General features: G+C 40.4%; 12 protein-coding genes across 15 annotated transcripts; 6 read left to right on the forward strand and 6 right to left on the reverse strand.

The window, feature by feature from the left end:
* Positions 1 to 10,889: 10,889 nt before the first annotated feature.
* adamtsl5 (ADAMTS like 5) lies at positions 10,890 to 74,130 on the forward strand. The gene is made up of 13 exons (XM_074665618.1): positions 10,890 to 11,512; positions 29,871 to 29,946; positions 35,832 to 36,001; positions 38,286 to 38,346; positions 38,859 to 38,964; positions 40,769 to 40,896; positions 43,494 to 43,617; positions 50,228 to 50,314; positions 52,908 to 53,071; positions 55,883 to 56,093; positions 70,312 to 70,440; positions 72,077 to 72,148; positions 72,238 to 74,130. The coding sequence occupies exons 2-13, from the start codon at positions 29,875 to 29,877 to the stop codon at positions 72,570 to 72,572; spliced, it is 1,659 nt and encodes a 552-aa protein (XP_074521719.1). The 5' UTR covers positions 10,890 to 11,512; positions 29,871 to 29,874; the 3' UTR covers positions 72,573 to 74,130.
* A 1,663-nt stretch (positions 74,131 to 75,793) lies between these two features.
* Positions 75,794 to 114,246, reverse strand: serinc4 (serine incorporator 4). Its single transcript, XM_074665958.1, has 12 exons — positions 114,221 to 114,246; positions 106,749 to 107,187; positions 95,302 to 95,469; positions 92,821 to 92,999; positions 91,084 to 91,163; positions 89,476 to 89,569; positions 87,992 to 88,203; positions 87,622 to 87,717; positions 79,916 to 80,042; positions 79,713 to 79,825; positions 79,449 to 79,602; positions 75,794 to 79,372 (listed from the first exon to the last, which is right to left on the reverse strand). Exons 2-12 carry the CDS (start codon positions 106,866 to 106,868, stop codon positions 79,165 to 79,167), a joined length of 1,551 nt encoding a protein of 516 aa, XP_074522059.1. The 5' UTR covers positions 106,869 to 107,187; positions 114,221 to 114,246; the 3' UTR covers positions 75,794 to 79,164.
* Positions 114,247 to 115,688: 1,442 nt separating this feature from the next.
* Positions 115,689 to 117,562, forward strand: hypk (huntingtin interacting protein K). Its single transcript, XM_074665965.1, has 4 exons — positions 115,689 to 115,895; positions 116,901 to 116,956; positions 117,135 to 117,186; positions 117,302 to 117,562. Exons 1-4 carry the CDS (start codon positions 115,734 to 115,736, stop codon positions 117,395 to 117,397), a joined length of 366 nt encoding a protein of 121 aa, XP_074522066.1. The 5' UTR covers positions 115,689 to 115,733; the 3' UTR covers positions 117,398 to 117,562.
* Positions 117,563 to 117,652: 90 nt separating this feature from the next.
* On the reverse strand, positions 117,653 to 121,342 carry mfap1 (microfibril associated protein 1). The gene is made up of 8 exons (XM_074665963.1): positions 121,142 to 121,342; positions 119,811 to 120,027; positions 119,542 to 119,680; positions 119,271 to 119,458; positions 118,890 to 119,159; positions 118,642 to 118,801; positions 118,430 to 118,519; positions 117,653 to 118,280 (listed from the first exon to the last, which is right to left on the reverse strand). The coding sequence occupies exons 1-8, from the start codon at positions 121,221 to 121,223 to the stop codon at positions 118,101 to 118,103; spliced, it is 1,326 nt and encodes a 441-aa protein (XP_074522064.1). The 5' UTR covers positions 121,224 to 121,342; the 3' UTR covers positions 117,653 to 118,100.
* Positions 121,343 to 122,677: 1,335 nt separating this feature from the next.
* Positions 122,678 to 124,695, reverse strand: hddc3 (HD domain containing 3). Its single transcript, XM_074665964.1, has 4 exons — positions 124,556 to 124,695; positions 123,397 to 123,452; positions 123,073 to 123,313; positions 122,678 to 122,898 (listed from the first exon to the last, which is right to left on the reverse strand). Exons 1-4 carry the CDS (start codon positions 124,665 to 124,667, stop codon positions 122,768 to 122,770), a joined length of 540 nt encoding a protein of 179 aa, XP_074522065.1. The 5' UTR covers positions 124,668 to 124,695; the 3' UTR covers positions 122,678 to 122,767.
* Positions 124,693 to 132,868, forward strand: vps33b (VPS33B late endosome and lysosome associated). 3 transcript variants are annotated; one of them, XM_074665959.1, is made up of 24 exons: positions 124,693 to 124,815; positions 125,118 to 125,253; positions 126,409 to 126,489; positions 126,573 to 126,634; positions 126,727 to 126,776; positions 126,932 to 126,999; positions 127,085 to 127,130; positions 127,222 to 127,316; positions 127,740 to 127,844; positions 127,959 to 128,049; positions 128,141 to 128,218; positions 128,309 to 128,382; positions 128,471 to 128,557; positions 128,640 to 128,730; positions 128,818 to 128,892; positions 128,978 to 129,042; positions 129,130 to 129,184; positions 131,015 to 131,061; positions 131,219 to 131,351; positions 131,449 to 131,522; positions 131,606 to 131,707; positions 131,818 to 131,893; positions 132,358 to 132,477; positions 132,653 to 132,867. In XM_074665959.1, the coding sequence occupies exons 2-24, from the start codon at positions 125,158 to 125,160 to the stop codon at positions 132,730 to 132,732; spliced, it is 1,851 nt and encodes a 616-aa protein (XP_074522060.1). In that variant the 5' UTR covers positions 124,693 to 124,815; positions 125,118 to 125,157; the 3' UTR covers positions 132,733 to 132,867. The 3 variants fall into 3 exon arrangements, with proteins under 3 accessions (XP_074522060.1, XP_074522061.1, XP_074522062.1); XM_074665960.1 differs by having other exon boundaries at positions 124,698 to 124,815; positions 125,121 to 125,253; positions 132,653 to 132,868; XM_074665961.1 differs by having other exon boundaries at positions 124,722 to 124,815; positions 125,157 to 125,253; positions 132,653 to 132,868.
* Positions 132,869 to 133,485: 617 nt separating this feature from the next.
* On the forward strand, positions 133,486 to 142,512 carry prc1b (protein regulator of cytokinesis 1b). 2 transcript variants are annotated; one of them, XM_074666412.1, is made up of 14 exons: positions 133,486 to 133,631; positions 133,850 to 133,982; positions 135,844 to 135,966; positions 136,094 to 136,327; positions 136,476 to 136,646; positions 136,761 to 136,910; positions 137,031 to 137,178; positions 137,263 to 137,399; positions 138,489 to 138,584; positions 138,681 to 138,827; positions 138,915 to 139,025; positions 139,115 to 139,228; positions 140,636 to 140,812; positions 142,297 to 142,512. In XM_074666412.1, exons 1-14 carry the CDS (start codon positions 133,621 to 133,623, stop codon positions 142,366 to 142,368), a joined length of 1,824 nt encoding a protein of 607 aa, XP_074522513.1. In that variant the 5' UTR covers positions 133,486 to 133,620; the 3' UTR covers positions 142,369 to 142,512. The 2 variants fall into 2 exon arrangements, with proteins under 2 accessions (XP_074522513.1, XP_074522514.1); XM_074666413.1 differs by having other exon boundaries at positions 140,636 to 140,735.
* Positions 142,513 to 144,490: 1,978 nt separating this feature from the next.
* On the forward strand, positions 144,491 to 148,758 carry ptpmt1 (protein tyrosine phosphatase mitochondrial 1). The gene is made up of 5 exons (XM_074667324.1): positions 144,491 to 144,557; positions 145,455 to 145,719; positions 147,000 to 147,080; positions 147,747 to 147,938; positions 148,033 to 148,758. Exons 2-5 carry the CDS (start codon positions 145,573 to 145,575, stop codon positions 148,159 to 148,161), a joined length of 549 nt encoding a protein of 182 aa, XP_074523425.1. The 5' UTR covers positions 144,491 to 144,557; positions 145,455 to 145,572; the 3' UTR covers positions 148,162 to 148,758.
* Positions 148,759 to 150,181: 1,423 nt separating this feature from the next.
* On the forward strand, positions 150,182 to 153,351 carry ndufs3 (NADH:ubiquinone oxidoreductase core subunit S3). Its single transcript, XM_074667323.1, has 7 exons — positions 150,182 to 150,296; positions 150,690 to 150,755; positions 151,319 to 151,416; positions 151,553 to 151,702; positions 152,009 to 152,134; positions 152,426 to 152,545; positions 153,064 to 153,351. The coding sequence occupies exons 1-7, from the start codon at positions 150,242 to 150,244 to the stop codon at positions 153,229 to 153,231; spliced, it is 783 nt and encodes a 260-aa protein (XP_074523424.1). The 5' UTR covers positions 150,182 to 150,241; the 3' UTR covers positions 153,232 to 153,351.
* A 1,064-nt stretch (positions 153,352 to 154,415) lies between these two features.
* Positions 154,416 to 208,217, reverse strand: c1qtnf4 (C1q and TNF related 4). Its single transcript, XM_074666273.1, has 3 exons — positions 208,087 to 208,217; positions 165,107 to 165,468; positions 154,416 to 162,980 (listed from the first exon to the last, which is right to left on the reverse strand). The coding sequence occupies exons 2-3, from the start codon at positions 165,461 to 165,463 to the stop codon at positions 162,150 to 162,152; spliced, it is 1,188 nt and encodes a 395-aa protein (XP_074522374.1). The 5' UTR covers positions 165,464 to 165,468; positions 208,087 to 208,217; the 3' UTR covers positions 154,416 to 162,149.
* A 55,293-nt stretch (positions 208,218 to 263,510) lies between these two features.
* Positions 263,511 to 267,084, reverse strand: LOC141787976 (hatching enzyme 1.2-like). The gene is made up of 8 exons (XM_074666746.1): positions 267,031 to 267,084; positions 266,818 to 266,845; positions 266,632 to 266,682; positions 266,393 to 266,524; positions 265,639 to 265,759; positions 265,265 to 265,443; positions 263,744 to 263,825; positions 263,511 to 263,643 (listed from the first exon to the last, which is right to left on the reverse strand). Exons 1-8 carry the CDS (start codon positions 267,082 to 267,084, stop codon positions 263,511 to 263,513), a joined length of 780 nt encoding a protein of 259 aa, XP_074522847.1.
* Positions 267,085 to 274,889: 7,805 nt separating this feature from the next.
* On the reverse strand, positions 274,890 to 279,225 carry LOC141787786 (high choriolytic enzyme 1-like). Its single transcript, XM_074666457.1, has 8 exons — positions 279,157 to 279,225; positions 278,979 to 279,009; positions 278,822 to 278,872; positions 278,530 to 278,664; positions 275,800 to 275,920; positions 275,505 to 275,683; positions 275,224 to 275,305; positions 274,890 to 275,022 (listed from the first exon to the last, which is right to left on the reverse strand). Exons 1-8 carry the CDS (start codon positions 279,223 to 279,225, stop codon positions 274,890 to 274,892), a joined length of 801 nt encoding a protein of 266 aa, XP_074522558.1.
* Positions 279,226 to 288,358: the final 9,133 nt, after the last annotated feature.

The following is a 288,358-nucleotide window of genomic DNA, read 5'->3' on the forward strand; positions in this document are numbered from 1 at the left end:
CGCCATCGTGAGAAAAGACGACAGAGATCATGGAGAGGATCAAAGAATGGAGCTCCCAAGATGAACGTGACAAAAAAAAGTATGTTTGTCTGTTTATTGGACCAAAAACGTAAAGAGAGACATGAAAGAGGAGAGTCCACCCTTCCCAGGTAGTTTTGGTGTTCACATGGTCAGAGAAAACAAGATTATCCAGATCTTAAAAGTTTGTTCAAGATGCTCTGAAATTGGCTGGGAGCCAATGAGTTAATCTCGTTAATTTTTATGACACATCAATTTGCGGTGTAATTAATTAATCTAATTAACACATTGAAGTAACAGCCTAACAACAGCCTGAAATAACGAGCAGAGCAAAACCAGGGGTGGGAATCAGGTCTCCAGCTGTCTAGCGGTGCCGCAATCTTCTGGACAGAAGACTGTGAATTGAGGGATGAGAGAGCATGCAGTCAACATGCAACAGAGCGGAGCTGCATCTGGTGTATTGCCAGTGTAAGGGGAGTTCAGGGAGGACAGAGACCTCCCATGAAACAGTTGGGCAGAAACTCGCTTGATCTTGATTTTCAGTACGACTATAGACCATGAAAGCAGGACCTCACAGACTTTGTGGGTTTTAAGCAGGTGTCAGAAAAGATACAGATGGACGGCTAACTTGTGGCAACACTTTTTGATCCTTTAAGTAACAATCCATCATTATCATTGTGATGCAGAATGATGATGCTCTTCATCTTAGGTGAATCTAGAAAACGTTTTGTTCATCTAAATGCAACAGCTTGTTTGGGGGCGTTGCTGACCTTAATTGATATCTGGGTCTTTAATATCTTCAGTTTAAAGACATAAAAGACAGAAATTTAAGCCTCATGTGTTTTTAACCTCTGTGATCAGTGAATATAGTTCAAACCAACCTGCTTTCAACATGTATATAACTGTCATAGTATTTAATCTGTCCTGACGTCTGACATCTGTTCCCCATGTAATGAGCTGACACACACATGTTGGTTTGTTGCATAATAACGTTCTGTACAGCACACACTGATGATGTTTGTGATTCTTCCGTCGCTCCAGAGACGCAGTGAATGTTTCTTGTTCTCTAAACTTTGTCCAAAAGAAGTTACAGCGTTACGCCAAGAGCTGAACGTCCAGCAGAGTCTGAATCCAGCTGGAAATACGAGACATGAGGACGTCAGGTGTCGAACTGTTTGACAGATTCAGTATAAATGAGATCATCCTCAATCCAAAGACAGATCAGAACCAGGCTTTTTAAAACCTCTGTTGTGTGTTGAGGCTCTTCCAAACTTTGCTCTGTATTCTTAACCTCGCTGATCTGAGCTTTTTTATTGTCTGCAGCAGAAGAAAGTGAAGACAAGGCTCCTCCAGCAAAACAAAGCTCAAGAGAGTCATGAACCGTTTTGTCCTCTGCTGTGGTTGGGTCTTTACTGCGCTCGGTTTCCATGAGAAGTGCATAAAGATGCCTGTCTGACTTTATGACACTGTGGTTTTCTGATTCAATTTAAGCTCAGACAACTTGTCTTACATGAGTTTGTGGTTTCTATAGGAATGTGCTCTCTGTGTATATGTCAGTTTTCGTTGTTTTTATCCATTAGTGGTATTGTGGCAACGGCTAAATGTGTTACTTTGAGTTCAGGAAAACTGTTTTATACTTTATTGCATCATATCTTTATCTGTCTGATCATGATGTACTGTATTGTATTGTGTGTCATGCACCATCATATCATATTGTTTTGTTTAAATATGTGCTGCTTTCCAAGTTCCAGAAAGCTAGTGAAAGTCATCATTTAGGAAAAAGCTTTATCTGTTTTGGGTTTTGTTTCACTTTTGGTTATGTTCTTATTCCACAATGCTACGTTCACTATGTTAGCCACTTCGGATAGCTTCCTCAACTCACTAATCAACATGCTCTGTGATTGGCTGATGTAACCACACTTACACTCTGTCCTAAAACATCCCAATACAACCAAAACATCAACATACAGGCAGAGGAGGGGGTTGAGGCAGACACAGACACTGACACACATGTATAGAGGCCTAAAAGTGACAATTGAGCAGGATTATTCCTGTAAAGGTTGACATTTTGTTTTTTGGGGAATATCCTACAGACTCCTACTTTTACCACTGTCTTATGCCTGGATTCTCAGAATGAAACCGTAATGGACCCAGGGGAAAGTCAGTCTAGCTCTGCTGATGATAAAGTACAAGAATGTGGAGGGCCCCAATGACTGGGTTTGCCTAAGGTCCCCCAACAACCATATACACCCCTGCATATCTTATTACTTTGTGCTGTACTGAACCTCATCATGAAATTTTGTATTCTATCGTTTATGGCAGTGTTTCCCAATCCTGATCCTGGGGACTCCCTGCCCTGCATGTTTCAGCCATGTCCACACATAGCCGGGTATTTAGGAAAACGCATAAATTTGTAAGCGTTTACGCCTGTCGTCCACACGAAACCGCAGTTTCAAGTCACAGAAAACGATGTTTTCCAAAAACTCCGGCCAAAGTGGAGATTTTGGAAAACTCCGGTTTTCGGATTCGTGTAGTCGCTAGTTAACAGAATTTTCGGTTCTTAAACATCACAGCTGAATGACGGAGGCTCATTCTGGTTGGCTGACACGGGTTTTACGTCTGGAAAACACTGCCCCTTATGGGTTTGGCATGCCTCGAGCCACACTCACCGGCGGATTTACCTGCTGCATGTGGATGGAAGTATTTTTAAAAACGAAAGGGGTGGGTGGGGGGGTGGGTACTCATTTTTGAAATTACCCGGCTACGTGTGGATGTGGTCTTAGATGTTACCCCACTCCAGCACACCTGATTCAAATGAATGGCTCGTTATCAGGCTCGAGCAGAGCTTGATGACGAGCTGATCATTTGAATCAGGTGTGCTGGAGTCAGAAACATAAAAAACATGCAGGGCAGGGGGTCCCCCAGGACCAGGATTGGGAAACACTGGTGTATAGTATTGTAGGGTATTGATGATACTGTAATGTGAAAATCAATATATCAAGATTTTTTGTTTGACAATGTCAAAATAAGGATTCTTTGTCATTTTTTATTTTCATTTTTCAAAAAATTATATTATTCATTTGAGTCTTTGGTTTTAAACTGGATTGGAAACAAATTACCACTTTCTTCCAGCAGGGGGTGAAATGTTTTTCTCTGTCTCACGTGATGTGCATTTTATGGGAAAACATGGCTCCTGATATAGTCTGTAGACATCATCACAATCATTTAACTTTTTCGCATGGTGTGGTGTTAAAAAAGCAAACTAAAAATCACAAAAATCTTAAATATCGAAGAATCTTAATTTAAATTGAATCGGCACCTCAAAAATCTTAAGACAATCGCGAGAATAGCAAATCATCCCAGCCCTAGTTTTCATCATCATTAGTTTTCTTTATCTTGTTGTTTTCTCATGGGGGCTCACAGTGACATTTGTATGTGTATATTTGTGTCTAAGGGGAATAACAAAGGTTGTGTATGTATATATTTATGATGTTTTATGGTTGTTTTGTGTACTTTAGCACCATCAGAACCTCCCTCTCTATCTTTGCTGATAAATATTACCTCTACCTTCACTTTGTTGTCACTTTTCCAACGTTAACATCTCTGTAACCACTCTGGATGACTCCATGTTTACACGTGTTTATACCAGTCTGATCCGTGGAAACACTGTAAATCCTGCAGGTACACACAAATATTTAAAGTCAGATTTAAATGGGAGCTTTTCACCAGACAGAAACAAAACACATCTTACAGGCTGCAGCACATAAAACCCGGTGGCTGCAGCTGCGTGAAGGCCACATGTAATATATAGGACTTTTCACACCACCACCGGCAGTCTTTCATCAGCGCTGCTGTGTGAAACTCTGTCCACCCGTCAAGTCTCTCCATTCACGCTGGCAGGCTGCCAAGCTCAGTAAAAACCTTAAAGGAGCCGGGGGGAGGTGGATAGCCCTCACCCACCTCCCCCCTGATGTCTTTGAGGAGTGTTAAAGTGCCTCCTCAGCTCTGAAGCCTCTCATTACGGAGCAGCACCCTGCAGACTGTTAAACGCACAGAGAAAGAGAGAGCGTACGTGCACGAATGTGATGATTACTGTAAACACTGAGGGCGATCTGTCTCTCAGCAAACACACCGAGCATTTAGGAGTGAAGAGAGTTCAGTAAAGATGAGGGAACTATAGGGAGGGCCGAGCGAAACTTCTCTACAAGCTGAGACAAGCGTGGAGACCTGAGAGCACTTAACTAATCGTTATATACACACACACACACACACACAGGTAGAGAGGAGCCACTTACTGCTGACAGAAACATTTCCACAGAGTTTATGAACTGTTAGTCCACTCACAGGGCTGTTTTCACATACATTTATATTAATTACAAACCATTCTCCACAGTCTGTACATTCTCGTTCAGCCAGGTGAAGATGAATGTCTGAAAGAAACAGAGCAAAAACAGAGAAGCCCTTAAAGCCAGAGTAAGGGTGAGCTGGTCTAACAGAAAATAGTGTACATTAAAGGAGAGTCCTCCAGAAACGTCGCCCAGAGCTGCAGAAACATGAGCTCCAGCAGAAGCACACGCATCGCATGTCTTTCAGGTAAATGTAATTCAACTGGAAACGTATTTGACAGCCTTTAAGGTGCGACTCGTACTTTATGAGGAGGGGTTGTATGAGGTTCTTGTTATTCCACTAAATGAACATGAGCCTCTGTCTCTTATTGATGTGGACTCAGGCCAAAGGATGGGGAGCTTTAGTGTTGATTTGATCAGATTATCCGTCAATCTTACAGAAGCTGCTGCCTGACAAACATCCAGGAACAATGGCTAACTTGTGAGGGGCTTCTTGTGCAAAGACTAAAGCCTCGATTCCACCAAGCAGTCCGGGTTAGATCAGTACAGTATGGCATGGGTTGGATTGGTAAAGCCTGATCCTGTTTGAGTTTCCACCGCCAACCACCTGTGAGTTGCCGATAGCTAAATCAGTTACATAACAGCGTGACACTAACAGTGCAGCACAGTGTTCCCCGCTAATAAATCCAATGAAGAAGACAAACGCAGCACAGTAAACAAAGAGCAACGATGAAAGACATCCAGTAATTCGCCTTCTTTGTGATTTCCGTGTGGCACCTTGCTACGAAGCACAATCACGCTTTGTTGCAGCAAGGACAAATACAGCCACTGTCGCACGGTAAGTGACAATACTTTCGACCAATGAGTGGTCTGCTGTGTTGAAGCTCCACCTTCTAGGATTGACACGGTTTAGTCTGGCAGCAAGCAGCAAGCTCCGATCTAAGAATATGAAACAACGCTAAGGTGCTAAAATCTGCTGTTTCTAGAGTGTCAGTTTAAGGCTGGCTCTTGCAGTACCGGAAGTCAAAAACACACTAAGTCAAAAAAGCCATTTTCAAAACAGAAAGTAACCTATTCACAGCCTGGTTCAAAAAACGTCCCCTGTTTGAGTCGCTGATTTCACTAATGGCACATAAGAGGCGCAATTTTTTTTTTTTTTATCAGAGTGTATTATTATCTCAAGCTCACCCAATCAGAGGCCCAGCTCAGGTCACATGATCCTATAGCTGTACTTGAAGTCTCTGCCACTGCAAGAGTGAACACCACATCATGGACAGGGAAAAGGCCGAGGTCATCGACTCAGAGAGCAACAGATACCAGCACTGATTCAGGGAGGGTGTGGAGATCAGGAAGTGGGCCCCAGTGGATGATTAACTGGGATAAGGGGGCCTATCCACTGTCACACACCTGGGAAGCTCTCCTAAGACTGTCGGACAACAGGGGGCCTCTGTTAATCAGCTGACAGGTCACATGATGCTTCTGAGGAGGACTGCTGGAAGTTCAGGAAGGTAAGACAGGAATCACACTGGTCTTACCATGACAGCTATTATTACTCATCCTGTACGGACAGTCATGGTTGCACTTAGTTATTTCCTTCCTTAGGATTTGCAGCTTAAGTTCTCGGCTAGCTAATATTGCTGATGAAAAAAAAAGGACAAGAGCTCATTAGAGACTTTTCAAATGTCTCTTTGCACAAAAACAGATCAAATGTATTTTTATTTGTCGGTATTTGTGAGGAAAATGTGCAAAAGGCCCCAAAACCAGTCAGAGTGAATTTCAGTAACTCAATTAGCTGAAGTGACACTTATTCAGCAGCAAACAGCATAAAACTGTCACTTCAGTCAGACCAGCCAATTTGCTTATACGTAGACTTTTCTAATTTGAAATTATGCATTACAGAAAAGTTAACCACTGTCTGGCTTTCTGTAATAGAGGAATAGACCAAAAATACACTTTTTGTGAATTTGCCAACAGGTTTATTTTCACTGTAAAGACGAGCATTTTAAATGGGTCTTTATGGGGATTATCAAGCTCTCTGGTCAGTCTCGAGAGGCCATGTGAAGACCTGCAGTTTTTGACACTTTCTTGGCTTTACTGTGGCATGCAGCTCTGCTTTTTTTTAATCAAGCATGCTTAAAGAAGTGTTGGAAGAAGCAGATGCTGAAAAGGGTTGTTTTCTACCGTGGCCGGTGGGTGTCAGACAAAGCAAAAGCTTCAACATGAATGCAAAAGCCACAACACAACAGAAGTTAAAAGAGATTACTTATCCAATCGGACACAGGAAAATTATAAAAATAAGTAGGGGTGTCACCTTGTGATATCCTCCTTAGTCCTTCATTTTACATTATGGACATGTCTTACAGCACTGGGGTTGTCAGTAGCACTAAATACAGACAGCTGCTAAACTACATACATACTGACAAAGTTTGATGGTTGTCATGTTTCAAACAACAGCGCTATGTAACTGTTAATAAATACCTTACCTCGTTGCGTTTTATCTGGTAAAAAGTTGTCCTAAATAAGGAAAGGTATAGATAAAAAGATCTGATCTCCGTTCATTTCCAAAACAAAAACACTGTGTTACGTCTTCACGACAGTGTGCAGGAGGCTCTGGGCCAAAAGGTGTCACTGCAGGCCAATGGAAACAAATCCTCCTTAAAGTTTCTTTACATTTTTCCTCTGATTTGGTTCCTTTTCAATTTCTGTTTTTGAACTCATGTTTCCCTTTTTCTTGATATTGTGATCTATGCTTGCGCAGGAACTTGGTCTGCTGTTGTTTGTATGCTGTTTTCATGCTTTGTCTTGACTTCACCAGCTGATCCTTTCTGCTCAGACTCTGGATTCAAAAAGCCAAAATATCAGCCACTCAGTCACTGAGGCTAATTTTGTTTCACACTTGTTCAACAGGAGGATAAGATGTGCTATCCAGCTGTCTGTTGGTCTGATTCTTAGGAAGGAGTGAGGAAGTGAGGAATGAAGAAGAAACTGTCAAGTGATGCCAAAAAGGAAGAAGACAGGCTGAAAGTTGAAGGCGCTTTGTTAGTGTCACGCAAGGTTCAGCTTTTGGTCAACAGAAGAGACGATTCTGGGGAACTTCAAAAAGTCAAAGATAAAGCTGCACTGAAGAAAAATTCAACATGTCAAACAAACAAAGCTAGTTTTAGTCTGAATTTTTTTTCAGATTAAATGAGGCAACAATTTTCTTTGTTTGAGTTCAAATCCCAGCATTTCAGCATCTGACTTTTTCTTTTTAAAGGGGCAGGGCCTGGTTATAATCCTCAATTTAAAGTGAGGTTATTGGCACCAAAATAGGTTAATTCCAAATGCTATTTCTTGCAAGGATCCACCTTGTGATATCCTTCATAGTACTTATATTTATTTATTTACATTAGCATTAGAGCTATATTCATTGTAGCTTAAGTTATGAAAGAAAACAATCATCAACTTTTCTGTGTCTGTTAAAGTAATTGTTTTCTTAACTTTCGTAGTGGCTGTACTTCTGTTGTATTATGGCTTTTGCATTCACATAGTTGCCTTTGCATTTACATTGTTGCTTTTGCAAATAGGCTGACACCTATCGGCCACCGTAGTTTTCTATCTTTTTCATAAAAAACTCCTCAATTCAATCATCTTATTATCCAGTCCAACAAAGGATCAATTAACTGAATAATCTGAGCTGCAAGCCTCTTCTCTGTAACCCCGCTCAGCTGTTTGCTGCTGCCTGTCTGACGCTCCTGGGGATTTATGGCTCTGCAGGCTCGTGTTGTCTGCAAGTCAACATTTGTAGGTTTGTAAATCATCCTCTTGGCATCTGTTACAAGCTTCAAATGACAGCATCATCACATCCTGTGTTAGCGCTGTGATTCAGAATAATATTTACAGTAGTGACATGACCCTGTGTGGTCAAACACAAGCGAACAAGTAGCAACACAAACTGTCAGGATCCCGGCTGAGGCTCTGACACTGATACTCTGACACCCTGCAGCTCCAGCGTTGTCGTGTTTCCTCTGTTTTGTCTGCGAGGCTCCAGATGATAGTTCAAGGCCGCGTGTTGAAACTGAAGCTCGTCACAGATGAATCGTGTCTGCCTTGGCTTTGCTTGAAGGGACTGTGGTGGAGCGAGGTGGAGACGGTGCTCTGAGTTCACACAGAGGACATGTGGTCGCTTCAGCAGAGCGGAGTCATCCCTGTGTGGAAAACAGTGGTTGACCTGAGTGTTTCTGCCTCATGCATCATGAAAAGTTCACAAAGTGTAAAACAAAGCCTGCTGGGGGGGGGAGGGGTTGGTACTTAAAATACAAAGCTCCATGAGTGATAAAAGAGATGCTCAGGTGATCTGGTTACATGTGGTAATAAAAAGAGGAAATGAGAGGTGAGAAGAGAGGAATCAGGTACGGCGTGACGAAGATATAAAATGTGTTCTGACATTGAAGTGACAGCTTTATTTCAGGTGAAACATCACAACAGGTGAGGTGAGAGTGGAAGGGTGTGGAGGAAACAGAAAGACACACGACTGAAGAACACAAACTGTATAAACGACGGACGACACGACAGCTCCTCAAGAGTGAAGCCAAAATACTTGACGATTCCACTTTTATTGGCTGCAGTATCAGTCATCAAGTCCACCTTCTCTTTGTTACCAGATGGAACGTGGGTCTAACTTTAAACTCTTTACACATGGTCATTCCTATCAAAATAATCCAGGCTGTTTTAGTTTGAACTCATTTTAGTTTTTTTTTCCTAATCTCAAACTATGCCCTTTTCTTAAGCCACGTTTCCACCAAGCAGTCCGGTTGGGTTCATCATGGTTTGGCATGGTGTAACCCAGATGTCGAAAGCTGCATCTGTTAAATAATAGCCCCGTAGCAGCGCGACACAGTTTACCCCACTAATAAATCCAACGAAGAAGAAAAACACGACACAGTAAACAAAGAGCATAGAAGGAAGACATCCAGCATTTCGTCCTCTCTGTGATTGGCATGTAGCTCTTTGATACAAAGTGTAATCAAGTTTTGTTCCAGAGAAGTCTGTGTGCCGCCAGGAGAAATACAGTTAAGTCACGATTCTTTCGACCAGTCAATGGTCTGCAGTGTTGTAGCTCCACCTTTCAAGGACGGATTGGTTCAGTCTGGCACCCATACTAAAGGAACAAAAGGGTCCCAAAAAAATAGGACGGCTTGTCTTGGTTATTTGGGGATCTGTCCAGGGATAAGTCAGTGGAAATGCCACAAAATATGCGCAGTACCGAGAAGAACCGAACCGAACCACTCTGCTTGGTGGAAACGCGGCTTTAGACAGCATAGTCTGGAATTAGCACTTTTTTCCCCCTCTACTCGCCTTTTGTATTCCCTTTTCTCACCTGAGTGCTGCCCCCCAGCTCTCCCACTCTTGTGTCTCTTGTCCATTCCCTTGTATGTTTCTGTATGTTCTTAGATGAGATGTAACTTAAATGTAATTTTGTTGCTCTTAAACATGTGCAATGATGAATAAAGTCATCATCATCACAACAGACTGTGCTTTTTAAGAACTTCTCAGACTCTTTAAAGTGATTTCAAAGTTGTTTTTTTAAACAATCTTGAAAAAAGTTTCTATTCTAGATTTATGCCTGATCATAAACCACACTTAAAAATGAGATTGTTAGCACCAATATGGGTTTTGCCTCAATGCCACTTTTTGGCTTTGTGATCGGGTTGGACAGGACTGGATTGGTTTATGGCATGGCAAAGTCTCCATGACAACACCACTGCCGGCTGATCAAGTTTAGTAGTAAGAAGAGAGATCTGTGTTTTTCTCTGCTGAAAACAATTTCTCAATTTCTGTGATTATTTTTGTAGCTATATATATATATATATATATATATATATATATATATATATATATATATATATATATATATATATATATATATATATATATATATATATATATATATATATGTATATATATATATATATATATATATATATATATAATTTATCTGTAGTGTTTTTGTATGTTTTTATACTGTCAGTATAATGATTTTGAGTTAATTTTGTGTTAACATTCCACAAAACTGAAAATAAAATATTTAAAAAAAAAAAAAATGAAAATGGAGATGATAGTGAACAGGAAGTGAATTCACACTTTGTCAGAGCCCAGAGTTCCCACAATCTGAGAATTCAGTTGAAATATTAAAGTAATGTTCCTCCTCAGACTGACTTTTCTGCTCCAAAAACAAAACATTCCTCATCACCTTGTGTTCCTCCTTCCTTTAACAGGCCCTGAATCTTCTTCACTCTTTGCTCTGTCTCAGATTTGGCCGTGCAACACCTGCTAACATCACAGCTGTGAGCGCAGAGACGCTGAGCTGGATCTTTAATTTGGGAGCTATAAAAGTTTCACTGAAGTTGAAGACGTTTTTCTTCACCTTCATGGTTTCTGCACTGAGTCACCTCTGACTTCAGAGGAGCTGCTGGGCTGTGATTGGAGGAGGGGGGCGTGTTCACTGGAGGAATGCAGTGCTCAGGTGGAGAGAAAGAGAAAGACAGAGAGGGAGACCAAAACACGGACACAACAGCCCGGCACACTCTCAGCGAAGCACGGCTGCCTGCTGGAGCTCCGCCGGCGCCTCTCCACTCGCTCTCCTGACGCACTGCGCGCACACTTGACCTGCTCGGACTGAAGGGAAAGTTCTAAGATCTTTGAGACTTACCTGCTGCTACGGGAGGATAAGATACGTGCGGGACCAGGCACAAGTTAAACACCTGCCTGGAGGCGACAGGAAGACGTCACCTTTACTTGGATTAACCTGCAGTGCCCACGTGAAAGAGTGGAAGTGGAAAACTGAAGGTGCCTCTTTTGTGCGTCAAAAGAGATAAATCTCGTGTGATTTTTCTTGGAAAAGTGAGAAAACCAGCTGTGTTATCTGGAGAGATCGTGTTTTAAATTTTAATTCGTGAAAGAAAAGGAGTTTTAAGGAGAAACGCGCATGTGAGCAGAGGATATGGATGTTGTTTGGGTTGAAACCCGCGAATCGGAGCCTGCAGCTGGGATGCACTGCGCATCTGCGCCGCGACGTTTCTCACCATGATACTGAAACAAACCTGCACCTGACAGCGAATACCTGAAGCCAAGCCCTCAGGATCCTCCCTGTCCTCTCCACTCTCGAGGTAAGGCTTTGAAATGTCAGTGCTGTGGCTGCCTGCAGAGAGGATCCTGCGAAAGCTGGATAAAAGTGATTTATAAGAAGTGTCCAGTCTTGATGGGAGGTGATAAATTCCAGAGGCAGGTTGAAATTTTCTTTTCTTTCTGAGTAGAAACTGTTTGTTCTCTGATTGCTCTTCAGGAGGGGGGAAAACGTGGATGCTTTAAATATTTACCTTGAGTTATTTTTCTTGCAAGGAGCTGCAAAGCCTTGAACATTTTTTGCAGTACAGTGAAGGATGGGAGGTGATAAATTCCAGGGACAGTTGAGTTTTTTTTCCCTCCAGTTTGAAGTTGTTTGTTTTTCACTTCATCACATGAACTGCAGGAAAAAAGTGAGTCTGATTATCCAGGAAGCAGATCCTTATATCCCAATCTGAACCTGGTCAGAGCAGTTTGGGTGCAGCTCATCAAAAGCCCTGACTCAAAGCTCTGGAGATGATCCTGTAGCAGCCTGTGAATGTTTTCTCTGAGGGCAGGAGTCATACCCGGTCTGTAACTTCCTGGCAGCAGGTGAGGTAATCCTCCTAACAGCCATACAGTATCTGTGATATCGCCACTCCTGCTTCTACATTCCTCCCATCCTGCTGCTGCACCACCTTTATCTCCTAAATGTCACCGGCTAAAAATACGCTGCTCATATTTGATCTAATCCCAACTCTGCCACAGAGGGCACAAACACCGGGGGGCTGCAGAGGCTCAGAGTCTCTGCTCCAACTCTGAGCAAAGTTTAGGAGTTCTCCTCTTTATGTCTTCTCTTAAAGCCAAGCAGGAACTCAAACCCTTACAGGTCTTGTGATTTAAAACCATTAAAGTTGACAAATAATACTGATATTTGATTTGGAGTGGGCTTGCTTTAGCTTTGATTACCATCATCAGTTTGCCGTGTGCCGACAGCTGCTGATGTTTATTAACTGCAAGGTTTGTTTACAGCCTCCTGAGGTTGTCTGTTTCGTTCAAGTATTCAGTGATGACACCAGCCCCCCACTGCTGGTTGCAGGAGTTGGTGGTAAGCTGTTGACGGTCTGTTTTTAGTGTCAGCAGGTGGAGTTTCTCTTTTCCTTAGATACGAACAGAAGAGTATTTTGTGACCAAATATTCAGAGGTGTACTGAAATGGAACGGATACTCAGAGATGAGTTGTGACAGCTCCTCCCAGAAGAGATAAAACTGACTATTGAAATTATGAGATGAGAAATGAATATGATACCTTTTGTAAACAGCAGAGGGTGCTGTTTTCCTTTGACTTCTGTTGTTAAAAACCGGAATGTTTTATAACCCAAGTGGCAAAAACATGAAGCCCATGCTAAAGTGCTAAAAACTGCAGTTCTTTGAGTGTCCACTTGAGGCGCAGCACGTGTTCTTTCATAACTTTTTTTTATTTTGGAAGTTGTTGAACTTACAAGTTTTGCCTAGGGGAGTTTGATACCACTTCGTTTCAGACCGATACCAGTATGAGTACTCTCCCTTGAGTACTCACCAATACAATAAGTACTTTTCATTCATGAAGTTTAAGTTATTAGTGACAGATAATTTTAAACAAAGGCAGCACAGTCACTCTTGAGTTCAAAATAAAATGCAAACTAATATCTCTAAGTTTAATTTGAAAATTAAAAAAAATCAACAGAAGTGCATAAAAACCCTAACAACTTACAGAGTTTGAGTTTTTTTTTTTTAAATACAATGAAGTGCGATATAATTCGTTTTTCTTTCAACTCCCTGGTTCATTCATGTTGTCTGAACAGGACTTGATGCAGCACATTTGCTGTGGTGTCAGACCGCTGCAATGTAGCACCAACTACTTGCGAGGAGGATTTGAGTATTGGCTGCTGGTATCAGCCTGATATAGATACCTGGTATTGGTTCTTGCCCATCCCTAGTTTTGCCCATATAAGGTCATGGCTGACCTGACTGACAGACTGTCACCCTGTAGCTCTCTGCAAAGACGCTGAAGTCCTGCCTCTTAACCGCATCCAAACTCAAACAAAGATAGGTTGAACCTAGGGATAGGCATTTCAAGCATAAGCACTGTTCGTAAGCACTGCACCTCATTTTCGTTTATATCCTCCAAGGAGGTCCCACACTTCCCAACCTGGTATTGCTCCTCACTTTATTCTTGTTCGGGCTGTAAAACCTTGAACCTGTAGCCTCCTGGTCTGACTCTGCTCATTATGTCGGTTTGTTGTTGTAGTCAAACTAAACATGATCTGATTTGGACACAGTTTGTTTAACTTTGAAAGTCACTGGGTGTTTTTAGGTGGTTTTCATTGACAACTTCCTGCCTCGCTTGATTTGCTTTTTTGTAAAATTGATGTGTAACAGCTCCGGCATCCGGCAAAAACTGGGACCTGCGCAGACAGGACAAAGCCTTCGTAGCATAAAGTGTCAAAATGTCTTTTTTTTCATAATGACTATTTGAATTTGGAGTGAGTTGGAAAGCCGGGCCAAGGAAAGCATTTATGTCTATGGCATACTGACTTGCTCAGTACAACAAAAACCCACATCATCAAGTTTCGAAGTTAAGTATTGCAAATATACTTTGAAATAATATTTTTTATACAATCTATTGGCAACATACAGGGTAGTAGCTCTCTGGCGTCATCTACCACAGCGGAAGTGCAGAAGTTATATTTTACTTCCAACTCAGCTATAATATGAATTTTTATTTTTACAGAAATATCAATATTAAGAGTTGAAATATCAATACTGTATCGGTATCAAAGTACCACGATATAATGCTGTATCGATATTTTGGTCACACCTTTATTTTGAATATTCAAAAATCATTTCCCATCCCTAGTTGAATTAAACATTTAGAATATGGTATCCTTGTGCAAGTGCTCGCGTTGCAAGCACAGTCTGCACAGGTAAGATCTGCATGAGAGTAAGGGGAGAGACATAACGGACAACATCATGACCGTCTTAAAACTTCTTCTTGAGGTGATAACACATCCAACATCTGCCGGTGTTTGTTTTTCCTTTAGCTGTTTTTGTTCACATAAGTAACCTTAATCCTGCAGAGAAAAAGCTTGTTGGGGTTTTCAAAATAAAAGCACATTTGTTTCAGAAACTGGAATGATGTAACTTTGCTGTAACAAAGTAAAACAGCAAAATAAAATCCTTTTGATATTCAGTTTTTAGAGGTAATCTCTTCTGTAAAGGACTGAAACTTGCTAGGTCACATCCTTAAAGATCTCCTTTAATGTTTTTTTTTTTTTTTTTTTGTACCTTATGAAAAGTACTGTTGTGGGATGTTAACAACCCAACTTCTCAGAGCAAGGGCCATGGTCTTATTGGTTATGTTGCACTACATCCCCACTTTCTCTGATCCAATTTTCTGCACATTTCAGCTGTGAAATGTAACCTTTAAGGCAGACATCGATCAAAATGTGATCTACCACACCCTCACAATCCTAAGTAATGGTCTGAACAGCAAACAGGGCTTTGTTCTCCACCTGGTTTTCTCAATTATGATGATAAATGAGGCTCGAAACTTCAACATAATAAATGCTTTTTCTTTTTTGGTATTTTTTTAGCCGTATCACCCAAGGCACACTAAGATCTCCAAACCCTGCATGTGTCAAAGTGTGAAAACCACTTTTATGATTTGCTGTAATGTGTCAGAAAAATGTGTCTTCTGTCTGTCAGGTGGAGCTGCGTCCAGAAACACAAAGATAAGAAAGAAAAAGAAAGAAGGGGAGCTGGCTCAGGGCACATTTTCTGTCTCTGTGATAACTCTGTGGAGGAATGTTTGTTTGGGAAGGAGCCACCAGCCCCATGAACTGATTTAATCTACTTACCATGGAACACTGAGCATATAGCTTCAAAACGAGGACTCTAATTTGCTGTTACACGCGGTGATGTCACTCTCTCCTGTGGGGAGGAATTTCAATCCTCTTCTTCCCTGTGGATGTGAAGGCTGAACACAACAGAAGGACACCGGGGCAGAAAAAATGACTGCAGAGGAAAACTTTTTTTGTTAGGCTCCTAATACTGGAAATGGAAGCTTAAAGATCTCAGAGAAAGTGTGTGAAAGTGTGTTTTTATGTTTCTACATTGGCTTAATTATTCAACACATAAAGATGACTCTTAGAAAACCCAAAGGTTTCATACCTCATTTTTGATTCTGGTTGAACTCAAACTGAATGAAGGACTAAAGTGCCTGCTGGTACCAGGTTGGATCCAATTTTACATTCAGAACTGCCTTAATCCTTGGTGGCATAGATTCAACAAGGTCCTGGAAGCATTCCTCAGAGAGTTTGCTCCATATTGACATGATAGCATCACACAGCTGTTGCAGATTTGTCGGCTGAACATCCATGATGAGAATCTCCCGTTCCACCACATCCCAAAGGTGCTCTATTGGATTGAGATCTGGGGACTGTGGAGGACATTTGAGTACAGGGAACTCATTGTCATGTTGAAGAAAGCAGTCTGAGATGATTCCAGCTTTATGACATGGAGCGTTATCCTGCTGGAAGTAGCCATCAGAAGATGGGTACACTGTGCTCATAAAGGGATGGACATGGTCAGCAACAATACTCAGGTAGGCTGTGGACTTTAAACCATGCTCAGTTGGTACTAAGGGGCCCAAAGTGAGCCAAGAAAATATCCCCCACACCATTACACCAGCAGCAGCAGCCTGAACCATTGATACAAGGCAGGATGGATCCATGCTTTCATGTTGTTGAGGCCAAATTCTGACCCTACCATCTGAATGTGGAGCAGAAATCCAGACTCATCAGACCAGGCAACGTTTTTCCAATCTTCTATTGTCCAGTTTTGGTGTTACTGTGTGAATTGTAGCCTCAGTTTCCTGTTCTTAGCTGACAGGAGGGTCACCCGGTGTGGTCTTCTGCTGCTGTAGCCCATCTGCCTCAAGGTTGGACGTGTTGTGTGTTCAGAGATGCTCTTCTGCAGACCTCGGTTGTAACCAGTGGTTATTGAGTTACTGTTGCCTTTCAATCAGCTCCAACCAGTCTGTCCATTCTCCTCTGACCTCTGGCATCAACAAGGCATTTTGTCCCACAGAACTGCTGCTCACTGGATATTTTCTCTTTTTGGGACCATTCTCACCAAAAATTCATGAAGTGTTTTCATGTTTTTTGGGAGAATCTGTGGCTCAGTGGTAGAGTTGGTCGTCAGTCTCTCAGTAGGGGGATTCAATCCAAGATCCCAACTTTTGCATTCTGAAGTCCGTTGGCAGGACTTTTTATGCTTCTGGTTTTGTGCCATCAGTGTGTGAATGGGATTATTTAAAAGAGGACTTTGCGTAGCAGCCTCTTGAAATCCAGCAGCAGAAATATCTCAGCTTTCACCCCAACACACAGCCATCACCTGGAGTGTGTACGGTAAGACTTACTGCTCATGCTCCACTTGTTCCTGTTGTCTTGATGAAGTTCCCAGGTTGATTTAAAGCAGACTCTGACTTTAATTTGATTTTGAGCCCTGATACCAGCTGTTTGGCAGTAAATCTGTGTTGTGTACGGAGCCAGGTGAGCTGTTTTCCCTCTCGTCCTCCTGATGGACTTCAGTCAGATAAGAGTTTACTGCTCCGTGTTTCTGTCTCTGCACGAACATGACATGAAGTCTGATTTACTGTTTCAAGCTTTGAAAGCAGGATTAGGGCTGTGGTTACATGCAGTAAGTGTGTTTCTGTGTCTGTCAGCAGGATGTTTTTAAAACCCTCTGAAAGAATTTTCCAAGGAACATGATGGACACGTCGGCTCAGGGCCAAAGAACCACTGATTTGGTTTTGGTGGGGATCCAGATCTGGGATTTCTGACTTTGGACTATTAGAGGTTTTTAGCTGTAATTATGAAACTGAGGGAGGCAGAAACCTGAGAAACTCCCAATCCTGAGGGTAGATACATGGCTTTGAGACAACTATTTCTTATTTTGATTCAGCTTCTGTCGTGTGTTGTGGAGGTAAACACGAGGAGACAGACTTTAGTTTTAGGGTTTTGACCTTATTTCATAACTTTTCTGGATATTATTTCCTTTTTAGAGTAATCACAGGCGTTTGGAGACGTTTCCTCTGACATTAAATGTCCTAACTCGTCTTAATAAGGATAATAAGAGACCTCATTCTCAAATCTCTGGATCCAAAAACTCCCGGTGGTTAGTGTTGACTTACAGCTTCAGCAAATACACAAAATTCTTTTTAATTTATAATCAGTAATTATGATAAAAGTGCATGTGGTCGACTGATGAATGTTGCTCTTTATTCCAGTTTATTATTTACATCATTAAAAAAGCTTGATCCTGATTGGTCGCTGCTGAACAGCGTCTATAACAGAGCATTGCCGTAGATGCAGCTCTGATCACAGACTCAGGAGGATTAACTGCTGTCATGTCAATGATCCTAAAGAATTCTGGGTGATTTAATGTTGGTGATGCGATGGGAAAACCAAGAACAGAGAGGGGAGCAGTGGAGAAAGATCATGAGAGGTTGAGAACATGAAAAAAAGCTACAAAAAGAAGATGGCACATAAAGGACAGATAAACAGGAAAAAGTACTACTTAGACTTTTATTTGTTTATTCATGTTCCTGGGTTATGCCCCACAACCGGGTACAGATTCATGTAAAATCAAAAGGTACCATGATTAGTTGCCTAAATGCATCCTTGTGACTGTGAGGGACTGGAAGAGTAGGCGATTTTCCATGCTGGACATTAACACAGCATTGCAAGGTTATATATTGAAGAATAGATATGTGAAATTGAAAAATATATATATATATATATATATATTTTGTTATTAAACGCATTGATATTTTTCACCACATCAACGCAAAAAAGTACTGGAAATTAGTACTGTTGAATACCCATACCAATTACCAGGTACAGTGCATCAGCACCGAATCGTACCAAATGTGAAAGGTACCCATCCCTACTGCTGCTGTGATGTTTTGAGTCCAGGACAGGTCCTCAGGAACTTGAAGACAGGGACTCTTTCCACCCAGACTCTGCTGATGTGCATTGGTGTGTGTTCAGGGCAAGATTGAATAGAATGTCAACTCTTATGGTGTGAGTTTAATCACAACACCTGGCAACCTGGCAATCCGTATCAGTAACAAGTATCAATTTGTTTGATTCTAAAATCTCAAAGTTTCTTGAATTATCATACTTATCACTCAAAATATAAACTTGCAATGCTGTGTACATGTCCAGTATGGAAAATCATCAACTCTTCTACTCACCCACTGACACAAGGATGTGTCTGGGTACCTAAACATGGTACAGTTTGATTTTTTGTGAATCGGTGGTTGGTAATACAGATGGAATTCAGTTGGTACCTATTAAAGTGCATAATTCAGTACCCATCCCTGATCTTACCTCATTCTAAGGCCATGTCCACACGTAGGTAGCCTGGTATCTGGGAAACCGCATATATTTTTAGGGATGCATGATATATTGGTATCAATATCTGTAATGGCATCAGAGCATCTTAAATAATCTTTCAACACCCAAATAATCTTGTTTTCTCTGACTAGGTAAACACCATAACTTCCTAAGAGGAGTAGACTGTCTTATTTTAATGTCTCTCTTCCTGGTTTTAATCCAAAAAACAGCGAAACATACTTTCTTTTGATCGAGTTCATCTCAGGCGATCCATCCTTTGGTCCTCTCCATGATCTCTGTCGTCTTTTCTCATGATCGCACCGCTCTTTCTCTCTGAACTACTGAGACACATCCTCAGTGTTGTGATTGTGTTTTTTTTTTTTTTAACCAATATTGATATCAATTAATACCGGTTATCTGCCATAACAGCAATATTAATACCGGATATTGGTATCGGCCAAAATTTCCACAGAGTTGCATCCCTATATATTTTTTATATGGTTGTACCTGTTGGCTGCAGTTTACCATCACTAAAAACAGTGTTTTCTGAAAACTCTGGCCAAAGTGAAGATTTTGGAAAACTCTGGTTGCATGGTTTTGTGTAGACACTAGCAAACAGAGTTTTTGGTTCTCAAACATCACAGCTTATTGACAGAGGTTCATTCTGATTGGGTGGCACAGGTTTTTCTGAAAAACACTGACACGTATAGGTTTGGCATGCTTTAAGCTGCACTTATCGTCAGGTTTTACTGGTCCGTGTGGATGAAAGTGTTTTAAAAAAGAATGAGGGGGAGATGTTTTTTTGGAAAATGCACAGCCACATGTGTACAAGGCCTTAATCTGCTAAAAGTTGCTTCACAACAACCACCAGCATGTGCAACCATTAATGACAAAATTAGCTAAGCTTACAGGCACATTGCTTCCTTTTTGATTGCCCAAAGTTGCTAAAAGTTGCACAGTCCATGGCAACATGATGCTTTGTGTTAACGTAGAAAAGTTCAGACAAGAAGTTGAACGTGTGTTCCCTTATTGTTTCATTTTAAAAATATTAAAGTGAAAACTGTTGCTGGGAAAAGATGTCCAAAGCTTTGGGAGTGTCCACTAAGAAACTATTGATGTTTTGAAGCACATTAGCTTTGGTGTATTGATAATATTTGTGCTGCACCTTCTGTTTATTAAAAGCAAACATGGAAGTTGAGAAGTCCCCTTGGCCCTGCTGGTCTCAGCATTAGGATAATATTTTAAGTGATATTTTACATGGTGTAAATTTTACATCCTGTTGTCCTCCAGGATGTGTTCATGCTTCTGAAAGATTCACAGCTTTGCAGCTTTCCTTTATTTCATGCGTTCATCACTTGTGTTTTTCTCCTCCCGCTATCTCCTGCTTGTTTCCCATGTTGCGAGACGAGGACTGTAGATGACCTGAGAGGCTCTGCTTCAGTCAGAGTGGCTGTGAAAAGATAATCTCATAATCCCTGAGGTATGACAGTGTTCTCAGTTTGTTCTCCCTGTCGTGGAAGAAGGGAGAGAAGGGCAGCCATGCGCAGTGGAGAGAAGGGACCGGAGTTGAGCAAGAAGCTGAGTCTAGACATTTTGGCAGCAACAAAACCAACAACAGGATACCAACGCCTGTCTTTGATTGAGTCATCTCCCACAATCCCCTCAGGGTGGTTTGTGAGGAAGAATAATAGTAATTCATTTCTCTTTCCAAAGTGTTTTATTATGTCTTCAAGTGGAGCAGCTGCTGGAGCACAAAGACCCTCCGCTTGTCTTCAAAGAGGCTGCGTTTTGTCCCTGCGTGGCGACCGAGGCCACCGAGCGTTCAATTGTTGTTTCCTCATTCATAGTCAGCACGGACTCAGAGGTCAGAGCTGGACCACAGAGCCTTCACACCACACATCTGTTCAGGGTTGAGTCAATTCATTCAGCAGCAGGCTCTATATAACCCTCAGACCCTCCACAGGCCTCGCCCAAACTCTGGGTGGGTCACTGCTAAATCTCAGCCAGGGTCAGAGGTCAAGACCGGCCCCTGGTTGGAAGACGTATTGCTTTTCCAAACTTGGTGGGTGAGCAGACAGTTGTTAGGAAAACGACGCCTGCAGGTCACCATGCAGAAGCACTCAGAGTGAGATCACACACACTTACACACACACACACACAAAGAGAGCGTCTCAGTCAGGTGTCTGCGTTGATGATTCGACTCAACCCTTCCTGAGGTCAAAGAACACATTCTCACCTGCAGCACTCTCCAATCAGAGCTTAATTACTGCTCCACTTTAACCGAATGATTCAATGATGGCAGCGTGGAGGTGTTGTTTATTTGTGCAGGGTGGAAACCTGAGAGCTACCTGTCCATCAAGGTGTGTTCAAGCAAAGTTCAGACACGGTGGAAAGGGTGGGGAGGGAGCAGCGTCTTTAACCTTTGATGGAGGTTATGTTGTTTCTCTGTCTGTGAGTCTTTGATGGATTACATCAACCTCATCTTGGACTTCCATCATGAGAGAGTTTCAGCAGCTCTGTTTGAAGCAGAAACTTCAATTTCTTATTTACATTAGCATCAAGCTAATGCTATTTTTTATATTGTTTTTAGCAAATAAGGAGATGTATACCATTTTGAATGTACTGAAAATGAATCTCCTGTGAGAGAGTGATGTTTATTTCTTTTTGAGTTCAGTTCTTCAGTAAAACTTCTTCAGTTTTCTTGGGAAACATTATCTAGCTGCTAAGCTAAGATAGCTGCGACAGACTAATCCATGTAAGGTCCTTCTGCTCTGGCACAGTGTAAAGAATTGATAAGGGTATTTTAATGCAATAAAAGCTAACAATATAAATGGATTGAATTAGGGATGGACCGTTTATCGGCCAGGACGATTATTGTGGCCGATATTTGGCATTTTGAGACATATCAGCATCAGCCTTTTTTTTATAATCTGAAGGCCGCTAACAAACAAAAAACTGGGTTGTTGCAGCTCTGATGCAGCTGCTCCGCTGTCTGGAGTCACTACCATAGACTGTATATAGAGTGGACAGCGTGGCTCCACCATTTATCATTCTAGGGTTTTGAAGCCAAAATATTGCCGTCTCAGGCGCCACCATTGTAGCAGTTTGGAGCCTGAGTCTACCCAGTAGAGACGATGAGGGATTCTGGGAGAATCTGAGTGGAGCTGGGTGACAAAATAATAATAATTTTTTTTTCTTTCGAGAGTCTAATCACTTCTTGACTCTACCTCCCGACATATTTTACGAAAAAAATACACGAGAACGGCAGCTGTCAATCATCGTTAAACGTTACGTAAAGCCTCATTTTTAACATCGTATAACTAATGACAACGAAACAATTTAGAAAAAAGAGGACTTGGATGCAAGACAGCCAAATGATATTTAAATCACCACAACAATCGGACGTGAGAAACATTTCTACGGGGTGTAATAATTTTTTAGAGTTTGACCACAGCCCATCTGGAATGGCTGGAAAGCCAGATTTTTAAACCTATACTGCAGCCAGTCACCAGGGGGAGCAGTTTTTGTGGAGACCTCACTTAGAGCCGAGCAAGCGGACTTCCATTTTTTTACAGTCTATGGTCACTACTCGGTCCCCAACCACAGTACAGTCTGATTGGTTACAAGCAGAGCCATGGCTTGGGAAACAGCCAATCAGCAGTGCTTTTAAGTTTTCATTCAACTTTATAAAACAAGCTGCTAAGCCTTGGAGCTGTTTGATAAACTTATGCTTAAAGATATTTATATGAAGTTAAGTGTTGGAGTTTGTATTGTTCAAAATTTTGACACCAGTATTTGCAATTTGACTGCTTTGAATATCAGTTATCAGTCTCCTTGACTACAAATTATCGGTATCGGCTCTGAAAAATCCAAATCGGCTCTAGATTGATTCATTTCTTATCAGTTCTCAACAGGAACTAGTTTTCGATTCCCATCCCTACCTATACGAAAGTGAATCTCACTTACCAACAGAGTGCGAGCCTAAAGCACAGAAATAAATTTTCTGTCTCTGTGAAGCACCATCAACTGTGAAAAGCTTATTAACTTGTCTCAGTCACAATGTTTTTTGATTAAGGCAAAATTACATCATAAGTCACTCTTAATAAAGGCTGTGGTACCACAGGGTTAGAAGAATTTCGTGATTTGTTTAACTAAGGATGAAGGTGATTTTACTGGTTGGTTGATTTTTGTGAAGGAAAAAAAAAAGACGGGTTATTATTTTAGGAAGGTGATGATGCCAGATTTCCTTCAGAGTAACTTGTGAAAACATCCATCCACATGGACAGACACAGACTAAAGCCGACTGATGCGTTCATCTCTCTTCTGGAACTTATTGGGACCATTAAAGCAGTTTGGTGTTGTTTGTGTCGGGCGGGGCCTCTGTTTTTCTTCTCAGTCAGTCAGGAGTGAGACTAATGTCAGTCAAAATAAACAACGAGTCTCGTATTGATTAAAGCCGTTTCCCTCCCTGCCCCGGAGCTATGCACTAATGTGCTGCTATAGGCTTAATGAGAGCAGGAGGAGGCGGCCTGACCCCTGCTCACCTCTGGAAGGGCCCCTGCAGGGAGGGGGCCAATCAGTCAGTGACCGGAGCTGCTGTCTTTTCATGTGCAAGAAGTGAAGCCAAAGATCAAGTGAAACTGAGAGAAACGACTTCATCCTTGTGAGAGACTCAGCACATTTCATACGGATCAGTGTGCCTGAGTGAAGTGTAAATCCTGCCCGGTAACAACGGCCTGAAACGCACAGGAAGGGGTGGGGCAGATTTTAAGGGTGAATCTGTTTAAAGACCATCTGTAGGATTCACTTATTTACCCTCACAAAACAGCATCAACATGGGTCTGTCTACAGCTACGTTTCCCACCGAACTTACTTATACTTTAAGTCTGTCGATAAAGATGGACGACATATCCCTCCTCCTGTTGAAGTAAAGTGAAGCCAAAAAAACCATCTCCTTTTTGTTGGTGGAATCATTTTAAAGCCAGAGTCTGGAAAGTTGAGGTCAGCTGGTGAAGACTACAATCTGTTTCGTCACCTTTTGCTGAGGTTCAAAAGTAACACTCCTGTCCTGGTGTGTGTTTTGCTTTTGTGGATCAAAAAGAGGCATTAGAATGAGTTTCAGGCTGTTTCACAAGGAGTTAAAATGCCCACAGGAGAGCTGTGAAGATTATCTGTGTGGCGTTGATCACAGTGACACCTTTGGCTGGAACTGGTAGTGTTTTTTTGGGGGGATAAAGACTTTATTGCCCATGAGCAATGTCATGCACTGTGGTAAACCATGACTCCCACCAAGGCACGTGTTTGTTCAGAGAGCAGATCTTCTTTTAAACTCTATTTTTCTTGGTTTAAGACAACTTCTCCCAGGATGCAAAGCGGCAAGGTTTAAATGTAGTTAAGTAGTGCTATCATTTGAAAGGTGACAACAGTCAAGCTTTGTAAACTCAGTTTGTGTTTTGGTGCTCATCTACCAACTCCAACCTCACCAAGTAGAGCTAACTTAACATCACTCTTCATTTTACTGATAGACTTAAGTTTGAACAGACCACTGCAGAATAACTGCTGCAAGTGGGTTGGAATGAACATTAGCACAAACAGATTAGCTCATTTTTTTAACCTTAAGCTCGTGCTTTATCATTGTCCTGTTCAGCTTTCTACTTCTCTTCTTTTTTCCTTTTTCCAGTGTCCAACACTACTACAAAATAAATCCCAAAAATCTTTTTCAGCAGAGAAAAAACAGATCTTGCTTTTCACTGCTAAACTTTGCCAGTCAGCAATGATCAGTGTCATTAAAGGGACTTCTGGTGTGTTAGTACCATAAATGGATTTGTGTTCTTCTCAACTCCAGATGCTTTAAAGCAACGAGCAATTTTGTTGCCGTTAATCTCATTTTGAGTCCTGGATTTTGAACAATTGGAATAAAAAGAAAATCCATGTATCAGGGTTTTTTGTTTGACAATACCAAAGTCAGGATTCTTTGTTGTTTTTTTTTTTTTTTTTTTCAAATTCATACTCTTCATTTCAGTCTTCATTTATAAACTCGACTGGAAAAAAGTTACTACTTTTACCCAGCTTTTCTCCCTGACTCACATAATGTGTGTTTTATAGGAAAGTATAGCTCCTGATATAGTCTGTAGACATTATCACCATCATTTCGCTTTTTCACATGCTCTGGTGTTAAAAAAGCAAAGACAAATTGCAGAAATTGTAAATATTGAAGAATCCCAATTTGAATTGAATCTGCACCCCAAAAATCGTAACAGAATCGAATCAAAAGAAAAGCACATTTTCCCAGCCCTATTATTTATAAGTTATAAATAAGGTTTAGTACAGCCTAAACAAAGTGCTGTACATGAGTTGATAAAACAACACAGACATAAATAAATGTATAAATAAACAAACAAATAAAAAAATGATGTGAGCCCTAAAAATAATTATTTTATTGTTCTTCAGATATAAAATGATTACTAAAAACTTTTACCAGTCTAAAGCTGGGTTAAAAGCCAAGGAATAAAACTTATGAAGTCCTTTCAGACTTTTAAAATCGATGGCATGACTGTCTGGATGTGTGGTGCTCTGGAGTGAAACAGCCTGGTAGTTTAAAGGCAGATAGTGCTCAGGTTGCTGTATCATCTGCTGGAGGAGTCTGTTGTTGAAGCCGCTCCTCAGCCACTCCTCCTTATTGCTTTCTTTTCTTTCTTTTTCTCATTTATGGAGGATTCCCTGCAGATTTAGGAGGGCTGTTTTGATGATTCACTAAATGTGTAACCTCCCTCCATGGTGCAGCTGTTTAAGTTTGTCAAGCGGCATGACAGTTGGTGGTAAAGTTTTATTTTACAAGTCAATGCTGTCCAGATAGCAGGTCTGCATTTTACTTTGGGATGGGAGTTTGGGATAGAGTTTTTTCTAATGCAGTCAGATAAACGCAGCAAGTGATGATATATAGATAATTGTTCATTGCTACTTTTGTTCACATCCTGCAGACTGACTTAGAGCTCCCTCTGCTTGATGGGGGGTAAGTCAGTTTGGTCGATGGTTGCAGGAAAAAAATGTAAAGCAGTGCAGCCTTTGGTAAGGTCATTTATTTGGAAGTGTTTGATTTACAGAGAAAGATGGAGTTATCAGCTAACCTTGAGTTTTCCCCCTGACATGTCAGACGTGAATTAGAGTCTGTGAGAAAATGAGAAGCCCTCTTCCTCAATCTCGATTTAAGGGCCTGATGTCTGTGCCGGTCAGACTGACCTTCCCTGTTCCGCTGATATGAATTCCCCCATGTAAGGCCGGGACGGGAGCTGAGGTCGCGGAAGGGAAGGGCTGCTCAGCCAAGTGTGAGGCAGAGATATGTATCGTCTAATTGGACAGGGCAACTACTGACCTGGGACGCAGCCAAAAACCAACTCCAAAAAGCATCAGAGCAGCTCGGTGTTTACGACTGCAGGATAGATAAAAGAGACCGAGCAGACAGAGAGAGATAAATGATCCCCGCGCTGAAGTGAGACGTGGGAGAGAAGGTCAGGGGAACATGAAATAGAGAAGATTAAGTTGCCGTTCCTCTCCAAAGAGAACACGTCGATGTATTTCCTCAACGAGAGCGACACGTCCCATCACGAACAGACTCTTAAAGCCATGACACAGCGCTGCTGTCTGCAGAGAGGTGCCAGGAAGCATCAAAGAGAGGGGCTTTCCAGGAATCACAGGCACTTCTCAGAAGAAGCACTTGAGCTTTGATGAATCAGAGTTAGAGACGTTGAATTTATGTTGAACGGTTTCCCTCGCCTCCAGGTAAAGAAGGAGATGAGGAAGCTTGTAAAGCAAACATAAGCTGGAAACACCTCAGAGAGCCCGACTGAGTGGGTACATCTGCTGTTTGATGGTTTTCACCAACTTTCATCATAAGTTTAATGAGTTTTATTTGTAATCCCTACGTTAATCAATTTATTCATGAATCTGAACATCAAATTTCTCAGTAGATCATGTCAGATGGAGACATTGAATATTAACTTGCAAATGAGAAATGTCCATACCAGGATCTGTTGGCCTCTGCAGGTTCCTGGTTCAAATCCCCAAGTTTGCATGTTTTCCCTGAGCATGCATGGGTTCTCCTTCCTCCCGGAGTCTAAAAACACGAGTGTGTGCATGAATGGTTGTCTCTCTTTAAGTGTGAGCCCTATGATAGGCTGGCGACCAATCCAGGGCGCCATGAACCCAATGTCTGCTGGAAAAGGCTCCAGCCCCCATTGACCATGAAAGGAAAAAGTAGTAAAAATTAAAGATGAAATATTGAACAAATCTGCAGCACTGGAGCAGAAAAATAGAGACAAATCTGTTTTATATTTACTGCTGAAAGCTTCCTGATATTGTCCAGGTGGGTTGCAAGTGTGAATGCTAAAGGTTAATTCTTTATCACATGGACTTTTGCTTGCTAGCTTGGTTATTAAGAGGCAAAGCGTGTGCAGATACGAGCCAAGCAAGTAAAAGTCTGACACCCTCAGTGTGAGCAAGTGGTGATGACTAAAGATGCACTGATCTGGGTGAACTTGCATTCTTAATATTTTCTGAACTGCTGAGTTAGATGAAATATTAACAATTCAGACGGGAGACATTTTTTTGTACCAGACTGTAAATATTTTGATTTCTACTTTGCAAACAGCTTTTTCTTGGTTTGATGTATATGTAATTTCCTGTACTTCCAGAGCCAGCCTCAAGCGGACACATTGTCTTATATTTTTAGACTACAAGTTGCTGCTTGTCTGGTCCTGGTATTGGGTCCAATACAAACTCAGAAAAGCCCCATTTCCACCAAGTAGTTCTGTTGGGTTCATCTCAATACATCACATATTTTGTGGCATTTCCTTTGACTAAAACAGGGATAGGTTCCCAAGTTACCGACCTGTACCGTTCCACTTTTTGGTGCCCTCCTGACATACCGATGAGACGCCAGAAGGTGGAACCAGAAACACTGCAGTCCGTACACTGTGTCGTGCTATCCTTTGTACATGTCCTTTCGGACATGTACAAAGGATAAGGCTTTATTGATCTGATGTGAGCCGTACCAAGCTGTACTGATCCATACCAGACCGCTTGGTGGAAATGGGACTGAAGTAAGATCCGGTATTGCAGTTTCAGCTGATCCATCGTATTGGTTGTGGAAAGTTGGTTTATTAAGTTAGAGAAGATTGAAGTTGCCAAAATGAGACTCACAGTCTCATCCACATATTAAGGAATAGAGAATATAGGTATCAGGACTTAAAAAGATTATTGCATCCTGCCTCATCTGACTTTGACACCCCCTGATGTTTGATGCTGAGACATCACCACAGAAACCAACAGTCTCACCAAATCAAACACTGTATTTCATTCAGCCAGAGTACTGCGTTTTTCTTCACGATAACTCACAGTTATTTTCATAGTTTGGCTGGTCCTGTGACCTACTGTCAAAGAAATGAGCTGCTGTGTTATTGGATACTTTTATGGAAAAAGATCAGTAAATTTATACATTAAGGATATTGATGAAGAAATATCCCCACAGCCCCAACAACAACACTGCAAAAAGCTGAAATCTTATCGAGTGCTTTTGTCTTTTTTTAAGTAAAAATTGTCTTATTATACTTGATATGAGCCACTTTCAACTTATCAATCCAGAAAAATTTCTTGTTTCAAGTTATCAGAGTACAAAAATGATGTTTGAATCGCTTGTAACCAGTAAAAAAATCTGCCAATGGAACAAGAAAAAATTGCTTGAAAATTTCCTTGAGACTAGAACAATGTCTTAATACAAGTAACTTTTCTCTTGTTCCATTGGCAGATTTTTTTAATGGTTACGAGTAATTTAGACCTCATTTTTTGTCCTGATAACTTTAAACAAGACATTTTTCTGGATTGGTCATGTGAATTTGGCTCATATTGAGTCTAAGAAGGAATTTTCTACAGAAAATAAGACAAAAACACTTGATAAGATTTCAGTTTTTGCAGTGAATGCCTGCCAACAGAGGCTCTGCATCTCCGGCTTGGACAACCAGACATCTTCTGGTGTTTAGCGCCTGATGACGTGATTTAGAGAAAAAAAAAGTTCACTCTTGTCTTTTTTGCTCTTGGTCGTAGACAGTTTCTCAGGAATTGGTTCAAAACTGCTGTAACTGTTTAAAAAGTGAGGACAGTTAATTGAAATTAGCTCACACTGCTTTTGACTAAAGGGGAGGAGTGACATGAGCAAAGTGAGTGAGAGGAGCACAGAGAAGAGAAACCGAAACTTAACTGTGGTCACAGATTTGAAGAGCTGAATGAAAATATCTAACCTCCTAATATACAAACAGTTATCTATTAAAGTTAAATATAAATAGTTCCCTCTGGAAATGTAACGCACCAAATCATTCCAAACAAATGTGACTCTTAGAAGCAATTTATAGTCCAGAAAATTCAGTATACCTGACGCTGAAAGTGTCTGCCTTTTTGGTGACTGAGTTTAAAGTATATTCTGGAAATGATCGGGGCCTACTTTTCTGAAAAATGATCCAGAAATTACACAGATTTAATGCGAGAGAAGCTCTTGAGTGAAACGAGAGATCTGGTGTAAGCACAGCAGGTGATTCTGCTTTTCCTGCTTCCTTTTATGTAACAGAGGTCGAAGGTCAGGCCGGGGTAAGTGACGGAGAGTTGGGGCTCAGTTCGCCCTTTCTGGCTGTGTGAGAGTTAATAAGACACCGTTAGGTCGAGCGCTGGGAGGGAATTAATGATACTCACTGGATGGGGGGGCATTCCTGACCTTGTCTCCTCACCACGGGGGTTCACAGCAGCCCGGCAGCTTATTTGTGGATATTATTAAGGACCTAAAGACCTCTGCTGTTTCCTCTCTTGTCTTGTCTTCCTCGTCTCCGACACCTCGGCTGTGGACTTAAATCCTCTGTCACATGATTCTGTCTGAGTGGATCGTGTAAAACAACACACTGACTGTTTGTTTCTGTGTGTTTCTGTGTGTGTGTCTGCAGGAAGATGAGTCTCTGCCCGGCCCTGACCTTTGTCCTGCTGCTGGTCGCTCCTGTCTGCCTGTCGTCCCCTCAGAGTGTAAGTCCAGGACCCTGGTAGACCCTGTTCTGTGTCAGCGCTGCTTTTTATAATGACGATGATGGATTGATTGTCAAACACAGCTCCTTCAAATGACGTCAGGAAAAATCCTTTACTGCTGCTGAAAGGGATGCTAATGCTAATGTGTTTTCAGATTCAGCTCTAACCTTTGATTCATCGTGCAGCCCTGATGTCAAGTCCTGCTCTGTGTTGTTCAAATATACAGAGATAATAGATGGATGTCAGAGTTTTACTGAGTGCACCCTGCTGAATTCACACACAGGAGCCTTTCAGGGCCCAAGGCCATTTCCCACAGCTCCCCACTTCCCTCTGCCTTTGAGTCTTATTTCTCTTTCGTTTGACAGCGTTGAACGCTGTGATTAGGCTAATTGGTTCAGAGAAAAAGCTCTGCACAGAGAGGAAAATCCAGCTCATTTAGTAGAAGGAAACAAATAAAGCAATCCCAGCTCTTTGACCAGGAGCAGGTCTGCAGATCTCAGAGGTCTGATTGGATTTTGCACCACCTCTTCTCCTGCGGCGGCAGCGTCCATCTTTCATCACAGTTTGTCTCGTTGTCAGGCAGACGTCCCTCGCGGTGCCCCTCGAGGCGCGGCTGGATCAGCAGACACAGACAGAGATAGGCCAACCCTTCACATCAAACACAGGAATGTAGCCGAGGGTCAACGCTCTCAGATCAGTTTTCCATTGTCTGATAGACAGAAGAGCAGCGGGTCAGGCGTTTAGACAGAGGACATGTCACTGATCACAAGCTGTTTGAGAGATTTCCTGCTCTGAGTCATCGACACAGCTGCACTGACAGAATCTGACGTCCACATCTGGTCAACAACAATAAAAACAAGACAAATGATCTAATTGGATCAATGAAATACAAGACAGAGTGCTGGTTGTTTAAAGAAACTTTCACATGTTTTGCAGTGTTAAAAAAGTCAACGAATCCTCTGGCTACCTTGTGGGGTGACTATCAACTTTTCTAAGTTTCTACTTTAGCCATAACTTTATTTTCTCTGTGCTTACATGTTCAAAATTATGTGTATGTATACATTTTTTATGAAGTGCTCAAACGAAACCAAAGTATATCTAGTAACCTCACACAAAAACACATCTGGACCATGCACAGGCTGCTTGTCTTAAGCTAAAGCTCTGAACATTCTGCAGAAACTCAACAACTCTTACAGCTGACATCTTTAAATGACTGGATTTATCAGGATGTGAAAATGTGACGGTTCAAAAAACACATCAGAGGACAAAAGACCAGATTAAAGTTATAAAATGGCAAAATAGAGTATGAAACAGTTCAGAAGATAAGATAAGGCAAGATAAGATTTATTTGGGTCCATACTGTTATTTGCAGGTCAAAATAGTCTGAATATGAAAACCAACCCTGATTAGGGATGGGTACCTTTCACAATTGAAACCCTATGCTACCATTGCGTGGTACCTGGCAATCGGTATTGCCATCGGCAGTCGGTACTCGACGGTACCAGTTTGGTATTTTTGTGTGTTTATGTGGTAAAAAAGTATCCATTTTTTTTAATAATAAAATCTTAAAGTTTTTCAATTCAACATATTTATTTTTCAATAGATAAACTTGTAATGCTGTGTTCATGTCTAGTATGGAAAATTGCCTACTCTGCCACTGCCTCACAGTCACAAGGATGCGTTTAGATTCCTAAACATGGCACAGTTTGATTTTACGTGAATCAGTACTGAAAACAGAATTTGGTCAGTACCCATAAAACTACCGAATCAGTGCTAGGGACGTTGGATACAAACCTGACATGCCAGACGGACAGTTTAAAATATCTGTCACGGAAATATTTCACTAGTCCATCTGGGTAGCAGCTCTTTGGATTTGTTTTCAAAGGCGGGACCTTCAAAAAAATCAGCAGCTGGTGATTGGACGGCCGTTCTGATTAACACACTCACCACAGACCAATCCACATCAAGCCACAGTATAACGTAGCTTATGTGCGCCCCTTCTGAGAAACAATAGACGAACAACTACAGGAACACAAGAAACAGCTGTGATAACGGCGTTAGACGACTGCTGCCATTTTTGTAAAGTTAACTTAACGAAAGTCTCCTGACATCACGTCTGCTCGTCACTTCCCACCTCTCTTCCCTGATTGGGTCATTAAGAATTTAGCCGAGTAAATTTGTTGATCAATGGAGCCTGGCAAGATGGATCTGCAGGATTTTAGAAACTGAATCAGGCAGGTCCATCTGCTCTGCAAGGTTAGTTGGATATCACCTTTTTACAGACTGATATCAGTATGAGTACTTCCTCCCAAGTACTCACTGATACAAAGTACAGATACCATTAGTACTTTTGATTCATAAAATTTAAATTCACAGTGACAGATCATTTTGATAAAAGACAACACAGTCACTCTGACATCAAGTCCAAAATAAAACACAAACAACTCTCTCTGAGTTTTGATTTGTTTTTAATGAATTAACAAAAGTGTAAAATGAAACTGAAAACTGTCAGAGTTTGAGTTTTGGGTTGACCTGACCCATATTTGCCGTGGTGTTAAACCGCAGCAGCTACTGGCGAGGAGGACTTCCTCAACGTAAGATTATTTTGCCTTGAGTATCGGCTGCTGGTATCGAGTACTGATACCTTAAATAAAGGCTGGTATCGGCCCGATACTGATACTGGTACTACTCGCCTATCCCTCTTGGGTACCCATCCCTAATCCTGATAAAATCCCAATCATGATCCTGCCATTAAAAAACCCTGTCTTATTTTGCTCATATCGCCCCCTAATGGAGAACATGTTCCTTGGTCAGGAGCAGAGTTTGCTGATGTATACGCAGCATGTGACACTGCAGAAAGCTGACCAGTGATCATCTTGGATCGAGAGACACCTGAGAGACAGGTGAGCTTTGATTCATCAGTCTGTGATGAAGGAACAAGGATGTTTGAGCACACTCAGTGACTGATTTTTTCTGGCCCCACAACTTTTCTTAGTTACATTCTGTAGACATGTTTACAGGTCATCATATGGTGTGGGGACTGTCTGACTCTGTGTGCACTTCACCTCTGAACATTTGTCTTGTAATGACATGAGATGATAACACGCTTCAGGAATGTGTTAAACACAGTGTTGGACAATAGCTGCCATTCCTCCCCGTCACCTTTTGTGTCAGACTAGAGTTTTAGAGACTTTTTTTCAGGTGGGGGGAGGAGGGTGCGCGGTAGAGGTCAGAAGTCACTTTCATTAATCTAGATTGTCGGCCCACCACATCTCCAACTGTTATCAACGCTAATTTGGAGCAGCGGTAACACTAATGAGGGCAACCTCAGGTGACCCCGCCAGGAAAAATGATGGAGAGTCAAAACACGGTCGCTCTCAGCTGAGTGAGTGTGTGCATGTGTGTGTTTCTGCGTTTGTGTGTGTTGCTGACCAGTCCTGCTCAATGAGTCATAAAACTTCAGTCAAAGAAAGGCTGAAATCTGCTTGATGTAGCTGCAGGAAGACGACCAGAATGTCAGGACTCATTCACGCTTAGAAGACTTGTGACCGCCTGAAAACGATCAATGATTTAGATTTTTACATTTGGATGACAGTTATATTTTCAAAAAAAGGAAATCGAACAGTATTTTACAGTACAAGACTGATGAGGGTTTTCCTTTTTTTCAAACATTTTACCATAATTTCCACTTTTTTGATTCTTGTTTAGAATAGAATAGAATAGAATAGAATAGAATAGAATAGAATAGAATAGAATAGAACTTTATTGTCATTGTAACAAGTACAACAAAATTGAAGTCACAGCAGCAATCAAATACCAAAAGTAAGAAAGTGTATAGAAAGTGTAAAAAGGTCCATAAGAAAATAGATGCTGACAGCTTGTCCATCATTGTCCAGTTCAGCCAGCCTCCACCTCCACAGGGTCCAGGACTGAGCTTCTTCAGCAGTCTGTTCAGTCTCTGTCTCCTGGATCCTGTCTGCTCACAGCAGGTGAAGCTCCTCCGATGCGGCGTTAGTGTCTGGTGTTAGCTCTGTTAGCCATGTCTGCGAATAGCATGATGCTACTCTGCTTTCTGGTTTTCCCTGTGTTGCTGGGTTAGCACGGCTAGCTCGTCCATATTATTGGAGATAGATCTTACGTACCCAATAACGATGGATGGAAGGACAGGTTGTCACTTCTTAGCTCACACCTGAGAACCAGCACGTCGTCCTCACCTCCTTCTCCCCACCTTGTGGGAAGACATCAGGCCTTACACCAGTTAGCATTGACATGCTACAGGCTGCTAACAGCTGAGTTCACATTTAATACCACATTTAATACCAAAACTTTGAATTCTTGGATTTCCCATGTAAGTTGGGGTCACCTTTTCCATTCTAAAATTCATAAATGGAGTGACTGAAAATTAAATATTGGTTTGTTTTGTAGTTTTTTCCTGTACCTGCAAACATTACAACAACAAAACACTGCTCTCCCAGCTAAGAGCCGTGTGACAGGAAAGACGGAGATTGTTATATCAATATCAAAACTTCTGTAAAAAAACGACTTTATTCGAATGAAACTTTGTTTTGATTAAACAATTCTCATTAAGTTTTCTGTAAAATACACATTTCTGTGACATAACATTCAAAGATTGTAGATCAGTGGTTTAGAAGATATTAGGATCATTTGATTGTCCAAGATGCAGCCCAGCTCATGTGACTGACAGGCGTCCTGTAGCTGTTAGAAAGTAAGCTCAAAGCCAACTTTATATCAAATGTGGCCATGCCCGGATTGGCTTCATTTCATGGTATCAGGAACAGACGAGTGACTTTATGGAGATTACGGCCATGTTTTATTGTATCCCTTCTGGACCATGAACGCCTCAAGATTCTGCAGGAGGAGCCAGAAAGCATTGCTTGGGATGCTGGGGTAAAGGATGTCTTGCTTAACTTGCTTGGGACTGCTGCCCTAGAGACCAGATCGACAGAAAAAGAGGGACGGACAGATGGATTTCTGATCCCACTGGCTTGAAAAACAACAAAAACATCAAACTGGAAAATCTGTTTGAGCCGTTTGATCTCTCACTTAAATCAAACTCAAAACATGACATGAAGCATCCAGCTAACAGCCTACTCTCCTATTTTACAGTGTGTCTAAGCTACAGATAAATCAGAAGTTGCATTAATTTACATCTAATGAGACAAGGTTAAAGCTTTTTTAACATGTGTGTAAAGAGTTAAAAGTGTGTAAGCCAGCTGCTGTGTGAGAAACCGTTTGGGAACGCTGCCAGTTTCAGTCCCCTCCAAGGGAAAAAAGAAAAAAACCTGAGGAATGTGTTTGAGGAGCACATCGAGATTTCTCTAATCACTTTTATTGTCTGTCTCTGATGATCCTGATCCAGCAGGCTCACAGGGTTTTTTTTTAAACCTCCACCCCGGACGGATTCACCCGCCTGTTGCGTTCCCGGCTATAAATAATGTGTGTGTTGTTAGGCGTCACAGTGAACTCCTCCTCAACACACTTTTTTTTCCTTTCACAAATGATATCCCGTCATTCTGCCAACACTGCACACACACACAGGTTTGCACACACACACGCATGCATGCAGGGGTTGTGAGCTGCTGACAGTTACCAGTTGCTACCTGACAGCTTTGAACACGCAGGCCGGCTCTGCAGAGTGATGCAGAGCAGAGAGCTGATCTGAGTGTTTGATGTCAGGATGGAAATTAAAACGAGAAAGAAGTTTTACAGCTTCGCAGGACAGAATCGAAAATAAATTACTTTGGTCTCCTGACAGAATAATGATGAAAACACTCAGAAGAAGTGTTAAGATTTATACATTTTTTTGGTGGTAAAAGTTTGTTTCCTTGTTGTAATTTTTCCTCTTTTTCCTTTTCATGTTATAGTCCTGGATTTCAGCGTGGGGATCCTCTTCTGAGTCCTCATCAGGTCGCTCGGCTCGAGCCCGACGGCAGCTTCACTTCAGGAACGAGTGGGCCTCATGGAGCGGCTGGTCTGTGTGCTCACGTAGCTGTGGGGGCGGAGCCTCTGTGAGGACACGCACCTGCATCACCAGGTAGATATACGCAACCATGTCTGCAGATAATCCTAAGACTGATAAATGCACTAAATGACAGGGTTCAAAAGTAAAAACAGCATCGCAAGTGTATCAGAACTGTTTCCAACAAATTTCTACTGGTTGTTTTGTAGTAAATGAAAAGTGAGGCTCAGGTTTGATGTTTTTTTCCCCTGAAGTAGTTCTTCTCCCACTGAGTTTATGGTATCAATCTCTACTTTCATGTCTTTGTAAGTATGTGATCAAGTTTATGATGCAGAATATAATCACATGTTGAGTAAAACAGTCAAAAATCACAGCTTGACAGAAACAGAAGCCTTGAGTTAAAGTTTTAAAACCTCATCTTTGAATCATGTAAGATAATATAAGATAAAACTTTATTGATCTCCAGGGGGGGAATTTATTTTGTTGCAGTGAAAGTAAGAGCAGTTCAGTGAAGTACAGTACACAAAAGTATGAAACACTTGAGCTAACTAACATTAACAATAACACAGTAAAACAGGGATTCCCAAAGTGTAGTGTGCAAGGTGCCTAAGTGTAATGGCAGCTGAGCACAGTTATTTATGGATTTTGTATCAATAAATAAATACATAAATAATAAAATTATATTTTATATAAATATAATTATAATAATAATATAATAATATTATATTGTTACTTACTGTTATTTTCCCCATTGTTTCTAATACGAGAGATCATTAAGCCCATAATTGTACATTTTGTTCTGTGTTAACAGTAGGGATAGGTACCGAATAAGGGACTTTTATAGGTACCGACCGAATTCTGTCAAAAGTACCGGGTACCGATTCACATAAAACCGAAAGGTACCATGTATAGGTACCTAAATGTATCCTTGTGACTGTGAGGGAGTGAAAGAGTAGGAAATTTTCCATGCTAGAAATGAACACAGTATTGCAAGTTTATTTATTGAAGAATAAATATGTCAAATTGATCATTTTTTATATTTCATTATTAAACAAATTGATATTTTTTACCACATAAACACAAAAAAGTGCAGAAACTTGGTACTGTTGAGTACCGGTACCGATTGCCAGGTACTGGGCATTGATGCCGTATCGTTTCATATGTGAAAGCTACCCATCCTTAGTTAACAGTAGCCTATTTTATTAAACTTGATACCGTAAATGTGGCTTTAAAGACTACGCCTTTTCTTTTTTTTTTTTGTTTAGGGCATTGGGGAGCTTCAGCTAAGTTGGGAGGTAAAAGTGGGTGGATGGCCTGAAAAGTTTGGGAACCGCTGCAGTAAAATAAAAGGAAGTGGGATAAATTGTAGCAGACTAAATAAGTTAACATATTAACAATAAGTAAGTGTAATGCCAACAATGTGACTGAATTAAAGTCAGAAAGCATATTCAGCCAACGTACAAACTAAAACTTCAGATTAAGAAATAGCAAATTTGTTTTCTATTCATTTCAATCCCAAAGACATTGTGTAACAGAGGGTTTTAGCAGCAAACTATGGATGTTCATTGATCAAAAAGTCCAGAAACGTTTGGCTCGTATGGCAAAAAAAAAAAGTAACTGCAGTACAGCATCAGCTCAGTAGAGGGCAGTAAGAAAACAACAAGGGCAACTGGCAGAGCTGTTGCCAGTTGAAGGTGTTAAAAAAAACCTGAAACAGCTTCGACCAGTAAAAAACCAGACTGCTCTGTTGGTTGAGACGTGACGACGGCAGAGATTATGTTTTATTTGACGGGGAGGCGGGGTCTGGTGGAGCTTGTCGATCGATTTTAGGCTTATAAATCACTGCAGGTGGCAGCGGAGCTCTCTTTGGATATAAGAAGAAGATGCAAGATGACAGAAACAAGGCAAGACACTGCAAGGTGGAAAACTTTAGACGGCTCGTACTCAAACAGAGAATATGTGGCAGAAGTTTGGAGACAAAGAGTGGCGCAACCCTCAGAAAAGATCACAGGGTGGAGCTTCCAAGACAAGCGTGATCTATAAAAGTGCTTTTTCTCTTTTATTTTGATTAAAAAACAAGAAGACAGAAATGAAGGGGAGGTTGTTCAGAATGCTCTGAGAATGGCCGGCAGCCAATGAGTTAAAGAACGAGCCCGTTGATTGACAGGGAAAGTTTCTGTGGTTGAAAAACACATTCGCTTCTTTTCCAAACAGATACTCACTAAGTCTCACTTTTCAGTCCTACTTGTGCAAACCAGAACACACCTGGTGCACAGTCATCACTGTTTCCTGTAACTGATCAAATCTCTCTGTGTCTTTGCTGCTGATTCATCTCCATAAATCTCTTTCTGTGACTCAGGAACCCGGTGGGAGGACCATGTGCAGGAGACCCCAGACAGTACAAGATCTGCAACACTAAGGTCATTTCATCAGCTTTACAAATACTGTGCAACAACGGCTCATGTTTGCTCTTGAACTTGGTCACAAAAGGTGTGTTCAGGGCAGGTGAAACAGGGCGTGATCCGGAATTTCACCGACACATTAACCCGTGTCCTCAGTGCACCGCTTTCCACTGAGCTGAGAGATTCATCAGACAGAAGTCAGACCTGCTGTGTTTGAGAAACGTGCTGTAAGGTCAGGAGGCGTGTGTCAGACATGCCGGGCAGCCGTGTGTGTGTTTGGACAGGCAGATGTGTTGCAGCATGTTGGAGCATGATTGATGGAAGGAGCATGACACAGTCTGTATGAAGTGATTAAAGCTTTAAATTAATTCACATGAACTGCTTACCCGGCTTAAGTAAACACGTTTTTCTTTGGGTGGAAAGCAGAAACTTCAGTTTAGGAAACCTCAAAGAAAATGAGTGTATATATAAAAAAGCCTTTCTTTAATTTGACCTCCAACACAGAATGTGTGTGTGTTGTGTGTTTGCAGGGGTGTCCTCCAAACTCAGAGGACTTCAGAGAGATGCAGTGTGCTGCCTTCAATGACCGTCCGTTGGTGGCTGGAACTTCCTTCAGATGGACAACTTTTCATGGAGGTCAGCCCTTTCAACAGAAACTTACACGGCTTTGTTTGTTACTGTATATTTGTTGTTCAAACAGTAGTTCTATATAACTACAAATAAGTACATTACCTTGTCTCTCTGCATTCTGGGAAATGTTGTCTTGAACAAAAAAGGAGCGTTAGAAAGTAAGGACGCACCAATCCAACTTTCCTGGTCACAATAACAATACTGACACCTGAGCTTTGGGTATTGACCGATATCAATCTGACACCAGTGTTAAATAATAACCTGCAGAGTCTGCTGTGGGTTAGGATCGGTAATGTTCAGGGTAAAAGGCTAGAATTGAGTATACGCGATTACTGAGGTTAACTTTTTTAGTTAAAAGGGCTGTGAGGAGTTTCCATGTGATCTTGAAAAAGTCTACCTTCTAGATATATGCTTGATTGTTATCCACACTTTCGAGCAGGACTGGATTGATTTACAGCACGTCTAGGTCTGTAAGACAACATCACGTGGGCTGGCAAAGTTTAGAAGTGAGAAGAGAGATCTGAGTTTTTCTCTCTGGAAACGAATTCTGTGATTGATTTTGTAGTGATGGTGGTCACTGGAGCCTAACTGTCAGACAGAAAAAGAACAGAAGAGCAGAAGAAAGATAAACAGGAGAGTGATAGAGCACAAGCTAAAGGCTAAACACAGGATAATGGCTAAAACACAAGCTAAAGGCTAAAACAAGGGTTAAGGGCTAAACCGAGAGCCAAAGGCAAAAACATGAACTAAGGACTAAAACATGAACTAAAAACTAAAACGCAAGCCAAAGGATTAAACAAGGGCCAAAGGCTAAAACATTAACATAAAACTAAAACACAATCTTAGGGCTAAAACTTATGCTACAGGCAAAACACAAGCTAAAGGCTTAAACAAGAGCTACAGGCTAAAATGCTAACTAAAGACTAAAACAAAAGCTAAAGACTAAAACATGGGTTAATCTGTTTGTGCTAATGTTGACTCTAACCCACAGTCAGCAGTTATTCTGCAGTGGTCTGTTCAAACTTGAGAGTCTAACAATAAAATGAAGAGTGAGGCTACGTTAGCTCTGATTGGTAGATGACTGGCAGGACATAACCAGGATTTACTAACGTTACACATTACAGACATTTATGATATCACCAGGTTGTCAGTAGCGCTTAACATAGACAGCTACTTAACTTCTTATAAACTGACAGTTGTTACTTGTTGTCACGTTAGCCTACAGATACGTCAGAGCACTGGGCTGCCGATAGCGCTAGGTATAGCTGGCTACTACGTTTGCTTGATGTCACGTTTCAAAACGTATCGCTACAAAACTGTAATGATAAATACCTTACCTTGGAACGTTAAATCCAGCAAAACGTTGTCTTGAACAAAGAAAATTTGTTTCCATTCAATTCCAAAACGCACGCTTCACTTAAAGTAATTTACAACAGTGTGCAGAGACTCCAGGCCAGAGGGTGGCAAGGCAGTCCAGTTAAAACAGATCTTACTCATAGCAGCTTTAAACTATAAAATATATAAATATTTACCAGTAGTTTGGTAAAAAAAATATATATATACCCTGTAGACTAAGAATAAAAAAACAAAACAAAAAAAAACAAAGAAAGTGCATCAGAGGTAAGACTCAAGTCATTATGACTGTGAGTGATAGTGCTCATGGGAAATAGAGTCTTTATCCAACCACAGGGTCTTTAATTTCTGCTCACCTTTATCCCATCTCTGTTTTCAGCCCCTTCTTTCCTCTCTATCTTTTTAATCCCTACAATAATAAACTAATGAGCCACTGACTGAAGCTCTTTCCTGCCAGGCTCTAACCCGTGTGAACTGAGCTGCCTGGCCCTGGGTCACAACTTCTACTACAACTTTGGCAGAGTGCTGGACGGCACAGCCTGCGACAAGGAGCCCGGAGCCGTGTGTGTCAACGGACGCTGCCTGGTGAGTGGGAAAGCTGCTCTACGTGCTGGGAACACAAGTCCTAAACACACACAGTCCTGATTCAGTGCCTCTACCCGGAAGTTTCTGGAGCTTGTTTCTTGTAAACTGTTAAATGTCTTGAACTTTCAGAAACGCATAGGTCTAAATTCTTCTTCTCTGATGGATTCAAAGAGTAGGTTGTAGTTCCTCTTTCTCTTCAGTAAGCGTTACAGCTCTGCTAAGCAAACAGTCCACAGTCCTGCTCTCTCCTCATCCTCACCCTCCTCGTCCTCACACACATGTGGAGGGTTGGAAATGAACTTGAGTCCCTCGGCTCCTGCAGAACATGTGGATTAATGACATGCATGTGCAGCTCTCTCAGACTCATCTGCTACATGAGTGTTTGCTTACAGACAGGGTTATTTTTACACCACTAACAAAGGGATTAATGTGTGTCTGTGTTTACATGTGTCTATATTTATGTGTATGTGTGTGTGTGTGTGTGTGTGTGTGCATGCTAACGTGTGGTGTAAATAAGTGGATTTATGGACTCAGACTGAGGTCAGAGGAGCACCGGGCCTGAAACAGGAAGCAGATGCAGCGTGCAGCTGGTGCGGAGAGCTGCAGGTCACAAACTCAGATCAGCCTGAAAGTGCATCAGTGTGCATGTGTGTGTGTTGCGTGTGTGTGGGTATGTTGGAGTGTTTTGTGGTGTTTTGCAGGAGCTGCTTTATCTCTGATGATTCTCATTATTTTTGAGTGTTTGTGGCGTTCTGCAGAGCCGTGGTCACTCTCTCAGTGGAGGCCCTCGTACACTCTGCGTCTCTGTCACCGAGGATTCATTTCCTGTTGCGCACACACACATGCTCGAAGTGTTTTTGTGTTTTTAAGGGGCTTAGGGGGATGATTACAGGGTCCCTAGATTGCTGCTCTCTTGCAGGGACCCTCCCACTTGATTGGTTTGCTCTGCAGAGCGAGAGACGAGGGCTGGAGAGGAGAAAGCAGCCGCACCATAAAGCATCCCGCTCCGTCTCTGTGCTCTTTGCTTTGGCATTTGAACGTTTACAAAGACAGCTTCTCAGACTCTTTGGGCTCTGAGCTGGTTTTATTTCCCTAAAGTAAATGTTTGTGAGGAAGAGAACATGACGTGGAGAAGCGGAGGGGACTGAGTTGAGTTACAGCAGAAGGTTTGAGGAGACAAAACAAGTGGAAGGTCAGAGGTTGCTGGGACACTGTCAGAAAATGTGTGAATGTTCGATCACTGCAGAGAGCACTCTGTCTCTCTTAGCATAAAGAAGAGTGCGCTACAGTGTAAGTCTGGCTGACATACCAGAAAAAAACATTAAAAGCTCTGGTCAGAGAAGAAATATATCATGCAGGTAGAGATGAAATTACTCTTAGCTCAGGCTTATTGGCTGTGCTGTCTTTATTTATAACCTTCACAAAACCAATAGGTTCAAAGGTTTTAGTGAAATGGCATCCTCAGTGTCAGCTGGTCTTTAGCCCTGTTTCCACCAAGCGGTTCAGTTCGGTTTGTCTCGGTACGGCACGCATGTTGCGGCATTTCCCTTAACTAATCCAAGGACAGATCCCCAAATAACTGAGAGGAAACATCCCATTTTTTAGGACCCCCCCGTTGGGGTGTCAACTAAACCAATCCGACCCCAGAAGGTTGAGCCACAACACTGCAGACCGTTGATTGGTCGAAATAATTGTCACTTCCAGTGAGACAGCGGCTGCTGTATTTCCTTCTCTGAAACAAAGCTTCATTGCACTTCCTAACAAAGAGCCACATGAAAATCACAAAGAAGACAAATTGCTGGATGTCTTCATCGTTGCTCTTTGTTTACTGTGTTGCATTTTTCATTTTGTTGGAGTCATTAGCAAAGCACACTATGTCGTGCTGCTATGGCGCTAATGTGCACAGCAAAAATCTGAAATCTTATCAAGTGTTTTTTCTTATTTGCAGTAAAAAAAATGTCTTATTGTACTCAATATGAGCCACATTCAACTTATCAGTCCAGAAAAATGTCTTGTTTCAAGTTGTTCAAAGACAAAAATGAGGTCTGAATTCCTTGTAACAAATTAAAAAAATCTGCCAATGGAACAAGAAAAAATTTCCAGAAGATTTGCTTGATACCAGAATAATTTCTTGATACAAGTAACTTTTCTCTTGTTCCATTGTCAGATTTGTGCAACGAGCAGTTTGGATGTGGGTATTCAGTTACAATGGTGATCTAGGAAAATAAAAAAAAAGCACACCTGCTTTAGGATTTCAAATCTGGTTGAAGGCTCAAAAAACTTTGCTAAAGCTTTGATTTTTTTTTTTTACTGTATTTCTTTCTTTTAGATCTCATCATCATCATAACTTTACTGACGTCAATTATTTTTAAAAAACCCTTTATTAAAAAAGGTTGCTCTGATTTCTCTTATGATTATCCATTTATCTTGCTTACACTACACTCAGCTCAGCTTCATTTGTAAAGCACTTTAAAAACATCCACAGCAGAAACAAAGTTCTGTACATAGATAGAATAGATGAAGAGGCATTAATAAATAAATCAATAAAATCAACATAACAATCGTGTAATGTGTATATTTGTTTGTTTGTCATACAGAGGCCCGGCTGTGACTCCATCCTGGGCTCCAAGCAGCAGGAGGACGCCTGCATGGTGTGTGGAGGACAAAACTCCACATGTATGCACCACAAGAGTGTGTACCAGAGCCAGGGGCTGGAGGCAGGTAGGATTACGCCCACACACACACACACACACACACACACACACACACACACACACAGACAGAGACACACTCATCATATTATCTCCTCGAGGAATCAATCGCTTCAGTTTCAACCGCGATCAGAATAAACCTGTGTGTGTGTTATTAGTCAGTCCAGCTCAGTGAAGAGCTCATTGTTCTCTGATTGTCGGCCATGGTTACAGTTTTACCAAACAATCCTCGCTGGCTGCCGTCCAGGAACAAATTCAGCTAACAACAGGTCCTCCGAAATTACAGTCGTTAGGATTTCAGGAGGAAGAACGCAGAGTTCTCCAGGCGCCAAATGACACTCTGGCTCCGTGCCACAAAAACATTTCCCGCTTCTATTAGTACCTGCAGGTCAGGGGCTAACGCACGCTCTGACTGCTCACAGCAAACATGACGGGAGGAGGTCCTGATCTGCATGCTGTTCTTTGATTTCTGCACGCTACGGAGGAAAGAAATGCTCCAGAGGAATTTGAAGGTGGTGTGGCTGTAAACACATTTAAAAAACATGGGTAGATGCACTGGAAAAACTTGAATCTTATCAAGTGTTTCTGTCTCAAATTCAACTCGGTTCGAGCCACATTCAACTGACCAGTCCTGAAAAAATGTTTTATTTCAAGTCAGACAAAAATGAGGTCTGATTTGCTTGGAACAAGTAAAACAAGCTGCCGATGAAACAAGAGAAAAGTTACTTGTGTTAAGACATAATTTCGGTTTTGAGCAAATTTTCAACAAATTTTCCTTGTTCCATTGAATTTTTTTCACTTGTTATAAAAAATTCAGACTAGGGATGGACTGATTATGGGCCAGGCCAATTATCAGGGCTGATATTAGGCATTTGAGGCATATCAGCATCTGCCATTTTTTAGTCCGACAGCCAATAAGAAACAAATTAAAAACTGTGATGTTGCGGCTCTGATGCAGCCGCTCCTCCGCTGTCTGCAGTCACTACTCAGTCCCCAGCACTGTCCCACCCACACCATCTGATTGGTTACAAGCAAAGCCATGACTTTGGAAAGAGCCAATCAGCAGTGTAGTTATCAAAGTTATCCCAGTTAGATTTAAATTTTGGAAAACTTTATTTACTGTAGAAAACTTTAGCTATTTATTTTTTTAAGTTTTCATTTAACTTTATAAATCATACTGCTAGGCCTGGGAGCTGTTTGATAAACTTATGCTTAAAGCTGTGGCGATTCCTCTAAGACTGCAAGGGAAGCTCAGCTTCCCCTAAAATGTCCCCAAAAAGAAAAAAGTAGTGCTGTGTGTACATTTTATTGACAAAATATGCGCTAGAATTCCTTCATCTTTTGTCCAGAATCAGCTACCTATCACAGGTAACTGGCTCCACCTCCTTCTCATTCATCCCCGCAGCATCTCAGCGCTTTAACACAGCCGGACGCTGAGCGTCTTCTGACTTCAGCGGGGAAGTGTAGAGTGGGTTGTTCCACTGTGGAAACTGGACGATCATTGGATAAACGCTGGGCTTTGTCCCGCCCACGGACGCTCAGCATCTCTGGGGATCTATGAGGCAGTAGGCTGGTCTGGACACTGTGCTTCTGCATGATGATTGGATGATCTGTCTGAGGCCGAATCCCTTTTTGATTGACAGTGAAATGAGCCAGTCAGCGAACTTGAAGTATAATCCTCCACCGGAGCATTTTCTGTAGAGAAGAGATTTTCCTGTTTAAAGCGACTCAAGTTTTACTCCCACAACTCAGTGGGCCAAGGTCGTTTAAGCAGTCTAGCTCTGCTGGCCATCGAGAGAACACTGGTAAAATCCCTGGAAAAAACACCTGGTTGGTACGACAGGGTCACAGATTGTTTTCTTGAAAAGGAACGGAGAGTAGAATTTACGTTTGAATAAATAAATTTATTATGTAGGCCGGAAAAAAATGAGCTTCTCCTCCTTGACTGACCAGCAGCCGCCACTGGCTTAAAGGTATTTGAATGAAGTTAAGTATTGGAGTTTGTATTATTCAAAATTAATATCGGCTTCAAATATTGGTTATCGGCCTTCTTAAATACAAATAATAGGTATCGTATCGGTATCGGCCTGGAAAAATCCATATTGGTCTATCTCTAATTCATACCTTATTTTTGTCTTTAGATAACTTGAAGCAAGACATTTTTCTCGACTGACCATATCGAGTATAAGACAATTCTTACTTAAAATGAGACAGAAACACTTGATAAGATTTCAGTTTTTTAGCAGTGTGAGTCTTAAAGTTGTGTTTGGATCTTTGGATCTCTCATGAAACAGGACGATTTAGCTCAAACAGTGAAAGTGTTCACATCATGGACCCACACACCAAAGTACCCACCTCCCCTGTGTGTGTGTGACTTGGCTCTGCTCTCCCTCCTCCGTTGCACCCTCGGCGCTCTGTGCTCTGGCAGCGCCAAGTGTCAGCCATTAAAGCTCAGACGGAGCGAGGAGCAAACAGGCTGATAATGTCTGCTTTGTTTGGGCGAGCCGGCAGCCTTGGGAGGTTTTCTTTCCTCCTGCAGCTGCGTTTCCCAGCGCGAGGAGAAGCCACGAACTCTCTCCTCATGAGGTCAGATGCTGCTGGCCTTGAACTGGCGGCTGCGACTTTGACATTTCCTCGGTCACAGCGCTTTGTCTCTGTGCGGCTAATGAAGCAGATGAAGTTTGTGCATAGTTTCTCTGTGAGGAGGGTAAACAGGGACAACGGGAGCAGCACGATCTTTGGTGGACGGTAATAAATGGATGTTAGACTGCAGAAACTTTTCACTCCTGAACAGCAGGAGGACCACGGAGCTGTCGCGGCCTCGTTTTCTTCTGTCTCGGGGTGAATTATCACTCTGTAATGAATGCTCGTTTCAGCTCATTCATAAATTATCTCTTTATCTGCTCGTAAACAGATCCTGCAAAGTGTTAATCATAGTTAATGATTACTGACGTTAAAGAGATGGTTTAATAACGACAGGAAATCGACCTGGTGACAAAATCTGCCTGTGTATCCAAAGAGCTATCATCTGATTAATGATCCAGATTATGGATTAAATAACAGCTACTGGTGGCTGCAGATGATTTATGGAGCTCTTTAAAGATTAACCCTCCACAGAAAGTGCAGAGGACACACTGAAGGCAAGCAGCCGTCTGTTTATGGTCGTTTGATTCACATCTGAGGGGCGGCTGGTTGCATCCTGCAGCCAAATAACTCCAGAAGACTCCACCGTCTCCGAGTGTGAATGAGAGTAAAGATTAGATCCTGATGAGCAGGTTGGCTCCTTGCACAGCAGCTTCTGCCATCAATGTGTGAGTGAGCGTTGGCACGAGGTAGAAAGTGCTCCGAGGGCTCCAAACTTCAGATAAACGCCGTCTGTTCATCATTTTCTACCTCTCTTTACATCTTTATGTAACAGCATGAATCATGGGTATTACAGAGTGTCTGAGCTCATCACTGGAGTCAGATCAAGATCCAAACAGATGCTGTGCAGTCAGAGGAATCTCTGCCTTCAGTCTATCATCAGTGCATATCAAACTGCAGCTTTCTGCTCTGTAACTCGACAGTATCTCTGCTTCATTTAAGCAGAGCAGAAGATTCAGAGATCATGCTCCAACACATAACAGCTTTGTTATCTTTGATCTTGCATTTTATATATGTTTTGAAATAAGATAATAAAATATCAAAAGATTAAAGCAGCTGACCTTTGAGGTTCATGTGGCCTCAATTTCACGGTCTTGTCGATATGCCCTCTATACCATCAGGAGGATCAGACCCTACCTGACAGAACAGGCCACGCAGCTTCTGGTACAGGCCCTTGTAATATCACGCACAACGCTGCAGAAGGTGGACAAACTGAATATTAAAGTTCAAAGATGAAAAGGGAAGGACTTCTTTCATACCCAGCCCATCAAAGTGTCTCAAGATGTCTTAAGATGTCTTATAAACTGAAATCAAGACATCTCAAGACATTTTTGTACAGTGAGACGTCTTGAGACACAAATTTGAAGACGCCACTTGTGTCTTAAGACATGACATGGGGTGGATACAGCAGTGGCAATTCCTCTAAGACTGCAAGGGAAGCTCAGCTTGCCCTAAAATGTCCCACAAAAAAGTGGTGATATGTTCTGCTGTGTGTACATTTCATTGACAAAATCTGTGCTAGAATTCCTTCATCTTTTGTTCTGAATCAGCTCCTATCACAGGTAACTGGCTCCACCTCCTTCTCATTCATCCTCGCAGCGTCTCAGCACTTTAACACAGTCGGTCGCTGAGCGTCTTCTGACTTCAGCGGGGAAGCGTAGAGTGGGTTGTTCCACTGTGGAAACTGGACGGTCATTGGATAAACGCTGGGCTTTGTCCCGCCCATCGGACGCTCAGTGTCTCTGGGGGTCTATGAAGCAGTGGGCTGGCCTGGATGCTGGGCTTCTGTATGATGATTGGATGATCTGTCTGAGGCCGCATCCCTTTTTGATTGACAGTGAAATGAGCCAGTCAGTGATCTTGAAGCATAGCCCTCCACCAGAGCATCTTCTCAGTTGTACACTCAGTTGTTCTGGACTGATCCGGAGGCTTTATCGATCCCAAGCGAGTTTACAGTTTTTTAAAAACGACAAGCGTTGTGTTTAAAGATTCTCTCTCTTTTCACCAATAAGCAGCTACAGCTACATCTGTGGAGCTTCTCCTCCTGTCACTCGCACTTACAGCCTGCAGGTGTAGAGAGGAGCTTCTCCTGTTTAAAGCGGCTTAAGTCCTACAAAAAGGAACAGAGGGTAGAATTTACGTTTAAATAAATAAACAAATTTATGATGTAGGCCGGAAAAAATGAGTTTCCCCTCCTTGACTGACCAGCAGCCGCCACTGGTACCCAGACAGATTTTTGTGTCCTGAGGACAGTGAGTGTCTTAAGACATCTTAGGACATATTCCCTTTGTCTTAAGACATTCACATCATAATATATCTTAAGACCTGACATGAGGTACATGAGGTTTAGAAGAAGTTTTTCTAAACAACCATCTGCACGTTTCATGTCAGTACTTTCAAACTTGTCAGGTGTTCTAATAATTTAAGCCACCATGGTATATTTTCTGGCTTCATCCTCTAGCCCAGTGTTTCCCAGACTTTTTTTCAGGTGAGCCACATTTTTAGGGGAGCAAGCCAAGACAACCCAATCCAAAATATGTCCAATCTGTAACCAATTGACAGGATAACTGTGTAAAGATAAAAAAAATGGTTATTTAATCATGTTTCTGCATCATCTTACATCTTGTGTACCACCTAACAGGTCTAACATATTCGACAAATGCATTTCAGCTGTGTAAGGCTTACACTCTGAAAATAATAGCATTTTTACTGTGACGGGTTAGCCTGCTTGCTTTTCTGAATTTTATCCCAGTCATGTGATATTAAGGACAAGATATTAAAATCGGATGTTCATCCAGAACAAAGGTAACAGCATCCGTCCATGCCTCTTTTTCAGCGTGACGTCTCTGCACAGCTGTAACAAGCTGTAACAGCCCGTTTCTGCAGCTGGTGCCCGTCCAAGATCCAACAGTGACTTTTGACTTTCATACTCAAAGGGGTTTTGAATCTGACTTCAGATCTTTCTTTTGGAAACTAGCAGTCAAAGTAATCAATGGGTCAGCTCTTCATACGTGTGATGGTGACACGGTGACGGCATTTTCCTCTGAGTGCTGTGAAACAGTAGGAAACATACGGTGGTTTGGCTTTGGTTGTTTGAGTAGCTCCAGCTCACGGCTTCAGACTTTTGAAAAACAGTTACATATTTCCAGTTACATTAAACATCATGGCGATGACCCTTCACAATGAAAACATACATTTTCCTTTTCAAACATTTTGGAAACTGATTTGGTGACCCATAAAAAAATCTCTGGTGACCCACCTTTGGGGCCAGGACACAGACTTTGAGAATGACTACTCTAGCCTGTCCATGACTGAAGAATTTCAAAGATCTTTAAGACTTCTACCAGGTCCAGTTGTCCTTTCAGTTCAAGCTTGAAACAAAAAAATGGATGCCATTTTTACTTGTTTGATTATATTTACGTTTCATCTACCATTTTTGAAAACATTTAAACATCATTCTGGATAAAATCTGCAACTCTAAATAATGAACCATCTCTCCATGCCACCTGGAAGTCCTGATCCTGAGTTCAGTGATCTCTGCTTTTGAGCTACAGAGGACATGAAACAGCTGTTTGTTACAGCCTGTGTGGTTCCTCCTGATGTGCAGAATTTGGCTCACAGTGGAGGAGAAACTCTTTAACATCAAGGTTGATAAGTTAAGCACTGTATACACAGCTTCTCCTCAGGTCACATTAAAGTCCTCCACTGTAAACAAACCCTGAGAGGAAGCATCCCTCTGCAGGTTGGACCTCACTTTTACGGCGACTCTGTTCTCATCTTGATTTAGATTCATATTAAAAAGAAAAACTGGACCAAGGTTTTTCTCTCCCCCGGCTGATTTCCTTTTCCTGTAAAACTTTATTCGATGCTCTGTGTGTGTTCCAGGTTGTGAAATTGATTCTTTTAATCCCGTGAAGCAGTAAAAAAGAGGAAACTAAGATTCAAAACAAGCCTCTAACTGAGTCTGTTTTTGCCAGCTGGACCGTTCGGCTACAACGAAGTGGCCATGATACCGGCTGGAGCCACCCACATCCGAGTCACGGATAACAGCCGGAGCTATCTGGGTAAGTTAAAGTCTGACACACACTCAAACATCTGGTCTGCTCTCTGTATCAGCTTCAGCTTTCTGCAGGAGACTCTTTTCACATCACTGGCTCCACAGCAGCCGAGCGAATCGCACATTTTGAGCTCATTTCCTAGATTTGCTATCACCTCCTCTCCCTGGAGACAGGAGAGGCCTCCGCGGTCCCATCTGGAGCCACTGCAGGGGGCTAAATAACCAAGGGCATCTATTCTCATCCTTGTTTCTGAGATGAAAATAAAACCGGACCCTGAAATGGGGCACGCTGTGGTTTTGAAAGCGAAGCTCATAAAGCCGCTGAGGCGAGGCAGGTGAAGGTACTCCCTGTTTCCATCTTATGTCATGGAAAATCCCGCTCTGAGGAGAGACGGCTGCCTTATATAGCCAGCTGGAATATTCCTGCCTTTACCTCAGCGTGACCCGCTGATAAGAAGGGAGGGTGTTTAAGTTTAAGATTTAGTCCAATGCTGATTCTGGTTTCAGAAAGACCTCAGATGGTGTGTAACATACAGCTCTGGTGCATGACCAAAAAAATCAGTTGATGTGCAAACTCTGCATAAGAAGGAAAAATCCCATCTCGTGCTATCCAGGATCAGGTATTTCGTCTCAGTTTTATGCTGGTTTTTCAAAGCAACATTGGATTGGATCACTCTGATCCAGATACACAGTTTTTAATATTACCAATTCCGGATTACCAGTGCTCTAAATGAGACAACATATCATGATGTGGGCTACTACCTCTGTAAAGAACAGCCAACATGGGGTCACTGAAGGTGTTTTTTTATTTTGAGAAAAAAAATAACATAAACATCCACTTCTATTTTTAACTTTTTTATGACCCATTATCTGAGCCACAACAAATATATAACAAAGTACATAAAAATACAAAGTGGATATTTTGAAACCATCTGAAATGATAAGGGGGCTGTGAGGAGTTTCTAGGTGATCTTGAAAAAGTTTCCCTTCTAGATAAATGCCCAGTCGTAATTCACACTTTGAAATAACCTTTAACTTGCAATATTGGCGCTGATAATCTCATTTTAAATTGCTACTTCCTAGCTTCCAGTTCTTGTCGCCCAGGACCGGATTGATTCACACACGTCTAGGTCTCTATGAAAAGACCTCGCCGGCTGACTATGTTTAGTAGTGTAAAGAGAAAAAACACAGAGATCTGTGTTTTTCTCTGCTAAAAAAAAAAAAATCTGTGATTAATTTTGTAGTGATGGTGGACACTGGTGCCTATCTGTCAGACAGAAAAAGGACAGAAGAGCAGAAGAAAGATAAACAGAGGATAGACAGAGCATGAGCTAAAATGTGTATCACTCTATAACACAGGAGCTAAACTGTTTTTGCTAATGTTGACTCCAACCCACAGTCAGCAGTTATTCTGCAGTGGTCTGTTCAAACTTGAGAGTCTATCAATAAAATGTAGAGTGAGGTTACGTTAGCTCTGCTCAGTAGATGACTGGCAGGACATAACCTGGATTTACTAACGTTACACATTACAGACATGTCTTAGAGCACCAGACTGCTAACTGCACTAATTATAAACGGCCACTAAATTGTACAAATTGACAGTGTTTACTTGTTGTCACATTGGCCTACAGATATGTCGGAGCACTGGGCTGCCGATAGCACTACATGTAGCCAGCTGCTACAACATTTGCTTGATGTCACGTTTCAAACCATAGCGCTACGAAACTGTACTGATAAATACTTTACCTCAGCGCGTCACATCCAGTACAAAGTTGTCTTGAACAAAGAAAATCTGTTTAGATCCAATCTCCATTTAATCCCAAAACAAACACACACCTCACCAAAAGTAATTTACAACAGTTTGTTAAGACTCCGGGCCACAAGGTGGCGAGGGAGTGCAATAAAAACACATCATCCTCACAGCATCTTTAAAAAAAAAGAGGCTAAATGTCCAATAGTTAGTAAAAACAATTGTTTTAAAAGTTCAGGGTTGATCTTCATCTGTGAAGGAGAGTTCAGCATTTTTAAGCTCTGCTTTTTGAAGGTGGATCTGAAGTTTTTCTCTGGTTCGCTGCAGTTTGTTCAGCTTGATTTGTTCCTCTGCCAAGAGTATCTGAGCTGATGCTCTTTCAGTTTCTCTTTGTTTTTACTTTACTATACTGAAAGGCTTCATTGGTAACTTTATCTACTTTATCACTGTAATGGTAAAACAAGCCAAATGCAAAATGCACATGAAAATGCCAACACTAAATTGTATAAATGTTGTTTTATTTGACCAATTTTAAAGTTTTACTACATTTCTTCCTGAAATCCACCTTGAAATCCTAACCCCCTGTTGGGATCAAGATAATCCTGTTTTTTGGATCAAAGTGATCCAGATCTGACTGAAAAGTTCTGAACATCACAAACTGAAGGTTTGATCTGGATTAAAACTGGGACTGGGTTACGTGATCTCAACCAATTTTGAAATCCTTTCCCTTTTCAACAACCCATTTTCAGAACTTAATCCAATCTGATAACCAAAATCTAATTGGATTACCTCTGAACAACTGGCCCCTTGTGATTCCTGCTTTCTTTTTGTTTCTTTTTCCCGTCTTCAGCCCTCCAGAACGGTCGCTCTCAGTTCGTCATCAACGGTAACTGGAAGATCAGCATCCCAGGCGAGTACAACGTGGCTGGGACTAAGCTGCTGTACCGACGCTCAGCAGACACCTGGGAAAGCTTCGAGGTCCCTGGACCGACCCAGGAGGACCTTCACCTCATGGTGAGACATTAAGAGATTTATCACATTAGAGAAACGGCTCTCTTTTATTGAGTCTGGTGGGTCTGTTTATTGCAACTATTGAGACATGCAGGCACCAAACGCTGCACAAATAAACACATTCTTGCCTCAAACATTGAGCAATACGCTATAAATTTAGACTTAAACATGAGGTTTGGATAAATAACTGATTGCTTTCATTCAGGCTGTGTGCAGGTATTTCACCAACAGACCTGGCTCTACTACCAAACAGCTGCTAATGATTGCTTCCTCCTCAGGATCCTTGAAACATTGTTGGTTGTGAACATTTTGTATCATCTGATGAGTCCAGCAGAGTGAGGATGAATGTAGCAGTAATGATTTCTTCCTGGAACGCTGTTTTCCTGTATTTATCACCATTAACTTGTGCCAGCACTCCTGTACGCTCATTCATTGAGCTAAGATTCAAAAACAATCTGTCAAATCCACACAAAAAATGAGGTTTTAACCTAACGCCAAGAATTAAGCATCTGTCCATGTCTCTGAGTTTTGCAGCTTCATGCACTGTGCTCCTGTTCTGCATCAGTTTGCAGATATAAGCCAGATATGAGGGGAGGAGACCGTTTATTGAGGGATTGTTTTCTGTTAGCTAAAGTCTGTTTATCCTACTTACACTGGAAAACAAGGTCACTCCAAAAGTAAGTAAAAAATTGACAGAAGTTTGTTTTTTGCTTGTATTAGCAAAAAAATCTTTTAAGTCATCTTGAAATAAGATACTAGATTTGAGCAGAGTGAGATAAGAGCAGGGAAAACTCATTCTACTTCTTTATTTTTCTAGTATTGGGAAGTTTTGTGCCTCAGAATAAACTTATAATGCTCAAAATGTGTATTTTTCACCTCAAAAGTTGCACATTTTTTAACCTAGCATGTTGTCCTCTTTGTTTCAAGTCAACTGTGCTTGAATTAAGTCCATAGCCAATGTGAGGTGGCATGCATAGACTTTTCAAAGGGCAGGTGCAATGAGAAGCGCCCCCCACCCCCAGCTCTGTGAACACAACTGTTTTCAAGACAGTTTCACAAACAAGATATTCAAGATGATCCATCTGGACATGAGTTCCAATATCTAACCGAGATGTTACCCTTTATTACAGATCTATTCAATTAAAAATTTGGTTGGGATGGATTTTTAGACTAAGGACATGAGCTGGGCCGCACATTTTTAGCAGCAGAGTGAAGCTGCTGTGGTCCTCTCCTGAGCTATGCAAGTCTGCTTTATTGTAGTACAGCTTCAGTTTTAAGACTCTAAATTTTAGCCGCCCCCTCATGAGATCCCTTGGGAAAGTTTGCCTGAAACGCAACATGTTTTTCAGTGTAGTGTCTTCAGACCAAGCAGCAACCTCCTGTCTAAGAATATGAGACAATGCTGAAGTGCTAAAATCTGCTGTTTCTCAAGTGTTTGCTGGGTTAGTGTGCGCTTGAGGCTGGCTCCGGAAGTCAGATACACACCAAGCCAAAAAAAAACATTTTCAAAGCAGAAATTAACCTATTTACTGCCTGGTTCAAGAAATGTCTCCTGTCTGAGTTGCTAATTTTACTACCAGCACCCACTGTACGGAGGGTGAATTTTTTTCTAACTCAGCTGTTCAGAGAATATTAAGATTGCGAGCTCCCCCAATAAGAGGCACAGCTGAGGGTCACGTGACCGACAGGCTCCCTATGGCTGTAGGCGAAACCCTTGCCACTACCAGTATGGCCGCTATAGCCGATGTGCTTTATTTTCCGTTTCAGAAACAGACGGGTGATGTCGGCAAGACTACGTCCATGTTTTATACAGTCTATGCTTCGGACATTATAATCTTTCAGCACTGCCACACTCGTTGCAGAGCAAACATGTTAGTTTGTTTTTTGGACTTGGTGGTAAAATGAATTAAGACTTTTCAGTCCACGTAGGATTAAACTGACAGTTTTCCTTGCTGATTTTCCCTTTTAGGGTAGAAAAAGAAGTGCTAGTTTCGCCTGTGTAGGACTGTTGATGGTAGCTTTGGAACGCACCTGCTCAATGACACTATATATTATAGGTTAGTTGCTAGGTTAGGATAGATATTGAAAAAAAAACTGTAATATTATTGGAATTTCAGTAAGAATTTGTCTGTGTTAGTATAAAATGTTTTTTTCTTGTTGGACCCAAGTCCCAAACATTGAACAGCTATTTTTAGGCCATATGTGGCCTGCAGGCGGCTAATTGAATAGAGCTGCTTTATTGAGTCTTATACTGGCTGTGATGAGATATTGTGACTGGAATTAGAAGAATATACTTAGTAAAATTTTGAGTTTTGGGGTGTAGGTGTGTATTATTTAAAACGACCACACTGTAAAAAAAAAATGCTGAATGTTCATGTCTTATTTTCAATCAGAATTGTTGTATTACACCTAAAATGAGCCAAATTTACCTGACAGTTCCAGAAAATTGTCTTGTTTCAAAAGCACTTATTTCAAAAATCAGCCAGCGGAGTAAGAAAGAGTTACTTGTTTCATTTTTGAACTTATTTTATCATCCAAATATCAAGACTTATTTTGACCTGAAAAGGGTCAAAGATCATCTCCAGAAAGCTTATCTTATTTTTTTCACTAATATTTGTTTTTTTTTGTTGTGCTCAAATAGTTAAAGAGTTGCTCAGATTTTGTTTTTTTTTGCAGTGCACAGCAGATGCAGATGGTCCCTCTGTCTCTTGGGTGCAGCTCACCACAGATGCAAACTGATCCACAGTTTGTTGTTGACCCATTTAAAACTTTTCTAGGCCATTCTGAAAGTGTCCATGCTGTCACTGTGTGCAGGTGTTGGCCACTGACAGAAACACGGGGATCGAGTACGAGTACTGGCTGCCTCCAGACCAGTACGCCCTCTACCACGGCAGGAGGAGTCCGCTGAAGCAGGCTCACCACACGGACAACTACCTCCCCTGGGATCAGCCTCCCACCACCACCACCACAGCCCCGCCCACAACCAGCACGAGACCTCCACCTGCCACCACCAGAGCCCCGTGGTGTAAGTCCAGTGGCTTGTTTTCACACTTCACATTTACAAATGAGAGTTTAAAAAGAAAAAAGTCTCCTGATCATAAAGATCCACTCAAAGGTCTCTGGAGGTCACACTTACCAGACTTATACCTTCACCTCACAAAACTCTCTTCAATGAATCCTGAAACACTGAGCCTCTGGCTTTTTAAAATCCCTCTTCAGATCTTCCTCCTGTTTAAAGCTTGTGTCATGTGTTCTTTTATTAGTCTTACTGTTTTCATTTCCTTGATCCTATCCGTTTTATGAGCTCTACCTCCTCCGTGCTCCTGGCTTTCATTTCTCATTTGATTTGCTCCGTCTGGTTTTATTTATGAAGTTAAGCCCTGCACTTTGTAACATTAAGAAAAGTGCTACACAAATAAGATTAGTATCATTTTTGAAATATAATGGAGTTTAGCTCACAATAGCTGAACTTTAGTTTCAGGGTGAATGACTATGTGAGAGTAAAATATTAAGCCAAGATTAGCAGTGAGTAAGTTAATGTGCCCAAACACGTTGACCTTGAATGAGCAAAGAGGATTTTTATGAGTTTAAGTAGAGTTTCAGATACTGGACTTGAGATAATGAAATATAGAGCCACTAACTTTCAGTTTTCAAGATCTGCTCGAAAATTTAATGAAATCTTTACAAAACAAGATCTTTTGAGATTTTTCAAGATTTTTTCAAGGTCTTTTCAAGTCCTCCTCCAACCTTTTTAAGATCTATTCAAGATGAAATCTTTACAAAAAAAAATCTTTTTGAGATTTTTCAAGATTTTTTCAAGGTCTTTTCAAGTCCTCCTCCAACCTTTTTAAGATCTATTCAAGATGAAATCTTTACAAAAAAAAATCTTTTTGAGATTTTTCAAGATTTTTTCAAGGTCTTTTCAAGTCCTCCTCCAACCTTTTTAAGATCTATTCAAGATGAAATCTTTACAAAAAAAAATCTTTTTGAGATATTTCAAGATCTTTTGAATGTTTTTTCAAGACCTCCTCAAGACCCTTTTCAAGATCTTTTCAATTCCTTTTAGAGATCTTTTCGAGATCCTCACAAAATCTTCATGATCTTTTTAACATCTTTATGAGATCTTTACCAGATTTTCACAAGATCTTTTACTTTTTCAAGATCTTTTTGGGAATCTTAAAAAAAGATGCAGGATCTTTTTGAAAAGATCCTCACAAGTTTACAAAATCTATTCAGTCTTTACAAAAATTGTTTAAGATCTTTTCTAGATATTTTCAGGATTTTTTATTTATTTATTTATTTGGGTTTTTTTTTCAAGATCTTGAAGAGATCTTGGCAAAATCTTCATTAAATCTTCCCAAAAACTTTCAAGATGTTTTTTCAAGATCTTCACAGAATCTTACCAAGACCTTTACACGATCTTCACAAGATCTTTACGAAAACCTTTGGAGATTTTCAAGAGATCATCACAAGAGCTTACCAAGATCCTTAAGAGATCTTAGTGACATTTTCATTAGATTTCTTCAAGGTCTTTTTTTTGAGCCTTATAAGACTTACTGAGATCATTGATCACGTAAGCATTTCTGGACCGCTTCATGGCACATTGAAGGGGAGGATTTCAAACACCAGGGTCTGCTCATAGTTCCCCCTCAAGCCTCCAGAAGGCTGGCCAATCAGAGGGTAGCTGTTTTTATTATGTAGTGACTGGTAGCTGCATAAAAACTGATTTAACTCATTTGATTAAAGAGTGTGACTACATGCTCACCTTAACACCAGCTCTGTGCCTCCTTCCACATTTATTACAAGTTAGCTTTCAGTTAGCATTTCTGACACACTGTTTGCCATTGTTGTTTAAAAAGTGTCTCTAGAAATCACTGGGTGGCATCACTGAGACTTTTACCGTGTTTTTTCTGTATCATGGTTCCAGTTTTGGAGGAGCATCCTCAGAGATATGAACAGTCTCCTTGAAATGACCTGTGCTACAGCTCCAGAACATGAGCATGTACTGACGTGTCTTTCCTAGAGTGAGGTTCACTCCTTGTCTCCTTGATCTGACTGCGTTATAAATTTGTGGGCCACTTCCCTAATACTGGCATGAAGAAGAGACGGTGTTCAATGAAGAAGAGGAGATCCAATGGCAGCTTCAGTCCAACATCTTTATTTGAAGTTCACACAACGATGGCACACAGACAAAAACCCTCCTCTCCTCTCTCCTAAACCTGATGTCCTAGCTCCCTTTATACTGCTGGAGCGTCTCTGAACGCATGCAACTAACCATTTATGGTAAACAGACTCTGTGTCTGTAGCTTGTTTTTCTGTAACATGTAGTTGCTGGGCAAGACACCTTGGTCAAAACAGCTGTGGGTGCTAAATCTTTCAATCCTGGTGAAATGAAGAGTCATCTCAAGTACACAGCTAGGCTATACTTGTCAAAGGGTCAAAGGTTGGCTCCTGCAGGCCCCTGGACCTCTGCAGGCTGCTCTACAGCTCACTCTAAATGAATCCACTCAGAATGAATCCTCAACATTTCCCCCGTTTCGTGATGTGACATCACGACAATCTAAAACTAAGACTAGGGGTACATTCTAAATCTATAACATTACTTTACTCGTGCATAAATATAGTATAAGAGGCTAACATAAAGACAGCATCATTACCATTAACGTTGTCAAAATCAGCTAGGCTTAAAACACTGCACATCTACATAGATAGTCAGGTGGGGCAGTCCCACTCTGTCACTGAAGTCAACTTCTGCTGGGGCACTCCCAGACAGAGGCACATTTCTTGGATAACAAACATTCACAAAACATTCAATCTTTATTAACAGCATATTTGTGTACTGCAACTGTATGAAAGGCATTATGAAGCATTAAACAGTAAATTTCAGTTCCTGTAGGATCACGTTGATTCTGGATCAGTCTCAGAGTTGTGTTGCAAGGCGGTCGCTCGTGGTTCCTGTAAACTGAAAGAGGTTATTCTTTATTCTACTGGTGCTGGAGACTCTCTTCTGTCAGATGTTTCAGACGTCACCCATGGGTATTACTGGTCCTGTGGAGACTTAATCATGTTAGCTGAGACAAACATTATTGCTATTATACCTAAGGATTTATTATTTGCAGGTCTACTGAAAAAATGATTAATGCGCTATGCAATAAAGATATTTAAAACTGCAACTTCAAATATTATTCCTTAACCAAATAGATACTGATGGGTCAGCCAAAAAGAACAAAAGAAGAGAAGCCACCTCTGTCCAACCCACAAAGGGCCGTCGGAACAGGGTTCTCCTCTCTGCCAAATATAAACTAAAAACCCTAAACAACAGAAATAAAGCCGCGAAAACTGGACTACCGGTCCCATCAGAAATAAAGAAGAGTGACATTAAAAGTACTACATGTGATTACAAACTCAAGTCTACTAACTTCTCAACTGTTGCTATATCTAGAATAAGTAGAGCTGCAACCCTTCACCTCTTACATCTATTTTGGGTGCTGAGTGGTCAAACCTGCTGAAAGATAAACACAAGATGAGTGAATATGGTCAAACTGAAAAGCAAAAAGGGCATTATATCATACATTTTTCAACCACTTTTATGATAAAGCTTAACTTTATTTACAAGCTTATGTCGTCTGAATCCGAGTCTGGTACAGCTGGCTCTATAAAGTTGTTCATGTCAGTGAAATACACAGAATTATCGATATGCACTGGTAATTGTCCTATGGTTTTTGTTGCACGGTTGATCATTAACTTAATAAGAGGCCTTTTCTTTAGTCAGTTGTCTACTACCCGTTATCATGAGAGGCTGTGTTTTCCCTTTTCCTTTTTTCCGCAAGTCTTCGTGATCGACGGTTAGGTTCAGGGATGGGATTGTCTTCCTTGCGTCTTTCTGTAGTTTTTGTCTGCGCTTGATTCTGTGGTGCAGTTGCTTCGTTCTTGTCCAATCCAGGCTGTGGTTCTTCCACATCCGTTGGGTCATTTGCACGGCAACAATGGTTGAGATGAAACCAGTTGGTCTTTCCTTTGACCTTAAGGGCTGTCGGTGTTGTCAGGATGACTTCAAACGGGCCTTCCCGTCTTGGCTGATCCCATTTCCTTTTGAATACTTTCACATACACCCAGTCACCGGGTGTCACTGTTTGCAGTTCTGGTTGGATCTCTGTCTTTCGGTCTTCGGCAGTTGCCTTGGTCTGTTGAAAGATAACTTTGTGTATTTCAGTTAGATGTTGCAGATAGATCATGAGATTTGTTTCACATTCTCTTGAAGAAAGTCTAGCACCTGGTCCTTCTAAATGAGGCATTGGCATTGGCCTCCCCATCACCATTTCATGCGGTGTTAGATGTGTTACTCGGTTAGTCTGAGATCTCATGTGCATCAGAGCAAGTGGCAAAGCATCCATCCAGTTTAGCTTATTGTTACTGTCTGCTTTAATCTTTGCCAGCTTAGATTTTAGTGTTCCATTCGCTCGTTCAACCATTCCTTGAGATTGAGGATGATAAATACAACCAAACTTTTGCTTAATCCCTAGCATTTCTAATGAACTTTTCAGCACTTTTGACACAAAAGCAGGACCATTATCTGAGCTAATAGTGTCTGGAAATCCAAACCTTGGAAAAACTTCCTTACACAGAAATTTGGCTGTGGATCTAGCATCTGGACCTCTTGTTGGAAAAGCTTCTATCCATCTGCTAAATCGGTCAATTACCACAAGAAGGTATCTGTAGCCTCTTATCCTTTCTGTCATGTCTATGTGATCCAGCACTAGATGTCTAAATGGGCCATCTGGGGTTGGGATGTGAGCTATCGGGGCTGAGAGAGTTTTTCGGACGTTAAATTGGGCACACACTTTACACTCTTTTAATGCTTTGTCCACCATACTGGCCATATAAGGGGACCACCAAACAGTCTTGAGTTTTCTTAGTATTTCTTGTCTTGCACAGTGGTCTTGACCATGCGCCTCTTTTATGGCACTATGCAAAAGTCCAGTTGGGATTACAAACTGTCCATGAGGCCCTCGCCACAAGTCTAAATGTGGTCCATCATCAGAACACTGTTTAGCTCCTTTATTCTGCCACACATTGTGCTCAAAAACGCCAGCTTGACGTTGTGCTTCTATCAAAGAAGAGATTGAAGTGAGAGGCTGAAAGTCATCATTAGAGAGTAACGGTCCCATACAAGATGCAGTTGCCGCTCGTCTAGCTGCTACATCAGCTTCATTGTTTCCTTTTGCTACAAGAGAATTGGGTCTTTGGTGGGCTGGGCATTTAATAATTGCTAAGGCTGATGGTAGGTGAATAGAATCTAACAAGGCTGCAATATCAGTTCCATGAGTTACTTTTGTGCCATCTGTTTTTGTAAAACCTCTTTGTTGCCAAATTTTGCCATTAATGTGACATACTCCATATGCATATGCTGAGTCAGTATACACATTAAGTCTTTTTCCTTCAGCTAATTGGCAGGCTGCAGTCAATGCCTTAATCTCTGCTAATTGAGCCGAACATGGTTGTGGGAGTTGTTCTGCTTGTATCTCAGTGAAAGAATTATCAGGGTTTAACTGTATTATCGCATAGCCAGCATGATAGCCTTTATCATCTCTGGAACAGGATCCATCAACAAAATAAGTCAGATCGGCCGTTATCGGTTGATTATGCATGTCTTCACGGGGCTTCATAAAGGTCTCTGTTTTCTGGACACAGTCATGAGGGGTTCCTTGTTCTGGCAATACCATCCGAGTAGCTGGGTTAACAGTATTACATCTCTGAATAGTCAGTTCTGGTGCCGAAAGAATTACTTCATATCCAGTCCTTCTTGCTTGGGTTAGAACAAACCGTGGACTCGTAAGCAACGCATGTAATTGATGAGAGGTATACAAAGTTACAGGGTATCCCATTGTTATCGATGAGGCCTTCTGAAATGCAAAAGCAGCTGCCGCTAGTCCTTGATAGCAGGGAGGTAGTCCTGCCTCAACATTGTCCAACTTAGTACTATAATAAGCCAAGGGTTGCTTACCATTTGGGGTCTGTTGCATTAACATTGCACACGCATATCCTGCTCGGTCTGCTACATATAAAAGAAAAGGTTTACTGTAGTCAGGATTACCCAGAGCTGGAGCAGTCATCAAATCATGTTTCAGTGCTTCAAAACTTTGGTCTGCTTGGTCATTCCATAGCAATTCAGCGTTCTTGTCTGTTTGTCCCGCTGCTCGAATTAGAGCTCTCAACGGGGCAGCTTTTATGGCATAATCACAAATCCACATTCTGCTGTATCCAGTCATTCCTAGAAAAGACAACATTTGCCCTACAGTTTGTGGCTTTGGTGCTTTTTGAATGGCTTCAATGTGAGAGGTAGCAATTTTCCTCTGATTTCCACTTAGTTTTCTCCCTAGGTATTCTACTTCGGTTCGACAAAACTGGAGTTTCTCTTTACTGACTTTGTGTCCTCCGTAGGCTAACGCACTTAGGACTGCAACAGAATCTTTTTCACACTGCTCTTTAGTGGGGCTAGCAATCAGAATGTCATCCATATACTGAATGATGGTGCTTGGGACATCTAAGTGGTGCAAATCTTTAGCTAAAACTCTGTTAAATATGGATGGACTGTCTACAAAACCTTGAGGCAAGCGAGTGTAAGTGTATTGCTGACCTTGAAAAGTAAATGCAAACAAATACTGAGATTCGGAATGTATAGGCACACTGAAAAAAGCAGAGCATAGATCTATCACTGTGTACCACTTGGCATCAGGTGGGATGTTTGACAAGAGTGTATGCGGATCAGGTACCACAGGAATTTCAGCATCCACTATGGAGTTGATAACTCGCAGGTCATGTACAAGACGATAATCAGAAGAATTTGGCTTTTGGATTGGATAAATTGGAGTATTACAGGGACTATTAGTTTTATACAAGATTCCCGCACTTATCAAGCCCTCAATTGTACGCTTGATTCCTTCGACAGCCTTTTGTGCTAGGGGATATTGATGCTTGTATGGTAAGGTGATGTTTGATTTCAGCTTTACTTGAATGGGCTCAACAGACTTCAATAAGCCTATATCTGTTTTGTGTTGTGACCATACTTGCGTTGGTACCTGTTGTAGTGCTATCTTATCCTCTTCAGAAAGTGGCAATACCTTGGGGGTTGTACTAGCTAACAGAACTTTCCTTGCCTGTCCCTCATCTTTTGTTGTCAGTGATAATCTAAGGAACTGTTTATCAGGTGATGCATGCAAGAATCTATTCCTAGTGGGTTGCCAATTGCGAACCTGCAAAGCGGCTTTCATCATAGGGCCTAAATCTTTAGACTGATAACCTTTTGCTACCAAGAGTGCTATGTGTGGTGCAGAATGTGACACTAGAAAACAAGATTGCAATTCAGGCGGGAGTGATACAAATGCAGCAACTCCTTGTGGACCAATGTAAATGTCTTTTATCTCCAAACTGTATGGCTTGTTCTTAATCACTTTTTGCCAGCATGCGTCATAATCCTCTTGATCTTGGCCGTTGTCATACATGAGAGTGCAGTGTAAGGGTGAAGCAGGCTCAGTGACTTCTTTATATTCGTTCTGTATCCTCTGTTTCCACTGGTTCCATTTTTTCTTTAGGTTGGACATGTCTTTCAATTGTAGCCAATACACAGCATCCTTTGTCATGGCAATTTGGTGTTCTGACGCTTGAGATAACATCATGGTGGGTGGAGGTTGATGAGATTCTGGGGGTAGATCCAGCCAGATTCCATCTGGGGTACACATCACTTTGGCCTTTAATGAACATAAAATGTCTCTTCCTAATAAATTCACTGGCGTTTGGTTAGAGTACAGTAAAGGTGCAACAACAGTTCGTCCTGCTATCAACATAGGCACTGGTTTAGTTAGGGGGATGATTTGGGTTTTCCCAGAGAATCCTACAGTCTTTATCGAAGATCCAGAAAGAGGCAGTACGGTACCACTACTCTTGATGCAAGAATACGTCGCTCCTGTATCGATCATAAAAGTATATTCCTTCTCTTGAATTTTAACTGTTATTGTTGGTTCATCACGAGGTTGTGACGATATAGCTGGTGCTATTCTTTCCCCCTCAGGATTCTCTAGGCACCTCTATTGCCAATTTCTCACAGGCCCCTGCCAAGGGTTCGTGGGACAATCTCTGCGTTGGTGGCCCGTCTGACCACATCCCCAACACATACTTCTGTCATCAGGATTTGAATTTGGGTTCATAGGAGGTCGAATTTGGTTTCTGGGTTGTATTGGGCGGTTCCCCAACTGAGGTCGTCGGATTGGACCTTTCCATGGCTCAACGTGTTCTCTTGGACATTCGTGGTGTGGCTCTGAACGTTCAACATGTACATGAACAATAGGTGGCAATGGCGCTGGTATCGGTGCTACTTGACTGTTACTTGTTATCGGTGGTTGGGTTGGCACTTGGATATGCTGTTGTGTTGTTGGCAAGGCAACAGGGAATTGAAGAGCGGTTTCCACACTGGTCTGGGCGTTGGGTTGTTCCATTGTCAATACTGGGGTTTGAGTTTTTCCTTTTTCCTTCTTATGTCTGGCACTCAGTTCATTTAGCTGCAGCTGTGTCAGCTTGTTGGCTAATGATCTATTAGCATCTTCTTCCTTTTGCTGTTCTCTTCGCACATTTTCAACATGGTGGATGATGTGTTCTGTAAATAGCGGCCAATCCATTTTCATGAGTCCAACCACGTTTTCCAGGCGCTTCTGTACTTCCAGAGGCATAGCTTTCTTTACCATAACTTTGAACAGGCTCTCAGTTGTGCTGTTGGCATTCCATGCTCCTCCGGTTTCTTCTCTCCATTTCCGTTGGAAGGCATGCAGGAACTTTGCAGGGCACTCGTCTGCTTTCAGCATCTCTCCTTCTAACTTGGACGGATCCATTTTCTCTGGATAATGCTTGCGTAGCTCAGCCCATATCTGATTGCGATGTCCATTAAAGCCAACATGGTCTGCCTTGTTTCCTTGGATCAGTATCTGTAATCCTGCCTTTTCAAGAAGCTCCTCAGCAACATGTTTTCCAATAATATGCATGAGCAATGCTTTAATGTCTCCCAAAGCCAATGTTGTTCCTGCCGTACTTTCTTCCAAAGCCGTAATCCATTTATTTGCTCCTTCAGTAAGATCCGGTAGTCGGCCAGCAAGGCCTATCATATCACAGAAAGACCATGGTATGTATTGTGGCTGCTTATTCGGCTTTACCAGCAGGGGACACATGCTGAAGTCCTCTTGTGGTGTGATTGCTCTTGATTCGCCAAGATTGAAGAACGGGTTGGTAGGGTGAAGCGTTTTCCCACTTCGAAGGGTCATTCCAAGTCTTTCATGGACACGTGGTTCCTCCGTTAATCCTTCAGATTGTTGGCTGGTCTCATGCTGTGGTATGGGGTCTTCCTCCTGGATTTGTAGTCGTTGTAGAGTATCATTCATATTGTCCATCTGCTCCCGTAGCTGGGTCATATAGTTGTCTTTGTTTGATGTCATGGTTCCAGACAGCTGTACGGTAACAAGCTTTGGACTGGTATTTTCGGGTGGATGCCGCGGTGTCAGCTGCTTCAGACTATTGATGATTTCATCTGCCATTTCCTCCACATGTGCTAATCGCTGATCCATTTGGCTCTGGTTTTTGTAGTCTTCTTCCAGGAGATTCTGTAATGATGGAGTTCGGGTTAATGGTTCTTCCCGCTGGCGTCGAGCTGAGGGAGTAGACTGTTGATGCTTGGCTGCAGTTCGCTGTTTTTCCTTACACATCTCCTCATATTCCAGCTGCTCCAGTCTGCGACGTAGCTCTTTTTGTTTTTCTTCATGTCTTTCAATCTCAGCATATTGTCTCCGGTTCGCTTCTGATTCTGATGTTCCTTGGCTAGTCATGCCACTGATTGGGGTACCATTAATGCTCTCAGCATTGGTGCGATCACGGCACACACTCTCTGCGATGGTACAACCGCTAAGATTGCTTCTTGTCTCCTCTTTTTCTTCCTCTTCAAGTTGCTGTTCCATGGCCAAGGTAAACTTTCCTTTTAACTCTCCTTTAATAGTTCCCTGGAGCTGGCTTTTCTCAGAGATAATCGGGTATATTCCTTGCACTGCTGTGTTAGGTGGATAGGGCGGTGGTTCATTTCTCCATTCAGGAGCTGTTGGGTGTCCTTCCTTTGCCTCTAACTGTGTTGACTGTTGTTTTGCTTTCTCAGCACCTTTGGTCAGCAGTCCTTGTTCTTTTCCCATAACTGACATTTGAGCTGCTTTTCCACGCCTTTGCGCTTCTATCTTAAACCAATTTAAAACTTCTCGTTCACGAGAGCGCATGCCTATCCGCTTATAAGATGTATCTCTAGCTTTATGGTGTTTAATATTGTGTTCAATTTCATCACAACAAGCCGTCATGAAGGTTCCTTCTTTTGGCCACTGGAATCGACCTGTAGTGCGCTTATGCCATTTCTTCATGCAAATTCTAATTTGCTTTTCATGATCAGGCTGCTGGCTGATTACCTGCTCCAAGGGCGTCGATGCTCCAATTCCTTTTGTGACTTTTGCTCCCATGATGCACTTCTTTTTTTTTTTTTTTTTTTTTTTTTAACCAATTTCTGGAATTAATTTAACAACTTTTTAATAAACCAACTAATCAAGCAATCAATAGATAAAGCAATCAATCAATCAAGTTATCAATCGATGACTCAATCAATCAATCAATCAAGCAATCAATGGATGAATAAATCAACCAAACAATCCATTCAACCAACTCATCAATTAATCAATCAATTCAACCATTCATTTAACTAATGAATCAGTCAATGAATTAACTTGTTTAATCTGTAATTGCTTTCTTTTAGTCTAATTATTCTAGTAGCACTTATTTATTAATTTTATTTTCCTTTATTAATTTGTGTTTATCATTGATGCCTATAGTTACAAATTAAGTGTGTTTAGCAATAGCTTAAAGGGGGATCACAACTTCAGCCTGCAGAGAAAACTCCTCACTTCTTCACTGCACCCAGAGCTTTAAATAGACTGGTCAACTTTTTCTCCGTGCTCCTCTAGGGACACCTGATACACAGAGTTGTGGAATTTCAGAAATCTCATTCAGCTCTCAGCTAGTAGTGCTGTCAAGAATTTGCCTATGACGTCATCAGCTTCCCTACAGTCTCCGTTTTATTTTTAACACAAGCAAGAGGAAGACAGGCTATGCAGCGACGCTCCACTAGCAACAAGGGTTTACTTTAGACAGTCGGACAAGTTCAATGGCTCACCGTTTCAGAGATTTCAGGCTTTTACTTCTTTTATTAATCCAAGATTGATTAATGTTGCCAACAGGAACTCACATCTCCCACCAACACGCTCACTCGTATTGCAATGTTTTCCTGAGTTGATCCTGATTTCTTAACACAGTGAATGCTAAGTTACAGTGTCTTGCTAAGGTAAAACTTACTAAGTCCTTACTCCTAAAGACAGGCTCATGTTACATTAACGTCCTCTTTATCCTGAGAGGCTCATGGCATTCAGACACTTCCAAATAGATAGAGAGAAAGAGAGAAAGAAAGAAAGAAAGAAAGAAAGGAAGGAAGAAAAATAGAAAGAGAGAAAGGATAAGAAGGCACTAATTTTACTCTCAATGCTGTTTACTTCTAAAAATGCCCACCTCCTGTTATGGAGTCAGAAAAGTGGTTCATTCACTTACCAAAGCTGTATGAGCCTTGTAAGTTTATTTCACTGCCCCCCTTATCTTAACTGGGAGAGGAACAGGGTGCTCATTCCAAACATATCTCTCACACACACACACACACACACGGGTCCTGTTTCAGACTAGGTGCTATAATTCACTTGACACACGCTCACACTTCAGCAGCAGGTCAATCTTCATGCAGCCCACAAGACAGACAGACAACGGATTTCTGCGCAGTTCTATATGTATCCTTAAACATATGCCAAGTTTAACCTTAAACTTTATCTATCTATCGCCCACCACAGGAGCGAACATGAGCTCATAAAATACACTTTCTGTCCGTACAGACCTCAAGATGCATGCGATTCTTGAGCGGTAGCCACAGAACTTTAATCAAGAGATAATCTACCTAGAAAATCTCCCGTTGTCCACACCCAGGAACAACTTTATTAAGCCCCTTTGCCCGTACAGTCCTTAATCGCAATTAAGCGGTAACCGCAAAGTGCTAATTCTCTCTTACTCATAAAACAAAACACATGTGTGAAGCCCTTCAACACACGGATAACTCAGAGAGACAAGATTGCCCTTCTCAGTTACAGATCCCCTGGCCTGACCTCTGCAGTAAGATCACCCAGGCTAAACCTCCTATATGCGTTAAACACACATTTACCCAATATATTATTAAACATTCAACAAATGGCCATACATGTAATCATACACACAAGGACATCAGGTTATGTAGACTAAATATTAATATATTACAAACATATACATGCAGTTGGACTCAAGCTGCTTGAATCCCTCCTCCGTCTAGTTTATCCAAATATGCCAGGTTTGGTGTAAAATTAATTACTAGATTCTTATGCAAATTAATTACTAGATTCTTATGCAAAGTAATTACTAGGTTCTTTTAGAGTTAAGCCAAATCAGAACAGCTCAAATTTCCTCTATTTTGGGCAAGACTTCTGTCACCTTTTCCCAGACTCTTTTTACAAATTAATAGCAGAAAGAAAAGGTCTGCTTACCTTGAAATTTGGTGCGCTTTATCTGGGGAACTGGTGCAGATCTTGTCCGTCAGCTGCCTCCTGGCTTGGAGACCTCCTAGAAGACTTGAACTTTGAACTTTCTAATATGCTAGAAACTCTCCTGGCTGGCTCGCCACTTAATGACGTGTCTTTCCTAGAGTGAGGTTCACTCCTTGTCTCCTTGATCTGACTGCGTTATAAATTTGTGGGCCACTTCCCTAATACTGGCATGAAGAAGAGACGGTGTTCAATGAAGAAGAGGAGATCCAATGGCAGCTTCAGTCCAACATCTTTATTTGAAGTTCACACAACGATGGCACACAGACAAAAACCCTCCTCTCCTCTCTCCTAAACCTGATGTCCTAGCTCCCTTTATACTGCTGGAGCGTCTCTGAACGCATGCAACTAACCATTTATGGTAAACAGACTCTGTGTCTGTAGCTTGTTTTTCTGTAACATGTAGTTGCTGGGCAAGACACCTTGGTCAAAACAGCTGTGGGTGCTAAATCTTTCAATCCTGGTGAAATGAAGAGTCATCTCAAGTACACAGCTAGGCTATACTTGTCAAAGGGTCAAAGGTTGGCTCCTGCAGGCCCCTGGACCTCTGCAGGCTGCTCTACAGCTCACTCTAAATGAATCCACTCAGAATGAATCCTCAACAGTACTTCATATTACAAAGCTCTTAGACAGGTTTTATTACACACTGATCTCATATCGTGAACATAACCGGCTCTGGTTTTGTGTGTTTAGCATTAGCAAAGAGACTCACAGTCATGTTACTAAAAACTCAGAGTTAACCCTGCAGCTGCCGTGATAACCTTCACTGTGCAGGCCTCTGGTTGCTGAAGCTGAGGAATGTGACTGCTTTATCTCTCATGATAAAACCTGCAGTACACATGTGCTGCATCTCTGAAACACTCACATTCACATGGGAATCTGCGCGCAGCCTGCAGACTTGTACCTCCTGTCAAAGCGGTCCAAAGCTGAAATAAATCTCTGTAGCCTCTGTGGAAACGTTTCCAGCTGATGGATTCGTGCCAAGCAGAGAGGTGTTGTTGCCAGAAACAGTGATGATAATAATAAAAATTGCAGGGTAACAAGGTGAAGTCTACTGACTCTGAGCTGGTCAGAGGTTTCTGTGTTCAACAGACGTTAATCAAAACCTTACAGGGTTTTTCATTTTCATCTATTTTTAGTACCAAAAGTTTGTTTCATGTGAAAGTGAACGGTTTGAGCACCACAGGCATTTTTAGAGAGCTCTGTTGTTTTTATTACCATCTGACCAAATATCCAAACAACAAATTCTTCTGTTTTTTCTTATCTATTGTGCAACATGTTGAAGTGTGTGTGTGTTTTCTGCAGTGTTTAATTTTTGAAGCAGGTGGTCTGAGTTATGACTTTAATCTCTGGTCAATGTTTGGACTTTAACTGAATCCAGGACTCTTCAAATTGCAAAAATCCTGATGCATCATATTTTTGCATTTCACTTATTCCTCACTTTTGAAGCAAAGTCCATTGGAGAGGTGTGACTCATTAAACTGTTTGCGCATTTGTATTAAACAGATGTTAGACCTGCGAAGCCTCCACGCAGATCTCCTCATCGTAGCCGCCAGCAGCCCCGTCAGCCCGTCCTGCCCCGTCTGGAAAGAGAAGAGAACCACAGGAACCTCCTGCCTCAGCCCTCACCTGGAAGTAAGTCCAACATATATCCATCCTGTGTTTGCAGACTGCTCAAAAAGTCCCTTCTAAAAATGGCACCAGATCTTATCAATATCTTGCAAAGTCTTTACTGGTTCTTTGAAGATTTTTACAAGAACTTTTTAATGATTTCAAAAGATTTTTACCAGATCTTCATTAAATCTGAAGAAAAACTTTCCAGGATCTTTTTCAGATCTTACAAGATTTTTTCCAAAACTTTATAAGATCTTCAATAGAGATTTACATTCAGGAAATAGAGATTTACATTCAGGAAATCTGTACAAAAACGTTTCAAGATCTTTTTGAGATCTACTCTAAAACTTTTCAAGATCCCTATTAAACCTTTCAAAAATCTTGTCAAGACATTTTCAAGATCTTTTCTAAATCTTAAAGGATCATGAAATCTTTTTTAAGATTTAAAGATCCTTTCAAAATCTTTTTCCAGATCTTTTCCGGATCCTCTTCAGATATTTTCTTAGAACTTCTTGGGATCATTACAAGATCTTTTCATGATCTAAACTGATTTGATGAAATATAACCTCGGGATCTTTTGAGATCTTGTCGCGATCTTTTCTAGATCGTTAAATCTTCACACAATCTTTCCGAGATCCGTACAAGACCTTTTTTTCTGATCTTTTTGGGGTCTTTACAAGATCTTCGCAGAATCTTTATGGTTAATGGGAACTTTTCTTGATCTTTTTCAAGATCTTTCAAGATAATGGAATCATTTGGAAAAATCTTTCCTCGACCCTTTTGAGATCTTTTTCAGATATTTTCAAGAACATTACAAGATCGTTTTTGAATCTTTACAGAGTTAATGAAAACTTTCCATGATCTTTTCAAGATCTTTCAAGTTCATGACAGAAAACTTACCAAAAAATTTCAAGATCCTGTCATGAAAGAAAACTTTTTGCAATCTTTTCAGGATACTTCCAAGATCATTAATTTTTTAATAATTAATTAATTAATTAATTAATTAATTAATTAATTAATTAATTAATTAATATTTTTTTCAGTCATAGACATTATATTAGAGTATATCAGTGAGAACTATCATTTCAAGATCTTTACCAGATCCTTATGAAATGTTTAAAAATAACTATTTGAGATCTTTACAAGGTCTTCACAGGGTCTTTACGAGATGTTAACAGGATCCTAATGAGATCTTCATTAGATTTCTACAAGATCTTTACAAGATCTTTAAAAACTTACTGAGGTCATTGTTGAGGTCATCACATAAGCATGTCCTAACTGCTTTATGGCACATTGAATAGGAGGACCTCAAACACCAGGGTCTGCTCATAGTTCCTCCTCTGACAGGCCTCCAGAGGGCTGGCCAATCAGAGGAAAGGGTTTGTAGAGCTAAGAGTCCTTTAGAGACAGCAGCATAAACAAAGCATTTAGACAGAGGCTGAAATAAAGGTTTCCTAAAACACCAGAGAGAAAAAAATACAAAATTGTTTGTACTGTAAATCATGATAAGCAACTATTGGGGCACCAGAAGGACAGATTAAAGACTTTAAAAAGGACAATAACCCCTCTTTAACATTACTGTTTTTCTAACAGTCACTGATTGTAAATATTGATTCGTGAGAGTTTTGATCTTGTTTCTGTTTTGTTGATTGTGCAGAGCATTGTGGGAAATGTCCTCGTGTCAAAGGTCGAAGAGAACGTCAGAGACAGTACTGCAAAAAGGACTTTGGTGAGTGACCTACACCCCGAAAACTGACTCTGAAGCAACAATGTTTTTATCATTTGTGAATAAACTCTTCTAATTCTGTTTCCTGATAGTTTTCCGTGGCAGAGTCCTTGGGAAGCTGTACACAGGCGAAGAGACGCGATATGACATCCAGATCATCCACACGTACCGCAACAGCTTCCGACTGGAGCATCGGGAGTTCCTGTGGGTCCCTAACGTGTGTGACTGTCCGCACATGGAGGTGGGGCGGCAGTACATCCTGATGGTGCGTCGCCACATTAATTACGAGCACACACTGAACCGCATCCTGCTGGAGGAGGACAGCTACGTGGTGCCGTACAGACCCAAAGAGGACGAGCAGCTGCGGCCGCTCGAGAGACTCTGCAACAACAGAGGACCCAGACCACAGGGAGACCTGAGGGGCTGAGAGACGGACTGAGTGTGTGAGATGGAGAGTGTGTGGAGCTTATTCACTTCCAGTGTTTCATTTCTGATGAGCTCCTGGGACATGAGACCTGGATCATGGAGAGACGGTTTCACAGAATGAGAAAGACTCCACGTTTATTTAAAAGCCCCGAGCAGCTGACTGTACCACAGAGAGCACTTTAGGTGGAGGCTTCTGCCCACCTTTAAACACAAACCAAAGAGAAGAACATTGACTGAAATGACCTTTTGTTGTTGCTGTTTCCTCACAGTTCTTTTGTAATGTTTTGTAATGGTCTTTTTTTGTGTACGAGTGTAAACTAAAAGTTAAAATCCATCTCTTACGCTGCCTAAATATTCAGTCACACCATCCTCTTGGAAATATTTGGCCTAACTAATGAGAAAACAGCAAATTTAGGTCTTTAAAAAAACTCAAAGATTAAGTATTCTTCAACTGTAGTATCAGCTACTCAGAGAAACTCAAATTAAGGGATGATGTGTGGATTTTAATAAAATTGGCTGGTTCAGATTCTATTTTTGCACAACCTTAGGCTGATTATACACAATCCCTCTTATTTCCCAGTTCCAAAAAGGTTGACACTAAAAATCGATTTGAATTGATTTTTAAATGATGATATCACTGTCATGGCTACATAATTCTTACCAGTTGACTTACTGGTGATATCAGAATTAACAAAACAGTTCTCTTTGGAGTTAAGTCCAAACTTCAGCACGTTTCTCTCTGTGTTCATTGAAAAACGAAGTAGCTCCTGTCTGAAGTTTTTTTCCCTTAACCAGTACTGTATCACTGATAGGGATGGGTACCTTTCACATTTGAAACAATACAGTACCGATGCCCAGTACCTGGCAATAGGTACGGGTACTCAATGGTACCAAGTTTCGGTACTTTTTTGTGTTTATGTGGTAAAAGATTTCAATTTGTTTAATAATGAAATATAGAAAAAAATCAATTTAACAAATTTATTCTTCAATATATAACCTTGCAATGCTGCGTTTATGTCCAGCATGGAAAATCTCCTACTCTTCCACTCCCTTACAGTCACAAAAATGCATTTAGGTACCTAAACATGGTACCTTTTGGTTTTACATGAATCGATACCTGGTACTTTTGACAGAATTTGGTCGGTACCTATAAAAGTACCTAATTCGGTACCCATCCCTAATCACTGACAAAGCTCACACCACTGTTTGTGTGTTTGAGCATCGCTTCTCTGCCTATGACTACTCAGCCAATAACAATTCACCTACAACCAAGGAGGGAAGCTTGTGTTGTCCAAATAAGTGATAATGAATAAGTGCCAGGTTTTAGGCGTCACGGCATCTATCCAAGATTTAGGATCAGGATCCTTTCTGGATCTTTTTGCAATCTGTACATGATCTTTGCAGGATCTACTTTTTAAGATCTTTTGAAGTCCATGACAGGAAAATCTTTTTATAGATCTCTTCAAGATCCTTTCATGAAAGAAAACTTTTTGAGATCTTTTCAGGATCCCTTCAAGATCATGAAATTTGTTTAAGATGTCTCTCAAAATCTATCAGAAAACTCTATCAGAGTTTATCAGAGGGAGTTTATCGAGGTTTTTATAAGATCTTTCAAGTTCATGAAAGAAAACCTTTCAGAGACTTTATCGAGATCTTTTCAAGATCTTTTTCAATATCACTTTAGGATCTTTTCCAGATCCTAAAAAGGGCAGAGGAGCAGAAGAATTTCACTTTCAATTTTGCTCACTTTCCTAAAAAGGAAAGTGATAGAGGATGAGCTAAAGGCTAAAACATAAGCTAAGCTGTTTGTGCTAATGTTCATTCCAACCCACAGTCAGCAGTTATTCTGCAGTGGTCTGTTCAAACTTGAGAGTCTATCAATAAAATGAAGAGTGAGGTTACGTTAGCTCTGATTGGTAGATGACTGGCAGGACATAACCAGGATTCAATTAAGTTACACATCATGGACACGTTCCAGAGTACCGGGCTGACTAAATATAGCTGGCTACTAAACTATGGTACAAACTGACAAAGTTTACTTGTCACGTTTCTACATAACTGTTGATAAATCCCTCACTTCGTGGCGTTGAATCTGGTAAAAAAAAAAATCTTGAACAAAGAAAAGTAGAGTTAAAAAGAAGATCAGATCTCCATTCATTTCTAAAACAAACACACGACAGTGTGTGCAACTCCGGGCCAAAAGGTGTCACTGCAGTCCACTTCAAACAGATAGTCCTCACAGTCCCTTTAAAAGACTGTAGCCACAAATAATTGCAACTAATAACTCAGCATCAACTATATCGTTCAAGGTCTCTTGACCAATCAGAATCAAGGAAAGCTCTTACCTCAGTGTCAACATGCAGAAGTGAAATGTGCTGTAACTCCTTATCAGGGATTGATTTACTGCCATTGCTATAAGGGTTAGGCTCAATAAGCCAGTTTAAAATCCAATCAGATATGTAGTGCGCTCAATTTTAACCATATTTTTGTTTCTTTAAATAACACAGATATTGTCATTACTTTTACAATTTTAAAAAATAGACTCAAAGTAACACACAGAACTTAATTTTCACAGACTAAGCACATCCAGTCCAGATCCTGAGGTGGATTTTCTTTTAGTTTAAACATAAAGTATAATAACGACATATTGCTTCACAATGTATTTATCTTTAAGAAAAATAAGCTTAATCCAGAACACACAATTTGTGTGTCACTCACTTATTTAACGTCTTTGTGTCTTTTATTTTTATACCCTGTGTCTGCTTTGTGATGCATTATTTGAAAGAGATTATGAGATCTACAGTATTTTAATGTGTGGCACTGATTAGCTACAAATGTAACGATGAGTATAATTCCACTTTAAGAGATCTTTGCTGTCTGTTCAGTAATAATTCAGTAGAACGTTACCTTCTGTGCCTTGTGTTTAAGATGTTTAAACATGACATTTTACTCTCCAAACCTCATCCATGTGTGCCAAAAGATGTTTGTACATTTGTGCATAAAGTGTATAAAAGGTTTAATCCACTCATCCTGATGTAATGTTATAGTTCATGCTCACTAAAATAAAACCAGGTGTAATTTTGAGTGGCAGTTGAACATTTTGTGATGAATCAGACAAGACAACAGCAGTGTTCATAAGAAAACAATGTATTTACAAAAAGAGCATCACGTCTAAAACAAAGGAAACACTACATGTACCTGCTGATGATAAAACTCTATAGATTTAATATGACAGAGCCAGTTTACTGCTCATTAACTGTACGGGGAAGTCATCACAGACCCTCGGCTCAGTGTCCCTCAACATCAACATAAACAGATCAAGAATAAAGGGCTATTTCACGCTTTTCTTCAACATCCTGCAGACACCACTACTTCATCTGAAGGCATGAGATAGAAAACTTCTTCTGCCCCTTTGGGACATGGATTTAAGTTTTTCTTTCAGCACTCTTGGTTTTGATTTTTTTTTAAATGGAGGAAAAAAAACAAGCACAACAAAATGTAAACAAGAAAGAATACTATTTAGACGAGAGAATGATGTTCTGTAAAGCAACAACATGAGACGCGCTTGCAAATAAATAAAGCAGCTATCATCATCAGGCTAAAAGTAACCCATCAAGATAAATCAGAATTATTGTCTATGTAGGAAGTAGAGGTGTAATGGTACACAAGAATCTTACAGCTCAGATTTAATCTTTTCGACCATTTTCAAAGTATTGTAACAAAACCGGAGAAGGACTTACAGCCAGATATTCTTATCAGTGACAGAAGTTCAGCGAATTATTTTCCACATCATGGGGAAATATACAGAGTCACATAATTAATTCATGATGATGCTGACGTTCATCATTTTGGCACCAAACCAAAACATGCTGTGCGAAAAGGTTCGTTACAGTTACGTGTACTCTATCACCGCTAGCAGGAAGGATCTGCAGCCCTTGAAGCCCTGCAAATGAAATTTCCGTTCATCTTTTGTAAAAAAGATAAAACTTCTGAGTACAGTTTATCTTCATACTCAAAAGTCATTATTCGAATATTGATTATGATGAAATTAACAACAGTGTTACATGTGTTTTGTCTGTGAAATACACGCCCTCTGCTGGTAAGAGTTGAGGGATGCGCCCCATGTTGTGTTGACACGTTATAAGCAACATTAAAAACGTTGAATGAGTTAGATTTTCATGGTCGCAATAACATTTGACCATATTCTATGTTTCAGAGAACTCCCAAATTTACTAATTGCACCTAAATATTTTTTTCTGTAGAGTAATTTTATCTCCTTCAACTTATTATTCTTCTCTTTGGTGCGACAATGATTTTATCACACTACATTTTAAGCTGCAAGAGTTCTAATAAGTGTTTGTTGTTATTTATAGATCAATTTATTTAAAGAGACAGTGCATACTAATGAGTTAGGCATAAGAATAATTTTGATTTGTAGTCCTTTACAGGTCATATATAATCTGAAAAATAGGCATGTTAAGGACAGAAAGGAAATGCTTATGTCGAGTTCATCCACTCATCCACTTCTTCCATTCATGGCAAGAGAGAGCGCAAATAACTGCTCACGAGTGACTTATCTCAGGTACATAAGACACTTATTTGCACCTTTGCAGGACTTTGAGGGCTCTGTAAATGTCAACAACATAAAATACAGCAACAAAGCTTAGTGATTGGTTTAGATATTGTGCCATTTTTTTAAATTACTTTATTAAAAATGTCTTATTATGAATTGTGATTTATTTATACTATAAACCACATTCATATTTCAGTTCAATAAAATGTCTTATTTCAAGTCAAAAATGACACCTTTGTTGTTTTTAATGAGAAGAAGAATCTTACAATGGGATAGGAAACTAAACTTGATTCAAACACTTAAAAATTTTTTTTTTTCCTTATTCCCTTAGGAGATTTTTTTCAGTCAAGCGTATCGTTAGTTCAGACAGGCCACAAAGTCAAGCTCTAACAACTTAGCTGTCATCATCTGTGCAGATCAGCTGATTGCTCGGCTGACTCCTGTGTCTGCCTCCTATTAGAAAACTGCATTCAGAGCGGGCTATTTAAACAGCTCTAGTCCAACCTCCTTCCTGCTTCCTCTGCTGGCATTTTGCAACCCACCTCCTCCCCACCTCCTTCTGTCAATATATTCATGCCAATTGCTCTGCTCTGTTGGGGTTTTTAGTTTTGCTGCTGCTGCGCTCCCTGCTTTTGCCATTCACGATGGCTCGTGATGGGCAGGAAGGTGCGTTCTTCCTGCCTCAGGCTTTCCACGCAAGCACGTGGAAGAGCAGGGAGTCCCAGAACAGAACCATACGGGCAAATGAAACTGTGCAACTTAATAAAGATTATTTTGACAAAGTGGTCCTGACTGAACTCATTTTAAGAATCTCAAGTCTTAATTTTAGCTCATAGTATTTTTGAATATGTCATATAGGGGTTATAGGTGACTATGGCTCATATCAAGTCTAATAAGAAGAAATAAAAAAACGTTGGCTGAGTTTTGAGTTTTTGCAGTGATCCAGCATCAGAGCAAGCTGTGCTCGATAATGGATGAAAATGCAAAGTAATGTGAAATATCTTTCATAGGGTTTTTTTAGGAAGTGAGCTCTTTTGCATAGTGAAATCGTCTCAAAATTGGCTTCTAATCAAAGTTATAATGGTCTACTGTTTATAAAACCAACTTAAAATTAAAAGTATCCGCCTCTTTTATCCATAACTGGAGCATTTTCCCTTTTAAAAACATTGTCAGTCTTAAATATCCAATCACAGTGGAGCTCCAGTTTCTCTTGTTAAGGGATATTTTGCTCCAGTTGAACACACGTCTTGTGTTGAGCTTTAAAGAACATCATATGTTTCACTGTAGCTGCCTTCAGTCGCTCTGTCAGACCCTCTGTCACTGAGCACGTCAGATTCACAAGCGTATAAAGATGCAGAGAGACTAATAAAAGATCATCTGTTATTCCCAGGATCCTGAACACTTCAGGTTACATTCAGGACACGAGATTATCACTGTTTATAAGAGAGAGCTTTTATAAATGTCTCACTTTGCTTCCAGAGGTCTAAAGTTTACTGTTTCCAAGCCGAGCCATCTCCTTCCATGACAGATCATGGGAATAACAGTATTTTCTTTTCATAAAGCAGATTATTCACCAGAAAACAAACACTCAGTAGGAATGTGCCGCAGTATAAAAGCAAAAATGTAGAATTCCTCCTCAGTTATGATATAAAAATCTAAACATTTAACTCAAATATGACTAAAAATACAGAATAAAACTTCAGTTCCCATTTTTTACACCTACTTACTGTAATTCCCGTATCGTACAGAGAGACGGCGCCCTCTTTCTGATCCCTTTGGCAATTCATACTGTAAGTGTGTTTCTAGAAAACATCCAGGTCCTTGTTTCTGGTTGGTTTCAGCCTGTGACATCAGAGCTGAATACACAAGCTCTGAGCCTTCTGATTGGTCCATCTCACAGCTCCGTGAGTCTTTGACCCTTGACTTTGATCCATCCTGAGAGTCCCCCTCTTGAATCGGGGGTAGCTCTGATCCCTCGCCAACATCACGCCCTGTCCTGATCAGCCGCTCACAGAGAGTATCAGACGCTGACGGAGACGTGGCGGGAGGAGGCTGAGCGGCGTTTGATGCGTGAGCGCCGCGGCCTGGATTCAGGCTGACAGCTGCACAGAGGCCCCAGCAGCAGCCACAGGTAGAGGATGACACAAGCCCAACACGACGACATCTTCACCCAGAAGGTCGACCAGCTGCCGTGAGTGAAAGTGGTCTCCAACACGGCAGACTCGTAGCTGCAGGAGGAACCGCACAGATTAGCTCCATCAGGTAAAAACACACACACACTATGTTTGAGTAACCTTTACTCACCTGAACCAGTTGGTGAGGGTCATCATGACGTACAGCGACGCCAAGAAGAAGACGAAATGGAAGAAGAAGTAGCTGTAAGCCACTCTCTGGGTCTCGTTGTGGATGACCTTCTGACAGCCTTTGTTCTCATCGTCAATCACAAACTCCTCGTCAGCTGAAAAAAGACGGTATAATAAACTCAGGATGTCTCACATCAGAGCAAAAACAGCACCTACAGGTGATGAAGGTTTAGGAAGTGATACAGTTCACACTCTCAGTACGCACCCTCGTCCTCCTCGGGGCAGCAGAAGCAGCAGGTGGCTTTCTGGAACTCATAACGGTAAACTTTGATCATCCAAAAGGGACCGAACACCTCGGCTAGGTAGGAGGCTTCATTACTGAGGATATGAGGTGAGAAACATGTGCTCAGACACTGATGGAGCTGTAAAAAGTTGAGTTGTTTGACAGTAACAGAGGAGTTCACTCACCACGCAAAGAGGACGCAGCAGTACATGATGAACGCTCCGATTATGGCCACAGCGTTGCCTTCGTTCTGGATGCCATCTTGGCCCACACTGGGGTAGCAGACGGTCATGTTCATGCCCTGATACACAACTGACAGAGAGAAGAAGACAGCACCATTAGTTAAATCATCATACAGAATCATACTGAGTGACATTTTAATGCAGCAACCATGTTATCCCATTACATTATGTTGTTTTGAATCGTGTGGTATCAACATATCAAATTAAATCGCTTGGCCATGGAGCAGGTTTACGGTAAAAGTAATGTGTTACATTTTATCTCTGTTCGAGATCTTTTCGAGATTCATATCAGAACTTTACAGGATCTTTCATGATCTTTTCAAGATCATTTCTAGAACCTTTCAAGATCTTTATTAAATCATAACAGAAACTTGGAGATCTCGTCAAGATCTTTTCGTGATCTTCGGAGATCTTTTCGAGAACCTTACAAGATCTTCGAGAGATCTGCACTGGATATTAACAGAAACTTTCCAAGATCTTTTCAAGATCTTAACAACCTTTTTCATGGCATCAACATAAAATGCTTTCACATCTTTTCAAGATCTTTTAAAAAAATATCATCATGAGAGCTTCCTTAAACCTTAACAGAAGCTTTTTAAGATCTTTTGAGACCTGACATCTGCATTAAATCTTTAAAGAAACTTTTCAAGATCTTTTGGGATCTGACATCTTATTAAATCTTTAGGGAACCTTTTAAGATCTCTTCAAGGTCTTAACAACCTTTTTTATGGCATCAACATTAAATCATTTGAAATCTTTGCAAGATATTTCCCAGAACCTTAAAAGATAATCATGAGATCTTCCCTAAATCTTAACAAAAAACTTTTTAATATCTTTTGAGATCTGACATCTGCATCAAATCTGTGAAGAAACGCTTCAAGATCTTTTCAAGATCTTTTCAAGATCTTTTCAAGATCTTTTTGTAATCTTTTTGGGAACCTCACAAGATCTTTTGGGGATTTTCATTTAATTGTAGAAACTTTTCAATCTCTTTATGACATTGTTATAAAATCTTAGTCACTTTTCCAGATCTTTAGGAGATCTTTCCCAGAACCGTAAAAGATCTTCATGAGGTCATTAAATCTTTAGAGAAACTTTTCAAGATCTTTTGAGATCTGACATCTTCATTAAATCTTTAGGGAACCTTTCAAGATCTCTTTAAGATATTTTTGTAATATCTTTGAGATCTTTTCAAAAACCTTACAAGATCTTCATTGAATCTTAACAGACACTTTTCAAGATCTTCTAGAGATCTTTACAACACCTATATGACATCTTTATTAAATCTTTGAGGGAAAGTTTTCAAGATCACTACAGGATCTTTTCAAAATCTTATTGAGATCTTTGTGAAATCCTTACTTAAACTTTTCAAGATCTGTTCTTAAGAATCATATATTATCCCACCATATTATGTTTATTTGTATTGTGTAGTATCATCATATCAAATGGCCATGGGTTTGATATTACAGTAAGTGTATTGTGTTATAGTTTATTCTTACTTATCATTTAATGTCTTTGAGGGATTTAAACAACCATTTAAAAAATACTTGGATATAAAACATGAGAAGAAATGTGAGGAGGGACAGCTGTGGCTTTGTGGTGAGGTCTGTTGTCTCTCAGTCAGAAGGCAGTTTATGGGATGGGACACCAAAGTAGCCCTTTAAACAAACCCTCACTTTGACCCTCAGAGACGCATTAAACAGAGGTTTTACAGGCACGACGAGAAAGAGGAGAGAGATACAGAATCAGGAGTCTCAGAAAAATTTGAACGAAGGATTTTGGGGAATGTATCTTGTGAATATCTTAATGACTTTCTCTTTTTTCGGAAATCAGGCTTTTTCCTTTTTCCACAGCGGCCCCACAGAGAAAGGGTGTCACATGAAGGTCATGTGGAGGTCAAGTGTTGAGTCACTTTCTGCATTTTTTTCTCCTTCGTTTCATTTCCTGGGAAATTCCTCTCTTTCCTGTTAAAGGGGGTCTCAGCTGCACTGTCCCTGCTGGCTTTCTCAACCATGAACTCAGCCTCTGGACAATCTCTGCGGCCAATACATGGACATCACGAGGACACTCACAAACACACACACACACACACACGTACAGAAACACCAATAGGCGTTTCAGACGACCATGGATTCCTGAGAGGTTTAATGTTTGTGTGTCGTGGAGGAAAGCAACCTGAGCACAATGAAAACACCAGCTAATTACAGGACTAGGATTATCATATTCTCTCCCTCTCACACACACTCACACACTCACACTCTCACACACTCACACACACACACACACACACACACACACACACACACACACGACACACACTTGGGTCAAGAGCCGTCAAGGAAGAGGGGGGCATGTCCTGCTCTAGGTGGCTTTTGGATTGCACTTTGAACTAATTCTTCCTTTTTGGTGTGTGTGTGTGTGTGTTTGTGTGTGTGTGTGTGTGTGTGTGTGTGTGTGTGTGTGTGTGTGTGTGTGTGTGTGTGTGTGTGTGTGTGTGTGTGTGTGTGTGTGTGTGTGTGTGTGTGTATTATGGTGAGGTAATCAAGCAGTTTAAGCCTTCCAGGGACAGACGAGGCAAACAAGAGAGAAGACGGTAAAGAGGATGGAGATCTCTGCGTCTGGAACACACACACACACACACACACATACACACACACACACACACACACACACACACACACACACACACACACACACACACACACACACACACACATTCCCGCTGGCAATGTAACCATGACAGGTGATGCACCCGTGAATTAAAGCAGCTGAAAAAGGAAACTCAGCAACAGTAGGTGGAAATTAAATATTGCAGAGCAGTGGAGTGTGTCAGGCTGTGTGCGTGTGGTAATGTATAAGTGTGTGTGTATGTGTGTGTGGTTCACAGTCTGAAGTGAAAAGGTGTTTTTATAACAGACTAAGAGTGCATATTTTCTCAACGTGTTGCTACAATGTCCTGCACTGCCCCAGGACTCACATACACACACATACACACACCTCCTGTTACTGTACACACACATACTGAAGACGCATACTCACACACCTATGGGCCTCTGTGGACATCTGCAGATACACTGCAAAAACACTCTAGTATTTTTATCCCATTATGAGTCAAAACATCTCATTATAACAAAATTAGAGATATTACACGATGGAAAATTTAGGGCTGTAAAAGAAGTCGCCATAAATTTTAAGATTTAAGTTGTAATATTACAAGACAAAAAAAACCTAAAACATAAAAAAAAGAATTTGCCTAATTAAATCTGGAGTGAATAAAGTTATAATCTTTGGACACTGAAGTTGCAGTTACATGAAACAGGAGTCGTCATTTCAGGCTCGGGTTAATCAATTTATAAGCTACTCTTGTGATCTGCCCCTTAAAAATAAAATGCAATAAGTGAAGCAAAGACTAAACTTTTGACTTTATTCTCACAAATGTAAAACTTTAAATCTTCATATTCTTTTTTTAACCCCAAAAGGTGGCCCTAAAATGTCATTCTGAAAAGTTACAAACAAAAAATTAAAAGAACTAACCCTGCGTGAAAATAGATGCTGATACAACACTAATGTATGCAAGCTTTACTGTTTCAAAAAGACATCTTTCTTGCTGTATTCTAAGCTTTTTTTGCATTGATAATAATTTAGTTCTTCTTTTTTGCTTGCAGTACTTGCAGTACTGAGTTTGATGAGAAACTTTGACCAGCACACAGAGAATCTGAATTCAATGGAAGTCAACAAAGGTCAGCTATCCTAACAGACACACAAAAGTTGAAAAAATAAGTTAAGTATTTTTTCCTTTTTTAACTTCAGCTATGAGAAATAAAGCTATAATGCCAATGATACGACTGATTTGTGATGCAAAATTTATGATGACACAGTACCAGTAAATATAGAAATAAAAAGAACCACGAAGGATATCACAAGGTGGACACCTACAAAGCTATATCAACGAGATCTTCATGAAATCTTTACAAGATCTTAACAAGGTTTTCACTTAATCTTTACTAAAACAAAAACTTTTAACAATCTTTTCTAGATTTTTCAAGATATTTAGAAGATATTTATGAGATCTTTATGACATCTTCATTAAGTCTTAGAAACTTTTTTAGAGGTTTTCGAGATCTTCACATCTGATCCCTCCTCAACATCGCACCCTGTTCTAGTCAGCCACTTACAGCCACTTTTTAAGATCTCTTCAGTATATCTTTGAGATCTTTGCAAGATCTTCTGGGGATCTTTAAAAGATCTTTATGAAATCTTTACAAAAACTTTTTGAGATCAGAGTAACAGACACTTTTCAAATTCTCTTCAGGATATTTTCAAAAATATTTACAAGCTCTTCTCGAGATCTTGAAAAGAGCTTTATATCTTTACAAAAACGTTTCAAGACCTGCTCAAGATCTTTTCAAGATCCATGTGAGATCTTTTCAAGATCTTAACCAGATCTTTTTTCAAGATTTTTTCGAGAGCCTTTCAAGATTTTCACGAGTTCTTCATTGAAACTCATCAGAAACCTTTTAAGATCTTTACAATACTTTTACGACATATTCATTAAATCTTTTGAGAAACTTTTCAAGATGTCTTCAAGATTTCTTCTAGTACATTTCATGATCTTTTTGAGATCTTTCAAGAACCATACATGATCTTCACGAGAATTTCATCAAATCTTATTAGAAACTTTTTCCAGATCTTTCAAGATCTTTGCAACTTTTTATGGCATCTTCATTTAATCATTAGAGAAACTTTAAAGATCTATTTGACAACCTTACAAGATCTCTTCAAGATCTTTTCGAGAACCCTACAATATCATAATTGAAGTTAAAAACAACACTTTACTAATGTCACAGCTTTTCTGTGTCCGTTGGGGAGAACCGATCTCTTTTGACCTCTGTTGTGGTTGTACTTTCATTGTGTCGGGGCTTTTACTAATTGTCTGACACCTGCATGCCATCATAGAATTGACCAAGAATAGTTTATGAGGGATATGACTGGAAATGATACAAGAACAGAAAGACACACAACTAAATGAAACACTAAAGATTACGAGAAACTCAAAGATGCAGAATGACCAGAAAGGGAAAAAAAACACCAACATAAAAAAAAACAAAAAAAAAACAAACCTCATCAAGATATGCAAACAAAAATGGGTAGTTTAAAACACTAAAGTCACTGCAAAAGACTAAAAGCAACAGCAAAATGCTTCTTTTTTCTACAATTATATATTGATATACTACACAGACACACAACACAATGACTAAGGGGGAAGGAATGATGAAAAACGCACCTATAATGAGGTAAAATCACATAAAACAAGAAGAATCACACAGTAGCTGTAGCCAGTAACCATGTTTGCAAATTAACCGTAAAGAGACGCAAAATGACCGCAAGAGACACAAAATAACTATAATTGTCTTGCTCTTTTAAAAAGTGGCATCAAAGCATCACACCAGTCAGTTTGATACCTTAAAAAAACAACCCGAACAAAAACTTTTGTCTGTTTTATGCAGAAATATCCATTTTTTCTGCATTGTGATTGTTGAGATGCTGCAAACGAAAGACGTCAGAGGAGGAGCTGTATCTCTACACCTCAAACTCAATCCTCATCTCTATTTTGCATCACAGAAACATTTCCTGCCATTGCAGCCAATTTCAGCGTCTACCCAGTCAACACACCACATGCACCAACAAATATCCTCCACAGCAGACTGTAAACAGCTTATTTCTGCACCCTGTTTCGTTTGTTTGTGCTCAAACTTCTGGTCTCATCTGACCCCGAACACATCCTGATAAATAAGTCTTTCCCGGCAGATCTGAACACTATGTTGCACTTTATCTGTTCATCCGCTGTGAGAACATATGTAATGACGCTGCCAAGTTTGTGCTCCTCTATTATTATGTTGTCAATGGATCCATGAGGAATGTGAAACAAATATCCTTCAGTCTGCCCTCACCACAGGCCACCAGCCCAGCAGGCAGCATGTCAGAGCACATCTCATCCCAGATTATCTGTGAGTGTGTGTGTGAGTGTGTGTGTGTGTACGTCCATGTTTGCATGCATGCCATTAAGATGTAAACCCTGGATAAGACAGGGGGCCTCTGACAAGCTGCTGCACTAATATCTCAGTCATGTGGAGCCTCTTTGTCTTACCTGGAGCCAACAGGTGAGTCATTATGAGGCAGTTAAAGGTAAATTATGGAGGATTTTATCATGAGTGTGTGTCTGTTGGTGTGTGTGTGAGTGTGTGTGTGGGCTCTTAAGTCAGAGCAGGATGGGATGATGAAGTGCTGAAGAAGATATTTTGATTAATTTTATAAGAAGAGGCTTTTGTCAGGTAATAAAAATGAAAAGATAAATTCAGATTGATGCATGTTGATGAGTTTAGGTCCAATAAAGAGCTGTCACTCTGTTTGCTCCTCATTTCATAAAGACTTTGAGGAGTAAAAGACAGAAAAAGGCAAAGTAATAAGTGTTATTCGAAGAGAAAAACAAGGAATCATCTTTTAAAAACAAATAAAAATGGAAAAGTGCTTACGGCAATTTTTCAATACCTGGCGTATTTCTTGTCAAGGCAAGACTAAGTTTTTCACTCAAAAAAAGTGGTAAGAAAGTGTATTTTTTAATATCTAAGTAAAAATACAGTGGATTTTTATCCTGTTGCAGCAAAGATTGTGATTTCAGACACAGACCCAGTGCATTTTGTATAAATCTCAAAGGATTGCTGAGCATGTGCATCTGTTAGATGGGTCTTTACCCCAGGTTTAAACCCTCTTTTGAGAGTGATTTCTGTGCGTTCAACAATGAGGAGTTTCCGTGCAGATGTGTAGCTCTATCTCCTCCATGTGGAGTTAAAAATCCAGTTAGCTACAAGCATTAGCTCTGCTCTGGTGATTGTGACTTAAAGATGCTATGAGGAGGATCTGTTTTGATTGCACTCGCGCCACCTTGGGTCTCTGCACACTGTCGTAAATTACTTTTAGTGAGTCATGTGTTTGTTTTGGATTTAAATGGAGATCGGATCAAAACAAAGGTAAGGTATTTATCAGTACAGCTATGTAGTGCCACTGTTTGAAACGTGACATCAAGCAAACATTGTAGCAGCCGGCTATATGTAGTGCTATCGGCAGCCCCAACGTATCTCTAGGTTAACGAGACAACAAGGAAACACTGTCAGTTTGTATGTAGTTTAGTAGCAGTGCTCCAAGACATGTCTGTAATGTGTAACGTTAGTAAATCCTGGTTATGTCCTGTCAGACATCTACCAATCAGAGCTAACGTAACCTCACTCTTCATTTTATTGATAGACTCTCAAGTTTGAACAGACCACTGCAGAATAACTGCTGACTGTGGGTTGGAATGGACTTTAGCACAAACAGTTTAGCCCCACTGTTATACAGTGATACACCCCGAGCTAAAGGCTAATTAGCCTTTAGCTCGGGGTTCCACCATCTTCTGGGTAAAATACTTCTTGGAGGGTCTCATTCACCTAATTTCATGTTACATAAGAGCTCTGAAGTTGTCTCTGAGTGTGTCTGTGTTAGCGGTCGGTGTGTCAGTGTTGACCCTGAACAGAGACCAGAGCTGAGCGTCTCAGAGGAGCTGCAGAGGCCTGTGTCCGTGTTTCTGCTCTGTGTCAGCTTGGTGAGCTTACTTTTCTCTGGCGGGCGGCTGGACAGCGCGGAGAAAGTCAGGTACATGACGTAACAGCTGATGATGGAGGCCTGGAGGAGTCCGGAGCGTGGCTGCTCTGCACAGACAGAGAAACAGATAGTCCAACATGAAAACCTGAATTAATGTCCTCAGTCGTCTTCTGCAGCAGCTGCATGTCCCAATAATAAAACCCAAACATGTGCAGACCTGCACTCAGGGAGTAAGAGATGATATTAGCTTTGCTCTAATTATTATTATCTGCAGCAGCGCTGGTTTTAACAGGAGGAAGTTTGCACGACTGGAGATGCTCTAAGTGTTATTTCACAGGCGAGAGTCAGTGACAGACGAGCAAACGTGTTTCATCGACTCACTCTGCTTCACGCACGGCGTGACAGCTATGAAGGACATGAGGCCGCAGAGTCCCAGGTTGATCCACAGCAGAGCCTTGTTGAAGTGACAGGCGATGGGGTGTGTGTAGTACTTGTACATGAAGGTGAAGGCCATGGTGGCGATTGTGTAGAAGAAGAGGGTGGCACACGTCACCGCCAGGTACCAGCGCTTGTTTTCTGCCGCACCAGTCAGCCTGAGAGAGGAGGAGACAGAGAACAGAGAATGACACCCTGCAAGGACACGCTTTATTCTTCAAGTTTCCTGGACATTTTCCTGCACCTTTCTAAGAAATTGCATCATGACTTAAATATACAAAAAATCTGGCTCATGGATGCCCAAACTGTAAAAGCCCAAACAAAAACAATAACTGTTGGATCCAGCTTTAGACTCAAGTGTCACAGCGATTTGACAAAAGAGAAAGCTCCTGCCCTGATCTGATCGTCTCACCCTTTTCTGTGAAAGATTAAGACCCTCTTTAAGCGTCTCTTACAGAGAGTGAGTCAATATTAAAAAATATGATTCAAATAAAAGCTGACAGAAACGATTTCTGTAAATGAAAATCATCCCAAAGAACCAGAGGATTTAACCACAAACATGCAAATTGAAATTAAAGCCATGAACTCTTAAAATGTGGATCACAGCTCCAGATGTTGGGACGGATGAGGCGGGCGGTGCTGAATTCAATCTGTGTGATTCACAAAGTGATGGAGGGCAGGAGACGAATCCGTCATCACAATGAAGAGACAGAGTGTCGTCTCCAGATGAGGACCAGGCCGCAGTCTGGATGTTTATATGATAGGGGCCTTAAATAACATGTTGTTATCCTGTCTGAAACACGACTCGACAAAAAGATGATTTTTCAGAAAGAGTAAAAACTGATGATTCCTGTGTCAGAGCATTTTCATAGAAATCTTGCATTTTTACACATATCTTGCATTATTATTTTTGGAACAGACCTTTTTGAGGAGTTTACCGACCGACCCAGGGATGTGATCCAAATGTGATCATAAAATCTGTTGTTTCATTACGTTGAGCATGAATCTTCTGCTGCGACATTTGTTTCTGTTTTCCTTCGGTTAATCCTCCACATGTTGAATCTGGCTGCAGAGCTTTGATCCCATTCAGACACAAGAGAGCCAGTGAGATTAGTCACTGATGATCAGTGATAAAGTTTTGCTGAAGGCAGGTACAGGTTTAAATGAAGACGGCTTTGTGTGTGGGGGATATTATCTCTCTATGTCTATGAAAGTTCTTCAGCCGTTTACACAGATCTACTCTCTAAACTTTTAGATGCTGCAAACAGGTAACATCAGAATCTTCTCTAAAACAGAAAGTGTCTTTATTTCCTTTGATCTATCTTAGTTTCTTGTCCAAATTTTAGATACTTTCCATGTCAGGATTTAAAGCCCTATAAATCCAAACTGACCCAGTTATGATAGTTTCTTATTCTGACTCTCTGACTCACCAGTTCTTGTTCCAGGTGTGTGCAAAAGCCGTGATGAGGATGAGTTGGATGAGGATGAAGGCAAATCCTCCCACCACACCAACATAATGCCACGCTGAGGAAGAGATAGGGAGGAAAAGATGAGTTTGATTTATTTCAGTGAAGCGACAGAGGGATGAGAAAGAACAGAAAAAGAACGAGAGGGAGAGCTGTAAATCATCCAACGCTCTGATCTCAGACTTGTATCATCTACAGATTTATTGTTCCAAAACAAAGAGGAACCACGCTGCAGAGATTTACGATCCAATAACTCACAGAGGAGTCGGAATGGAGGTTGAATTCAGGAGCAGATCTCTGCCGCCCTCTAGCAGGACACAGAGGGAAGTGCAACAACTGCTGCACCATCACATTTATTATCTGTGTGGATTTAATAACATCCTTAATCAAGTGTTTTCAGCTCAAACTGATACAAATCCATCTATCCAAAAAAAAAAAAAAAAGATTATAAGATAAAAAGATTTTTTGTTAAAATAATGATCAAATATTTCCAAATTTGGTTTCATAAAGGAGAGAAAATTATAAGTTTCTTCCCTAAAGTGATGATATTCTTGAAATAATGACCGTGCTTTCCAGACTAACAGATTCCATCTACAAAAAAAAAGAATAAATATCACATAATTTAAGCTATTTTAACCAAAAAAGGTCATTTAGTGTCTCCAAATACTGTTTTAATCATTTTAAAATCATGTCTCCATATTATAAACCGTTATAGCTCTTATAATCATAATTGAGGTGTATCTTAAATAATTAGTAGTAGCTCAATAATTTCCATCTGCTGTCTAAGAAAGTGTAATAAACTTCAAGACAAAGTTTGTCGTGAAATTCTGAGCTTTTAAGACACTCAAGCTGAGGAATAACAAAATTCATCTTTGTGAAAAATACTTTTTAAAGTGTGACTCCCAAAACAACAAGCAAGTGTCTTGGTACATCTCCAAGATTTTAGGCTGATGGATTTTGTAACAACAGACCTTCCAGCACACCCAGTTATCCTGTATTATCGTTTTCCAAAAATGTCCTCTGGTAATGAGTCACCAACAGTGTTGGGGAAGTTACTTTTGAAAAGTAGTGTTTGCTCATTACACTTTACTTCTGGAAAAAGTAGTCCCTTAGTTTACTTAGTTACCCTCTATAGAAAGAAACTTGTCAAGTTACTCGTTACTTTAATGTTACTTTTATGGAGCTTGCTTTGGGCAGAGCCCCATCTCATTTCCTAAATGTGTATAGGCCTGCATTAAGTTCTGCTATGGAGGACATAACAGGTAATTATTTTGCGCTCTTTATTTTGAAAAATGCCACTGAGCACTTGACAAGAAAAGCAATAATGCCATGATGACTGACTGCTCTCTGCGTGCTATTGTGAGTACCAGTCCCTGGGGAAAGTAACGCAGTGCCCAACTGAAAAAAAAACTATGTTTTGTTACCATATTTTCAGTAGTAACACGTTACACTACTCCTTACCCCAAAAAGTAGTTGCGTTACTGTAACTTGTTACACCCAAACCTGGTCACCAAGTCTCTTTTTCTCAGTCAGATAGATTTCTGAAACAGCCTGACAGAAACAGCTGCTCACCGTGCAGGAAGGACTCTGTAGGGATGAAGAAGGCAGCAGTGCACGTCCCCAACAGCGTGATGAACTTTAGGAACCAGAATCTGACAAACAGTAAGAGGAAAGAGTGAGACGACACAGAAACAAATATTAACTTTTATACTTGTTTTAACCCAAAGACTAAAATTTTAACTTTTCTCTCTTTTCCGCCTCATTTTTAAGATTTTGTTTTATTTCTTTCTAATTTCTGTCATTTGTGGCTTTAATGGTTTTAGCTTCCAGTTGTTTGTTTACATCTTTTTAGAATTGTTATTCATTTTTATTCTTTGGTTTTTAACCTCGGCAAAACTTAGTTTCTTTGCCCGGTCTTATTCCCTTTTATTTTCTTTTATTCTCTTTAATTTGTTGTTATTTGTTTTAAGTTGTTTTTACTATGTTTTCTTTTATGTGACTGTTTTCCCTTATCTATTTTCATCCTTTTAATTTCATCTACCTGTGCAGCACTTTGTTTACAGCTGTGGTTGTTTTTAAATATGCTTTATAAATAAAGTTGGTATGGAATGGCATTTTTATTCTTCACATTTAGTTTTTCTTACTGCTAAATTTGTTATCATTTCTCTAATGTAACCCTTTTGTGACCCTGGTAAAGTCAACGTGATATATGGATTTGTAAACCTGTAGAAAAGTGAGAAATATAAGTTAAAAGCATTTACTGCCTCTACAAATGAGTGTTTTATCTTATTTTCTATCCATTTCCTCTCTGTTAAGTTGTTCAGTAGAAATATTTAGAATCCTTGACAGACATCCAGAAGGGAAAAAATCATGAATTCTAGTATTTTAAGATTTTACAAAATAAAAAAACACTACCTATGAGCTTTGTCTGTAAAAAAAAAATTACTAGCATTTTAATTTTTCCTTCTTTAAATGACTTGGATAACATTAAATATTCAGTGTAAACCCTTTCACCAAAAATGTAGACACAGAAAAAGTTGCCAGCATCACTTAACTTGGGAAACAAAAAATTAAAGCTCCTGTGAGAATTTTACATTTGTGCAAAAAAAAAAAAAAAAAAAAAGATAGGGAAAAAAATCCTGATGTCTTAATAAAACAGCCTATGTACAAGGCAAGATCAGCCATAGGGGGCGCCAAAACCAACACAAACTGAGAGTTCCTCACAGGAGCTTTAAAGATGCGTCTGTTTTCTGATGATTTAAAGAAACACTTCAGCACAGGGATGCTGTCTAACATATCTGGCCTGACCTGCAGTCTCTTTAGCCAAAGAACCACAGATTGAGTCTTTAATAAAATCCCAGCATGCCCCTGTGATGGTCTGCTGCTAAAGAGGACATGCGGCCTCTCAGTGGGGCACTGGGTCACTCGCTGACCCCCCCACAGAGCAGCCAGAGCCGTCACCTCTGCCAAAGACCCTGAAACCTTTCAGTGACGCTCTGATAAGAGTCTTGTGAGTAGATTTAAAGCAGAGAAGACAAGTCGTACAAATCCTAATCCGGGCGACGTCACGCCTCTAATCATCGCAGTGGAAAGTGTGAGAATAAAGAGCTTTAAATAGAGCAGGAGGCCGGCTCAGGTGAGGAGAGTGAAAACACTTTCTCTGTCCAGGAAGTATTTAAAGAGAGCTGTAGGATGTTTCTGGAAGGCAGTCTTTCAGGAACATTACGTAAAAATCTTCAAAGGTTAACTTTGGTTGTTTTAATGCCTTTATTTAGAGGTGAAGTTCGGGGATACTGTCTCATAACTCACCCGTTGTGTATCAGCGCTCTGAAGTCCTGACTGGACTTGACGTCTATGAGGAAGATCGCCATCATCAGGTAGAAACAAGACGTGCCGAAGCAGACTCTGTAGACGGCTGAGTACCCCACCAGCATCTCACAGTGGCCCCCACCGTGCGCCTGGTCGCACACCACGTTAAGGAAAGGCACCTGGAAGAAACCAAAACACACAAATCGTTTCATACATAGCTTCTGAAGTCCCCTTAAAGTGAAGGAAAAGTTGGCACACTGTTCATTTCTTCCTCTTAATAAAACTGAATATGATTCAAATATGTGTGTTATGTAGGAATTTGGCCTTTAAGGAAAAGGTTTGGTTTTCCTGAAGTGGGGGCTGAATGGTTCAACAAGGTGCAGAGCTGGAGCTGATCAGTGCGCTACAGGAAGGGGAACAGAAACATGTTTGTTTTTTAAATTAAAGGTTTGTTGGCAAAGTGATGCACTGGAAGTTCTCTCAATAAGACGGACTGTTACATATTTTTGTAATAATTGACCTAACTTAGCATTTTATCCAGTCTTATGATGTGTTCTTGTTAAGTCCCAGGGTTGATGTGTGATTTTCTGGCAGATAGACGGATAGCTTCTGTCTCTAGCTTGTGTCTGAGGTCTCTTTGCTTTGACCTTGTGTAAACTTTCACCCAGTCTCCTAGCTCCATGCTCTGATTCAACAGTCACACACTTTGGTAGCACATCTCACTGAAACCTGACACCAGCTGTGGGCAGGAGTAGCAACGATTGTTACAAAATTGTATTGCTCCCGGATATTGGGGCTCATTATTTTGGGACCAGCGCTGTAAACCTGTGACCAGAATAAATGCTAAACTGAGAAATGGATCCTCTTTTTGTGATCTTTGGGGAACTGAGTAGATTTTATTACAGTATGCTTTCTTCAACGTCAATGTTTGGGTCAGAGTCTATTAAAAGAAGTAAATTGTGATAAGGTTTCACCACTAAAAACTGAGCTCCCGCTCTGCTCTTGTTTGGTTTCTCGATAAAACTGACTCTTTGTTTTTACTTTTACTTTCTTACTGCTTCATGAAACCCCATTTTTCACATGTATGTATAGACTTTGTTTATTTGTATCTGAAACTTTGCACTCATGTCCCCTGACTTATCCTGAGTTTCTGATCTGATCCCCTGTGGGTGCACTGCAAAAAAATGAAATCTTATCAAGTGTTTATGTCTTATTTTCAGTAGAAAATGTCTTTTTAGACTTAATATGAGCCACATTCACCTGACTTTTTCAGAAACATGTCTGGTTTCAAGTTATTTGAAGACAAAAATGAGGTCTGAATTGCCTGTAGCAAGTAAAAAAATCTGCTAATGGAACAAGAAAAAAGTTACTTCTAAAAGGACATTATTCTAGTTTCAAGCAATTTTTTTCCTGTTCTACTGGCAGACTTTTTTATGGCAGACATTTTTCTGGACTTATGAAGTGAATGTGGCTCATACTGAGTGTAATAAGATAATTTTTACCTAAAACAAGACAAAAACACTGGGTAAGATTTCTTTTTTTCTTTTCTTTTTTTTTTTTTTTTTTTTTTTGCAGTGTAACACCCAGTCTCCTGTCAGAACTTCATTTTTTTTAACTTTTTTTATTTAACCTTTATTCAACCAGGTTGGTCCCATTGAGATTTGAAACCTCTTTTTCAAGTGAGACCTGGCTAAGACAGGCAGCAGAAAACACATAAAGTTACAGACAAGAACCACAAAAAGAGACAAAGTACAGTCAATAAAACACAAGATAATAGATTAAAATCAGGTTCCAGGAAACAACTGTTCAAACAACAAAACTAAAACGCTGGTATCTTATAGAATCAGCCACGATGTTTTTCATTTTAGATTTAAAAGCACTTAAAGACACCAGCTACTTGAGCCTTAAGTTTGTAAACACCAAGAGTTTGGATTGCAAGAAGGGCTCAGAGGAGAAAAACAAAATCTTAAGACTGCAAACCCAAAAGATCCTGAGAGTGAAGAAAATGTAAGTTTAAATTTAGATTTATTATGTAATTAATCATGAAATATTTCATCCTGAATTTTGCTGGGTCAATCTTCACAACTCCTCCTGTAGAAATACGGACTAACCCTTTAAGGATTTGAGGAATCATTGACCAGGAGACATCCTTCAGTTGGCTAAGCTTTGTACATGTTTGGATGAGACCTTTCTTTCATTATGTAACATTCATGATCACATTTTGCATCAGGAGTTAATATGGGGGACATTTAAATTAAACAAAGCACAGATCACCTCTGGTTTTCAGCTTTGCATCATTGTCTGAAGCTGTTTTTTTTTGGCCTGTGTCTGTGCTGGGGTTTCTTTACACCATGACCTCTTTGCAAAATGACTCCTCAAAGGTTTTCAATCAGATATCACCTGATAGTTTTAGTTATGCTCTATATCAGGTGGTTGTTTACTTCTTTGGTGTCATGCACTTTGAGACTGAGCTCCACTCACGTTTTCCCTGACGAGCTCAGAGACGGTCTGGGACAGCATGAGGCAGGAGACGGCGCAGCTCATGATGTGGAACAACGTGTACATGACCCGCGTGCTGGTGGAGGATTTGACCGGAGGACAGAAGGCACAGCAGAGCGAGCAGGGAGCCGGTCCACAGCAACAGCAGATCTGAGGAGGAGGAGGAAGAAGAGGGACGAAGAGACGAAAAGGAGGATCAGTGTAAAACCAACCAAACTCTAAAACACCAAAACTCATCAGAGGAAACATGAGCAGATAAACACACACATTGAAACAGAAAAAAGAAGGATTATTATTACCAGGGGGGGATATAAACACTGAGGTCAGGATGATTCAACCCAACAAAAAGCAAACTTTATGGGAACACAAGAGAGATTAAAGATTATATAACCAGTCTAATCTCAAGAAACAGAGAGTTTTAATCTTAAACTCCATGAAACAGCTTCACTGCTCAGAATTACATCATCATGATAAGTTATTTTACATGCATTGATTTACTTTCTCATCATTTAAACAATCTTTAGGTGATGTTTTTCTTTGTGTTTCCCTGGGCTTCCTCTTTTATATCTCTTCCTTGCAGATTGTATCCATTATTTGAGGACTTGGGGCGTAATCCATGAATAAAAATCCAACACAGCAGGTAGGCAAGCTGGCATTTTCAAAGGGTTAAACAAATAAATAAATATTCTTTTTTAGGACCTCCTAATACTTGTATGCCAGGCTCATATGAATCTGATTGTATGCAAATGTAGAATTTATCTGCCTTTATTTGACTCTGCATTTGCTGTTTACCTCCAAAATTTATATTAGACTGAAACAAAGCTCTGTTAAGGGGTATAAATAAAGCGATGGTCTTTGTTCTGTGTTGCAGATCATGTTAGGCCTGAGTAGATTTAAAGTTTGATATGCCCCTAAATAAAATATCTTCTGAATTTACAACCTATTATAGCATAAAATCCAGTTTTTTTTTTTTCTCATAGGAGTGTTGTTGTGCACAGCTACAGTGAATTCTAAAGATTCCTAAAAACGACCTCACGTTGGTAGCACCTAGACTTTAGAGGGTAACTTTAGAAAAAAAAATGAAAAAAAGGTTTGACTGATACCTTTTAGTGACCAGTTTCAATTGGTTTAACAGTCAGAGGAGCCAGTTTTATCAGATTAAATTTTTATTTCTTAGGGACAATCCTTAAATAATCAGATGAGACATCTTTGTGATATGTTACAAATGTAATATTTGTGAGATTTGTCATGAAATGAAGCAGAAGCAGAGGATTCTGGTTGGGGATGGGTACCGAATTAGGTACTTTTATAGGTACTGACCAAATTCTGTCAAAAGTACCACGTACCAATTTACATAAAACCAAAAGGTACCATGTTTAGGTACCTAAATGCATCCTTGTCACTGTGAGGGAGTGGAAGAGTAGGTGATTTTCCCTGGTGGACATGAATATAGCATTGTAAGGTTATTCACTGAAGAATAAATATGTTAGGTTGAATTTTTTTATATTTTATCGTTAAACAAATTGATATTTCTTTTATCACATAAACACAAAAAAGTAAAAAGTAAAAATTGGTATGGCTGAGTACCAGTACCGATTGCCAGGCACCGGGCATCGATACCAAATCTTTTCAAAAGTGAAAAGTACTCATCTATAATTCTGGTACAACTTCACCTACTTTAAAGGTGAACAGAGAGAAAAAAGACATCAACTCCAGCAACACACTGCAAAAAACTGAAATATATCAAGTTTTTTTTGTCTTATCTTCAGTAGAAAATGTCTTTTAAGACTCAATATGAGCCACTTTCACCTGACCAGTCCAGAAAAATGTCTTGTTTCAAGTAATTTAAAGACAAAAATTAGATCTGAATTGCTTGTAACAAGAAAAAAAATGTTGCCAATGGAACAAGAAAAAAGTAACTTGTATCAGTTTCAAGCAACTTTTCTTGAAACAAGACATTTTTCTGGACTGATAAATTGAATGTGGCTCACACTAAGTATAATAAGACAATTTTTACTTAAAAAAGGCCAAAAACAGTTGATAAGATTTCATTTTATTGCAGTGCATCTGTTGTAAAGAGAACTCACATGACCCTCAATCAGGGTCATAGTTGACATGTTGCAGATAATATTTAAGTATGGTGAGTTTAGAAAAAGAAAAGAGAGTTTTAAAAAGTCAGAAACATCCACTCATATGCATCTGTTTTCATGTTAGCCAATGGGGCTACTGCACAAGTGGGTTGGGCTTATGGACATATGGCTTCAGACCAGTTATTGAGGTGTTTTTATAAAATGAGGCAAAAATACTTTAAAATGCCTTAAAACAAGTTGCTGGTTCAACCTAGAGGTCAGCTCACGCGCAACTCTAACCTGCAGCCCCTCTCCTGCAAGTCACAGCTTCCTGCTCTTTCCTGCCTTCACTGAATGGAGACACAAAAAGCCACCAAAAAGAAAGAAAGAAAGAAAGAAAGAAAGAAAGAAAGAAAGAAAGAAAGAAAGAAAGAAAGAAAGAAAGAAAGAAAGAAAGAGAGAAACTGTGGCTGGTCTGCTAAAGAATGTAGATCAAAGAACGGCTGCATTATGTTTCGGCTCTCAGACTCCACAGACCAGCACAACTGGAGCAGTTTGTGTCGCTGACTGTGAGCCAAGAGCCCAAACTCCAGCTGTCTGAAGACGTTTGGAGGTCAGAGCTCCAGACGACTTGACACAGACAGGCAGAGCTTGGCAGAGTTTGGCAGAGTTTGGCAGAGCATCAGCGAGCAGCAGATTAATCTAACGGTCCATCAGCATCTGGCTGGTTCTGATTCTGCCTGTGGAGGTCTGGATGTGAGCCCATCGCTGCTGATCCTGAACTCAATCTTAGGAGGAAAAACCTGCACGCACAGCAGCGTGAATGGGACTCTGCAGATCCCAGTCTGGATGGAGGTTTGTCTGCAGGATCAGGGACAGAACATGAGCTCTGTTTTTGTCACACCATTTTCAAAACGACGACGAAGAGATGACATGTGCAGCAGCTGAGAAATCTCCCGCTCTGCACCGTTTTTGTGAATGCTTTTGCAGTAAATCCAGAAACATTAATAATCCTCACGTGCATGTTATAATCTGATGGATAACGCAGGGTAGATTATCTGACAACTTCTTATTGAATGGACTGGAAAAACAGAGCTTCAGTCATCAGAGATAAAATGATTGGAGCCTGTGAGGGATGAGGGGAAATGAGTGCTGCAGGGACTCCTCATCACAACACTGTGTGATGATTAATCCTCCATCTATGGTGTGAATTCACTTTAACAATACAACCAAACTTCAGGGTTGACCTTAAATTTACTCAATTTGGATGTTTTTATGATTACTTCTTGCCCCTTTGAGCCTTTTGGTTGAGTTACTTCCTTATTGTCATCATCTACAAGTTAAAACCTCTCTGGTGATCTCTGTTTTACCTGTTGCTTTCAGTGACTTAAAAATTATGAATTTCCTATCATAGAAAAAGAAGTGTGCTGCAAAATCTGAAATCTGAGAAAGTGCTGATTTAAAAATATCTTATCAGACTTATTATAAGGTACATTTACCTGAAAAGTCAGGGTAAATGTCTTATTTCAAGATTTTTAAAGAATGAGATGATACCCAATTTGCTCAAAAAAATCCGTCAATGGAGTCAAAAAAAATGCATGTCAAGTTTTCTCACAGCAAAAAACTAAAGTATTATCAAGTGTTTGTGTCTTATTTTAAGTAAAAATTGTCTTGTTATACTTGAAAGAGCTACATTCAACTCATCAGTCCAGGAAAATGTCTTGTTTCAAGTTCTTCAAAGAGAAAAATTAGCTCTGAATTGCCTGTAACAAAATCTGTCGATGGAACAAGAAAAAAATGTTGGAAAATTTGCTTCAACTAGAAAAATGTCTTAAAACAAGTTACCTTTCTCTTGTTTCATTGGAAGATTTTTTATTATTATTATTTGTTACAAGCAATTCAGACCTCATTTTTGTCTTTAAATACCTTAAAACAAGACATTTTTTCTGGACTAACCAGGTAAATGTGGCTCATAAAAAGTCTAAACAGACATTTTCTACCGAAAATAAGCCAAAAACACTTGGTAAGATTACAGTTTTTGCTGTGCTGAAATAATTCTTGATACAAGACACTAAACAAAAACATGGACACCAAAGACTTATAGGCACATATTTAGTCACTTGTACGACTTTTATTAAAAATAACGCCCACTATTTATGATTTATTTGTTACAGTTATTTGTGGTGTGAAGACTTGCAAATGTTCCGCTTTTAGCTTAAACACTATTTCCTGTCTTTATATTCTTTTGAAATCATATTTGTAATTGAAATTGAAATTTATTTTTGGGTGTGTTCAACCTGCTTTTTCTTTATTTCATTTCTGAAAACATATCCATTAAAGCAGGGGCTCCCTACCTTATCCAACTCCGGCCTCACTTAAGTGTCAAAATTTTTGCAGCTCACCTCCGACCCTATAAATACAGAGGCCATGTTACGTCCTCAGGGCACTTTTTCATTAAAAATTGAACATAAAGGACTGAACTGAATGCTCCACTGCAGTCCTGCTGTGGTCCAGAGTTCCTTCCTCTCAGTTGCTTGTCACATATCTAATGTTCGAAGGAAAATCAAAAGTCTTTTTAAAAGTTACTAGGTTTTTACATTTAAAAGGTTATTCTGAATATTTTCATTTTCATATAATTGCACTCCCCCACACACAAAACCAAACTATTTAGATGGCGATAGTGGAAAAATCTCAGAAGCCTCTGTCCAACATTTACACTGACGGGATGAGAAGAAAAGCTCAGAGACTCCTGGCAAACAGCTCCCATCCTCTGTCCTGTCAGTTTGAGCCCTTGAAGTCTGGGTGGTGCTACAGAGTTCCTCTGTCCAAAGGTTTTTTTTTTTAATCTTATATACCAAACGCCACCGCCATCCTAAATACGAATAAGTGACCAAACCACAAAAATTACCTAAACTTTTTTAGTACTATGTTTTACTTATTTAAATAGATCTTGTTTTATCTCTGCTCTTATATAGTGTCTAATATATGTTTATTATGTATGACATTGGGCTGCTGGGCCAATATCAATTTTCCACTTTGGTGGACGGTAAAGAATTATCCTATTCTATTCTTTTTTATGGTCCACTTGCAATACCTTCACGGCCGACTAGGGAGGCGCTGCCCACAGGTTGGAAATCACTGCACTAAAATTTCTATACAATTATTTATCTGCTGTTCTCTGTAGGAAGAAGTATTTATCAGTGTTTTCCCAGAATAAAACTCTGTCTCTGCAGTGGAGGCTGCAACAAACCTCAGGTAGCAGGCATGATAGAGACTGAATACAGATATTAATAAATGAATTATAACTAGTAATAAAAACAAAGAAAGAAAAGAAACATCCTTTTGAGTAGACAAGCATCTACAAACTCTGTGACTCATCTAGAGAAATAAGAAGTCAGTATCCTGAAATATCTGTTTTAAATTGGTAAAACTTTTATCTGACTGCTTCATGTGCAGGCAGACAGGTATTTTCTGAGTGTCGCCTCAAAAGCCAGGTCTGTCCTCTGGCCTACTTCAGGGTTAATATGACAGGATTAATAAGAGGAGGGCTCAGATCTAATGCAGTGGGTCATATACAGCAGCATGCAGAGGCCAAACAGTGCCGTGTTTCGTCTGATGGGAGGGTGACTGGCCTAGATTCAACCAGTACAAACAAGATCTTAATGCAGGTTTGTGTAAGTGTTTAAAATAAACCTAACTCTTTTTATAAATCAAGGTTTATGACATCATGGTTAAAGTTTTTTCCAGAAACTTTTCCAGAACACAATTCAGCCAAGTTGTTTGTTTGAGGATGATTAGAGGATCTGAATCTTTCCACGTCTACAACGACATAATCTGAGAGTTAATCCTGACTCAACTCAGACACATGAACCAGTGAAAGTTTACATGTAGTCTTCATACAGTTGAGATTAATGGGATGGGGACTTTTCTTATTTGAAATGATAATGTATTGGTGTTCACCAGTACAATTTGCTGTACTTTTATGAGTGTTTAGGTGGTAATAAATATTAAGTAGTTTAATAATAGAATCTCATATGTTTTCCAATTTGGCGCATTTATTCTTCAATATATAGCCTTGCAATACTGTGTTCATGTCCAGCATGGAAAATCACCTACTCCTCCACTCCCTCACAGTCACGATTTTTTGTGAACTACTCGGTACTACAGATGGACTTTGGTTGGTACCTGAAAAAAGTACCCAACTCTGTACCCATTCCCAATTAAGACATATCTTCTTAATAAAATGAAAAAACCTTCCACTGCAGTGAGTTGAGACACTGTCTGCACCATACACTGTATAAAACATGGTTGTAGTCTCCCTTACGTCATCTGTTTCTTAAACGGAAATTGAAGCATATCGGCTATCACGGCTATACTGGCAGTAGCAAGGGCTTTGTGTTCAGTTATAGGATGCCCGTTGGTCACGTGACCTGAGCTGTGCCTCTGATTGGGTGAGTTTGCGATCTTAATATCCTCTGAACGGAGTTAGAAAAAAATTCCCACTCTGTATAGTGTGTGCCGAAAGTAAAATTAGCGACTCAGACAGGAGATGTTTTTTGAACCAGGCTGTAAATATTTTAATTTCTGCTTTGAAAACTGTTTTTTTTTTTGGCTTGGTGTGTATGTGACTTCCAGTACTTCTGGAGCCAGCCTCAAGTGGGCGCTCGAGAAACAGCAGATTTTAGCACTCAAGCATTGTCATCTACATTTGGACTGCTTCTTTTACAAAGCTAAAGCTCGGTTCATTTACAGAAACTCTATAACTCTTACAGCTGACATCTTTAAATGAAGGTATTTAGACCATAGGCTGTAAAAAAAACAGACGTCCCTTTGCTCGGCTCAAAGTGAGGTCTCCACAAAAACTTCTCCCCCTGGTGGCTGGCTGCAGTATAGGTCAAAAAATCCTTCTCTCCAGTCACTCCAGATGGGCTGTGGTCAAACTTTAAAAAATTAATACACCTGTTAGATATGTTTCTTGCGTCCGATTGTTGTGGTTAATTTAAGATATTATTTGGCTGCCTTGTATGCAAGTCCTCTTTTTTTCTGAAAAGTTTTGTTTTCATTAGTTTTATAAGGTTAAAAACAAGGCTTTATGTAACGTTTAACGATGATTGACAGCTGCCGTTCTTGTGTATTTTTTTCAGGGATTATAAAATATGTCGGGAGGTAGAGTCAGAAAGTGATTAGACTCTCGAAAGAAAAAAATATATATATTATTTTTGTTACTCAGCTCCACTCAGATTCTCCCAGAATTCCTCATCGTCTCTACTGTGCAGACCCTGGCTCCAAACTGCTACAATGGTGGCGCCTGAGACGCCGGTATTTTGGCTTCAAAACCGTACAATGGTAAATGGCGGAGCCACGCTGTTCACTCTATATACAGTCTATGAATATGATTTAAAAAAAATCCAGATCCTGATCCTGACACAAAAAAATCCTGACATGTTTTTTTCATTACACCTCCCAATGGAGAACCATTTCCTTGGTCAGAAGCAGAGTTTGCTGATGTTTACGCAGTACGTAACACTGCAGAAAACTGACCACTGATCATCTGGCATCAGAGACACCTGAGGGACAGGTGAGGATTGATTTCATCAGTCTGAGATGATGGAATAAGGACATTTGAGCATACTGAGACTGATTTTTACATAAATCACTCAAAGATAATAAGTTAATAAGTTACAGCACAGCATCTCTTCCTCTTATAAGGATCAGTTTTGATGACACTCTAACACTGAGTTCTTTTATTAGGACCGAGGCTCAGAGACGGTGAGCTTTTGTTTACTTCCTCTGCCCACGTCATGTTGCTGCTTTCATGAGGCCAAGTCTGGGGAAGTCACAGGATGAGGACGCCATCCTCCCTGTCACTCCAGCCCGTACTGCAGAAACCGATCAGAGCCTAGTGTATCTTCCTCCTCTGTGTCTTAGAGCTCAATGTTTGTCCAAAATCTATTTAAACACACCAGAGCGCCGCTCACTTGAACTGTCTGAACTGTTACTCAATTACCTCCGACACCCTCGCTGAAGCTTACTTTGACTCACCATCCTGCTGCCCCAAATACTCAGTAGAGCACCAAATGTGGATTAATCCACCGCTGAAAATAGTCCCCGACAAACTTTCTCCTGTTGAGTAACGTTTCTTTAAAACGAAGGATCTTATCTTTTCTGTGAATGGAAAAACTCGTAACACTTGTGTAAAGTTTGAGTCTTCAGGAGGATCTGGAGGTTTTCTTAGCTGAGTCAGGTCAGTAAAGTTAGAAAGTGCTCAGAGGTGATGTAACACATGGTTGTGAGGTATTTTTGTCAGTAGTCCACTCTATTTTCTGATTAACTTCTCTGACAGCTTTAACAAATGTAGACCAGACCTTTTTTTACTGATGTTGAGTCTGAGGGTTTGAGCAGAAAGACAATGTAGTTGGTTGTTTCACATTTTGACGTCTCACATTTATCCCCCTCAGTCTTTTGGTGACTTTTACTCAAGAGTAGATGCAAGTAAATAACTCAGTCAGTGCATATTTGGAATAACTCTCCCTTAATAAAAAGGAAAGACAGGACAAGAGAGTAAATTTGCTGAAGGTGATCAAGTCAGCAGCGTACAACATGTCAATGTGCTCGATGCAATTCAAGAACAACACCACAAGCATGACTCAGCACGTTGCAGACTAGGCCTCAGCTTCAGCGTCAGTATATAAAACAAGTGTCTAATGTTATCCAGATGATCCTGATGTTTGAGCGACTCCTCAAATTGTTCATTTGAAGTTTTTCTGTTGATATCTTGAAATCTAAATCATGGTCGTTGGAGCTGGAGTAAATTAATAATCACTTATTAACCGTTTAAAAATGTGTCAGTTCTGACTGTTTTCTATAACTGAATGTCAAAGAAGATGTCATCAACCATCAACTAAAGCCAAACTACCTGCAGGTACCAATAAAGTAACCTGACCTAATGCACACTACTGAGGTATTTTACACTTACAGCATCTGTCTTTTTACACTTCTTATTCACTTTTCTAAAACATTTTTGTGCCTTTCATCCCACTCCATCTATTTAAAACCTCATTTTACTCTGCAAATTGAGATTCAAACACACAAATTGTCCCTTTTTCCATTATCTGAGAATTTGGCCACCAAACAAATGTTAACTAATGAGCTGAATCTGAGTAATAAATATTTCTCAACAGAGAACTGACCTACTAAGGAAGTTAAACTCTTTTAATGTCTGTAACAAAGTGCTTTTTATCTTTTAGCAGTACTTTATTTAAAGTAATATAACTTTCTCTTTTATTTCCTGGTTCAACGGCTTGTGGGTAAAACATAGGAATAGTCTTTAAAGTATCCTTAAGGTCTGCACAAAATAATCGGTGTTCTGCAAAGAGACTTGAGTTTGTTGTGGTAGAGATACACTGCAAAAAACTGAAATCTTTAGAAGTGTTTTTGTCTTGTTTAAGTATAAATTGTCTTATTATGCCCAATATGAGGCACATTTAACCGATCAGTCTAGAAAACTGTCTTCTTCCAAGTTATTTAAAGACAAAATGAGGTCTGAATTGCTTGGAACAAGTGGAAAAAATTTGCCAGTGGAACAAGAAAAATTTGCTCTAAAATTTGCTTGACACTACAAAAATGTCTTGATACAAGTAACTTTTCTCTTGTTCCACTGGCAGATATTTTTTTTAACTTGCTACAAGCAATTTAGACCTCATTTTGTCTTTAAATATCTTGGAATAAGACATTTCTCCTGGACTGGTCAGGTGGATGTGGCTCATATTAAGACCAAAAAGACATTTTGTACTGAAAATAAGACAAGAACACTTGATAAGATTCCTTTTTTTTTTGCAGTGCAGGTTAAGGAGTAATTTCTCAATAAGACCACATTCTGTCCTCTGAGGTCACTTAGCTGTCCCCAGGTCGCTGCTTTATAGAGCCCCTCAGAAAAACAGCCTGTTACTGTAAAGCTTTCATTCCCTCTGCCATCAGGCTGAAAAACCTCTACGGTGGTCACTTAGCATCAATGTACTGACTCTTTATCAAGGTATTTACTGTTTATTGAATGTGTTTTTTTTTGTCTCTGGCATACTCTTGCCTGTTGCTAGTAAATGTGTGTCTGGTCTGGGTAGGCTGCTAAACTGGATGGTCCACTTGTGAATAAAGTTGTCTGGATCTAAATATTGCACTCATTTTAGAATAGTAGCACAACGTAAAACTGCTTTGTGTGCACTTAAAATGTCATTGGTATAATTTTATAACATGTAGTGAATTGACAGTGACAAGGGTCCGCATTTCCAAAACATTAACTTTTGAAGATAAATGAAAATAAATGATAAACTGTGTATGTTGTCATGTCTGCTCTGCCCTAAATGGTCAAAACACCAAAGTATTGATAAATTATGAAGGGCCAATGGGTTTGACATTTTCAGGGCTGACACTGGCGAGGGTAAGTGGTAGATCATGTGACCAAGGATGAACATTTGGAGCTGATATGCATTAAAAGTACACTTATAAACTAGAATTTTGACCAGTCATTCATAAAACTAAATGACTAAATCACTTTTTATCACAGATAAATATGTGCAACAGCAAATAAAGTGATATCTTATCTCTGCAAACTGCAAGGCTTTATCTATTCAACAGTCTCAGGAATCTGCAAAGTCAAGCTGCAGGATTCTAAGTTAAGTGAGAGTAACAGTTGTTGATCGCTGGAGTTCAGGTGAGTGAAAACAGATCCAGAGGCAGAGAAACTTTTATTGAACCAGATAATAATCCACTGAGATTAAGATCTCTTTAACGAGGGTGACCTCGCCATGGGGTCAGCAACACATCATGATGATAGTTGTTTAACTAAATTCATTTTCAGCAATTAGTCAAATAAAAGTCAAATTCAGACTTTTAGCTAAGTGTTGAATATATGCGGTTCTGATGTCAAAGTCTGATAAATAATTATAAATACTCTCTATGTGTGAGTCTTTTGAAGGCAGAAGGGATCCTACAATCAGAGTTTTTACAGAGTTTACATTTTGATTTTTTAAAGAAAAGATGTTTGATTTATGTTTTTTTAAACTTTTGAGTCTTTTATTTCTGAGAAGGATATTTTTTTTATTTTCAAGAGAGGAGATGTAGTATTTTTTCATACCTAGAAACCTGAATAATTTCTTCCAGTACAAGATCTCTCAAAAGAAAAGAAATGTCACACTACTTCAGCAGCATTTTAAATTATCTTTTCCCTCTTGAACTTGTTTAAAATGCACTAAAGTATTGAGGAATAATGAGAAAAATGCCTCTTTCTCTCACAGCCACGTCACCCTGACAGCCACTTTAACCTCCAGCTGCAGTGTCAGCCTCCAGCCGCTCCTCAGCTCTCACCTGATAGGCCACCATGTTAAGGAAGTAGTTGTAGACGCCGCTGCGGTTCATCCCCTGCGTGGCCGACATGGTGCCGTTACACTGCTTCTCCTCGGCCACCCTCACTCTGCATTTGGCCATGAACGTCCAGCTCGAACAGGTTCCCTCAGCGAGCCCTCAAAGATGGCATCCTCACATCCTCAGAGAGGCCAGAACACAAACTTCTCAACAGCTCAGTGAGGAAATGAAAACAGAAAGTAAAGCTCCACGGTCCTGCAGCTTGTCCCTGCACACTCCTTATGCTGGATTAGCAGTAAATCTAGTCCTGCTGGGATCCCCGCTGCAGCCCAGAGCCTCAGCATGAGCGCCACTTCTGCTGCTCCCCGTCCAGCCTCTCAGGGGGAGAAGTTGTTTTTCTGCCCATATCCTGCGTGCTTTGGCTCAGAGGCGGAGGTGGGTGCTGCCAGAAAAGAGGGAGAGGTGGTGAATGCCCGGTGCCCTCCCCCACTCTCTCCCCCCACTGGAGCTACCCGCTCAGATTAGGAAGAGAGACTGCGAGGGGAGGAGGAGGAGGATGACAGGGACCATGTGTCAGTCCCATCTGTCCCTCCCTTCCCCTCCCCCAGCAGCCGCACAACAGTTGAATGGGATTGGGCAACACTGGGGCTTAATCCAGACTTACAAAATTAAACAATTACCTCAAGTGACTTTCAGATGCTTGACATCTCACTGCCCCCACCCACAGACCCCCACCGCCTCCGTCAAGACCCCGTCCAGGCCTGAGTGTGTGAGAGTCACAGAAAGAGGCCACGTCTGTAATCCTGACGAGTTATCAGGTCTGCATTACGACCCAGAAACAGTGAAGTGGGACGGCCTGTGAGGGTGCATTAGTAAAAGTGCTCACAGATTAAGAATAACACGGGCGGCTGGGTTTTTGTGGCTTTAATGGGAGCACAAAGAGGGGAAACAAAATGATATTTTCACTTTAAAATGCACTTTTAGCTCAGCGTAATCATACAAGGTCGTCTAATGGAGCTCATGTTATCCTCTGGATTTAAACCCCCTGTGTCTGGAATAAAAACTGAAAGATTAAAGACTGGTTATCAAATTTAGATAGTCATACACACACCCTTATTTAGCTTTAATGCCTACACATTAACCTTTTTAAGTTTCCAACAACATCCATTTGTGTCAAAGTTACAGTTTGACACTTAAAGACACTATACAGAGTTTTTATCTGTGTTAAATTAGTGGCAACATCTTTTTTGGACAAACTAAACCAGAGCTGACCCAGGAAATGTGTTTCTAATGTATTTGTAACTTTGAATGCTTTTCTGTCGACTGTAGCGAGGAAACTGTGAGGGTTACAGTTTGATGTCTTGAACCCCTGGTGAGATGCAGGTGGAAAAGTCAATTACCTGCAAGTTGATTTATAGACAGGGGTGTTTCAAGGGTCTGAACTCACAGGGGCTCCTTTGCTATGCACACTTGATCTGGTTTTAGCCAGAAGAGTTGCATATGCGAGGTCAAGCCATTGACTGTATATAGTGGACAGCGTGGCTCTACCATTTACCATTGTACGGTTTTGAATCCAAAATGCCATCGTCACAGGCATCGCTATTGGCAGCTGTTGTGCAGCCAGAGTCTGTGCAGTAGAGACTGTGAGAGAATCTGAGTGGAGCCAGGTGACAAAAATAACATTTTTTTTTCTTTTGAGAGTCTAATCTCATTTTGGCTCTACCTCTTAACATATTTTTCAATCCCCCCAAAAAATACAAAACAATGGCAGCTGTCAATCATCGTCAAACGTGACGTGGAGCCTCATTTTTAACCTCTTACAACTAATGAAAACAATTTTTCAGAAAAAAAGAGGACTTAAACACAAGGCAGCCAAATGATATCTTCAAATCACTACAGCAATCAGATGTGAGAAACATTTTTAAGAGGTTTAACATTTTTTTTAGTTTGACCACAGCCCATCTGGAATGACTGGGGAGATGGATTTTTGACCCATACTGCAGCCAGCCACCAGGGGGAGAAGTTTTTATGGCGACTTCAGTTCGAGCCAAGCAAGATAATGTTATTTTTTATTTTATTTTATTTTTTTCCAGTCTATGGGTTGTTTCGGTAGCTAAAAAAAAAAAAAAAAATCACATAACATTTAACAGAAAAAAAGTTAATGCTACATTAAGTTGTATCACTGTGACATGTATCATTGTTATCTGCTCTTTTTACATACCTTCTTCTCCTTTACAATTCGACTCTTCTCACATCTGGGTGAACAATGTAACTGAAAGCTTTTTAAACTATTGGCCTGGGGGTCTAAAGGTGTCACCTGCCTTGCCTATTGGCAAGAAGCATCTTTTGGTTTGGAGCTGATACAGTTTGGTGCTAGTGGGCACGACTGACACATGTAGGAGCTTTAGCTATGCTTGTCATTGACTTTTACAAATGACTTAATATTGCTTTGTGTATCTATAATGCTTCGAAAGTTCTCTTATCCAGCTTTTAAAATCATAAATCTGATATTGGTATGACAACTAATCAAGGAATCAAGATGTTTTGTATTGTTTGAATTCTCTGTTATCCCAATGGAAATTAAATTAAAGGCCGAAACTTTGACAAAGAGACTTCTTAGAGAAAGGAGTCATGCTTTAAAAAACAGGCTGTGATTTAGGCTTTTGTGTTCAAATCTCTCAAAACATCATATAAATGTCATAGTTTGGGATAATCCAGAGTATTCTCCTATTATTAATATTTTTGTGACACTTCTGTCAAGAAACACCTGTTGCTAAATGCATAAGCTCAATGCAGTCGCCACTGAAGATGCATGTGGAAGACTGCAGTCCACTACCCTATTTTTTACTTCAAAGTGGGTCAGACTCAGCATATTAAAGCTCTATACTGCTTAATAAATTCTTCGCTTCAGACAGGAGGAACACTGTGTTCATTTCCAGTCTCATCCCAGCATCAGTGAAATGAAATGTTGTGTCTGTTCGCCGTTCTGAGCGCTGAGAGCGGAGGAGAGTCAGAGCAGATTGAGGTTAGTGTGCAGGGCAGAGCAGCGAGATAATCCCGTCATCGTTCAGTCATCCTCTCATTGAGATTGACCTTCGTGAGCCCAGACAGGACGCCAGCTCCGTCCTTTTACTCTCTCTGACTGTCCTCAGTGGAGAGATGAACCAACCAATCAGGCGGTAGCTCACCTGACAACACTTATACTGTTTCCTGCAGTGTTACATTCAAGGGGCAACATCCGGTTTAGAAAAATGAAGCCTATGTGGAAGTGCTAAAAGTTGCTGTTCAGTAAGGATCTGCTTGAGGCTGGTTGCAGAAAAACACCCAGCCAAAAAACAGACTTTTACGTCATTAAAAAGCATATTTACAGCCTGGTTCAAAAACAGCTTGGGTCAGAAAGGCTGATTTTGCTATCGGCACACACTGCATTCAGCAGTTCAGAAAATATTCTGATCGTCTCATTGTCCAATCAGAGACACAGCTCAGCTCATGTGACTGACAAATTCACGGATTCCCTTCATTTCACTGTTTCAGGAACAGACAGGTGACATCGCGAAGACTACGTCCATGTTTTATACAGTCTGTGGTTACATTGATTAAATATCGCAGACAAGAAAATATTTGATGTACTTTAGTGACTTGAAACTTTTACCTTTTATTCCACAACATTTCAGAGGGAGATATTGTGCTTTGACTCAACTAGAGTTATCCGACAGCTTTAGCTATTTGTCATGATAAATGTATAAATAAATAACTTTAAAAGATTAAATATATTTTAAAAAATTAATGAACAACCTTTTTTTTACAAATTCGAATGTTTTGTTCCTTAAAAAACCTAGTCAACATTTGACACTCCGATTCATTTGATGTGTTTTCGAGAACAAGTAGAGAACTTAAAACTCAAAACTAGACACAAGCAGATTTAACACCACCAACTAGTGTTTGGGTGGAGTACTGCATAGCAACACAGACACTAAAATACAGTGTCTGTGTTGCTATGCAGTGCTTTGAATATTATCAGCTAAGAGATACAATGTCTTGCTTTGACCACAGGGGGCGCCAATCTCAACACAAACTAAAAGTTCTTCACATGAGCTTTAAACACAATGTGTTATTTTGAAGTTTGTGTGCTGATACATCGGATATTTATTTTGAATTTGTCTATTTTTCTGATGTTATCGGTTTTACCTAGAGCAGGGATCTCAAACTCGTGCCATGGAGGGGCCAAGAGGCTGCAGGTTTTCTTTCCATCCAAAAACTCCACCAGCTGATTTCACTGATTACCTCACCTTCAAGCAGAGAGCAGGAACTATGCAGTGAAATCAGCTGGTGGGGTTTTTGGTTGGAAAGAAAACCTGCAGCCTCTTGGCCCTCCATGGTACGAGTTTTAGATCCCTGACCTCGAGGCTATAGTAAAATTAGCCCCACTCTCATTAACCTGAGAGCTCTGATCGAAATAATAAAGGAGTTACCACATAAAGCCATGCCCATGTTTATCTGCAGTTACAGATTAGAGTTATTTTTAGAGACCGTATTTACAGACTTGCGGAAATAAAAAAAACAGCCGCCAAAACAAACTGCAGACTGTCCAGGTTCACTTCTAGGGAATTGAGTAACAAACAAGAGGTTAAACCAGTGGAAATGTCAGCCTGGTTAACTCTCGGCTAAGAGGCTTGAGCTTACAAACACAGTGAATGAAGACTCCCTGAACCGCAGGGTAAACCAAACGTGGTGGGATTATTACAGAGAGGAGCAGGAGGCAGGAGAGCTACGAGACACCTGTACTGCTGCCAACTAGGAATATGAACAGACTGCAGCTACAAACACATGGTCACGAATTAGTCCTGCTGGGAAGGTGTGGATGTCAATTCTGCATTAGCATCCTAGCTTCCTTAAGAATCACTTCTTTGTTTTTCTGCAATACAAAAATGTGCTTTTTATGTTTTTATAAACTGTAAAAGTGGAATAAGATCCACTAATCCTCCTCCTGGTTTAACAATAACGAGTTTACTGTGGCGACTCAATGTGACAAATTCAGGATCAAGAGTCCCCAGAAGTTTAAAAACAACCATTGTCTCAGATCCCATCCCTAATCCAACTGTTGTCTTTCCCGTCCAACATGAGCGGGTGTAAACCAGTAAGTCCCGGTGATAAACACGTGTTGCTGTGAGCGGTCCAGGCAGGGCATTCCTGGGGGCCCCTTTCTCTCTCAGATAATTACTGCTGCCTTGTGGGAGAGGAGGAAGTGCCAAAGAGGACAAACAAAAGCAAATAAGCGGATGCAAATCGCCGCTTGAGTGAAAATGCTCAATCTATGGTTTCAGCGGGCTTGGGCAATAACAGTTGGCTGGGGTTCAAACTTGTTTACAAAAAAAGGACCAAAAAAAATCATTCATGATTCTTTTGGGGCTTTTTCTGAGGAAAACAAAGGGATAACTGTTACAACGTGCATTGTTTTACACCTAATTTAGATCTAGGAGCGTTAAAAAAAAAAAAAAGGGGGGAACATATAGAGAGATGTCTGTCCTGGAGTGACACAATGCATCCATTCATTACTGATGCATGACTGAGCGCACAACCTGCTCATATTCAGAAAAATCACTCAGAGAAGATTCCAGAGATTTGATCTGGAGCACATTCTTTAACTCACACTACAGCAGCAATAATCTGTAGATTTATTTTTTCACAGGTGTGACTTAAAGTGTAGCTTTGCTCTGGGCTAAACAATATTTTACACCATTAATCATTTTGTGTTGCATTTACTTCTTGTATAAAGGTTTTGAACGTCTGTTGTGCAGCCGACATCTTTTCTTCAGGAGTTTATCTTCCTAAAGGATCACAGACTGTACATAGAATGAACAGTGTGGCTCCGCCTTTAACCGTTGTTCACTTTTGAGGCCATAATACCCCCGTCTGAGGTGCCGCCATTGTGCAGCCAGGGTCTGTGCAGTAGAGAATCTGTGTGGAGCCGGGTGACAGATAAAGTGTTTTAATTTTTTTTTTAAGAGTCTTATCTCTTCTCCGCTGTCCTTCCCAACATATCTATTTCAAAAAAAAAAAAAAAAAAACTTGTGCAAGAAAACGACAGCTGTCAATCATATTGAAACATGGCATGAAACCCCATTTGTGACCTTTGATAAACAATGACAAATAAATTTTTCTAACACAATGCAGCCCAATAATATCTTCATCTCACCACAGCATACCGATGTGAGAAATATTTCTACGAGGTTTATTTATCTTTAACGTTTGACCACAGCCCATCTGGAATGACTGGGGAGACAGAGTTTTTGGCCAATACTCTAGCCAGCCACCAGGGGGAGCAGCTTTTGAGCACTTTGAGCCACTCAAGATGATGTCCATTTTTTTCCAGTCTAAAGCCCCGTTTCCACCAAGAGGTTCAGTTCAGTTTGCCTCGGTATGCCACTCTTTTTGACTAATCCTGGGACAGGTCCCCAAATTACTGACCCGTACTGTCCCACTTTTTGGTACCCTACTTTTGGGGTGCCAGACGTACTGATCTGACCCCAGAAGGTGAAGCTAAAAACACTGAAGTGTGTTGATTGGTGGAAAGAATGGTCACTCCCTTTGTAATAGTGGCTGCTGATTGCACTTTGTCACAAAGTGCCACATGGCAAACACAAAGAAGACAAATTGCTGGATGTCTTCTATCGTTGCTCTTTGTTTACTGTGTCCTATTTTCTTATTTGTTGGATTTACTAGCGAGGTAAACTGTCACACTATTATGTAACCGACATGGCAATCGGCATCTGGTTTGCACACCACCTACCAAGAGCGGCAGGGTTTGCTGAGGAAACACAAACAGGATCAAGGTTTACCCACCCAAACCAGTACCAAACTGTACTGATCCATATAGGGCCACCAGGTGAAAACAGGGCTTATAGTCAGTTTTGATAGCTAGCTCTCCAAATGTTCATACTTCAGTGTTTGCGTGACACTGCTTTCCCTTTGATTTTACCCACTTTCTTAGACATCTGCCATGCTTTTACTTTCCTAGAATACATACATGCTCCTTAAATCAGAAGTTGCACAGGTGAGGGTATTGACTGTTTTCAGCTTGGCGACCGAACTGTGGCTCTAACTTCTGCAAGAGTGGCATGAAATGATGCAGCTTACGTTGGCACACAGTTAAACAAACTTTAAGTTGTTTTATTGTGCAAAATCCATATTTTGTGTGTTTTTGTTCCTGAAACAGATGGACACCTGAGTTGGTAAGTTTGCTGTGCATGATGAGTCTGGTTTGGCATTAGTATCTGGCATTTGTTTTTATGATAATATCTGTTTCAACCACCATCACTGACATATCTAATGTGCTTTAATCCTTTGTATATATATTTTTAAATGCAGATAATAAAAAAAAACACAAAAAATCTCTCTTTAAGGAGAAAATTAGTCCAAGGTCACAATTCAACCCAATGGATCTCCCCCTCCTGTCAAATCCACCAGCCTCTCACCTGAGCCCGAAACAGACGTCCTGACATCACGTCCAGCTCTACACAGTCAGACAGCCATCAATCATACAGCAAGATGAACGGGTTGGCACGATGACAGTGATGTCCCTCCTGCCCAGGCGCCATTCCACTGACCACCCACGTCCGCACACATCTCCTGCAGGATGAAACACCAGAGATCACTGGTGTGATTTACTGTCCCGAGGCACGAGCAGGGGTTTCTCTTTCTGATAATCTCATTATTGGTGGGTGGATTGACAAAGCTGAAGAGCACGAAAGGGGAGGAAAAGTCTGGGGTGGGAGAGCTACTTGTATCAAAGAGTAAACCTCTTAAAACAAACAAGAATAGACTGAGGAGGACGTCAAAGTCCACGTAAGCCACTGATTGTTTTTTCCTCCTCTTCTTCTCTCGGACAATGACAACAAGTTTGCCAAGACAGATACATCAGAAGCACATTTATTAGATTTTAAATTTAGCTTGTTTTGATCTAATTTAAAGTGTGATTAAAAGAGTAAAAACAGGTTTTTTTGTAGGGTTTCAATTTACAAAAGTAATTCCCTCTTTTCTGTTGTCTTAAAGGTTAAAGACACAGTGAAGTAGGCCACTTGTGTTGAAAGTGACTCCTGTACTTGAGACTGTTTTGCAATTGGCTTGCAGTTTTTTGTTTGATTGTTTGTTTTTGTTTTTTCTTTGACTGTAGTCAAAGAAACAAATAGCTCTGGATTAAAACTCGGGTTAAGCACACAACTGCACAGGTGCCTTGAGTTTACGGTGGTAATTGGTTTGTGATAATTTAATTACGAACCAGATTGTTTGGTAGTTTTTCTGCACTTGAGTACAACACAGGTGAGCTCTGTGTCTGAATATACTTTTTAAACTTCAGTTGTATCGTATTAAATTGTGCTTGTATGATGAGAATAATTATGGTTTATATAATCCGCCTGGAAACAAAGTTAATTTGTTATTATTTGACTGTATGTGGTAAATTTTAGTTTAGGTTATTCAATTATTTTTTTGTTAAATTGAAGTTTATTCTTTTTTATTCACTTTTTCAAAACTCTTTTCCCCATTATGTCTGAAGTGCTGCAACAAAACAAATTCCCAATCAAAAAAATGTTGATTAATACGTTCTTTTATCTTGATACTATTTGACAATAACTAATATAAAAATATTGGAACAATTGTTAAAGTCAAAATACTTCTGTTATAAAGAATACAAGCCTTGCTGTTTTCATAATTCGTGCCTGACTGATGACTAATGAAAAAGTTGTGAAAAACTAAATATTCGTAGTACAGGATAGAACATAACAAAATTAAAATGCATATAATCTCACATAAAACAGGGAAAGGAATAAATACTGACAAAATAAAATTACTTGAAGACAAAAAAAATACCTTGTATCCACTTTTATTTTGTAATATCCATTTTCTCTTCTTCCCTTTCTGGTCCTGCGTTATTTCTCCTCCGGCGCTTGGCGGAACCTTTCTTTTCGTTCCTGCCTCACTGGAGCAATCATGGCCGCGGAGGGAGACGTCGATCTGGACCTGGAAGCCGATGAGAACTGCACTGGAAAACCGGCAGAAAAGCCCAGAAAACATGACAGCGGGGCGGCTGATCTGGAGAGGGTCACGGACTACGCGGAGGAGAAGGAAATCTCCAGCTCAGATTTAGAAACGGTGAGAGCTCTGAGCTAGCGTTGACGTTAGCCGGGGACACATGCGGCCACTGCTGGCTTCACTCTCTGTACAGCATCTCTGGTTTAACTCTTAAAATGGTTTTTCCATTTCCTGTATCCACTATCTGCCTCTTTACTTTCTGTCAGTCGCGAATTTTGTTAAATTTACAACTCTAGACGTACAGTCTTGTCCTGTTTACCTACTTTGAGTAAGCTAGCTCAGGCTGTGTCGCACTGTATCTACGTGGGTAATGAAACGTTAACAGGACTGTTGAGTTAAAAGAGTGTTTTCATCTTCATAAACAGAATTGCTGTGAAAAAAGTACATGATTTGGTTTAATTTTCTTCTTTGGTTTTTAAATAGCGGATGGCATTCATGATAATTCAGTACTGCCAACTACTGGACAAAAAATGCAATTTGCTCCTTGAGCTCTAATAACAATTCTGTATTTAATTCAAGTGGAAATGTGTGAAGATAACTGTTTTTCTACTACTTAGCGTCAAACTATTAAGTAATACAAAGTTGCATCTGGACCACACTCTACTCTTGTAGAAAAGTAGTGTCTTGTAGAAAAACTTCTAAATTTCTCACATTTTTCAATAACTAATGACTGTTTTGTGTTGAGTAGATTTTTGGGGGTTCCATTCCCGATACAAATCTCATATTTCCAAAAATGATAAACACTGACAGAGAACAAATTAACCTGGAATTACAATGTAGTAATTTGGAAACAAACTACTGAAGCAGCACTCTCACTTTATGTATACTACACTGGGACTTAAAATGCTTACATTGCTAAATCTTTGTTTCTGATCTGATTAATCTTTCTTAAAGCAAGTGTTTGATTAAATTGGTTCTTCTGCTTCAACACCAGAAACTTGAAATGTCTGGAGTGCTCTCATCCACTTTTTAGTTGAACACTTCCTCTGTACTCTGGTATTGTGACTTTATTTGCTGTTATATTTACTGTAAATCAGTGTAAAAGCATTCTTAATTTCTCCTCAGGCTATGTCAGTGATTGGAGACAGAAGGTCAAGAGAACAGAAAGCCAAACAAGAAAGGTAAGGTCACCTATACCTCTGTGTGCTCGTCAGAACATAAATATTTTAAGTACCCTCAATCACAGCTACCAAGAACTGTGATGAATCTCTGCAGGTTTCCTATTAATCTCTCGTAATGCCCTGAGATACCCTTTGTTAGCAGAAAAGCTGAACTTGTGCTCATGTGTTGTGTTTTCAGAGAAAAAGAGTTGGCCAAAGTCACCATCAAAAAAGAAGACGTGGAACTAATTGTATGTTAGGTTTTTTTGTTCTTTAAGCTTTAAATTGAAAATGTGATGTGATAAACTGAATTCTGATTGATTTTTTAGCACCTTTCTAAGAAAACTTGACTTTGTTTCTGCACAGATGTCAGAGATGGAGATTTCCCGGGCGGTGGCGGAGCGCAGTCTGAGGGAACACATGGGAAATGTGGTGGAGGCTCTGGTTACTCTGACCAACTGAACAGACAGCATCTACACACTGGACTGTTTCACTTTGTTGTGTTTGATCAGTGCTCGTTGAGACTGAACCAAACTCAGTGGTTAAACCGTTGTGATCCAATCTTTACTCCTGATTCTTTTCTTTTATAAAATAAAAGTTGAATGCCCACTTTTCTTCATGGGATTGAACTAATTTCATGGTTTCTTTTTCTCAAAATCAAAATTAAGAAATGAAAATACAAGTTTTATTCACAGATAATGATGTTACAACACAACCACTTGACAAATAAGGAGAAAAGAAGAAAAGCAGGAGAAGTTAAAAATAGTTAAGAGACTTTAAATTCTGAAGACAACTCACTGCTTTCAAACATGAAGTGATTTGGTTGTGATGAGTATCATAGAACGCAAATGGATGGACAAGATTTCACATACAGCTGTAGCCTCCTAAATATGCAGCAGTCCTCTCATATAACTTGTAAATTTGAGCCACATCTAAATTTACAGCCAGGGTCCCTTGTGGAAGTAATAATCTATGAATTAACAAATACAAAAACAGCTGATGCATGGCTGCTTTTTAGTAATGGTGCACTGTCCTGGGAGATAAAAATTCATCAAAGCAGTAGACTCAGTCTTTCTCCTGAACATGAAGTTCACACAAGATGCAGCACAGTCTCTTTACAGTCTCTGAAGCTGCATGGTGGTCCAGATGAAGTCTGTGCCTCATCTTAAGTCTTCCTCTTCTTCACTGTGGGCCGGTCGAACACATCTCTCACTCCTGCTGCCTTCTGCTTGAAGAACTTGCTGTTCTGAGCGCTCTCCTGAGCCCAGGCCGAGTCAAACGACGTGGTGTCCTGATCGACCAAGTGAGTGTACTTAGTGCGGCCGGAACGACCAAAGTTTTTGACCTTGAGAGGGAAATCGAACCAAGATAGGTTAAAGAAGATAATTGCAAGAGGAACATCAACACAATTTATTTTTTCACAAATATTTGAAGGCTTCAGCTTGTGACCTGCAGGGCAGAATAACAGACAATATACAAGTAAAGGCAGCTGACCTGCATGACTTTGGGCAAGATGGTTTTGTTGAAGTGATCCTCCAGAGTCGGCGCGCTGAAATCTCTCTTATACACCTCATCCTCCTCATCCTGAAATACAAATCAAATTAAATCAATCAGCTCATTTTTCACCATAAAGAAATTTAATACAAGTAAACTTAAGCTCGGAATCACAGTCTCATAAGAGCTCAGTTTCCTCGGCATGTACTCACCATGAAGAAGGCTCCTCTGTGGTAATACTTCTGCAGGAACTTGTATTTTCCTTTAGTGGCTTTGTTGGTGACTTGTTTGCCGCTGTTTCGGAGCTCAGCTCTGCGCTCCTCCTCCGTCAGGTTGTGGAATCTGTCGATCTCTGCCTTCTCCTTCTCCATGCTGGGGAAAAATGAACCATTATTACCACACTCATCAGTGATTACTGCACTGTGGAGGTTTTTAGGGACTTGGATATGTGTTTACTCACACTTCTCTGGCCTCTCTGTCTCTCTTGATGCGTTTCAATTCTCTGACTTTCCAGGCTTCGTATTCCTCCTCTTCATTCTCTCCGTCAGTGTCCAAACCATCCAGAGCTGCCAGCGTTCGCCGGTTCTCCTCAAACTCCTTCTTGGCTTCCTCTTCAACGATCTTGAGGGTGTAGCGTCGTCGTTCCTCCGCCTGCCTCTTGGCCTCAGCCTCCAGCTCTCTCTGCCTCAGCTCCTCTGCTTCACGCTCGGCCACTGTGACCCTGTCCTTCCTGTCATACAAAAACAGAGAACATTACTCACTGCTTCTCTAATGTGTGAGGATGCAGGGTTAAACAGTGTGGGGTTACAACATTAACCCTTGCTGCTGCTTCTGTTCTTACTTGCGAATGAAGACAGGTTTGAGTCGAGGCTCTGCTTCGTCCTCGCTGTCTGTGTATTCTTCATATTCAGACTCTGACTCAGACTCCTCCCCTGACTTCCCCTCCTCCTCCACCTCCATCACTTCCATCTCTTCATTCTTCCTCTCAACAGCTCTCTGACGCATCATCGCTCGTCTGCGCTCGATTTCCTACAGAAAAAAGAAACTTGTTGTCAAAAACTTTCCGCACTGTTGACCAAATCAAGGACAAAGACAATCACACAAATACTAGCCTCATCATCCACTTCTTCTTCTTCCTCCTCTTCTTCCTCACTGCTCTCTTCGCGCTCTGGGTGCCACGTGCCTTCATCAGAGTCTTCGCTGCTCTCAGCTACAACTTCAGGCTCTGCAATCTGTCTGTGTCTTGCAAGTCTGTGGACAAAGACGCAGTGAATCAACATTACTATGCCACAAAAGTTAACCACAGAATCAACACACTTATATTTTGTTTTAGAATGCACCAAGTCGACATAATGTTATCAAACCCTCAGAATTGTCATACCTCTCCTCCACGTCCTCAGAGACACGGTTGAGTAAACGTTTGAGACGTGGATCAGAGACCTCCTCTTCTTCTAACTCTACCTCAGCCTCCACCTCCTTCCCCTTCTTCACAAACTGGAAGTCCTCCTCCTCCTCATCTGACGACTCCATAGGGGCATAGTCAGGACGTTTACCCGACACATACCGCTTCACCTTCACCTTCTCCATGGAGAGCTCCCCTGGAATGGGAAAGAAAACAATGAGCTGCAGGTGTACATGACTGTAACACTGTTTTTTTATTTTAAAGATATGGTGACAAGGAACAGATATCCAATATCTTTAACGTTTTTTAAGTTTTGTTTAAGTAAGTGTCAGGAAGACAATATCATGAGAAAGCAAGCAAAAATGACATTAGACAAAATCGATCAATCTAAAATAGATGCTGCACATTTTTATCAACTGCTGGTTTAAGCCCTCTCTATTACTGTATGTCACTGTTGGGACAAACAATAAACAAATACACAAGAAGGTAAGGGAGAAATAGAGCAAGTGTGTCCATTTATCTTTCTAAAACAAATAAAATATGTTGAAGACCAAGGTTAAGACCATTGTTATAACTGACACGTCACATATTTTCAGGTTTCTGAAAACTCTTTGCTTCTTATGAAAGGGGAAAATGTTTGCTTCGCTACTTTCATACGTCTTAAGTCCACAAATTGTTTGGATCTGGCCCAAAAACAGACCAAGGGAGTAAGCAATCTCCCGTTTTGCATGTTCACAAACTAATTAAAGAATTCATTAAAAAAAAATTCAAATGTGTTAATTTTAAGTCTTTTTCCCTTCAGTATAAACCAGTCCAGATCTGGTGAGTCTCTATATGAGGGTTCTGCATCTCGATATCTTTTCCTTCATCTTTGCAACCGAGTATAAAGCTCAGAATCAAATATTAACTTTGTTGCTGTTGAAAACTGTTACATGCTTTACAAATGTGTTAAAAGTGATAAAAGAAACTTTTGATGTTGATTCATTTGCAATCTTTATCTTTCAGGATAAAGTGTGTTTATACAGTATGCGTATCTAACGTTTATTCGAGCTCTATGAGTCCAGAGGTGAGTAAACACGTAGACATAGCATCCATTTGTGTACATTGAACATCTGTCTGTACTAAATACTAATAAGTTGATCCAGAATTTTGTATAAATATATAAATCGTTTCTCCTATGGAAACAATACGAGAGATTATCTGCTCTGATGACTTCAGATTTTTAAGTTTATAAGTGGTGAGGCTGGGCTATGCTAACAGATTTATGTAGCACGCCGCTAGCCTTTCGTTAGCTCACTAAGGGGTCTCACCTTTATCATTCCGGACCGGGATGGCTCCGGCCGTGGACTGGATTGGAGGGAGCTTCATGTTGAGAGCTTCACGACTAGACATGACTGCCTGGTCGACGGAATCCACCTAACTAGGATAAAATATGGTATTTCTCTTCGACAAGTACAGGCCGTCAACACTGCAGAAGCTAACGGAAGTTAGAGCCAGAGCTCAGTGAACGGACCGGATGTGATGGGTTCACGAAAGAATTGTTCCGCAAGGTTTGTTCCCCCGAAGTAAAACCCGCTTCATAATTCATCTCACCCACCAGGCATTTTTGAATATCGATTCAGCAAAGTTTAATTTATATCACTCGATGTATGAGTAAAATATGGAAGCATAGTTAGGACAAAATCAAAATGAAAATGCAAACATGGAAAATGCAGTACTGGCTACGGGAAATACATTTTCATTCCAAGAATATGGGCGCAATATTTGTGTCATAATTAAAATGAAATGTCAGTGATCCAACTATCAATTTCTTTTTTATCTCCATGACTGTTCTTTATGTGACATTATTCAAAATAAATTAATAACGGTGTTTGCATTTTAATTTTAAAGATGGTCAGCTAAAACAAGAATTCAAATGAAATTGCAAACCTGAAAATGAAAATACAATATAAAAATTACATTTTCATTTCAAGAACATAGGTGCAATATTTGAGTCAAAATGAAAATAAAATGTCAAATATTTGATTTTTATCTTTATCTTCAAGACTGCCCTACTGTGATATTATTCAAATTGAAATGAATTTTTTTTTTTTTTGCATTTCAATTGTCAAGAAATGGTCTTCTACAACTTTTACCTTGCGAAAGTCTGAACAGAAACAATTTTTCACCATTAGGGAGCTCTATTCTATTCTAATTGAACAAATAATAAGTTATGGAATAACTAAATAACTAAATTAGGTTTTACGAAAGACAAATTGACACTTATTTTGGCTCTTATAGTCCTCTATACAAAGTGTTATAAATAATTCCATAAAGTAATTAAACTTTTAAGTTCAATCAGAACTAAATTTTAAAAAATGACCGCTTCAAACAACTGTTTAAGAATACTAATAATAATGATAATAATTTTCAAATAATACAACTCTAACACCAAAAAAATTCTGAATCACCTAAACTTTACTCCAATGAGACCATGCATCAATGCAGTTTTTTTTACTCAGTTTTCTCTGAACAGTTCTGGCATTTTTCAGACCTGAGCTCAATTTCAGATGATCACAAATTACTTTGTTGTAGAGGCATGGAATTAACATTATAATAGTGATCTTTTCTGTCACTGGACCAGCCCATGTTTTTTTTTTTTTTTTTTTTTTAATTTTCAGTCACAAAAATAATCTTCCTTGAAAGAAAATTTAGTCTTACTGAAAACCAGCTGTTATTTTCCTGTGAGAACGGGAATAATGAGTCAAGTGATGATTTGATTCTTAAGCAAAGATCAATTTCTTAGAGCGCTCATACTAGACAACTTAAACTAATACAATAAGGAATCTCACAAATGCATAAGAAATTTGATTTATTTCAATGATCTTATGTACAAATTAAGTGCACTGTGTCTGTCACATGAAGGGTCTTTTCTCTGCCGTGTTGTGTTCATGTTGTCAGAGCTGAACTCCTCTCTGTTTGAACAGCTGATCCAGCTGCTCCTCCAGGATGGAGTTGGTTCCTCTCAGACCTTTAACCACCTCAGAGGCCCATACAAAATACTCCTGAACTCGCTCAGTTGTCCAACCTGCCAACCACACACACACACACATGACAGAAACGGGTATTTATGGACAGTTTTTCCTTTAAGTTGAAGTTTAATGCATGGTTTTCATCACAAAAATGGATTTTAAAAATGTAAACAGACTGTAAATACACAAGTACAGTAAAAGTACAGTGTCAGAAGAAGAGAGGCACTGACCGACAGGTGTGCAGCGGTTCAGGTCCCTCAGGTTGTACAGTTTGTCAGCCAGTTTGACCAGTTTGGCCTGGTGGCTGCAGTGGGGGGCGTGCTCCACCTGCTGACGTTTTCTCTCCTGTTTGGGGAGACTTTTGTCATCTGTCACCTCCTGAACGATCCGAGCCACAACTGACCCAAACTTTGCTTCAAGCTCAGCAGGAGAGGTGTCTGTGTCCTCCACTGTGTCGTGGAGCAGAGCAGCCTGTAATAAAACAAGAAAAAAGATCATATAAAATCAAAGTAGTGCATTAAACAATGGTGATATCCGCTCTGCTGATAACATACCTGCAATACCTCGATGTCAGTGACTCCTCCTTCATGGCTGAGGATTCTGGCTACTCCTTAAAAGTACACACAGAGAGCTGTGAGTATCAGAGAGAGCAGAGTCAACAAGAGCTCTCATTGTTTTCAACTGCTGTGAAAAGTATCTGAGTTATAAACTGAGCAGACGTTAGCCTAAAAATAGTGCCCTGTATGCAACAAAGGGAGCCTCAGTTACTTCAGAAAACATTTATCAGCTACAACCAAGGGAGCGACTACTCTTTCTCGGGGCCACTCATGCAGATCACACAGATAGCAATGTGAAAAATCCAATATACAAATAAAAAATAAACAAATAAATAAATAAACCCATAACAACAACACAAAACAGTAATATAGAATAAAGCAAGAACAATGCACTACACCTGTTACAAATTGTGTAGTCTCTCACATATCCAAAATAAAACGGAATAATCACTACAATCGTGAAGACAAAGCCTAAATGTACAAAGTTTCCAAGTAATTGTTCAAAATTTGATCTTACAATAAAACAATAATACTAGTATGATAAAAATAACACCTGAGGGCACAAAAAGTATGGCTTGATTAGCAACTTAACATGAGAACACAAGATTTACAATCAAGTTAATATCCTTAGATATGCAATACAGATCTTGGTAGTATAAACTGTCAGACTTGTAGCTCTACTTTAACAGCCAAGTACTATATTTCATTCACATGGTTTGGGATTGAAATGCTATAATTAGAAATATTATTATATAATATAGTTTTTATGCAGGAGCTTGGTTGGCTTATCATGACTAACACTGCATGTTTGAAACAAAATTGAATATCTTGATCTAATAGTTAATAATTACATAATAGCCAAAATCTTCTTGATTCTAACCATTAATTATAATTATGACCAGCTTAAAACAGCAATAATCGGATTTTATGGATGAATGATACTGTTTTCTGTAGACCTCGGACTGAATTGCTGATACACCAGAAATAAGCCCAGCCGAGGCTTGAATAAATACAATTAAATATGAAAAGCAATAAATATTTAGTTTAATACCCAGTTATAGATTTAAAAAAAAGTTATTATTTTTTTACTTGTGCAGTGATGGAAGTTTTACGAGCCAGCACCTGAAGGCATCGAATCACAGTAAAATATACGTACCGATGGGGTGATTAATGTACGGAGTTCCTTCCGTGTCTTTTCGTCTTTGCTTGCGATGTTTCTCAGCAGCAAAATTAACCGTTTCCAACAATAAAACAGCTTCTGAACTCATGACGGAGAATAAAGTCTCTCAGAGAGGACACCTGAGTTTGTTTCTCCAACGGTCCTCCTACAACTCTGTAGTGGTCTGTTCCTTTAGGTGACCGGGGGGAAACAGCGAGTCATGGGATCAATTCCGCCCTGTGTAGCTGCGGAAGCAGGTAGACTCAGATCTATTTAAATCTTCCATGTTTCCAGTATTTTTTATTGATATAGACCTTTGAATTCATACCGGAAAATTAAGAGATTTTCTACATTACTATTTCATCAATGTCAGTGCTTTGAAGCTAAACCTAGCGTTTAAAATTATGTTATGAAGGGTGTATTTTTAGCCTAAATGCTAACCCAGTTAGCCTACATTCGTTCTGTTCGATGCATTTTTCTATTTTGTTGCCTCTTTAATTCTTAAAAAGCGTGTTTCTACAACATTACAATGGTATTTTGTTGTTATTATTTTTTGCAGTAGATGAGTAAGGGTTGTGATATCCCTATCTTGGCCCAGGATGGCTCACAGTGCCAGGAAAGATTGTCCGGAGCTCCCTGACTTCTCTCTGCTGAAGAGGCTGGCTAGAGATCAGCTCATCTACCTGCTGGAACAGGTAGGAACGGGTCACAGTTTGAGTTTGAGAAATTTAGAAAAAGCTCCCTGGACTCCCTGGTTTCTGCAGCAGGCATGCTGACAGCTGCATTGCTGCCTTATATGATGCACAATTACCTTTTTGATTGGACCTAAACTTCACCTAGTGTTGTCAGAAGTTAAAACAGAAAAGCATCCAATGTATTTATACTGAAGTTTGAATGAACTGTTTGGAAAATATTAAACAGCTGTCACAAATGTAGACGTTGCACTTCTGACCCCACCCCAAATGTGATGTCACTGCAGCCAAGAGTAAAATATGCTCCAGCTCAATAAAATGATTTATTAAAAGAAAACAAACACTTAAATAATCAAGGATTCATTCAAGTAATTAATCGTGCAATAATAATTCTCTTTATTTATTTCTTTATTTTTATCATTTTTTATTTATTTTTTTATTTACAATTGATAATACCTTAATTTCCATCATGTGATGAGAGAGCATGTATCTGATAGAGAATGTGAGGATAGAGGGAGAAGGTATGATATGTACCAAAAACTTTCTTGATCGAAAACCATTCCTGCAACCACTATTGTAGCATCTTACATGAGGTGCCTGCTCTCGCTGAGCAAATCCAGCAACCCTGTTTTGAGTGTTTTTAATTGTACAGCGTATTCTATGCCATAATATTCCAAAGAATCAGAGTTGTGGAATAATCTTCTGCTGAAAATATTCCTTTACAAATAGACATATCGAACTTACTTTGCCTTTTATGCTCTGGAACAATTCATTTCTGTATTTTATGGGGGATTTTTTTTTTTTACACTTAGGCAGGAATTTATAACTCAGTGCTAAGTAATGTAAACAGGATGGAGAGGCTAGAAAGTAATAAGGGAGACTCGTGCCTTCGTTTTGTCCCCATTGTGTGTCTAACTCCCCAAATTTAGGTCTATCTCAGGCTTCTGTTAATCCCCGTCAACTGGTTCAAAATGCTGCAGCTCAACTCATCGCTAGTTGAAGAAAACTGATCTCATCCTCTTCATTCTTGTCCCTTACTATTTTTTGGCTTTCTTACTCTTTATGCGTCTGCTCACCCTCTCAGATCAGCTGATACAAGTTTGCTGGTTGTACCCAGTGCCAGACTAAGGTCTAACTTTTCTTTCCCTTGTCACACAGCTCCCGGGGAAGAAGGACCTCTTCATTGAAGCAGACTTGATGAGCCCTTTGGATCGTATCGCAAACGTATCAACACTAAAGGTTTGACCTGTACAGCTTACACCCACTGAAACAATGACTCTCTAAACTTTTTTAAAACATTTCTTCTTTGTTTTTATTTACAGCAACATGAAGTTGACAAACTCTACAAAGTAGAATACAAACCTATAATCAGCACAGCAGACCAGTGAGTCCTGCAGCCTCATACCACATATACAGTTTAAACACACACACATACACATTGTGTTACTGTATGAAAATGTGGCTTAACTCTCCCAGGATCTGTTTCCTGATCCGGCCAAGAATACAAACTGTGAAATGGATATGTGGTGGGTGCAAGTTTTCTTTCATCTCTACTGAAATTCAAACTTTCTGGTTAAAAATATGTTCCTAACAAATAATCAGTCAGTTACAAACAAGTATAAGAAAAGTCTCAAAACCAATCAGTGTCAGAACCGTGGAGTGTGTTTCATTGTTGTTCCAGATGTGGCCAACGCAGACAAAGCTGCAGGAAGACACAGAAGATACAAGATCATCTTCACTCCTCAGAAGGTGTGTTTTTCTCTCTTGGTTGTTGTCACTGCTTTGATTTATTCATTTCTTGATGTTTACCTGTTTTCCTTTCTCTGCTGTTCAGTTTTATGCATGTGAGGCAGTGCTGGAGGAGCAGGGGATTATTGGTGGTACGCATCTTTTCTTCTTCTCTTCTTATTTTAGAAACAATGATTCATGTTTGTTTGAGGAAGTGTTGAACTTTCTGCCGTCTCCCCACAGATGTGACCACTGATGAATGGTCTTTCTATCTTCTTCCACTTGATGATGACATCATCAGTCTGGAGCTGCCTGAGTTCTTCAGGGACAACTTTCTGGTAAGTTTTTATAACAGAATCTGAAATAGAGCTGTGTGATTGTGTTATGATTATTTAGTCTGTTAATAGAAAAGTATTCTGTAGTTTGAGTCATATTTTATACAAAAGGTTGATGAAAGGGTCATTCCAACCATCTTCTATGATAATTTTTTTTTTGAAGACTTACAATTGATTTTTTTTATAGGATTTGGATTGTTTGTCCAAGGGAATGAATGGTACTTGAACTTGTCATCTCTGATCTCAGGTTTTATAGATCCGTGACGTTTTTTGTTTTTTTTTAAATTATTATTATATCAAGTTGAATCATTATGTTATAGTTACAATAACTTGTGGCGCAAACTACATCTTAAATTTTAAAATGTCTTTTTTATCATTTCTTGGACAAATATTTGAGGACTGTGTCTTTCATCCTACATCACACAGGCAGGAGATCAGCGGTGGGTGAGGACAGCCGGCAGCGCTCTGCACCTCCTTCACTCCCTTTACGGCCCGTTCTCAAAAGTCTACGGGATCGGACGATGTTCCAAGGTGATCAGAGACGATAGTGTAGTTTCACGTTCAGATCCTCCATGACACATTTTGACCTCAGTTCTTGTTTTAATGATGTACTTATTGAAGCATTTATTGTCTCGTTGGTTCCAGATGGCGTACGAGTCGTGGAGGGAGCAGGTGGAGGAGGGCGAGCAGAAAGCTCGTCAGGCAGAAATAGGAAAAGTTTTTCTCATCGACAGAGGTAGGAAGCAGATAGGTGTCCCCCTCTTCGTGCTGATGACGTGATGCCATGTGGTTTCTTCCTCTCTTTAACACCATGGTTGTCTTTGCAGACGTGGACTTTGTCACTCCGCTGTGCTCACAAGTGGTCTATGAAGGACTCGTAGATGATATATTTAGGATCAAATGTGGTAAGCGTCAGAGCAAAACAAACCACACAGTTGTGTAGTGACGCTTTGTTTGCAGATTTCTCGAACATTATGGTACATCTGTATCTGCAGGATGTGTGGAGTTTGGACCTGATGTTACGTCTTCAGACAAAAGTGTCAAAGTGATGCTGAACTCTCAGGACAGGGTAGGTCGTAGCTGACTTTAGAGAAGAGTCTCTGCTGCTGGTCTATTGTTATGAGGATTGTTCGTTTAAACTCTCATGTGTCTCATAGGTCTTCAATGAAATCAGAAACGAACATTTCTCCAATGTCTTCGGCTTTCTCAGCCAGAAAGCCAGGAATCTCCAGACAGCGTATGATGTAAGTTATCATCAATACTCCAGTCACTGTGGCTGGAAGTGAAGGAAATGTTTCATGCTGTCCTCTTTTATGAACTTCACAGAAACGACGAGGGATGGACATACAGCAGATGAAGACGTTTGTATCAGAAGAGCTGAAAGGGTTAAAGCAGGAACACCGACTGCTCAGCCTACGTGAGTTTAAACCCTAAATCAGACTGATTGTTGCACGTCTCAGGTTATTTTCCAAAACTGATTTCTGAGGTGGACGTCCTCTTTCAGACATTGGTGCCAGTGAATCCATAATGAAGAAGAAAACAAAGCAGGACTTCCAGGAGCTGTTGAAGACTGAACACTGTAAGAACAACTTGATCCATAACTTATCAAATCTGTGTTGTTTGTTGATTTTTTTATATTCATAAGGTGTTTGTTTGATTTCTAGCTTTACTTGAAGGATTTGAGATCCGTGAATGCATTTCCTTCATAGAGGAGCACATCAACAGACAGGTGAGTTTGCTAAAACACCCTGTTGTACGAAGCAGGAAAATTAACAGTAATGAATTCTTTTGGAAGAGTATTTCTGCTCTTTTCTAGGTCTCCATGATTGAAAGCCTGAGGCTGCTATGTCTTTTGTCTATCACAGAAAACGGTAGGAAGTCTTTGCTGTAGGATGTATTTGTTATATATTTATGTATCATGTTACACTGGGGAACACAATTTTTCTCGAGTTAGGTCTGACAGCTGTTTTTAACAAATTTTTGGGTGCAGGATCCAAAACTGATCTGAGTTTTTCTCTATCACATCAAATTTTTGAACTATAGGATCCCTTTAAAAAAAATGTTAAAAATAGCTCACTTAACACATATGTGCTTGTTTTATAAAAATCAATGAAATATAAAGGAAATAGGCAAGACTGCAATGTTTATTTAACATTATATTTTTACAAAGGATATGGCTTCTGGGGGAGCTACATGAGCAGACATGATCTGGAACAAAGGAAATTAATACCTATGTAAACAAAAACACTAAGATGGAATAGTTACAAGTAGGGATGGACTGATTATTGGCTGGGCCGATTCTCGGGGCCAGTGTTTGGCATTTTGGGTCATATCGGCAGCGGCCTTTTGTTTTATCCAAAGGCCTATTTGAAACCCATTCAAAACTGTGTTGTTTTGGCTCTGATGCTTCTCTGCACAGAATTTCTCCCTGTCTACACTATGGAAGCCCTAGATGGTCGTTTAAAATCAGTCATGTAAAACTAAACAGAAAATTAATTCAGCTGCATTTCATGCCTATAAAAGGCAGCACAAACTCAATTCTGTCCAGTTTTATTGCAGTTACATAGAATTTGGAAAACTTTATTTACTGTAGGAAACTTTAGCTATTTATTTTAAGTTTTCATGTAACTTCATAAAACATGCTGCTAAGCCTGGGAAGCTGTTTAATAAACATATGCTTGAAGGCATTTGATTGCAGGTAGTGTTGGAGTTTGTATTGTTCAAAATTTTTTACGCCAATATTTTCACTTTGACTGCAAATTGATATCGGCTTCAAATATTGGTTATCGGCCTCCTTGCCTACTTATAATCAGTATCGGCCCCCAAAAATCCATATCAGTCTATCTGTAGTTACAAGCTTTGAAAACTAAAAAACAGCATCAAACAAAATAGAACTTACAGGGGTATGCCCATGGTTACTAGGTTAGGAGAAAATCAGGACAAATCCTCTTAACTCCTGCTATGCCAGCTTTCTATTTGCAGATAGTGATAGTACTGACCTATTGGGAGCTGCACACACTTCTCACTGCACTGTCTCAAATGTGACTGCACGAACAAGCTGTCCTGTAGCTGAAGATGAGTCCAGTTGTAATCAGCTGGCAAGTCTTACTACAACTAATCAGAGGAATTTTGCTAATCTGGAGGATAAGATGTGGAGAAAAAAACTTGACATGCTTGAAAAAAAGTGTCTGCAATTTTGGAATCAGCATGACAGTTTTAGTTTCAATCTGCATAAAAATCTAACTCAACAGATTTTTTTTGTCAAATTGTCCCCCAGTGTTATTAATAAAGATGGTTTTGGGGGCTTTTATTTTGATAGAACCTCTTGCAGGAGACTGTAAATGTGGGTAGAGAGGGAGGTTAATGTGCACCAAAATCATAGCAGATCAATCAGTCCTATAACAGTTAATGTGTGTGTGGCTAAGAACTTGGAGTTAGAAGACTTGGGTGCCCTTAAAGAGACTATTTTTGGTACTGTTAAACATAAAAACATCAAAAGCACATCAGACAAAGACAGAAATACCCCACAGCAGCTGTTATCAGTATGGCAACACCACATCAAACAAGGCAAGACAAATATTCATCATAATCCATACCAGCTGTTTTCAGGGAGCTCTCAGACTGATATATGTCAAGATTTGTACACCAACAATGTATTTAAATTTGTTTATTTGTGTTTTTGTGTGACTGATGTTTTCCAGGTCTCCTGCCAAAAGATTATCGTTCATTAAAAGCACAGTATCTACAGGTGAGGGTTAATGCTGGACTCTTTTTTTTAACCTGCTGCTTGTCACACAGTAGATTTTGTCCTTTTGTCTGTTTCTGTTGAAAATAAGATAAATACAGAACACATCCAGCTGGATTACATGTTTGATTTAAAACATTTCTCTGTTTGGCCTCATCAGAGTTATGGCGTGGATCACCTGCTCACATTTGCCAACCTGAGGCAGCTGGGGCTGCTGGTGGAGCAGCAGCCAGGAGAGACGCTGACAGTGATGGAGAGCAAAGTGGGCAAACTGGTCAACGACAAGACTGCAGGTTCAACAGACTTCTCCTGATCACAATAACGCCTGTTTATCTATCCTGACATTTGATTTGGGATTTCCTGAGATTTTGCTTCATTTTCTCCTTCTAGGAAAGCTGACTGATGCCTTCTCCTCTCTCGCAAAGAAGAGTAACTTCAGAGCTCTGAGCAGAAGACTGAACCTGGTGAGTTATTCTTTTATGACTGTTCACAAAAAACATCTTTGTTTGTTTTCATCATTGTAATCATTATAATTTTCTGTGTGCAGGTGCCAAAGTCAGATGAAGAATATGACCTGCGTGTCCCTCGAGACATGGCTTACATATACAGCGGGGCCTACGTCCCTCTGAGCTGCAAACTCATCGAGCAGGTCAGTAAACTCCTGTAATCACATATTTTCTAAACTCTTACTCCTTTCCTGTGACATTAATCAATAAGAAACTACGTTATTTAAATTCTATTCTCTCTGATCTTCTGTAGGTGCTGGAACGAGACGGTTGGACCGGGCTCGAGGAAGTAACCAGGCTGCTGAACGGGCATGAATTTGCTGTAACAGGTTAGAAAATGGAAAGTGAAGAGATGACTTAAAGCTGTAGAATTCAAAGAGTTTTGGTAGCCACCGTAGATGATCAGTGAAACCTGGAGCTTAAACTCCTCTGAAGAAGTAAGTGTTGATGGGTTTCTTATTGGCTAAAATGTGTGAGTACCATGACAAAAGCCTCAGAAAGATAAAAGCTGTGATAGCACAGTGACAGGATGAAAGGAAGGTCCTCACACCAACATTTAATCTACCTTTTGATCATTTTAAAATCTGACTTGTTTCTAAAACAGTCACATAATTAACTCCAGACCTCAAATATTTCAGTCTAGTTCTGACAAGTTGCATATTACAGGAGTGCTGCTCTCTACAGAGCCTACCTGTTTTGACCCTTTTTGTACATATTAACATGGCTTTAAACAGAAGGAAAGACACCTTATCTTTGGCTTTTGCTGAATGCTTAAGTTGTCATTTCTCATCAGGCAGCAACGGAGTTGATTCGAGAGCAAAGGGAGACGCTCAGCGCATCATCCTCGTCATGTTCCTCGGTGGTTGTACTTTCTCTGAGATTTCAGCTCTACGGTTCCTCGGCAGGGAGAGAGGTAAACACAGCCTTAACACTCTTCAGAGATTTAATGTTTGTTGGGTTGTATGTTCTTGTACACAGTTTAAAAACCTCAGGCCTGTTTAAGCAAATTATATAATAAATTTGTCTCTCACTGTTGAGACAAAGGCCTTAAAAGTATGTTAAATTAACACTTTTTCTTTGTCTCCCAGGTTATAAATTCATCGTTGTTACAACTGCCATTACAAACAGTTCAAGACTCCTTGAGGCTCTACTGGACAACCATGCATAAAACACAAACACCTGATGATGGACAGAAACTGAGACATTCCTACAGACACATCATTCATTCCTTAACAGAGCGGACACAACCACAGGGGGGAATGTTCAAATGATCTGTGTTTGGCGAAAAACAAAGTCTGTAAACTTGTATAAAGTGAATAAATGTTTTTACCACAACTCTTGCTTGTTTTCATTTGTTTTATACTAGGTTCAGTCTGCTGCACCTTGGTGTTTGGTCTCTCCAGGGGTCTTTTTTTTTAATCAGTCTTACTACAGTCACTGACAATAACGTGGGGTTGAGAGAGAAACAAGGTTAAAGAGAATAAGAAGCACAGTTAAACATGTATAAAATAACAATTATTGTCAAGTATAAACAGTTTAGACCAAAAGAAATACAAATAATTTCAGCTGTGGAGTTGACGTTAGGATAGAGGATTTAAATTGCGAGGAAAATAATTAACTACATTTTGTAAAATAATTGCAGATGAAGGACATCCCCCAAATAGTTCCTCTGGAATTCAGGCCATGTCCTTTCTTTTATTTTGTTAATAATTGCTGAAACAGAAGTGTCATTGTAGAAGCAAGTGCTATGCTACATTTACCACACCCTGTAAGAAACAGTGAGGCTCGTTTCATACACGGGTTGTATTTTCAATGGGCGGTGTCAGTGGAGGATTGGCCGTAAACGCCTCGAGCGGGCGGCGCCAATTTCACATACCAAGCGTATTCCTAGAAATAGCCAATCAGAGAGCAGGAAGGCACTAGACGCGTATTTTGAACTGCGTGTTAGCAACGGACTGATAGCAGAGAGGGGTGAAGCTCCACTCGTCTTTATTGACGAGTTTTTGTTGTTTTTGGGCTTTCTCATAATATTTGAAGCGAATTTTGGACTTTTAAAATGAGGAGGAGGTAAGATTTGATCGATCTTTTCGAGACAGACTTAACTAAGTGGGACATAAAATTAACCTTTGCATAACTTTACTATAACATTAGCTAGCCAGCCGTCAAAGTTGGTTATTTCTCGGTCATATTCATGGATTTCAGGCATTTTGTAAGATTTAAATGTGATTTAGTTTCCTTATCAAGACGTTGAAAGTGTCACCCACTAGTTGCGTGTGTTATTACAGCGAGGTGCTCGCAGCTGAGTCGGTGGCATGCCTGAATAAAGCGCTGATCCATCTGAAGGACATTTGGGAGGAGATCGGTATCCCAGAAGACCAGAGACTACAGAGGACCAATGTTGTTAAAAACCACATCAAGGTGAGACATAAATGCTCACATTGGCTTTATAGGGACGTGAGATTTTAGTCCTGGTAATTGTAAATGTCTTGTTGGTCCCACTGACACATGGTGGCTTGTAGAGGTTATCGGTTAACCTGCTGCATAAACAGGTTTCGACAGAGGAGGTGGACGGGGGGACTCCTAGGGGAACAAAACAGTCATGAGTGAAACTACAAGACTCAGACAAAGCAGGGTTTTAATCCTGTGTGAGGACTACTCATACTGTATATTACAGCTGTAGATACTGTTCCTGAGTTTGTGGTCTTGAATTTGACAGAGTAAGGTTTTTTTTAAACCTAAAGGTTTTAGTTTTACTTACTACATTTTGCATTGCATTAGTCAAAATGTAAGAAAAAAAGGCAGAAGAGATCCAAACTGTCTATCAGCATTGTGCCTGCAGCTGATTTGCTGACATCTATGGTCTAGTAATCAGGTGAACTAAGTAAAGCAGGAGAAAAAAACACACTGAAATCACCACAAATACTTTCTTGGGTCAGTAACTGCTCAGAGAAACGTAGATCTAATAGAGCTAATGCCTCATCCCAACCACATTCAAATTAAAGCTACAATCTGATTTTGATTAGTACAAGCCATCCTGTGACTTGGTGTAGGGAGCGTCTACAAAGTGCAAAATGAAAACAAAGGGAATATTAAAACATTCAGGAACTTCAGTCTTAAAATTGCTGTTCTCAAATTAAAACTCTCCTGTTGATTAGACTTCAACTTTTAGCACAGGAAGAGATATCCTGACATTTGAAGATCTCATATAATGACACATTTCAACCTCCCTCACTCCACACCCCCTGATTTAAAAATAAGTACTTTGTTGGTATATTTTTTGACTCTGTATGACAGTGCTGTGCATAAATCTGTCTATGTGTAATGCTTTTTCATGCTTTGTTTATCACTGATGCTTTCCCAAGCTGATTCTGTGTGGGAAAAGGTTGGCATCAAACCCCTCAATGCATTTCTGAAACCTTTTCTGATGAATTCAGAATGTCATTTACAGACAATTTTCTCCCCTAGGCATCAGTGTTATGATTCATACATGAAAAGGAAGTTGTATATGCAAATTTGTGCAAAGGAAACTTCTTCAAGATTCATATTAATATACAGCAATGGCATCTGTTGAGCTTGCAGTCAGTAATGGTAGTCACTCAGAACCGGTGAAACAATGACATAATATCTTTATAAAAATGTTTTTTTGCACCATCATCTCTGAATCACATGTTAAAGGATAAGTTCGGTTTATACAGCTTTTACATTGTTTATAGAACAAACTACTCACCCAGAAGGCTTTCCTGATCCAAGCAGTGCTTCGGGAGATATTTAGATCCAAAATCTTGCAGCTGACTTCCGTATAATGGGATCCATCAGGGCATAGACAGCGCCGCTCCTCAAACTACATTTATCGTCCAAAAACTCATGTTTTTCATCAATATTCCATCATGGTCTGCTCAGGGTTAGTCCTGTGCTGCAGTCTGTGTCACTCAAGACAGCGCTGTGTGGCTGTACTGACTTCTGAGCTTACTAAGACTTTCTTTACGTTTGTCCCTCCGCGCATGCGCAGTACTCTCTGGAGAGCTGACTCCACTTCCTCCTTTCGTTGAGGGGTAAACGTAAACAAAGTCTTCGTCAAACAATGTAAAAGCTGTATTAAACCAAACTTATCCTCCAAGAGTGGGGCATATGGCTTTAAGGGAAAGAAATAACACTTGTCTGCTCATGCTGAGGAAAGTGGGCATCAGCATTTATAATCACCAGATACTGATTACAATATCTACAGGTATCTGTCTCCGGAATTTATATTTAGTTCCCTGTTTGTTTATTTGTTGACTAGAACTTACTGGAGATGATGATCAAAGAGGAGGAATCTCTGAAAAAGAGGTTAATCGACAGCATCGATGGCTGCAGAACAGAAATGCAAAAACTCTGCCTGGAACTCCAGCTGCCGCTCTTTGAGGTAACAAAAACTGTTTCATGAGGACCAATGCCTATGATGGATTTCATGCAAATATTTCTGTTATTTTTTTTATCATTGTTTTGTGATAAAAATGTGCTCACTAATGTTGTTCTCTCTGTGAGAGCAGGAGGAGAGTGGTATCACTATGCTCCAGCAGGAGAAAAACATCCGCACACAGGTGGAGGCTCTGATGAAGGAGAAGACTCAGCGGATGCAGCAGCTGAAGGTCCTTCTGGAGCAGGACCAGGATCTGTGTGACATCCTGTGCTCCATGCCTTACGGCATAGCAGCAGACTCTGTCCCCTCACTGGAGCAGCTGGAGGACTTCCGCCAGCACGTCGCAAACCAGAACGAAGAGAAGGTGGGAAGAATCAGGAGTCTCGTCAAATGGCTCTTGGGTCTTAGTTTTCTTGATGCTTAACAGCAAGACATTTTTGGGGGACATTTGAGAATAAATATTAAAAGACAAAGGTTTTTCACGTCCCTGTTGTTCTGCTCTCATGTTTCAGGCGAGGCGGTATGCTGAGTTCACAGACATCAAAAAGCAGATAATCCTGTTTATGGGGGAGCTGGACCACATCCCAGAGACCAGCTTTGAGAAGGACGTTGTCTGTGAGGACGAAGACGCTTTTTGCCTCTCCAGAGACAACATCACTTCACTCAAACTGCTTCTTTGTCAGGTGAGACATTTCCCTTCAACGTTTCTGCACTTAGTAGGACGTTTAACCCATAGTCACCTGTTCGGCAGCAATGTCAGAGCAGAGATAACACTTAGTGTCGTTTTCATTTTGCAGCTCGAGGAACGTAAAGCAGAGAACGAGGCGATGTGTGAGCTTCAGAGGGAGAAGATCCAGCAGCTGTGGGACAGACTGCAGGTCCCACAGGAGGAGAGAGCAGCCTTCAACGAGCACATGGTCTCATCCAGGAAGAAGAACCTAGAAGCAGTAAGAATACACCAGAGCCCTGAGCCTTTCACTTCACACTACATCTGTTTTTAGCCTGTCTGTCAGGACTTAGACTTTTGGTTGTCTCTTCAGTTTCTCTTCTTTTCTACCCTTCCTCAGTTACAAGCAGAAGTTCAGCGTCTGGAGGAGCTCAAACTGCAGAACATCGCAAATGTTATCGAATCTATCCGCTCTGAGATTGCTGTGTTCTGGGAAAAATGCTTCTTCAGCATCGACCAGAGGCAGGACTTTTCACCATATTTTAGTGGTGGGTTCATTTGTTTTTCATTTTAATAATGTCGGACTTCATAGAAGCTTCAAGATTTCTAAGACACTCATTCAATACTTTCAGAGGATTTCACTGAGGAGCTGTTGAGTCTGCACGATGCTGAGATCCAGCGCCTAAGGAAGCATTATGAAGATCACAAGGAGCTCTTTGATGGGGTCCATCAGTGGGAAGAGAGCTGGAGACTCTTCCTGGAGCTGGAGGTGTGTGTGTGCTCTGACAAGAAAGAGAAAATCATAAACATCTGAGGCTTTGGTTGGTTGTTGGGTTAGATATTGCTTTCTGAGATCCCTGGGAGCATGGATCAGTCTAGAAGCATCACTTTTTAACAGCTTCTCTCCCTCAATTTGTCAAAACCATGCATCCAAAGGCAGACAGAGTTGGATTATCAAGTAGATTTACCGTAAACGTTCACATACTGAGGTTGTGAGTTGTTAAAAGCACTCATTTTTTTAAGATGACAAAAAACAAAAAAAAACAAACGTCTTTTACTAAGTCCATTTTTATTTCATAATGTTCTTTTCCACAATGGCCTTTTTACTAATAATGTCGTTTTTCATCAAAATGACTTTGTCTGTCAGTCAAAGCTAGAGAGTGGGACCTCTGCTTGATCCTTCAAGATCGATTGGATTGGGAGGGGTCGATCTGCAGACCTCCACTCTCGAACGTGTCATGCACTCCTTTTTCAGCTTTTTCAGTCTTCCCAGAATTAGTGAAAAATCTCCACATTTGAATTGGTCCTGCAAGTGCTGCTGCAATGTCTGTGTAAAGGATCAGCCAATCACTTAGCTGGCTCCGCCTTTTGTGCTTTAATTGACAGACCAAGTCATTACGCTGAGAAACGACATTATGAAATAAAAAGGCCATTGTGGAAAAATGACATTATGAAACTAAAACTGACTTTGTAAAAAAAGTTTTTTTGTTTGTTTGTTTTGTTTTTTATTATTATTTTTTATTATTTTTTGTTTTATTTTATAAAAACTTGAAAAAAAAAGAATTATTTTAAAAAGTATGAAATTGTTAGAATGATCATTCTGAAATATCTAATTATCCTAATTCTGCATTAAAGAATAATGAAGCATATTTCATAATAACACTGCTTTGTTTTACAATTTAACAGCCATATTACATATTTGTCAGTTGTTTATCAAAATGGTGTTTATTTCAAAATGTTTTTATTTATTTAAATATAAATCTTTTGGGGTTCCATAGTAAGAGAGTTCATACTGCATTGATGGCTATCTATTATTAGCAGATAATCTCAATCCACCTTTTTACCTTGTCATTCTCAGAAAAAAGCCACCGATCCATCCAGATTCACAAACAGAGGAGGGAACCTTCTCAAAGAGGAGAAGCAGAGGTCTGAGCTGCATAAAAGCCTCCCTAAGGTAGGATGTAGATGCCTCTGTAATACTTTAAGAATAAAAAAAGTCTTTGTCTTTAATGGTGTAATAATCATCTTTATGATCTATTTTTTTATTCAGCTTGAGAAGAAGTTGAAAGCCCAGATTGACGCATGGGAAAGCGAACAGGCTCGAGAGTTTCTGGTTAATGGTCAGAAGTTCCTGCAGTACGTGGAGGAGCAGTGGGAGCTGCACAGGACGGAGAAAGAAAGGGAGAAACAGGAACGGGTAAACGAACTTTCTTCTTGTGCTAATGCTAAACCTGTGTGTTTGTTAAGAAGCATGTTGACTCATCTCTTTACAAACCACAAACAGCATCTCAAAAAGAGCAAACAGACGGAGGTGGACATGCTCTACGGAACAACCGTACGGACTCCAACCAAACGCAGATTCCTCGGCACAACCACGCCGAACAAAACGCGCAAGGTAGCCAGACCCTTACATTTGATTTGTCTGATACTAATGACTGTCTTGTTCTGTGAGAACTAACCTCCTCTTTCTGTCTCTTTCATCAGTTTAACACAACTTCCAGCATCTCTAGCGCCACCTCTAACAGCACAATGCGCTCTGCCTTTGGTGGGACTGTCTGTCGCTCACCTGTGCCCCGTCCACCGCTCTCAGCAAACAAGGTTGGTCAAATAAATTAAAGCTCAAACACCGGGTTGACGACATTTTGATGAGCAAGCTGAAAATCAGACAACTATCCAAATGAAGGAAACCAGATTTTCAGTTATCTGAGGCCTCTTCTTTTAAAGAGGCTGTGAGGAGAAAGTCTCCTTTCTAGATACAGCACGTCTAGGTCTCTATGACAAAACCATGCCGGCTGATGAAGTTTAGTAGTGAGAAGAGATAAAACACAGAGATCTGTGTTTTTCTCTGCTGATAAAAAATTCTGTGACTAATTTTGTAGTGATGGTGGACACTGGAGCCTAACTGTCAAACAGAAAAAAGACAGAAGAGGAGAAGAAAGTTTGACAGGAGAGTGATAGAGCCAGAGCTAAAGGCTAATTAGCCTTTAGCTCAGGCCGTATCACTCTGCAACACAGGGGCTAAACTGTTTATGATAATGTTGATTCCAACCCACAGTCAGCAGTTATTCTGCAGTGGTCTGTTCAAACTTGAGAGTCTATCAATAAAATGAAGAGTGAGGTTATGTTAGCTCTGATTGGTAGATGACTGGCAGGACATAACCAGGATTCACTAACGCTGCACATTACGGACATGTCTTGGAGCACTGCTAACTGCGCCAAACATAAACAGCTACTACACTACTTACTAACTGACAGTGTTTATTTGTTGTCATGTTAGCCTACAGATATGTCAGAGCACTGGGCTAACATCTTGCTGGCTGCTACAATGTTTGCTTGATGTCACGTTTCAAACTGTAGAGCTACGTAACTGTACTGATAAATACCTTACCCCGGCACTTGTATCCAGTAAAAAGTTGTCTTGAACGAAGAAAATTTGTTTCGATATGATCTCCATTTAGTTCCAAAACAAACACACACTTCACTAAAAGTAATTTGCGACAGTGTGCGGAGACTTCAGGCCACAAGGTGGCGAGGAAGTGCGATCAAAACAGATCCTCCTCATAGCATCTTTAAGGGGTATTCCCAAGATTCTCTGCAGTATTGTTTCTGTCATTCCTTTCTCATATGGCTACACAAATGTCTTCCTCACTGCCTGATTGTAAACTTGTAAATATTCTGTGTGGTTTGTGCTGAGTGTGAGATGTTACGCTTGCTTCTCCAGCTGTCTAATGATGCTGTAGCGATCTCTCTTTTGCTCTGTTTGTGTTTAATGGGCAGAGATCTCTGCAGTCATCTCCCAGTGAAAACCTTAGAACACCACAAAGGTCATTTATAGATTTGAAATTAACATCTGCTGTTTCTCCTGGATTTGTGAATAAAAGAAGTGCTGATATGTGACTGACACAAGTGCGCTGGCTTTTCGTGTTGGCATGTTGTCAATGAAGCTCTGAAACCTTTTCACTTGTCTCACTCGTCTGCTATGATTCTCTTCTGCTCGACCTCCAGATGCCAGCAGCACGGACACCGAGCAGTAAACCGCCTCACCCTCGACTTCAGGGCTGCAACAAAGAAAACCAGCTCCAACTGAAGGGGACGCCTCTGAGCGGTGGGTTGCTGAGCTCCGCTAGTCCACAGCGTAACTTCAGCATAACCTCTGTTGCCAGCACATATTCCGAGTTTGTGGTAATTCAAAATTTTGTCTCTAATCTCTCCTCTCTGCCTGTGTGTGACTTGACTGATTGATATTTAATGCAGAAGTATCAGATGATGATGGAATGCTAATGATGTAAATTTATATTGTAGAGGGACTTGGTCAACACTGAATCGGTTCAGTCAAGGTGTGTTTGGTTTGAATCCTTAAAGCTCAGTGTGAATGTGACTAATCCTTTTAAAACTCAGGTCACTGCATGACTTTAGTCAAGGGGGAAATTATTTCTAATTACATTAATCATCATTTATCAGGATGTGAAAGCTTGAAAACGCAGTCTGCGCTTCATGTTAACATGTAGAGGCAAACTCAGCTCTCTTTTTGGCTTTTCTTCCTACATACCTCTCTGCTTTGGTCTCTGACTCTTAAAACAGTGACTAATATGAAAGGACTGTGGTCTACTGATTGTTCAACAGAATCATGATGTCTTGCTTGGCAAACACTAGAAGTTCAATTTAGCCTTCTTTTTTCTCATCTCAGACCATAGATCCTGTGCCCTTAATAATTGTAAACAAATGATTCTTGTTTAGTTCTAAAAATTTCTGTGCCCAGCTTGGTTTCTGCAACAGTTTAGAAAGAGATGTTTCTCTGCAATGTGGCGCATCTTTTTGTACTGACTTGCTCAATTAAAATCTGTAGTATTGTCCTTTTCATGTGGCTATTTAGCATTTTGCTAGCAACAAGTCCACCTCAATTTGACGTTACTTTCTATAATGGAAAAGCAAAACCCATTTATGGTAAAGGTAACTGTTTAACATCCCCAAAACTCGAGCTGGGACGATATGCTATTTTCGCTATTTGATTCTGATATGATTTTTGGGGTGCTGATTTGATTCAAATTGCAATTCTTCAACATTTGCGATTTTTGTGATTTTTTTGAAAGTGAAAACTGTGAAAAATTCAAATGATGATGATAATGTTTACAAACTTTATTAGGAACCATATTTTCCCATTAAACGCACATCGCATGAGTCAGAGAGAAACATTTCCCCCTCTGCTGGAGAAAAGTGGGTATTTTTTTTAAATCCAGTTTATAAACAAAGACTGAAATGAAAAATTTGAATTTAAAAAACAAAAAAAGTTTGTTTTTTGGCAAATAATCCTGATTTTGATATATCATATTTGATTTTTTTCTCACCCCTTCTTAAAACCAGCACCTACAAAGTGTTTGGTGCTGAAGCTGTCAGAGAAGAGTAAGAGTAAATTGATGTATCAGTTAAAGAGAAATAAGCGCTTCAGAAAAGTAAAACTTCTGTAGCTTTATCTGTGATTTTGTTTGACGGTTTGAAACCTTGCTGTCTGTGTCTTCTCTCTAATTCACACTAACCACCTTCAGTGTGTCATTTTAGTCCGCACACGCTTAGTGCTCGTTCCACAGCTTCTTAGAGTTACATATTGATTGCATTGTCACTATAAATGCAAACACTCAACCTTTACTCCATTTTATTTGTCTCCCCAGCGAGACCTGTCCAAGGCCTCCAACGCCAAGATCCAGCACGACGTCTTGAACTCCACCACCACCAACCTTTGAGCTCTCCACCCTGAGGGTCCCTGCAGCACAAGTCATTGTATTGTAGTCTTTTTACTGAAGCTCTGATCCCCTCCTAAGTGGATCAGTGCTTTCTACTGCTACCTGCTTTAAAATATAAATGAAGGTAATAATATATTGAATATAGAGTCATATACATATTTGTGATTTGAGCAGAATTGACAACACGCCTGCTCTTTTACTGTGTGCACAGGATAAAATATGTATGTATCATATGTTAAACTAACACTACTTTGGCTCTCTAAATGTACTGAGGTGCATTAAGAGTTGTTAGCAGCTCTTTCTGCACATTTAAACAAAAGAAAGCAGCAAAAGATTTTCTCTTTCTGAAGTTATGCAATCCGGGTGTTACAGGCCAAATGTATTATGTGTATTTTGCACTTTTTTAATGTAGAAAATATACGGCAGTGCACATTCACTGTTTCATCCAAATCTGTTTTTATACTTGTATGTATTTGTATATATTTCTGTATCCCCTCTGTCCTCTCTGTTGAACTTTTTGACAATTTGTTAGTTGTTTAAGCAGACAGTGTCATACTTTGTTGTTGCATTATTATTTGAATATAGTTGAATCACTTGGATTTTATTCATTATTGTGATTTTAAGAAGTGTGTCCAAACATAATAAATGTTTTCTCACCTTAAAACAGCTGCCAGATTGTGGATTCATTTTACACACATACCTGTGGTTCGGACGGTGTCAATTAAATGTCAAATTACACAGATTATAAATTCTATCTCAGTCTAACCTCAGTGTCTGCAAATTCCTGACTAGAAGTCTTTGAGTTTTACCTACTGGACTGATAAGGAGAGTACAGACTGGAGAAAAGCAGCCAATCTCTTGAAACCAAAGCTTTGCAGGATATGTGAAGCAATATCTCAGAAATTAAGAATCAACATTCAAGTAAGACCACCACTAAAATGAAGCTTAATCATCAAGATGCTACCAAAACAAAATGGAAGCTATGGGTTATCATACAGACGGTCTGATTCATTGTTTACCTCCTGTGTAAATGATTAACTGTCGACTTGATTTAATCAGTGTTACCCACTGTCTCAGTGGGCTTTGACACAGTGATGTGACTCAGTCTTGCATACCCAAACTCTTTCTTTGATAGTCTTTCTGAGGTTTCGTGCGCATATTTCTCTGCACACTACTTTATAATTTGTATATCTCATTATTTTAAAAACGTTTCTTTCGATCTTTTAAATAAGAGGTGGTGATGATGTATAGGGTGAAACAATTATTTGTAAAAGGTAAAGAGGACATCAGGCCCCAGAGTCTCCTCATTTGACCACCAGGTTACAACAGTTTGAGGGAAAAACAAACTTGCCGTAGGTCTACAGTTCAAACTGGGTAAGGTAGCACAAGTACAAGTGTCTCAACATACATTTATGGATTTTTAGAAACGGAATCTGTGGTAAAACCAAATATTAACTGTGCTCTACATAGGCAAAAAAAACACAACAAACCAAAGCTAGAGACATTAAAACAGAATCTGTTAAGAAAGACTTGGAAAAAAATTGCACCGTAGTTGTAGATGCTTTTTTAGGTATATGTATTATAGAAAGCTCACTTCATGACAAACAAAACAAAAATTATACTTGTTTACTACGTTTTTCTTTTCTTTTTTTCAAATACGTTTAAGTATATATTTTGAAGGTAAACATATAAGGGATGTATGATAAGCTTCTTAAAAGCTGGCTGATTATCAAACAATGACATATGAGGATGGACTTGGGTTTAATAATACGCAATTTGTAAATCTATTTTAAAAAAAGGATTTGATTGTAGCTTCTGCATCATTTCACTCTTTCTTCCAGGCTTTTTTAAAATTAATATTTTAAAAAATAAGATACATTATAATGTATCTTGTTTTTTTTATAATTATTTTTTTAGCCGAACAGTGACAGGCTTTAAGAAACTGACAAAAATAACAGAAATAAGAGAAAAGAAAAAAAAGAAAGTAAACGCATAAATATATATATATATATATATATATATATATATATATATATATATATATATATATATATATATATATATATATATATATATATATTATTCTGAAGGATTTTTACCGGAAGTCCTGTAGTAGCCGGAACCGAACTCCTGACTTGGGGGAGGATCCGGGTATAAATTCAAGGCATGCGAACCGGTTGACATGAAAGAGTGGCTGTGTCCGAAATGGCATACTAACATACTACATACTACATGGTCGTTGTGTATATACTGTATACTACATACTATAAGTATGATTAGAGTGCCAACCGTTTACACCGTAGTATACTACTCGGTTTCCCATGATGCATTTCAAAACCTCCGAGGACAAAAATTGGAAGCACACATAAGCCTATGGAAGCACACCAGGCTATCAAATATCTCTGTAGATTCGCCATATTTGAAAGTTTTAAGAACATTTTAGGCGAGAAAGTCATCACGTAGAATACCAAAATGTGGTCATTTGGGCCACAAAACGCACGGATACAAATTTGATTTCGACATTTCGGACATTCTGTTAAGAGCGCCAATATGCTATCGAAGAAACTTCCGGTCTGCTCCAAAACAAGAGCCCAATTTACAAAAGCGTTAGAGAACTTAAAGGAGATAAACGGGTGCTTTTATTTTGAAAACGGGAAGTTCGCTAGTGGATGATTTTTAGCTAACACCGGTCTCAAGATGAATTCATCTCTCTTAAAAAAAATAAAAAATGTATACTGCTCGCAGACACCGAAGACGATCCGTCCGTCGCCTCAGGCACTTTATTTCTTTGTACTTACGTTTAGGTTTCCCTGTGGAGCTAAGTCCATTTTAGTCGCTTCTCATCTTGTCATCTCATTCTGTATTTACGTTTAATGCATTGCGGGGCTCGCAATGCATTATGGGGCGTGTCAGTACGACTAGTATGCCCACCTCCCATACTTAAAAATTTCACCGATATAGTATACATCCGGGTATTTCTCGCGCACACAATCTTTTCATACTATTTAATGTGAACGCACTACATACTATTTTTGACGTCATACTTAGTATGAGTAGTACGTTAGTATGCCATTTCGGACACAGCCAGTGTGTTTCCTTTAAACACACCCCTCCTAGTAGCAGTGAGTAACTTATTACCCCCGCTGACTCCTGAAGCACTTTTTTATTCTACATTTGTTGTCGGTAACCACAGGAAACTCAGCCATGTCCGGAGCGTTAGCAAGGCTGCTCTTCTACCCCACGCTAGCCTACAATGTTGTCATGGAGAAAGTGTCCTCGAGACAGTGGTTTGACCGCGTGGACGAGACTGTCATCCTGGGAGCTCTGCCGTTCAGATCCATGACCAAACAGGTGAGACTGCTCCGTCAACACCTGTCTCTTACATCAGCTGACATTACACACAGTCATCCTTCTCTCAGGTGCAGCACAGAAGTTAAGTTACCTTGAACTGTGTTTCTTTTTTCTTACTCACTGAGGAGGTGATATGTTTAATTTAAGGTCATTTAGGTTATCAGCGCAGTTTTAAAAGGGAAACATAAACCGTGAGAGAGAATTAATAATACTAAGTCATAATTATTAGGTTATTAATCTAAAATTACGAAACTGTTGGCACTAATGTCAACATAATTAAAATCAGCTTTATTAACTAAGTATTAGGCCTGCACGATAGGAGAAAATTTGAGATCTGCGATAACAAGGGTCAGAGCTGATCTAATAACACAAAATGCAACCGTTAAACAAAGATTTAGATGCAATCGCTGATCATGTTTCATAATGTACCTGGCTTTGCAACGTGTTCCCTGCAGTTTTTTTCCACCTATGAATTTGCATAAAATGAACCTACAGGTAGCTGAAAGCTTACTTGAGCTTTACCAGTCTGCATCCAAACACTGTGTTGTAGAAGCTTAGGCGTTTAACTCTGAAATTCTTAAAAGAGGTAAAGGTCAGATATGCCTGTTAAAGATACATATCATAAAATTAAAAAGTCAGACATTTGGGATGTGTTTATGTGAATGATCACAAAAAAGAAATGATGAAACTGGGACTAACTATGCAGCTCTTACATCATTTTTAACAATGACTTGAGAGGAAAGTAAACATGCTAAGTCAGACTTATACTATGACAATGCAGTAGATAGACTTTTTTTGGTGTTTTAATCAGTTGAAAGTGAAAACAAACAAGCTTTAGTTCTAAAATGTATATGTATATTTATTTTTTCAAAAGAAAAGCTAGATTTGGCATCTAAGTTTTTGAAGGTTTGACACACAAGACCAGTATTACCCCTGATGTTTCTTTGCCCATAAAGCTTATTGAGCTTAGGTTGAAGTGGTGAGATACACAGCATGTTGTTTAATTAGTCTTTATTGACTAAAACAAGTTGTTTATGTCCCTTTACATTACTTCACAGTCCTTGTTTAGGCTTTAATTTTATAGATCCTTATCTGTCACAGAAATAAAACTTTTATGCCATACAAATAGTGTGTTTACATTGTATTTGATTCTGTTGTTTCAATTATTACAGTCGTAAACATGTCATCTCGGTGCCTGCAGCTGCATTGGCGTATGTCACCATGGACTAGCTAAAAAAAACCCTTTTTCTCTGTAAACTCATTTTCTTTTGTTCTTGCAGCTGGTCGAAACAGAAAATGTTCGAGGGGTCATCACCATGAACGAGATGTATGAGACCAAATACTTCTGCAACTCAACTGAGGTGAGATCACTTTGGTTATGTTTTCATCTTAAGGTTAAAGATTCAGCATGGGAATCCTGTGTGTATGCCTAGAGAAACGAGGTGTTGCAAGATAACAGTCATTTTTAAATTTTGACATGATAGTGAAATTGAAATAAAAGAATGTTCAATTCATGTTTTGCAATCTCTAACTTGAGTAACGCTTTGATTTGTTTTTGTTTTTTGTTACATGTGGAATTATGACGACAGAAAACCATCTGTCATTGGTCAGCCAGTTGTATTAGTGATTCCAATCAAACGTGTCATATTTAGCAACTTTGATCTTCTTTGAGAAGAATCTACTGCACCTTTTATCATATATTAAAGAAAATTCAATTTTTTGGGGTTATGGACTGTTAATTTAGCCTAAAAGCACTGTGAAGATTTGGTCTGGTTTTGTGGGACATCATGACAGACACTTTTCACTTCTTCTTCTGCATTACCCTGAAAAACAATATAAGATAGCTTGTTGGCTGCAGCTACAGATTGGTTTCACTGGATATGAAACTAGTACATCACACAGTTGCAAATACAAAGCAAAGGCAACGATAAAAGCTGCTGAAGTTAAAGTTTTCTCATCTACCTTTTAATATATTGCAGGTTTTCATATTTATCTTGTTGGTTGGATGTGTTTGATGCCATTTGCAGGAGTGGCAGGCTGCAGGTGTGGAGCAGCTGAGGCTGAGTACAGTTGATCTCACCGGTGTTCCTTCTTTGGAGAACTTGCACCGAGGCGTGGAGTTTGCGCTGCAGCACAGAGAGCAGGGGAGCAGCGTGTACGTTCACTGCAAGGCAGGGCGCTCCCGCAGCGCCACACTGGCTGCTGCATACCTCATCAAGGTCAGTACAGAGATACCTAAATGGCGCTCAGTTTTATTCCTCCTAAATCTGTCACATTGAGCTATAAAACTCATCTTTATCAATGTATTCTCAGTTACACTGCTGGACCCCAGAGGAGGCCTGTCAGAAGCTGGCGTCTGTTCGACCACACATCCTGGTGCGCTCAGCTCAGCTGGACATGCTGAGGACGTACTACGAGCAGGTGTGTGAGCAGTCCACCTGAGAGAGCTGAGCAGAGGATCACACCTCGGATCATTACTTCCTCATCAGATGGATGACTGGACTCAGAAACCTGTTCAGACAAAACAAAACCTCCATTTCTTCATGTTTAGGAGAAAACATCGGCCTTCATGTTTTCTACACTTTATGGAAACAAGTTCACGATTTTACCAGGTATTGACTGAGTTTAATGATTCATTTCGGAGTCTGTTTCTCCAGGGAGTAATTTTAGAGATTTATTTAAGTCTCATCAAACAGAAATGCCACGTCCGTCCTTTAATTCCATGACAACCAGATTTCTTTCTCGTTACTGAAATTCTTAAAGCTCGGAATTATGTTGAAGGACTGTAAACACATGGAAACTTATTAAAACCTTTGAACTTTAGAAGACTTTACCCAACAAGCCGCTCTGTTACAGCCTGAAATCCTTTGCAAAAACCTTTGCAACACCATTTATAACAAACAGTCAGAACACTCCATTTCATAGCATGCTGGATGAAGTTTGAGTGCTGTGACAAAAAAAGTTTGAAGATTTTTTATTTCATAGTTAAGTTGGGAATGGTGACTGTGTGTGAACGTTATTTCCAGTCTGTTATATTTTGAATGTGTCAGACATTGCGCTGACTTTGAATAAAAGATTTGTTTGATAAATATATTTGACTGTTTTTTCTGCTCCTTATTTTTAAGTATGTATGCTTACTGAAACATATATGTTGCTCCTGTATGTACATGCTTTATTCTAATCTCAGAGATTTCATTAAGACATTAATCTTCTGGTGAAGCACTGCTTGTTCAAATCCATTTCAGCCAGAGCTTTACAGGAGCAACCTGAAAGTCACCCCCATTTCCCATTTCACCTAAAACTCTTACATAAAGCAGAAATGAAAGAAGAAAGTAATCTTTGGAAAAACACAGCAAATTTATCGCTGGCCGACACAAATCTGTGATTTGAGTGTGCTGGAGTTCTTTCCTTTCTTTTTTTTTAAATTTTTTTTTTTTTTTTCAAGAATAGGACATTTATCAGGATTACACAGACTTTATTTTTAGAGTTGAATCCAACAGGTTTTTGAATTTTCTTTGGTACCAGAAACTGGTTAACATGCACAAAAAGATACAACCAAGTCTAGTGTAAGTGATAAAAGTGTAAGATTATGGGGAAAAAAATCATGAAAATAAACTAACCAATGCAAGACAACTCTTATAATTATACTATGCACTTATTCACAAAACACTTTGAGTGCAAGATGCCTGAATGTTGGTTGATGGAGACATGACTTAAGCATCTGGATAAGCTCTGTGCTTAGGTCATAACACCTGTGGAAACAACCATCTTAAGGCTCCATATGATGGAGTAAGATGGTCTGAGGAAGAATCAATATTTGCCTTTTTCCACTGCACTAGATGGACTCAATGAGCTGAATTTAAGCCAAGCATGGTGACAGGATGGAACACAATAACAGGACTGTCTCTTAGTCATACTATGTTTTCATCAGAGATACATGGGTTAATAAAAATTAAATATATGATAATGAAAGAAGCAAATTAGTTTTAATTTTTGTGTTTTCTCTATTTTTTCTAATCTTTTGTCATGTAATTTCTTATCAATTCCTTAACTTATTTACACATTTTGCTTTTATTTATCTTCAACTATTTTTCTTACCTTTTTATTTATTTTAAACTGCTTTGTTAGATATCATATATAGGTGTGCAATACTAATAAAAATCTTTCTTCCTAGTTCATATATTTTATTGTATATTTATAGTTTTTTTGTTTGTTTGTTTGTTTGTTTTTGTCACTGCATAGCACTTTGAGGTGCACTATGTTTGTACAAAATGTGCTATATGAATAAAAGTCGATTGGTTTATTAAATTATTGGATTAAAAAAACAACAACTGCCATTTGAAAGCTTAAGGGTCCAAACAAGTCTCTGGAGGTGTCTAAGTTTCTTTACATTGAGAACTTGGTTGCATATTTTGTAATATTCTCATTGGCGCGGATGTAATCCTACTACTCCGACCGACAGGGGGCGCCGGGCGGCTAACGGTCACATTTCTGTCCGAAGAACGCTGACAGTAGATTCAACATGGCGGCGTCGTTGGTGCGATTCGTCCGAGGAGGATTTGGAAGAAGCATTAACAGTGAGAGGACTTGAATCTCGTGTTTATTATCTGATTTTTTTCGTCTGCGTACAGATTTCCGTTTCCGTCTGCATCTTCTTACCCTCAAATACTGAGCTGTTTCTCTTTTCAACGGTCAAATGTTTCAGGGTTGACCTTCGAGCTAGCTAATGCTAACGCTAGCCTCTGTTGAATTGAATAACAGACATGATGAACAACTTAAAGCTTATTAATTTTAATTTAACAATTTTAGACAACATTGGCGATCAATTTATGTACGTTAAGTTTATGCATGACTAGCATTTGCTTTGTCTAATGGTGTGGTGTTTACGTATTATTGGTTTATGTGCAGCTGAGGTGTCTGTGTGGTGTTTACACTCATTTTTGACTCCATCCTCCTGTCTGATTTCTCAGTTGCAAGGACTTCCTGTCTCCTCCAGCAGCAGGCTCGACTGCAGAGCTCCACGGCCGATACCAGTCGTGAGTACACACTTAAACAGATGCTGCAAATAAATTTTGGCCCATGAATGTGCCGGTTATTACCACGCTTTGATGTGATGAATTTTGCGCTTACAGCCTAGACTTTAACGTGTTCAGGAAATTGAAAAGCTTCTGGTATGGTATAGTTCAGTTACAACTGGCCGCTGAACTCCATCGGGGTCATCGTATTTGTAACGTGGTAACGGCAACTGAACATACATCAAGGAAATGTGTAATGTCCATATGCTTGTGCTAAAAGTTACTATATTCCGGTTTATAAAGCTAACGTTTGTTATTTATAGAATTTAATTGCATAAGGGCCAGGGATTTTTTTTTTATTTCTACTTAAAACACGTGTATTGAAGAGCCTTTCCTGGTTTTAGCTGAATTTTAGGAGTTTGAGTACGAATTTTATGAGCTGACTTTAACAGTTTGAAAAATATGCATTTAAAAGAATTATTCTGGTAGCATTCTTAAAAGATCTTTAAATCTTTTGAAGTATTTCATTAAAGTACTCAAAAAGAGAAATGTTTGAAATCTGGTCTCTGCTTTCCATCTTGCAGCCACCGTCAGGCCCAAGGATGCCGTCACTCACAACCAGCTGGCAGCGTTCGGGGAGTATGTGGCTGAGATGATGCCCAAATATATCCAGCAGGTCCAGGTGAGATCATTTTCTACTTCAATGCACAAAGACCCTTTACTGCACAGATTGTGTCACAGCATATACGTTTTAAGCTGTAGATTAAAAAGTGGGTTCAATCAAGAGGCCACAGTATCACATTTAAGTTTTTTTGCAGGTGACCTGTTTTAATGAGCTGGAGGTGATGATCCATCCTGATGGAGTTATCCCCGTGCTGACCTTCCTGAGGGACCACACCAACTCTCAGTTCAGAAACATGATCGACCAGACCGCTGTCGACATCCCATCACGGCAGAACCGCTTTGAGGTAGCCACCGCTCAAACACAGACACACACAAGGAAGCACACAGGGACACATGTCATACTGGTGACTTCAAAGAGTGATCATTCTTTGTTTTAATCTGATGTTATATGTGATGAAAAATATTGTGGGAATTTTTAATGCATGTTACAATCACAAGCTTTAGTTTCACACTAAATTAAAAAATCTTCTTTGAATTTTTGATGCCAATACTCCCTCCCTAAAGTCTGGTACATCTTTGAGCCACATTGTCAGAGGTAGCTGTTAAAATGCTTCCATAATAATGAGTGGTTTTTTTTTGTTGCTTTACAGATTGTTTACAACCTGCTGTCGCTACGTTTCAACAGTCGAATCCGTGTAAAGACGTACACAGATGAGTTAACACCTGTGGACTCTGCTGTGACGGTTCACAAGGCTGCCAACTGGTACGAGAGGGAGGTGAGCCAAAAAAAATGTCCTGTCTCAAGATCTTTGACACTGTTTGGATAACTTTGATGTGTTGTAATGCAAAAAAAGGAATAGAAAAAGAAGAGTACCAGCCACAGTCAGGCTATGAGGTGTGGAAAGACATTTATTGTGCTGACTTCTCTAGCACTTAAATTGTTGTGACTGCCTTACTTAATGGGAAAACCTTTGTTTTTTTGGGATCTGATGACTGAAAATATCAGAACTATCTTTCCTAACAGCAACATTAAAATAGACGCTCTATTAACATGTGTCATCCTGCAGATATGGGACATGTTCGGTGTCTTCTTTGCCAACCACCCGGACCTGAGGCGCATCCTGACAGACTACGGTTTCGAGGGTCACCCCTTTAGGAAGGACTTCCCTCTCTCTGGATTCGTGGAGGTAAATTCTTCGAACACCACATCCTCTCAGTGTCACTCACTCTGCTTTTTCAGCTCCATCAGTTTGTCATTCATTTATTCATCCCTGTAAATAAACAGACGTGTTGGCAGGATGTGAGTGAGACTGGAGGGAAGCTGTGCACAGACCTTTAAGATCTGAACCTCTGCTGGATTCTGTTTGTTTTTTTATTCATTGAGCTCATGATAATGAGTTCAGAGTTCCCACAAGCTTTGAGAAATCCTTTATAGTTTGTGCCAAGAAAATCATTTTCATCCTCATGATTTCAGAGACTGAGCAGATTTCCTTGAAAGAATAAATAATGAATCTGGACTCAAAAAACCTGCTTTTAAAAATGTATAATTTGGCCAGGATAGCATAACATGGTAGGCTGCACGATTTTTTTATAGACATAATTCTTTTTTTAGTCTTTGAATCACTTCATTCCTGACCTCAGATGCACTGAAACGACTCCAGAGAAGAGTCAACCATTCAGTTACAGAGCGTTTCTCCCTCCTCAGGTGCGTTACGACGATGAGGTGAAGCGCGTGGTGGCCGAGCCAGTCGAGCTGTCACAGGAGTTCAGGAAGTTCGACCTGAACACACCCTGGGAGGTTTTCCCCGCTTACAGGGAACCCAAAGAGGCCCAGCCCAAACTGGAGGCAGGAGAGGCCCCTGAGAAGAAGTGAAGTCCTCATGTTTCATCTCTAGTTCTGTCTGTGAGTCATTTTGGGATCCCCCTCCCCCATCTGAACAAAACCCACCTGAGATATTTATGTAAATAAAAATGATAATAAAACCATCTTAAAGAGATTTTCTGTGCAACTGTGGTTTGTGGACTGAAATATTTCTCATGGAAGTTGTTCTGTTAAAGTAGAGTCTGCAGAATACTCTTTTACAGTAATAATCCTGCTCAATCATCACTTCTAGGCTTCTATATATGCGTGTCAGTGTCTGTGTCTGCCTCAAACCCTCTCCTTAGCCTTCATGTTGATGTTTTGGTTGTATTGGGATGTTTCTAGGTGGAGAGTAAGCTTGGTTACTTCAGCCAATTACAGCGTGCCTAATGCACAAGCGACTTTGTGTTGATTAGCGAGCGGAAGAGGCTTTCCCAAGTGGCTGTGATAGTGGGCATAGCACGAAGAAAGAAAAACGCAACCAAAGTGAAACAAAATGCCAAAAAGATAAAGCTTTTTACTAAATGATGGTGAAGCTTGGCTTGACTTTCACTCGCCTTCAGGAACGTGGAGACCTGCAAGGGACAAAGAGTGATGTGAGTTACCTTTCTACACCCAGGTATGTAAACTGTGATTAGCTTGTGCTGCTAACATGTCAAGTCAGGTGCACAGCTCTTGAGTCACCACGTAGAAATATGATGCTACAGATGTTTTCTAGTGAATGTGTTCACGTAGTCATGGTTGGAGGCAGTGGGTGTGTGCTGCTGCTGGCACTGATCCTGAAGGAGGAGGAGCTCAGTATGAATGTTGTGTTAAAAAGTAAAAAAAAATCCTGACCCTGCCTTTAAAGATAGATAGATAGATAGATAGATAGATAGATAGATAGATAGATAGATAGATAGATAGATAGATAGATAGACAGATAGATAGATAGATAGATAGATAGATAGATAGATAGATAGATAGATAGATAGATAGATAGATAGATAGATAGATAGATAGATAGATATAGAAAGAAATATTTGTGCTTTTGTGCTGCTCAGCAGATATACCATACGCCAGTGGCTCAGCAGGGGGTGCTGCTGCACAGAAAATGAAGTTCAGGACCCGTAGCAGTGATTTTTCTACACTCTTAACATTCAGGCTCATCCTTTTTGCTTTTTTTCTCACATTAATAATTCAGCAAGCACTCAGTCTTTACATTTTTTATTTTGTCAAACATGTTCATCGAAGCATTCATTTTACACGTAAGAAATACTCAAAACATTTCTAAAGAGTCGACATGAGCCAGACCACTGGAAACACGACATGGGTCAGGATGGTTTTGTTTTATTTTGGGACACGTGACGTCTCATTCTGGGCTGGTTTCAAAGCCATGAAGTATTTGACCCATGTCTGCGGGACACAGTTACTAATACAGAGCGATCCTCCATCAGTTGAATCAAAAAGTAAGAAGCACAGACCAGAAACATCCAACATAAAATCACTGAAGAACAGTTAACGTGTGGACTGAGCCCTTGGAGCTGCTCAGCTGTCTTCTTTTTTTAGTCTCTGTATTTTCAGTTACACGCATGCATTAAAAAAAGTGCTTCTGACACCACTGACGTGTTTTTATTCCAGGTTCCACCTTCACAGACTGGACCCTGTGGAAGTGAAGCTGCTGAGGCTGAGATGGAGAAACCACTGAGGGTTAGACTGTGACAGAACACATGATTTACTTAAAGTGAGGCACACTCGCAGTTTAATTTCATCCTGTGAAAGAGAAAATGATCTCATTGTGCGGAGCGTTGTCACTTTCTTAGAAGTCGGTGCAGCCGTGGAGGTCAGGAAATTGTCGATTAGCAGCACGGTGAAGGAGAGAGGGAGTCGTGCTGAGAGTGTGACTCCAGAGAATAACGCTCGGTTATTAGATTTCAGGGAAGGTGTGAGACCATTCCCCTGCTGACCAGGAGAGCACGGCGAGGTGAAGGACGGAAATTCTGCTTTCCTGCAATCTGACTGAGAAGGGAGGTCACATTTCTATCTGCATCTCAGAGGACTTCAGATTCATCGGCTGATGTGTTGATGGATCATGAACCTCATTATGTTATTGTGATTCTTTTTTCCCCAGTCCAATCTTAACGCTCCTGCGAGGATTGTTCAGTTTGTGTCGATTTGGTGCCTCCCTGAGGAGGACAGAGCGGCACATCTTATCTCTTTGTGGGTTTAGTCCTGGAATGTTTTCTCAGGCAGTCTCCTACTTCTCTTTTTAGGGTCAAATATGTCATAATGTTTCAGTGTTTCTCAAACCTTAACACAAATCAAGCTGCTGACCTTAACTCCATGAGATTTGGTTTTTAATTCTTCTACCCAATAAAATAATGTTGAAAACTGTATTTCAGTGCTTCTGGAGATCTCTGCAGCTTCCTTTAGGGCGCCTAAGGGTCCTCAACCCTCCACTCCTCCACAGCTCTTCACTGAAGAGGAAAATATCGAATACAACTTTACACCAACACTCTCCACTTTGCTTTTTGTGATATTTAATTTTAGTAAGACCTTTCAAGCATGCCAGTAAAGACCACGCTGGTTCCTGGATGAACTCTGTGGTTTTCTAAAGTGACCTCCAGGATGCACAGGAGTCCTTTCAAACTGAGTTTAAAATTATAACAGCTTGAGATCCCTCTTCAGAGGTCAGCCGGACCGCAGGTTTGAACATAGCAGAGAGTTTTTCTCTTCTCTGATAAAGTCTCAAGAAATTTCTTTTAAAGATCCTCCAGCATTCCTCCTAATTAGACCCCAGAGTTGGAAACTTGTGCTATCTGCTGTGCTTTTTTCCCCTCAGTTGTTTCTTACTCATCGAGCATTTTTGTTGTGCTTTAAGCTCTGTTTTTGGTCCCCACCAACTCATTTATCTATCTGCAGTGTGTTTAATGTTGATGTTGATGCATCTCTTGCTGATATGTCCTGCACATTTAAAATGCAAACAGGTGCAATCCAGGTGATAAGTTTGTTTCATACACTGTAAAAAAAAACTAATTGTAAAATAACTGTAAAAAACAGGCAGTTGGAATGGCCCATAATTTCCTTTTGTTTTACAATGCATGTACTGTAATTTAATTTTACAGTAAGATACTGTAAATTGAATTACAGTTTATGAATCTGAAATAACAGAAAATACTAACAACCCTGCTGCCAGTATTTTATTATTATCTCACAGCAAAGTAGTTTTTGTTGTGAAGGCGTTTTGTAACCATGAGTGAGGAGGGAGCACCGTGGATATGAGACCCTGCTATACCCTGATGTGTTGTAAAGAGAGCATAAGCTGTCTGTGCTCCAATTAAAAAACTTCCCCAGAAGTGTTTTTTAAAATAATCTAGTAAAAAAGAAGGTCCTCCTTTTTGAAATTGGCCATCACATTGTAAATATCATTGGGTACATGGTCCGTGCCATGTGGAGCACAGGCAGCCAGTGTGTGTCAAGTGGAGCACAGGCAGCTGGTGTGTGTCATGTGGAGCACAGGCAGCCAGTGTGTGTCAAGTGGAGCACAGGCACCCAGTGTGTGTAAAGTGGAGAAAAGGCAGCCATTGCATGCCATGTGGAGCACAGGCAGGTGGTGCATGCCATGTGGAACACAGGCACCTGGTGTGTGTCATGTGGAGCACAGGCAGCTGGTGTGTGTCATGTGGAGCACAGGCAGCCAGTGTGTGCCATGTGGAGAACAGGCAGCCAGTGTGTGCCATGTGGAGAACAGGCAGCCAGTGTGTGTCATGTGGAGCACAGGCAGCCAGTGTGTGCCATGTGGAGCACAGGCAGCCAGTGTGTGTCATGTGGAGCACTGATTGCTTTTTTCTCCTACAGTGTAACATTATAGTATACAGCAGGCTCTAATATCCACTGCATTCCCTCCTCACTTATGGTTACAAAAATCTGTCACAACAAGAACTACTTTTCTGTAAAATCATAGTAAAATATTGGCATCAGCTGCCAGTGGTTTTCATGATATTATACACTGAATTTTTTACAGTGCTGTATTTCAACTTAACAGGAATTAACTACTGAAATGTCCTTGTGCTATTTTGACAGCGTACTCATGAATAAACTCTTGAAATATGTTTGATTGGAGATAATGAAAACCTGCAGTCTGCAAAATCAAATAAAAAAGCGAAAAGACGTTTTGTCTTTGTGCAGCTCACGGATGTGTTTTGACAACAGTTCATGTCAGGATGTCTCTATTTAGGAGCTCATATCCACGTCTATGTGATAAAAAAAGTCAATGTGAAATCATGGTGAAGTATCACTTCACACGCCGCCTCTCCAACCGAGAAGGTGGTTTTATGAAGCCGAGGTTCATCACAATTTGAACGGCGTCATCTTCCTCCCGGCGGTGTGAAATTAAACAGACATGCACATTACAGTGGGCTCAAGAGAAGCGGTTCAATTTTCCCCTCAGTGGTCGCCATCTGAAGAAATGAATTAAACGCTGCTCGAATTAGAAATCAAATTACGGTCCAGGCCCGGAGACGGCATGTGGTCAACAGTCGGTTACACAGTCTGAACTTTTTTAACAGAGCTGTGTCAGTTTGTCCCATCGTCCTCTGCTCCCGCTGTGACCAGAAGCTCTTCAGAGAGAGGAGGAGGAGGAGGAGGAGGAGGAGAGACTCTTTTTGACACAAAACACACAGTGCATATTGTTTTCACATGCCTCAAAAGACAAAGAAAGAAAAGACCTTTTTACACACGAGCAGAAACACCAAGTCTGGGACGAGGAGAACAAATGCACTTACAGAAATATTCCACTTTGAAATGAAGACTGCGCAATGACCTTTGCACCTTTATGTCAGCTAAAACTCCTCAAGAAAACGGTAGAAGGAATTTATAAACTTTTTAAAGCAGCAATCAAATTCAGGTCTTTACACTTGGGCAGCATGTTGTGATATATTCTGGGTTCAAATGACAAAAAAAAGCACAATAAGTGTAAGAGTCACACCAGTTGACTTTAAATTAAAGTTAATACACTAATCTTCTTTACTTCTGACAGACTCAAGACTGTTACTCTCCCTTATTATTCAACCTAGCTTGTTGCTACATCTGAGCTCTGTTTGAACAGTTACAGGGATAAACAAAGACAGACTCAGTGTGCTGCATGGAATGCATACATGCTTCGGACCATAGACTGTAAAAGAAAAAATTGGACGTCATCTTGCTTGGCTTGAAGTGAGGTTGCCACAAAAACTGCTCCCCCTGGTGGCTGGCTGCAGTATGGGTAAAAAAAAATCTGTCTCCCCAGTCATTCCAGATGGGCAGTGGTCAAACTTTAAAATTTAATCACACCTGATAGAAATGTTTTCCACATCTGATTGTTGTGGTGATTTGAAGATATAAAATGGTAGAGCCACGCTGTCCACTCTATAGATAGTCAGTGATCTAGACACATTTTGCATCAGCATGCTTGATTTTCTTCTTTAGTTGATGTGTTCAGATCACACCAGCACAGCTGGTGGGATCCAAAGGACAAAACCCTCAGGTAAGTTTTTTATTTTGTGAAGCTGGGATGATACAAACTATTTTATAAATTCAGCAGTCGACCCCTCACTTTCTGTTTTATTCACTTAACGTTTCAACTCTCTGCCTCTGGACATCCAAACAGCGAGCTGTGGGTACTTAAAAAGATGATTTGTGCTTTTGGGCTGCATCAGAAGCATTTTTCTCACATAATTTTAACTTGACATCATTAGTTTTCTGGTCTTGTTCCGATAATTGAACAGTGAAAATTTTGTTGTATTTTAATTTTTCAAATCCTATCCTATCTTTTTTTAACCTCTTCTTGTTATTCTTTGTCTCTCTGTTCCTTTGTGGAGCACTCTGAGCTTCATCTATGATTGGTGCTATTAAAAACGTTTATCTGTGTCCAGGGCCTGAACACGTGTCCAGGCAATAGCAATAAAAATTGACTGTTTATATGGTGGGGAAAAAAAAGATTTGCAGTATGCATAAGCCCAGTTATGGAGCCCTGGGGGAACAAGGAGAAAAAAAAATATTCTTTTCAAATGTCTTTGGCTTATGACAACCGTGCCTACATCTGAAAACCCATTCAATATTTTTATATTTCAGGTCACTCTCAAAATAAAATTCAATAAATCTCTCCAACTGGTTCGCACCTTCTGTTGTTTTGTTTGAGTTGACCTGGGAGTAGACACACTGACCAATCACAACTGGGAGATCTCACAAAAGTTTTGCGAGATCCCGAAAGACTTCTTTTAGATCTCAATTAAGTTTTGTGAGATCTTGCAAAAGATATTGAGAAAATCTTTTTTTTCCACTGTCCCCTCAGAGGCACCGTACCAGGTTAACTCCCCGACAGTGCATTAAATTTGTTGTCAGTGGATGTTAACAGCAGGATTACCGCACCTGTTAGGCTGTATTAAAGATGTCGAATGTTGTGCTTATGTGTTGCTGTTAGAGACAAAATATGTGAAGAGAACACCTATTTGTCAATCAAATGAATTATTTGAAAAAGTATAGCAAAAAATCAGCAAATTTAGATTTAGGAGGCACAGGGTACGCATGTACAATTCAAATTTGTTGGACAGGGGTTTCCAGAAGGTTCTGCACCTGCTTCACTTTAAAGGTGCATTTAGTTAAGTGGACAGTTTTCAGCAGTCGTGCATGCAGCCAACTCTACAGCCAAATGGGACGCTCCATGACTGTATGTAATGACTAATGGTCCTGTTTGTCTAATGACTGGACATGCACAAATGTTAACCGTTGAAAAAGGAACACAGGCTGTGGAATCTGCTCCACGTTTGGATATAAACATGTTAAAAATGAGAACATTGGGGCATGAGGGGCTACATGTGATGAACTATAATGTTTCCTGTTCTAACTGCTGTCATGCCGCCACCACAGCCAATCAGAAAACATTTACATGATTTAAAAAATGCAGGGCCTGATAAACTGGATGGCTGTTTAAAGTATCCTGCAAGGTCACAAAACATAATCTCCTGCCTGCAGCACTTTTCTAGATGTAGCTCCCAAATATACAACCATAGACTGTAAAAAAAATGGACGTCTGCTTGCTTGGCTGGAAGTGAGTTCTCCACAAAAACTGCTCCCCCTGGTGACTGGCTACAGTATAGGTTTAAAAATATGGCTTTCCAGCCATCCCAGATGGGCTGTGGTCAAACTTTTAAAAATTATTACACTTCGTAGAAATGTTTCTCACGTCCAATTGTTGTGGTGATTTGAAGATATTATTTGGCTGTCTTGTATCCAAGTCCTCTTTTTTCTGAAAAGTTTTGTTTTCATTAGTAATACAAGGTTAAAAACAAGGCTTTATGTAACATTTAACAATGATTGACAGCTGCCGTTCTCGTGTATTTTTTTCAGGGATTGTAAAATATGTCTAGAGGGAGAGTCAGGAAGTGATTAGACTCTCGAAAGAAAAAAATATATTATTTTTGTCACCCAGCTCCACTCAAGATTCTCCCAGAATCCCTCACAGTCTCTACTGCGCAGACTCTGGCTCCAAACTGCTACAATGGTGGCGCCTGAGACGGCGGTAATTTGGCTTCAGAACCGTACAATGATAAATGGTGGAGCCACGCTGTCCACTCTATGTACAGTCTATGGGTACAACTATCACAGGAGAACTGGGAAGAAAGCCTGAAATACACGTATACGTGCTCCATTAATGCTCGACACTGTCAAATCTTCCACAGATTAGATTCCTCAAAATCCAAATTAGACAGAATATTGCCTTCTCACTGCAAGGAAATTAATTCTCTTATTTTGGAAACAAAAAGAAGCACCTACTATTGAACTATAGTGAACAGAGATGACAGAAAAACTTAACTCGGAGAGCATTGGATTTATACTTTAAGTTAAAATTGATAAACCTGAAAAAATGTGGCACTATCTGAGGTCAAAGTGACATCGACTGAACAATTTGGCGTTTGGCAGCAGAAGTTTTGGAGATCAATACCTGATGGAGACTGATTTTGAGCTGTGTTAAAAGAGGGGTGTGAACTTTGAGGTTTTTCTACACATCTTTTTCATTAGCTCTCTGAAATTATATCTTTTGGTGGCTGCGGTTTTATGTCTGATTGTGCAGCCCATGATCTCACCTTAACTAAAAATCTATCACAGCTGAAGTCCTTTCTGTAATCTCCAACATTTTTAAAATCTCTGATCAGATGCTTTGCCTCTAAAATATTACATTTCAGCTATTAAAGGAGAAACCTGGAGCAAATCCAAAACTTTCTGCACTGATTAGTCATTTCCTCCTCAAACTCTTGTGAGTGTAAATAATGAATAGGTTTCCTGTTTTATACCTTTGGCTTCCTGTTCAATAAAACAGTGTTTCGTGCTTTTTTTAGGCTCATAATCACACTCGATTTATTTTCTGGTTTCACTTCAGTCAAAGTCTTTGGCTTCAACTTCTAGAAGAGAGGATGTGCTTTGATTTCCTCACCTGTGCTGCAGTAAATTTACAATAAATGATTGTAATCACGGTGCTCGAATGTTTTCTTTGTGCTGTAAAAAGATGAAATCGTTCCCACCGTCATGAGGACGTGATAAGTAACTGTGAATTTTGTCTTCACGCTCAGTTAATGAAGAGGTTAGCTGACGCAGAGGTGTGCAGGTAATGACTGAGTTTTCATTTCAGACTGAAATATTCTACCACAGTTCACATTTACTGTCCTTCAGGGCCATGGCTGTGAGTGCGATGAAGTTATTTCCGGGGAAGCTATTAGCTAAGAAATGAAAAGATTTTCATTTAAGCTCTGCTCCCCGGGTTCAAGGTCTGTGCTGAGGAGTTCATATGAAGAGGAGGCTTCAAAGAAAACCACAAAACAACATTCATGATGAGTGTTTTTAACGCACCTCCCGTTATTTTCACACACTGCGTGAACTCCTCTGTCAGTGTTCAGTCTGCGTGACGCTCCCTGCAGCTAGGGTTTCTTTTCTGCGTATGCCTGGCTGCTGCTGGGTGTGTTGGTGGAGGTGGAGGTGGAGGTCGTGGCGATGTCCGGGTAAACCAGGAAGCCGGTGAAGGTGATGTACTTGGCGTGGTTGCTGTAAGCCCCGAAGCCGTCCCTCTGGTGCGAGTAGAGCCACACCGTGTCCCCGGGTTTCAGCGACAGCATCAGGCTCTGACTCTGCAGAGCCTTCTCGCCCTGGCTGTCGTCGTAGATCATCGCCTGCACCTCCAGACGGTTCTTCATCAGCTTCACCGACAGCGTCTTCTGCGGCAGCTTCCCCACGTTGAAGGAGAAGTAGTACGCTCCAGGTATGCGGCAGGTGAACATGCCCTCCGTCACGTTGAAGTCCTCTCCGATGTTGACGAAGGCGGTGTCGAAGCTGACCGGCTGGTGCTGCGGGAGCCCCACCTGGTCCACTCCCACAATGCTTTGGGTGCGCCCAACTGAGAAGGCAGATCTCTGGTCCTCCTCATCTTCCTCCTCATCCTCGTCCTCCTCTTCTTCCTCTGCATGCTGTGGCTCCTTCTCCTCCTGCGTGTCTCTGGCTCCAGACTTGAAGTGCTCCGTATTGCTGTCTGACAGGGGAATGTTCTCCTGCAAGGGCTGCTGGGAGTCGGACACAGCCTGGTGATGGTGGTGATGGTGCGTCTGGTAGCCGTAGGTGTCGGGATAGACGAGGTATCCGTTGAAGGTGGTGTAGTGCCCCGTGTTGCTGTAGAGCGCGTAGCGAGGGTCACCGTGCAGACGGAGCCAGACGGTGTCCCCGAAGTCCAGCTGCAGCATCACGCTCTGACTCTGCACCTGAGGAGGAAGAAGACTTCATCATCACAGCCGCTGATCCACATCACACATAATCCAATCGTCTACCGCACACAGCTCCTCATTCAGGGGAATCAGGTGTGTAATCCGCTCTGCTCGGCTTTCTTTCAGCACAACAACACAAACACACTCTGAGATAAGAGACACAGTGTCACAGCTGGAGGGCTCTGACTGCACCAAAGACCTCTGTTAACACCTCCTCAGAGAGTCAGATCCATCCTACAACACAAGCTGATGGACTCTGTGGTTAAACAATGATGACGATGACAGTTAGCTTAGGTTAGCTTATCATTGGGAGGGGTAGAAAGGAAGGAGAAGAAGCTGAAGAGGCTGTTTGAGATGTTTTTAAGGCTGAAGACAATAAAAGTTGCTCTAAAGTTAAGTCAGGTGATTACTTGAGTTAAAATTCTTGCACACCTTTTATCACAAAAAATTTAAAGAGGGGGTATTGTGCCTTTTTGGTCTTTAAATTGTCCCTCTGGTCCCTCCATAGTAGCTTTACATGACTTACAGCTCATAAAAGTCTTTATTTTTCTCTCACTGGTGTTTTAGAAAACTCTTATTCCAGACTCTCATTTTAGCTGCTGTCCCTTTAAGGATTCCAGCTCCACCCCCTTCCTTCTGACTGGCCAGCCCACTGATAAGTCACGGGCAGACCTTGGTGTTTAAGGTCCCACCCATTCAATGCATCATGAAACAATTGGGAGATCCTTATGTGATGACTTCATCATTTTAGAAAGTCTTGTGAAGATCTTGTGAAAATAATTTTGAATATTTTTTTTCCGACAGATTCAGGGATTTTTACAACAAATGAAAATGCAGTGGTTCAAAAATCTGCACACATTAAGTCCGAAGATCCAGCATTGTTACTTTACACTGACCGGCCACTTTATTAGCCACACCTCTCCAATTGCTTGTTAACCCATATATTCTAATCAGCCAATCATATTACAGCAACTCAATGCATTAGGCATGTAGACATGGTCAAGACGATCTGCTGCAGTTCAAAGTGAGCATCAGAATGGGGAAGAAAGGTGATTTAAGGGACTTTGAACGTGGCATGGTTGTTGGTCTGAGTATTTCAGAAACTGCTGATCTACCGGGATTTTAACCCACAACCATCTCTAGGGTTCACAGAGAATGGTCCCAAAAAGAGAAAATATCCAGTGAGCGGCAGTTCTGTGGGACAAAATGGCTTGTTGATGCCAGAGGTCAGAGGAGAATGGACAGACTGGTTGGAGCTGATAGAAAGGCAACAGTAACTCAAATAACCACTGATTACAACTGAGGTCTGCAGAAGAGCATCTCTGAACACACAACACGTCCAACCTTGAGGCAGATGGGCTACAGCAGCAGAAGACCACACCGGGTGACCCTCCTGTCAGCTAAGAACAGGAAACTGAGGTTACAATTCACACAGCAACACCAAAACTGGACAATAGAAGATTGGAAAAACGTTGCCTGGTCTGATGAGTCTGGATTTCTGCTCCACATTCAGATGGTAGGGTCAGAATTTGGCGTCAACAACATGAAAGCATGGATCCATTCTGCCTTGTATCAACGGTTCAGGCTGCTGCTGCTGGTGTAATGGTGTGGGGGATATTTTCTTGGCTCACTTTGGGCCCCTTAGTACCAACTGAGCATGGTTTAAAGTCCACAGCCTTCCTGAGTCTTGTTGCTGACCATGTCCATCCTTTAATGAGCACAGTGTACTCATCTTCTGATGGATACTTCCAGCAGGATAACGCTCCATGTCAGAAAGCTGGAATCATCTCAGAATGGTTTCTTCAACATGACAATGAGTTCCCTGTACCTAAATGACCTCCACAGTCCCCAGATCTCAATCCAATAGAGCACCTTTGGGATGTGGTGGAACGGGAGATTCTCATCATGGATGTTCAGCCGACAAATCTGCAGCAACTGTGTGATGCTATCATGTCAATATGGAGCAAACTCTCTGAGGAATGTTTCCAGTACTTTGTTGAATCTGAAGCCAACCTGGTACTAGCAAGGTGTACCTGATAAAGTGGCCAGTGAGTGTTTATCCACGTTTTAAATATGAGAAAGCAGAATACCCCCTCTTTAATAATCTGGTGTCTGAAGCTCACCTTCCTCTCCTCTCCTGCGTTTTCCTCGTACACGATGGCCTGCACCTCGTTCCTGTTCTTCATCAGCATCACCGACAGGTCTTTGTGAGGGAACTTCCCCACCGTGAAGGAGAAGTAGTACGCTCCTGGGATGCGGCAGCGCAGCATGCCGGCCTTGGGGTCGAAATCTCCTCCAATGTTGACATAAACAGTGTCAAAGGTCACGGTCATCTTGGGTCCGCCTTCCATGCTGTTGGTGCGTGCGACTGAGAAAGCAGAGCGTAGCTCCACCTCGTCCTGGAGACGGGCGAAACCCCAGACACCGGCCTGATGGTTCAGGCACAGGAGCCCGATCAGGAGACAGGCTGGGAGCAGCATCGTATCTGCAAGAACACAGAGAGAGACGTTAAAGGCCCCGTTCCTTCAAACCTGTGAAAGGATTCAACTTTTTTATAAGAGGAAACCCCACAGAGGTTTTTAAAAACAGCTACGACAGTGCTGCTGTGTTTTGTTGTGAAGTTGGAGAGTTCAGCAGGTGACAAATAGACAAAGTGTTTTCCTGGGAAAACCAGACTCGACCACAGACACTGAGAAATATCAGGTTTAACAAAAAGCTGTGAACACTGCAACCAACACCCATGATAATAACAATAACAGAGCATGCATTTGCACATCACACATGTACACGTACACACACACACACACACCCTGTGCTTGTGTCTTCAAGCTGATGGGCCTCAGTAGAGGAGGTATTAATGTGTCTTTTATTATCAGAGACAAGCGCTCTCATAGTCTCATTGTCTTCCACTAATGAAGCAGCAGGAAACACTCACACACAAACACACACATGGGTAGAGCTGTCAAGGCATCCTCGCAGCACAAACAGAGCCCAGGACCCAGAGGAGCCGCTCAGAGCGGTTTATCGGCCTACATGAGGAGAATATGAGGAGGGAAATAAACGAGGCTGTGTGAAGAGCTGACGCTGCTCCTTAATCACCTCAATAATCAGGTTAGAAAGTAGAAAGTAGGACGTTTGAAGCAGCTGGGTTTACTGTTTTACCTTCTTATCTTAAAGACCTCTAGGGTTTTCCTCTCAGGATGTCCAGGTTTTTATTGCTCTGATCACAATTCACTCAGAGAATCACACGTCTGTCTGTTTTCTCTCCTCCAGCCAGAGACTAAAACATGACTGCAGTCCATCGTCGTCAATTAGATGTTTCCCAGGGGAGACTGCATCAGGTCTGAGCTGTGAAGACGTTTTCTTTACCACAGAAAATCCCTTCAGTGATTGTTTGTGTTGGTGGTCAGAAAGGAGGGCTTGGCACACTGGATACTCTTGGTCCACTTCCTGGGACAAACAAACCTCCATAAACCAGCTGTCAGATCAGTCACAACAACAAGTTTGAATTTGACACATCTCAAAGTGAAAGGAAAACACACGGACTGTTAGATTATTATCCGGCTGATCTGATGAGACTAGAAACTGGTGTTAACTGTAATAGTATGGTGTAAGGAAGCTGTCAAAAAGGACGTATGCAAAATAAATGATTCGTCAAAAAAGACGTATGCATAATTAATGATTCATATTTTTAATTTCAAAAATTTCTGTGTCAATAAAGTTATTTCACACAAAAATCTGCTGTCATATACGTAAGTCTGTGAAACTGGGTTTATACGAGTGCAAAGTCTTATGAATACAACTCAACTTTCTACGACTACGAATTCTTCCCTACGAGTACGAATCCAAGATTACGAGTACGAATCGAAAAAGTGCTGAAATGACGTCACTGAGGTCACAGGTCACACGAAAAGCAATTGATCTCCTCCAACCGCGCATGCCCAAGCCACAGAGGTAAACATGGAGTGGAATACAGACGGAGACAGCCTCCCGGGTTCCTCCAGCTCCAGAGAAACACAACAGGTAACGTTTATCATAATGTTTAGATTGTATATAATATGTTACATAAAATATAGGTATCTTAGAGTCACAAACGTATTGCTTTAACGAGCAAGCTAAAGACTCGTCTTGTCTGCAAGAGATTGCGGAGCGGGAGACGTGGATCATTCAGCCCAGAGAGGTTACTGTGGAGAAAAGGGAGTTTGTGCTCTCCATGTAACAACTAAAAAGTCATTTATCGCATATCTCTGTTCTGACTGTTAAACCGCTGCCTTTGTTTGTCCAAGCGGTCTATGCTGGTATAATTTTTGCCTTATTTAACCAGCTCGGACTAGTTGTGATATGCGATAAATGACTTTTTAGTTGTTACATGGAGAGTACAAACTCCTTTTTCTCCACAGTAACCTCTCTGGGCTGAATGATCCACGTCTCCCTAGTCGCACTGCTAAGGTGTCACGCTATTGTAACAGCTGCAGCTTTCAGCATCGGGCTTACGCGCCGAGAGAGCACAGTTTGCTGTGGAAACGCAAACGGGATCAGTCTTAACTGTACCAAACTGTACTGAACCGACCCAGACTGCTTGGTGGAAACATGGCTTTTGACTGAAACCAGGACGGGTTCCCAAATCATCCACCTGTACCGTCCCACTTTTTGGGACACTTCTGTTTGGGTGCCAGACGTTGTGATCGATTCTTCTCCCTGCTTGGTGACCCAACTTTTCGTTTGAGACCAATTTTTTTTCGTTTGTCTGCTGTCTTTTAAGCCCTGTTTCCATCAAATGGATTAGTCCAGTTTGTCTTGGTATGGCACACATTTTATAGTATTTCTTTTGGCCAAAAACACTGCAGTTCACTGATTGGTGGAAAGAATTGTCACTTCCTGTGCAACAGTAGTAATAAAGAACAACACGTAACCTTGTCATGTTTAGTCTCCAGTCCAGTTCAATAACTTTCTTTCTGTTTGTAAAATGGTGTCACGAAACAGTGTTCCATGGTCGACTGTGAGGCGCGTTTTTCTTTGTTGTCGATGTATTAGCAGGGTACACTGTTTCAGGGTGCTACGCTGCCATGCTGTCATGTAGCTGATGTGGCTATCAGCATCTGGCTTACATTTAGCCCACCAAGAAGGGAGTCGTTGGCTGTGGAAACATAACAGGATCAGGCTTTACCGATCCAACCCGTACCAAACTGTACCAATCCATACTGGACCACTTGGTGGAAACACATAAATTACCTCTTTTATTCGGTTGATCTGGTGTCTAATTGTCAACGGAGCTGTCAATCATGAAGTTGTGCTGCTTTTTACAACAACAAAAATATATTTGACGTGAATCTTAATTTTCCAGTTTGATCCAGACTCCTTCTCATTTAACAGAGGAAGCAGACTTTAGACTTATAATGCAGCTGGTCAACTGGGGGAGCTCTAAACTTTATGCTTCACTTTTGGGGTGCTGTTGTGTCGTCCATGTCTCATAAAAACAAACTAAAACAGCTTCCTGTTTCTGTCTCCAGTAAGTTTTCCTGGTTGGATTCATGACACGGTAACTCCTCTCACTCTTTATAAATTTCCTCATTTTTATTGTCAGAAAAAGTCAGTTTGAAAACATTCCTGGAGATCACGTTGGCGTTGTTTGGAAACACTTTTGGCGATGGGAAGTAAGCATGTGTGTCAGCCTCATCAGCGTGTTTACATAAGTGGTATGAATCACAGCTCGTGGTGCCATGTTTGAGTCTGACAGCCTGGAGGGTTCCATCATCACCGAGAGAAGACGGCGTTGAAACTCAGTGATGGTGTTTTTACTTAGTCGTCGCAGTGCGTCGCAGTGCGGGCCTTGAAGTTATTTACTGTTCAAACTGAAAGCTCTTCTTGTTTATACTGAATCGACCTCCTTAAATGGAAACTCATTATAGAGATTAATTGTACTTAAGGCACTGAGGCACGACTGATCGTTTTTGTCTGATTGCTCGTCCCGCTGCAGCAGAGGGGGAAATCCATTCTGTTAGAGCACACAGAGCTGCTCTGTTTACTCACTACAAATATCATTTAGCTTTAATGAACGTTGTACTTTCTGCAGCCTGAAACAATGAAAAGATAAACTGATAATGCATCAGTGAAGGCTTGTTGGGATAATGGCAGCCTGCGCAGTGGAATAATGTTTGCTCGTGTGTGTAATGGCAGCAGTTTCAGCTCGTCGTGTCGACAGGCTGAACTCCTCGGAGAGTCGGTGCGACGCTTCAGGTTCAAACAGAAACAAAGAATAGATCAAACAAACCTCTCTCATAATGAGCACCCATGGGAGAGAAGCACAGAGAGGGGGAACAGAACACGGCTGGAGAGGAGAGGACTCAGCAGAGTTAATCTATGCAAGGAGATGTCCTCTGGTTTGCATGTTTTAAAATCTAAATGTCCCCTTTTTGTGTCTTCCTCTTTATACCCAACATTTACCAGATTATTAAACCATATAATCAAGTCTGAAACATGCAGGGAACAACCATTTCTCTTAGTTATGGTGAGCATGACTTTATATGATGCTAAAACAAATGAAATGACTAATAAGACCTCACATGTGCACAAAACTCCTGAAAACTCCCCAAATTTTATGTTCGACCTGCATGTGTGAACACAATCAGCTGAAAACATAACTTTTTCTCGCCAGCTCCCAGATCGGCATTTATCAATCTGAATGAGGGCGTCGGGTACGCTCAAATCCTACGCCAGGTCTGAGTTCGTGTACGCAAGTTTCATGTCAGTGGGGAGTGTGATGCAGCGAGGGAAATCTGTCTGTGGAGGAGAATTATTAGATCATGAGAGCGCAAAACATTTTCTGACAGAAACAATGATGTTCTTAGATTAATATTTACATCATTGAATTAGATATGACACCAAGAATGTTTCTAACATTGTATTCTTCTTCCACCAATCTGTAAAATACTCCGCTATGAAAGAGCAGCGTGAGCTGTCAGCTAATTTGTCCGTATAAAAAAAAAATGTGTTTCCTTCATCGGTTTACTTTTAAAAAAAATAAATGAATAAATAAAATATAGATGCTGTAATCAGTTTTTGATACACTCCCATGTCCATGATAAAGTCTCAGCAGAGAACATTCAGAGGACACTGGATCAAACTTTTAGCCTGGATTTTTTTAAGGAAGCTGTAATGATTACAGGATTTACTGTGAAGAAGATTATTTCACTCCTCACAATAATATCATAAAAACTTGACCTGTGTGTGTGACAAAATAACAATTTAATAACAAAACGCTGTTCATTTACACAGGATCACAAACAACTAGCTCATCTCATGGTAAGAATAACCATAAAACTCAGGTCTACCCGTGTGTAATTGCGCACGATCAACACACTTCAGCTCCACTCCCTCCTCAGTCTGTGACAGGTTCAGGCTGGAGTCTACAGCTTCTTTCAGAGCTTATCGTCATTTATCGTCATTTTGACCCCACATCACCGGACCCCTGTCCATAAAAATTGCAGCATCAGACATTTTAAAACAATATCTTAATGCCATATTCTGACAGCATCAAAGGTGTCCCCATCCAAAGATCAGATATGCTCCATATGATGGACACAACATTTCACAATACTGTGATTTGACATTTGATAATCCATCCATCCTTCCATACTTCCATTATCTGAGTCCCTGTTTACACGATGTTTCATCTGAAAACGCTAAAACGCAGTGAAAAAAATCTGCGTTTACACAGAAATGCCGAAAGACTGAAAACGCTGTAGTAAGGATGCCAGGCCTGTAGTCGGCGGTATAACTGTCTTGTCCAGAAGCCACTCTTGGGAGATCTCCACTGAAGTAGAGTTGAGCCAATCAGCTGGTGTATTGGTGAATGCTAATAGCAGAAGTGGATCAACAGATGCTCATTTTGTATGAAGACAGTCAGCAGATTCAGTCACACTAGCACAACACGGTAGTTGGCGATAATCGTAACAATGGTATTGTTGTCCTGTTGTATGCACTTGCGCGAAGCGGAGTGTGACATCAGCATTTCCACTGAAAACGTCTTACTGTTTACACGCTAATGGTTATCAAGTGTTTCAGAAAAATTCCGTTCTGGAGGCCGTTTTCACCCCAGAACCAGTGTCGTGTAAACAGCCCCTGAATCCTTTTTCCCTTTCCAGGTTGCAGGGGCTGGAGCTGTTGTTGGATGCAAAGTTGGGTACACCATTTGTACTTGGAAGATTTATTAGTTTGGAATAGGAAATTTCAAGTGGAACACCCCCTAAGGTCAGAATTTCCTACTGGGAAGTCAGCAGACCCACACATCCCTGAGTCTTACAATCAAAGATGGCCGACCGGGGTGTAAACAGTTATTAAGCTCCTGTTATATTCAGTTTATTTAGCATCTCTGACTAGTGTTTGCCACAATAAATCAGCTGTATACATTGCATTATTTGAGGTTTATATAGAAATACTGCTCTTCTGGTGAAGTCTTCTGACTTTTAACTTAGAGATGATGTTATTCCAACGCCCCGTTTCCCAATTCTGATGTAAATGAAATGCAGAAGGGCTAACATTCACACACACAATCACCCTGATGAGACAGAGATAAAAACATGTGTACTTTGAGAACATACTGCAGGCACCTGCCTTTATGTGAGTCAACAGCTCTATCTATTGCACCCTTCATTTATGGGTCATACATCAAAATGTCCCATCTTCAGATTCTTACAAAGTGACTGACTGGATTCACCACAAGCAAGCGAGTGAGGGTGATAATGTTTATGAAACACCGCTGGTGCAAACCCTGAAAGGTGACACGTACCAGGATGAATAAAAACATCTGAGGCTGAGGACGAAGAATCAATTTGGAGACCAGAACAGCAGAGATGTCTGCACATCCATCTGTTTACAGGTAGCATGGATATCAAAGCATCGCTCTCTGTCACACCGTGGCTTTCACAGCGAGATGCTGATTTCATTTCCTGTCTCCTAGGATTCATGACGACCTGACTTATTTTATATACTCTCAGTTATATGAGAGGCTGCAGCTGTGTGTGTGTGTGTGTATGTGTGTTAGCCTCTCAGTCTGCATCGCTGAGCAGCTCCGAACCTGCGCGTTTATGACTCTGGCGAAAGCTGTGAATGATACGTGTTTGAAGAGAATATTAGAGATTCATTTCTTAACAGCTGCTTCTCATTTGTTAATGTAATTCAATCATCTTCCTGCAAATCACAGCTTATGTAAACATGATGTGTCCACACACACTTCATTATGAAGCTGTGTGTCTACACATAAGCAGGAAAACCTGAGACCAGTCTCATTTGCCCAGCAGATTCCCCCAGGTGGCTTGGCAGACTCTCCAGGACAATTTCAAGACGTTAAGATCCGGATGTTTCCAGGAATGCTTTTCACAAACATGCACCCTTCATGTTTTGTTCCTGTAAGGTAAAAGGAGTGTGTAAAAACAGAGAACAAGTTGTCAAACTGCTCAAACTTTAAGCAGAAGTCTGATTTTTCCTGCAGCTTGTGCATAGTGACATGTCGTGAGTTTATTCTGTGCTGGATTAAATAAATTCTTTTGTTGTTGGCACCATCTGCACGGCCTGTCAGGAGTGTTGATTTGTTTACTTTTTCTGGAGAGAAAGTCAGCACCCACTTTGCGACAGACTGCTGTAGTTTGCAAAACAAATGTTATGTCGTCTGCGGTACGACGCAGCCTGATCCTGCACGGCTATGATATATAAACATCTTCTCTGTCGATACACATTTACATAAACCTCCCGTATCTCCAGCGCTGCTGTGAGGATTATGTGAACAAAGCTGCTCGAGCGACCTTAGGCCCAAACCAGCTGCTTCCTCTGGGCTTAGCTTGTGGGCACGGGCATCTATTTAGATCCATGAGACCTCAGAGTCTTTGTCTTTACAGAGATTCAACACTGATACGGGCTTTGTTTGTACAGGAGGAAATCTGAGTGGGAAAAAGTTTTATTAACCTTAATTTCATGGATGTTATTCAGTGGGTATCAAACCAATTTAGGGCCTGTATCCACCAACAATGAAAACACAATAAAAGCAAGTAACCGTTCATACATCAGGTTGCATGCTCAGAGTATAAGTGCCAACAGAAATGTCACAGTTGGCAATCAACAAACCAAGAAGGAAGCCAAATCTGCAGATAAATGAACACAAGCAGGAAAACCAGAAACACTGGAACAAGATAAGATGAACAAGACGTACTGACACGTAGAGGAAGAAACACAGAAATGATCCACACACCAAATCTGTGCTTTAACCACAGGGTCCAGGAACTTTCGGTTCTTGTCGAAACATTACCCAGAACTAAACTTTCATGTGGCCCATTGATGGTCTGCATTTTGACTGTATGCTTGAGACCAGCAGAGGGCAGTAAAGGCCTGTTAATACTCTTCAAGTATGAAAATGTATACGTCCTTCTCAAACCGTGTTATCGTCACTGCTCACATACTTCCAAGTGGCCTCTACGTTGGCTTTGCTGTTAACCAATACATCCACCAGGGGGGGCAACCCAGAGTCAAAAGTTAGTGTCAAAAACAAACATGGCGACTCTGAAGGAGATGTTATTAATGCTCTGAGCTATTGCTAAAGACAAAATCGGAGGCAGAAGTTACAACCTCAAAACCTCCCCCATTGTTATTTCTTCTGCTAGTCTGTCTAGAGCTATGTATCATGTAACAACAGCAACACTGCCCCCATGGTTTCCAGTGGTACTGCTCTTTTTGGCCCGTATCGATAAGCTTTAAGGAAAAACGCAAAGATATGGGCAAAATGAACACAGAGCATGGACAGAAAGCTCTGTCAGTATCTAGATCCATGTTTAACGTTGAGTATAAATGGGCCTTTAGACAACAATACAGGCTCTGCAACAAAAATGACACCATAAAAGGAGATAGACGAGTGATGTAGCTTTATGGTTAACCTGTTAGCATGGAGGATATTCAGCCCGTGTTGAATGTGATGGTGCTTTATTTTCCTGCAGATGGATTTGCTGACTCTTGAAAGGTAAAACAAAGCTGTCTAAAGCCAGATGAAGCCATTTTTTAGGAATCTAAACAGTTTCGACGGGAGAAACTGCTTAAAGGAGCGGGTTGATTGAGGACTTTCAGCGGGATGTGTCCTTCTTAAAAAGCTTCAGACCATCACCAAGTACTGATCTGATGAGGAGATTATGACACGTATATATCTGTATATCAAATGGGGCTGTCACTCTAACGCATTAATTGGAGTAATTAAGTACACTGCAAATTAATGCATTCTCAAATTTAACGCAAGATTAACCCAATGGCTGCCAGCCATTTTCAGCGCATCTTAAACGATTTTCACAAGACAAGACCCAAATAATCTTGTTTTTTCTGACTATGTAAACACCAACACTACCTAAGAAGACCGGACTCTGTTCTTTTATGTGTTATACGTTTTTTAATCGCGTTCGTCTCGGGCGCTCCATCCTTTGATCCTCTCCATGATCTCTGTCATCTTTTCTCACGATGGCGCCGCTCTTTCTCTCTGAACTACCGCGACACGTCCTCAGTTGGAGCGTGAGCTGCCTGAACTTTTCTGACTTGCAGCGTCTCTCTGTGTCTCTGTCATCTCACATCTTCTCCTCATATCCATGCTGAGCTCTCATCCAAAGAGCGCACCGCTCTCACCCACAGTAGTTTACGAGCAGGATTTTGAACGAAAAGCTCCACCAGACCCCGCCTCTATGGACGTCAATGGCAGTGAACACGGACATTTTAATATTGGCCTGTTGAAAAATATATGAATTTTCAAATCTTCTCTTCTTCATGTATTCATGTGATTAGTCATGCACTACAATCTTGTAAAGTCCTAAAATTCAGATTCTTTATTTAGGGACCTTAAGCAGATATGAGATTAAAATATGATTAATTAGTTTAATTAATTTCAAATCCTGTAATTAATTTCACTATTTTTTTTCTAATTGCCTGACAGCACTAATATCAAACTAAACTAGGATGTATTTCCAAGTACTTCTTCTGTGTTTGTACAGCTGTTGTAAACTGGATCTCCACTGACATGTTCAGCTGAAGGTCTGCAGTTTACAGGGTCACTCTTTAAACTGGAACACCAGGAGCTGACAGAGACATATTCATACTATCAGGCTCAAAGAAGACTATGTTTTGGAGGCATTAAACCAAGTCCATCACAACTGGGGGTCATCCTATAGTGGACAGAAGGAGGGGGAATAAAAACACTGTGGGTGCTCCATCAATCAATGATGGTCATCAGGCTCCGCCCTCAAAGCAACAGGAAACAGGTGAGGCAAGAAGACAGGTGAAACCAACATGGGGCAGAAGAAGAAGAACAAAACTAAACAGGAATTCCAAGTGGAAACACAGAAAACAACTCCAGACGTGAACTGACACACACAAAAAGACCATTCTATTCATCCACAGAGAGGAAAAAGGAAATCAGAGAAGAAGAGCACAGAACTAAAAGAGGTGATACATGACGGGGAAACTTTGGTAGAGTTGGAAATATATTCAGGCAATCCTCCCTGGATCGATAACTCATCAGTCGACCACTGCTTGTAAAAAATCTGCAGCTTTTATCAGTCAGCGAGGTCTGAAAGTAAGATTGGACCTGATTTTAATCGGTGCAAGGCGTCCTCTGACCTCGATGCACAGCTGGCCGTGACTCAAGTGTGTACAAAGTGATGCTACAAAGAAACTCTGAGGTTAACACAACCACTTCACATACAAAGCTGGTTTCTAAATCCCAACAAAGTGCGTATAAAAAAACCAAAAAGAAAGTCAGAATCTGTGAATCAGGAGTCACTACGACTCATTATCTGAGCTGCCTCCATATCTGCAGGAGCTGCCCAGCATCCACACAGAGTTTCAGGGCTTATTACGATCTGTCAGCATGTTTCATCTTGGGTCAAATTGGAGGTCTGACTGACTGGCTCTGACAGCTCCTGGTCCTCACTGTGAGGAGAGTGAAGACTAAAAAAAACAGTCTGGTGAGAGCTTTTGAAGAAAAGTTTTTCAGAAGCCTGAGGAGATTTTTTCTCTTACACGAGTTTAACCGATAAATATTTTAACAACTGTTCCATCAAATGACTCAGTCTCAGAGCTGCGTCAATATTGGCTTCAGAAAAAAAATCCTTTCAGGGAACTCCACAGCAAACCAGGAAGTGATTCATTATTCATTAAATCACAGAGATCCTCAGAAGACACTAAAACATGTCTGCAGAGCGAGCACAGCGTGAACCCCGTCTGTTTTCATAACCTGGTTCTCATTTTGTTCTGAAGCAGATTAACTGAATAAAAAGTATGAGACGCCGTGTTCTCCTGGAAGATGAAGAGCGTGCACGCCTCAGTGATCCTGGCAGCCGTGTCATCAGGTGGACCCTGATCTCAGGGAGGTCAGCCGCAGCAAAGTGGTCCCAGGCGAGCAGTCACTGTCTGCACGGACCAGTGACTCCCCACAGGCTGGATAGTGCAGTGGAGTGCTACTGGAGTGTGTGTTTGTGTGTGTGTGTGTGTGTGTGTGTGTGTGTGTGTGTGTGTGTGAGAGAGATCACCACACAAGCCATAAGGATGTTGTGAGTAAAACACAAACAGCCCAACAACCAAAACATGATTCTGACTTAGGATAAGGACTCCAGGACGACACGCCGTGTTTCGTCTTTAGCAGAGTAAAAACTCAGAGTATGGAGGTTAAGGTGATAGAGGCTACATGTTCGTAGGCTCTGTGACGTTTCCCATTGGTTCCTGGGGTGTTGATTTAAAGCCAAACTTTGGCAGTCATGATAAGAAATGCTCTGACTACCTAAAGCCTTAACTTGAACTTCTGCACCCAACCAATACCATAGGTGTGCAAAGCCCTTTTCTAGAGGCTATAGAAAATACAAATGTAGTCTCTGTGATTTTACCCTTATGTTTCTGAGAAATTTTTCAAGTCCATCATCAACAGGGGCCAAATTTTCTGAATTTCTGAATTTTTTGTGGAGAACTCCAGGTTGCCCCACCTGTCAGTCAAGCCAGCCATGCCTTTATACGAGCAAGACTTTTACTTTTAATAACTTTAAAAACAAAAAAGTTATGTAAAAAGGCTGTAAACATTACACATGGGCATTTTAAGCAAAAGAGCTATTCCATCTTCGCTTGTAATGATCCAAAGATTATTTGAAGATCGCCAGCCCCCCGCATGAAGCCAAACACTGACTGTTGATCTGCAGACAGCGCCACACTTTCCGCTGCATGCCTCACTCTCACATGGCTGTGCATAGTTGCTGTTGATGTGTAAAATGCTAGCCTGACCTTGCAGAGTTTGCACTGTAACTCATTTTCATTTATTTTTTTGAAGGAGTTCCTGCACTTTTGGCTCTAAATCCCCAAACCTGTTGACTTCTGGTCTTGCTCTGTTCATTATGTCAGTTTGTTGATGTAGTGAAGTTAAATACAATCTGGTTTTGACACAGTTTGTTTTATTTTGAAAGTCGTTGGGCATTTTAAATGTTTTTTGTGCACAACTTCCTGTCCCACTTGACCTGCTTTTTGTAAAATTGATGCGTAACAGCTCCAGCATCCTGCATAAAACTGCTAGCTGCCACAGACAGGACAAAGCAATCATCACATGAACTATTCAATTTTTTTTATATATTAATGACTATTTGAATATTCAAAAATCATTTCCCATCCCTAATCAACTAGTTTATCTCTGCTGTTTTTAATTGGTGTGTGTATATATTTATATTTTTGGCTTTGTGCATGACTTCAGGTACTTGACACTCTATGAACTGCAGACTTCAGCACTTCCAAATTGCCTTATATTTTAATACTGGAGGTTGCTGCCTGTAGAGAACGAAGCAGGATCAGAAGCAGATCAGACCATCGTAGAGACCACACTGCCAACAAGTGTTTTACAAGTGTTACTGCAGAGAGACTGGGAAACATTTACGCACAACCAGACCTCACTTCAGGCCTTTAGCCTTCTCACTAAGAGCTACAGTCAGGTCAGCCATGCTCTTTATTATGAACAATGCATCATATTAATATCTTTAAAACTTGACCCTTCTCTGGTAATTTTGCACCAGGCTGTAAGTATTTTTATTTCTGATTTAAGATCAGGGTATACACGTTCTGTCTTTGAACAAACAGGACCATTGGTCCCAACGTTCTGTGATGAAACGGCCTGTTTGGCTGCAGCCTTAGCCACATGCACGACTGCAAACAATCAGCCAGGTAACTTAATCAGTTAATCAGGTAAACAAAGAGAAAGAGAAAGTTTGTCCATCTTAAACATAGTAAATGCGTGCGGTGTTTCTGAGTGCACAGCAGAAAACCCTGAATAAGAAATCAGTAATATGAAAGCTGCCTTTGTAAACAAGCGCTGCAGCAATTCCTCAGAACCTCTATGAATAACTCTTAAAGCAGTTTATGAACTCTAAAATTTCACCACACACATTTTGGAAGGACCCAGTGGTATACAAGCAAAGAGCGAATCAAACTTGTTAAACTGACGGCAGCGAGCCTTGCTGATTTGAGACTTTGATCGTCTCTTTTATCTCATCTGTTCACTGAAAAATGTTGTGCCTCCTAAATCTATATTTGCTGTATGGCTACAAATCCCCACCTTTCTAAAGGGTTATACCCTATCTGTGCAAATTTTTTCTGAAACTGTAACACATCGCTCAATGTCTGCCTATAAACAGTCAAATAGGTGCCGTAATCCTGCCGTCAGCGCCTGTATTGGTGTTAGTACAAAAGGTCCGTTTTCCCCGCTAATAGCTTGTCATGCATACAGGCCCTGAACTCTGTGTTAAGATACAATACATGACAATTTAAGGATAGTGACCTAAAGGTAAACCTAGACCTAGTTGACTGGAGACGATATTTGAATACTCGACTCTATTCCTCACGCAGCGCTTGCTTTGCTTCCACAGCAGAGTAATTATTGGAGCCGTCACACGCTGTCATCAGCTCTCTGCTATCAACACCATCTCCATGACAGTGTTTGACATTCTGAGTCAGTCCGCTCAGCCTTTAAGGATTGATGTGCCCTTAAGGAAAGGACGGAGAGGACGGAGCATGCTGGGAGAGACAGGAGGACGGTATCTGCAAACACCATCAGTTATTTGTGTTTGTGAGGCAGGCGAACCTGTCAGCTGAACCCTCTTTGTCTCCAAAAGGTCAGCGCATCTGAGATTCAAAACCAGCCCTATTTCTGTATCAGGCATTTCTTTAACGCTGGATGTGGATTCATAGAGTGTTTTAAACTCATGGATAATTATCCCTCTTTGATCGAAGCTCCATCAAACTTCAAATTTAAGTTAAAACGCAAACTCTGAAGTAGATCACATTTGCACAGAAGCGTGGTACCGTTTGAGCCAAACCCTCAAAGACAAACCCTTCATCTGCTGCTACATCACTCCACAGGCGCTCTTTTTATTCAGCTCTTGTATCGCTCTAAAATCAAATTACGCACCACCTTGCAGAATCAACCGCATCTGTGCCTCCACTCAATCTCTTTCCAGGTCCGTGGTTCTTCTCTGTGATCTCCTCTTGGACTAAAAATAGAAGGAGGAGTGAGGCTGATTTGGGCTCCCTGGGGACAGATCAATAGCAGATGATTGAGACGGGGATGAAAGAGAGGAAAGATGGAAGAAAAGAAGAAGATAGAAGAAAGAAAAAGATGGAGGGTGGATTAAGAATAGAGGCTGAATATGTGGGAAGTTATTTGGCTGTGTCTGTATTATTTCTGCGTCTGTTGGGGACTGGATGAACAGTAAATGTGTTTGTGCGCGTGGCCGATATAACTTTGATGTGTGGGTGGTGACGTGTGCACGAGTGCCTTTCTTTCTGCGAAGCTTCCCTTTGGAGTGTGCACTTCAAGAATTATGCACAGTAGTGAGGGAAAATGTGTCTAAAACAACTTTTGATTCATTATTTTGGTTTGTCTTTTTTTAGATTGCGAAGTTGAAAATTTGTGTTCTGCAGAAGACTTTTTGGATGATTTGTTTCCTTGTGCATGCACGATGCAAGTGTCCATGCCTCAGTGGTCTTGCGTGCATGTGCCGTGTTGGTGATTCTCTCCTCCATGCTGGGCCATCTGCTCTCAGTGATAACAAACACATTAGCCCCTCAGACTGAAGCAAAACAACCCTCACCATCCGCCTGAGGATTACCTGTTTCTGTTACCTGTACGTTCAGCTCTCAGAGCCTGTTAAAATGCTTTTATAGATTCCCTCCTGTGGCAGCGCTCACACTGAAATACCATCCTGTAAAAATGCCTCAATAGACCATTTAACCCTCCTCTGGTGCTGCAGAGTTTCAGAGTATTATTCTTCCATGAGCTCCTGTTGATTTTGAATTCACAGTGCTTGCTTTGCAGAGTCATAAATAGAGGTGTGAATTACAAGTCCTGTGATACCTGTAACAGGTACAAGATGAAACCTGCTTGTGACTTAAATTATGTTGAGAACAAGGCAACTGTCTGTATCAAAGTCTTCCAGCAGAGGACGAAGCTTTAATTTCGAATCACAGTCCAAAACATGCCCCACTTTGGCTCCCTGTGTCTTTTACCTCATCACTAATCTATCCTCTAAATACAGAAAAGAAAGATGGAAAGAGATTTTGATCTTACAAGTGGTTGATCGGTTTCTGTGTAAATCACTCTGGATCTGCTCCTTTGTGGTCCAGCTGCGTCCCTGCTCCATCAAGTCCAACCCAGACGCATCAGATACTCAAAACTCCTATATTTGCGGTGACGCATCAGTTTCCGAAAAGCGAAGCCAGCAGGACAGGAAGTTGTTCATGAAAACCACTGAAAAACACACGTTGGCTTTCAAAATAAAACAAACCGCGTCAAAACCAGATTGCATTTATCTTGACTAAAACGACAAACGGACATTATGAGCTGAGCCAGACCAGGAGTCAACAGGTTGAAGGTTTTACAGCCAAAACAAGAGTCAGGAGAGGATTGTCATCAGGGTGGGAACTGAGGGAACACTTTGGTGTGAGACTTCAGCTGTCTGAGGATCCGGCACTGAACGATAAGCTCCGTTTTCACATACACTTTGGTACGGGTTGTGTCAGTAAAGCCTGATCCTTTTTGCATTTCCACAGCCAACTGTTGCAAGTTTCAACCAATCAATGGACTGCAGTGTTGCTAGCTCCACCTTCTGGGAGATCAGTTTTTCTGGCCAAAGAGTACCCTATTTTTTCTTTCCAGCTCTGAAATCTCTTGGCTCTCCCTCCCGATGTCTCTTCCTATTCCTGAAAAAAAAAAAAGACTACACCAGAACAGCAGCTGTTGATCATTGTTAAACGTGATGTAAACCTTGTTTTGAAAGGTCTGATAACTAAAAAAAGAGGAGTTGAACGCACAACGCAGCCCAATAATATCTTCATATTGCCTCAGCATACGGATGTGAGAAACATTTCTATGAAGCTTTTATTTTTTAAAGTTTGACCACAGTTCCATTAGGATGACTGGGGAGACAGAGGTTTTGGCCTACACTACAGCCAGGGGAAGTATTTTTTGTAGCAACATCACTTTGAGCTGAGTGGGATGATGCTCATTTTTTGTTTTTACACCCAATAGAGCAGAGCCGAACTGTAGACTCACCTGGTGTATTTCCAGCTTTGCGTGTGACGCCAGAATACCACGATATGTGACGTTGTCATGGTTTCTACTTTTGAGTGTCATCAGTATAGAGGAGGATGAAACTCAGTTTTTAAAATTGGATCTTTTGAGGAGTGTACTAAGAGATAAGAAGAAAGGTCCATGAGTAGAGTCCAGAGGAACGTCTAGAGGGAGGGGCATTGTGGAGGAGGTCATGATGACTGAATAACTTCAGAGCCGTGAAAGGAAGACGATTGTCCACTGTTTGATCTAAACCATGATCATAGTGACATTTTCAGCCTTGTTTGCCATGGTGAGATCTTTAAAACATCTTACAAGATCAGTTAAGCTATATGAAAGTCTAAAAGTGGAGAAGCATAACTTAAGGAGAGGACGGAGAAGGGTTGAAAAAGATTGCAGGAAAACTTTGGAAATGGTGTAAAATCAGAGAGAATGAGGTGTGCTGTGCCGTCTGACTTCATGACTCAAAAGCTGTAATTACCCTGAAGAGACTTGGGCTGACTTCCAAACAGCCTAATACACTAGCAGTGCCTACTATTTTGGCCAAAATTCAGCATGTAGTAGATAGTATGTGAAAACTTGCAAAATCTGCAGTATACCAAAAATCCCTGGATGTCGTACTGATATAAGAAAATTTCTCAGTATGAAACAGACCAGTCTACCTGGCACACTGTTTCCCATGATGCACTGTGCTTACACTGTGTGGTTATGCCAAGCGGCAACCTCCGGTCCAAGAATATGGGACAATGTAGAAGTGCTAAAATCTGCTGTTTCTCAAGTGTCCGCTTGAGGCTGGCTCAAAATTAACCTATTTACAGCCTGGTTCAAAAAACGTCTCCTGTTTAAATCGCTACTTTTACTATCGACACACACTGTACAGGGGGTGAACTTTTTTCTAACTCAGCAGTTCAGAGGGTATCAAGATCACAAGCTCACGCAATCAGAGGCACAGTTCAGGGTCATGTGACCAACAGGTGCCCTGTAGCTGTACGCAAAGCCCTTGCCACTACCAATATGGCTGCTATAGGCAATGTGCTTCATTTTCAGTTTCAGAAACAGACAGGTAACATCAAGTAAACTGTGTCCATGTTTATCAGTCTATGGTCTATGCTGGTGGCAGGTTTTGGTGAATTACCGACATCTACTGTAACGAGTCAGCATTAAAACTACAATACAACAACACTAAGGTTAGACGGTTTGTGAGATAGAAGTGAAGTGATGCGACAAAAACACTGGTAAGTCATCTCACTTCAAGTTTTGAAAAAAAAAAATTACTTCTACAAATTCATTAAAGCCCATATAAACCACTTTTGCATTTTTTTAAACCTTATGTGGATAATGAGGAAGTGGTTTTGCCATCAGATGTAATGGTAGAAATCCCCTCCAGATTTATTTCCAGTAATCGATCTAACTTTTGGTGTAAGGTTAATTATAAAATATGATGTTTCTGATATGATTAGAAAAAATAGCCAAACTGCGAAGTTTTGTATTGTACATTTACAATAAAGGCAAAAAAAATCCATTACCTTTAGCTTGGCTTTCTGAACTGAAAACCAGTGAAGTACGCCACAAAACAGACCCATCAAACAATCATACTACATACTACATTCATATGTATTATATAGTATGTGGTTTGGTAAACAGCCTCTTGGTTCGACAGCTGAGAGACGAGCTGTTGGTAACTCTGTGGCTTGTGGTTTCCTGTCTCTAGACTTTCTTGAAGGCCACAGCCTGTTTAACCTGTGTTTAAAGTGTGTTTAAAGTGTGTTACCTGTGCACAAGGCTACACACACAGTGAGGAAAGAAAACAGATATTTTTTCCATCAACCTCCACAGCTTGTGCTGTAATTTCCCCTGATTGACGGACCAATAACTGTGTTCTGCTGTAAAATAGTGTTATCGTTCTGCCAGAGCACACGGTTCAATTTCTATTGTGAGCTCTTTGGTGGAGCCCAGTGTTATCAGTTTTCAGAGGAGCCGTTTCTCTATCAGCGGGATCCAAGTGTAGATCTCTTCCCCTCCTCCTCTCTCATTAGATCAAAGCCACACAGAGAGCTATTGTTCCATTGTATGGATGAGCATGACTGACTGCACAGGAACCAAAATAACAAAGAAACACTCATACATGGTCACACACACATACACACATGAATCATTGATCTCAAAGCTTCCTCATTTAAAGCAAGGAAATTACAGCTTTAGATATGACCTTTAAGTTTGTTTCAATCAACATTCAGCGCCTACTTAATTAGGAAACACCTGTTCAACTGCTCTTAATGGGAATTTTTAATCAGCCAATCACATGGCAGCAACTCAATGCATTGTAGACATGGAGAAGATGAGTTTCTGGAGTCAAACTGAGCATCGTCCCAGATGGACTACAGCAACAGAAGACCAACACCAGTTGAACCTCCAGTCAGCTAAAAACAGGAAACTGAGGCTACAATTCACACAAGATCAACAAAATTGGACCATATGAGTCTAGGGGGCTGTTTACACAAAGATTTTAGGATGAAACGCAAAAGTATTGTTACGTTTCATCCCCTCGTTTACACAGAAACAACTTTTGGCAGACCTAAAACGCAAACATTTGAAAACGGCCTCCAGAAACGCTGCCAACACCGCTGCCATGTAAATAGTAAGCCGGCGTTTTCATTGGCAATGTTGATGGCAGGCTTCTTTTCGCTCCAGTTCAAACAACAGTTCAAGAGTACCGTTGTTATGAAGACTACCGTGTTGTGCTTGTGTTTCTCAATCTGCTAACTATCTTTAAAAAAATGTGCATCTGTTGCTCCACTTCTGCGCTAAGCATTCACTAATACCCCAGACGACCGGCCCGACTCTATTTCAGTGGAGATCTACCAAAAGACGCTTCTGGACAAGACAGTTATAGCACCAACTACAGGCCTGGCATGCTTACTACAGCATTTTCAGTCCCTCAGTGATGGGGCTTGGGTTTCTGCTCCATATTCAGATGGTTGTCTCAAGATTTGGAGGAAACAACATGAAAGCTTGGATCCATCCTGCCGTGAATCAATGCTTCAGGCTGCTGCTGCTGGTGTAATGGTGTGGGGGAGACTGTCTTGGCTCCCTTTGGGCCCTTAAGTACCAACTGAGCATGTTTTATGTTATGTTTAGCCCTGTTTCCACCAAGTAGTTCAGCTTGGTTCTTCTAGGTTTGGTGCACATTTTGTGGTGTTTTCTTTGACCAAAACTGGGCCAGGTCCCCAAATTACTGACCTGAATCATTTTGTGGTACCCTTCTGTTGGGGTGTCAGACATTAGCCACGTTTCCACCAAGCAGTCCAGTTCGGTCCAGTACGGTTTGACATAGTTTGTTACAGTTAAGCCTGATCCTGTTTGTGTTTCCACAGCAAACTGTGCCTTCTCGTGGTAGACAGCGTGTAAGCTGGATGCCGAAAGCCGCAGCTGTTAGATAATAGCGTGACGCCATAGCAGCGCAACACAGTTTGCCCCGCTAATAAATCCAACAAAGAAGAAAAACCCAACACGGTAAACAAAGAGCACAGATAGAAGACATGCAGCATTTCGTCCTCTCTGTGATTGGCTCTTTGATACAAAGTGCAATCAAGTTTCGTTTCAGAGAAGTCTGTGTGCCACCAGGAGAAATGCAGCCGCTGTCGGGTGAATTGGCAATTCTACCGACCAATCAACGGTCTGCAGTGTTGTAGCCCCACCTTCCGAGCGGATCAGTTCAGTCTGGCATCCATACGAAAGAGTGGGACAGCTCGTCTCAATTATTTGGGGATCTGTCCTGGGATGAGTCAGAGGAAACAGCACTAAATGTACGCCATACCAAGACAAACCGAAAAAGTCTCCTTGGTAGAAACGTGGCTATAATGATCCAATCTCAGAGGGTGGAGCTATAAACACTGCAGTCCATTGGTTGGTGGAAAGAATTGTCACTTCCTGTGCGACAGCAATAACACAGCCTTCTCTGAAACAAAGCTTGATTGGGAGTTGTAACAAAGAGCCACATGTCAATCACAAAGAAGACAAATTCCTGGATGTTTCCCATCGTTGCTCTTTGTTTATAGTGCCGTATTTTTCTTCTTCATTGGATTTGCTAGCGGGGTAAACTGTGTCAGGCTGCTATGGCCATACTCGTAACTAGCATGGCTATCAGCATCTAGCTTACACACAGAAGAGACATGTTTGTCTGTGGAAACACAAACAGGAAGCAGGGCTCGTGCTGACCATGTCCATCTCTTTATGAGCACAGTGTACCCATCTTCTGATGGCTACTTCCAGCAGGATAACGCTCCATGTCATAAAGCTGGAATCATCTCAGACTGCTTTCTTCAACATGACAATGAGTTCCCTGTACTCAAATGGCCTCCACAGTCCCCAGATCTCAATCCAATAGAGCACCTTTGGGATGTGGTGGAACGGGAGATTCTCATCATGGATGTTCAGCCGACAAATCTGCAGCAACTGTGTGAAGCTATCATGTTAATATGGAGCAGAATTAAGACACTTTTGAGGGAAAACAGCAGTCTAATGCCATGATTGACAGCACTGGCTCAGGGGGGTGGAGATTCATTGTGAGCTTTTACGTTCAGGCAATCATCCATGCAGTGAAACTCTTGTAGTAGCAGAAAACAAAACCATCCTAACCAGGCGTGCTGGCTCCAAATGTGTTTGTCATGAAATAGCTCAGATGTATATTTTCCACTGAACCACGCTGTCTCTTTTAGATTCTGGTCATGCAGAACAAATTCAAAACAATGTCTTAATTAATCCTGGAGATGCTTCTGAGTTTCAAATAAATGGGGAGACTTGGCTGCCCGACAGACCCGGGATCCTGGCACCATGAAGTCCTCTGTTCACTTTGTATGAGGAAAAAATACAACATGACAATGGATGGGGTGATATGAGATGGAAAATATGCTTTCATCCAGTGATCGTACATCCTTTCTGTGTCTGATTCAAGGCTGAAAACCTGATTTGAGGACATCCATCTCCATTCACGGCCATGTTTACCCACACTGGATGAAATATCTTGTGCTTTCTGAGTTCAGACAAACAGCCATTGTGAAGCTGCAGCTCAAGGCCAAACCCCCGCTCATCTCTGGACAACAAAGAGGGGGGAGTGGAGGATGCTGCTGCTCTCCTTTCTCACTGCCATCTGAGAAAATTCGCCTTTGAGAATCACTTCTGCAGAACAAAATCCCAAGTTGATGGAAGAGCAGCTCGATCCAGATATGAAAACAATCGTCTCCTCTGACACTTTGTCTCAACCAGGAGGGAACATCATCAAACTCGATGAATAAGCTACAACAGGAGGAGCTGCTGGCGGGGATAAATGACTGCTGTGCTTTTTCATGATCTTATTTTTCCATCTTTCCCTGAGTGTAACATCATCAACAAGAGAAGTGATGCAGATTAAAGCAAAACCTGTCTTCTCTCACAGCGAGACGTCATCAGAAAGCTATTTCAGGAGTCACTCTTCTATTCTAAAACTCAGGCATCGTCAGAAAGTGTGAGGACGTGATCTCTCAGGGAAAAAAACAAAGATGAATTACAGTTTCAGCTCATTGCTCTGCCGTCCGACCCACTACAACGTTTCAGTTGACTTTCATTACTCCCACAGGGTCCTCTGTGTCTTCAGCAGGCAGCTGTCTTCAGTCTTACAAAACAGAAAGACACAGTTTGAAACTATCTGGAGAATATATCGGAGCATTTAGCAGTTAAAGAGCCAGATATTTACCCCCCAGAGGAGCTGATGGAGAAAAAGTCTTGAGGGTTGGAGGAGAGAAGTGGGGACTGGACCAGAGCTGTGTCCCGAACAGTGTATTTTCTTACTGCTACGTGCTGCTTCTTTGTTTTTATGTTTCTGTCTCGTTGACATTTGACTCCAGGAAGTATATCTGTTGCTTTGGCTGCAGCTACTGGAGATGTGAATTGGTGAAACCAAAATAATTTTCCTGCTTATGTCTGAGGTTTTTAAAATTAAAATAAATTGGTTTTGTTTTAAATGGCACATGACTTCATTGCTGCCTTCAAAATCTGCTTTTCTAACCCAGAAGAAGTGACAAAATGTTTAGGTAAATGTTTTTACTCCAGATTTTAAACCAAGCTGTCTAAGCATGGAGATACTCAGCTGCTGGTTTACCTCTGTGGTTGGTTTGTTCCTAATTTTGTTCAGACCACTTTGAGCTGCAGATCTGGAAACCTGCAGCCTATCAAAATCAAAAATGAATAATTTAAAGAGGGGTTATTCTACTTTTTTGTGTGTTTCTAACATGGATAAAAAGAACCAATGCTGAATGTTCAGACTGAGCATGTGCAGATTTTCAAACCTTGACATGTTTATGCGTTGTAGGAATTGTGCCGTCTGACTGTAAACTGATCAAAAATGCTATGTTCCAAAGAACTATTTACACAAAATACTGTAGTGTACATGTCAGGCCTGTAGTTAGCGATATAGGTGCAGAGTCTTTTGGTAGCCCGATGCCGAAATAGAAATGGGCTTCGCAGAAATGGAGCAAAAAGATGCAAATTTTGTTGAAAAGCAGTCAGCAGATTCAGCAGCACAAGTTCAACATGGTAGTCCACGTAACGACAGTACTGTTGTACTTTTGTACTGCTGTATGTGCAAAGCGGAGAGTGATGTCAGTGTTTCCACTGAAAGCTTTAGCTTGCTGTTTAAACGGCAATAACTCCAATCTGGAGGTCCTTTTCAAAGATTATGTTTTAAGTCAGCTAAAACGCTGTTTCAGTGTGAACGAGAGGCCATAACACAACAAAACCTTTGCGATTCATCCTAAAACTGTTGTCGTATGAACAGCCCCTAAGTACAGCCCTGAGGTTTTCACGAGACTGTCTGACTTGACAAGGTCATCTTATAAGGATCCTTTCACTGGTTCATCACTCATTAGAGGATTAAGCCTCCACCCCTGACTGGCCTCCAGAGGGCTGGCCAATCAGAGTGAAGGGGGTTTGTGGCACGGAGAGCCTTAAAGAGACAGTTACGTGTGTAAAATGTCTTAGCCTCTGTCTGAAATGCTTCATTTTAGCTGCTTAGTATCTTCAAAAACAAATATTCCCCCCTCATTTGTTCTTAGAAGTACTGTGGTCCACATGCAACAGGGGAAATCCCATAGACTGTATAAAACATGGACGAAGCATCCACGACGTCACCCGTCTGTTCCTGAAACTGTGAAATGAAGCCAATCCGCGGACACAGCCACGTTTGCTGTGACCCCGGCTGTGAGTTTTTCTTTGATCAGATACAGAACGCCCAGCGGTCACGTGACCTGAGCTGTGTCTCTGATTGGAAAATCAAACGATTCTTATAACTTCTAAACCACAGTGATAGAAACAAATTCACTCACTGTACAGTGTGTGCCAATAGCGAAATCAGCGTTTTAGATCCAAACCGTTTTTTGAACCAGGCTGTGAATATGCTTTTTAATGCCGTAAAAGTCCGTTTTCAGTCTTTCTGCAGTCAACCTCAAGTGGATTCTCGGCGAACAGCAACTTTTAGCACTTCTATATAGGCTTCATTTTTACTGACTGGATGTTGCCCCTTGGAAATTCCACTGTAAAGTGCAGCTCAAAGCATGCTTAACCCATACGTGACAGTGTTTTCCAGACATTAATCTTGTGTCAGCCAATCAGAATGAACCCCTGTCATTCAGCTGTGACGTTTGAGACAAAAAAAACTCAGTTTACTGGCGTATACAGGAATCTGGAGTGTTCCAAAATCTTCACTTTGGTAGAAGTTTTCAGAAAACATCATTTTGGAGATGTAAAACTGCAGTTTTCATGTGGATGATGGGCCTAAGCATATAAAATATATAAGGGTTCCCAAATACTCGATAACATGTGGGCATGGCCCCAAATGAACAATTTCTAAAACACCAGTGAGAGAAAATATTTTTTTTGAATTGTAAATCATGCAAAGGTATTATGGGGGTACCAAAGGGATAAAACAAAGACCAAATGACCTTGTACACAAGCAAAGATGCAAACTCCTAAGAATGATGTTTTTAAAGCAGTTATTTCAGGTTTCAGGGAAAACACAGAGGCTGATTTTACTACGGAGCATTAGATTTCCACACATCCCCCACAGGAGCAGCGAGTAAGCTGTTTCATTTCAGACCCAATGTTCTAAAATACAAAACCAAAAAAAAATCACTTCTCTGTGTTCCTCCCCTGAGCCACCTACTGCCACACTGCTTTGTGATTATGTACTGTTTCCAAAATGCGTTTCAGCAATTTTTTCGCCTGACCTCGATCTGTATTATGCAGTTGAACTGAAACTGTTGTGATAGCAACAGTAACGAGAAAGAGAAGGAGGGGGTTGGTAACTACTGCTGTGAGTGAAGAAGGATCTTTTGTCTCCTCTTCAGTGGGTTTCCTGCTGTATGATAATCAAATGTTGGTGCAGGAGATCATTTTTAAGCTTCAAACACTTGAAAACAGGAATCTGCACAGGCTCTTATTTTTACTGCAGTGAAAGAGACTGAAGCGATGTTCAAAGAACTCAGTGTTCTGTTTCTGAGGTCGTCTTTTCTCTTATTTTCTCTGACTGAAACATCTCAATGACTGAGTGATCTGTCATGAAGTTTGTCGATGATGCCAAAAGCATAACTTCATCGGAGATCAGAGTCCAGAGGATGGTAAAGATCCACAGAGGATAAAGGAAAAGCCAGTTGTGCACTTTTCTCTTCATTGTCCCTCCTTCCTTTTTTCTTCTGTTTGAAGACAAATTTATCCTTCTGTATTCACTGTACGTCATTGACTTTCCCATCAAGGCATCCTTCTTTCCCTGCTGAAATGCTCAGGAGCTAGTGCAGTACATTAAATCTGAGCTGATACATGTTGCCTTTGATCGTACAGCGATAATTAGACGGGAGATACAGAGGAAACATCAGAGGTGATGAAATGTATTCTGATGTCGATGCAGGAAATGAAATACTGCTCAACAGAGAATAAAGGGACTCGTAGTTTGAGTTGTTTTTCGGGGTGTACATGGGGGTATGTGTAGTCTGCATGTTAAATGGCCTGTGCAGAAATGTAAACCAGACTTTAGGCTGTTGCAAAATTTCCATCAGCCTTCTCAAAGAAAGTCTTCCCACATGATCTGGGGTATATGTAAGGTGAATCCCAAAGTGATAAACTGCAGTCTCTTCTCCCCTCTCTCCTGAAGCACCAGAAATATTTACTGAGCTGCCAAATTGAGTGTTGTCCCAAAGTGTCAACAAATCTTGTTTCCCCTCTCCTCTTATCTTTACCATCCATCTCTGGTGGGAAGGACTGAGACACAAGTGTAGGATGCAAGGATGAAACTTTGCGGGTTGGGATTCACTCCATACAGGGGCATCCAGGGAGCAACCTTGTCTGATGTTGTATTCCCGATAACTCAGAAGACTGGATGTCCCTATGTCTGGCTTGAAAAAGTGAGAACGGCCACTGAAGTCGTAGCTCTGACACGGATACTCAGAGAAAAGCAGCATCCACTGAAAATTATTTTTTAGCGACCTTCTCAAGTTTTTCCAGATCCGCTCAAAACTTCTCTTTGATTAACCTCCGTTTTATTGACAGTCATTTTTAGGAACGTCTAAAGCACTCTGGAGTCAGAGGTCGGAGTTTTCAACTCTGAGAATCTCGATTTCTGAGTTGTTGGGAACTGGCATTATTGACTTCATTGGGGGTCTGTGTCAGTGGATGTTATGATGGGTTGGTTTCTTGGTAAAAGTAGCTTCTTGGGATCTCAATTGGATGTCAAACTTTTGTCGTGATCCTATTTTTTTTTTTTTTCTTTTTTAGGAAAATCATTCAAATACCACAGTGGTGAAATGCTTTCACCAAAAAAGAAAAAAAAATCCTGTTTTTACAACATAACTATCTCGTAAAAACAAGATTTTGTTTATTTTTGATTTTCCTGTTTTTACAAGATATCTACCTTGTAGAGGTAGAAGAAAAATTTAAGTTATGATATTCTAAGCTTTTTTGTTTGGCAATATCAAAATCGTGATTCTTTGTCAAAAAATCTTTTTTTTTCTTTTTTTTTAAATTCAAATTCTTAATTTCTGTCTTTGTTTATAAACTGAATTGAAAAAAGTTAACACTTTTCTCCAACAGAGGCTAAAATATTTCTCTGTGACTCACGTGATGTGCATTTTATGGGGGGAAACATGGCTCCTGATATAATTCGTAGATGTTATTATTGTTTGACTTGGTCCTGTGTTAAAAAAAAGCAAAAAAATAAAATAAAATTGCAAAAATTGTAAATATCAAAGGATTACAATTTAAATGGAATTGGCATCCCAAAAATTTAATTTAATCGTGAGAGAAGCATATAGTCCCAGCCCTACTATCTTAAACAGGTACATGAAAAGTATTCAGTCGGCATCTTGTTGAAGAAACATGAAACATGTAACTGTTAACTAAAACACATTAAAAACCTTTTTCTGTATTGACCCTGCACCTCTGATCAGCGACAAAAACATGCAGCAACGAGTCATGCAGTGGAGAATCATAGGAAATCCTGTTTATACGAGATGGTATCTTGTAAAAACAGGGAAATCAAAAATATATAAATTCCTGTTTTTATGAGATAGCTATGTCTTAAAAACAGGAGGATTTTTTTTTCTCAAGTGAATGCAACACGCCACCGTAAAATACTTCTGGGAAGAAGAGCTCTGCAGAAAAGTTTGGGATCTGAAAAACACACCTGGCTCAGTGTGCAAAGGACACAGCGCTTTCTTATTTTTCAGTGAAGGCTGTGTTTTAGTCCATGTCCATACGTAGCCGGGTATTTGGGAAACCGGATATATTTTTATACTTTTACACTTGTCGACCACACGAAACCGCAGCTTTACGTCACTAAAAACGATGTTTTCTGAAAACTCCGGCCAAAGCGAAGATTTTGTAAAACTCCGGTTTCACGGTTTGTGTGGAGGAAAGTATTTTTAAAAACAAACAAAGGGGGGATACTCGTTTTTGAAAATACCCTGCTATGTGTGGACATGACCTTAATAAACAGGAATATTGTCAAACCCTGTTTTTGTTTGTTCCTTGTGTGTTTCCCTCCTCTTTGATTGCCTCTCATGAGTTTCACCTGTGTCTTTCGTCACACCTGTGTCCTGTTGCTCGTTACCCTGAGTGTCTGGTCTCTGGTTTCCTCTCGTCTCTGTCAGTTTGTGTTAAATCTACATGGCGTATACCAGTTGTGCTTCTAGTAATTTTTCTTGCAGTGTTTTTGGCACCTTGGCTTGGATTTTGAAAAAAAATCACCAAACTGTTTTCTGAAATTAAAGCTACATTGGTCTGAATGACCTATCCCCTTCATTATGTTTTACTCAGTCTGGTTTTCGAGCTGTGTAATGGCTACCACCTCACATTGACCACCTTTTCTTTAACCACAGACTGGACTTAAAGAAATCAATAAAGGTTAGCACACTGTAGGACACATAAAGCAGCTGCACAACCCCCCGAAAAGCTGACTTCAGTGGCCTTTCACATCTATCGAGCTGCAGTTTGAGGAAGAATAGAAATCAATATTTGTTTCACCTGAATCCTTCAGTCTGCCGGTTGAAGAATGCTTCCTGTGTGGACTGGAAAAGCACACAGCTTCTCCCTTTCTGCCCCTTCCTTCACTTCATTTGGCACAGAAAGCTGCTGCTCTCTCATCTGCATGAGCCCGGCCTTAAATTCCCTCAAAGCTTTTCCTTAATGATGTCTGCTGCTGCTCCGCTGTACCGTGAAGGTTGGAGGTTGAATCTGCTGTTTTGAAGCCGTCTGAGTGAGACTTCTACCTGCTGCGAGGCCAAAATCAAAGCTTAGGTCTTTAAAGGGAGTGTTGGCACGAAAGTTCACACCTCTGGATAGGAGTCAATATCAAAATGTGCTCTTAAGACGGAGGACGGGCTTTGAGGTGGTCACTCTGTTGTTTCGATTACGTCTGATTTCAGGGTGTGAGATCCAAAAAAAGTCTCTGAAATCACAAAGCAGGATTGAGAGGATGTTAAATGTGTGGAAATGTCTTGCTGGCTTTTAAATTGTACACCTAATATCACCTGGCATGTGTGCAGACGAAACCCCAGAGGTATCTGAGGTTTCTGGGTGAGAGAAACTGACAGCCAGCCCCTGGAGTCTTACCTAAAATACCTTTCCTGACCTCAAGGGTTTTATTTTTAAAAATGTAAGGCTCCTTCAGGAAATCTTCACACTCCCTGGGTTTTTGAGGCCGGCTTTAAGATCCACAGAGGAGATTCTTATCGTTAAAACAGCAGATGTAAGATTTATCTGGGACAAAGTGGAAGAGGAGGATTTAAATTTTACTCAGTTGAGCTGGAAAAAAAAAAGTGCTCATAAATTAATTTTGAAAGAGTTTAATCCAGGGTTATGTTTGAGATGGTTCAGTTTCTGATACTTACGTGAATTTCAGATTGAGTCAGGATCAAAAGCATTTGGATTTATACGGAGCTTTCATCGAACACACGTTACAGTTTCACCGTTCATCACACGCCCACCTATAAACACTCTCACATTGATGTCAGCAGAGTTACTATCAGGATCAATTTGTTGTTCAGTGTCTCACTTCGACAACCCGACCCACCTGCTGAGCAAACACAGCTGTCTGAAGAAAATGGAGATGGATGTTTTTTCGGTGTTTACGGCAATAAAGTCGATGTAGAAGGTTGGATGGGGAGAGGTGTGAGAGGAAAACAAATAAAAGAAGTAAAATTTGTTCGACATGATGAAGGATTGAGCTAAAGATTATTGAGAATTATGACTGCCACTGTTGGCTTGATTCCACAAAATCTGAGTCCATCAACAAGGCTGTGTTTCAGATCCTGCAAGTCTGAAAAAGCAAGACTTCCATAGCAGTGACGACTCAAAGGCTCAGAGCAGAACAAACGGAAAGGAAATTAGAAACCAAAACTTCATCAAAGCCTCCAGTTGACTTTCAATATAAAACCTTCTTTGTATGGAGCCCCAAAATACATAATTAAATAAATAAGCACAACATTTTGAAATAAGCAGCATTTTGATAAATAACAGACAAATATATAATATGGCCATAAAATATTAAAATATTAAATATTAAATATTTCATAATGATTATTTAACAATTCCATTTTTTAAAATTTATTTTCCAAGCTGTCATCAATTTAAAAAAAAAAAAAAAAAAAGATGTTTTTTTTTTTTTTCCAAAGTCAAATTTTATTTCAAAATTACTTTTTTCTCATTGGCCCCTAAAGGAAATTAAAAAATAACTTTGTAAAAAAGATTCATTTTTTATTTTTCATTTTTTTAAGCTCCGGAAATAAATAAAACTCTTTATTTTAAAAGTATGAATTTGTTAAAATAATAATACTAAAAAAGATTTTATTAAAATATTTTGATTAAAAAAATAATAATTAAACGCATTTCATATAATATAATATAACAGTATAATTTTCATAATAGCTGTATTCTACAATAATGGCCATATTATATATATATATATATATATATATATATATATATATATATATATATATATATATATATATATATATATATACATAATTTATAGCACTGTTTCTCAACCCTGGTCCTGGGGACCCCATGCCCTGCATGTTTTAGATGTTACCCTACTCCAGCACACCTGATTCAAATGATCAGCTCGTTATCAAGCTCTGCTTGAGCCCGATAACGAGCAATTCATTTGAATCGGGTGTGCTGGAGTAGGGTAACATCTAAAACATGCAGGGCATGGGGTCCCCAGGACCAGGGTTGAGAAACACTGGTTTATAGAACAATATTAATTCCAAAATGTTGTTTTTATTTGTTTAATTACGACTCTTTTGGGGTTCCAAAACTTTGTGCATCAATGTAGGAGCCAAAACAAAGATTTCATGTTAGTCCCCAACGTTAATAATTTGCAGAATTACATGGTGGGTTTTTTTTTTCATATTTTCACAGTAAAAGGTAGTTTGAAACGTCTTTTTGTTTCTACATCTGGTTATGTGATTTTAGTTTGAAATACAACAGAAAGGGTGTGTGCTTCAGACGGAACGATCAAAACCATTTCAGAGTGGAACCACACAGATTTTTGACCTTATAGTTATTAGTGTATTTTTTTGTATCTTTTATCACTTTTAAGTGAAACTGTTTGTAGAATCTCTCTTTCTAAGTCCGCATTCAGCAAGTAAACCTTTAAAACTGACCAGATCCGCTGTGGATTTAGTTTTTTTTATTTTTTATTTTTTTCTTGGTTGGTGGAGGTGGAATCTGGGGCACCTGAGCTTGAGCTGGTAGCTTCACAACTACGAACCTATAATCAGATTACACAGCAACAACAAACCGAAACACAGTGATTGGAGCCAGGTCTAGAGTCAACAGGTTAGAGGTTTTCGGAAGCTTATTTAGACAACACCAATGAGATAAAGACTCCAACTTTCGCCTAAAAAACTTTGCGGCTTAGATACACCAGATTCATAGTGCTTGGACACAACATAATTTTTAGATTTTGGGGCCCAGTCTTGGACTAGTGGTTAGGTTACATCCTTAGAGATGGTGACCTAGGTTTGCGTCCTTCCTCTGTCTCCTTTACCAAATATCATTCCATCACTCTTTTGTCTAGTTTCTTTCTCTTTTTTCCCTATTCTCTCCAAATAAAGGCAGAAAGGCCGAAAATAAAACAAGATACCTACGGGTTAGGTGGTTAAGCTCAAATATACGTAAAGATGCATCCTATACACCAAATCGGAATTTTTATACATATTTTTTTATATGACCTTCCAAGGCTGAAAGTAGTGGCTTTAATGTCTTCTCTACATCATAAATTCTGTTTTTGTCTTCCTCTGCAGCTCCCTGTGCTTGATATCCTACATTTTTTATATTTAACCCTCCCATCCTTTCTCCTGACGCCATTGTTTCTGCTTTTCTCATTTTGATCCATCCCTGGCCTGACACCTCCCTCCTCATCCCCTGCTCCTCCTCCCCCTCTCATGAGAGAAAAAGAAAAAAAAAAAAGCACGAGCAGCTAACAAGCCCCCAATACCCACCTTGGTGGTACAAGCAGGAGATAGAGAGACCTGGTCACTTGGGAGCGGTATCAAAGTGTGACGGGGGGGCTGTTATCTGGAGGTGCACTGACAGACCCCTGCTGCTGCCATCCCTCTCATTAGCCACCCTCCCTCCACTGCTCCCCATCCTCCTCATCCTCAACACTTGTCACCGTGCTGTCAGCTGCCCGCTCAGCTGTAGACGCACAGGGCCAGCCTGGGGACCGGATGGATGGATGGATGGAGGGAAATAAAGACGAGCCACAAAGAGAGAAAGATTTTGAGGTGTAAACCAGCCTTGTCAAGTGAAGCACACAACAGAGAGAATCCATTTCTCTGAACTCTAATCCGTCCTGTAAACGTCTTCTCCCCGCTGCCACAAAAAAAAAAGCTGAAGCAGGGAGACGGCCCGCTCAATCCTGTCAATTCACCTGAAACGACTGCAGAGAGAAAGAGAAACATGGAAAGAGGAAAAAGAGAAGGAGGAAGAGGAGTAGCAGCTCTGGCAGCAACCTGATGTCTGAGCAGGAAACTCGACGGGGTTCGATCCACAAGTGACAGACGAGAGAGGAGAGAGGCGGCTCACTGAGCTCATTATGTGTCTGATTGTAACAAACAAATACACAAACGTCACTCAGAGACAGGGAGAGCTGAAAACACGCTACAGAATGTAAACAAGCTCCTTCATTACAGGGCCAAACTGTTCAAACTGTGTGATCTGCAGGAATCAATACCTGTCCACTATTCAATGAGTTTCCTCAAGACAAGAGCCGCCATCTTACTCCAACACAGAACCCACCATAGGAGGAGCCGTATCCTCGTACTCACCGTTAATCCATTTTTCATGCCTTAAAATAATCTGCTTTCATCTCCGTCTCATTTATAACTCATCTGCTCTGTTCCACTTCCTCTGACTAATGAAGGTGTTCAGTTTTCACACTCTGAGCAGGGTGTGCTGAAGGTAGTGAACTCATTTTAAAGCCTTGCATCAGAGCTACACTGGGCTAAATGCAGAATGCTAACACGCCTCAAATGTTTGCTCACTGATGATGGACACAGAGTTTCAGTTGAGTCATCAAACCTCAAGTCTGGTTGAGTCATCAGTCCCCAGTCGAACCCACATTGAGGATTGAGGATTTATGGAGAAGACTGCTGTTACACTCTTTCTTTATCTGCTAAGGCCTTTTGAATGTGTGAGCAATGTGCGTTACGTTCAGTTATACCACCAAATTTTGAATCATCCTCTGGACCATAGGCGCCAATTTATGTTTGCGCCAATGGGTGGTCAAGAGTTACATAACTGCTACCTTAATAATAAATAAAACTGCTAAAATGGGAGTTCAGTCACACTGTGTTCTTCAACAGCATTGTAAGTGCACAGACTAGCATGCAAATACAACAGCAGCAACCGGTGTAAATGCAAAAATGCACACAGTCAGGGTCTCCGGTGAACTTCACACATGACACCAACAAGTGTCTATTTCTTCTTCCTGTGCTATTTAGTCAATGCAACAGGCTCTAGTAGACAGATTGAATACACTTCAGAAATCTAAAAACAGGCTCCCCAGAGACTAGAAAGCTGAAAGCTGTACTTAAAGCCATCGAGAATGGAGCTGTCTGCATTCCTGAAAGTTGATGCTGTAAATCAACTCTTGCCGATCTACCAGTTATCAGCATCTGCAACGGTTTACATGATCGATCAGTTCTGCTCTTACTGCTCATCGTGGAGCTTTAAGCTGACATATTACAACACAAAGTTCAGTGATGATCGCTGCATTTACACAATTGGCACAATGCTTGAGTCTGATTGGTCAAAACTTCTTGACAATAGTTATCAACTTTCACCAGTACATGCAATGCCAGAGGAAAACGGATCACAAGTGATGTCCAATAAATTTGTGGAAAGATTTTAGCACATTTCAAGCTTCAGTTGGTTTGGCCAGTGTGACCGTTTTGTATTGTGCTCAGGCATTGTTCTTCACTCTGATGTGACGGTGCTTTCTGTAAATAGACACTCTATGATAGCGCAGGTGGACCATGCATGCATCTTTATACATGCATGGACGTAGCCTCTGCGACCTCCCTCATCCGTTCCTGATACCGTGAAATGATGCCAAACCGCAGACACAGCCACATTTGATATGACGCTGGCTGTTAGTTTCCTTTCTGACAGCTACAGGGCGCCTGTCAGTCATGTGACCCAAGCTATGTCTCTGATTGGATAATCAAAAGATCCTAATAACTTCTAAACTGTAGAGTTAGAAAAAAATTAACTCACCGTACAGTGTATGCCAATAGTGAAATCAGCATTTCGGACCCAAGCTGTTTTTTGAACCAGGCTGTACATATACTTTTAATGCCTTAAAAGTCTGTTTTTATGGCTGGGTGGGTACGTGACTTCCTGTCTTACTGCAGCCAGCTTCAAGTGGATTCTCAATGAACAGAAACTTTTAGCACTTCCCCAACTTCATTTTTACTAATCGGATGTTGCTCCTTGATTACAATGTGATGACGTACATACTAGAGACAACCGTGCTTAAGTCTGGTTCTTTTTGGAGTGGTGTAACCGCAGGCTGTACTTGCCATAATACGGATGGCCAGTGTGACTCAACCTATGCTTATCCTTGTTGACTCCACAAACCACAATGTGAAAAAACATTGGTTTCCATGCTAATTCAGCTGGCTAATCAACATGGATATTGTCCTATTGGCTCCAGCAGCAATTATAGCAACAGCAGTGGGGAGTAAAGTTGGTGCAAATTGTGCAGTTGGACTCTTTTTGCAGTTTGTTGTCTGAGACAGCCAATGCACCCAATCTACATCCACAATGAGAATCTACCGTTTCACCACATCCCAAAGTGTAATGAGACAATTAATATAATTATAAGACTATTTGGACATTTTTACTATTCTATTCTATCATGTGCATTCTGACCTCTTTTTATTTTTTTCTCATCTCATACAAAGTGAACAGAGGACTTCATGGTGCCAGGATCCCGGGTCTGTTGGGCAGCCAAGTCTCCCCATTTATTTGAAACACAGAAGCATCTCCAGGATTAATTAACACATTGTTTTGAGTTTGTTATGCATGACCAGAATCTAAAAGCAACAGCGTGATTCAGTGGAAAATATACATCTGAGCTATTTCATGACAAACACATTTGGAGCCAGCACGCCTGGTTAGGATGGTTTTGTTTTCTGCTACTACAAGGGTTTCACTGCATGGGTGATTGCCTGAACGTCAAAGCTCACAATGCAGCTCCACCCCCCTGAGCCAGTGCTGTCAATCATTGCATTAGACTGCTGTTTTCCCTCAAAAGTGTCTTAATTCTGCAACTATTGACATGATAGCATCACACCACTGCTGCAGATTTGTCGGCTGAACATCCATGATGAGAATCTCCCGTTCCACCACATCCCAAAGGTGCTCTATTGGATTGAGATCTGGGGAGTGTGGAGGCCATGTGAGTACAGGGAACTCATTGTCATGTTGAAGAAAGCAGTCTGAGATGATTCCAGCTTTATGACATGGAGTGTTATCCTGCTGGAAGTAGCCATCAGAAGATGGGTACACTGTGCTCATAAAGGGATGGACATGGTCAGCAACAATACTCAGGTAGGCTGTGGACTTTAAACCATGCTCAGTTGGTACTGAAGGTTCAGGTTACATCGTCTTGGTATGGTTCCTGTTTTGTGGCGTTTCCTTTGACTAAATCCAGGGCAGGTCCCCAAATTACCAACCCGTTCCGTCCCACTTTTAGTGGTACCCTTCTGTTGGGGCACCAGACATACCGATCTGACCCAGGAAGGTGGAGCTAAAAACCCTGAAGTCCGATGCGACTAGTGACATCTGGTTTTAACGCCGACTTTCAACAGGGGCACTGTTGGCTGTGAGAAAGCAGACAGGATCAGGCTTTAACCAGGAATAAGCCTATCAAACTCTACCAACCCGTACTGGACAGCTTGATGGAAACAGGGCTAAAGGGACCTAAAATGTACCAAGAAAGTCTCCCAGCTGAAACGTTGATCCAAGGCAGGATGGATCCATGATTCCATGCCGTTGACTCCAAATCCTGAGCTGACCAACTGAATGTGGAGCAGAAATCCAGACTCATCGCAATAGGCAATGGTTTTCAGTCTTCTATGGTCCAGTTGTGGTGTTGCTGTGTGAATTGTAGCCTCAGTTTCCTGTTCTTAGCTGACAGGAGGGTCACCCGGTGTGGTCTTCTGCTGCTGTAGTCCGTCTTCTTTAAGGGTGGACCAGCCCATCTGGCACTAACTACCAAAGTCTCTTGAATCATAAACACTTACATTGACGGATCTTCCCATCGTTTTCCTCATGGAGCAGTTTGTCTCAAACCTGTGTCTCTTTCCTTGATTCTCTCTGCAGCTTTGCCCAATGTGCCCACACACTGAAAAAAAGCTCCTTGAAGAGATTATTCTGCTACTTTTTCACCTTGAACTCGTAGCGGCAGCAATTTCTGCTAATTGGCCGTGCTCACTCTGCACTCCCTGCTGTTGTATAAATGTGTACCTGGAAGAAACATCCTAAAGCCTTCCAGTTTAATTAGCCTAATTAGTTTGGAGTGCTTTAGTCTGAGTCACACACACAGACACACAGACACACACACACAGGAACGGTGCCCTCAGTCACAGCTCTGGGTCGAGGAGTTTAGGAGGATTAAGAGAAGGAGTAAAATGTGTGCATGTTTGCAAGATTTCCAGGGTGTTGCAGGAGACAGATAAGTGATGCAACAGAGGGATTATCAGATGACTCCCCGTGTGACTCAAAGTCATCTTGTGCTGCAGAGCTGTCATGATTTCTCCACTCGCAGCTTATTCATATCAGACACTCTCAGTAATCCAAACCTGGAGGTGTGAAGGAAATGCTTAAACAGCCTGACTCTATTTCTCCTGGCTGCTGTAACACACTCACCTGCAGTCGTTCAACACTCTCATGTGGTTCTGGGTCCTGTGTGGGCTGCATGTTGTGGTTAGAAGACCGGCAGGCTCAGAACAAACAGACCTCCATCTGCTTTGAGAGTTCAGCTTGTTTGCAGAGGTGCACTCCACAGCAGCCAAACTGCCTTTGCAAATGGCCCAAACTGGTGATTTTCCATCTCAGGAAAGGTCAGAAACACTCGATTTCAAGCAGAGTCTCTTCAGGAAAGATCAAGAACACCTCCTTCCTCTCAGAAATAAAAGAGCGCAGTTCTCTAAAATGATTCTTCGGTGAAATATTCTCTTTGTTTTTTCCAGGAAAGCACGCAGTAAGTGTTTTGTGGCAAATCTTTTCAGATTTTAATATTGCAGAGATTAAACCGCTGCGATCCTCAGCTGATTTGCAGAAGGTCTTTCATACTATTAGTTGCTGCCGTCTCACTCTGGAGTCCTTTTCAAAATATCAGTGAAGGAAAGATCAATTTAAGAGTGAAGACCTCTGCAGAGTCTGCTTCTGAATTTACATCAAACTTTGATCATTTAAGGATTGTGGCTGTTTCTGCACAATTTAGACCTCAGTAGATGAGCACTGGTAGACAGTGTTGCTAACTCCTCAGTAAGAAAAGTAGCTATTGGCTGTCCCAGAAGTTGCTAAAAGAAAACCTAATTTGCATAATAAGCAATTTGCATGTAATTGGGGAGAGGAAGAGGGTTGTGGGAGAGACAAATATGGTGCGCCTTTATTAAGTTACTCACATTACAAATAACAATATTTCTCCACATTTAGCTCTAACACATCACTTTTTCTGCAGATTTAGAGAAATATTTGTGAAATATAAATCTGCCAAAAATTATATAAAATGTTAAATGTTTTAGCTAAATGTTAAATGTACGTATTTAGCTAAGACTTCTAAATATAAAGCTTTGGTATCTAAATATTTCACAATGATTTCTACATATTTAGCCAAGATTCCTGAATCTTGAGCAAAGATTTCTAAATATTTAGCTAATACGCAAATTCATACCCCCGCCTGCCAGAAGCACCAAAATAAAAGTTCAGGGAGTCAATTTTTTAATATGTCAAACACAGTCAGGTAAATCAGCCGTTAAAAAAGAAACACACCAAGTGCTGTGATGGCACTGTTGAAGATCCTGACATGGACATTGAAGATGTAGACCTCGACAAATTTCAAAATCGCTCGTGGCTGGTTCTTAGCTTAATATTTATAAATCTTGATTAAATATTTAGAATGTAAACTAAATCTTTAGAAATGTAGCTACATATTTAGAATCTAGACATTTGAAGGCATATATATATATAAAACATTGAACATTTAGATAAAACAGTCAGCATTTGCATATAATACTTGACAGAAATATTTTGCCAATATTCTTTTAAATCTGCATAAAAAGTGATGTTTTAAAGCTAAATGTGGAAATATTCTATTTGTAGTGTGTGTAAATTTACAATCCGCACCCCAGAGACATAAAGCATCTAAAACAAAACTTTTTTTTTTTTTTTTAAGTGTAAATATGCTCAGAACTACAAGTGAACTCTCTTGTGCTGCTTCCTGTTTTATTTTTTTTTTAATTATTTTTTTATGTCTAATATCAACCCTCCTTTATCCAGGCTTGGGATCCAAACAAGACTCAAAGAGAAAAACACTTGTGCAATTCATGTGCATGCTGTTGGCTGCTCTGGCTGCAGCTGAAACACTGCTAAAAAAAATTTCATTCAAAGAACAAACAAACAAAAAAAGTTGCTAGAGGAATCTGAGAAGTTGCTAAATATGGAAACAAAGTTGTTAAGTTGGCAACACTGCTGTCCATTTTTCACAAACGTTTCATGTTAAAGACACGTCTCAGAGCACCGGGCTGTGAGTAACACTTAAAAGTCTGCTGGACACTGAACTACAAATTGAGTTTACAGAGTTTGATTGTTGTCACCTTTCAAATCACTTTACATAACTTTACATAAATACATGACTGTATTGATTTGCATGATGGGAAAAGTTGTCTTAAACAAAGAAAAGCAGAGTTAAACAGAAGATCTGCTCTCCAAAACAAATGCACGTCTTGGTAAGAGTCACATCTTTATAAAAGAAAGTGATGGTGCTCATGGGATATGGAGTCTTTATACGGGGCATTTCCAGCTTAATATGTCACTAAAATTAACGTCAAATGGAAAGTTCTCATAGCACTCTTAAATCCTGGTTTTAGAGCTCACTCATGCAGCATCTATATGAATATCTAGATCATCAGGTTACGTTGGTGATATGGACTGGTGATATCAAACTTCATTTAAATTCAAAGCAAAGGAGATTGAGACGGGAACTAAATGTGTGATTAGTTGAGATGGTTGAACTCCTGTGATTCATTGAGTTTTAAAAATTAACCCTTTAACAGCCCTTAACCTAAAAAAAATTATCTCCGCCAAGCCTCCAGACTTTGGTAAATCCTTTTTCCTAATTCTCCAACCAAACCAGAAGCGTCTCATCCATGACACACTCCTACAGCTTCACGGCTCCACGTCAGGTTCAGGACCTTTTGAAGAGCCCAGATCTCACAGAGGATTATCACTCATCATTAAGATTCGCTGTGCTCTCTCTTGCATGTGGTAATAGAATTAAGTGTGTGAAAGGGAAGCTTCAGTAATTCAGAGCTCTGCATGAGGCAGACGGAGGCCGTGTGTGGGATACGTGACGGGACTTGTTAAAAATAATTGCAGCATAAAAGTCCGAGGCTTGTTTTTCACTCTTCAGTCGTTATAATTAACTCGATACAGATTGCTGAGGAAAATCACATCAGAGGATCTTCCTCAGGGAGAAGAAACACCTGTCACAGGTACGTCAACAAACAGCTGACTGATCCCTCGTCATTCTTTTTGTGGAGAAACTATTAAAAACTGAACTCTGAGTGAAGTGATGCAAACTGAGAGCTTCAGAGCCGTGACCTGGATAACGAAAACTGTTCTGTCTCGTTTTTGCTTTTCTTTTCTGGGGAATTTAGGATCCTGAATTTTTGATTTGGGTCACTGCTCCTGTCTTTTTTTGATGAGATGAGAAGAATGTGTTCATGGCACATGTGATTTGCCTTTTCTATACACTGAACATCATTATTCTCAAAAAAAATAATCCAATTCTTGTTTTTTCTATTTTTTCTTTTTGCCCAAAGCAAAGACACAGGCTCTGATTAATTGCCTTCCCAGAATAAATTTCAGCTTCACTTTAAAAAACAGAAGCTCTTTTCTGATGAAGAACAAAAAATCAGAAACCCACACGTTGTTACCTTTCCAGCTCAGTAGCTTTTAGCTGTGGTATGGAGCTGCAGCCTTAGTGGCTCATTCTGGTTGCATGTTGTGTTGATTCTGGTGACCCCTGTCAAGTGGTACTGGTTTAGCATTACCCAGCATCATAATGCCTGTTCTGGGGCTCCCATTAAAGCAGCTCCGTGCGGACAAATGACGTTTTTCTAACAGCCTCACCTCCTCACATGGTCCTTTTCAAGCGGAAAATTTTTAGATTGCACTGAGAAATTTGCATACCAACAGGAGCTCCTAGTGTCTAAAGTATAAAAATACAGGCATCGATATGATTCATCACAAAAACATCACCAGGAAACCGTGCAATGAACAACTCTCACTGTAAGAATGGTCCAAAAAAATGTTAACAGAGTAAAGAAATGCAACATCACCCGTCTGTTTCTGGAACTGATTTTTGAAGCAGATTGGCAGGCGCGGCCATATTGGAAGTGATGCAGGCTTCAAGTCTCCACACTAACAGTTATAGGGTGCTGGTCAGTCACCTGACCTCAAGTGGACACTCCAGGAACAGCAGAATTTTATGCATTGCTCCAGGCCCCATTTACACGACAACACTTAACCTGAAAACGCTAAATCGAAGTGAAAAAAAAAACTGCATTTACACGAAAATGCTGAGGGACTAAAAGCGCAGTAGTAGACATGCCTGTAGGTGGCACTACAACTGTCATATCTAGAAGCAGCTTTTGGTAGATCTCCACTGAGGTAGAGTTGGGCCGAGTTTAGCAGATTTAGCAACACAAGCACAACACGGTACTTAGCATGGATTGTAACAACAGTCCTGCTGTACTGTTGGCTTGCGCAAAACAGAGAGTGATGTCGGCATTTCCACTGAAACCGCCAGCTTACTGTTTACACAGCAATGGTGGTGGCAGCGTTTAAGAAAACTTCCACTCTTGAGGCCGTTTTCAAAAGTTTGCATTTTAGGTCGGCTAAGACGCTCTTTTATTGTTAATGAGTGGCAAAACATAGCAATACTTTGCGTTTCATGTTAAAACCATTGTCATGTAAACGGCCCCTCATTTTTTTAAGACCAGAGGTTGCCGCTTGATCTGAACACTAACACCCCAGGGTTGGTGTAAATGATGCAGGTATCAGTCATTTGGTATGAAAAGGTGTTAGTTTGTGATGTTTCCTTTCATATTTGTTTGTTCTTTTGTTTCCATAGTGATAAAATGAAGTGGGGCTTTTATTTTGAAGGCTGAGTTTGGTGTGAATAATATACACGTTGTGATAAAAAACAATGCTGGTAGGTGAGTCCTGCTAGGTGTTACATGGGCTGTGTTTGAAGTGAATCGTTTTCCAGGATAGTGTCCTGCTCAGCTAAAAACAAGGTACTTATTTCATTGGGTTTGTTTGTTTTGTTTTGTTTTGTTTTGTAGTGTTTAATGTTTAGCTTTTTACTCAAGATAGAGAGCAGCTACAAAGTAGCTTTTCCTTATCTCTGTGCCCCATAATGCCGGCTAAATTAGCTTTGTTTGTTTGCTTATTTGACGTCACAGAAGTTGTTCAAGCCCATCAATAATTTGTAATTTGAAGTGTTGATCATAATCTTGCAGGGTTTGTTTGCTGTGTATTTGAACTGTTAAATGTTTAAAAAGTTTTAAGAGTTATTTAACTCCAGAGGTTTGTCATTTCTTACTTCTCTTGTGTTTGTGTTGTAAATGTTTTCATTTTGCTTGGGTTATTGGTGAGGGTGCATTTTATTTTTTCTTGTCCTGTAGCTCTAATTGTGTGTATGTAGATTGGCACTGTGGAAATGAAGAAAACAAAGACTTGAAATGACACCTGTTGAGAGTTGCAACCATGGCCTCAGCTATATACAGGTATTTAATTTCACTTTAAAGAATTAAATATTTACTCATGTCCCTGATAATCTCATTTCAGGTCATGAAGAGGCGTCTGTACAATAGTTAAAAACTTCCCACTGTAACTTTAAGAAACAAGAGAATTGCTAAATACTCATCAATCTCTTCTCTGAGTTTTACTGTCTGCTATTTTAAGAACAGAGTTGCAAAATATTTTGCTTCTAGACGATCAAAACTTTTAAAACATCAGGAGCATGCCAGTGCAAAAAAACTGCAAAGAAGACGAAGCAGAGAAAAGTGCATGAGGAGTTTCTGTGAATGTGATGTTTTCCTTCACTCTTTGCCTGAAGGAGTGTTTTCTTTACTTTTCTGCAATATATGAATATCCCATATGTGTGTGAGTGATATTGTGTGATTTTGTGTGATTACAGGTGGAAGTTACTGCAGTCTTTGTTTGCTCTCTCAACAGGAGCTGCCGTCACTGGGCAATAAAAAAGAAGAGAAGCAGCTGGATGCAAGCGCGCAAACACACACAGATGCTGTAAATATCACAAGCATATGCCCCTTACCAACGTGTAACCTGCACACACACACACACACTGAGTCAGATCATGAATCTTTAGCCTGCAGCTGCTGCATGTTATACTCTGATTCTCTATCTGCAGACAAAAGGAATCAGTGAAACCATCTGAAGATAAGCCACATCTCATCCACCTCCTCCACCTCCTCCTCCTCCTCCTCCCGCTGCAGGGATCTCCTGCATCTTCTCCACAGATAATGACCATAAATTAACCATAGGATATCCATGCATACTGCTTCTGCCACGCTGCAACCCACTGTGACAAGATGCTACAAACAGGAGGGAGCAAGTGTGGCACAGCTGATGGTATAAAAGATGCAGCTCTCCTCTCACACACACACACTCTCAATCACAAACACACACACAGTGCATCATAGTAGCCCACTCTCACATGTGATATTAACACTGTGAATACATTACAGTGCATACCGTCCTCCCACAGAGGTATCGCTGTTTCTGGAGATCAGTGCAGATAAATAATGCATGCTGCTCAAACGCGGCACGACTGCTGAACGCACAGAGACACTACAGAGCTTTCCACCAGCTCTCACGCTGCAGGCAGGCGATACTTCAGGAGAGCATCCAGTAATCCCACTGATACACTCCCGTCTTTTCTGTATTCATCTGGAAAATGACACCCTCACACTGGACTCTTTCCTTGTTTGTGTTTGTCTCTCAGGATGCAACAAAAACCTCCTCCTGTGTGCACACTGAATGCCTGCACACTCACCAAGTTTCTCTTTCATGCACTTTCAGATTAGAGCATGCATTAGAGCTTTAAAGCCAAGAAGAGAAGAGGAGTAGTCTCACCTGTTAGTGTGTTATCTTCTCTCCTCGGCTGTGTGTGTGAAGCGCAGAGCTCAAACTTCTCTCTGTGGACAAACCTCTCCTCCTTTACTCTCTCTGCCGTTACTCCCCCTCTCTATCTCCTCCTCTTTCTGCTCCCTCCCTCCCTCCCACCCTCCTTGCTCTTTTTTCCCGTCACTCGCTGCTTTTTCTCCATCTGCTGCTCTCTTCCTCCCTCAGTGTCTCTCTTCAACCTGCTGCTGTCTTTGAAGCAGCGTTAGCCCCCCTCCCCATCAGCATCACCACCACCTACACAAACAGAGATGTATACTGTGGGGGGGCTGGGGATTAATAAAAGGGTTTTGGAGGTGCAATGCGTACCACTGCAGTGGATGCACTGGTTAGATTTGCTCTGATAAGATGCTCTGTTCCTCTAAATCCAGCTTTATATGTGAGTGTTTGTGCTCATGAAGTGAAAGAATGAGCACAGATGGTTCGGTATGAGGAGGTCCCTGACTTGATGAGTAGCAGCCCTACAAGTCCTCTCTCTGGGGACCGTCTTTTAAAAAAAAAAAAAAAGAAGAAAAAACATCAGAAATCTCATTCAAATAATGTTTTCCACAGAGAGTTTATTTCTTCTGCTGTTTCTTGTTTCTCTTGAGTGACCAGAAACAGACGTCCCCACTTTTTCAGTGTATGTTTTAAGTCCCCAGTTCATGCCATATATAAGTAAGTGTGTGTGTGCGTGTGTGGGACAGTGAGGATCAGTCAGGTAGGGGATAATTAACGTGGACGGCTTGTTGTAGTGGACAAGATCCCAAAAAGAAGACCATGACAAGTGTATGCCGCATTTTTTTCCCCTGATTTTGAAGCTGAGAAATTTCAGGCTCCCTCTGGTGGCAGACTAAAGTATTGACCATAAACCCCACCTCTTCGGTTATAGGAGATAGAACACATAGAATAAATCCTTCATAAACAAGCAATCAGCAGTCACGGTTAATTCTCATGATGATTCAAGTGCATTTGCCTCTTTCTCTGTCTGCCTCTCATGAGCTACCATAGAGCACCCCCTACAGGCCTGGAATACTTACGCATAAAGCCCTTTGCACACCAGATGGGGATTTTTCACATGAATATTTTGCACGTTAGGTATTTTTTTGAATCTTCTGATTTTCAATGCAAGCTTTCACAACAGCAAAATTATTTTCCTGAGCAAAATTGCGGCTCTTATTTTTTTGGACCAGGGTTGATTTTCCCAAAGTTTCGCTTGCGACGAGCACACACCTGACCGTTTGGAGGAGAGTAGCTGCGGAAATTGAACATGACGCCGCCATAGTTTTTGCAATTTCATGCCATTTATTTGCATCATTGTTGGTATGCAGAGGCCCTCAGGCAGAACTTGCAGCTTTTCTGTGTTTGCAGTTTTTACTGGTTACTTTTTGACTTCCATTTTAATGCTTGGCTGCATGTTTGGTGTTGATATATGAAAGCAAGAAAGAGAAATACTGGAACAAAAACACCACTGAATTCAATGCATTGAATGTATTTTGCCATGAAAACTACGTATCTGAATTCATTTGTCCTGAATTCACCTATCAAAACCTCAAATCCCCAAAAAATCCCATAAAAATTTGGGTCCAAAAATTCAAGTTTCAATACTCAACAACACAAAGATTCAGGATGTTCTAATTTAATTTTTCCAACTCAGTTTAATTCAGTATTTAAAATTCAGTGTCTGTTAAAATGTTTCTTTTTTTTGCTCCCATATTAATGCACTTGTTTTGCCTCATTACAGAACATTTATTTCCTTTGCAGTTTATTTCAGTTGTTGTATTTGCTTTTGAATGTGCAGTGTTTCCAAATATGATGCGTTTCTATCATTATGTACATCCTTTGCAGCACTTTTGGCTCTTGTCAGCCACTCTACTTGTCCCCTTCCATGAATGGGTAAAAAAAACATCAGTGCTGTGCATTTTGGGAAACAGTGTGCAAAGAATAGTGGTCTACATCCTGAGAAATTTCCTGTCCACAGGACATCAAGGGATTTTTGGTATATTACAGATTTCGCTCCTTTTCACAAACTTCAGAGAGAAAAACTTCTCAAAAACATCTTCATGGTGCTAGAGCAGGTTCTCAAATGTTTCAGTCCACAGGCCCCCTGCTATGGAAATCTGAACATGCACAAAAAAAGAAGGCATACGATTTCTGATTGAGCTGATTAGTAAAAAAGAATAAGATTATCTTTGTACACATGTTGCTGTGTTTCCCACATGAAAGACTCAAGTGATACCCTCGCCATCCTGGTTTAGTCACCCCAGAACGGATTTTGTTCAATCCTCCATCTTTCTCTGTTTTTGTCTCTTTCTTTACATTTCTTATCCCAAACAGATGTCAGATTTAACGGACATCTTTCTGCGCATCCAAAGTATGGTTATTCTAGTGATCAAAGCAGCGTGATCCGTTCTGACATATAAAAAGCCATGTCTGGAAAATAAAGTACTCAACACATCAATGAAACAAGCTGGACTATCATCCTCTGTTGGTACGGTGTGTATATGTGTGTGTGCGTGTGTGGGTGTGTGTGTTCCCCGATAAATGGGAGGGAGGAGCAGCTGTGCCATAATAGCCGTTGGTGTTTCGCTATGTGGCGACAGCGCTGCCAGCTTCCTCCCTCCTGCTTGTTGTTGGGAGTCATTATCTCACCTCTGGGAAGGAGGGAGGGAGGTGAGGCGGGGGAGCCACAGGGAGAGGGGGAGAGTACATGTAATGCTCTGAAATTGAAATTCATCCTAGCTAGTCTCCCTTTATAATCTCATTCAAATTCCACAGTCTGTTGCTCGCTCATATTTAAATGAGCACTTGACTAAATCCCTCCTGTGCCTTTGCTTTTCTTGGCCGGCGTTTGGCAGGCTGCCGCGCTCTGATGCCTCCGAGCAGCCAGGACGCTGCTCAGCAAACTGGCGCTCTTTCTGTGTTTTGGCTAAGGTGCGGGAATAGAATTAGAGGAGTGGGAAGCAGGGCGATGCAATGAGGCTAAACAGGTCTAATGGCATGCTGGCTTTGTGCGTCTGCTCTGACCAGAGGAGGGAGGTGATGGAAGGAGAAGCCACCAAAGCTCGGTACAGATCTGCACTGTTTACGCTAAAATGAAGGGATGTCAACATAAACCCACAAAAACACAGAAAATGTGTGAAATCAGAGGAATATGAAGCTTTAACTTTGGGATTACGATGGGTTAAAAATAGGGACAGCTCAGGTTACGTATCAGTTTCCAAGAAGTACAGATTTTTATTACACTGCTTTACTCTGTTGTAGAGAGGAAGTTCACCTCCGTTGATGATTCAGCTCCTCTTATGAACAATGAACCCTTTTAGGGTCATTCTGGGACTCGGTGAAGTTTACAGCCAGTAAAAGAGATCAGAAGTGGTGTGGTGTTTCTAAATCGATGCCTCGGGCACCAGATTTTAAAAACTCTACTGAATACGGAGCATCTTACCCTGGCAGTTTTTAGGCGTTCTGTGACCCAGTTTTTCAAAAATAGCTTAAATGTGAGAAATGTTAGTTTATAGAAAAAGCCCACACTCAGCAGAGGTGGGAAAGCTGGTTTATCTACAGAAGCAAAAAAGCAATGAAGTTCAGAGGAAACAGTCTGTGAAGAAGTCAGGATTGGATCAGAAGTTTAACACAACAACTTTTAACAAATGTGGATATTTTTCAAAATCACCACTTTGTCCTTCCTCGTGTAAACACACTTTATGCAGATGATATAGAGATAATTGCCTCCGTTTATGGGACATATGCTTTAAACACTTTGCCAGATGCACCTTCTGACTTCACTCTCTGGATATCCTCACAGGTGTTGGAGAGGCTTGACCGAATCCAGTCCAATTCAGTCCACTTTATTTACACAGCACATTTTATAAACTGAATGTCTGAACCCAAGTGCTGCACAAAACATCAAAAAAAAAAAAAAAGAAAAAGAATCAATTATAAAACCAAAAACCAATAACACCAAGAAAATATACTCAAACAGGAACTGGTACCTAAAACTTGAAACACTCCACTGTGGGAGCATGAAGGGGCAGAGTTTTCCAGAGTTTACGGCCGACCATAGATAATACCCTCTCCTCCTTGGTTTTAAGTCTCGTCTTAGGCACCACACTTTAAAACAAACAATAAAATCTTAAAATCAATTCTAAAATTAAGAGGAAGCTATTGTAAAGACGCAATCATTGGAGTTATATGTTTAGTTTTTTGGGTTCCAGTTAAAAGTCATGGCGCAGAGCTCTGGAGTAACTGAAAGTCTGAAAGTGTGTTATTTGAGATGCAGGTACAAAGTGTGTTACAGCAGTCTAGGCGTTACGAAATAAAAGCATGCTCAAAGTGTTTAAAAGATAATAATGGTTTAACTTATAAAAGACAAAGGTGATGAAAGCCTCATTTAACAACTGTGCTGATCTGTTTGACTTTAAAACCACCATCTATGGTGGCGCCAAGGTTGGTGACAAAGGGTTTCCACAGGACAGTCTTTTGTTAAACTGAGTCAATGCTGAGCTTTCTACAAAACAAAATAAAGGATTTGTCTTGATCAAAAATCTAATCCAAGTCCTCCTCTCCATGTTCTTAGCCCTGATGCCGTCACTGCTCAAATCTGAGTCATCAGTACTCGAGTCCAAGCTGAGTCATAAGTTCTGAAGATCAGGATGTGAGTCTGAGTCCTGGACCACTACATCACAATCCTCAGATACACAAATACACTTCATCAAGAAATATTCAACTGAGGGCGACCCTTTACTCAGGAGACTTCACCAAAGTCGGCCCTGACACCACATATTTTCTTCAGGAGGCCCAGGGGAACGTCAGATGAAGTCCTAAACAGTTTCAACATTATAAATACGCAAGAAAATACAGGGCAACATAAAAATGTCAACACCACCCCAAAAAAGTCTTTTGATGCAATTCACAATCTATCAGAATTTGATGAGATCATTTTGAAAGAATGATTTGTACATCTTTGCAAAGAGGCCCGTTATGAGCTACTGTCAGTCCACTGCATCGATCTCCTGCAACGGCTGCTAATCCAAGTCAATCATTTTCTAAGGCTCACCGATTATTGGAAAACCTTTAACACTTGTGTAGCACAGATGAAAAGTGTTCTTCTTAACCTCTTAAGACCTGAGCTTTTGTCTGGTGTGCAATTTTTAATTCACCTTGCTATTGTACGGGGAGTTTGATTATTTGTGTTATGAGTTCTCTATTAGTTGTTTGTTAGTAGTGTTATTCTACTAAAATATATTGGGTTTTTTTTTTTTCACTGAAATGGATGTAATGTTGTGATTTCACAAAAAATGATGCGGGCAGTGTCCCTAAATGTGGATAAGAGGCCAAAGTTTTAAAATATGAAGTATCATGGGTCTGAGAGGCAGAAATGTGATGTCCACATATGTGACCGCTGGGTCTTAAGAGGTTCATAAAGGAACACAAAAGGGAACACCACATTCTTCAGGTTAGTCCAGTATTTGAAGCATCAGCCGCTGTTTTAAGTTTACAGAATCAAATTGAACCCTCTTTCGAGACCCGTTAGTCCACAGCTGTGGTTTAAAAGAAAGGCTTTTTAATGTGAGAAACTGTGAAAAATTAAACTCTCTTACCCTGCTGTTTACTGTTTTTTTTTCCAAAACACCAGTGTCAGCATCAGTAGTGAAGAGGCAACTTCAGGATGCTGGACTTCAGAGCAGCATTGACCCCTAGTTGAGTCCCGCCCTGAAACACTATGAGCCAGTCAGTACGTATATCCATTCCCATACATTCTCTGCTGGGACGTCTATTGAAATGCATTGCAGAAAGTCAGTTTTTGTTTGGTTTTATGGAGTTTTTCTGAGACTCTTAGTTTAAAAATGGTCAAACAGTTTTTACAGAACTCAATTCCTAAATGTTATCCTTAGGGGGTGGGCAACAGGGTGTACATTTTAGCCCATTTCCTAGGACACATCTCAACAGAGAAAAGCGTCTTCTTTGGATAAAGTTGTGTGGTGGACCACAACATGAAATCTGTGTGAACAAAATGAAGGATGTCTTAATCTGTTCTAAGGTGAGCTGACATCACATTGGAGGCAGCATATTGTGACTTTTCTGTAAAGAAATATAAAGTTATCTTTAACACTTCAACCACCACTGCAGTCTGATGGAAGCTTTGGGATTTTCTGTAACGTTAGCTAAAATTAGCCTAATGTTAGCTCCGAGCTACGCTGATCATCATGTCTCTTTGTTTGTTGGGAGTTCATTGGCCTGTTTTGTTCTTGTTATTGGTTTTCGGTGATGATTGTCCAAAGGGCTCTAGTTAAACGAAAATTAGCTTCTGAAGCTTAGATTCATTAGCTTATCTGTTGTAGCTGAGATAACAAAGGTTGGCAAATTGTAAATACTGTAGCTCCAAACTAACAGAGACACACTCTTGATAAAGATGGTAAAAAGGAGGTTACATTTTTGTCATGAACAATGCTGATTCCTGTCTTGTTGTCTGAGATGCTGATGCTAACCAGATGCTGTTTATCAGGTTTGCTCTGGGAGCTGTGAATTTAGTCTGAACCTTTTTAACGACCTTCTCAAAAGTAAAATTATTCATAGATCCCACCAATATAGACTTTAGAGCCTCTTGGTGACTTCTAGATTATCTCTGATCTTTGTGTCTCCAAATATCATCAAAAGCATCCTGTGAAATGTCTCCTAATGTGATACATAGCACCTGTCACTGAATGTTCATTGTTTGTCGAACTTTGAGCGGTAGTGTACATTGAATAAAAACATGAAGTAAAACAATATCTAAAACATTTGACACCCTGGATTGGTTTTACTTGAACTGGGAAAAGTGGAAATAAAGCCTGATTTAACAGCTGAAAAAAACAGATTTAAAAAAAACAAACAATAGTAATTTATGTCAAAAAAAAAAATGTCAAAAATCCAGTAACTTTTTGGATTGTTGGCCTTCATGTCATCATAAATGACTCTACGCGTGTCAGAAATAGCTTAACAATACCCCCAAGATGTAAAAAAAAAAAAACTCCACCACCCCCAACAACAACAACAACAACAACAACAAAATACATTGCAGTAATCTTTTTGTCCACATGGGGAGCCCCAGGGCCAATGAAAAGGCAAATATAAGTATTTCAGTGTGGGGATTAAGGCCAAGAGGTCTTCTGGGGTCATTTAGTCCAAATACAGCAAATGATTGGTTGACTAATAAAACAAAGATGGCAGCCTCCTATACGCACTTTCAATGGACAGAAATAATCAATAAACCAAACAAAACCCATTTATGTTGAGCTCGAATGCTGTAATCCCAAAGGGTTTCGAACAGGCAGCTCCATCACCACGTACATACTCACATAAACACTGCGCCATCTGCCAGGGTTTAATGATGCCAGAGGATTTTTAATGAACCTGCGTTTTCTTGATCACATTCTATCATTTCATCAAATCCCTGTTTATCAGACCTGAAACAGCCTGTTATCTGCATCTACAACAACTGCGTGGGCTGATTTATCTAAAAAAGCTGACAGGTTATATCATTCCAACACATCCCGGTAAGATTTACAAATAAGAGACAATATTTTTATTACTCAGCTTTGAAAAATCTCCACACATCTCTTCCTCTTCAAGAAAATAGGCCAGGAGCTGAATCCTTCACCACACTGTTCCCCTGGTGGAGGTCTATTTCTGGGCCCCTTTATTCTGCCATCTGCCACCTCCAGCAGGTGTTCTGATCCGGCACCATGAGACCGGAGCAGGACAGGCTCGGCTAACGACCCACCCCAGCTATCACTTAATGATGGGAGAAGACTGCAAATTGGTCTCGATGTCCCCCTTCATTTCCTCTTTCCCTCCTGCCATTTTCTCCCCTCACTGTCAGTCCTTCACTTCCTTTTCTGCCTTTTCATCACCGTCCATCCTTGCGTCCACTCGGGATTAGCTCATTAACCTATAGCCGGTGTAAATGTGCCGAGCAGAGAGATGAACATCGCCTATGTCAGTGTGGGAAAGAAGGAGCCCGTGTTTCTGTTGCTCTTGGTGAAGGAATGTCAGAGTTGTCTTTGTTGGCATTAATTAGCAAGAAAAGCATCTGCTGCAAATGCAACTGCTAGTCCAAAAGCCTTTGAAATGTCATCTCTAGAATACCAATTTAAGAGAGGAAAACAACCAGCAGCAGATAAGGGAATACTTCCTCTTGGAGGCAAACAGCAGAGTTGGTTTTTATTTCCCTCAGTGTTAGAATTAAGACTTGTCTTCAGATGGAAGGTGACGTGGTGTGTAGGCAGCTCTAGGCAACCTTGTTAATAACAAAGCAGCATTTTATCTGTGGGAATGGATACGACGATAAGCCTGCTACATGACATCTTCATCCTCCCTGACATTACGTTTTATTACTGCAGCGTGCCACCCAGAGAGACAGATGGAGGAGAGTTGGAGGGATGCATGGATGAGATGATTAAGAGATATGATGAGAGGTGTTTTCTTTAATTTGGGAGACGATCAGAGCATGAGAGGATGATTGACAGACAGAAACCTTGTGAAGAATTTGGAAAGGAGAGCTAACACTTGATTTCAGACATATTTTCTGACAAACCTCAAACACAGAGCTGGTGTGTGATCAAACTGCGCCTGCCTGGCTGCTGAAAGTAGAGCTCAGCCCTCCTGAGATTAATTACAAGTTGACACAACGGGTTCTGGTTTTTATAAACCATAAGGACTCCTCCCTTTTATAAATATGCTCTGTGAATCCATCTGACACCTCATTAACCTTTACAGGAAACCTTGCAGATGCTATAGGTCACCTTGAAATAAATATAAAAATAGGGATGGGCGAGTCCTCCAGCCTTTTTTAAGGTATCAGTTATCCTGAAGGCAGCTGATGCTCAAGTCAAGAAAATCTTTCGTTGAGCAAGTCCTACAGTTCTACAGTTTCATTTAGCAGACCCTTTTGTCCAAAGTGACGTACATCTAGCCAACAAACCACAATTACTTGCTGCAACAATGCACTTCAGCCTTCAACAACATTCAGTAATTAGGCTGAAAATTCACTAAGAGCTGGGTCTGAGACCTCCTGACTCATTCTAGCCCTGAGGAAAAAGAGGAGAAGGGTCAGATTAAGTGTTCCCTGAACAGATGAGTCTTCAGACATCTCTTAAAAGTAGAAAGGGACTCTGTGGATCGTATTGAATTAGGTAATTCATTCTACCATTTGGGCACAACAGAGGAGAAGGGTCTGGCTAGAGATTTGGAGCCGCACAACTTGCTGCGGTTTAATACTACAGCTAATATGCATCAGGTCCTGTTCAGACAACATGAATGAACCAGGAAGAGTCAACAGTTAACTGTAAAATATACTCTAACTCTGACAGTTGTTAGTTTTATTGTGCACTTTTGATATATATAAATATATTTTAACTTATCAAAAAATAAAAATAAAAACAAATTATTTGTCCCTATGTCCCTATTTACTTTGAAAAGCTTAATTCCAGAGGTTCCTAGGTATGTGTTCTCTTCATCAGAGCAGCAGGGCAAGTGTGCTTCAAACTATTTATTACAATATTTGTATTTGAAATCAGCCGAATGTTAGCTTACTAAGTGCACAACAATGTTGATAAGACTCATCAACTCTAATGATGCTTGCCTCACAAAAGAAAAACTGTAATTCTGTCAGTATCTGTCAAGTTTATTTAGATTTATTTATGTCTTTTTGTTTTTGCATGTTGCTAATCCTTGCTTCTCATCTTTTTCAGTTCCTGTCTACCTGCTTTTCCTCACCGGTGATCACCTGGCCCCTCCCTAATGTGTTGCACCTGTGTCTTGTTTAGTTCACTCCCCTTTCCTTCTTTAGCTCTGGGGTTCCCTCACTTCTCTGCCAGATTATCACTACTCACTAGTCGATACATCCAGCCTGCTTTTGCTATTTGATCTTTGTGTTTTTGACCCTTTGCCCGAACCTGGTTTCCTGATTTTTGCCTGTCGGATTTTTTGCTTAGCCTTGCTGTTTTGTCTTCACATGTACAGAGTATACCCTTGATTAAAGACTTGTGAACATTTTGACTGTCCCTATGTTGGTTTCCTTCTTCTGCCCCTGACAAATTCTATACCTGGTTATTTTATCTACATGTATAAAAATGTTTGTTTACCTGATTAAAAAGTAGTGAAAATCACTGACATTAGCTTTATTAGAAGTTAGGACTTACACAGTCAAACGTGACTACCAACTGATAACAAACTAGCATAATTGAGTAAAATTTCTAAATAACATTACGCACATACCTTCGTCTTTTTAGCATTCCTCCTCCTCCTCTCTTCCTCTCTTTCACCCCTGGGCTCTTGTAGGCTTTAGATCAGGGGTGTCAAACTGATCCAGTAAAGGGCCACTGTGGGTGCAGGTTTTCATTCCAACCAAGCAAGAACACACCTGATCCAACAAATGAAACATGAAAAGACAATCCAGGTGATTGATTGAATAATTTGCGTCAGGTGTGTTTTTGCTTGGTTGGAAAGAAAACCTGCAGCCACAGTGGCCCTTTACTGGATCAGTTTGACACCCCTGCTTTAGATTTTTTGACATGATACCTGTTAGTAAGCGTACTGTTGGTCAGTATCATTTAAGCAGCATAAACTGCCTGTCCATCTTATCCACAAATGAGCAGGTAGGGCTGGGCGATTATGGTAGAAATAAGAATCCTGATTATTATAAGTGATATTGAAATCACAATTAATATACACAATTATTCATTTATTCAAAAACTTCAGTACTGATTTAAACACAACTTTAAAGAACCAGCAAGTAGCACATACAGTATAATTGATACACATAAGTCACACACACTCGCTGTGGCTGCACATGGAACACAGAAGAGCTATGAAGCACAGGAACTCACATACATCTACACTGTGTGGCATATTAATTGTTTTTCTCCGATTATATTGTTTTTATGATTGTCAGATGGCAAAATTGAAATCACGATTAAAATCCAATTAATTGTCCAGCCCTATGAGCAGGTGAGGAGCTTTGTTGATGTTGTGATCATGCGCCCTTCAGGATCAAGCCGAGTGCAGGAAAACAGAGCCTTTTTTAGGTTATTGTCATGCTCTGCAGGATTCTTTTGTAACATTACATTATTGACATTAATTTGTAATTTAAGTCAGGAAATTCTTTTATACAAAAAAGATAGCCGCACTGCCCCCATGATTGCCGGCGCCCCTAGCATTAGCCTATACTGCCTATGCCATGGGCCGGCCCTGTACATCAAGTTCGAGGGACATGTAGGTGTGTCAGATTTCATGAACTGATGCAGCAGATTTTGTTGTTAGGGAAGTGTAACTGAACCCAGAGACTCTGTAACTGCACATTTTTGACTTATTCTTAATTAATTTAAATCCATCTGAGAACCAGGACGCCTCCTGCTCACTTTCCTATCAACCGATTGACGCAGAAGGGCGTGAGAGAAGTATGGAGTCAGAATAATACATTTAAAGGTATTTAAGTGATACATGGAGCACCTCATTTCAATCACTGTAAAGATTTAATCAGCCAAGCTCCATCTAAAAATGACTCAGAGGAAGAGCTGTACAGCTTCTTTATCTTTTGAGAATGATTCAAAGTTTCAGTCTTGCTTTAAACTAATCTCTGTGCAGCCGCTCTCTGTGTCTTTGGGTCTGACACACACACGTGTCTCGGCGGTGATGGCTGTAAATGAGAGTGTGAGGAGAAGCTGATGAGTAAAATGATTGAGTATTCCTCCGGGGCAGTGATGTAACCTGCTGCTTTCATTAAAGAGACGCAGATCTCCCTCTGGTTAATAATTCATCACAGAGATCCACGGATGATGATGCTCTCCGTCTTCGACCTCTGTGGAGGAAAATCTGCTTCCCTGAATTCTTCAAATATTTGAGTATGTTAACATAAGACAGAGTGCTGATTTGTTGTATTTAATTTTTGATGATTATCTTTACCCACCCATTTATTGAGCGGTTTTAATATCTTAAATTGCTTTTTTTCCTATCTTGGATCCACATCTCATATTTTATTCCTTAATTTCCCAAACACAGATGGCAGCTTGGCATGCCTCATACTTAAACCCAGACCCTTTGGTGCTGCGTTTGCATACTAACCAGTCTCCTTCCTGCAGCCATAAATCATCCTGCACATCTTCAAACCTCAATTACGACAGAATTGAATGTTTTGCTGACTTCTATTTGCAGAAAACAGATTTAGGCACGCTCGGTTGATCTTCTGCAGCAGAATGTTGTGGTAAAAATAATTTCTTGCAGGATCTCGAGGCTGTTATTATTAACATCAAGGGCTTCACGGAGCGTTGCTTCAGGTTGCGAGGGGCTCTGTCACTGTGGGCTGCCCTAGTTTCATCATTAGGACTGTTTTTATGGAGCAGGCTGGAAAACTAAATATAGCAGCACAGTGGGCTCAGTCACACTGCAGGAAGAACAAACCCATCGCCTGTTGTTGTTTGTGATGATAAACGCAGACAGAGCTGTTATGTAGATGAGTCACAATCAGAAACAATAACTCAAGTTCCTCGCAAAGAAGACGTCTCATGTTTTTATCACCCTGCACGCTCGGATTTCACAAGTAAAGCTGAGAAAGTTGACAGTTAGATGGTGATGACGAGACCCAGACATCTGGTGGGATGATAAAAATGTGCGAATGATGTCAAACTTTGGAGTTGAAAGGTGAAATACAGCACCCTTAGTTCTCCTGCATGAGATAAACAGTTTTGCTAAATGTTATTTTGGCGTCACTTGACACATAAACTTACTGATGTGAAGATTTCAGAGTTTGCACAAACAGCCCGGAGGCTAAGTTGATGCAGCCTGCTTTGCCCTGCTCTTGAACCTGGCATGCCGGAGCCTTAAAGGACCACCTTCAGCAGCTTTTAGCTCTGGCAGCTGGAACCTCAGCGATAACAGCTGGTGCTGCTTCAAACACTCTGGACAGGTGTCACAGAGTCAGGGTCTATTACCAAGGGTCCTGTGTAAGAGCTGGCAGACTTTACTACTCCTTCAGTTTGCCTCAGATGAGCTCTCACAGGCCGCTCTTTCCTGCGTCCTGCAGTTTGAGCCAGTTCCACATCAGTTTTTCAAGCAGCTGACCTCTGCCTGAATCTCAATTTCCTGCCAGGGTTAAAATCATTTACACTGAACTGCTCAGGTAATGTGCAAGGATGTTGTGAATGCTCTCCTCTTGACAGGTCCTCTGTTGACTCTATTTGAAACTCCACTTCCCAAAACTTTGGATGATATATGAAATGTTTAAAACAACAGATTGTGATGGGTTTGAAAAAAAAGAGGCTTAATTTGGTTCGTCTTGGTATGGTGCGTATTTAGTTGTGTTTGTTTTGAATAATCCCGGTACTGGTTCCCAAATTACTGACCTGTTCTGTCCCATTCTTTGGTACCCTTCTGTTGAGGTGCCCGACATACTGACCCAACCCCAGAAGGTGGAGCTAGAAACACAGTAGTTCATTGATTGGTCCAGAAAATCGTCCCTTCCTGTGTGGCAGTGGTAATGAAGAACAACACATAACCCTGTCCTTGTAACAAAGAGCTACATGACAATCACAAAGAAGGCAAATTGCTGGGTATCTTCTATCATTCCTCTTTGTTTTCTGTGTCTTGTTTTCTTGTTTTTTTTTTTTGGTTCTATTTATTAGGGGGGTACACTGTGTTGTGCTGCAATGCAAGCCCGCTCTTACTTAGCTAATGAGGCATCCAGCTTACACGCCCCCTTCCAAAAAGGGCACGGTCAGCTGTCAAAAGGAAAGCAGGCTGGTAACCATACCTAGGGATACCGAACTGGGTACTTTTAAAAGGTACCAATTGAATTCTGTCAAAAGTAACCGGGTAAAGATTCATGTTAAATCAAAAGATACCATGTTTAGGTACCTGAAAGCATCCCTCTGACTGTGAGGGAGTGGAAGAGTATGGGATTTTCCTTGCTGGACATGAACACAACATTGCAAGGTTATATAATGAAGAATAAATATGTTTAGTTGAAAAAAAAATTATACTTTATTATTAAACAAATTGGTACTGAAAAAAAGTACTGAAAATTGGTACGGTTGAGTACCGGTACTGATTGCCAGGTACCAGGTATCGGTAGCCTATCATTTTAAATGTGAAGGGTACCCATCCCCACCCATAACAGACCTTAATGATCCATACCGAACTGCTTGGTGGAAACGGGATAATATATATTTCTTTATTTCTAAACTCTACCAGCGCCAACTTTGTTGCTGTCCCTTGCATCAAGCAACCAGAGCTGACGCTGCTTTCCCCTGGAACAGCTACATATGCAGTGACATCCTGATGTTTTATGGTGATACAATGACGTGGCTCCAAATTGGCTCTTTTCTCTGATGGAAAAGCAAACCTGTTCTCAGGGGCCGTTTACACGACAAAGATTTTAGGGTGAAACACAAAAGTTTTGTTGCGTTTCAGCCTCGCGTTTACACGGAAACAGCGTTTCAGCCGACCAACAACGCAAACTTTTGAAAACAGCCTCCTGAGTGGGATTTTTCTGAAACGCTGCCAACACCGTTGCCGTGTAAACAGTAAGCAGGCGTGTTCAGTGGAAACACTGACGTCACACTCCGCTTTGCACGAGCGCATACTACAGGACAACAGTACCATGAACTACCTTGTTGTGCGTTTGCTGCTCAATCTGCTGACTGTCTTTTAACAAACTGAGCATTTGTTGCTCCACTTCTGCTCTTAGTATTCCCTAATACACCGGATGATCGGCTCAACTCTACTTCAGTGGAGATCTCCCAAAAGCTGCTTCTGGACAAGACAGTAATAGCACCACCTGCAGGCCTGGCATGCTTACTACAGTGTTTTCAGTCCATCAGCGTTTCCATGTAAACACAGATTTTTTTCATTGCGTTTTCACTGACTTTTAGTGTTTTCAGATGAAACGTTGTTGTGTAAACGGGGCCTTAGAAAGAATGAGCTTAAAACCAACTAAGTACTAAGTACTGGCACCAGCACCGGTGGGAAGGGGATAAAAGGAAACCACACAAAATCTGTGCAGTACCAAGACAAACTGAACTGAACCACATGGAAACAGGGCTTTTGATTCTTTCCTTCCTGTCCACAACAAATGCCAATGATCAAAAATAAACAGCCAAAAAAATGAGAAAGAAATACTTGTAATAATATAATATGCTTTTTTACTTACGTATTGGTGTTTTTAGTGCACTTTTTTTGTGTGATTCTTGTTGCAGCTCTATTTTTGTCATTTTTTTCTTATTGCAGACTGCAGAAAAGGCATTTCATTTGACTTCTTGCCTCTTTTGTTCATTAGATTTTGGTTTTTGAAGTCTGCATTTTGATCGCAACTTGGGCCAAACTGTTATATAAAACTATACTGTTGCCATGGAAGTAGTATTGATGTCAAACATGTTTTTGTCTTTAGAGTCAGTTCTTATAAATCCAATTTGTGTCCCAGCATCCATATAAAGTCTGAAATGTGTTTTGTTTATTTTTAATATGATATTAAAGAGATAACTGAAATATTGACAGCTCTGTTTAAAATAAAGCTTCTGAACAAGTCAGGGTTTCGATGTTTCATTGTGAAGTCAGACGCATGTTTTGGTTACCATCTCTGCCAGGCAAGTTTCTGCAAACGCCAGTGAAATGTCAGCAGCCATAGGAGTGACCTTTTGGCTTCACATTTTATAATGAGGAGCATGAAATGAAGACGCACTGTGTGATCTGTATGCAGTCAGTGGGTCTGATGCCTCCCTTTTAACCCTTTCTTCTTCTTCTGTCAGTTTTTACTTATCCATCTCAGCTTTAAACAACTGTAGGCATCGCTTAACATTGTTCTCCATCACATATGTATGCATCCTCCATTTCTTCAGTACCCAAGATGTTTTGTTGTGATCAGAAGTCGACTGTTTAAAGCAACATTTACCCTCCTCTTCTCAGTTTAGTCTGCATAGATCTGCTCTCTCTGAGATTTCACATCCAAAAGTTTTTTTTTTCCTTACTGAAGCTTCCTCAGCTGTCTCCACCTAAACTTTTCCACTTGAACTCAGTTTACCTTCTCTACCTCTAACATTTAAAGCTTCCACCGTCTCTGTGCTTTTTGCAGCAGATGTCTTCTTTTTGCAGAGGTAGGAGAAATAGTATTACTCAGTATTACAGGAGAGGTTTTTGGATCAGTGGTGCAGAGTTTGTGTCAGACATGAGTCACTCCTCTCAGGTAGGATTAGACGCACACCGTGTGGATTAAAGCTGACCTGATTTTCATAATTAAGATCATTTTCTTCTCTGTTTTCCTAACATATTTTCCTTAGAGTTTTTTTTTTAATTCTATAATTATAAAAATTGCATCAGCCAAGGTATATATCCAGTCTATTCAGAGGTAGTTTTTGTGTAAGAAGAAGAGAAACTGTTGCGTCAGCCTGGTATGAAGCATCAGCCTCAGGTGCTTCTGTGTCTATACTTATCTCAGGTAGAACAAACACTTTATGAAAGCCTCATAGCTTCAATCCACTTTTCCCATTAGAGCTAATGCACTGATGGAGGACATCTGTTGCTGACATTTCCTGATCTTTGAGAAAAACAGCACTAAAAGCTGCAGATCTCTGTGTGAGGGTAAAAATAAAACAGACCTAAACCGATGTCCCTGCTTCTGCCATGGAAGCGATTACAGGAGGAAATAACAGATGAAGTGCAGGGCATGTTCTGAAATCAGAGCCACAGATTCAGCTCACACACACACACACACACTCGCACACACACTCACTGCAGGTTAGAGAGCTGAAATTGTTTGTCACATTCAGTCTGTGGGAGGACAAAAGATGCTGACTGCAGGAGCTGTGCAACTTTTACTCTTACAAGATGGCATCCTCCAAGATAAACAACAAATGCTACAGAATAAAATCTGGAGTGATCATAAAATCAAGCCCTGTCGAACTGTGTTGTAAAAACTAAAGGCTCATAATCGACTTGGGACTTTGAATTTTTTGTAATCCCTGAACTGAGATGTGTCATAGCACAAATTTATATTTTGCACTATTGGATCTTCAGGAGGTTCTCAGTTGAGTTCCCAAATGCAAAAAGAAGAAAAGGAGGTGAGACAAAAAAAAAAATGTGTAAAAAAATAATTTTGCAAACAACAATCAAAGTAAAATATTCTGTTCATCAGCTGATCAAAATTTTACATCCACAGCCTTTAAAAAACAAAATCTGCTCAAAAATGTGGATTCAATGTAACTTCCATTCAGGTATTCACTCTGTCATGACCTCCTGATGGCAGAGGCAAAAAAACGTTCTCTCTTAAAACGTGGTCGAATTGTTGAGCTGCATAAGCAAAGCCTTGCACAACGCGCCATTGCTGGGAAAACCACTGTATTTTATCCCTCTTTCCCAACGTTCTCCTCTACTAGTATTTTCCGGTAAATCTCACATGTTATGATCATAGACTGTAAAAAAAATGGACGTCATTTCGCTCAGCTCAAGTGAGGTCTCCACAAAAACTGCTCCCCCTGGTGGCTGGCTGCAGTATAGGTCATAAACTCTGACTCCCCAGTCATTCTAGATGGGCTGTCATCAAACTTTAAAAAATTAATACACCTCGAAAAAAAGGTGTCTCACATCCAATTGTTGTGGTGATTTGAACATATCATTTGACCGCCCTGTGTTCAAGTCCCCATTTTTCTGCAAAGTTTCGTTTTTAGTAGTTATAAGAGGTTAAAAACAAGGCTTTACGTCACGTTTAATGATGATTGACAGCTGCCGTTCTTGTGTATTTTTTTCGGGGATTTTGAAATTTGTCGAGAGGTAGAGTCAAGAAGTGATTAGACTCTTAAAAGAAAAAAAATAATTATTATTTTTGTCACCCAGCTCCTCTCAGATTCTCCCAGAAACCTTCACAGTTTCCACTGCGCAGACTCTGGCTGCGCCTGTGACGGGGAAATTTTGGCTTCAGAACAGTACAATGGGAAATGACGGCGCCAGACTGTCCACTCTATGGCTCAAAAATTTGGATATTGGTAATTAAAATCTTTAGCTAAAAGCTTCACAGCTGAAACACACCAACTGCATATCCAGTCTGGCTCCGTTCCGTCACGACACCGGGTCAGATAGGTTTCCATTGAAGTCTACAGTTCTACAGTTTCATTTAGCAGATGTTTTTGTCCAAAGTGATGTGACGATCAGTGTGTAAAACAGGAAGTGATTTTAGGGACACATCCCTCAGTGCTCCACTCGAGGAGAAATGTGACACAGGGTGCAGCGATCAGGCATCCATGACTCTTTAATGTGACTTTGACTTCTTTATCCTTAATCCTGTTAATACACCGTTTCACCTGAAAACCACACAATACTGTAGTGTGTGTGTGTGTGTGTGTGTGTGTGTGTGTGTGTGTGTGTGTGTGTGTGTGTGTGTGTGTGTGTGTGTCTTTATTTACTCCAAAGACGAGCCGTGTGACGGTCACAGAGTGAGCACAAATATCCTCGTGTGAGACTTGCAGACGGTGACGGCAGGCAATCATCACATCTCACACACACACACACACACACACACACACACACACACACACACACACACACACACACACACACACACACACACACACAGGTGGCGGTAATCTCTCGGTGCTGACACGGCTGTCTCAATCTGTCTCTCTCTGCCCTGAGGCCTCCATTGCAGAGCTGATTCAATTTGCCTCCATCAAAATGCAATTTCTCTGCTCCGCCATCAGCGTTCACCTCTCCTCCTCCTCCTCTTATCCCTCCCTCTCTCCCTCTTTTCATCCTCTGACACCTCCCCTCTCCTCCTCTCCTCCCTGGATGCCATTTCCCCCTCTCCTCCTGCTCCTCACGTCTCATCTTTCGCTCCATCTCTGTTTCATCTCCCAGACTTCTCTGCGTACAGGTTGGATCATGATATTTCCCTGGGGTTCCTTGACAGCCTGTCTGGTGCTATTCCTACCTGCTCAGTCTGCGCCGGAGGAGACGTGAGGCGGCAGAAACTTTATCCCTTCGTAGGCCGAGAGCCGCTCTCACGATAGCAGAGGTCGGGGATGATGGATTTAAGGAGATGAGGATGTCATTAGGGTTTCATGGCCTGGAGTCTGTCTCAGACCGTCTGCAGCGGCCTGCTGACAGCGTCATAAAAGAGGATGATATGCATGTAAAATGGTGTGAAACAGGGCGGGTTAAGGGTGGACCACACTAAATTTCATCAGTCAGAGATGCTAAAGCCCCTGCCACCAGAGAGATAGGACATAATGGGATTATAAGAGAATAATAGAGTCAAAATGCAACATCTGACAATGTTATCTATTCAGGATTATGAAGAAGCCTTCGACAGCTGAACAGACTTTCATACACATTTAACATAAATCCTTAAATAAAGACCAGCTGTAATCTACAGTTATGCCCCTTATCAAGGCCTGGATTATGTTTTTTCAGATGAAGGTTTGCCTCCCCGTGATTGGCCGGGCTGGGCGCTCTCATCCTGACAGTGTTGAATTCTAAGAAAGAAAGTTTGATTTATTTTGAAGTCAAGTTTGCATCCAGCATTTATTCCGAGAGCAGTAATAATTTGGTTTACAAAAACCATGAAAATAATAGTTAATAAACAACCCATTTTTCCATGATGAGGACAGACTGGTGACAAGTTGATATAATTCACTGACAGTTAAAAACCTGACAAAGACAGGCTGATGAGACAATGAGTGTATCTGACATTTAAAATGTGTTAACTTTAAAGGGGCTGTGAGAAGTTTGTAAGTGTTCTTGAAAAAGTCTACCTTCTAGATATATGCCTGATCATAATCCACACTTAGCTAACCAGGATTTACTAGCATTACACATTATGGACTTGTCTTAGAGCACCAGGCTGCCAGCTGTGCTAAATATAAACAGCTACATAACTACTTACAAACTGACAGTGTTTACTTGTTACCTTAGCCTACAGATACATCGGAGCACCGGGCTAACAAATAGCCAGCTGCTACGTTTGCTTGGTGGCACATTTCAAACCGTAGCACTCCGTAACTGTACTGATAAATACCTTACCTGGGCGCGTTGTATTCAGTAAAAAGTTACCTTGAACAAAGAAAACTTGTTTCGATCAGATCTCCATTCAATTCCAAAACAAACACACGCCTCGCTAAAAGTAATTTACGACAGTGTGCGGAGACTCCGGGCCACAAGGTGGTGATAGAGTGCGCTTAAAACAGATCCTCCTCATAGCATCTTTAAGTTGCAGCAGATACACAAGCCTCCTAATTTGTCTGGATGCCAGGGCTGTGACGAATCAATTTACCATAGTGCTGATCAAGCTGGACAGGAAGTCCTGCACAGAATCTACCAAATCCTTTGACTTTCAAAATAAAACCGTGCGAAAACCAGATGGTATTTATCTATACTACAACAACAAACTGACATAACGAACCGAGCCAGACCAGGAATCAACAGGTTTAAGGTTTAGAGGATATGAGACTTTAAACTGACTCTCCTTTTCACCCCCCACCATGTTCATGTTAGCTTAAAGCCTCATCACTTAAACTATTTAAGACCATGTGTCTACGCATGTGGACATTACATTTCTGCCTCTCAGACCCATGATACTTCAAATTTTGACCGATTAGCCACATTTAGGGACACTGCCCACACCATCTTTTGTTGAAATCACAAAATTACACCCATTTTAGTGAAAAAAACAATGTATTTAACTACAATAACACTACTAAGAAACAACTTATAGAGAACTCATAAAACAGATAAACTTTCATACAAAGACCTAGTTTAGTTTTTATTCTCATTAGGTCTCACTTCTCCCAAATAGCATGGTGAATTAAAACATGCACACCATACAAAACCTCGGGTCTCAAGAGGTTAAACCTGTTTTTGTTTAAGTAATTCAGGGGCGCTCAGATGTTCAAGCGTTATTGCAGTCAGTGCGACACCGTCTGCAGCAGCTGCTCCTTCAGGAAGAATAAATAACCGCAGTGTGACGAGAACCCTGGGTATTAAGAACTATTTATACCGAGCCGTCCTGGCACAATATTTAACACATTCTCCACACTGATGCATTTTCACAAAGCATGTAACCGACAAGAGGGTGGAGAGTATTTTCAGAATTCACACCTGCAGTGGAAACTTCAGAGAAAGAGTCGAACGCGCAGTCAGACTTTTATCAGCTTAGCTTAAACACAACTAACATCTGCAGTGATGTGCTGAGGGATTTAAACTAATCGAGGTTTTAAAAATGGGGCTGTTCATAAAGAGAAGGTTTATAAAAGAGTAATGTTTACTCCTGGGCTGTTAGGAAATGAGAGTCAACAACACGCCTCAGTCTAAAAACTCTTTAAGCAGGTGTTTGCTCTTCAGATCCCTCTGTGCACAGCCTTTAAATCCACAAACAGTCGCTGGAAACATCCAAACATCAACAGAGAAAGACTCTCCCGTCCCCTGTGAGTACTAACCCTCCATCCCAAAAAGTATTTCTCTGACAGACGTCTCAGAGGACGGTGTGAATGACAGTTTGAATCATTCCCACAAGCTGGAAGTGATAATGAATATCCACAAACAGTCTGTACACAGAGGAGAAACACAAACATCTCCTTATTTCTCTGACTCTGAGGTTTAACCAAGAGTGTCAAAGAAAAACATCTCATGTCTGAACTTTTCACACTTAATCAAAGGTTTTTTTTTATATTTTCTATATACGTCATTAAGGTGGTACCAGACTGGTATTGCTGATGCTTCCTGACAACTTTTAGAAGCTGAAGAAACATGAATATTTTCCTCTCCTTGCTGGGTATTTGATCCCACAGTGACTTCTCTAACCCTGACCAACAAGAGCACAGAGTTTGGGCTAAGAGGTGGGTTGTAGTTTGTCATTAAAGTCATTTAAAATCATTAAGATCAGATATTAAAAATAAGAATTGGACAAAGTACGAGATAAAATTTTAATCATTTGCAAGGGAACGTATGGCAGATGTTTGAAAATACTGTGTGGATGAAAAAAGCCAAAAGAGAATGTCAAAATATGCAGTTCCTCCACTGACCACTTGAGGCAGATTCAGAAAGCCAAAGAGGAACCACATCCACTTTGTAAACTATGACTTTTCTGTCGTTTCTTTTATCTCATCTCACTGTTTACACTTCCCTATCTTCCAAACCTTTCAGACATTCCTGATCATCCTGGTTTCAGCTCACGCTGTTTAGACCTTGTGTTGGATTAACATACCCCCTCTTCCACCAAGTGGTCTGGTATGGATCAGTACAGTTTGGTACAGGTCGGATCGGTGAATCCTGATCCTGTTTGCGCTTCTTACCCATAGACTGCAAAAAAAATGGACGTCATCTTGCTCGGATCAAAGTGAGGTCACCACAAAAAACAGCTCCCCCTGGTGGCTGGCTGCAGTATAGGTCAAAGAATCTGTCTCTCCAGTCATTCCAGATGGGCTGTGGTCAAACTTTAAAAAATTGATACACCTCGTAGAAATGTTTCTCACATCCAATTGTTTCGGTGATTTGAAGATATCATTTGGCTGCCTTGTATTCAAGTCTTCTTTTTTTCTGAAAAGTTTTGTTTTCATTAGTTATAAGAGGTTAAAAATTAGGTTTCACATCACGTTTAACGATGATTGACAGCTGCCGTTCTTGTGTATTTTTTTGGGGCATTGTAAAATAAGTCAGGAGGTAGGGTTAAGAAGTGATTAGACTCTCGAAAGAAAAAAATACATATTATTTTTGTCACCCTGCTCCACTAAGATTCTCCCAGAATCCCTCACAGTCTTTACTGCACAGACTCTGGCTGCCGGAGTGACAGGGAAATTTTGGGCTTCAAAACCGTACAATAGTAATTGACAGAGCCAGGCTGTCCATTCTATATACAGTCTGTGGGTGTGCCCTGCTAATGAAATCAACAAAGAAGGAAAACCTGACACAGTGCACAAAGAGAGCTATTGACGCTAGTGACGCTATTTTCCAAACAAATAGAAAGTTATCTTCACAGATGTTATGTGTTGTTCTTTATTACTGCTGCTGCACGGGAAGTGACCAATCAGTGGATTGCAGTGTTTGTAGCTTCACCTTCTGGGGTCAGATCAGTTTGTCTTTCACCCCAACACAAGAGTGCCAAAAAGTGGGACGGTACAGGTTGGTAATTTGGGGACCTGTCCCAGTTTTAGTCAAAGGAAACACCACAAAATGTCGTACTGAGACAAACTGTGTGGTGGAAACAAGGCTTATGTCTCCTGCTGTCTCCTGGATATAGCAGTTTTGCTATTTGGGATTTCGTGGTTTGGTCACATTTTAGTTCAGAAAATACAGCATGATGTAGAGTGAACACAGCATTTGTTGGAAAGAGTAGTTCTTACAACTTCACCATGAACCCTGAAGCATTCAGAGACCCCATCCTGCTGCCATGTTTGGTTACCGTTGCTTCACTGTAATTGGATTTAGTGTAGTCAGTCAGTCTCCCATTGAGTCAAAAACAGCATTTTTGTGCCAAAATGATTACACCTTTAGCCTCTTTTTCTCCAGTGAAACCCAAAATAGATCCTCTCACGCAGGTCAGGATGTCTTCCCCCTGAATTCACAGCAACACATGAGCTCAGGAGGAGAGTAAAGACTTCACACATCCTTCAAGGTCAGAGCAGTGTGTGTGTGTGTGTGTGTGTGTGTGTGTGTGTGTGTGTGTGTGTGTGTGTGTGTGTGTGTGTGTGTGTGTGTGTGTGTGTGTGTGTGTGTGTTTTCTCTGCTGTCACTAAGTAAAGACAGAGCTCCTCTGCTCTTCAGGGGCTCTCTGATTGGCCAGCTAACATGTTACCATGTGAATAAACAGAGACAGAGACAGATTGTCTAAAACTCTTCACAGAGCTACATGAGTGCTGCTTCACTCTGCCAGGTTAGTACACAGACAGCGCTCCAGATTAGATAAACTTCTGCTGATACCGCTCCTGGTGTGTTGGCAGCAGAGGAAAACTCTGACTTGACTTGATTTTTTTGGACCAGCAGATGAAAACCAAGCTGAGAGCTGACTGTGATCATCTTCCAGTAAATACAGGCTTTACAAAGTAAACTTCCCCTCCCTGGAGGTAAAGCCAATACTTTGTTCAGGGTTTTTGGAAACTTGTTTGTGTTCATGTTCAGAGTTTGGTAGAAAGTTGAGTTTTTGTCTTCCTCTGTGCCAGTGCAGCTCTAGGTGTTTACTGTTGAATATTCCAGCACAAGAACAAGAAGCTGGAGTAAACTTTACCCCACTTCTGTTTGGGTCTAAATGTGAATCCAATGAACATGCTTCACAAGACATGCATAGGAAGTAGTTAGTGTATGTCAAAGACCTTTCTTAAAAAAGTGGACGACATTACAGCTCCTCTAAAGGGAAGCCAGATTTAGGAACTGCTAGTTAGTGGCTCCTGGCTAAAAGCCATAGTACCATGGCAGAGAACTTCTGAAGCAAATATGGCACAGCAACCGTGACTACATTACCCAGAAGAGGACGTCCCTCCAAAGCCAATGAAAAGAAGAAACCTGGTCAGGGAGGCCGCTAAGAGGCTGGCAGCAACAGTAAAGGGGCTGCAAGAATTTCTTGAAGCAAGAACTGGCTGTGTAGTCCATGTGATGTCTTCTTCATTGGTATGGGCTTTTTTTAAGGAAGCCTTTTCTTACAAAGAAAAACTTCCAACCCCGGCTACAATTGGCAGAAACAAGTTTAATTTCTCCCAAACGTATTGTGGGAAAAATGTTCTGGTCTTATGAAATGTATGTTGAACATTTTTGCCATAATTCCAAAGAACAGCCCTGCACATCAGCAAAGGAACAGAAGTCCTACAGTGAAGCATGGCGGTGTATGGCATCATGCTCTGGGGCTTAAAAAATGTAAGAAAAAAAAATGGGAACATTTCAAATACCTGTTAGTATTGGCATGAAGAGGGAAATACCCCCTAAATCTGATAGATTTGGAGCGTTTTGGCGACGAACAGTGGTCAAATATTGCCAGGTCTCTGGCCTCCTTTCTCCAGCTTAATCTCTTGCAAACAGAGGACATGATTATTGATTTTAGGAGGATTCAACCTATGCTTGGACCAACCGTTTTAAAGAGTGCTGGCATAGGGATAGTGAACAGCTACAAATGTCTGGGCTCTGTGCTTCTCATGAATTGTCCTTTGAGCAGCATGTTGTTGCTACTTGAGCTGCAACTAACGATTATTTTAGTAATTGATTATTCTGACGATTATATTTATGATTAATCGATAAATCTGGAAAAAAAAGTATGAGGATGCATAATAGAAATATTTGCAAGACCCAAACATGGACTGTAGTTTTCGTTAAGGACTGTTTGTTTAAAGATATATACAAAGAAACAACAAATTTGAACATAGTATAAACTGACCAGATGCTACATTTATAAAGTAGAACAAACGACATGAATGTATTATCAGTTAAAGAATCAACAGTTTGTTATGTCATCAGATTGAGAACTCTGTGGACCAAAAAGGCAAATAAATAAAAAATGTGTCCTCAATCTTTTCACCTGCAGGTCAAACAGTTCACCCCCTCTGCCCTACCACTATCTGTAGCAGCTAACGCTAATGCTAACGTCGTGGTTTTCAAACGGGGTGACGATTTAATAAAAAGACTAAATGAGTCCTAAAAGACGTACCATGGATTTCATAACATGTTAAAGGAGTGTATGTGGGATTTTGTAGCTCCTCACCTCGCTGTTGAGCTCCTGGCTCGTCATCAATGAGGGTTTTAAGTACTGGATCATTGCAGTCATACTGCCGTGCCATGTGAGGTCATTTTTTGGCAGTTAACACGCTGTGTGCTTTTACTCAGCATGAAATGCTCCCATACTCTGCCATTACTCGCATGTACTCATGTTTACTTGTTTCTCTTACCTGCCGGCTCGGCTCCTCCTCCGCCACGCTGATCTGTTTACATGTGACGCATACAGCCCCCCAGCCCAGGTAGTCTACACTCCAGTCCAGTAGGTGGGGGTAATGCATCTTCAGCTAGTTGCCAACTGTTAAATAATCAGACAAAAGGAGAGAAGACAAATAAAATGAATAAATGAAGAGAAACTAATACAGTAATGGCACAGCACAGTGCATCGATTATGGAAAAACATTGGCGCTTTTACTTCCATTTTTTATTGATTTGTCATTGCAGCCCTAGGTGCTACCTCAAAAAAGGTCCATCGGAGGTTGTATTTCCTTAGAAAACTGCATTCTTTTAATATATCCTCTGAGATGATGACTCTGCTTTATAAAAGTTTTATTGAATCGGTTGCCTGGTATGGTAATCTGGCCCCAATCAATAAAAACAGACTTGGTATTCTGGTTAGAATGGCGAGCAAGATTGTGGGGAGGAACCAAGTCCAGCTGAGCGACCTCTAAAGCAGGCAAATGTTCAGAAAGGCAACTTCTATCCTGTAGAGCCTGGATCATCCCCTCCATGCAGAATTTAGTCTCCTGCTTTCAGGCAGACGGTGCAGACTGCCTGTGGTGAAGACTAAAAGGCATCAGGATTCATTCATACCTGCTATGTACTGCACTTTTTAGTTTATATCTCTTTTTTTTAAATCTCTTTTGCCTTTTTTATCATCTTCTCCTCTCTTCTCACATTGCTGGAGAATCTCTGTTGGGCTTCATGTTTCCTGATATACTTTTCATTTGATGTGGAAGATTTGTTTAATGTTTTTGTTTGTCTTGGTTATGTATTTATCTGTCTCTAGCTGCAAACTAATTTCCCTGTGAGGACGATAAAGATACCTTTGACCTTTGAGGTTAAGATGTGCCACACTGGCAGACTCCTACTCAAAAAGACTGAGTGCTGTAAAAATAAAATCGAGCAGCTTTCTTAAAGTATAAGTTTAGGGTGTGCGCACTTATGCAACTACATTATTTTATATTTTAAAATACAGAGACAATGCATATTAATAAACGTTTCTGTAAATATGCCGGTTTAGCCAAGTCAGCTGATTTTCAACCATAGCCTCTTAGACTTTTTATACCCACTGTAGATCGTGAAAGGGCATATTCAGACCTGGACTGTTTGGTCCACTTTAAACGGACCAGGGTTCGTTCCCCATGCTGGTGCGGGCTTTTCATGCAGGTGTGAATAGACACAAACGAACCCTGGTGCGGACCAAACAACCAGACCGAGACCCACTTTTTGAGGTGGTCTCGGTCCGCTTCCAAACGAACTCTGGTGCGGTTCATGGTTCTCCGGTGCAGGTCTGAATACAAACCAAGGTCCATCCCAACTAACTACAGGATACATGTGCCTTTTGGGCCTATAAAGCCACCGTTACCTAACCGTCTTTGGTTCATACCTGATCCTCAGTCTTCTGTTTAGCCACGCTGTTGCTAGCATCTTGTGGGTCAGGACACGCAGAGCATAGCGTCTCCTTGCTGCGATCATTTGTCTTCAAATCTGAGACTTCATCCAAAGATGATAAAAACTGTTGGTTTGATCTAATTCCTTTAGCAACATGCTATTGATGGTTGTTAAATTAGTCTCATCGAGTAATCCAGTATGAACAAAGATTTTTTATCCCATTTCCTGTCCTCAAATAGCTAACACATCCTTTAAAATAAAAGCCCAAACCATTTCCTACAATAAATACAAAGAGAATTGAAAAGTCAACCATGAATCAAAGGCAGAGTAAAATAAGTAAACGCCTTCTCATTTAGGTCTTTCCCACACTCATTTTCTTCCAACACATGTTTTTTGAGGAGTTCTTTAGTCGATTTATGTCTGGTTGTTAATCTTCAAAGAAGTTTCGTTTTAGTAAATGATGAAAATAAGCTGTTCATGATTCCTGTCCAGCCCTAATCTTTTGAGTTACTCTTGACTCATGTTGGAAGCGCCTTCAGACACAGACCTGGTAATTTACCTTTTCTGATACAGAGCTGGAGCTGACACACTCGGCAGTGCTGCCCGTGAACACGAGCTTTGACTGATGAGCGTGCGACGCATGCTGGATGTGATGCACACTCTTCCTGTTGCAGATGCTAATGAAAAGCGTCATTGAACTCTCCATGACCGAGAGTGTTTCCTTCCAACTGACACAAAAATCTACTCGGCTGTGGGTGACGCTGACCTGAGGGATCTTTACTGTTTCATCTCTAAGTTAAATGTGTGTTTTGTAGCTCCAACACCTGATCACAAAATCTTCAAAGGTCCAAACGACCACCACTGGGAGCGAGAGAAGCCACACAGAGAGAATCCAATGATCCAACACAGAAGGAAGAAGACAAACTGCGTATAAATAATTAACTGGAGCAGATAACAAAGACAAACCAAACTGGGGCTTGAAGTTTCCCTGGGAGATATTCAGGGGCTGAGACTTGGCAGAGACAGTTATTGGTTTTTCTGGTACTGTAGTAACCCTTGTGGGACGCTGCTGCCCTGTTCGCCTGTGTTCTGCTCCATCACACTGATCAGAGCTGACAGGAGCTCCTAAAGCTGCTGAGACCTCAGCTCCTGAACCTGCCACTATCGACCGGCCGGTCATCAACACTCTCAGGCATCCAATTGATCTTCATGCTTAAACGCACAAACACACAATCCTCACAGACGCATCTTCAATAAGGAGTGAATTTAGTCCAAACAGAGCGGGGCAGCAGATTCAGCGCTGCTTCAGAGTTATTAAAGAAGCTGGTTTCAATTAGCCGTCAAACACCAAACACCTGCTGAGATATTAGAGAAAGTCTTCAACCAGAGAAACTCCAACACGCCTTCAAACCCCTGCAGCATTCACTAACTGATTGACTGACTACCAGATGTGTTTCTGTAGACGTCTTATTTACGATTCAGTTTCTTGCTTTTGAAATCATCATTACCAGTAGCTTAGGATCAAAACTCAAAGAAAGATTTTGATGAAGAAGCCATCAGGCTCCTTCTTTAAACTGCCTAAACAACACTGGAGAGATCACTGTCTGTAGTACTGAAAGTACAGCCAGACTGTTGCTGCAATGCATCACAGTCCTTGTAAGAGGCAATCACAAGGATTTCAGCAGTTTGGATTGGGATATTAAATAATGGTTTGAGGCCCATCAAAAACCAAAACGTCTCCCACCTAAGTCTTTCTGTGTTTAGAACAATCATTCCCAAAATCTGGGTCCTGACCCAAAGGTGGATCGCCAGAGATTTTTTTATGGGTCACCAAATTAGTTTTCAAGAAGTTTACATGAAATTCATGCTTTCCTTAACCAGAAGAAGTCTTCCCACGCCGATTTGTTTACTGATTATTGGCTCCTCACACTGTCATGTCTGGTTATGTTTTCATTGTGAAGTGTCATCACCACAATGTTTACTGTAACTGGAAACATGTAACTGTTTTTCAAAAGTCTGAAGCCGTGAGCTGGTGATACTCAAACAACCAAAGCCAAACCACCATATGTTTCCCACTGTTTTACAGCACTCAGAGGAAAACACTGTCACTGTGTCACTATCACACATGTATGAATTGTTTTTTTGTTTCTGTGTTTTTTTTTGTTTGTTTGTTTGTTTGTTTATTGTTGTTTTTGATCAAATCGACAAGTCATGCCACGGGGCAACATCAGTATCGTCATTGTCAGTAAAAATAAGGCCTATGCGGAAGTGCTAAATGTTGCTGTTAATCAAGAATCCACTTGAGGCTGGCTGCAGAAAGACTAGAAGTCATGTACACACCCAGCCAAAAAAACAGTCTCATACGGCATTAAAAACATTTTTACAGCCTTGTTCAAAAATCGGCTTTGATCTAAAACGCTGATTTCACTATCGGCACACAAACCACTTATTAGGATTGTTTGATTGTCCAATCAGAGACACAGCTCAGGTCACCTGACTGATGAGTGCCCTGTAGCAGTTCAAAGGAAACTCGCAACCAGCGTCATATCAAATGTGGCTGCGCTCGTGGATTGGCTTCATTTCAAGTGTCAGGAACAGACGGGTGACGTCGCAGAGGCTACGTCCATGTTTTATACAGTCGATGAGTTATGCCCATAAAACTGACTTGACTGACAGGTGTGAACCCTGTAGCTGCAAGAGAAAAAACTGATCGCCCTCTTTACTTCATCGTAACTTCAACAAAGCTACATTGAATTTAGCATTTCCACTATGATGCCATCAACGATAGGCTTCAAAACGCTGTATTAGGAAAAAATGGGTGATGTTACAGAGACTACTTACATGATATACAGTCTATGGTTTGGGTAATTAAAACAAAACTTCAAAAAGGACAGAAAATAAAAAGTAAAATATCTCAAAACTAATTCAGCAATGTGCAGAAAACACTCGAGAGAAGTGTTTTTGAAGACAGTTTTATACTGTTTTTCGTGCTTTCAGGCCCAGACATTTATTCTGCTGATGAGTTTTTTACTTTAAAAACGCCTGCATACATCTCCCTTAAGTGTTTGTGTTTCAAGGTGAGACACTTGTGTCATCTCTAACTCCTCCAGAGTCTGCGGAGGACAAACTCTCCTCTCATTACCTCTTCTGTAACGACAGCCTCACAGACGGCTCGTCTCAGCTTCATAATGAGCTCAAATGATCTGCTCCCTCCTTTACGGCAACACTTTGCATCCAAAAACAAAGCATGAATAGAGAACACACACACACTCACAGATACACACACAGAAACATTCAGGCTTACACAAACGAAATGACAAAAACAACCTCAGGAGCTGGATTTGAAGTGAACTGCCGGCTGTGATGGAGAGCAAGCAGCTCAGACATCAAACAGCTGCTGAGTTCAGCTCTGAGTGGATGAAAACTCTCCAACATTATTATCACATCATTAGACGAGGACACGGATGAGACAAGGACACACTCTCTAATTTGTTCATAATAAAGCAGCTGTGTTGGACAGATTTGAATCGAGTGGAGCTTTTGTTTGTGTCTGCTTCAGAAATTCAATGAGGATATTTCTGTTTTAAATTGAATATTTATGTCTAGTTATCAAATCTGAAACTGCAGACCTCATGGAAACTCAGGTTTGGGTAATGATCCTGCATTTTTCTGTGGAGGTTTCTGAAGATTTAGAGATCTTATTAGTGCACCTGCAGGTTTTGAATCCCTTGTACCAGAGAATATCTAAATATTCAAGAGGTCGGACAGTTCATCTTTGTTTGGAAAACCTTTCTATTCAAGCACCTTTAACTTGGAGACCTCATGTTGGGAAAAATCACTAACAACCCTCTCTTTAGAAAGCTTTGACAAGATTACATTTGGTGTTTCAAATTAAAAGACATGTCTTCTTCTTGTTTTCAGTCTATTAATCATTCTGTGTGCTCTTCTGTTAAATTATTCACCGACAGTAAAACAGGCTGAAATTATTCTTCTTTTTGACCAACAAAAGCAAACAAGATGGTTTATTTCTCTTCAGTTACTTTTTAAAGCCTTTAACTGTTTCTACAGGGCAGATATTAAAGGGAATGAATTACAGCAAGCAACAGAAGCAGCTTTGTTTTAAGTTTCCCAGAGACAGGAAGTAAAGTGATATTTCTGATTGTTAAAAATCAACGGGTTTATATTTTTTCAGTTTGAGACTTAACAACCTGTTTGACGTTATGAAGCAATCCAGAGTCATGGAGACATGCAAAAGTAAAAATATTATGCATAAAAGTTAGGACCAAAAATGTCTGAACCACGAGATCATCTTTTTAAAGAGATTAGATTAGTAGCACAGGAGGAGCTATTTCTCAGGTCAGCATTTATTCTGATCACAGGTAAAGTTTACAGCACTGGTCCCAAAAGAATGAGCCCCAATATCTGGGAGCAATACAATTTTATAAAAATCATTGCTACGCCTATTCAAAGGTTAAGTTAAACCCAACACCCAACATAAATAGGCCAAAAAACATTACTCACACCACTTTCTCAACCCACAGCTGGTGTCAGTTTTCAGAGAGATGTGCTATCAGAGAGTGTGAGTGTTGAATCAAAGCATGGAGCTAAGAGACTGGGTGAAAGTTTACACAGGGTCAAAGAGACCCCAGACACAAGCTGGAGACAGAAGCCATCCTTCTATCTGCCAGATAAATGTACATCAACCCTAGACTAGATAAATGTTGAGCTACATCAATTATGAAAATATATAACATGCTTTAAAAATAAAGATTGATAGACAGTAAGTGTCCTACGGAAATTTAACAACACAAATTCAAAAGATGCAGACACGTAAAAGAATCCAGATGCGATATTAGAGGTCATCCAGGCCAGTAGGGGGAGTCAAACTGTTTGTTTTACCGCAGTTAATCTTTATTCTAACCTACAAAGATCACAACTTTGGATTGGAAAAGTGTTTCATCAGGCTCATTGAGCACTGTTGGTAACATGCACTTTAGCACGCAGTCAGAGAAGAGTACCGCTAGCTGTTTGGCTGGTTTAAAGTTAAAAGCTGTAGTTTTAGCATAGTTATTTGTCTTTTAGACAACGTTTTTCTTTGACAATTGTGTTTTTTGCAAAGTTGTAAGATGAAATATATTAAAATATTTTTTTACTACCCCCACAATGAGGAGAGGCTGCCTTTGGGTGAGAGGCGGGATACATTTTTGACTGGCCTCCAGTCAGGATTCAATCTAGTGACCCTCTTGCTGTGAGGCAGTAGCGCTAACCACTGCACCACCTTGCAGCTCAGAATGTAATAAATAGAAAAAAAAAGTTGATACAGGACTATTTAAGAGCAAGAAATATGCAAGTCTTTTGAAAGTGGTGGGTGATGTTGTCGTCAGAGACGACAGCTTGGCCATCAGTCTCCTGTTAGCCTCCACCTCCAGAGGGTCCACAGGGTCCAGGACTGAGCTGGCCTTCTTCACCCATCTGTTCAGTCTCTCTCCCCCTGTCCTGTCTGCCCGCAGAAGGTGAAATCCTTCCAATGTGGCATTGGTGTCTGGTGTTAGCTCTAATAGCCATGTCTGTGAATAGCATGATGTTACTCTGCCCTCTGGGATCCCCTTTTGTGCTTGATTAGCATCGTTAGCTCGTCCATCTCACTGGAGATAGCTCTTAAATTCCTCATAACTATGGATGAAAGGACAAGTCGGTATCTTCTCTTCTTAGCTCACACAGCGGCACCAACACATCATCTTCACCTCTTTCGCCCTGGCTCTAATTCGCAACGACTTCCTACAGGCTAACAGCTGATCACGTGTGTAAAAAATTCAACCATGAAGACACACAGGGAAAAAAAGCAGTAGCTTTACATCATGATATGGTGCAATAAAAAGTTTGTTGCTTCTTCTCCTTCACTTGCTCCTTCTCCTAGCAAAAATTGTTATTGATGGTTCCTCTCGCGCCCCCTGCAGGCCTGGAGCACTTCTGTTGTCATGTTTTGGTTTGCAGCATTGAGTTTCTGTTTTGGCATTTTTTCTGTTTATGTGTTTGCAGTTCATTTACTGCAGTTTTGTCTTCATGTGCAGTATGTTTTCTTTTAAAACCGTGCTCGTGGTCATGAATATGCACTCTTTGAGGATTTACAGCTTTGCACATGATGATAAGGACAAGATTAGCAAAGAATTTGAAGATGCAGCTTAAAGCAAAAGGGGTGCTAAATTGGATGCAAACTCAAGGGAGACTAATGAATAATTTAGCAAACCAACATCATGTGGACTTGAAAGACCCTGAACATATCTTCACACAAGTTTTGAGATGTTGGTGTATTTCCAACGAACTGAGGGATTGAATTCCTCTTAATCAGATTCCTGTGATAAATCAGCTGTTGTTGATGAAGTCATCTGTTAACTGTGTCTGTCGGAGGGTTTGATGTAGACATGTTTCACAGTCTGATGTGTGTCAGGAAACCCAGATTCCCTCTGACTCAACACTCTGCTCTGTGACGTATCTCCACGTAAGACTGTCTTCCTTGACTGCCTTCATTCTACACTGTGTGCCAAATACACGCCTACAACACAGTTAGATTTGAGATATGACGGTTAGGACACCAATATATGCCATATATCAGCATAATCCTTCCTGCAGGCGGATCTTCTGGTTCCTCTGAGTCCAATTATAGAGCATGTGTTGTGTAAGCAGACAGGCGGTGTTTCAGATCCAGCCAGCAGCAGCCACCTCCCCTCATCCTCTCTTTAACACCCACACACACTCGCATTATATACCCGCCTATAAACACACACACACACACACACATGCACACACATGCACACACAGCGTATGATTTGTGCAGATTTAATGAGGCACGCTGCTCAGCTTGCATTGTTGTTTACTCTCACATTCTCCCCCGTATGTATAGTTAACAAGGCAAAATTTATCTAACGGTGTGAGCAAAGGGAGAAAATCAGCACCTCACACTTTCCTTTCTGTCTTTCACTTCTGCATCATCTCTGCCTCTGCAGAATTTATTTCTGGGCTATCTGTTTGATCTGTAAAAAGCTGCCTAGGCTACACCCAGTGTGAGAGCTTTTAAGTCAATAAGTTCTCCAAATGAAGTGACACAATACCTCAAACAACAACCTGTTGCCTGCACAGCTTCTGAACTGAGGCTAGCATTTTCCTGAGACTTAAAAGTGTTAACAAATAACTGCAGAACAAAAAGTTTTCAGGAGGAAACAGAGCAGAAGTAACAGAAATCACAGGTTTTTGTCATACAAGTTAAAAGTAGAGATTACAGCCCCTCAAATTAAGGTGGAGATTCATGCCTTTTAAAGACTGTACGGGACATTATCTTCAAAGTTAAGAGATGTACTGTCTTGTCCACAGGGGGTGCCAAAATCAGCATGGATAAAAGTTTATGTTGATGAAGTGGTAATCCGGTCTGAGAAAACGAGATGATGCTGGAGTGCTAAAATCTGCTTTTTCTCGAGAGTCCGCTTGAGGCTGACTCTGGAAGTACCAGAAGTCACATACACACCAAGCCAAAAAAAATAAAAAAATTCAAAGGAGAAAGGAGAGAAGCACACACTGTATGGAGGGTGAATTTTTTTTCTAACTCAGGGGTTCAGAGGATATTATGATCGCAAACTTGCCCAATCAGAGGCACAGCTCAGGTCACATGACTGATGAACACCCTATAGCTGTAGGCGAAGCCCTTGCCACTTCCAATATGGCTGCAATAGCCGATTTTCTTCATTTTCCATTTCAGAAACAGACAGGTGACATTTGGGAGACTACATCCATCTTTTATTAAAGCCTATGGTGTTGATCAGTGTTTGGCGACTCCCTGGATGAGACCAGTTGTTTCTGAAGTGGGCTTCAGGACCATAGATGGCAAAAGTACACCGATTCCTTACTTGGGTAGACGTAAAATGCCTATGTAAAAAAACAACATGAGTAAAAGTAAAAAGTATTTCTTTTCACGATTCACTGGCTGCAAAGCTTTAAAACACAGGATAATTTATAAGGAGTCTACTTTAGCAAAGTTACTGTTTGAACCAACACTACCTGCCTAGTATCCTTATGTACTTCATTATATAGGCCTTTAGGTATTTGTATTGTACACTTGAGATTAACACATCACACTTCTGAACACTGAATTTTGGTCCAGGATTAGCTTCTTAACTATGGTGTCACAAATCAAGATTGTGTTAATTTGGGGACTTGATAAAAAATGTTGGTTTGCAGCTGATGTTATGACCAAAAATGACTATTAGGACTCAATATGGGAGAGTAAATCATTAGCGGAAGTTCAAATGATGATAAACAGAAACAGATTTCATGCTCACTGTCAATCATATTAACTCAGATATCAACCCTAAAATACTAAATCATTATTTTTCTGAAATATAGACTGTATATATAGTGGACAGCGTGGCTTCAACAAATACCATTGTACGGTTTTGAAGCCAAAATTTCCCTGTCACTGTGGCCACCATTGGTAGCAGTTGTGCAGCCAGAGTCTGTGCAGTAGAGAGTGTGAGGGATTCTGGGAAAATCAGAGTGGAGCTGGGTGACAAAAATGATACATTTTTTTTTCCTTAAGAGAGTAGAATCTCTTCTTGACTCTACCTCCCGACATATTTTACAATCCCCGAAAAAAATACATGAGAACTCCAGCTGTCAATCATCGTTAAACATGACGTGAAACCTTGTTTTTTTCCTCTTGTAACTAACAAAAATGAAACTTGTTAACATTTCTACGAGGTGTATTAATGTTTTAACCACAGCTCATCTGGAATGACTGGAGAGCTAGATTTTTTTTTTTACCTATACTGCAGCCAGCCACCAGGGGGAGCAGTTTTTGTGGCGACCTGACTTCAAGCTGAACAAGATGACGTCTTTTTTTTTTTTACAGTCTATGGTCTGAACCTAATTTTGTGGACCTTTTATAATGACCAGGTCTCAGACTCAGTAGTCTGTGTGCTGGTCTTTGGTTTGAAGGGGTTTCTGCTGTATACAAGTTTATGTCACTGTCTGTCCACTCACCGATTTCACACAAATCTGGACGTTGTTTACCTTCCATCTAAATGATCTTATTCAGGTAGAAATTCATTTTTTTTGGTGGTTAACCTCTTTGTATGACTTGAAAAGCTGTTGTATTCCACAGAATATGAGGCAACGTGTGCAGCACAAGATCATATGTTTGTTTTCATGGATGTTACTGAGCATTTCTGACACAAAAATGAGGCACTGATGCACCAAACTGTCGCCTTCCCTCCAGTTTGGATCCTTTCAGACACTTTAATCACAGCCTCCAGTGCAGCCTCACATAGCTGAATGCATTCTTCTGGACTTCTCGTCTCATTTGAAAGTGAAAAATCATAAATACATGAAAAGATTTCATTTAGCTGTTGCCTTGAAAGCCGAGCACATCTTTATTCAGCGATGCAGCCCCTGTGCCCGTCAGAGCAGTGAAGGGCCGCAGGACGGAGGCTCGCCGACAGCCAGTGAAAGGAAACAGAAATCATGTTTTTCATACTTTTGTCGTTATTGTTGTGAGCTGTGTAGCAGTGTGTGGCCCTGTGGAGTCTTTAAAGCCACTGACTGCAGGCTCAGTGTCAGTAATGACACCCAGTGGGAGACGGATATTGCTCAGCGCCAAGGACCGTCTTCCTCCGGACACATCTGTTCTCCGTCCACACTTTGATATATCTTTTACATGAGCTGACACGCTGTCCTTCACCCTTTTCTCTCACAGCATCCTTCCCTCACATACAGTCGCCCCCCTCCCTTTGCTACAGCTCTGACAGCACATACATCAGTTTTTCTACACAGGAGTAAGAAAAAGATCAACGCATCAAATCCTCCTGCTGATTCAACAATAAGAAGTCACAGCCTGGGTCGTACATGCATAGAGAGGGGCGCGACTGTCACTCTTCTTTGGGGAACCAAAGCAAAACAGTGAGACTGATCTGATTATAACTGGTGCAAAATATCTTAAGATCACAACAAAAGCACAGGAAATCTGTCACAGTGGGTGAGCAGGAAGGAGGAGGTCACAAGTGCAGAAATCAAGTGTCAATTTACATGATTGAAAGAAAGCAGTGAAGCCACATCTTACTAAAACGGTCCAAGAGCTAAATCCAAAAAGTGGCCCGACAGAAAACACAAAGAAAGAGTGAAGAAAGTAAAAATATATCTCACATGAAACCCATCTGTGCTGCAAAATGATGCAGACTGCTGGGGGATTATGCATCAATAAACATGAGGACAGAGTGGTTCCTTAAGAGGTTTTGTAAAACCAGAGGTTGGCAGCTGCTTTATTGGAAACTCCAGGTCAAAGAGGGGGTAATGGGCCATTTTTAAGCCGTATTTTGTCCCTCTGGTGTCCCAGTAACTGTTCATAACCAGCAGCTCAAACAAATCTCTTTTTTTTTTCCACACTGGTGTTTCCAAAATCCCTTATGCAGCCTACGTCTGGAACGCTACATTTGAGCTGCTGTCTCTTTAAGACTCACATTTTCCAATGATTGGTCAGCGCTCTGGAAGCCTGTTGGAGGTGGAGCTATGGAAAGGCCTTGGTGTTTGAGGCCTGTTAGAGCCCAATTTGTAACATTGACCGACTCAAAGGTCCCATATTATGCAAAAATCACTTTATTAAGTCTTTTAGTTAAATTTGTGGGTCTTTGTCTTTCCTCCCAGCCCACAAAATGTGATATTCAATGACAAAACCTGTACTTAGTAGTGCTTGTGAATGTAAAATCCTGACCTAAAATGAGCTGTTTGGAATTTCCGGGGTTTGCCAATGTCAGCGAGTCCCTTTTTTGTCCCTTTTTTTTTCTTCCCAATTCTGTTTCTCCATGTTTGTTTTCTTATATGTCTTGGAAGGGATGTAACTAAACTGAAATTTCCCGTCGGGGATCAATAAAGTATTCTGATTCTGAAGTGCTCACTTGGAAGCAAAATGGGACCTCAAGTGCCCCCTTCAGGGAGCTAAAAGTGTACTAAAGGGCCCTCAAAAACATTCAGAATTCAGTCCCCTCTTCAGTAGCAAAAACACTAGGGGTGGGAGAAAAAAAATCGAAAATCGATATATTAGGATTTTTTGTTTGACAATATCAAAATCTGGATTTTTTTTTTCAAATTCAAATTCTTTATTTCAGTCTTTGTTTATAAAATGGATTGGAAAGAGTTACCACTTTTCTCCAGAAGAGGGTGAAATGTTTCTCTCTGTCTCATGTGATGTGCATTTAATGGGAAAATATGGCTCCTGGTATAACATCATCATTTAACTTTTTCACATGTTCTGGTGTTATAAAAGCAAACTAAAAATCATAAAAACTGTAAATATCGAAGATATTTAAATCGAATCAGATAGAATCAAATCGCAAAAAAAGCATTTCTTCTCAGCCCTAGAAAACAGGGTGTATGTACCTTTCTTTTCGCTTAAGTTCCTGCCCTTTAAAAGTTTGTTCATACCACTGTTTTTCAGACGGAGCCAGGGATTTCTGAGGTATGAAAATTTGCGCGGTAAGTCTGAAAATCCAGCGTTGTTACTTTATATCCACATTTAGAATCTTTTAAACGTAGAATACCCTCTCTGTGAAGTCCTCCAAGCTAATCTAGAAACAATTGGACAGGTGGAGTGGACGAAATAGCCCTTTAATTAGTATAAGGACACGTAGAGTTCGAGGCTTTGAGACGAGCATTAAGATGGCAGTAAATGTTGTTTTGCAGCATGAATGATGAAGTTTCAGATGTTTTATTTCAATTTAGTTTGTCGAGTTGTTCTTAATCTTGCTCGGAGCCATGGCCGTGATTTTTTCTGCGACTCCTCCCTTCACACTACTTAATTCTTCCTTCATCCATCCTCTCCTCATTACTCCTCTGCTCCTCACTCTTCTTAAACCTTGGGGGATTTTTATGGTACAGAATCAGAATCAGGTTAGATCCCTATCTCTAATCCTCCTCCTCCTCCTCCTACTCCTCCTCTTCCTCCTTCTCTGTAGCCTCATCTCTGTCTCTCCTCCATCCATCATGTTCCCACCCGACACCCTCTCTACACACACAGCAACACTCCCTCAGTCTTCACAGCAGCCAACCTCCTCTCTTCATACATCCACCAACAGACCGTGCATCTCCTCTGGCCCCCCCGTGGCACCAATCCCATTCACACCCTGGAAACACCTCAGAGGAGTGTGTGCAAGTGTGTCAGTGTGTGTCTGTAGGAGGGTGTGAGTTGAAGGAAGTTGGACACACAATGAGAGAAAGAGGAGAGGCAGCATTGTGAAAACAGGATGAGCCAAAATGTATGGATATAAATTTACAGAACAACTTTAATTTAAAGGAGCAGTTCAACATTTGGGGGTAGTGTTTGATCATGTTTTTGTGGAAAGAGTGTACACATGTGACCAGGTCCACACAGCAGCCTGAAATGACAGAATATTGGTTTCCCAGTGTGTGATTTTGGGGTTGCAGAGGAGATTTTAGGTTTGTAAACACACAGCAGGATCACACACACACACACACACACACACACACACACACACACACACACACACACACACACACACACACACACACACAGCACTCTTCTGCTCTGCTGGCTTCAGCACTTCACATCAACACCATCTTCACCCCATCCTGTGTCTGTAACCACCTCTGAGGGGGGGTCTCGTGCTGCAAAATCACAACATAGGTCTCCTGCTATCACCTGAGGAGAGTATTGCTCAGAAACTTTAAAGAAAAAAGATCTAGTTTGTTGATTTTAAACTCAGAGATTTTACTTTTTATAAAGCTGGTCCCACCTTTAACCTGACTAGATCCCCATGCTAACTCACTTAGCACGGGTCCTGAGTTTCCTTTTGATACTTTTATGTCTCGTCATTTGTGTTTTCATAATTATCCGTTTAGCCTTGTCTTTTGTTTTTCTTGTCCTGTTTTATTTTGTAGTTATTCTCAGAAAACTTCACTTCCTGCCCTGCTAGGCTTCCTGCCTTTGTGATTGTTGTCCCCGCCCTCATTGTTTCCCACTGTGCCTCAGTTTTTCATGTGTTTCCTGAGGTCAGAGTTTGTATCTGAGGTATTTCTATTGAGTTCCTTTGGTCATGTTTTTTTAGAAAAACAGTTTTACTTAAGCACCAGGCTCTCTTCTTTCCAGTGCTGCTGAAATTTTGTCTAGTTGGCTTTTTTCTCCTTTTGCCCGAACTGATCTGTGGTTTTCTGTAAAACTTTTTGCTTGAATAAAGAGCCTTTTTGTTGCAACTTTCAATCAGCTGCTTTAGTCCTTGAGTTGGTTCTTATGAGATTTAGGCAAAAAAAAAAACACTATCTCTTCACTGATCATTACATAAAAATAAAGTTGGTGCAATGATTTGTGTTTGCAGAGTCAGAGGTTTCAAGGACCGCATCTCCAGGACTCATATTTTGGTGGGACATCTACAGTCAGGGTTACAATTACACACTAAAAACCCAAGTTTCTAAAAATGCTGTCCTTGTTGACTCCTACCCCCAATTCACACACAAAGTGTGAGCACCGCACTGCGCACTACTTAGAAACCACTGTAGTCAATCACTAAGTTCACACAGTACACGCTACAGCCCATCTCTTGCCTGTGCTGTCAATACATGCCCTTGGCTGTTATGCTTTGCCTGTTTTAGATGGAGTATGCTGCAGGAACGTGTCAATGTCTGCAGAGCAGATTGTACCAAAGAGGAAAACAGACACAAAAATGAACAGAATACCTGGTCATTTCTAAATAAAGCATTATGTTCTGACCCTGGTCTTCGAAGATTAAAACTATGTCAGAAAAAGATGAGGAACAGTTCATCTTGGAGGTGGGAAAAGTTCGTAAATCTATCTGACACAACACATCCTTTCCGTAAGGACACCAACAGAGAGGAGAAGACATGGACTGAACTGCTGAAGTTTTAGGAGGACCAGGTGAGTTTGACATACTGTAAGAGTGTAAAACACTTCACAGTAGTCAAGTTTTGACCCTCCTGGTTGCTAGATCTAGCTGGTTGGTCTATGAGAGTAACAGGAGCAGGCATGAGACTTAGAGGGATTTCCATGTTAGTCATCAGTCTGAAGTTGGATGTTGAGTGCTCACGGCTCACTGCGTGGACAAGCTAGCTGCTGTTCTGAGCCCAAGCTAAGCGCCACTATCCAACCTTAAAGCATCAACAGAGATCAATGTACTCAACCATATGCTCAGAATTTAACAAAGTTACTGAAGTTCAGTTAAGTTTGTGCATGGCGATTCCTTGTTGTGTGAAGTATTTTCCACCCAGGCACATCCAGACGGAGTAAAAGTCACTCAAAAGATCCCAAGCAGGAATACTTATTAATTACCATGCACATGTGTGGTCATGGGAGTGATTGCTGTGAGAACATGCGGTTCTCCTGTGGTCTTGTGATCTCTGCTGCTCCGGCGCTGACCGACCACGCCATGCGCAGAGTATGAGTGAATTTGGGTGTTACTGTGGTTTTACAAACAATAAGGATCTAGAACTGTGGTCAGGGGGGTCCGAATCCTTCAGGTATGCAGAAAAACGCCATTCAGACTGTTTTTGAATCGCTTGTTCAACTTCCTATCTCTGCAGTCTGTAGTGTGACTGTTCTGTTTTGCGGTATTTTGGGCCGAACTTCACCTGTTTCTGGTTTTGGAAGTGGAATTAAACAGTGGCCAAGCTGCTAGCAAAACTGCTTCTGCGTTAACTTAAGGTTTCTAAAGGTAGTGGTTTATGTGGGCTTTCAGAACTTTCATAAACATGTATGGTTACATGTCAGCAGGCTAGGGTAGTAACAGATTATTTGTAATGGCATTATGCAATTAGGATACAAAAAAATAAATGTAACTGTAATCCCTTAGAGTACCAAAAAAATGTGTCAAGATTACCAATTATCTTTGATAAAAACAGATTATTTACAGGATTACATTTTAAAATCAAATGGGATGTACTACAATGCACAGAGAGCACACATTGCGACACTTTACCACAACAAACCAACATGAAGCGACCACCCACATAAGCTTGAGCCATATGTAATCATAGTATAAGCTAAGGTCATTCATCATTGTGGCCACTGGTGGATAAGGGAAAAACATTTTATTACAGTGCAATTTATGACTTCTAGCTGCCAAAGTTCTATCATCAACCAGGGTCTCCACGTCAAACTTGAAACATCCACAGGTAAGAAAACAAACTGCTAACACTCGCTGCAATACACAAAAAATCCAGTTAGCTTCAATTTAGAATCAAGTTTGTTAGCTTGCTAACCTGTCAATGACCACTGTACTGTGTAGACACGTGGTTTGTTAAAAAAAAAAAAATGATTTTCTTAACTAAAACAAAGCTTTCTCTGTTTATCTTGTAAAATGAACACTTTTTGTTATTCTGTAAAAGGAGAACATTCTAGGTTTGCTTTGAAAAAGCATATTTTCTGTCAACTTTGTAAAGAACATTTTTTTTTTGTTGCCGAATACTTGGATAAATTGGAATCTGGTGTATTAAAAATACTGTGGGTTATCTTCGTCTATGTGTTCAACTGAAACAGCATTTCCCGTCTGCAGTGTAAAAGGAGATTTTATTGTTTTATGTTTCTACCAAAAAAAAAAAAAATACACTGAGCAGATGACACATGATTTATACTCTCTTGTCTCTATGTCAGGGATGTCAAATTTGGATGGAGGGCCAAGAGGCTGCAGGTTTTCTTCCCAGCCAAAAACTCCATCAGCTGATTTCACTGATATTCAAGCAGAGAGCAGGGACTAATCAGTGAAATCAGCTGGTGGAGTTTTTGGTTGGAAAGAAAACCTGTGGCCTCTTGGCCCTCCATGGTACGAATTTGCAATCCCTACTTTATTTGCATGTTTGGTAATAAAGTAATCAAAAAGTAACTAAAAGTAATCAGGTACATTACCTTAATATTGTGATACTTAGAGTAAGTTACTGATAACATTTTTTAACAGGTAACTTGTAATTGTACTGGATATGACTTCTGTTGGGACCAGAAGTTTCACCGGCATTTCCTTCACATTACGTCACAGTGAATGTGTCCTCACTTTCTAATCTGATCTCCGGCCTGTTCATCTCATTCTCAAAATGATGCGATCCACTATTCTTTCAATCAACATAATGAAAAGTAGGTTTTACTCTGTGAACTATAAACATCAGAAACCCTGTTTTCTGTCCAATTGTTGATCGCTTCAGCCTCTTTCTCCTCTTTCTCCACCTTTTCTTTTCTCTCCTCGCCGCTCCATCCATCAAACTCTCCGTGTTCACTTTTCCTCCTCTGCTCAGGTGTTTAAACTGAAGAAAACTGAGCCAATGCTGCGAGGAAAGAAGTTTGCCTTCAGGGATCTCTGATAGGAAGGTGTGTGTCAGAGAATAGCATTACACACACACACACACACACACACACACACACACACACTTCTAGGTGGAGGTTGTTTGTGGTCAGTCTGAGAATAGGTGTGCAGGGTGGAGAGTGGGAGGCGCCGTGTTCCTCATTTTAGGTCTGAGATGATTTTAAACCTGTTACTGTACTTTTCTTCAACTGCGAGCATCAAACACTCTTTGTGTTTCAAAGCAACACGTAAAAAGTTGTCAAAGTCGGAGATATTTCATCATTTGAGATAATCATCTGTAGCTTTTCAGAGAGAAAGCTTCAGGATCAAGTTTCAAGACGATGCTCAAGTCCCGACAACATGAAAACGTCTGTCTGCAGTCTGTATTCTTCAGAAACAAACGACCCTATTAGTGCTGAGACGTGCGTGTGTGTGTGTGTGTGTGTGTGTGTGTGTGTGTGTGTGTGTGTGTGTGTGTGTGTGTGTGTGTGTGTGTGCGTGTGTGTGTGTGTGTATGAGTTTGTGTGTGTGTGTGTGTGCGTGTGTGCTCACTAGTTTGGTATATCGTCCACCTTCACCGACATATTCTCCCCTCTTTTCCATTAACGTGCTGTTGCTAAGATACCAGCCGCTCATCTTTACTCCTCCACACACAACCAGCATCTGTGTGTGTGTGTGTGTGTGTGTGTGTGTGTGTGTGTGTGTGTGTGTGTGTGTGTGTGTGTGTGTGTGTGTGAAATAGATCTTCCTTCAGACTATCCTTGAGACCCACACATACACACTCCAGCATTCATCATAGCTCCACGCCCGTGCGTCACCCGAAAGGTCGCTGTTTTTGAAAAAGGTGTTTCTTTTTATTTTGCCTCCCACTCCGCCGCAGACACGTCCCGTCTCCCTGAAACCTGGAGACAAATTAAACCAGATCCTGAGACCGACCCAGGAGCAGATGAGACATTTAAAAACCAGATTTACATCCCACAGCCTTCCTGCATTAATGAAAACATCCTCTGTGTTTGTGTTTGTCTCCACGCGCTGAGGCAAACAGCCCTCAGTGGAAATCCTGTACCTGGAGGAAAAACTCCCACGAGGCCGTGACCATCTGCCTCAGAGAGGGACTCCAGAGATACAACACAGAGCTGCTGAATACCAATAAAATCATCTCTGTTTGGAGCTGGCGGTGAATCTAGAGTTTGAGCAAGTTCACAGGAGACCCCCTTCATGATGCACGCTTGACCCTGCACAGCCAGGTTAGGCTCCTAGGGATGGGGGCCTCTTCATCTCCAGGTGTAGCAAAAACACCTTTAATCCACTCAAAGAAAGTCTGGAGACAGCTTAAGTCAGAAGCAGAAAATGTCATGTCTCAGTTATCTTTTTACGTCAGTTTTGTCTTTCACGTTTGTTATGTCCACATTTATTTTGTAGTAATGTCTCTGGGACTGTCTTGCAGATGGTTTCATGTTTCATGTTTAACAGAGTTTTTGGTTTTAAAACGTCACAGCTGAATGATGGGGGATCATTCTATGGGGCCGTTTACAGGACAATGGTTTCAGGCCGAAACACAAAAATATTGTTGCACTTCAGCCTCTAATTGACACCAAAATGGAGCAAGGGTTGCCAACTGTCCCATATTAGCTGGGACATCCTGTATTCTGGGATAGATTGGTTAGTCACGTACGGGACCTCAGTTGTCCTGTATATTGACTATTAACTCTTGTAATTCAGCAGACTGCACTCAACAGATCCCAGACCATATAAAACAGCAGTGGCAGACTGCGTCTCACCCATGGGGGATCCGAGGCTTAGACACCCACACTTTCACAGAAACAAAAAATTATCTCCTTCACTTTTTGCAGAGGGATTCATCTTTGAAAGCGTTACAGGTCTAGGGTCCCATAAACAGATAAGATTCTGTGTAAACAGGAGATAAGATGAGGCAGGCAACGGTGCTTCTGTTCCGTACAGCTTCGCTCCATTGACTTTATTTTTATATACAAAATTCTTAACAGTTTCTCAGTTTCAGTTTTAGTTTTAACTGTATCCTAAAGGTGCTTCAGCGAAGCAAAATCCACAAAATAACATCACAATAAAAAACAAAACTACTTAGACTAAAAAGTCAAAATGCTCCATACTTTTAAAATAAAACAACATTTCTCTCTGCTTCTGATTCAGCCAATATTAAACTGACTATCTTAACGAGCTTATTCATACTCAAAACAAATGCAACTAGGATGCTGCTATGAAGATGCTGAAGTATCAGAGCTGAAGACTGAAAACTGACATCTGGTAAGACTCATAACACTCAAAACCAGTGGCGACTGCTGGTCAGTCAACCACATGTCACCTTCATGTGCAAGCACCACACATTTTTTGCTTATTTTTTTTCCAGCCTACATCATAAATTTGTTTATTTATTTAAACGTAAATTCTACCCTCTGTTCCTTTTGAAGAAAATGATCTGTGACCCTGTTATACCAACCAGGTGTTTTTCTCCAGGGATTTTACCAGTGTTCTCTCAATGGCCAGCAGAGCTAGACTGCTTAAACGGCCTTGGCCCATTGAGTTGCGGGTGTAAGACTTGAGCTGCTTTAAACAGGAGAAGCTCCTCTCTACAGAAGATGCTCCAGTGGAGGGTTATACTTCAAGATCGCTGACTGGCTCATTTCACTGTCAATCAAAAAGGGATTCGGCCTCAGACAGATCATCCAATCATCATGCAGAAGCCCAGCGTCCAGGCCAGCCCACTGCCTCATAGACCCCCAGAGACGCTGAGCGTCCGATGGGCGGGACAAAGCCCAGTGTTTATCCAATGACCGTCCAGTTTCCACAGTGGAACAACCCACTCTACACTTCCCCGCCGAAGTCAGAAGACGCCCAGCGTCTTGGCGTCTGTGTTAAAACGCTGAGGCGCTGCGTGGATGAATGAGAAGGAGGTGGAGCCAGTTACCTGTGATAGGAGCTGATTCTGAACAAAAGATGATGAAATTCTAGCGCAAACATACACAAATACCACAAAATGTAACAATACATTTTCTGTGCGTCACAAAAGCACATTGGTCAAGTTACACTGATTGAATGGCAATTGAGCCAATCACAGTCAGCCATTAGCTAAACTTGTGGTTCAGAGAAGGCAGACAGAGAGTAAACAGCAGAACAGTCTAAACTGGCACTGGCGGATTATGGGCCGGCTGTCAAAGGAAGACAAGCTTAAATGTAGGACACAGATTTTAATTCAATGAGTGATGATAAGTTATGTTTTGTAACTTGGTCCTGTTGTTTTATGTTTCAGCTTACATTTCTAATTTATATTTAAAGAAAAACTTCCCTAATCTTCCGAACAATTCAACAGTGGTAGCTTGCAAGCCAATGTAACGTATCACTGATAAACATTATAAATCACATAATCCACTTTGGGTTCACACTTTGTCTTTTCCCATTAAGCTTTCATTTTGATTTGAAATAGATTTGAGACATATAGTGAAAGCTGTTGTGTTGTATACAGCAGAAATGTGCCAAATCATCACTGCGTCTCTTGTGTTTCAGGGTGAAGGCCTCAATGTAATACCGTCACTTTCTAAGACCTAAGGTTAGATAAACACATGATTTGAAATAACTCAAAGCTGTGATCTACAAATTTATCATTTTAATTAATGCCTCTAATAAAAAACAAAGAATCCTCCTCGTAGACATTTGTTTTGACTGAATTAACACTAAATTCAAACACTAAGATAATATAATTAGGCGACAGCTGGATCACTATGAAAGTACAAAGATGGTGTGACTGCTTAGCTGTGATATGACACTGTTTTGAGTTATTGATGGCAGAAAAACAGGAGAAATCTTTTCACACTCATTAACACAGCTGCTTCAGCAAAAACTGAACAGACAGGTAAAGAATAAAACACCAAGTTTGGCTAGTTTTATGCGGCAGAAAACTTTCCATCAGTTTGATTTGGCTTCAAGATGTTTGATACACACTCCTGGTTGAATAATGACAGATTTATTTTTGATTCTTATGAGGAAAGACAGGAAACTATCGATTGCATGAGCCGGGAAGTCATGTTATATTAACCAGAATCCAAAGGCTGTAAAAACTCTCTCTCTCACACACACACACACTCTCACACACACAGAGTCAGACACTGCAGGGATTACTGGTGTTTGTCTGTACACATTTGTACCCATATGTGAGAGTGGGACTGCCTGCAGCACATGAGATGAGAGGGATGCCTTTCAAAATAAAGCTTTCTGCAGAGAGCCACTTCATGCTGCCTCTGAAAATTCCTCCTAATTTTAGTTTTTGCCCGGGAAAACGATGAGAGCTCGCTGCGGGGAGAGGAGTCCCAGCGCTGCCGAGTGATGAGTCACTTCAGTCGAATAAACAACAGAAAGAGAGATGGAGAGGGAGGTTAGAGAGTGTTCATGTGGACCATTCGCCACCAGTTGGATGATGAAGCTGAAAGACATCCAGCTCTCCAAGACATCTGAGGGATAGAGAAGAGATGCTTTTGTGTTGAACATATGATTCATATGATGAGAAAACTGCATTTCTTTGTTGTCTTACATCCACAGCCCTGTGTCCACCACCCTGTCACACTGACTGCCTCAGATGTTTGTTCTCCTGCTCTATCTGGATGCTGTATGTAGACACATCTCTGCTAAAGCATAAAGAAGAAGATGATTCATGCCACAACCCTGCAAGATTCAGGCAAGACGCTTCTGAAGATGCATACAATATATTTGCAAGTGTTCTCAGTGCAACATTTCTGTGCTCAGTAAAAAAAAAAAAAATCATATTTCAGCCTTGTTTCAATCCAGTGGTTCTGTTCTATTGCGGCATTTCCCATTGACTAATTCCCAAATTACCGACCCGTGCCATCCAACTTTTGTTACCCTTCTGTTGGGGTGCCAGACATACCAATCTGTCCCCAGAAGGTGGAGCTAGAAACACTGCAGTCCATTCAGTGGAAAAACTGAAATCTTATCAAGTATTTCTGTCCTATTATCAGGAGAAAATGTCTTTTAAGACTTAATATGAGCCACGTTTACCCGATGAGTCCAGAAACTGTGTTATATCAAGTTATTTAACCTCTTAAGACCCTGCGTCAACATATGTGGACATTACATTTCTGCCTCTCCGACCCATTACACTTTATTTTTTAACACTCTGACCTATTAGCCACAGTTAGGGACACTGCCCACATCATCTTTTGGTGAAATCACAACATTACACCCATTTTAGTGAAAAATACAACATAATTAGGGAAACAACACTAATAACAAACAATTAATAAAGAACTCATAACACAAATAATTAAACATCCATTCAAAGACCAAATTTAGTTATTATATTTATTAGGTCCTACTTATCACAAATAGTAAGTTGACCTGAGCTTTTGTCTTGTGTGCAAGCTTTTGTCTTGCACACAAGACAAAAGCTCAGGTCTTAAGAGGTTAAAGACAAATGTGAGGTCTGAATTGCAACAATAGTAACTAGTAAAAAAAAAAAAGCTGCCAATGAAACAAGAGAAAAGTTACTTGTAATAAGACATTATTCTAGTTTCAAGCAAATTTTCAAGCAAGTTTCTCTTGTTCCATTGGCAGGTCTCTTCACTTGTTACAGCAATTCAGACCTCATTTTTGTCTTTAAACATCTTAAAATAAGAAATTTTTCTGGACTGACCAGTTAAATTGGACTCATATCGAGTATATCAAGACAACTTTTCCTTAAAATGAGACAGAAACACTTGATAAGATTTCAGTTTTTTTGCAGTGTTTGTGCAAAGAATCATCACTTCCAGTGCAAAAGCAGTAATAAAGAACAACACACAACCCTGCCATGTTTAAATCTCCAGTCAACTTTGTGAAACAAATCAAAAAGAAGATGATTTGCTGGATGTCCTCCTAGGTTGCTTTATGTTTACAGTGTCCAGTTTTTGTTCTTTATTGGATTCATTAGCGGGGTACTTTGTCTTCCGCTTACATATCTGATGTAGTTATTGACACCATGGCTTACAAGCTGCCTACCAAGAAGGGCACAGTTGACTGTGGAAACACAAAAAGAACCAGGCTTTACTGATCCAACTCATACCTAACTCTACTGAAAAATTCCCACCAAGGATTCTTAGCCTGAGAGCGATTCAGGAACTTTCTAAGAGCAACTCTGAGCAAGGATGGGAAAGAAACTTTTATCTGGGAGAGGAGATGTGGTTAACCCTATTGTTAGGTATGACGCAGTCTCCATAAAGCTGTGATTGGTTGTTACAAAAAGAGAAAAAGACAAAAAATAACAATGTACTTGCTGTCAAAAAGAAAAGGGACATCAGAGCAGAAGAAAGCTAAACAGGAGAGTGTTAGAGCACGAGCTAAAGGCTAAAACACAGGTTTAACTGTTTGTGCTAATGATGACTCCAACCCACAGTCAGCAGTTATTCTGCAGTGGTCTGTTCAAACTTGAGAGTCTATCTATAAAATGAAGAGTGAGGTTACGTTAGCTCTGATTGGTAGATGACTGGCAGGACATAACCAGGATTCACTAACGTTACACATTACGGACATGTCTCAGAGCACCGAGCTGTGAGGAACACTAAACAGTTAGTCTGCTCACTTTCTGGACACTAACTACGAACTGAGTTTACAAAGTTTGATTGCCGTCATGTTTCTACATGTAACTACAAATAAGTACATTACTTCATCGCTTTGCATCCTGGGGAAACTTGTCTTAAAGAAAGTTTATTATTTGCTTCCAAAACAAATGCATGCTTCAGCAAGATCAATGTCTTTTTGACAGTGGGTGGTGGTGCTCATGGGAAACAGAGTCTTTATCCCAGAAAAACACGACCAAATTCAAATTGGGCCACGAGCACACCACTGCTCAACCATGTGATACAGGGCTCTTTATACCCCTACTCAAATGAAATGCTGAAATGTAATGGAGAAGTTGTGCATAGCTCCAGTAAATATCACCAATCTCAGCTGTGTCTTGGCTTGGTGAGATGTTTCTGTGAGTGTGAAAGCCAGCAGTACGCTCGCCAGATTCAGAGTCAGAAAAAGCAGCTCACAGTTGATGTGCCGATAATATGATTTGACAAAAAGTTTAAAAACACAACTTTTTCGCTAACCAGCAATGGCAACTTCTCAAACTAGCATTCAGATTTCTTCCAAACAACTGACCGGTCACAGTGCTGGGCACGAGGGAAAGGGGGTTTACTAAAGTCACTAAAGTGCCCATTGTGGAAGCAAAACTGACTCCAAAGTGTCCTCTAGGAAGCCAAAATGCTAGGAAAAGTGTCATTTTGAGAGTCAAAATGTAGAAAAATAATTGTCTTGGGAGCCAAATTGTGGTACAGTGTTCTTTTGGGTGCCAAAATACACACTTTAGTGTCCTCATGTGCTACAGTGTGCTTTTAAAACCAACATGCATGCTAAAGTGTCTGCATCATAAAGTAAAAGTGTCCTCTTGGGAGTCAAAATGTTCACCAAAGTGTCCTTCAGGGGGCACAAATTTGTGCTAAAGTGCTTTTTGTGGCAAAAATGAATTAAAGGTGCCCTTTTGGGAGCCAGGATGTAAAGTGTTCTCTTGGGAGCCAAAATGTGTTACTGTGTGCTTGAAGGAGCCATCACAAAGTAAAAGTGTTCTTTCGGGAGCCAAAATTGCTACACTGTGCTTTTGGGAGCAAAAATGCATGCTAACATGTCTTTTTGGGAGCTATCATGAAGTAAAAGTGTCCTCTTTTACTTCATGATGGCTGAAAAAGGGCCCTTTATGAAGCCAAATTGTACGCCAGAGTGCCTTCTAGGGAGCCAAAAGGCATAGAAAAGTGTCCTATTGGGAGTTAAAATGTAGAAAAAAATTGTCCTCTTTGAAGCCAAAATGTACACTAAAGGGCGCTCAAAAGAGCACAAATTTTGCTACATTGTGCTTTTGGGAGCAGAAATGAAGTAAAGGTGCTCTTTTGAGCGCCAAAATGTGCTACAGTGGGCTTTAAGAGGCAAAATGCATGCTAAAGTGTCTTTTTGGGGGCCATCATTAAGTACAAGTGTCTTCTTAAAAGTCAAAATGTACACCAAAGTGCCCTCTAGGGTGCAAAAATTGTGCTACTGTGTGCTTTTTCTGGCAAAAATGAAGTGAAGGTGCCCTTTTGGGAGCCAAAATGTTGAAAAGTGTTCTCTTAGGAGCCTAAAATGTGCTACAATGTGCTTTTGGGAGCCAAAATGCATGCTAATGTGTCTCTTTGGGAGCCATCATAAACTAAAAGTGTCCTCTTTTACTTTATGATGGCTGAGGAAGTGCCCTCTTTGAAGCCAATATGTACACATGAGAGCCTCTAGGGAGCCAAAATGCCAGAAAAGTGTCCTACTGGGAGCCAAAAATGTAGAAAAAAATGACCTCTTTGAAGCAAAATGTACACCAAAGTGCCCTCTAGGGAGTAAAAAATTGTGCTATAGTGTGCTTTTGGGAGCAAAAATGAAGTAAATGTGCACTTTGGGATCCAGCATGTAGAAAAATTGTTCTCTTTGGAGTCAAAATGTAGAAATGTTCTTTGGGAGCTAAAATGTGCTGCAGTGTGCTCTCGGGATCCAAAATGTGCTACAATGTGCTTTTGGGCCATTATGTAGTAGAAGTGTCCTCTTGGGAGCCAAAATGAAGTAAAAGTGTCTTCTTGGGAGCCAAATGCAAAATAGTGTTCTTTTGGGATCCAAAATGTGCTACACTGTGCATTTGGGAGCCAAAATGTAGAAAAGGTGTCCTCTTGAGAGCAAAAACACATGCTTAAGTGCCCTCTTGGGAGCCAAATCTGCTTTAAAATGAATTTTGAGATCCAAAAAGTGAGCTTTAGTTGTCCCTCGATTCACAAGAAAACACGTCACTGCCCTCTTTTCTGGTAAAAATATGATGAACATGTATGTATGCTGTATTATTCTCTCTGTCCGCCCCTGCCCTTCAAAATGTCAATTGGATGATTCCTCCTAAAACAGTTCAGAGTTTTCTGCCTTATTCACCCAGATCATGTCACAAATCTGAGGAACTTTCCAGACCTGTCATTCTCCACCTGTCCACCAGGCATCCTGCTGACCCACCAACTGATCTCATCTCATCAGTCTCCAGTCTAAAACCTCAGCAGCAGTTTTTTGTCCCCATGCTGAGCACTTATGTTCAGCCATCTGCTCTTAAGCCTCATTTTCTTTTTACCTTCCTGTGATTTGACCTGCTGCCTATTCATGACCTTCTGTCTGCACTGCATTTATGTTTGGACTTCCTCCTTAAGCCTGTCAGGCCCCCCAAAAAATACCTGTGGTGTGTATCACTCTTGGTTTGGTGTAGTTTATCAGCCCACGGAGAGAAAGATAATACTGAATGGTCTGAATGGTGTCTTTTGTATATAAATGTGAAATACTGAATTCTGTATCTGTTTTTCAAATTCCTCCTCCTCATATTGAAACAAACTTAAATAGTCAGCGCTGACTCAGTGCTGTGAAAGCGTGCTCCAGGCTGTTAGTCACGGTCCTGTTTAACCTGCAGGTGCCACAGTGTGACCAGCTGAGTGAGCAGGAGATGTTTTCAGAAACGTGAGACTGAATGTGTGACTGACACACTCTACTTGAATAATTCTGTTTAATTCTTCCTCACAGCCTCATTCAGAGGTTGAACATCTTCGTCCCATCATCGCAGACTGATGAAATCAGAGCTCACCTGTCCCTCAGGTGCCTCATGATCCCTGATGATCAGTGGCCAGTTTTCTGCAGCAAACTCTGCTTCTGACCAAGAAAAATGTTCTCCATTAGGGGGCGATATGGGGAAATATGTCAGGATGTTTATATAGCAGGATCAGGATTTGGATTCTATCAGGATTTCTTTTTTTATTCAGACTTTTTTGACATGCAAACAACATTTTTAACCCTACATGCACCCCTTTTTTTCTTTTCTGCACCATTTCATAACTTAAAGGTGGTCTTGTGTCCTCTCATGAGTTTTTTAAACTCTCACATTTTTACATTCTACAGTTTCATTTATCAGACAGTTTTGTCTTAAGCAACGTACAGCACAAGCTAGAACTTAGACGGAAGGGAAAACCCTAGTTAGTGCAACAATGTGCTTCAAGTTATTTGGCTGAAGGTGTTGCCATTAAGTGCAAGAAGAAGTGCTTTTTTTCCCCTCATGTGGAATAATGTACCCATAACTATCCACAATTAATTACTACAACAATATAGTTCAACCTTCAACAACATTAAAAAAATCAGTGCTGAATATTCACAGAACAGATGAGTCTTCAGATATCTCTTAAAGTAAAAAGGGGCTCTGCGGATCATATAGAGTTTGGTAATTCATTCCACCATTTGGGAACAACAGAGAAGAAGAGTCTGGCTAGTGATTTGGAGCCACGCTGGGCTGGGAGCACCAGGCGTCTTTCACAAGCAGAGCGTAGTGGACGAGAAGGAGTGTAGACCTGGAAGAGGGACCCCAGTTGGCAGGAGCTGTTCTTGTCAATGTTTTGTGAACCAGAAGAAGAGCTTTGAATGTGATTGGAGCTGCCACTGGAAGCCAGTGAAGAGAGATTAACAGCAGTGTGGCATGTGCTGTTTCGGGCTGGTTAAAGACCAGACATGCTGCTGCATTCTGGGTAATCTGCAGAAGTTTAAATGTACAAGCAGGGAGGCCATATCACCATAAAACATTCATTTAAAGACTTAAGCTCTAAGAGTTGTTGAGTTTCAGCGGATTGTACCGAGCTTTAGCTTTATAAGCAGCCTGGCTTTGGACATGCCTGGTCTGCTGAATCTGTAGAAAGATGCTGATTTACATGCTAACATGTTTCTTTTCCTCTGTTGTGAGGTTTATTCTTTGTTCCTTTTTTCTTTCCCTGGGCTTAATTTTTATTTTCATCTCCTATCATCCCTTTAATCAACTTTGATGAACATAACAGCATCATACCTCAAAGGGGCAAGGATAGATAGAGTGAAACCACAAACTGTACATCTCTAAAAGTGACAGGGTTATACTGCCTCCTTTTGGAGAGGAAAACACATCACACCACTGTTAATTCATGAAATATATATATTTTATTTTTATTATTAATATGACAGCTTTTGATTACAGAAATGAAAACAGAGATATTAAGTTAAAGCAGATTGAAGAAAAGACAGAAACATGAATTTTACAACATGAGACATGAGGAGCTGATGTGACTGAGTGGGCTCTGTTAGTGAGCTGATTAAGGTTATTTATACAGCATCTAAAATCAAATTATTTCTTTTTTATCTATTAAAGCTGTTTTTTGTCAGTTACTTTAAAAGCTTTCCTGCTTCAGGAAAATATATCAGATTTGTCTGTTCCCAATTTATTTCATTTGATGTTGCACAGTGCTGCCAATACTTTCACCAACTCACAAAAAAACCTCAAAGTTTAAGTTAAAGAAGTGAGAGATTGAGTTAAATAAGATCAGAGAGAGGCGTAATACCATCAGCCTCCAGCAGGGGGCCCTGACACTTAAAGACAGAGTTTCTGCACAGGTCTGACTTTAATTTATTCATATATATTTAAAAGAGGTATTGGTTGTGTGGAGCGTTCATTCTTCATTTTCATCATCAGTCGTTAAACAGCTGTGGGAAAAAAACAACAACGTGATGAGAAGCTGATGTTTGTTTCTACTCTCTTTGAGCCTCCTGATGTTTTAAGACACATTCGAGAGGATATGAGTGAGAACATCTGCACTGTAGGGAATATTTCAGATTATTAACTGTTCACTCACAGCATTGGTAAAGCCTGTTGACACGGTCGATATCGTTCTGGCTCATTCGTGGCGCCTGTCCGAACACGAGGTTAGTGTCGGCCTTCGCGACAATGGTTGGCTGACCGTTTCTGGAGAAGGCGAATCTTGAAGAGGAAAGACACACACGTGTATTGTTACAGACTCACAGTTAAAACTTGATTTCTTCAAACTCTACAAAGATACATATGTTTGCAAAAGACTCACTTGCTGTAATGCATGACAGAGTTGAAGTCGTATGGGGTGTTCAGGTTGTTGGTGTTCTCCTTCCTGAAGTTTGATTCTGTTCCTGCAAGAGGACAAAACACAACTCAGTGTTTGAGTTTTTAAATTTCGTTTGTTTTCTCTATCTTTAAAGACTCTAAGAGCTTTTCTTTCTGCCTGTGATCAGAGTTAAGTTGTATCCCACTCTCATTTCTGCAAAAAAAATTGTATGGTTTTGTTTTGTTTTTAGACTTGCAAACATTGATCAAATGTCAGATCCTCAAAACAAGCTGAAGAAGAAAAATTTGGTGGAACTTTTGAGGGAAAGATGTGTAAGTTGTTTAAAAATTATGAACATACATTGTATATGTCTAAGACGCCCTCTAGTGGATGTATCGTTTCATGCATCCTAATTCATGGGACTCATGTTGTTTTAAACGTTCTTTATCTACTTTCATACCAAAAGAAAAAATAAGATATCGTCAATAGCACATTGAAATCATCCACCTGTGGTTCCTCCATGTTTTTCTGTAAGAAACAGTGAAGTCTGAGGGTGAAATGCTGAGATTATTTTACATAACTGAAACCTCTATAGGAGCCATAATATTTGATCTGAACTGATTTACTTTAAAGGTGTTCACAAAGCACTTTTCTGTAAGTCTTTCCAGACATAAAATTCTTTAAAAAAAATTTTTTTGCGCAATCACAACATTTTCATAGTTTTTTCTTCACGCAGTCTCTACACATTGCATCATTGGTACGAGTTACAGCCTCCAGCAGTGTGGTTAAAAGAAGTATTAGCATTTAGTCAATCCGACACTTTTACTTAGACAAACATTTGTTTTTGTTTAACAGCTTCTAGATGGATTGATAATCATTTCTGCACAGACTTTAGGTTTTTAAAAGTAATCCAGTCTGATTAAAGCTTTGGGATCACATCTTGAAAGGTATGATCATGTTTCTGTTATTCATCTCCTTCAAAGAGCAGAGGGACACTGTGGCATCAAATTCAGATTATTTTGACCCATTCAGAAGGATGGGTTTAAGTGGGATATCAGTCAAGGCGATCAAATAATCTCACATTTATACAATAATTATGACATTGTATTAATATCTTTTACTATTTTTCTCTTGAATTGCAGATTTAAATGAACTTAAGTATTAACTTTTACTCAACTTTACTTTCAGTGGATTTTTACTCAGCATGAATTTTGGCAACCCCTGGTGGGCAAAATATGCAGTATGTAGCCCCATTTGAAACACTGTTTGTTTGTTTTTTCAGATTTGGTGATCTTCAACAGTCCATATCTGCATATGGTTGGGAAAATCTAGCTTCTTAAAAATCTAAGTGATCTGGATCTCCTGATCTTGGAGAGAAAGATGTGAGTTAGTACGTTTTTGATTCCCCCACAGAACACTCCTCAATTCAGTGGCCATTTGTTCCAAAGACATGTAAGATATCGATGATCCACTCAACTCTAAAGTAAGACTGTGACACTAAGTTTTCTTTCATTTTGAAGGTACCTGGCTGGATGTTCTGGGTGAGGATGGAGACGAAATTGTCTCTGTCAGAGCGGACTTGTTCGTGGTGGAAGCCCAGAGCGTGGAGAACCTCGTGCTGCACAGTGTCCAAGTACACACATCCTCTCTTGCTGAGGGAGATGGGCTGGCCTCTGCTCTGACGGCCCAGATAGGAGAAACACCTGAAAGGCACAAAGAGACACACACAGAGTGAGATCATGGGTTAATAAAAGTTCTGAGGAGGTTTCATCTGCGTCTCAAACTCCAAAGTCTAAAAAGCCTAAAAGATCTTTAAATAACATCACCATGTCTGAGTTTTTAATTCAGTTTATACACAAAGTGTGCGAGTGTGTGTATGTGTGTGTGTGTATCTGTACCCATTTCCAGAGTAGAAGTAGATGTAGTTGCGATGGGTGCGGCGTCTCCAGACGAAGCGGATGCAGGTGGTTTCATGGAAGGTTAACAGGCTCCTGATGATGATGTTGCGTTCCTCTGAGGCTGCAGAGACAAAATGAGAAAGATTTAAAGTTTTTACCTTGATCAGAAAAGCAGCTCACTGTTTCAGCTTTTCAGATCATTCTCTGCCAGATCAAAACCTCTCCTCTCAATTCACATTAGTTTCATAATATTTAAAAAATGAGATGGAATATGGTGAGTTAGCAGCAGCACATCTCAAGGAAAATGTTCTCAATATGAGGAAATACATCAGGATGTTTTTATGGCAGGATCAGGATTTGGATTTTATCAGGCTTGTTTTTCATATTCAGACTATTTTGACCTTCAAACTATGTTTCTGTTCCTGTGGTCTGAACTATTTTTATGCTCTATTGTTTTGTCTTTTCTGCTCAATATAATCACTTTAATCTGGTCTTGTGTCCTCTGATGTGTTTTTTAAACGCTCACATTTTCACATCATGATAAAAACATTCATTTGAAGACATCTATAAGAGTTGTTGAGTTTCTGCAGAATGAGCAGAGCTTTAGCTTCATACAAGCAGCCTTACACAGTCCAAATGTAGTTAAGTGAGATGTTACAGATAGACTCTGGTGACAAAAAAATGTGAATCAATACAAAGATGAAAGTTTTACTACTTCTGAAGTCAAACAGGGTCGAAGGTTGCTCAGACTTACTGTATGAGGATGAAATAGCAACAGGTACATAGACAAAGTTTCCACTTTTGGGCCACTTGCAGCCAACAGCAGTGCATGAGTCTGCGTTCCTCTCCCTGACTGGCAAAATGTCACCGTGGATCAGTCTCGTCCCTGCAAAAGAAGAAAAAAAAAGGTTCACATTTTGATTTTTTTAATATTTCATCATGTCCAGTTGTTTCTGTATTAGACACTTTGGTTTAATGAGACTTGTGTCTTACTTATGCCGGAGTTCACTCTTGCGATGGTCTGAGAGACATCTGAAGAAACCTCTGAAAGAAAACGGAGAAAACAGGAAGTCAGAAACAGAAAACCCATGCACAACCTACAGAATAAATGTGATAGGACAGAATCAGGTGTTTTAATTTAAATTTAAGAGTCAGGAGAAGTTTCTTTTCACAGCTCACCTTTCAGGAGCTCGTCATCGACTGCCCTCTGAAATGCATAATTAAATACACACATCACATTTATGACACATTTTCTTTCAAAACTACTTGTTATTAAAATGCACAGTGTCTAAGCTTATTTAAAGGCAGCATTTGAAATTCTATTCAGAGTTTTCATTTTAATGATATCTAATAAAAAAAAACAGCTGGTAATGTTAAAAATGTCAGACTTACCGTGGGGACAGCACTCAATGAGACAAAGAGGAAGAAAAAGACGACAGGAGTCATGATGAAGGACTTCTCTGGAGTTTACCTGTTCACCTGTTGGAGCTGCAGGTGGATGCTGCAGGTGCTCAGCTCCTCTCTATTTATACACGACTGTCAGGGTGTGTCTGGTCTTTTGCCAACATCCCTCAGTCATCAGTCAAACACTCAACTTCTGTCAAATTGCTTAAGTGGAACAAGTTAACCCTGGTGGTGTTTTCCAGGAAGAAGTTACCTCACAGACACGGAAAGGTTTCAGGCAGAGTGAGTGTGCAGAAATACACAGAGTCTGATTGTTTGAAATTTTTATAAAAATAAAAAGTTTTAGTCATTGTAATAAAAGTCAGAGAAAGAGTTCAAGGAAACTGTTTATGTATGTAATACAGACTGACGAGTCATTTATTGGAGTTATGTCATTATGATCGCTCTGTGTGATGGTAAGAGGGGGTGGGGGTTGGAGAAATTAAAGAAGAACAAACAAATAAATGAATAAATAAATGAATGAATGAATAAATAAATAAATAAATAAAAAATAGATAAATAAACAAACAAACAAATAAGAGAAAAAAAAGATAAAAAGAAAGGGTTTGTCATAAACAGCATCAGAAACAAAGAAACAGAGACAGAGACAAAGAAATAAATAAATGAACAAATAAATGAATGAATGAATAAATAAATAAATAAATAAATAGATAGATAAATAAACAAATAAATAAATAAAAGAGAAAAAAAAGAAAGGGTTTGTCATAAACAGAATCAGAAACAAAGAAACAGAGACTGAAGAATAGATAAGCAAAAACTCAAAGAAGAAAGAAATCAATGAAAGAAGAAAAAAATAAAAAAAACAAAGTAAACAAAAAAAATTTAAAAAAAAAAAAAAAGAAAAAGAAAAATATATAATGCAAAGGCACTGGAAAAAGCAATATCTGGCAAATAAAAAATAAAAAATAAGAATTAAATGAAAAAACAATGGAGCACACAAAGCGAGAAAGAAACAAAGAAAACAAAGAGTTTGCAAAACATCAAAAAGAAAAAGGTCAGCAAGGTAGAGAAAAGAGAGAAATACTTTAATTAAGAAAAACAAGAAGTAATAAAAAATTGAAGAAAACCACAAAAAAACAAAAAACAAAGAAGAAGGAAAGAAGATTAGAAAGAGTAACCCGTAAATGAAACAACAAAGAAGGAAGGAAGGACTGGGAAAGAATTAAAAACTAAACAATGAAACAGATAAACTGTCAAAGGAAAGAAATATCGTGATTAACCACAGAAGAAGAGTAACATAAACTGATTTTACAGTATAACTCTTTATTAAACCTGAACAAAACCAACAGGTACCTGTCTGAAAAGGTGATCTGGGCCTCTTTTGAAATCTGATTGGCCAACCCTGAGCCTTAAACTGCAGCTTTAGTTGAAATCAACTCTGTCGACTGTGTTGCTTAAGGTAGTTTCTATCTTTGCATCTAAGTTCAAATAAATTACTAACTTTTTTTTTCATAATACCAGTAAACTGGTGAAGAATCGGGTTAATGAAACGATAAAATGCAAGTCATAGCCGCACACAAACAACTGTCAGAAACTCATTCAGTGGTAGCTCTTGGTGGGTTAACGAATGTGTGAAAACTCACCTAAATAACAAACTCACAGATAAATCACAAAATCAAATCAATACCTACCTAAAAAAATAATGGAGCCAAATTAAAGGGAAAAAGCTAACTTAAAAGACTGCAACACTTTCCACGTCTCATGTCTGCAGAACTTGTTTTGAGGGCAAAGTTCAACAAAAATGTTTCTTCATTTAAAGGAATGTTCCTTCCCCGTGCACCAGGCTATTTTTACCCAAAGTGAACATCTTTCAAGGCTTCGCTTTCTTTACACAACCTCTGTCATCAGTCGACTCTCAGTCAGCAGATACCACAGGCTGAGTCATTTTTAAGTGACAATGCAACACTTATCTCATTGTTTACTCGGGGACAGAGGGGGATTAAGTGGACATCAGGAGACAATGGTTTTCTGAGTAAAGCTTCCTCTGAAGCTCTGTGAGAAGCTGGTTATGAAACAGTCTGACAGTAATGCTCATGTCTCCCTGTGACCTATAAAATACAGATGATGACCAACATTTAGGCTGAGTTCGTCTCAAATAATCAATCAATGGGTCGATGTCAGGCCAGATGATGAACTACAGGATGCTCAAACAGACCTTTTTGTTTTACATTTTCCACCTCAAAGCCTAACAATGAGTGGAAATATCAGAAAACATGACTCACACACCCACACACAGGAGAAAAACAGCAGAGAGATAAGAAGTACAGCTCCATTAAAGTCTTTAAAGATTCCTGAAACTAAGAAAAGAGCTTTGGATGTTGAGACTTTTTTTATCACACCATGTACACCACTGACACCAGGTCACCATAAGTCATCCAGAGTAGTGAGTGTGAGTGTGTGTTTGAATGGTGTCTGTGAGTCCTGTGATATGCTGGCAACCTGTGCAAGGTGTGTACCACACCTCTTGACACCTGGGATGTTGAAAGGGAAAAGATGATGAAGATGGAGCAGGAAAAAAAAGAAGAAATTTTGGGGTAATCTGCTGATTTGTTTTGTGACCAAACCTCCACCCACCTCCTCAAGGTTAAAGGTTGAACCATGAAAAAAGAAGGATCTGTATAGATTTGGGTTTCGTGATATAATCTCTTAGTTAGTTTGTTTACCTGAAGTGGGAATGGGGAGTACCAGCAGTGGGAACCGTGGTACCATGTGTGACGTGGGGCCAAGACCTTCATTGGGGTCACCAAGAGGACACCATCCTTCATCAGTGATCTCAAGGGCACATCAGTAACATCTGTCATCCCAGACATGCCCCTTCTGCCCTTAGACCCACATGTTTGCTGGTCTAGGGGGAAGTGCAATGTGGTAGACTGTTTGAGGGGAATCAGTTCATGGAGCTGTGAGTGGTCCCCACCTCCATCTGGGGTTGGGATTAAGGTGCTGGGGAGAAGGATGATCACCCTGGTTAGGATAGTGAGTGTGGGACTCGAGGGGTAGGGTCTGGGGTTTTTGGAAGGCTCACTTCCCCACTGTGTATTGGGGCCCAGGAAGTCTCCCTCTGCTTTACCCAGAGCCACCAACTACTCTGTTCAGCTGCACCTGAGGCGGCTTTGACTGATTGGCGTTGGATGACGCCAATTCCCAAGTCTTTAAACAGCCTGGTGGTTGACCTGCCCACAAAACCTCTGCAGCCGACTTCCACTGGGCAAACCAGCTTTCCCAACACGTCGCTTAGCATCAGCTGCTAGACAGAAAACCTCAAGCTGGCAGCAAAACTGAGTCTGGGTCTTGGCTTTTTCTACCAAAACATACATGACTCCCTGGGGAAAAAGTAGCTCCAGGAAACTGAGGTGAAACTTATTGGCTCGCTTGCATTGTGCATCACTTTTTATTGACTTTTAAAAGCCTTTGACGTGGTGAAACACAAGCTGCTTTAAACAGACTGATTTTATCAGGGCTGTCTGATGATTCAGTCAGATGGTTTGAAAACTACCTCCAAGACAGAAAACAATATGTGCAGGTTGGTGGAACTACCTCAGATACACTTTTACTGTCCAAAGGTGTGCCTCAAGGTTTGGTCCTAGGTCCCTTTTCATTTGTTATTTATATCAAATACATAGACCATAATGATTTTTATGAAAACTTACCTCTTTATGCAGACAACACAATAATATATTGCCCTGCACCTTTTCAAGATCAAACTACTTTTACCATACCACACTAACTTTATTTATAAAGCATTTTCAAAAACAATCACAGCTGTAAACAAAGTGTTATACAAGTAGATACAATAGAAACAGATAAGACAAACAGGCACATATATAAGAAAACATATTAAAAACAACTAAAAGCAAATAAAAGAAAATGAGAAGGGATAAGATCAAGCAAAGAAAGGAAGTCACGGAAAGGTAAAAGCCTGGGAATAAAAAGAGATTTTTAATCTCAACGAGTCTCTTCCGGGTTAAATAAAGGTCAAATAAAAATAAATAAGAAATCTAAGACAAGCAGTACACAACTAAAAGACTAAAAGAAACACAAAACACCAACAATATGAATAGTTTTAGCTTCTCTTTTCATGTTTTCAGTGGGATACATGTGGTCTGTGTCTGAACCGAACGGGATAAATGATTTACTGTAAGAGTTATTGAGGAATTACCAAGGAACTGTTTGGGAGATAGGGAAGACGTTTCTGCAGTGGAACCACAGGTTAAAGAGTAGCTTCTTATCAGATTAACAGAGAAAGAAAGGTTAAAAAATGATTAGTTCAATGGCAAAAAGAAAAGTTGCTTCCTGTACTCACATTAATGTCAGACGTGATAAACGAAATGACCTCTTATAATATTAACTCTAAATAAAGAGTAGCCTACTATTAGAAACAAATGTAGAAATGTCGAACCAGACAGGGAAAAGTGCAGAAAATTCAAACAATGCAAAAAGATGAAGTGTTCAAAAAATTGAGTTAAAGGAAAATAAAAAGATTAAAGAGGACATGGACACCAGAGAAAATAGAAAGTTATAAAAGATGTGAAACATGAATGAGTGATGTTAAGAGTGTAAGTGATTGTATAACTCTTTCATTACTTCATCTCCTTATAAAAAACAAACTCTTGGCATTAATCCTAAAACAATGATCATAGATGACTACGTTTCCTCTGAGTGAGTCTGAACAACCAGGAAGTTCACAAACACTCACAAAACAAGAAGCTGAAGAGTCAAAGATGCTGAGCTGAGACAAACAAACCGCCTCCAGACCCACTCACTCACCAGGAAGTACATTCTTCTGTCTCTTAAGAAACTCCCGCAGACAGACGTTCAGCTGAGTGAGCCGCTCACAAATATGCAGCTCATTGAATTTTGAAAGTGTGTGACACTCGTCATGCATGTTGTTGTTGTTATTACGTAAAAACACAAAGTCTCTGAGTGTGTTGAAATCTAGAGGTTGGGATAAAAACAGAATGAGAAAGCTTAGCAGCGCCACAGTGACACAGTGGACTTAAATCAAAACTTGGAGCTCTTATTTCATAACATTTCACAACAGAGACAAAGACATACGGTTACATAAAAGGACAGGAGCTTTGTTTGGGTTCAGGGGGAGTGTTGTGAGACTGTAGGGTGTGACATGAGTGACATAAAGGTGACATACAGGAGCTGTACTGTTAAACATTATCAGAATCAATAAAAAAAAAAAAAATCTGGTTGTTTATCTTGCTGTAGGATGGCTGCATGGTGGTGCAGTGGTTAGTACTGTTACCTTGCAGCAATAAGGTCACTTGTTCAAATCAGAGTTCAGACAAGGTGGGGTTTTCTGTGTGGAGTTTGCATGTGTGGTTTCTCTCCAGGTACTCCAACTTCCTCCTACGGTCCAAAAGCATGTTAATCAGGTTAACCAGTGATTCTTAGGCTTTGTAGTCGAGGCTCAAAACTAAAAGTGACAGAGCTCCTCGACTTTGGAATGACCCACCAGTGCAGATGAGGCATGCAGAGTCTGTTGCTTCTTCTAAATCACTTTTATTAACCCACTTTTATAGGCTGGCTTTTATGTGATGCCGTCTTTCGGCTTTCATTCCTTGCTTTCTTATTTTGCCTTTATTGTTTTTTTAGCTTTACTCTCTCTTGTTGTCCTTAACTTTTTAAGTCCACCCTCTAAATTTATATGAATATATTTATTTATTCTATTTTATATTATTGTAAATACCTTCTTCTAATCCTTCTTCTAACTTTTGATTCACCCTTGTTTCACTTTTATTCTTTTTACTTATACCCTTTAGGCCTTCAATTTTTTTATTTTTTGCTCATATCTTTGATTGATTATCATTATTCTTTCTTTATTCTGCTCATATTTATTTTACAGTTTTATATATTTATATTTGATGTTCTGATTTTGTTTGTAACTGCCTTTTATTGCCCTTTCCATTGCCTTTTCATTCTTTCTCTTACAGAGTTTTATGTTTTTAGCTTTTATTTCTGTCCTCATGGTCTCATTTTATGTTGTATGGTTCTTGTATTGTCTGAGTCCCTGACTTTGCTTCCTGATGTCTTTATGCATTATGTCTTTCTGCTCAAGTGCTCTTAGAAAAAAAAAAAAAAAATTCAGGTGTTTTGTTTTTGTGTTTCTGTGCTTTGTTGTTGTTAGTGTTCCTGTAAAAGCACTTTGCAAACTTTTATTTTTAAAAGGTGCCATATAAATACAGTTATTATTTTTACTGATCATTATGAAGCACTGTGTAACTTGTACTGAAAAGTGTTACATAATTAAGGAATTACTGTTGTTGTTGGAGCCGTTTTTTGTATTTTTGTTCTTTGTCACTATCTGACTGCCACAGCATTATTATTATTATTATTATTATTATTATTATTATTATTCTTATTATTATTATTCATTTATTTATTTATTTATTTAATTTTTTCAGGTGTAAAACCTGTGCCAGTCAATAAGAATAAACCTGTTATTTATCTGTGATTTTTGAGAACCAAAACTCGGTTTCCCCTAGTATACATGAAACCATGAAAACAGAGATGTTCATAATTTTAACTTTGGCCAGAGTTTTTGAAAAACACTGTTTGTAATGACATAAAACTGTAGTGTCATGAAGATAAAAGGCCTAAATGTATGAAAGTATGTACAGTTTCCCAGATACCCAGCAATGTGTGGACATGGCCTAAATTCTCTGTAGGATTAAATGTGTGTAATAGGTTGTCTGTCTCTATTTGATTACATTTGATGACTTAGAGGTAGGACACAGCTTTAAAGTTCTCATTCTCTGAAATGCCATTGTTCTTGATTCATTTAATTACTGATAACACTGTCTTACTTTCAGAAATATGAAGAAGAGCCTTCAAAACAAGGTCAGTCAGTGTCTGCACGGTAACAGGAAAGTCCGAATTACATCACATCTCATTCCATTAGCATTGTCACAGTGTGTGAAGCTTTTCACTGAATTACTTCATCTAAGCTGAAGATTCCAACAAGGTTGCATTAATCTATAGGTGTGGTGACGCTGAGGATTATAGATCATGTCTGCACACGCACAGGAAGGTGACGCTGTGCAACAGAACGCCAAGACAGAGAAGCTGGACAGCCGACCAAGTTAATCAACAACTGATGAAGTTATGATTCTAAAAAACATGATTTGTCAAGACTTTAATAAGAGTTATAATAAAATTCATGCACTGCACTTGTTGTCATTTCAGTTATCCATAGTGTTAAGACTGGAGTTTGTTTTCAGTTTGTACTGCTGCAGTAGCTTCAGCTATTAGCTCCCCCTGCTGGTCAAAATATGACACTACACACATGTATCTGTTACAAAAAAACACTGCATACAATAGTTTTTTTAATTGAATTTTTACAAAACACTTTAATTTTTAGGTCTGTTTCAGTGAATATAACATAAAATCATTTATAATCAGCATCTTTGACAATCGTTGAATCAAATCAATGCCTCCCCACTCTCAGCAAACCACAGCCAAATAAGAAAACTGTTACAAATAAAAAAAAAACTAACAAAAAACACAATAGAAAAGTAAGAAAACAGTTAGAATTTAAGTGGGATAAAAGGGAAAAGTTCAATTAAAAAAAACCTGACAAATAGAAAGCATGGCATATTTGTGACCCTTGAAATATCAGGACTTTCAAACTTTTACATTCTTCTTTTCGTTGCTTGTTCTGGAAAAAAGAGAGGAGAGAAAATAAAAGATTAAAATTCCTGACAAACAAGATTCAAACATTATTTTTGTGATGTTTGCTCATGTTTTCTTCAGGGAAGATTTTAAAAGCAAACATCAGTGTTTCACTCACAGCATTCATAAAGTCTGTTGACCCGTAAGATGTCGTTACTGTTCATCCTAGTGGCTCGTCCTAACACAATGTTTGGATCCGTCTTAGCCACGATGGTTGGCTTTCCATTTTTGGAGAAGGCGTATCTTGAAAAGAACACAGACAGAACTTCAGATCGATCAAGCACACAGCAGCTTCAGATGCACAAGAAAGTCATTCATATTTAATCTTAAGAAAATGTTGATGTTGTAACGGTGCAACCACAAAGTGGTAACTGTACGGTTGCGAAGTTTCATGTGAGGTTGATTATTTTGTTTGAGAAAAAAGGAAAAAGATCACACACTCACTTGCTGTAATGCATGACAGATCGATAGTCGTACGCAGTTCTTAAGTTGTTAGTCATCACCTTCCTAAAGTTATGCTCCCTTCCTGCAGAGAACAGAACATTAAATCAAAATATTTTTATTATCAGCCACTCCTGAACATTTCAACTCCTGATTTTTCCTCAAAAGCTGTGAAATGAAGCTAAGCATGCTGTGATGCCCTTCTTTACCCACAGAACAAGAACTCAGTGACTGAAACTGTGAGTGAGAGCTGTTGAAACTTTGTTAGGGTGAAGGTACAGTACCTGACTGGATGTTTTCAGTGAGGATGGAGACGAATGAGTCTCTGTCAGAGCGGACTTGTTCATGATGGAAGCCCAGAGCATGGAGAATCTCGTGCTGCACGGTGCCCACCGACAAACAACCGTCTCTCTGCAGGGAGAGACTCTGTCCTCTGACCTGACGGCCCAGGTAGGAGTAACACCTGAAAGACACACAGAGTGAGAGCAGTGATTAAAAACATGATGTGCTACAGCAATACCAAAAAGAGGGAGATTGTAATTCATCTGATCCCAGCTGAGTGTTTGTGTGTGTTCTTACCCAGCTCCAGAGAAGATGTAGACGAAATCTCTATGGTGAGGCTGTCTCCAGACGAAGCGGATGCAGGTGCTTTCATGGAAGGTCAGCAGACCTCTGATGATGAAGTTTCGCTGCTCTGTGTCTAGAGACAAAAGTCAGGTGGACAGAGTTTGAGTTTTGGGAATAGAACTAAGTAAATTAGAATGAAGTTCATTTTTTTAACTATTATGTGAAAGCTTGAGTACATGATGAAGATATTTGTTTTCTCCTGATTTAAAGTGAAAGAGAAAGTTGGATTGAATCTGAAAAAGTGGCACTGTGGCCTAACTCTTGTCTTATCTACACTACATGTAACTTCACTCTGCTTTAATAACTGTGTCACTTGAAGTGGGTCAAAGAGATATCAAACCCTGGGGATCCTCTGTAATGAAGAAATGATTAACTTCCTGATATGTGCCAAATAACAGAAGCTGCTTTCTTTGAACTTTCTACAGGCCTGCTCATCGTACCTGGAGTCTTTAGAGATAGGATGGGAGGTGGAGCTTTTATTATCAGGCTTCTCTTCTTTGGAATCAACTGCTGGCTGAGGTCAAAAACTTTCCTTTTTGATAAAGCTCAGAGATGTCTCTGCACCGCTGCTGTAGACCTGTCCGACTTCAGCTGCTGTGACTATTACAGTCTTACCATCAGCACCACCACAACGCTGAACTGATTCTGTCTTTGTCTCTCTACTTTTAGAATTCCTATAAAACACAGTTAAAACCGTGTCAATTCTCTGATAAATTACAAAACATTCAAATGGAACAATCACAAAAATGTCATGACTGAGTACATCGGGTCCCAATAAAGGTAAAACCTAATGACTTCAGTCAGAAGGAAATACGACATTAACAATCTCATTATAAGAAAAAAAAAGAAACAGAGAAAAAGAGGAACTAAGGAACTAACAATCAAACCTGCAAGAATCTTAAAAAAAAGAAACCTGGTTTCACACTGACTGAAGTCACTAGCTTTTATTTTTTATTCAGGGTATATGCTGAAATCCTGAGGTTAAATTCAATACCTTTTTAAGACTTTTAAAAAAAACATTCAAAAGGTCTTAAGACCTTATTGCGACTTTAAGCTGATGTTAGCAACCGATCTTTGACAGTTGTAGTTTGCATTTTAACATAAATCAGGTAAACTGAGAAGGAATAAAGCTTGAAAGAATAAATGGAACTTAAGGCAGGTTAATTGACATTCCCATTATCACAACAAGTAACAGCAGTTATTCAAGACCAACCTGCTGAAAAAAACAAGAATTCATTTCATCATAGTTAAAATTCAGGACATGTGCTTGAGATTGTGTTATTTGCTTTCTATCAGCGTTACATCAGGACAGCTACAGCTTCCCCTGATCCCAGTTGTTTTGGAAAATTTTCTTTGTTCAAATCAACTTTTTACTGGATATAACACTATAAAATAAGGTATTTACCGATACAGTTACGTAGCACAGTTGTTTGAGAAGTGAGAACAAGCAAGGTTGTAATTTTGTGAGGCGCGGGCTATTTGTAGTGCTAGCAGCCCAACATGTCCGTAGGCTAATGTGACACAAACTCAGTTTGTAGTACAGTACAGTAGTTTATTACTAAATCGTAAGAATCGTAAGAATCCAAGATACCAGGTAATCAAAAGTTCTCAGGAGGCTTGAGGAACTCTCATGATCTAAAAAGAAAATTTTGAGACGCCAAAGCTTTTTCTAGATCCTCACGCTGGTCTGTGACGAGCAGAATGATCGTCCATTCACCAGGTGTGGTTATTTTTGAAGGTTCAGACCCTGAAAACATTTTCGAAGCAGATGGACTATTTCCATGGAGGATACATGGAACTGTCTGTCTAGCGTGTCAGGTTAGTTTGTAACAGTTGCAAGGAGGAAAATAATTATTCATGGATACGCTTGGAGTCAAAGCTTGAATACCAGTAAAATTCGATACCTCATAACATTACAGTTACGACTTTTTAATACTTTTTAAGACCCCGCGGTCACCCTGTTATTAGAACCCAGTGTACTCAGTCACAACATTTTTGAGATTATTACATTTAAATGTTTCATAATTTATAATTTACACTGTCCCAATTGTGTTTTGACTTTTAAACTTTATGCGTCCAGAGAAGCAACTGGTTGGAACCACACAGCCACTCCTGTTTAAGATGGGTTCTTTTGCTGGTACAAACATTGGCTTGAAAAAGATCTATAACCAGAACGTCACAGTAAAGTTTTCTTCTGGAAGTTGGCCAGTGTACAGGAACTTTCTTATGATAAAAAGTTTCATTCTTAATTTCATTTCATTCTTCATTGAGTTCCCCTTTCTGGAACCTTTAATTTTTTTTGTCTAAACTACAATTCATACATGATTTCAGACTGTTTGGGCTTTAAGTTGGTGCTGTTGATTTAACTGTTTGTCCCCCTGTACAGAGGTCACAGTCCTCAAAGCCAGATTAAATACCAACACACTGATATGAAAATGATATTTAAAAAAAAAAAACCTGAATAAACTTAAACAAACATGAAAGTTCCACCTTTCACTTAAAAAAAAAATTAAATAATAATTTAAATGTCATTTTGCTGATACTCATTTTATGGTTAATTCTGGTTCATAACTCAGCATTTTCCAACTTTAATGATGGTTACATCAGCGTAATTTTTGAATGGCATTGATCACTGTTTCACAACCATATTATCATTAGGGGTCAAAGGTCACTGGTGCTTACTGAATGAGGTAGTTGAGATGTCAACAGGAACGTAAACATATTTTCCAGTTTTTGGCCACTTGCATCCAGCTGCGGTGCAGGGGACTGCATTCCTGGTCAAACTTGGCAAAATGTCTCCATGAATCAATTTCGTTTCTGCAAAAAAAAAAGAGAGAAATATATGAATATAAAACTTTGAGTCACAAACTGAACCTATATTTGTTAATATTGGGCCTTTTTCTTGACTTGTGAAAATCACCAAGTCATAATTCTGTGTCTGAGATAAAAGAGCTGGATTATGTATAAAACTGACCTATGCCAGCGTTGGCTCTCTCGATGGTTTCAGAGACATCTGTAGAATTATCTGAAAGCAAACAGGAAGTCAGAAACAGCTGATTCACTTCTACATGGCTCACAGATAAGATGTGATAAAACCAAATGCTTTAATTCAAAGGCTCAAGATGACTCACCATCCAGAAGTTCAGCAATAGCTGCAGCCCGCTGGAATGAACCCAGTGAAATAAAAAGATAAATGCACAGTGACTCAGCGTATTAAAAGATGATGTCTCAGATTTTACAGTATTTAAAGTTGGTGTTTTAAAAATACAGTAAAGCAGCATACAGAGCAGATGATGTCTAAGAGGAAACCAGAGTCAGACTCACCGTGGGGACAGCACTCAGTGAGACATAAAGCAAGAAAAGGACGACAGGAGTCATGATGACGGTCTTCTCTGGAGTTTACCTGTTCACCTGTTGGAGCTGCAGGTGGATGATGCAGGTGCTCCGCTCCTCTCTATTTATACATAACTCTCAGGGTGTGACTGGTCAGTGACGTGCATGGTGATACTCCAAAATGAAATTGAAATATTCAACTGACCGCAGTGCAGAGAAAGAAGCGCTGTGATTGTTTTATTGCTTTATGCTATAGTTAAAGGCTGAGACGAAGATAAGTTTTACCACTGCAGGGAAGTTTAATCAATAAGTAATAAGTGAATACAATGAATCATAATCACTTTATAGGACGAGCCTGTAAGTGATAACACTTTGAAATAATCCAGAACTACTTGTTAGAATGATTGTGACAAAGCCGAGGCTTAAACTGAGTTTTTATTTCAGAATCAGGTTGTGTTTTTCTTGCTTACTGCTGTAACCATTTTACATGTTTTAAATAATAGAGACCTTTTGTAAATTCATGCCTCTGCACAGTGTCTCCATAAACTGCCTACCATGCCTCCTCGAGGTTCATTACAAACTGTAAACCTCTGACTCATCATTGTGAGTTGTACTCTTGGGTTGAATGGCCGGCTTTGGCGTCCCGAAAGAAATGTACTTTGTAATAAATGTCTAATACTGTTTTAATTTGCTTTTTTTAAATCATGCCACCTGCTCAAGAGACTACAGTTGAAAATTAGCCAAATTGGCTAAACCGGCATATTTACATTAATGTTTATTAATATGCATTGTCTCTGTATATTAAACCAATAAACTAAACTAAACACAATGTTACACTTTCATCTTTATGGCAGTTGTTGGCCTGCTTCTCCAATATTTATGTGATTTTATCATTTAGAAAAGTACTGGACAGTACTCTCTGGGTCCTCAGGACCTCATTATGCTCAGACAGAAATTAGGAAAAGGGCCTTTAGGTGCTCTGCACCCTCAGCTTGGAACCAGTTGCAGAATGACTTGAAGCTCAAGGGGCTGGTGTCCTGAAATGTTTTCAATCTAAAATGAAAAATGTGGAGGCTGGGTCTATAAGATTTCGGTGTTTCATTGATTCCTAGAACATGAATTTAATCTGTTATCTTGTGTTTTATTGGCTGTGCGTCGTCTCTTTTTGTGCTTCCTTTCTGTAACTGTGTTTTTGCTGCTACCTGTCTTGGCCAGGCTTCGATTGAGAAAGAGCTCTGTAATCTCAGTGGGACCAACCTGGTTAAATAAAGGTTGAATAAATAAAATAAAAAATAAAGGTAAAAAAAAAAAAAAATCCATGGGCCTGTTTCACAGCATCATTCAGGACAAGATACTTGTGATTTATGAAACATTGTGTGGTTAAAAGGCTGTGCTTGAAGTTTTGTATACAATGAAAAACATTGGTCCAAGCACTAAACCTTGTGGGACTCCATGACAAAGTTTGGTGCACAGAGAGGAGTTTTTATTTACAAATTATTTACACACATGAGAGCTAGCCTGTAGTTCATTTCAAAGCAAAGCAACTAGGTCAAAAATAACTCACAGTAAACCTGTGACATCATTAAACTGAGCTATGGCACGTTAAGACAAGCTCCAAGTGCTAACGTTTTAATTACCAATTAAGTTGGAGTGCTAGAAATCGAGAGGGGATCTGATAAGAAGAGGGATCTGTGGAGAAACTGATAAGCTCTCAATTAACCCTGAATGTGAACTAGTTCATTTTAATCAGTGTGGACTGAACTTTGAGCTCTTTAGTTTTAGTTTGAACTTCACCAGGAAATGGAGGAAAAAATAAAACAAGGAAGAAATCCAGTAAGAGGCCTCAATGTGAGGGAGTTCTTCTGAAAGACTGATAAGTGCTCAATGTCGTGGTGGGTAGTTTCTCTACACTCAGAGTCATTAAAGACATACCATAAATGCCAAGGCCATCATTATCAAAGTCATCATGAATATAAAAGTCTCTTTTAATAATTATCTTATCTGCTATAATTAAGTTTTGATCGGAAGACCAGGGTCAAAAACAGATTCCACTCCATTACTTGGCGAGTGTCCAAAGGAGAGTTATAAGCAGGATAATGTACAATTTGCCAGTGGTTGTGTAAAATATAATCATCACAATTCAACACAAGTACTGAGCACTTAGTTTTGCAGCAGTTTAGGGTCTGTCAAAATTTACGGCATCCAGCAGGCATTCAGATTGACCAATCAGAGGTCCTAAATGGTGCTGATGAAGTCAGATCTTTTGAACACTTAAAGAAGTATGACTGAGTCTAACAGCAAAAACTAAGATGGTTTGAAAAAGATGATTCATGAATGGTTCACTTTTTGTGTTAATCAGTTCGATATTTCTCTGCTTTAATGGAAAAACCACCCATATCATCTGTTATAAAGCAGGTTTTTCTAGTCTACCAGTCTACACTGTGACAAGTTACTGTAATTTCACGAGGAAATTTTAGCAGTAGAATCCTGTTATGTTTAAATCCAGCACTGTAAAAAATGTATCAATAAAATAACAGAAAATATCTGCAACCCTGATGCCAGTAGTTAACTGTTATTTCACAGCAAAGTAATTTTTGTTGTGTCTGTGTTTTGTAGCCATGAGTGAGGAGGTAACACAGTAGATATGAGACCCTGCTTCACATTCAACTGTTACACCACAGGGGGCACCAGCTGCCTGTGCCCCAAAACAGTCCAGCTGCAGACCTCCACTCTCAGGCCCCATTTACTAGACAACGTTTCAGCTACAAATGCTAAAACGCAATGAAAAAAAATCTGCATTTACACGAAAACGCTGAGAGACTGAAAATGCTGTAGTAAGCATGCCAGGCCTGCAGGTGGTGCTATAACTGTCTTGTCCAGAAGCAGCTTTTGGGAGATTGTCACTGAAGCAGAGTTGAGCCGATCATCTGGTGTATTGGTAAAAACTAAGTGCAGAAGTGGAGCAACAGATGCACATTTTGTTGAAAGACAGTCAGCAGATTCAGCAGTACATGCAAAGCACGGTAGTCTTGACGACAGCTGACTTGCTTGGGGACTCCACTCCTCCACTGTCAGAAGGAAGTGACGTCAGGATATGAAGTTAAAAATGTCAAAATAAAAGTTACCTTCAAAGTTACATTGGGTACACACTTCTGGTTTTTCTGAGTTTTGATAACCATCTTGTTCACCTGATTCCTTAATAGTGTTACACTGAAAAAATAAAATGTATAAAATGCAGGGTATGAATTGGTGTTCACCTTGGTTTGGTGTTATTATCTGGACCGTTTTCCTTAATGTTAGATTCATTATCTATAGCAGTGAAAATATTCATTGAGGTCCACTTTTACTAGTACTGAGGTCAATGTAGGGATGAGTATCTAAAACCGGTTCTGGTTAAGAATTTATTAGAAATGGTTCAATCCATTAACCATTAGCTCTAATGATTGATGATTCCATGGTCAATTATTCACATTATGTCGGAGCAGCCGCATCTTAGCTTAGCAGATGGATAACAGTTTCCTACGAAAACTCTGATTCAGGATTTTCTGCTTGAAGTTTTACTTAAAAACACACAAAGAAATGCACATAACTCTCTCACATGAGATTCCTATTCAATACATTTAACATGTTATACATCCCCTAATGGACCAAAAAGGATATAGAAAAACAGTGCTAGCTTTAACCTAGGAAATTGCATTTAAATGCTATCAGTTTCAAACCAGAATTTCAGCTTTTATCACAGGAACACATCACAGTTATTCTCTGTAAACAATACTGAAAACTCCAAATGTCAATATACTAACAGGGTAATGTTTTCCAAAAGGAAGAGAAAAGAAAATTTGCTATAACCACTTTGAGACACTAGATGGCCTACTTCAGTTGATAACGTTTATCAAAACAATACATTGCCATCAGATGACGTGTGATTTTTATTTATTTTTCAGGAATTATGTCCACATCCTAACGTCACTTCCTTCTGATAGTGAAGGAGTGGAGCCTCCAAGTGTCATACATTAAGGTACTGTAATCCAACACATAGTGTTATAATGTAAAAATAAATAACAGTACATGCACTGTAAAATAACTGGAAATTATGGACCACTTCTGCTGCCAGTACTTTACTCTTATTTTACAGTGTAACTTTTTACAGTGTATGTTTACCAAGTCTTCAGTCTACAAATTATCATACTTTGCCAAATTGGTATTTCATGAGCCTTTAAACATATTATTTATTCATGGTAGTAGCAAATGGTACTTAACACAGCTTAGGAAATGTCAATGTTTGAGGATCAGGGCAAAGGTGGCTCTACTGAGAAGAAATTTAGTGCAGCTAAAGAGAAAAATAAAGGTGAACTAGTTCATTTGTTGGACCATTAACTTAGGTCATTGTCTGAATAATTAACCCTGTATATGAACTAGTTCATTTATATCAGCGTGGACTGAACTTTGAGCTTTTCTATTTTCAGTTTGAGCTTCACCAGGAAATAGAGGAAAAATACAGCAAAGGAGAAACAGCCAATGAGAAGTCTCGATGTGGCAAATGTGGTAAAAATAGAGTCATATTGATGCCTGAATCAAACAAATCTCAGTCTTTAGAGGAATGCTCCCTCCCAGATTTCCACCAAAGTGACCTCAGTGGCTTCAGAAACAGAGCTTCAGGGGTGAACTGTGGGGTTTTCAATTGAATGAGGCTGTCAGGGACAGGGGCTGGCACACTTGCCCCTGTCTTCATGATGTCAAGTCTTTCCAGATGAACTGTGTTCCCTGTGATTAGGGCTGCTCTTCTTTTCCCTGTCTCTTACAGCGGTGGTACATTTAGCTGTTAGCTCCCCCTGCTGTCCATAAGATGACACTACCAAGTAGAAGTTTCAAACACTCCTTCATATTTAGCTTTCAGACCTCACAACCACATACCAGGTATAAAAACAGACTGTGGTGATCCCGTTGGTCAGAATATAAAAAACCTTCTTATACTACACTCAAAGACAGGGGGTGTTGTGGGGCACCGCAACCAGGAAACTACCTTTGTGCTGGGTACTCGGGGTGGGGGGGGGCTTGGGGCCGAGTGGTGTGCTGTTTGCATGGGGGGCTGCTGCCCCGGTTGCCCTGGTGTCTTCCTTGGTGCCCTTAATGGGTCGATTGGTGCCTCCTTGGGTCCTGGGGCCGTGTCTGGATCCCGTGGCTTTGGGGGCCATGTGGTGGGTCTTGGGTGCCCTGGTGGTTCTGGGGGAGCCCTAGGCCGTGGTCTCCCTGGGTATAGGCGCTACTTGGGTATTCGGTGACCACCTGACACACGTCTGTATAAACGCTCAAGCTCCTGTTGAGACTAACTGTAAAGAGACGATTGGTCCCGTCAGAACATGCCGAGTTGGGCACTCCTACACACCATCTCACATCCCGTGACTTGCTCCTCCATATCTCACCTCTATGGTCGCGTTTCCACCAAGCAGTCCGGGTCGGGTCGTCTCGGTACGGTGCGCTTTTAGCGGCGTTTCCACTGACTCATACCGGGACGGATCCCTAAAAACCGAGACGAGCCGTCCCACTTTTTTGGGACCCTTTCGTATGGGTGCCAGACTATACCGATCCGCTCTCAGAAGGTGGAGCAACACACTGCAGACGGTTGATTGGTCAAAAGAATCGTCACTTACCCCAACAGTGGCTGCATTTCTCCTGGCGGCACACAGACTTCTCTGAAACAAAGATTGATTGCACTTTGTAACAGAGAGTTACATGAAAATCACAAAGAGGACGAAATGCTGCATGTCTTCCATCCGTGCTCCTTGTTTACTGTGTCGCGTTTTCTTCTTTGTTGGATTTAATAGCGAGGTAAGCTGCTACGGCGTCGCGCTATTGTTTACCAGCTGCAGCTTTCTGCATCCGGCTTACACGCCGCCCACCACGAGAGGGCACAGTTTGCTGTGGAAACGCAAACGGGATCAGGCTAAACCGTCTCAAACCGTACTGAACCGACCGGGACTGCTTGGTGGAAACGCAGCTTATGGGTCCTCCTTTTTTTATCAAGACCCCACATCTCTGGTGTCCCTGGTTCCTTACAGCATTTACTTCCTGTATGGACTTAGATCAGCACAGCACTTGGACTACTATCTTTAACTAACTACAATTCTTGTTTGTCCTTGTCCCAGTTGTCTTGTCTTTTCTTGTCTTGTCCTGTCTGTCATTGTTTCCCCTTTTTTCACACCGTGGTGTGGCACAGCCCTCCCCTTCAGCTCTCGTCAGGGGTTAAATAAAGTTTGATTTGATGGAGTAGCCTACAGGGAGGGCTGGTGATGGACACTATAGCAGTGAATCATATTCACATATCTCTCACTGCTAGAAAAAAAATGCATTGATCTTTCCAAAGCTGCCACCAGGCACAGTGCTCAGCTCTAAGGATACTGCAGACAAGGGGAAAGGGGAAAAAAACAAAAACATAATCTATATCTCATTAACTTTAAAAAAATGTTAGTAAAGTTTTGCATACTCAAAATAATTTAGTTGTATTTACTTATTGTATTTAAGTCAACGTTAGTTTCTTTTCTTTTATTTCCTTTTCTTTTTTGAGGCAATGACTTTGCATATTTTTAGAAGTAAGGTCAACTTATTGTGTTTTACAAAGCACCTGATGCTCCTGTTGCTAACCAGAGCAGACACTGGTGGAAAAGCAATGCAGACAAAAAACACCAACCTGTGAAACAAAGGTGATAAAGTCTAATATCCCCTGGCTGTAATCATGATTTCTTCCACATTTGTCCCGTAGTTCCACTCTGTAATTTATGAAAATGGCTTCAACGTCTGACGATTAACATTGGACAAAGAGTGGATAGAAATTGACCTATCAAAGTAAACACCATGTGTGCTTTATGGGCAGGAGGAGAAGCTTTAATTACCTTTTAATAATCACCTTGAGGCAGTCACATGTCCTGATCTCTTCTTTTCTAAGGGTGATAGCTTTTTTTTTAACAGTGCTCCATTTGTTTCACTGTCCATTTTCAGAAAGGCAAAACTGCAGCTCCACAGCCCTTACAGTCCAGTCATACACTGATCCTGTGTCCCGTCCAGTGCCCTGCTTTTCTCCCATTTGTCAACAGAGTCCTAACCGGGACACACAGCTTCAAGTCATCATATCTTGTCCGTAACTACAGCATTGCAAAGCCGTTGTCCAGTTTGTATTAAACTGATGCACTCAAACCTGGTGCATTCAGCCTCCTGCATGCCCCGACAACGTGCACAATGCAAATCTGGGTAAAAATAAAGCTCGGTGAAATATACAGGTGCACTTCTCTAAGAAGCTGTCCCGTCGCATCCTCATGGTCCAGCATGCCCAGACAGCCTCATGGTGCAAATCTGTGGAAAAATCTGATGAAACTTGCTGAAATATGGTGTTTCCAAAGGAGCCATTGTGCTCATGCCAAAAAAAAAAAAAAAAAGCATACTGCTTTACAGTTTGGCTCTTCTTTGCTTGCAGACGCCACTCCCTGTTTATTTCTGTTCACCTGAGCCAGCAGAATCCTGGTAAAATCCTGGTAAAGTTTCTCCAAATCACAAACCGCAAAGAGGGTGACCTCACCGAACCTTATCATTATCAATAATTATCAATAAACTGTTAAATTGCTTCCTATTTGCATTGTACTGTGTGCTACTGCTCTGACATTTACATTGAGAGAAGTGTTTTCCATGCTATCAAAAATTGGATAAAATACTATTTGCCAAATGCACGTAACCTTTTACCTCTTGGATTAAAGCACAGAAAAATAAACGTCTTTAATAATAACCCTTTCTGTTTGTTCACCTGAACCTGTTTTGTTCTGACCTTTCCCCGTGCAGCAGCTGCACCGTGTCGGCCCTGAAGAGGTATAAAAGATGCTGCAGGTGGACGTGAGCTGCAGAAGAGGCAGAGGTGAGTCTGAGCATCATGGCCTCCACACTTGTGCTACTGCTGCAGCTCCTCCTGGTCTCTCTGGCATCTGCATCACATCATATGGGAGGGTCTGCAACTGTTACCTACAGAGGACAGAGGTCTGATGGGACATTTATGGTGAGTGGAAACAGACTTTTTCACACTCAAGAAAAAGTTGACTGAATCCCGTCTTACTGCAGCTCTGTTTTACTCCACAGGTGGACTTTCGATACAGGAACACCTTTGATACCTGTCACTATGGACATTTCTGGTCTTGTATCAGGGGTCAGTGTGGGTTTATTTCCACACAGAAGAGGAGCTATCTTGACAGCAGCAACAATGCTCCCCCGTTGGAGTCATTTTGGTGTGAAGCTGAGACAGTTGAAAGAAGAAATCTTCCCAGTGACAGACCTCTTGAAATGTGGTAAGCTTTTGATGGATTTGGATCATACTGTTGCAGCCAGTCTTAGCATGTACTACACAAGTTCTCAAACACAGTGTAGTATCATGCCCTGAGGCAGTGGTGTGCACAGGGGGGGAGAAAGAGGAGCAGGGCCCCTTGTGTCCTCACTTTCAAAATACACATTCTAGGGCCCTTTTTACACAACAATGTTTCACTCAGAATGCAAAACAAACAAAAAAAACAAAAATCTGCGTTTACAGATTGGTCTATGGTTAGAGTGATATAACTGTAGAGACACACACCTTTACAGACCAGAGAAGTCCATCCAGCTGCTACTGAAAAATTCCAGCTTGCTGTTTACACAGTAAAAGTTTCCATCTTAGATAATCTAGAACGCCATTTCCATGTAAACAAGAGGCAAAACACTTTAGCGTTTCATCCTAAAATAGGGTGACCAGGAGCTTACAAGCCACTTGTGGGACAAGGAGTGTGTTTGTGCGGGACACTGTGGGACAATGTGGGAAACGTTACTACAATGCTAAAACATAGGCTAAATTTTTAAATAACATCCATCTAACCCTGACACATCAATATTTCGAATGAACCAAGCATATAACTACATAAATAACATGAACTTTATTTGGATGAACACAGTATGTACATTTGCTTTGTTTTTCCTCCTTTTAATGGAATATTTCCAATTCAAAAGACAAGGAAACTCATTTGTCACAGGACAATGATACTCATAAAAACTTTTTAAAAAATCTATCTGTAGAAGTTCAAAAATAAATCTGAAGTTTCTCAGAGCTTGTGAAATATTGTGATTGTAAACATTTAGAGTATCTGCAATATATTGCATTTAGTGTATGTTGAGA

This window comes from Halichoeres trimaculatus, unplaced genomic scaffold, assembly GCF_033239565.1.
Source record: "Halichoeres trimaculatus isolate MK-OKI-2021-1 unplaced genomic scaffold, fHalTri1.1 fHalTri1_scaffold_3, whole genome shotgun sequence".
Lineage (NCBI taxonomy): Eukaryota > Metazoa > Chordata > Actinopteri > Labriformes > Labridae > Halichoeres > Halichoeres trimaculatus.

Excerpts from the sequence above, each read along its gene's own strand:
- adamtsl5 (XM_074665618.1), top strand. The coding sequence starts at position 29,875 with ATGAGTCTCTGCCCGGCCCTGACCTTTGTCCTGCTGCTGGTCGCTCCT. Across the intron at positions 43,618-50,227 it reads GAGCCAGGGGCTGGAGGCAG|CTGGACCGTTCGGCTACAAC; the intron begins GTAGGATTACGC and ends TGTTTTTGCCAG. Across the intron at positions 53,072-55,882 it reads AGGAGGACCTTCACCTCATG|GTGTTGGCCACTGACAGAAA; the intron begins GTGAGACATTAA and ends CACTGTGTGCAG.
- serinc4 (XM_074665958.1), bottom strand. The coding sequence starts at position 106,868 with ATGGCCAAATGCAGAGTGAGGGTGGCCGAGGAGAAGCAGTGTAACGGC. Across the intron at positions 79,603-79,712 it reads CTGCCCCGAGGAGGACGAGG|CTGACGAGGAGTTTGTGATT; the intron begins GTGCGTACTGAG and ends GTCTTTTTTCAG. Across the intron at positions 79,373-79,448 it reads ACCCTCACCAACTGGTTCAG|CTACGAGTCTGCCGTGTTGG; the intron begins GTGAGTAAAGGT and ends TTCCTCCTGCAG.
- hypk (XM_074665965.1), top strand. The coding sequence starts at position 115,734 with ATGGCCGCGGAGGGAGACGTCGATCTGGACCTGGAAGCCGATGAGAAC. Across the intron at positions 115,896-116,900 it reads CCAGCTCAGATTTAGAAACG|GCTATGTCAGTGATTGGAGA; the intron begins GTGAGAGCTCTG and ends ATTTCTCCTCAG. Across the intron at positions 117,187-117,301 it reads AAGAAGACGTGGAACTAATT|ATGTCAGAGATGGAGATTTC; the intron begins GTATGTTAGGTT and ends GTTTCTGCACAG.
- mfap1 (XM_074665963.1), bottom strand. The coding sequence starts at position 121,223 with ATGTCTAGTCGTGAAGCTCTCAACATGAAGCTCCCTCCAATCCAGTCC. Across the intron at positions 119,681-119,810 it reads TCTGAGGACGTGGAGGAGAG|ACTTGCAAGACACAGACAGA; the intron begins GTATGACAATTC and ends CTTTGTCCACAG. Across the intron at positions 119,160-119,270 it reads AAACCTGTCTTCATTCGCAA|GAAGGACAGGGTCACAGTGG; the intron begins GTAAGAACAGAA and ends TTTGTATGACAG.
- hddc3 (XM_074665964.1), bottom strand. The coding sequence starts at position 124,667 with ATGAGTTCAGAAGCTGTTTTATTGTTGGAAACGGTTAATTTTGCTGCT. Across the intron at positions 123,314-123,396 it reads CTGACATCGAGGTATTGCAG|GCTGCTCTGCTCCACGACAC; the intron begins GTATGTTATCAG and ends GTTTTATTACAG. Across the intron at positions 122,899-123,072 it reads GAACCGCTGCACACCTGTCG|GTTGGACAACTGAGCGAGTT; the intron begins GTCAGTGCCTCT and ends TGTGGTTGGCAG.
- vps33b (XM_074665959.1), top strand. The coding sequence starts at position 125,158 with ATGGCTCACAGTGCCAGGAAAGATTGTCCGGAGCTCCCTGACTTCTCT. Across the intron at positions 126,490-126,572 it reads CAAACGTATCAACACTAAAG|CAACATGAAGTTGACAAACT; the intron begins GTTTGACCTGTA and ends TTTTATTTACAG. Across the intron at positions 131,708-131,817 it reads GCTGCAAACTCATCGAGCAG|GTGCTGGAACGAGACGGTTG; the intron begins GTCAGTAAACTC and ends GATCTTCTGTAG.
- prc1b (XM_074666412.1), top strand. Across the intron at positions 136,328-136,475 it reads CAAACCAGAACGAAGAGAAG|GCGAGGCGGTATGCTGAGTT; the intron begins GTGGGAAGAATC and ends CTCATGTTTCAG. Across the intron at positions 137,179-137,262 it reads CTTTTCACCATATTTTAGTG|AGGATTTCACTGAGGAGCTG; the intron begins GTGGGTTCATTT and ends CAATACTTTCAG.
- ptpmt1 (XM_074667324.1), top strand. The coding sequence starts at position 145,573 with ATGTCCGGAGCGTTAGCAAGGCTGCTCTTCTACCCCACGCTAGCCTAC. Across the intron at positions 145,720-146,999 it reads TCAGATCCATGACCAAACAG|CTGGTCGAAACAGAAAATGT; the intron begins GTGAGACTGCTC and ends TTGTTCTTGCAG. Across the intron at positions 147,081-147,746 it reads ACTTCTGCAACTCAACTGAG|GAGTGGCAGGCTGCAGGTGT; the intron begins GTGAGATCACTT and ends TGCCATTTGCAG.
- ndufs3 (XM_074667323.1), top strand. The coding sequence starts at position 150,242 with ATGGCGGCGTCGTTGGTGCGATTCGTCCGAGGAGGATTTGGAAGAAGC. Across the intron at positions 150,756-151,318 it reads CTCCACGGCCGATACCAGTC|CCACCGTCAGGCCCAAGGAT; the intron begins GTGAGTACACAC and ends TCCATCTTGCAG. Across the intron at positions 151,703-152,008 it reads CACGGCAGAACCGCTTTGAG|ATTGTTTACAACCTGCTGTC; the intron begins GTAGCCACCGCT and ends GTTGCTTTACAG.
- c1qtnf4 (XM_074666273.1), bottom strand. The coding sequence starts at position 165,463 with ATGCTGCTCCCAGCCTGTCTCCTGATCGGGCTCCTGTGCCTGAACCAT. Across the intron at positions 162,981-165,106 it reads ACGCAGGAGAGGAGAGGAAG|GTGCAGAGTCAGAGCGTGAT; the intron begins GTGAGCTTCAGA and ends CTTCCTCCTCAG.
- LOC141787976 (XM_074666746.1), bottom strand. The coding sequence starts at position 267,084 with ATGACTCCTGTCGTCTTTTTCTTCCTCTTTGTCTCATTGAGTGCTGTC. Across the intron at positions 266,683-266,817 it reads CGATGACGAGCTCCTGAAAG|AGGTTTCTTCAGATGTCTCT; the intron begins GTGAGCTGTGAA and ends GTTTTCTTTCAG. Across the intron at positions 263,644-263,743 it reads TCTGTCATGCATTACAGCAA|ATTCGCCTTCTCCAGAAACG; the intron begins GTGAGTCTTTTG and ends TTCCTCTTCAAG.
- LOC141787786 (XM_074666457.1), bottom strand. The coding sequence starts at position 279,225 with ATGACTCCTGTCGTCCTTTTCTTGCTTTATGTCTCACTGAGTGCTGTC. Across the intron at positions 275,306-275,504 it reads CACTGAAAACATCCAGTCAG|GAAGGGAGCATAACTTTAGG; the intron begins GTACTGTACCTT and ends TGTTCTCTGCAG. Across the intron at positions 275,023-275,223 it reads TCTGTCATGCATTACAGCAA|ATACGCCTTCTCCAAAAATG; the intron begins GTGAGTGTGTGA and ends GTTCTTTTCAAG.